This window comes from Camelus dromedarius, chromosome 4 (assembly GCF_036321535.1).
Source record: "Camelus dromedarius isolate mCamDro1 chromosome 4, mCamDro1.pat, whole genome shotgun sequence".
Classification (NCBI taxonomy): Eukaryota; Metazoa; Chordata; class Mammalia; order Artiodactyla; family Camelidae; genus Camelus; species Camelus dromedarius.
The window spans coordinates 3,778,173-4,026,040 of NC_087439.1; the positions used below are offsets into that span (position 1 = coordinate 3,778,173).

The 247,868-nt window shown below is 44.9% G+C and overlaps 2 protein-coding genes across 5 annotated transcripts; one reads left to right on the forward strand and one right to left on the reverse strand.

Moving 5' to 3' along the window:
- The first annotated feature begins 6,126 nt into the window (after nt 1-6,126).
- Nucleotides 6,127-206,758, forward strand: ARHGEF4 (Rho guanine nucleotide exchange factor 4). Its single transcript, XM_064484658.1, is given in 15 exon segments — nt 6,127-6,183; nt 84,003-87,545; nt 111,129-111,425; nt 121,109-121,235; nt 188,326-188,465; nt 199,295-199,474; nt 200,379-200,555; nt 200,666-200,845; nt 201,280-201,512; nt 201,804-201,933; nt 203,534-203,665; nt 204,222-204,465; nt 205,090-205,167; nt 205,590-205,681; nt 205,684-206,758. Coding segments are annotated over 15 exon segments (5,766 nt in total). The 5' UTR covers nt 6,127-6,144; the 3' UTR covers nt 205,858-206,758.
- A 526-nt stretch (nt 206,759-207,284) lies between these two features.
- FAM168B (family with sequence similarity 168 member B) lies at nt 207,285-240,251 on the reverse strand. 4 transcript variants are annotated; one of them, XM_031451180.2, is made up of 7 exons: nt 240,087-240,236; nt 232,951-233,031; nt 225,301-225,384; nt 213,962-214,104; nt 213,694-213,871; nt 211,880-212,005; nt 207,285-211,550 (listed from the first exon to the last, which is right to left on the reverse strand). In XM_031451180.2, the coding sequence occupies exons 2-6, from the start codon at nt 233,018-233,020 to the stop codon at nt 211,893-211,895; spliced, it is 588 nt and encodes a 195-aa protein (XP_031307040.1). In that variant the 5' UTR covers nt 233,021-233,031; nt 240,087-240,236; the 3' UTR covers nt 207,285-211,550; nt 211,880-211,892. The 4 variants fall into 4 exon arrangements, with proteins under 4 accessions (XP_031307040.1, XP_031307037.1, XP_031307041.1 ...); XM_031451177.2 differs by having other exon boundaries at nt 213,694-214,104; nt 240,087-240,251; XM_031451181.2 differs by lacking the exon at nt 225,301-225,384 and having other exon boundaries at nt 240,087-240,238.
- Between the last annotated feature and the right edge of the window lie 7,617 nt (nt 240,252-247,868).

Consider the following 247,868-nt stretch of genomic DNA (forward strand, 5'->3'; position numbering starts at 1 on the left):
GGCAAAATCTCTGCTGTGTCCATCCAGCCACACTCACGCCCCTCACAGCCACCCTGGAAGGATGGGTTGTTCCCCTACAAGTGCTGATAAAAACAGCTGGTCTCCCCTACTGATTTCAGGGCTAAGGGGGTGAGTAATCATGACAATGTCAAGGCTGTGAGGACAAGAGGCTTGAGAGCTGGTGTGATCATTGCCCCCATTTCATGGATGAAAACACTGAGGCACCTGGGGTTGGGTGAGCTGCTCAAGCATACATTGGCTGCAGAGCCAGGCTCTGAGGCTCCCAGGCTTCCACCTTGGCCCCAGCCTGGAGCCTCCATGGTCCGTATACAGAGCAGATGTGGTGGGGGGACCAGAGAGCACAGGAGGGCAGGGGTCTTGGACCCTGTGGGGTGGTCCTTGTCAGGAGCAGTCCCTGCTGTGCAGGGTGGGACGGTGTCACCCTGACTTCTCAGATGGGGCAGGAGGAGGTCAACTGGTCCACTGGAGCCATCCCTCCAAGATGTCAGTCCACAGTGGGGCACCCTGGGCAGAGGCCTGGCCTCTGGGCTCAAGTCCTGCCTCCGTCTGCCCTTGATCTGTGACTTGGGGAAGAGGCAGAGACACCTGCTTCTCAGCGGGGCTGATGGTTTCCAGTCCAGCTCTGCTGATCCGTGGGGGCTGTTCTGCCTGCCCCAGATCCTGGTGGGCCTTCGCTCCCTGTGCCTCTCAGCCCCTTCCAGGCAATGTGTCCAGAGCAGCTCTCAGCCCCAGAGACAGGATCAACAGGGCCCCTTCCTCTGTGACCAACCCCCTCATGGGAATCCTTATGGACTGTTCCTCCCGGCTCTGCTACCCTTGGCCGACCCAGGCCAGTGTCCAGCAGGGAGCTCGGTGGACACCCCAGCCCGGCTCTGCTACCCTTGGCCGACCTAGGCCAGTGTCCAGCAGGGAGCTCGGTGGACACCCCAGCCCGGCTCTGCCCAGGAGCTCCTCCTGGCTGAATCCCCAGCCCCTTTCAAGTTTCCTTCTGCACAGCTTCCCAGAGATTTTGGACCTGAGGCTCACTCTGCTTTGCTGGGCCACCTGGACTTGGCTGTACCCAACACTCCACTCGGGAAGCACCTGTCCCTGACCACCAGGGTCCGGTTGTGCTCGGGGCTCCTGGGGGCCAGACGCTGCCTGCTGCCTCACGGATGTGGCAGCCTCTGCTCGGCACCCTCGGCCGGCTCTTTTCCGCCTGCCATCCTGGGGAAGTACACTAAGGTCCATCCTGGCTCTGAAGACGAGCAGAATGCACCTGCTCCCTTCTCCTGACAGCCCCCAGAGGGAGCCCGAGTGGGCTCCCCTGCCCTTCTGCCCCTTCCACATGCCTCCGTTTCAGTCTGGACGTCCCCACAGAAGTGTCTCACTTTGTCCCAAGTCCCCAGGAAAATCTGACTCATAGAGTTGGGCATGAGAGAGCCAAGGTGGTGGGAGCTGAAAACCCCTCTGCTGGACCACCTCCTGGGCCAACCAAGAGGGGACACCAATGCTGTCACCTCTGCCTGGGGCTGGCCTCCAGTGGCTGTGCCTCCCTGTCTGTCTGAGCTGGCCTCTGCAGACCTACTTTTATGTCAAGGATCATTTGGTTTAAATTCAGCCCAAAGAATGGAATCATTTGTTGTCACCCACCTCCCAGCCTTGAGGACCTCTGAAATTTTGTTTCCAGTACGTTCAGACTTTGTCCCCCACTGGGCAGCAGCAGTGCAGCAGGCCAGCTTCCTACCAAGGAAGTGTATTCCCTCCCCATCCTCAGCTCCCTGGAGCAGGCATATGATGGGACATTCAGGCAACCCTGGGCTTTACATCTTGGGAGGTGACGGAGGTCCTGAGACCCAAGGTTCACTGGCAGAGACCAGGCAAAGTCAGAGGCTAGGAGCAAAGTACAAGTGTTTGGGGCTGCAGTGCATTCAGTGAGCGCTTTCAGGCAGCAGCATCGGCCTCTCAAAACAGGCAGTTCCTCTTTAGAATCTTGAGCATGTCTGCCGCAGCTGCCTCTCCTGATTTCTGCCTGTTACCTGAGTCAGCAACCCCCCTCATTTGCCTAATTTGTGACCTATTCCATATTCTTCCTCAAACCTGTGTCTTGCTAGACTAGCCAGAGGGGGCAGTTTCTGTCCTCTGTGACCCAGATCCTGGCTGGGGTGCAGGTCCACCTCTCTGTGAGCCTGAGGACTTGGGGCAGAGGAGTACATCGAGTTGAGGGAGGGGACCAGGGAGGGGAACAGAGGGAGCCATGATGCCTGTCTGTCTGCCCTGCTCTTCCTGCCGCCCCAGTGCCTCTTGGCAGCTGGTGCAATGTTTTCTCTCTGACCACTCAATTCACCCCCAAACTGCTGAACCTGCTTAACTCAGTGACAGACTTGAAACTGGGATCACAGAATTTAAACACGGTGAGCTCAGCCGATTAGAAACCTGCTGTGCAAATCCTTCTGCGAATCAAATGGACCTACCTTTTACAAAAAAAGAAAGGAAAAGAAAAGAAAAGAAAAGAAAAGAAAAGACAGATACAATAAACCTCCTAGAGGAAAACATAGGCAAAACATTATCTGACATACATTTCAAAAATTTTCTCCTAGAAGAAATAAAAGCAAGAATAAACAAATGGGACCTAATGAAACTTACAAGCTTCTGCACAGCAAAGGAAACCAGAAGTAAAACAAGAAGACAACCTATGGAATGGGAGAAAATTTTTGCCAATGAAACCGACAAAGGCTTGATCTCCAGAATGTATAAGCAGCTCATACAACTTAATAAGAAAAAAATAAACAACCCAATCCAAAAATGGGCAAAAGACCTAAACAAGCAATTCTCCAAGGAAGACATACAAATGATTAATAGGTACATGAAAAAATGCTCAGTATCACTAATTATCAGAGAAATGCAAACCAAAACTACAATGAGGTATCACCTCACACCAGTCAGAATGGCCATCATTCAAAAATCCACAAATGACAAATGCTGGAGAGGCTGTGGAGAAAGGGGAACCCTCCTACACTACTGGTGGGAATGCAGTTTGGTGCAGCCACTATGGAAAACAGTGTGGAGATTCCTCAAAAGACTAGGAATAGACTTACCATATGACCCAGGAATCCCACTCCTGGGCTTGTATCCAGAAGGAACCCTACTTCAGGATGACACCTGCACCCCAATGTTCATAGCAGCACTATTTACAATAGCCAAAACATGGAAACAACCTAAATGTCCATCAACAGGTGACTGGATAAAGAAGATGTGGTATATTTATACAATGGAATACTACTCAGCCATAAAAACCGACAACATAATGCCATTTGCAGCAACATGGATGCTCCTGGAGAATGTCATTCTAAGTGAAGTAAGCCAGAAAGAGAAAGAAAAATACCATAAGAGATTGCTCATATGTGGAATCTAAAAAACAAAAACAAAAACAAACAAACAAACAAAAAGCATAAATACAGGACAGAAATAGACTCACAGACAGAGAATACAGACTTGTGGTTACCAGGGGGGTGGAGGGTGGGAAGGGATAGACTGGGATTTCAAAATTGTAGAATAGATAAACAAGATTATACTGTATAGCACAGGGAAATATACACAAAACGTTATGATAACTCACAGAGAAAAAAATGTGACAATGAGTGTGTATATGTCCATGAATAACTGAAAAATTGTGCTGAACACTGGAATTTGACACATTGTAAAATGATTATAAATCAATAAAAAATGTTTAAAAAAAAAAAGAAAAGACAGTATTTTTAGAGCAGTTTTAGGTTGACAACAAACTTGAGAGGAAGGCACAGATTTTCCATCGTCCACAGCGGCACAATGATCATAACTGATAACCTCCACTGACAGGTCATTATCACCTGTAATTTACACGAATTAGGCTTCACTCTTGTTGTTGCATATTCTGGGTTTTGACTACCCACCATTAGAGCATCATACAGAGTATTTTCACCATTCTAGGAATCCTCTGTGCTCTGCCTGTTCATCCCTGGCTTGCTTCTAGTCTCTGGCAAGCCCTGATCTTTTTCCTTTTTATCTTTTGATAAAAAAAAAAAGAGAGAGAGAGAGGGAGAACATATCCTTTCACTCTTGCAGTAATTCCGAGTTGAGCACTGCAGCCCAGGACTCCTAAAATCTCAGATGTAGACTGCATTTGGGGCCACATTCAGAGGATCCCTGGTCCAGGAAGTGGGGCCTTGGCCAGTGTCATAATTCAGCAGAGAGGCAAACCCCAGGTCGGAAACTAACAATCATAACCATTCCATTTACCAAGCACCTACCTGTCCCGGGCCTGGGACCAGCAGCAACAGTGTCACTTGAGAACTTGTTAAAATACAAATGCCCAGGCCCCACCCTAGACCTACTCTCCAGAAACTCTGGAAACTCTGGGGTGGGCCGGGCAGTCTGTGCTCTAACCGGTCCGCCAGGTGGTTCTGATGCCTGCTGAAGTCAGAACCCGCGAGCCAGGGCCTCCTCTACTGGGCAGATAAGGTCTGATAACTGTGCAGTCGGTGGCCAGGGGGTTGTGTCTTTTCACTGGACCCCCCCCCCCCCGGGGGCTTTAGCACTTTAAGACTTCAGAGAAGAGGGAATTAACATTTGCTGAGCATCTCTGAGGTTTAACTTCTCCTTTAATCTCCACAGCAACCCCATGAGGCAGGTCTTCATCTCCCAGTTTAAAGAAAAGGGCTGAAAGGGGGAGACCAAGATCACACAATTGGTGCCCACACGGCCAGGCTTCCAAATGCAAATCCCATGCCTTTCCTCCCAACACCACCCAGGGCCTCAGGGACACATTTCTTGCAAGGTCCATGGACCCTGGGAAGTGGAGAGTCGGGGATGGGGAAGCAGGGCTATCAGATGCTCTCACTGCAGCCTCCTCCGCTCCCAGATCCCGCAGATTCTAGGCATTCCCCTCCCAGGCTTTCTGCCCTGACCTGGCTGCTCTGAGGGCCTGGGAGAAGCAGAGACAGGTTGCATGTGGGGGAAAAAACAGTCTGCCGGGCAACACTGGACATGTACTGCTGACCCCGGAATAGCATTCAGGGGGGCCAGGAGTTGGATGAGGAGGCAGGCATGGGCAGGGGCATGCAAAGCCAGTCTGGGCAGATGCTAAGCTTCCATGAGATGCCCGATCCTCAAAGTGGTGGGTCTGGAGCAGGACTGCAGCATGACACCCAGCAGCCTTCGGCACTTGTCCTTTGTGGGACCCTTCCAGAATGAAAAAAAAAAAAAAAATATATATATATATACACACATATATATATATTTTTTCATTTATTTAAAATAGTTTTTGACAACTGTGTTTATATAAATATGACTACCATCCAGGCTGGACTTTATTATTATTTTATTTTTATTATTATTATTATTATCATCATCATTTTTTCTTTTGATTTTACAAGAAATTAAGACATTTTTGTTGGTCTCTAGAAATATGGTGGCCCTCGTGGCCAGCTGGAGCCTGCCTCCTGGGCGGGCCTTATCCCCTTAGACCTCACAAAGCAAACAGCCTGGGCCTCCCTTTGCTCCTTAGCAGAAGACAGACTCTCCTCTACCTGAGGGACGACTCTCCACCTGCAGGAACACACCTGGGAGAGAGGGGAGCGGGAGTGGGTTCTGGACCCAGATTTCGGCTCTAGGGACACCAGTCATACTTGCCTTTCAGCAGGTGCGTGAGCGCGGACGTCTCGCTAAGCGTCTCTGGGACACAGTTGCTTCAGGTGGCAACCGAGAATGCCGGGCAAATGCTCTGAAAGTTCTCAAAAGTTCGAAAGCAAAGCTTTCGGGCAGGAGAGGGGCAGAGATGCGGTCTTGCGGGACGGGGGGCGCGCACCGAGTAGGGCGCAGATACCCGCGTTGAGAGGTGTTTGCTGAGATGTGCGGGGCGCGGATTCACGCGTTCTTTCTTACTAAACTCTCCGAGGCTCCCGGTCCCCCCAGAACTCCCCGGGGCGCGGGCCAGGCCGTGTCCGTGGGCAGCTCGGGCGTGCGTCTGCGGGTCTCGGGTCGCGGCCCGGCGCGGGGAGGCGGGGCGTCTGGGCGGCCGGGGGCGGGCCGGGGGCGGGGCGCGCGGCGGCGTTCCGGGATTCGGGCTCCGCGGCGCGCGGCGCTCGGTGCTGCGGACGGACCACCATGCTCGGCGTCCTGCACTTCCTCCGGAGCTTCTTCAAGGTGAGAAGCTGCGTCCCGGGGCCGGCGATCCGCGCTGGGCGGCGTCTGATAGCGCGCGGGGAGCAGAGCCGCGGGCGCGCGCCGCTGCGCCCCGGGCTGACCGCTGGGCACCGGGTGGGTGGGGGGGCACCCCGGGCGCTCCCTGCCGCCCCCAACTTTCCGACGTGCCGACTTGGAGACCGGGAGCGTGGCCATCCGGAATATGGGGAAGGAGAGGTGGCCGTCGGAGGCCGGCTGGACGGCAGCCCCGGGCCTCCCCGGCACCTGCTCGCCCTCGGCACGCAGGGCACGCGGCAGCCTCGACCTCTCAGCGCAGGACCGCAGGTTCCGAGAAGGAAGGCTTGTGCCTGGCCCAGCAGGTGCCCAGAAAGTGGTTGATACTGTGATTACTCGGGCTGAGAGTACCTGAGGTACCGAGGGAGCATACCAACGGGGTTGGGGCGCCGTTTTGAGAATGGGGTATCTAACTGGGAACAGGGGAACAGGAACCTGGGGAGTGTTAGACTTCTACGCGAGGGGTGCCTCTCCCCAGGCTTGAATTCCTGGACGACTCACTAGAGGCAGTGGAACCCGCTCCCTTGGGGGCATCTCTGCCTCCCGTGCCCGGATGGGGCCCCATGGAGAGCAGTAAGCTCCAGGGCGCTGTCAGAGGGTAACCAGCTGCAGAGTGCCGAGCTCCACCTCCCCAGGTGAGCAACCTGGGAAGGTGGTGGGAGGTGGGGTGGGGTTGGCTCTGACTGCGACCAACTACATAAAACAGAGGCAGGGAAGTGTTGCTGGAGTGACAGGCCCTGGAGTGGGCAGCTGTGCCTGGGGCCACGGCCAGAGAGTGGCGCTGTCCCTGGTGGGAGGAGGAGCTGCTCTGTCTGGCTGCGAGGCCACCTTCTCCTCGAAGTGCAGACTGCAGTTCCAGGTGGAGTTCTGCAGCTCTGAGAGCTCTGGGGGAAGTGACAAGAAACCAGTGACCCAGGACCGGACCTGTCAGAGCCCTGCCCTCAGCCTGTTCCTCCGCCAGTCTGGAAGAGCAGCCTGTGAATCAGCTCATATCCCCAGCGATGATTACATGCGCACAAACGCCAGGAGGGGAGAGGGGCGGAGCCTTCAGGAACTTACACTGCTGTGTGCAGGAGAAGCCTGTGAGAACAGGGCAACCTGGCAGGTGTCAGGTATGTGGCTCAGAACACACAGGCACCCCTCCCCCCACACACACTTTTGAATTCTGATTCTGTTTCTAACAAGCTGTACAATCTTGGGGCAGTCATGTAACCGCCTCGTCTTTGTTTTTCTGACTTGAAAAATGTGGACCATAATTCTGCACTTTTCAAGGTGGTTGTGGGTCTTATGACAGAAGGAACGTGTGTTTGTAGAGCAGTGAGCCCGGGATGTTGGTCCTTATCTATGGCAGTAACCTCGGTGAGGGGAAGTCTGTCGGGCAGAATCAGGAGCTGGGGGATCAGGCAGCTGCTGCTGTGGAAGAGGTCACTGGACATCCCAGGGCGACCACCTTGCCCACCTGCTGACTGGGAGCCTCTTTGAAAGGGGGCCTTTGGGAAGATATTCTCATGGGATACACTGCCCTCACATTTCCAGCCTGTCCCCAGAGACCTTTGCACCTCTCCTTGTCCCCAGCCTTTGATGCCGACGCTAGGGTACCTGGAGGTCCTGAGACACCCAGGCCTCTCGGTGTGTACACCATGGAGACGACCAGATGTTCATGCCAGAGGATGTCCCTTTTTCCTGCCCCGCAGAGCCACCCTCAGGAAGGGCCCTGAACGCCTTGGCAGTCCACTTCTGGCTGTACAGGTGTATCTCGCAGAGTTACCTGTAAACACCATTCACACGTGCTCTCCCTTCAGACGCTGGTTATAAGGACCATCCTGTGAGGCCACAGGAGTGGGAGGTGAAGGGAACCACCTCCTGATCCCTCCTGGGCCTGGACCCTTATGGACCACTCAGCGATGGTTGCTTGCTTGATCAAGAACGCTGCTTCATCCGAGGGGACTCAGCTCGCTGGGGCCCAAAGTCAGACTCTGATAACAGAGACACACACAGTCCCCACCAAGGCTTGGGAGCAAGAACAGTCCCTCAAACCCCAGGCCCCAGCTGAGATTTCTGTTGGGGCTTGCTCTGCCCTGGGCACTCAGGACACTGTGGTAACCAGGAGGTGTGACAGCCATGTGTCAGAGCCCTTTGCAATGCAGGGAGAGCAGAGAGCCTGCTCACTGCCTTTGGGATCACCCAGCAAATGCGTTGGAGCAGCCCACCCAAGGAGGAAGTAAGTCACTTCAAACATCCAGGTCCATCTGGCAACGTGGCTTTCGCTATCAAAGGGCTGTCCCCAAACGTTCTGGACAAGTGATCACTTCTGCAGCCTGCCCAGAGGCTTCACGGAAGTGGAAGGTCCGCTGATTCATGGAGTTTATGCCCCACACTCTGGTACACATTAGGGTGCCTTGCTACTCGCTGTTCTCCAAGTCAGGGTGGTGCCCTAGACCAGCATGAGGTCCTCTGGGGCAGAAGGGTCAAGGTGTCTGCGCACGAGATCATGGCACAGAATCAGCGAAGCCTTGAAGCAGCGCGGTGAAGCTATGCTGCTTGTCATGGGGAAGGCAGCCCACTTCTGCTCATCCCTGGGTGCCAAGAGAGGACACACACACACACACACACACACACACGCACATTTTACACCAAGTCAATGGCCAAGAACCGTGACAGATTTGTTCCACTTAGGAGGTCACCCGTGGGACAGCACAGGCCCTGAAACAGTCCACTGGTATCCTTCAGAGCCCCCTGCCTTCTGAACAAGCCAAGCTGGGAAGTCGAATAGAGCTACAGTAGGGGTTTCTAGGCTGGTGGTTCCTTAGCTGCCAGGGATGAAGTAAGGCTTCTGAGTCCCTATTATGGAGGGAAGGGGTGTTCCAGGAGCTTCCAGGTAGCCTTTCCTACCACAGGAGTCTCCACATCACCGGTGAAGGAACCTGGGTGGAGTTTCTACTGCAAACTGAGTGTGTCTTTGCCATCTGAACACCCAGGAGCCAGGGAAATCTCTGGAGGACAGATTCAGGATTCCAATGGGCTAGCACGAGGTGGGTGCATGGCCAGCCTGCCTATATGACCTGCCGTGTCTCCCACCTCCCACAGATCCTCGCTCCCAGTGTGGGCTGTGGTGACATCCTGCACCGCCAGGAACATTGTTAGCTCAGAGCCAGTGTTCACTAATTTCCAGATGGTCTAGGTGTTTCTCTGCACAGGAGTTTTTGGGAGATTCACAGTGCTGTTTGTTTAGGATGTTGTTACAAGTAACCAGCCTCCTCTTCATGGAAGGAGCTTGAGGTCTGTTGACTCAAGCCTACGAATGAGATGTGAGGCAGTGGAGTTTCATCAACGAATGCTTATCAAACACCTACTAGCTGCCAGACACTGTTCTAGGCACACCAAGCGCCTTCTGTCTACCAGATCCGGTTAAAATTTTTATTTTTACATTTTTATCAATATTAGCCAAGTCTAGTGGGACCCTCTGATGTTGCCCATTCATTCTGGTCCTGGCAGCCTCATGATATCAGTTGATGCCAGAGACATCAGCTTCTGCCACCTGAATGCTACTTCTCACCCTCTGTTGGGCCAGCCCGCACCACTCCCATCTGCCACCCAGGAAGCATTTCTCATCAGCATCCCCAGCTGATAGAGAACGACTTTTAGGGCAATTTTCCAAGATGTTGAGATTCTTCCTGCCAAGGTATTTCTCTGTGCCTTGGGGACAGGGCGTGTCTGTTTCGTTCTACTGGAGACACAGTTGAGGGTGGCGAGCAGGTTGCCGTTGATAAATCCACTCCAAACTCTGCCCCTTCAGATATCTGGATTCCTTCAAGGAACGTCCACCTTTTCGCTTCCATTTCACAGGAAGTTGGTATCAAGCTGAGGTTTTAGTCAAGCAACAGGCCACCTGCGGGAACACACACTGGCTGCCAGAGCCAGCTTGTGGCCCCCAGAACGGGCGAGGCCCCCATGTCCACACATTCACCCTGGTCCCAGCGATGCTCTCCCCTCAGAGGTCAGAGTCTGGCACGGTCCAGCCCTCACATTTCCCCAGGTTCCGGCCAGTACCTGTTGACCATGTAATCATTTTCTGAAATGTGAGCCTTTTCCTGGATAGTTTGAGTGGGTCATTGGTTCCCACGGCCGTGCGGGGATCTGATTCTACTTTTTGTCCTCGAGGCCAGGAAGGGGCAGGGGTGGACGTGAGGAGGACTGGCCTCGCTGTACAAGGCAAGGTGATCACGGGCTCTGGAAGCAGGGGGTCTGTGAACGCCTTGACAGATGCCCATTCCTAAGACTGGGGTCTCTGTCTATTCTCAGCGATGCTCTGACGTTCATTCAAGGAGCAGGGAAGCAATCCATTCGGCTAGCTTCATGACTCACCAACCCACAGATTGATGGACTCAGACTGCCCTTGGTTCAGGGGTATCTCAGGCCTGTGGCTGCAGAAGAGAAAACACCACTTTCTGTGCAGTCAAGAATGCTGGGAATTCAGAAGCAACACACTTACCCCACAGTACCGGACATCTTCATGTCTCACTCAGGCTTTGCAGCACAAGTCACTTTTCCCTCCAAGACACTCAGCCACGGCTGCTATAATTAAGGCTTCACCATGCAGGCACCGAGATGCCAGAGTTCCAGAACTTAATGCCCAATATATTTTCTTTGCCTTTGGCCTCAAATTGGTGGATTAAGCAGAGGGGAGGGTAAGCTCAGTGGTAGAGCACATGCCTAGCATACACAAGGTCCTGGGTTCAATCCCCAGTACCTCCATTAAATAAGTAAATAAATAAATAAACTAATTATCTCCCCCCACAAAATAAATAAAACTAGACTGCTTTTAAAAAATCATTTAAAAAATTGATGGCTTAAGCAATCCCAGCATTCCTCTCCTGCTTTCTCACAGGCTCTGTTACCTATAATCACGCTACTACCAATTTCTTTACTAGTGAAGGCTCTTGGTTGCAAAAGGCAAAAATGGACTCTAGTTAAATGAAAAAAGAGAGCTGTCTTGGCAGGGTGTGGGGTAGCTCCCAGGGCCCAGAGAGGTGGGGCAGAGTCGGTCCTGCTGGACAAGCCAGCTGCTAAGGCTGCCTGTGGCCACCTCCGCTCCTCTCTGAGAGTACCCTCCACCTCTGTCTTGTAGGCCTTAGGTCTGTTCTCAAGATCCAGGGTCCTGGCTGGAGCTGAGCCGAGCTGCCCTCTGGAGGGCGGGAAGAAAGGAAATCGGCCCCTATTCTGTTTCCAAGATGGCTGGGGCCCAGTTTCCCAATGGTCCTGGGACCCCCTCTTCCTGTGAGTCACAACTGCTGTTCAGATGCTGGTCAGGAAGGCAGCAAATGCCTCCCCACCACAACTAAGGACAAGCCCCACTGGGCCTCACTCAGCCTCCCAGCCTTGGGGTGAGGGGTGTGCACCCCAGCCCCCAGGGACGTTTGCTAAAGGGTCGCCAACATGCTCCAGCTCTTCTGGGTAAAGGTCACAACAGGCACCTGAGGCCACCAAGACCCTGCCCCGTGAGAGGTCATGGAGAGGCTGTCCCTGGGGATGACGGAGAGAGGAGAGGGCAGAGTGGGCAGGACAGGCCAGCTGTGGGACTCAGATGCCTGCTCAGAGGCCCTCAGCACCTCCCCGGGGCTGCTGTTTCCCCAACACGGGGCTGCTGTTTCCCCAACACGCCGGACTCTCCTCGGCCGTCGTGCTGTAAATGAATCGACTTGCAGAAGTAAAACCTGGGCCAGGTCAGAGCCCCAAAGGAGTGCATGATCCAGGGGGTCTAAGCAGCCCGGCCAGCGCTGATGATTCAGAGACATAGATTGCCACAACCTTCTCTCCAAGCTTGGGCCAGGCTCAGCCTAGCTCTCTGGGCTGAGGGGGCCCAGCTTCCCTACCCTGGGTGCCTGTCCTCCCCTCGGCCACCAGCCCGTGACAGTGTTCCCCACTGCTTGCTGCAGACCCAGCCCTTTCAGAGCCAGCCTGAGACGCCAGCCACTGTTTACACCCTCAGGGAGAAGCTGGGTTTGAATTTGCTCTTGGTGCTGGGTAGGGCTTGCTGGCCCCAAATGTTTTGTTTGCCTCTCCTGCCAGGTCGAACTGGGTGGTGTCCCTGTGCTCATGAGAAGTGCTGCCTTTCAGGAGTCCTTTCATGATGTCCTCATCTCTGAAATGGGCAGTCTCCTCCTTGCCAGTTGTAAGTTTGTGAGGTTTATTGCCCGGCTCCTGGACCCTCCTGGGTGCCCAGTGTGAGCGCTCTGAGGGTGGGGAGGGTGCTGCCCGTGAGGCCCTGCTGCTCCTTGTCTCGTGACTCATGTACCACAGGTCGGGGGTTGGGAGGTGCCTCCATGCTCACAGGCTGCCCTGCCCTGCCCTGCCCTGCCCTGGGGTGCTGCCATGCCACATCACCTCCTCCAGGAAGTCTTCCTTGATGCCTCCTTCCCTCCCCTTTGGACTCCTTCTCTGTGCTGTCTTTGCAGCTCAGCTTCCTTCAGTCATAGGAGCCCACTGGATTATAACCACGCACATGTTCATTACATGCACCTTTATTAAGGATCAGCTTACTGTATATTTCTATTTTGTACTGTTCTTAGAAGATGCCATGGCTCCACATTATAATTTCCATTTTCCTCGAGTTCCCAGCTTTTCCATTTACTCCCAAAGGTGCTCTGCCCCAGACAGTGACACAAAAACATGCTGTCCTGTGCCTCACATATGTCATATGAAAATCCCACAGCAGAGTGAAAACAGTGCTTCCCGGGTACTTACTAATTAATCAGTGTATGAATTCAAAACTCACCCTGCCTAATACTGGGAGGTGGATTCATGGGTGCTCATTTTATTATTGTTTCATAACATATATAAATCTATTTGGCCTTCGTGTATCATATATGACATGATTTAAAAATTGACCACATGGTGAGCCACTCAGCACGGACAGGAAGTAGGGTAGAAGAAACAGAGAAATCCTTTTCTGGTTGTCACACACTTGTCCATGGCGGAGCTGGCGGGGATCAGGGAAGAGGGGGGAGGGGCTGGGCTGGCCTGTGGGGCTCCGACCTATCTGGGAGCCTGGCCACACTGCAGATAGGAAGGTGACATCCAGGATCCAGAGAGAGCCATGCTCAGTGGCATCTGGTTAAATCAATGACAAGAAGATGACTTTGAAGCACAAGTGATGGGTGAGCGGATGGCCCAGATGGGTGCAGCTGTGGCCCTGCATGCCTGACCTGGGGCCACATCTCTCAGCACAGCTGCACGTCACAGTCACCAGCTGCACAGACTGAGTGGCTCAGAATTCAAGGCTGGGGCCAGGGCACTGGTTCCTAAATCACAAGTGACTCCAGTGCACAGCCGGGCTGAGAAGTACGACAGTACAGACCCACTGGGACAGGGCCATTCTCGGGGCTCCTCTGGACTAAAGGGCAGCACGGGGCCCTGCAGACGTCTCACTGCCCTGTTGTATCCCTTCCCCGGGGACGCAGCCCCTGCCCACTGGATGTGACGGGGGCTGAACCCCAGCAGTGTGATGCTGTCAATCCAGTCCCCCCCAGGCCAGCCCCGAGTGCCTTGGCCGTTCGCCATGTGTGTCCCAAATGAATGAATTTGTCCCTCCTGGCAGCTTTCAGCCAATGAGGTGAAGATTTCTGAGCTTGAGCACTGACTGTCTTGGAGCAGGGCTGGGGCACCTTCCTTCGTGCCTGCCCGCCCCCCAGGGGTGTTGTGAAAGTTAAGCGACAATAAAAGCCTGGAAAAGCACGCGGGTCGCCCAGTGCAGGGGGAGCGCTCAACAGCTTACTTCTCTCCTGGGCATTCCTTCCCCATCTCTACTCCTCTCTGCCCCCAAACAAATATTTATCCCTGGAACCAGTGGAGGTGAGTGGAAACGCATCTCCTGACACGGGGCCACGCGAGGGTGCTGCTCAGGCTGCCGCTGCAGGCGCAGCCCCAGATATGGGCACGAGGTGCGTTTTCACAGAACAGTCAGTGTGGCCCTGGGAGAAGCCAAGTCCTGGAGGACTGAAACTTGTGAGAAAGTGGAAAACAGCTGAGTGGAGTACCGTGGAGTACCGCTCAGCAATAGAGAGGGGTGACCCGCTGGGACCCATCCCAGCCCGGGTGACTCTCTGGAGAATGAGGCTGAATAGAGCAGCCAGAATGCTGCATGGCTGCATTTATCTAAAATTCCAGGCATTTCTGATAGGTCTGTAGTGAGAGAGGGCTCATCAGGGGTGTGGGGGGCAGGTGGGGGCTGGAGAGCGGGAGGACACGTTCACTGTCTTGTCTGGGGCGAGAGCTTCAAGGCGGGCACACGTGTCAGAACCCTCTGGCGGCACCTCCAGTGCGTCCAGTTCACCGCACGTCAGTTACAACTCCACGGAGCAGGGTCTCTCCCTGGCGGAACCGGCCTGAGGTCTCTTGGCCGGACCCTCTCAGAGCCTTCCTCCTTCTTAGAAAACCCCCCCTTGCTTTCTGCACCCCCTTCCTGAGTGCCACAGGTACAGAGGCTACAGTGGTTCTGGGTCGGCAGCCAGGCAAGCGAGGTAGAGGCCCTGTCTAAAGTAGAGACAAGGCGATTCTGGCTTCTTCCGTTCACGCGTCCTTAGAACGAGCTTGTTGACGGTGTGTCGTTTCTGGCTGGTCCTGTAAGAGGCGTATGTGGGGCCTGGGGAGCTTGATCGTCGGGTGAGAGTCAGCCCATCTCGGTGCTGGGCCCCTGGCAGTGGCAGTGCCTCCTTGCAGCTCTGTGAGGCGGCCAGAAAGGACTTGCTGCAGGAGCTGGCCTGGGGAAGTGGGTCTGGGGAGGTTTAAGGAAGCCGGGATGGTGTAAGCAAGCAGAAGCAGCTCCGTGATTGGGTGAATCTCACCCGGGGGGAGGAAATGACTAGTCTGAGGCTGATCCGGGATAGGTGGAGCCACAGCTGTCCGGTGCCCAGGGCAGCCAGCATGGGCTGCTTGGTCTGGGTGGCCAGGACACCCGTGAACCCAGAGGGGCTCCAGCACAGCCCCGGGTGCCGTGCCTGCGGGTGATGTTCCGTGCCACTGTTCATGCTCCACAGGAGGACACCAGGCTCCGCTATGACGTCAGGCTGGCTCTGCCTGTTGTGGCCGCTGTGTCCTTTTTGCTCGTTGGAAGTGAGTCCGTGCATGGCCCACCCTGAGAGCCGTGTCTGCAGATCCGTGCCCACTCCCCTTCTGGCCGTGGTGACCCAGCTCTCCAAGGGGGCCCAGGCAGGTACTCGGGAGAAGCCCGGTGGTGACTGTGATGCTGCAGGAGACCACAGCTCAGAGCCCTGCAGGTGTTCCTGACTTGCTGAGTCCAGCAGGGCGGGTGCTCTGAGCCTCTCCCTGACCTCCGCCACCCCCACCCAGCCAGCTCCGGCCCCCAGTAGCCGGTTCTCCCCTGCCCACCCAGGCAGCTAGCCTCACCCGGCACTGCAGAGCTGACAGGGGAACTCGGGACCCTGCCTCTGTCCCACCTGGAGGTGGAATTCCTCAACCAGGAAAGCCACAGGGCGATGTGGGAGCCGTCGTAAGGCAGAGGAGGTTTCCTGCACCATGGTGGATGTGGGGGCGCCACAAATCCTAACTGCCCGTGGGGTGTGGCTCAGTCACTCAAATCCCCAGTTTCTCTGTAAAAGGGGCTTAATGATGGTCCTCTGTCAGATCGTGACAGTCAGTGAGCTCACATGTGTAAACTGCATGGCCCGAGGACCTTGAGTGTTCAACAGTGAGGCCCCTCAGAGGACTAGACCCCGAGGTGGGCGCTCATGCCCTTTGGGGGTTGCCCCAGTTCCGTCTCTCGCTGTGAGCCTGGAGTTTATAAAACGTCAGGAGAGGATTCACCAGGGAAAATGCTGGCTTGGAGAAGACGCAGCCTCCACCCGAAGGGTGATGAGTAAGACACGGAGGATGGGCGGGCAGCCCTGAAAGGACAGCTGATGGGGCCCCACCCCTGTGGCGCCCAGCTCCACCTCCCCTCCCTGCACCTGGACCCGTGGCTCTCACCCTCCACACACGTCCTCCTCCCCCAGCCCCGGTCTCAGGAATGGGGAGGGATACATGTGGCAGGTCACCTCTGGGCGCCACTGACTGGCCAAGTGGAGACCACAGGTGTGGGAGAGGCCAGGTGGGAGCAGGGACTCCTCCGTGCAAAGGACTCAGTACACTGGGGGCCGGCTGGGAGGGGCACTGAGGACCCCAGCCCAGCAACACCATCCCACCCCTCCCTTCAGATCTGTGGCTTTCCCGGCCCCCCTCTGTGTGGCCTTTAGCAGAGCAGGAGTTTGTTTCTTTCTAAGATGGGTCCAGTGCCTACTTGGTGAAGCAGCCCCTGAAGAGTGGCTGGAGAGCCCTAGGATCTGGGGATGCTCTGGCTTGCCACGGGAGCCTTGGGAGAGGACACTCTGTCATGTGGCCAGTGTCGTGTCCAGTGTTGTGTCAGAGGGGCACCGAGATGGGCAGGAAGGCTGTGTCCTATTTGGAGGGTCACCCCTTTTACTGTTCATAGAGGCAGTTCTGCTCCAAGCTGTCAGATGGGGGTACAGGAGCCACCTGCTCCTGGGATCACCCCAGAGGGCTGGCTGGGCCACCTTCCTGCCACAGGACCTGGGGGAGGCCCACCTCAAACGGTCCCCTAGAGGCACGGCAACAGTCCACCTTTCCTGGAGCTTAAGGTGTACTTTTCAAAAAGCAGCTTTGTACTTTTAAAATCAAGGTGCATTTATAACTGATGTGCATACTTAAAAGTGACTTCCTTTTCCCTCTTGAAAGCTCTCCTTAACTTAGTGGCATCTGTGCACCGTGGCGACAGGACAGTTGTAAACCTCCCACGTGGCCAGAAAACGCAGTGTATGCATCTCTGCAAGGCCCCAGCCCCAGCCCCAGCCCCAGCCCCAACCTGGGAGGCCTATCACTACCAGATGGGGCACTCTGGTCCATCGGGGGCTCCTGAAGAAACCCCCACATCCAGGACATCCTCAGAGTGACATGCAGGGACAGAGGGACAAGTCTCCAAGGGAGGAAGGAAGGATTCCCCAACATTCTCATAGAGGTTCCCACCAGGCCCAGGAGCCACCTGTATCGTTTCTAGAAGTGTGTTTGTTACCGGCAGGTTTTTGTGCCTGATGGACAGAGCAGCGTCTGCTGAGTCCCCCTTCGTGCAGGTGGAGTCACCTCTCAGGACACCTCAGGGAGCAGGCTCAGGGAGGTGGCCCCTGTGTGTCTGCCTGGAGAGCTGGGCCAGCCAGTCATGGGTCACCACATTCAAGGACTGCTTTTCCCTGGGAGCTGGTCCTTCTCGCCTCCTACGAGGCTGGTCCTGGGACCCCCAGACCCTGTCCCCTGCCGCTAGCTGGTCTATTGCCACAGCCAACACACCCGGTGGCTCTTGATTTGGTCCCCAGCTCCAGATTGTCCAAACTGGCCCAATGTCTCTCTCCCTCTGGTCCATGACGGTCACATGGTAAAGCCCAGTGGGCAGAGGGGACTGACTGTAGGAATGGCAGAGTCCTTAGCAGGGTGTGGCAGCAGCAGGCAGGCAGGCGACCCTCATAACAAAAGCCTCATTTTGTAGATGAAGCAACTCAAACCTCCGGGATGGTGAGCAGAGGGGTGGCCATGGAATGAGACCCAACACCAGTACCCCTGCTTTCCCACCAAACTGGGCAGGCGCCAGCAATCTAGGCTTTCCAATGGGACACGTTCTGATGACGTTCTGGGGATATCCGGGGCCTCTGGCATGCGTGTGCGCCTGTGGGGGCACTGGCTGTGTCCGAGGGAGGAGCCCCCTCCCTGCGCAGGTGTGATGCGCTCCCGGCCCTTCACGAGCCTGCAGAGCAGCCTGGGACTCCCAGGTGCAGGGCCTCCTGGACCCGGCCCGGGGCTGCCACGGCCACGTTCCCACCACAAGCAGTTCTCTTGGTTCCTCTGAGTAGGTCTGTGTGCAGCAGGACAGAGGTGACCCCCCTGCTGAGACCCCCCACCAACCCCGCGCACAGGACGGCCGAGAGAGTAGGGGGAGGTGAGGCTCTCCAGCTTTGTGCGTGCTGACTGCTCCAGAGGTGCAGGTGTGCTTGCACGTGGAGAAGGGTGGGTACTGACTGAAGCTGGGATGGGACAGTCTCCATGCCCAGAGGTCAGCTCGTGCCTTTTTTCGGGCTGGTGGCATTGGGGGTTGGGGGGGCCGGGGTGGGGGTGGGGGGGGGAGGCGTGACCTGGGAAATGCAGAGAGTACGAATCAGAGCCCAACTGCCGATGGTGACAGGCTTCAGTCTGGCAGCCACCGGTCAGGGGAACGAGCTGCTCTGTGGCTCCCGATTTCCCTGTAGGGAGGAGAGCCTGTGAAGCGCCCCACCCGCCCCCGCCAGCGCTAGTCTGCATTGGTGAATTGCGCAGCGCTGTTTCTCAGGCAGCTCTGTCTTCTCGGGGAGAGGAAGGCTGTTCCCCGGTAAAGACACAGCCAGGAACTGTGAGCAGGAATGTGCTCCAAGCCAGAAGCCGGGAGCAGTTCCTTCGGATCGGGAAACTTCCTCTGCTGCGTGAGAGGAGGGCCGGCCCCACCACTCGGCCGGGAAGGAGCTGAATGGGCAGCCAGGCCTCGGAGGGGTAGCCGGCCGGCGGGGCACTGCCTCCGGCCCAAGAGGATGGGGCGGGGCCGCGGGAGCTGCAGCTTGGAGCCCGGAGCCTGTGCCGCGTGGTCACGTGGAGAAGCAGAGCGTGTCATTCATCTGGACGCACAGCTACCGTAATCTCCCGACTGCTGCCGCCACCCACTCGTCAGTGACCTAGAGGAGTCGCCCACCCTCTCGGGGCCCCGTGGACACGGTCCGCAGGAATCGTGGGGACCTGAAGGCTTGTTCTGCCAAGTTCCGGCAAGGCTCACATGAGCCATCACGAGTTGATGTTCCTGCATCCTGAGATGGGGAGTCAGGAAGACCTTCCCAAATTCAAATGCCACCTCTTAGTGGCTCGGGCAAGTAGCTGTTCCGAGCTTCAGTAAGGATACCTGCAGACAAAGAACGCCTGCCTCATTTTAAGATGAAATAATGTCTGTAAGGCACGGGTCTCACGGTGAGCGCTTCATGTGTAGCTATTTTGTTATCACAGATGTTATTTTTATAATAAGAGAGACAGATTTCCCCAACCTCACAATTTTCACCCATGGGTTTTTTGGGCAGCTGCCCTGTGGGAGGCCCTGTGCCGGGGCAGGAGTCCTGGAGGCGCTGAGACCCACTCCCCCTGGAAGAGCTGGTAGTCCAGCCATGGAGACAGGCAGGTCCCCAACAGTCACAACAACGACAGCAACAGCTCGCCCCAGTGGCGGTCAGAGGGAGGACAAGAAGTGGCAGGTGCTGGGGAACCCAGGACAGGACGTGGTCAGCCCTGCTGGGGAGGGGGGAGACTCCCGAGGAGCCAGGCGTGTGGGGAACATTAGGTGAGGGCCCTGTGCCCCTGTACGGATTCATGATGTCCGGGGGGAGAGCCAAGGAGTGAGCTGGGGGAGCCTGTGAAGGAGGCGGGGACAACATGGACCAAGGCAAAGAATCGGTGAGGGCTGTGCTGGGAATGTGAACGTCTCAGGAGACGCCTAGATGTGAGTGGGGATGTGCAAGGGAGAAGTCTGGAAGCAGAGAAGGGCTAGGATGCATTAATCCCAGACATTTCCTGATGACAGCAGAGAGCCAGGAGGGGTGACATCAGCTGTGGGTGTGCTGAGACCCGGGGCAAGGACTGAGGGGCACAGGAGGCCACCGCTTCTCAAGGCGGCAGGTCTACATCCTTCCCAGAGCCCAGGAGCAGGACAGAAGAGGGCTTAGTGGGAAAAGGTCAAAGCCATGGCACCCAGGGGGAGAATATTAAAAGATCTGTTGCTCTCCTGGGCTCGGAGCAAACTCTGCTTCCCTGGGGATCATGAGTCTGCCTCCAGAACAGGCCAAGGAGCTTCTCAGGTTTCAGGGAGGAAGCTGCCTCCCTCTGGAAGCTTGATGCACCCAGGTCAGGGAACTCCCATCATGGTTCACCTGGCAGGTGCCACGCCTGTCTGGTTCCTTGGGTTCCCTGGGGCCGTGTCCCAGCCCTGGCCTGGCCTTTCCTGCTCGACACCTTCATACATGAGGACTCTCTGGCTCCCCACACCCATGTCAAGGCCCGGGCCGGGGTCTGCTGGGGGGGAATCTCATACAAAAGTTCAAAACAACAGATGGGGAAGGGAAGCAGGTTGAGCAAGATGAGTGCCGTGGTGTAAATGGGCCACTCCGGACACATCACTTAAGCTGATTCAGTCTTCTCACCTGTAAAATGCTGCCGACAGCATAGGGCAGACACTCTTACCAGGCAGGATATTCCACGAGCTCTGAGGTTATCTCCCAAGAGCCAGTCAAAGGCCAGTCCTTTCCTTGAAGAGTGTGGGGTTTGAGTAATGCAGGTTCAGAAAATGAGCAAATGGCAGAACAAGAAAAAGTTTAGCAGATGCAGCTGAGAAGAGTCCTTCTGAGATCACAGCAGCCCTGGGAGTTGGGAAGGGTGTGTACACTGCTCACTGCAGCCATGCAGGGGCCACCAGAGCAGGCTGTGGGCAGATGTGGGAGCATTCTCCAAGCCACACACAGACCTGTCGACACAGGGCAGAAGCCTCAGTGGCAAAAGGGGCCTAGAAGATCCTGTGACCAAACACTGGCTGAAAGGCTGAGCAATAATCAATTCTTGCCCAGGCACGACTCCTAGGAGGTCATGCTTTAAGATAAAACCACACACATCACTGGAATTCTGGAAGACTGTATACCTACACAAGGCTGCACCCTCTCAGGAATGATCAGAGAGGGAACTACTGGTCCCCAGCTAAAGCTGGACCAAACTGTCCAACTTTAAACTCCCTGAACCGTAATAGCACCTTCCAAGCTATATACACATCTAATGGTAAAGGGTTGACCTGAAACATACAGACTGCTAGACATTTCTCCAGCAAAGGTGGGTTTATTTGGGGTCAGCAGAGAAGGGCAATCTGGGGTCTGCAAGCATGGTGAGCCACATGCAAGTCCCTGGATGGCAGGAGAAGGAGGACGCTTTTATAGAGGGGAGAGGAAGTTGTGGAGGGGCTACAGTAAACAAAGAGTCCATGGCTTTTCATTGGCTGGGGTGTCAGGATAGAAGGCGGCTCTTCTTGTTGGGCTCGACTATCATCTCAGGGCATGAGAGGTCCCACTTCTGGTCTCAAGACTCTATTTAATTGAAATTTCTGTTCATTAACCCTATAAAGGGTAAACATCTAACAAGTCAGGGAGACTTAAGCATAACCATTAGCCAATAAGTGGCTCAGACTGGCCAAGGGACAATCCCTAGGTTACCTGTCAAAAAGACAAAAATAAGAAGAAAAAAATCCTGAAGAGGGATATCAGAGGCTCCACACTGTGAGGAAATAGACTTTGCAGATTAGGTCAGTCAAGTCACTAAAAAAACAAAACAAAACAAAAACAAACAACCCCCCCCAACAATTGACCAAACAACAAAAACATCAACACCCTGGGGGGCAGTATTAATATCCAGAATTGCCACAATATATTATCTGAAATGTCCAGTTTTTGACAAGAACAGTGAAAAAATAAAAAATACAAGACATGCAAAGAAGTAGGAAAGTGTGACCCACACACAGGGGGAGAAAAGCAAGCAATAGAAATACCTTGAAGGGGTGTAGATGGTGGCATAGGCAGAACAAAGACTTCAGCTATTATAAAGATGTTCAAAGAACAACAGGAAACCATGCATAAAGAATTTAAGGGAGATGTAATAAGTGTCTCACCAAATAGAAAATATCAATGAAGATATAGAAAACATAAACATTAGCCAGTGGAAATTCTGGAGTTGAAAAGTACAATAACCAAAATGAAAATTTTACTTGAGGGGCTGAACAATAGATTTGAGCCAGCAGAAGAATTAATGGGCTTGAAGATAGAATAATAAAGATCATACAATCTGAAGAAGAGAGGGGGAAAATGAAGAAAAATGAACAGAGCCTCAGAGAAATGCTGGATACAATTAAGTACATCAATATATGCATAATGGGAGTACCAGAAGGAGAGGCGAAGGTAAGATAAAGTCATTCTCAGATACAGAAAAATGGAAAGAATTTGTTGCTAGCCAATCTGCCTTACAAGAAATACTGAAAGAAATTCTTCAGGCTGAGAGCAGATAACACCAGAGAATAATTCAAATCTGCATGAATAAACAGAGAATGCCAGTAAAGGTAACTGTCTAGGTAAGAGACAGTGATAATCGCATATTTCTCCTTCTTTCTCCTCTTAACTGTTGAGAAAGCGATTGCGAAAAATAATCTGCATATTATTGTATTAATGGGTCTCTATAACCTATAGACATGCAAGATATTTGACAGGAATGGTACAAAGGTGATTGGGAATAAAGCTGTTTTGGAGGTTATCAGACATAACTCAGATCCATGGAAGGAAATGAAGAGAAACAGAAATGATAAATAAGAAGGTTAATATAACAAACTCTATAAATATATACTTCTCTCAGCTTTTTAAAAAGATGAAAAATTGTATAAAGTAATAATTATAACGATGTGTCGATGAGCTTATAATATTTATAGACACACTATGTACAACAATAGTACCAGATGTATATAGACAAGCCTTACAACTCAGTGATAAAACACAAATAACCCCGAATTAAAAGTAGGTAAAGGATTTACATAGACATTTCTCCAAAGATGGTATACAAGTGTCCAACAAACACATCAGGATTTGCTCTGTATCACTACTCATTAGGAAAATGCAAAGCAAAATCACAATGAGATGCCACTTCTCACCCACCAGCATGACGGTAATGAAAAATATAGATAAGAACAAGTGTTGGTGAGGACGTAGACAGGTTGGAACCCTTATACATTCCTGGTCAGATTGGAAAATGGAGCGGCCACTTGGGAAAACAGTTTGGGGGTTCCTCAAAATGTTAAACATAGGATTACCACATAACCCAGCAATTCCACTCCTCTGTATTTATCTAAGAGAAATGCAAGTTTACATCCACACAAAGACTTGAACCTGAATAATCAAAGCAGCTTTGTTTATAATAGTCCAAAATTGTGAATGACTCATCAGCAATTGATAGGATAAATAAATTGTGGTGTATCTATAGAATGGAATACTGCTCAGCAACAAAAGTTACTGACAAATACAACATAGATGAATCTCAAATATATGCCTAGTGACAGGAGCCAGTCACAAAAGACAACCTGATGTTTGACTCCCTTTACAGAAAATGTCCAGAATAGGCAAATCTATAGAGACAGAAAGTAGACTAGAGGTTGCCGAGGGTAGACATAAGGGTGTGTGTTGGGATCTGTAATGTGGAGTGAATGCTAACAATTATGAGATATCTTTCTTTTTTTTTCCAATTCTTTCTTAGAAGTGGAATTTCTGGATCATATGGTGAGTCTATCTTTAATTTTTTGAGAACTACTGTTTTCCACAGTGGCTGCACCATTTTACATTCCCAGCAACAAATGCACAAGAGTTCCAATTTTTCTACATCTTTGCCAGCATTTGTCATTTTCTGTCTTTTTTGTTAAGAGTCATCCTAATGATTGTGACAACGGATTATTGTATATTGAGCTTGTATCTTGTTACCTTGCTGAACTCACTTATTAGTCCTAGGAGCTTTTTCTGTAAATTTCTTAGAATTTTCTATATAGACAATCATGTTGTCTGCAGACTAAGACAGATGTATTTCATGCTTTTCAATCTGTTTGCTTTTTGTTTCTTTTTCTTGTCTTATTGCATTAGCTAGGACTTCCAGTACAGTGTTGAATAGGAGTGGTCAGAGGGAACATTCTTAATTTGTTTCCAATCTTAGGGGGAAAGCATCTGGCTTCTCGCCATTTCCCCCTAACCCTACTTTGTTGAGAGTTTTCATCATGATTGGATGTTGGATTTTGTCAAATGCTATTTATGCATCTATTGATATGATCATGTGATTTTTCTTTAGCCTGTTGATGGATGGATTACATTAATTGATTTTCAGATGTTGAACCAGCTTTGCATACTCTGGATAAATCTCCGCCTGGTTGTGGTGTATAATGTTTATTAATACATTGTCAGATTCGACTTGCTAATGTTTTGTTGAGGACTTTTACATCTCTATTCAGAAGAGCTATCAGTCTGTAGTTTTCCTTTCTTGTGATGTCTTTTTCTGGTTTTCATATCAGGGAAATGCTGGCCTCATAGGATGAGTTACGAAGTATTCCCTCTGAGTCTGTCTTCTGGAAGAGATTGTGGAGAATTGCTTCCTTAAATGTTTGGTAGAATTTGTCCGTGAAATAAGCTGGGCCTGGTGCTTTCTCTTTTGGAATGTTAGTAATTATTGATTCAGTCTTTGACAGATAGACTTCAAATCCAGATGATCCTCTTTGTGTGAATTTTAGTACAAGTCCTTAATCTTTGTGTCTTACAAGTAATCGGTCCATTTCACCTGAGATATCAAATTTATGGCTATGGAATTGCTCATAATATTCCTTTATTCTCCTTTTCTTGTCCAAGGGATTAGCATTGATGGCCACTTTCATAACTATGTGTTGTGTTTTCATTTTCATCCTGTTGAAAATATTTTCTAATTTCAGTGGTCATTTCTTTTGGCACATAAGAAAATGGAAAAAAGAAAAGTAATTACATGGGAGACTTCCCACCACTCCTGAGTGTTTCAAGTCCCTTTCCTCTTCCTCGGGTCAGTTCTAAAAGTCTCATCCCAGACTTTTCTCTGTTTGAGCCCTGGTGCCCATTTCCAGGTCGGGCAAGGGGTGCCAGCCATCAAACTCACCTCAGTGGCATTTCAGACTCTGGCTTTCTCTCCTATCTGATTGCTACTATTTACTTTCAAGAGCCCTCAAACAGCTGCTCTGTCGGAGCCGCACAGCTGCATTTAGTGGGAGGGGCAGGGTGGAGTGTGCTTACTTCATCTAACTTGGAAACAGAACCTCCCTGATGCCTTTTTCTTAACTGAGGAATTTCTTACAAGGCCACAGTGACACGGAAACAGAGCAGAGGGTCTCCTCACCCGGACTGGGGGATTAGCCTTAGTGGCAGATAAAGCGGAGCAGGCGGGGTTTCCCAGGGGAGCTAAGCCCTTCCTGGCCCTGGGCTAAGTGCAACGTGGGGGAAAGGTGGTCTAGCGAGCAGGGCCAGCTGTGGCACAGAGGTGTGAAAGAGTGGCGTCTTTCTGGAACAAAAGCCAAGGATTTTATACAATTGGAGCCCTCTGTGCATGGAACAGAGAGGGAAAGGGCTGGAGAGAGAGTGGTCAGATCAGACAGGAGGACCTTGTGTCATTCTAGAGTGGATTCTGTTGGAAATTTTATGGAGTGTATTAGTTTACCATGGCTGCTGTAACAAATTCCCGCCATCGTAGTAGCTTAATTTATTGTCTTACAGCTCAGGAGGACAAAAGTCCGAAGTCAGATTCAGTGGGCTCAAGTCAAGGTGTCCTCCGGGCTGGCTCCTTCTGGAGGCTCAAGGGGAGAACCTGTTTCTTGCCTTTTTCAGCCTCTACTGGTTGCCCATCTTCCTTGGCTCATGGCCTGCTCCATCTTCCGAGGTCTCACATCATTCTTGGCTTCCAGCATCACATGGTCTTGTCTGACTCTGATTCCTCCTTCACTTCCCTGATAAGGACGCTGGTGATGACACGGAGCCACTGGGATAATCCAGGAACATCTCCCCAACTCAGTATCTTGAGTTACTCACATCTGCAGAGTCCCTCTTGCCATAAAAGGTAATGTCCACAGGTCCTGGAGATTAGGACATGGACACCTCGGGGGTTCTTATTCAGCCTGCACAGAGGGGACTCCACAGATTTTTGATGGGAGGGGCTGATGTGATAAAGTTTCTCGTTTATGGTTTAGAAAGATCTGTCTGGCAACAGAGTAAGGAGAGACAGCTGGAGGCCTGCAGAGGGGTTTGAACACTGCGAAAATGACCTGTGCCAGTCATGAGGAGCTACAGCTGGACCAGTGGCAGTGGGTGGAGGAGTGGATTTCCCGGGAGCACTTGAGAGATGTAATCCACAAGACTTGGAGCCGGCGAGGAGGTGGGATGAGGGAGAGAGGAAGTCCAGAAGAATGTAGCATTTCCGCCCTCCCCTGCTGAGTGATGGTGGTATCACTGGTGAACAGAGAGTACAGGACGGGGCAGGGTGAGATCCTTGGTGTTGTTTGGGACCAGGCTTCGAGGCATTGATGAGATAAGCAGCGAGTCCTGGTGGCACGAGGCCCGTGAGCCTGCAGAGCAAGGCCGATGACACCTACTCGGTGGTGCTGAGCACGTAGGGAGCATTTGAAGCCAAGGAGACCGAGATGATCCAGGGACCTCATCTAGAATCAGGAGGAGCGCAGAAGCCTCAAGGGGGAACGATGCCCCTACACTTAGGGAGAAGGAGGGGTGTGGAAGGGAGCTAGAGGGGTGGGAGCCCCGGGAGACGGCGTCCTGTGTCCAGCGGTCACAGCCGAGTTAGGAGTGGACGCTTCTGTATTAAAACAGAGCCCTTGCTCTCCTGGGGAATGGCCACTTCTTACAGGTCAAACCCTGCAGGAAAAGAGTAGAGAAGGGTTTTATGATTTTGCTTGTTCACCTTGGGGACCAGAGGCTGGGCTGAGAACCGAGCCGTGTCTCGGACGTCAGCTGCAGTCACACAGAGAAGGGGCTGAGTGAGGCCCCTCGCTGGAACCAGTCGTGGCAAGCAGGACCCCTTTGGCGATCAGGCTTGCCCTGGCAGCAGCTGAAAAGCTCTATTATCTGCCTTTCTGGGCACACTTGCTGAAGAGGCTCAGGGTTGTGGTGCAGCGCAGAAGCCCCCTGCTTCTGAGAATTCATCTTCCGCTGTCATCCCCATACAGGGGCCTTGCAGAAAGACACCACTGCCAGGGAGGCCGCAGGCCTGCGAGACTGTTTCTTTCATGTGTGTTTCCACTTTTCCCTCATGTGGCTTCTTCCCAAGCCCTGGAGAGCAAAGAGGAGATGAGAGCATGGGGCAGGTGGATGTTGGCAAAAGATTCAAGGGGAGGGCCTGATGGGAGAGTTGAGACTCGACTCGGCCCTGGGAACAGGGGAGGACTTTGGGTAGAACTGGGTAGTTGGAAGGGGGTACGTTTCAGACAGAGGGGTGGGCATGTCGGGATGGAAAAGCCGAAATGGACATGAAGGATGTGGGCGGGGCCCAGAGACTGGTCCAGCCAGAGGGAGTGCATCCCAGGGCCACGAGCTGCCAGGACACCATCCTGGAGAGGAGACAGGAAAGAGCATCGCTTCGTGTTTGAATGGCCCTTATTTTCCTGCCTCCACTGTGTTCCCACGTAGCCCTCTCAGAGTGGTGTACACTGAGTTGAGTGAAGGCTGGAAAATTAAGCAACCTCCCAGAGTCAGGACTCTCAAGGCTAGAGCCAGGGTGGAAACTGAGGGGGTGAGCTCACTTCTGGGGTGCTCTTTGTGTGCCAAACGTCTAAATCCATGACTTTTAATTCTCAGCTCTCCTGGGCCCAAGTGCTGTCAGCCCTATTTCGCAGATGAGGGACAGAGGCTCTGAGGAGCAGGCCGCTGGTCCTAGGCGATGCTTTGCCAGCACTGGCATGAGAACAGGGTTTCCACAGAAGCACATCTGAAGCCACGGATGTCACAGTAGAGGCCCCCCTAAGAGGTCACTGAGTGACAGTCGCATCACTTTACTGATGAAAGACTGTGGTTTAGAAAGTGGCACGACTGGCCCAAGGTTTCCGGCCAGCGGGTGGGAGGGCTGCGGCTCAGTTCTGGGACAAGGGACTTTTCCAAACCTCAGCTTCCTACCCCTGGAGTTTTTTTTAAAATGCCCACTAGTGTACAAATGCTTTGAGACATCTGTAGGAAAAAATTTTAAATTTAACCTTATAGCATTTTCCACAGTTACCTGACTGCCAATCTCATGGTTTGTCGTGGAGTCTGCTGCAGGAGACACTTCATGCCAGCGGTCTGGGACGTGCAGGCCCACGCCCTCCCACCTGGGGAGGACCCTCCGACTCCTTGTCAATCAAAAACCAAACAACTTGACTCACTTCCTTATAGTTCTGCCACCAGTGGAGCAAGAAACATGGAGAGACCTCGTCTTCCTGGCCTTGACACCCCCTCTTCCCCACGGAAGATCCTCGAAACAGGGTGGGCGTAGGGGCTGGTGAGATGTGAGTTAGGATCTCGGCGCATCACGGGTCAGCTGTGTGGCCTCTGGCAGAGCGCGTCTGGTCTGCGAGGTGGGGCAGCGGGCGGCCAGGCTGCCGTGCAGTTTGGACAAGGTGCGCCTGGCGGGGAGCAGACGGCTAGCTCCTCCCTCTGCAGGGAACAGGCTTCGCTTTCTAAGTGATTCAGGCCGATTTCAGGCCGTGCACCTTGTTGGTAAAGGGGGTTGGCTCTTGCTCTTGCTGGTTATCAAAACTCAGAGCTCCAGTTTTAGGGAGAAGCCCGAGAGATTGTGTGAGAGACGCCCGCCTGGCACCAGGCGCATCCCTGGCCGCCAGCCCCGCTTTCAGACTCCCCTCATCTAGAACCTGCCCAGAAGATAACCAGGATTTTTGCACTAAAACTAGGAGGGTGTGACTGATAGTGGCTGAAAAACTGAACTCGAGGTCATCTTGGAACACCTGGCACCCTTGGCTCTGCACCCACGGCCCCTTCAGTCCTCAGCAGGGCTCCCTCCCACCCGGTCCAGGCTCCCTGCGCCGACATCGCTCCCGGGCTCGGCTCGTCCTGGTTCCCGGCTTTCCTCCCAGCCTCCGGCTTCGAGCTGACTCATTCCAACTGTGTGTGTCCTTCCCGGTGACCTCGGGTACAATGGCAAATCTTACTGCCAGCAAGTTCTTTTGTCCGACGTGCAAGGTTCTTAATGGAGTTGCTAATGGAGTTACTCAGAGAGGAGATGGTCCTCCTGCCAGCTCCTGTGGGAGGAAGAATTTGCCTCTTGTTTTGGGATGATGGGTTGCAGGGAGATTCAAAGGAGGAGGGAATAAAGAATCAGCCAGACCCTCAAATCCACATGTGTGAAATGAGGGCACCCCACCCCAGCACCTCGCAGGGCAGCAGGGCAGCTGGGGGGATGGGGTCGGGCCCTGGGGCTGCCCGCTGCGAGGGGCAGGTGGCAGGGGGTGGGGAAGGGAGCTCTGCCAGGCTGCCAGGGGCACCCGGCCCCCATGGGGCCCACAACACTGCGTGCCTCACACCCGCACACTCCCGTGGGCACGGGTGCACAGGCCAAGTATTAGCTTGTGAACCGCACTTTTAAAGGCCCAGAGACACTGCAGGGCGCCTGGTCAGGCTATTGGGGCCAGGCTAACTCTGGGCATTAACTTTTGCTGCCGTCCTTCATTTTTGAAGAAGAGACACTCACAGCCTCTGAGCCAAACTGCCTGGGTTTGGATCCCAGCTCACCACGTCCTAGCTGGTGTGATAGCGACCAAGTCACTTGACTTTCTCTGTTTTTTATTATTATTATTATTATTATCATCATCATCATCATCATTATTAATTATTATTATTAAAATTGTAGTATAGTCAGTTTATAATGTGTCAATTTCTTGCATACAGTATTTTTTTTTGTTTTTTACTTTTTTTTTACTGTAGTATAGTCAGTTTACAGTGTTGTCTCTGTGCCCACCTTATTATCTGTAAAATAGGGGTGTCCTTCCCGCCTCATACAGCTGTCAGGAGATGTGTAGGTTAAGTGTTCAGTAAATGTTGTTTCTACTCCCATCTTATGACAGAAGAAAATAAAACTCAGAGATCGACACTGGTTAGTTTTCACTTGGCTACCGGTGGCAGAACGAACAAGGACATACATGTAAGTTCACTTACAGTTCTCTCTTTAGATACCAGCTGCCTTTCATGATCAAGAAGTGAATCCCAAATGGTGTGTATCAGAAACGGTATGGATAATACTGGATAGTGGGTGTGACTGGCGGGGGCGGGTAGGAGCACTCCCTGGGGTGTGGAATTTGGCTCAAGTTGCACTGCCGTGGATTTCCAGGAGACACCTGTAAGTTCTCTGAACCACCTGATTTGATCCCGGTGCTTTGCAGAGAAATGACAGCTATTTTGGATTTCTTGGTGCCCCCTGGTGGTAACAGATTGCTGCTGGCGCTTTCCTTGAGAGATGAGAGCCGAAGGAAGCGCTTTGGAAACTGACTCTTCAGATGAATGAAGGATATAGAACTTTTTGTTTGCCTCTGTTTTAGCCTTCCTGGCGGCTCTGGCCCAGCGGCATAAATCAGTTCTGGGTTTTGTCTCTTCATGAGTTAGCAATTAGCTTACTAACTGCTTGACCCCAGCCAGCTCCCAGACTCTGGAGGACCTCCCCATCTGTAAAGCCAGCGGCTCAGGCCCACTCAGACATCCGGGTCTGTCCCATTCTGTTCTTAACTGTTTTCAGGAGACAAATCACGCAGTGCAGTGTAAGAGTTTGCCCTCTTGTCTTCTCCCCAAGTCGTGGGCGGGTCGGTGGGAGAATCATGGTGGGTGCTGGTGGGCTCAGAGCAGGGCGCTAGACTGAACTTAGCCTCTGTCCCCAGGTCACACTTCTGACCAGGCAGCTGCCTGTGCTCCAGCCTGGTGTCATCCTTGGAGCAGCTTGCTTCCGTCCGTGTGCGCCTTTGCTTTCTTACATGACGGCTGGAGACAAAATTGGCTCAAATTTCCTTCAAGGGTACTCTGAGGATTCAGATCAGCTAGTGGAATATGATTTTCTTTTTTTAATAATGAAGTTAAACTTTTTTGAAATAATTATAGGGTCACATATATTTATAAAGAAATAATACAGAGAGCTGCCAGGCACCTTTCGCCCAGTTTCCCCCAATGGTAGCAGCTTGCACAACTAGACTACAGTATTGCAGCCAGAATGTTGACATGGATACTGTCAAAATACGTAACGTTGCCATCACCACGAGGATCTATGTTGCTTCTTTATAGCCACACATTTCCCCCACCTTTAACCATGGACAACCACTAATGTGTTCTCCAATTCTATAATTTTGTCATTTCAAGACTTTTATACAAATGGATTCATAGAGTGTGTAACACTTTGTGTTCGGATTTTTTTGACTCAGCCTAATTCTCTGGCGATTCATCCGAGGTGTGTGTATATCGATAGTGTGTTCCTTCTTATGACTGGTATTCCATAGTATGGATGTACCAGTTTGTCTAATCATGCATTTGCCGAAAGGCGTCTGGACTATTTCTAGTTTTGATCTGTTAGGAATATGAAGCTATTTTTGAACTTGAGTTATGATGAATAAAGTTGCTATGAGCATTCATGTACAGTTTTTTTGTGTAAACACAAGTTTTCATTTCTCTAGGAAATATGCCCAGAAGTTCAGTTGCTGGGTTGGATGGTACTTTGTGTTTTGATGGATGAGTCCTTTTCATCCAAGTTGTCAAATGTATGTGATGCAGGAAAACGGATGTGAGGCATGAGGAGGGCCATGTCTCAGGCTTCGGTGGAGCTCCAGGGACACACCGCACCAAGTGTGGGTCCTTGGCTTCGCGCAGGAAAGAATTCAAGAGCGAGCCACAGTTGAGTAAAGGTAGATTTATTTAGAGACACATCAAAAGGCAAGAGAAAAGCCACGAGGTGTGGGGGTTGGGTGCTCAGATTAGAGTAAAAGTAGGTACACACTCCATAGACAGAGTGTGAGCCAGAGAGAGGGGGCGGCAGCGGCCACGAGGTGCCATGTTGCCAGTTTTTATGGGCTCGGTGGCTTCATATGCTAATAAGTGGAAGGACCAGTCTCACTAGCCTGGGGAAGGGGCTGGGATTCGCAGAAAGTTGGCTATTTCCTACCCTTTGACCTTTAGTGGCTAGCCTTGGGACTGCCAAGGTGCCTGTGGGCGTGTTATTCACCATGCTAATATATTACAGTGAGCATACAATGAAGCTCAAGGTCTTCTAGAGGTCAAATCTCCCACCATCTTGAGCTTCAAGGCCTACTGGGGGTTGAGTCTTCCGCCATCCTGGTACTAATCGCTGTGTCATTCCTTGAATGGCTGTGCCCTGCCCCCTTCCTGTCTCATTTGTGTATAGAGTTATTTGTAACATTCTTTTGTTACCTTTGATGCCTGCAGGGTCTGTAGTGCTGTCCCCTGCTTCCTTCCTGGCATTGGTCATTTGTGTCTTCTCTCTTTTTCTTTATCAGTCTTGCTGAAGCTCTATAAATTTTATTGATCTTTTTAAAGAATTAGCTCTTTTTTACATTGATTTTTCTCTATTGTTTTTGTTCTCCACTTCACGGATTTCGGATCTGATCTTTGTTTACTTCCTTCTACTTGTTTAGATGTATTTTACTCTTTTTAGTTAGGTTCTTGAAGTGGAGCTTAGATTATAGATCAAGGCTTTCCTTTATCTTAATTTAGTGCTACAAAGTTCCCTCTCAGCATGGCTTCAGCTGTGAGCCACATTTTTTTGTTTCCTCATTCACATTCTACTTATTATTTAAAATAACACTTCACCTAAGGCTAGCTGGCATACTATTTATCTGAATTGGCTTCTCCCACGAAATGTTTTATTGTTTGAAAATCCCATACTCTGTTTCAGAAAAATAGAATTTGATCCAAAATTGTCTTTCTCTTCCACTGATGCATGACATCAAGTTCACCATACCTCAAACCTGGTGAGTATATTGAGGAAATACTGGAGTGAATATCTTGGATTGTCCCTTTCACATAGTAGATGGTTTATAAACGTTGGATTTCTCTCTTTATTTATATGTGAATAGTGTCCAATGAAGTTTAAAGTATCTGTTAACAGCGTTACTCACAGACTTCTTAATCAAATTCTTTTTTGTTGTTGTTTTTGCTTTTTTTGTGAGGAATTAGGGTTTAGGGTTAAGGTTTGGGTTATTATATGTATATATATGTATGACTGGGACATTGTGCTGTACACCAGAAATTGACACATTGTAACTGACTTACTTCAATAAAAAATAATAAAAATATTAAAAAAAAAAGAAGTTTGGGTTAGGAGTTTGGTTAAGGCTAGGTCTAGGGTTAGAGCTAGGGCTAGGATGATGGTGAGGGTTAGTCGGGGTTAAGTTTAGGGTTAGGTTCAGGGTCAGGTTTATGATTAGCTTTAGGTTCAGGGTCAAGGTTAGGGTTAGGGTTAGGGTCAGGTTCAGGGTTGGGGTTAGGGTTAGGGTTAGGGTTAGGGTCAGGTTCAGGGTTGGGGTCAGGGTTCCCTGATCGAATACGAGACGTCATCCATCACATCTTGTATTCAGCAGTGGGTCTTCAGAAATGAGTGTTACAGGGATACTGCATTCACTTACACACGTTTCTTTTCTGTTCTTTAGCTCTTAGGAAATTCAAATGCTTGTAGTGTAGCTTCTTCATTGTCCGAGTGTAAGGAAGAATTCAGAGAACTTCCCAGAACTCAATTTCCTTGCTTTTTGTAACCTCTTTCCCTGACTCTTTTGCCACTCCCTCCCACCCGAAACCCGGTTCTCTGTCCCCAAGGGATTGAACACACTGGTCTCATCTGCTGCAACAGCACTGGTTCTTAGGGTCTCCACTGACCTTCTGCGGACCTAGTTCTGAACCAGAAGTTAGGTGATGCCCTCCTCAGGGATTTCACGATCTACATTCAGTATCCTGGGTAGGAAGTTAACTCTTCTTCTTCTTCTTTTTCTTGAAGTATAGTTGATTTACAATGTGATACTAGTTTCAGGTGTACAACATAATTATTCCATATTTTTATATATTATACTCTAAAGTTATTATAAAATTATGACTATATTCCCAGTGCTGTGCAATTTTCTTTGATTCTTTTACATGTAGTTACCCAGCTTTCCCAGCACCACTTATTTATTTTATATGTAGTAGTTTATACCTCTTAATCCCCTAACCCTAACTTGACCCTCCTCTACCCCTCTCCCCTTTGGTGACCACTGGTTTGTTCTTGATATCTATGCATCTGTTTCTGTCTTGTTATATTCATTAATTTTTTTTATATCCCACATATAAGTGAGGACATACAGCATTTGTCTTTCTCTGACTTATTTCACTAAGCATAATACACTCCAGGTTCATCCATGTTGTCGCAAATGGCAAAATTTCATTCCTTTTTTATGGCCAAGTAATATCCCATTGTGTGTGTATATGTATATCATCTTCTTTATCCCTTCATATGTTGTTGGACACTTAGGTTGCTTCCATAACTTGGCTGTTGTAAATAATACTGCTATGAACGTGGGGGTGTATATATATTTTATTAGTGTTTTTATTTCCTTGGCTATATACCCAGGAGTAGAATTGCTGGATCATAGGGTAGTTGTATTTTTAGTTTTTTAGGAATCTACATACTGTTTTTCACACTAGCTGCACCAATTTATATTCCCACCAACAGTGTACTTGGGTTCCCTTTTCTCCAAATCCTTGCCAACATTTGTTTCTTGTGTTCTTTTTGATGATAGTCATCCTGACAGGTATAAGGCAATACCCTATTGTGGTTTTGATTTGCATTTCTCTAATGGTTAATGATGCTGAGCATCTTTTCATGTGTCTGTGGGTCATCTGTATGTTTTCTTTGAAAAAATGTTAAGATCTTCTGCCCGTTTTTAAATTGGGTTGTTTGTTTTTTCAATGTTGAGTTTTAGGAGATGTTTATATATTTTGGATATTAATCCCTTATCTGTCATATGATTTGCAAATATTTTCTCTCTATTCAGTAGGTTGTCTTTTTCTTTTGTTGATGGTTTCCTTTGCTGTGCAGGTTTTTGAGTTTAATTAGGTCCTATTTGTTTATTTTTGCTTTTGTTTACTTTGCCTTAGGAATTAGATCTTCATTATTATTGTAGAAATTTCTATTCCTCTCTTCAATTCTGTAGTGTTTGCTTTATATACTTGGAGGCTCTGATGTTTGGTGAATATATGTTAAAATTGTCATATCTTCTTGGTGAACTGATCCGTTTATCAATCTATAATGTCTTTATTTGTCTTTGTAACAGTTTTGACACGATCTATTTTGATTTAGTATAGCCACCTTAGTTGTCTTTTGATTAGTATTTGCATGGAATATGTTTTTCCATCTTTTCACTTTCAACCTATTTGTGTCTTTATATCTAAAGTGAGTCTATGTAGACAACATACAGTTGGATAATGTAGGTTTTTTTAACCACGTCTGCCATTTGATGCCTTTTAATTGGAAAGTTTAAGCCATTTACATTTAAAGTAATCACTGATAAGGGACTTACTTCTGTCATTTTGCTATTTATTTTTTGTATGTCTTATAGCTTTTTTGTTCTTCATTTCCTCCATTACTGTCTTCTTTTGTGTTAATTTTTTTTTTTTTTTAGTGACACATTTTTATTCCCTTCTCATTTTCATTTATGGCTATCCTGTGGATATTTTCTATATGGCAAAATGGAAATTACATATAATATCCCAGTTATTACTAACAGTTTAGATTGACTCCAGTGGTGTTTCATCCACCCTGTTTATGTTTTAGTGTCAAAAATTAATATTTATACATAGTGTGCCAATAACATAGATTTATTATTATTTTTATGCTTTTCTTTTAAATCCTGTAGAAGATTAAAATTCAAGTTATAAACCAGGATTACAATAATTCTGGCAATTACATTTGCTCATGTTACATTTGCCATGTATTTTGCCTATGTACATATGACTTTGAGTTAGTACCTAATGTCCTCTCATTTTAACCTGAACCATTCCCTTTATCACTTCTGTAAGGTAGGTTTAGCAATTATGAAGCCCTCAATTTAATGTTTATATAGTAATGCCTTAATTTCTCCCTCATTTTTGAAGGACAGTTTTGCCATATATAGAATTATTGGTTTATAGTTTTATTCTTTCAGCACCTTAAATATATCATCTCACTTCCTCTGGTCCAAGGTCTCTGACTACAAATGACAGATAACCTTACAGGAATCTCTTGTACATGATAGATCACTTCTCCCTTGATGCTTTCAATGTTCTCTTTGTCTTTGACTTTCAATAGTTTGATTATAATGTGTCTTAGTGTGGGTCACCTTGAGTTTATTTTACTCGGAGTTCACTGGTTTTTAAAATCAAATATTTCATCAAATTTGGGACTTTTTCAGCCATTATTTTTTCCAAATAACTTTTCTGCCCCTTTCTCACTGTATTCTTTTTCTGGGACTCCCAAAAATGTGTATGTTGACCTACTTGATGGAGTTCCACAAATTCCGTAGGCTTTGTTGTACTTTTCAGCTCCAGAATTTTGTTTGGTTCTTTCTTGCAATTTCTATCTCTTTACTGATATTCTCATTTGTTCATACATTGTTTTCCTGATTTCCTTTAGTTCTTCATCTATGTTTTCCCTTATATCTTAGGGATATTTAAGACTGTTGTTTTAAAGTCTTTATAAGATTGATGTCTGGACTTCCTCAGGGATGATTTCTTTCAATTTATTCTGTTCCTCTGAATGAGCCATGTTTTCCACTTTCTATATATGCCTTCTGATTTTTGTTGAAATTGGGCATTTGGTTATTATTATGTAGTAACTCTAGAAATCAGATTTCTGCCTTTGCTGTTGTGGTGGTAGTGGTGGTGGTGGTGGTTGAAGGTCATAGTAGCCCATTTGTTTTGAGACTTTTTCAAACTATTTTTGAAAGCCATGTGTGCTTGTATATGCTCACTGAAGTTTCTCTTCTTTTAGCTCATGTGTATTTAATGTTTTGATAGAGATTTCCAGGAATGCCAAGAGCTGAGACAGACAGAGAAACAAAACCATCAAAAATGAAAACAAAAAAGAAAGAACAGCCGCATCTTAGAGTCTTTATAGACTGGCTCTGTGCTCGTGCAGTTCTTCATCAATTAGCTAGAGCTGTTCTGAGTCTAGGCATTAGTTCCAGGTAAAAGTTTAAGGTTTTCTCAGGTCCCTTCTGTGCGTGCACCTTGCCTGGGCATGCATGGCTTTCTAAATTCCCCTGTATATGCAGCTGCTTTTGGATTTCTTCATTTCCCAAGGCACCTCACCCCAGCTTCTCCTCCAGGCCTTAGATGGTCTATTGTATGTCTCCACCCAAATCTCTTGTCCTAGGTATCTTTGAGTTTGTAGTCCACTTGCAGCATTTAAAAGCGGTGTATACCACTTTTCCTGCCTGTGTTCTGAGTTATGCAAGACAGAGACAAGCAAATCAATCCTTCAAGTATCCCCCAGACAAGTTAGAACAGACAATGATTTGCGAATAAGGTCTATTCTGCTCCCTCCAGTTCAAGTGGAGGAATTGGGAACTGGGCTGCAGCTGCTCAAGACCAAGAGCAACGCTACCTAGGTTGGGAGTGGGGCAAGGGTCAGTACAAACACCATGAAAATTTCCTACAATTCTGAAGATGGATTTTTCTTGAATGGGAATTTGCTTGATCGTTGCAAATTCTTGAGTGCTTTCTAGAGGTCCTATAAAGGTGGTTCAGACAGCTTCTGGTTAGTTTTTTCTTAATATATATTTTTGTCGGGGAACAAGAACTTGGCACTTTCTAGTCTGCTGTTCTGCCAACATCAACATCACTCAACTGGAATGTGACTTGAAAATCGTAAAATGTTCTGATTTTCATTGTCACTAATTCTGTTTATGCTCTTTCCTTCTTGGGCTCTGTTTTCTGTCTTCATCTTATAAATGTCTCTTTGGCCCCACCATCAGCCCTCTTCTATTCTTACTCTGCACACAAAGCCTAGATTATCCTTTTTTTTTTTTTTTAGGAATCTGTTTTCTTTTTAAAAAAATTGAAGTATGGTCAGTTTATAATGTGTCAATTTCTGGTGTACAGAATAATGTTTCAGTCATACACGTACATACATATATTCCTTTTCATATTCTTCTTCATCATAGGTTACTATAAGATATTGAATATAGTTCCCTGTGCTATACAGTAGAAACTTGTTGTTTATCTTTTATATATATATATAAAACTACACATATATTTATATATAACTACTCTCTCTCTCTATATATATATATAGTAGTTAGTATCTGCAAACCTTGAACTCCCAGTTTATCCCTTCCCACTCCCTTTCCCTGCTGGTAACCATAAGTTTGTTTTCTAGGTCTGTGAGTCTGTTTCTGTTTTGTAAATAAGTTCATTTATGTAATTTTTTTAGATTCCACATAAAAGTGATATCATATGAAATTTTTCTTTCTTCTGGGTTACTTCATTTAGTATGATGATCTTCAGGTCCATCCATGTTGCTGCAAATGGCATTACTTTATTCTTTTTTATGGCTGAGTAGTATTCTGGGGTGTGTGTGTGTGTGTGTGTGTGTGTGTGTGTGTGTATGTGTGTGTGTGTATGGCACAATTTCTTCACCCAGTCATCTGTCAGTTGACATTTAGGTAGTTTCCATGTCTTGTAAAGCCTGGATTATCTCATTCCTACAGCTTTATCTACATATTGATGGCTCCCAAAATTAGTCTTCAGCTCAGATTTCACTCTTTTACATCTGTAGGCCTCCTGGATACCTTTGCTAAGATATTCCACAGGCAGATCAATCTCAGTCTCATTCATATCCCTCCCAACTCCTAAGTCTACTTCTGAACAGCCTGCTAACTCATCCTGGTCTCCAGTCTTGCCCCGTTCTAATTGCCTCCCCATATGGAAGCCAGAGGGTTTTCTTATCGTCTTTAGGATCCAGATGCCTTAGCCTAGCATTAGGCTCTTAAGATCTAATTCTCTTAGCACTCTTCCCCTTCCCTGTAACTCCCATTGTTCAGTTTTACCAAACGACGTATTCTTCCACCCTTTTTCGTAATGTATTACCTCTGTCTGAAATGTCTACCTGTTCTCTGGCTAAGAACCTGAAGAGTTCGTTCAGCTGTTCATATCGGGGAGCCCTTCCTGATGTGCTCCTATCCCGCTGGCGCATCGTCATTGCTTATTTACCTTGCTCCCTTGCCGACCACTCAGCAGTCTCCTTGAGGGCACCGACGGGCGTATTGATTGGAGGAGCCCCTTCACTTGACACTGCCTGGGAAGGAGCAGGAGCAGAAAGTGAGCGCCTGCGGGGTGGATGAGGGCTTCATCTCCTGCCTGACAGTTAGGGTGCCAGCTGTTACAGAGCGTTTACCGCGTGTCTGTGTGCTTGGGGCTTCGCATCTATTACTTTCTTTTTCAGCGACAAGTATTAGCTCCCCTTTACAGATGCGGAAACTAAGTCTGAGAGAGTTAAAGTAACTTACCTGAGGTCTGTTACCCAGCAACGAGGCGGGAAGGAGGGACTTGGACCCAACTCTGAATGATCCCAAGGATGTCCTTTCAGGGTCAGCGTTCTTCCTACCAAAGTAAAAATTCAGTGATTCTTATGTACATCTGTATTCTATGAGTCGTTTTTAGATGTGTATGTTGGAGCAGGGAAATAGTATGTATTTGGTAGAGTAAAATAAGGGTCTAGGAAAAGTAATTCCTAATTTAGGGGCTTTTAAGGCCAAAGGAAGATACTGAGGATGCACTCATTGGCGATGATACAGGGGAAAAAGCGTGTAGGCTCCACCTTGTGCAAAATTTGTGACCTCAGGCCTCCAAGGAGCTGTGAGGAAATGGCACTTCCAGGGCAGAGTGGGGAGGGGGACATTCTTAGATGGGGCTCAGCTCGAATGGGAACTTAGATCAGAAAACCATGAGCTGGAAGGTGGACATAGAATGTGCTTTTAATGTCACTTCCCCAGGGTGTCAGATTTCTATATGTTTGCAGATCCCAGAGAGACATCCACTTACTTAATCATGCCATCTTTTCAAGGGGCTTTCCCTGAATACCTTGCATAAAATAGTAGCCAGTTCTCTCCACCCCATCCCACCCACCCAACTAAATCTTGGAATTCCGCATCACCTTTACCTTCTTCATTTTCTCCCAGGCACTTATCACTGCCTGAGAGGTATCTGCTTATTGCCTGTCTCTCCAGTTAGAATATCAATTCTGTGGGGTTAGAGATTTTGATTATTTTGCTTACCTCCGCATCCCCAGGTCCAAAAACAGAGCCAGGCACTAAATCTTTGTGAACGGGGCACTTTGGTTTTGGTTGAGCCTTGTCTGAGTCTTGTTTGAGCTTTGTCTGAGCCCTGTGCTGGGTGCTTTGAGGACCTTGGGAGGAAATATGACATTCTTCTTCTAAGAAAATTAAATTGATGAGTTGGAACTGGTCAGAAACTCAGATTTAATTTGACCCTCCTTATAAGACAGTATAGGAGGTAGCAAACATTTCCTTTTAAGAGTGAGATCATAAATATTTTAGGCCTTATGGGCAACATAAGATCTCTGTCACATACTCACCATCTTTAAAAAAATCTTTAAAAATATAAAAAATAAATTCAGACTGAACAAAACAGGTCATGTACTAGATTTGGCTCAGGGCCATCATTTGCTGACCCCTAAGATAATAAATTAGCCTATTTCTGATTCATAGATGCTGGAAGAAGACACAAGACTCCCGGGTCAGAGACAAAGGGCTTTACTACCCATGGCTCAGCCAGCGGCAGCAGCATCACGCCTCTGCCAGTTCCTCTTGCCCTCACCCCCATCCCCCAAGTCCTATGGGGTCGGTGCAGAGGGCCCAAGTGCATGCTGTGCAGGCAGTGGATTTGTGTCATAGCTGAGGGACACTGAGCATGCACAATCACTTCCTTAATAGCAAGCCTGCTTTGTCTATCCCTCAGGGGTGCTTGCTGCAAACGCAACCCTGAGAAATGAGTAGAGATGCAGTTGCATTCTTGGCTTACTCACCAAGTACGTGCAGGGCTGCTCAGGGCTCATGGTGAATCGCCTCTCTCCACAGTATTTTCATGCCTTTGTGTGTTCAACTGGGTTGAACAGAATTTAGTACATGCCAGGAAATATACATGGGGCTAATGATACAAAAAGAAATGACATGGTACCCATCTTCAGGGAGCTCACAAGCTGTTAAGACATGGCGTAGTGGGAGGGTATAGCTCAGTGGTAGAGCACATGATTAACAATGCAGGAGGTCATGGGTTCAATCCCCAGCGCCTCCACCAAATAAAAAAGTAGTAAAAATAAATAAATAACCCTAATTACCTCCCCCTCCAAAAAATTAATTAATTAAAAAAAGAATTGTAATATATGAAACGTTCACAGAGGAGACATAAACATTGATCTGGCAGCACAGATAGGTGAATGGTAACCTTTGGGGTATCTTGGGAACACATCTGAGAGGAAGTAGCTTTCGAATTGGTCATTAAAAGATGCCAGGATGAAGCAGTGTAGGAGTTTTTGAGGTAGAGGATCCAGCTGGGACAAAGGCACGGGGGTGTGTTGTGCAATGCTGAGTAGAGTGGTGTAACTCAAGTGCGGTCTATACGGGAGGGGTTGATGGGGAGTGAGGAACGGAGAGGAGGAATGAGGGAGGACACTGCCTTGCCCAGGAGGCTGTCACTTAGATACATCAACTCACCTAATCCTCGCAGCCCGTCGGGGACGTTACTGAGCACATACTGTATGCAGAGTTTCTTGGGCACATTTATTCCACGTAACTTCCTGTGCAAACTCTTGGCAGATGAGAAACCTGTGACTTAACTCACCTGCTCAAGGTCATGGCTGGCGGCCCATCTGGCGTTTGAATCTGTTTTGGCCTGATCCCACAGCCCGTGCTCTTCGGCACAACCCTCTTTTGCCTCAGAAACCTTGGAGGTAATTTTGCAAGATTCTCAAGCAGTGATGAAACATCGTGGGACTGGGATTTGCACCCACATTCACCTGCCTTCCCAGAGCATAGGGGTCCTTTATGGCAACACATTTCAACATCATTGGAGGAGCTGACTCACATCAGAGGGCAGTAACTTGACTTGGAAATAAGAAAGAAGACCAGAAACAGTAAGGGACGTGCAAAAGAAATCCCCACACCCTCTCTCCCATCTGTGTTAGCTGTTCTCAGCCCCTTCCAAGAAAAAGCAGATGTTTTTCCAGTGGTGGGGAGGCAACGCAACGCAGTCCAGAACACAGGCTTTATAATATGAGCGGTTTGGTCTGACTCCTAGCTTCACTACAGAGCAGTGCAGAATCAGGCAAATTCCTTACTTTCTCCAATTCTCATTTTCCTCCTTTGAGAAATGGGTTGTGATGATTAAATACATTATCATTTGTAAAACACTAACTAACACAAAGGACTGGCTAGAAGCGTATGGAAACTGCCAAGAGTTAGGACAAGATTAGCGCTGGGGAGAGTTGAGAGTGAGTCAGAAACCAAAATCTCGGAGGGGTGAGCAGGTGGGATCCAGGGGTCAGTATATGGCAGCAGTAGGTTATGGGTAACACAGTCCAAGTGTATGAAACTCAAGGCTAAAGGACTTAAGACATCGGGCTTCTGCCAGTGTGAGCTGGACCTGGAGAGTGGCCAGTGGGAGGGAGCTCTCACCGTCCGGGACAGAGAGGAGATCGTTCATGACCAAACGGGTTGCAGTGGCGAGTGGCTCGGCCAGACCTCAGTAGGAGAGGGTCCCCCCCTTGTCCTCGGTATTCCTGCCTCCTGCCCTCAGGCCTAAAGTCCAAAACGCTGGCCCTGTTCCCTGAGGCTCCCTCCTCTAAAGCCATATGCCACAAACAAGTGCGGTCAAGGCTGCAACGACTTCCCCAAAGTACTCACATTTTAAAAGAAGACAAACAGAAAAGGAATTTTCTGCTGGTGCAGCCAGGCTCCGGGGCATCAGGAGAGCAACTGCCCTGACTTCTCAGCTGCACCGCGTGGCAGCAGCAACTCCATCCACGTGATCAGCCAGGTCCCCTGGGGTGGAGGTGTCCCAGGGAGCTGCGCGTCCTGTCTCGGATGTGTGTCTTCTCGCATCTTCGCTTCTGTTTTTATTTCAATTCCTTTGGGACTTGCTTTGAAAGACTTGGGCTTCCCCTTTCAGCCCAAGCTTTCATTAGCCGACTGCCCCTCACCCTGGGCTGGTGCTGGAGCTTCTCGCCTTCCCCCTTGCCCCTCTGACCCTACACCGTTCTCCAGGGTACCACTGAGCAGTGGACGTCTCTCAGGAGCCAGACGCTAGAAGCAGTGTGCCCTCCCTGATGGGAGCCTGTGCTCACCCCCCAGTCAGAGTTACCCGCTGCAGAATGCGTCTTCCCTGTAAGATCTGAGTGGGATTTCAGAATTGAATCGATTGAATAAGACTTGAGAAATCTCATTCATCTTTGGATGATCAATGCCCAGAACATAAAAGGCAGCCAGTAAGTGTTTGTTGAACTGGAATGAGGTAGATACCATGTCATCTTCTCATACGGGGCTAAAGGAGGAGGCTTCTGGGACCCAGGGGGAGCTCCCTGTGTTTTCTAAGGAGCCCCCTCCTGTCCTGCAGGTACTGAGCACAGCCAGGGGCTCCCTGAGTGAGGAAGGTGCCCTGATGTCTTCAGGAATACCAGAGCTCCCTTCTTCTTTTCTCTGCAATGCTGGACTAGTATGGTAGGCAGTCGTCGTGTCATCAAAGAATTTCTTTTTCAAGAAAAAAAAAAGTCTAACTTAAGGATATATAGATTTCTCAAATACCTCTTTTCTTCTTCTCCCCACTGAAAATACTGTGTTCTCTCATTTACAGCACTTTTCTAAGTTTCCTGTGTGGAAGTTGACTCAGTTGTTCAGACCTGGGGAACCAGAGGCAAGTGCCTACCCTCCTGGCCCTGACCCGGTCTCTGAGCTGGTGGCAGGGCCACCTGTGTCTGTGGAGGTGGGGAGCGGGGCGGGCAGAGGCGGTGTGGAGTGATGGCATGTGTTTGGGGCTCTCTATCCGATGTGCCTAACAGCAGCAGGCAGGGTGGTTTTCCAAAGGTCTTAGGAAATCAATCTCCTAGTCGTCTGCAGGTACAGACTTGGTTCTATCATGAACTGGGTGTCCTCGGATGAATCACTTAGCCTTCTGAGACTCCATCTTCTCAACTGTAAATATGGATAAAGCATATGCTTCTCAAAAGCAAAAATAAACAAATGGGACCTAATTAAACTTAAAAGCTTTTGCACAGCAAAGGAAACCATAAACAAAATGAAAAGACAACCTACAGACTGGGAGAAAATATTTGCAAATGATGTCACTGACAAGGGATTAATATCCAAAATATACAAACAGCTCACACAGCTCAGTATCCACAAAACAAACAACCCAATCAAAAAATGGGCAGAAGACCTAAATAGACATTTCTCCAAAGAAGACAGACAGATGGCCAACAGGCACGTGAAAAGATGCTCAACCTGCTAATTATTAGAGAAATGCACATCAAAAGTATAATGAGATATCACCTCACAACAGTCAGAATGGCCATTATCAAAAAGTCTAGAAATAATAAATGCTAGAAAGAATGTGGAGAAAAAGGAACGGCCATTATCAAAAAGTCTAGAAATAATAAATGCTAGAATGGCCATTATCAAAAAGTCTAGAAATAATAAATGCTAGAAAGAATGCGGAGAAAAAGGAACCCTCCTACCCTATTGATAGGAATGTAAACTGATGCAGCCACTATGGAGAACAGTATGGAGTTTCCTAAAAAACACTAAAAATAGACTTACCCTATGATCCAGCAATCCCACTCCTGGGCATATATCTGGAGAAAATGAAAACTCTAATTCGAAAAGATACATGCACCCAATGTTCATAGCAGCACTAATCACAATAGCCAAAACATGGAAGCAACCTAAATGTCCATCAGCAGATGACTGGATAAAGAAAATGTGGTGTATATATATAATGGAATACGACTCAGCCATAAAAAGAATGAGATAATGTTATTTGCAGCAACATGGATGAACCTAGAGATTTTATCATACTAAGTGAAGTAAGTCAGACAGAGAAAGACAAATATCATATGATATCACTTATATATGGAGTCTAAAATATGATACAAACTTATTTACAAAGCAGAAACAGACTCAAAGACATAGAAAACAAACTTGTGGTTACCAAAGGGGAAAGGGGGTGGGCGAAGGATAAACTGGGAGTTTGGGATTAACAAACCACAACCAAACACACTACTGTATATAAAACAGATGAACAACAAAGACCTACTGTACAGCACAGGGACCCATGCTGAATATCTTGTAATAACCTATAATGAAACGGAATCTGAAAAAGAATACGTAGCTATAGATATATAGATGTAGGTAGGTATTTATAAACTGAATCACTTGTTGTATACCTGAAACTAACACATTGTAAATCAACTATACTTCAAAAAAAATGGTGTAAGTTTCTGGGTACTTGTGAGAATTAAATGAGTTAATTCATATAAAGTGCTCAGAATAATGGTGAGCTCATATTAAGTGCTCAACAAATGTTGACCATTATCCTCAGCATGAAGACGTGTAAGGGGTAGCATATGATTAGACAGAAGAGCATTCAGGGAAATCAATTTAATTTAGTTTAATGGTTAAAGAGTACAGACCTTGGAACCAGCTTGCAGCTGTAAGTTCACTAGCTTTGCTGTTTACTAGCTACATAACACCTCGTGGGTTACTCACACTCACTGTGCCTCAGTGTATTCCCCTGTAAAAATGGGCAAGATGGTAACATCGAGGTCAGAGGTGGTAGTTGTGATGGAAAGCACTCATGTGTTAGCTGGGATAGTTAACAGTGCACCGACTGTGTGGTGGCTGGTGTGATCTGGGGTGGCCTTGAACCCAAGCCCTGCTGCCTCCCATAGAACAGCATCTGCTTGCAGGCTGAGAACTGCCCCCAGGATCCATCCTAACCAGGAAAAGCTTGGCTCCTCCCGGCCCCCTTCGCTTTCCTCACCAGTAACGTGAGGACAAAACCCAGACCCGCACGGCGCTCTAGGAGAGAATTCAGCGGGGTGCTGTATTTGAAAGTATCTACTTTGAAAAGTTAAATGAAATGGTTTACAAATTTATGATGCTGTTACTAATCCACTCACCACCTCCACCTCTGTCCACATCACTGGCGTCACTTCCGTCCCATCCCCGGCAGGTCTGCCCGTCTTGTGCGCCCCACCACAGGGCCACCCCCTTCCCTGGAGCAGCTCTGAGCTTGGGGCGTTTCTTAGACTGAGCCTTGGAAGGTGTGCCTTCACATTTCCCTCTGCATGGGGTCGGCTGTGAGGGGCAGGCTTGCCCACGGTTCATGGGAAATTTAGAAAGAATTATATGACTTGCAGAGTTAGAAGCCTGAACAGGAAACAAAGGACAAAGGAACTTTATTTTTTGAGGCTGATGTGTTCCCACCACACACGCACACGTACACACGTTTTCCTTCTTTTACTGTAATTTAAGATATAGCAAACTGCATAAAACACATGTACGATTTTAAAAATATAGTTATGAAGCAAACACCCATGCAGTCACCACATGGGCCACGAAATGGGGTGTTACCAGCACTTCAGACACCCCATGAGTTCCTCCCCAGTCTATTGTGATTGGATGCTGAATTTTATCGAGGTTTTTCTATCTGCATCTATTGGTGTGGGCATATGACTTTTCTTTGCCCTTTATATTTTATTGATTGATTATTATTATTATTTTGGTAGGGAGAGGTAACTGGGCTTACTTATGTATTTATTTATAACAGAAGTACTGGGGATTGAACACAGGACCTCGTGCAGGCTAGGCAGACACTCTACCACCGAGCTATCCCCTCCCCCTGCCTTTTCTCTTTAATGTTATGTTGCATTACATTCATTGTTTTCCTCATGTTTAGTCAGCTGTGACTTCTTTCTATTAATCCAACTTGGTCATTATGGATTTTTTTCTTACTGTGTTGCTGGATTTGATCTGACGATACTTTGCTTTATATTTCTGCATCTTTGTTCATATGTGAAATTGGTAGGTAATTTTTCCTTCTTATTAATGTTTTTGCAAGATTTTGAGATCAAGGATGCTATTAATCTTATAAAATGAATTGACATGTGTTACCTTTTTTTTTAAACTTTCTGAAAGAGATTGTATAAATTTTTGATTACTTATCCCTTCGATACCTGATAAAAATTGCTGAGGCAGCTTTTTTTGCGGAAAAAAGTTTAGTACTGATACAGTTCCTTTCACGGTCATTGAGGTATTCACGATTTCTAATTCTTTTCTGAGTCAGTTTCGGTGATTTTTCCTTCTATGTGCATACGCAGTGTGTCCAGCATCCTCTGTTGAAAAGACTGTCCTTTTCCCAGTGAGTTACACTGACACCAACAAAATGGTCTACTTGTGGGTCCCTATGATTTAACTCTTTGTCTTTATTTGGTTCCATCAGTCCAGTGTCCTTACACCAATATCACACTGTCTTGATTACTGTAAAGCCTTGAAAGCCTTGAAATCAGGCTGTGTAGTACCCCAACTTTGTTCTTCTTTTTCAAGACTATTTTCGCTATTCTGGGAAGTTTGCATTTCTGTATAAATTTTAGAATCACATTACAATTTCAACAAAAAGTCTGCTAGAATTCTGGCTGGGGTTACATTGACTACAGATCAATTTGGGAAAATTGATATCTTAAGAATATTGGGTCTGGTTTTGTTAAGTTACATTTTTTTTCTGAGAATTTGTCCATTTCACCTAACTGTTCAAATTATTTTACTTTTTTCCATAAGGCTTCTGGTCCATATTGATAGTGTCCACAGCGTGTGTGACAACACCATCCTTTTCATCCCCCGTATTTGTTACATAGGACTTTGCCTTCACTTTTCCTTGGCCAGTCTTTTCAGAGGCTTCTGCATGTATCAGCCAAGGTATTCCTGATTTCTGCAACAATGACAGCAATCCAAAAGTATAATATTACAGAAGTTTCTGTCTCTAAATAGGTTTTTTTTTAGTTGGCAGTGGTTTTCCTCTAAGAGACGATTCAGGAACCTTTACCATCTTTGGCTCTGCCGTCTTTGTGACATTTCTGAGTTCTCTGTGCTTGACTCTGTCATACTGGGGAATAGGATGAAAGACCACTCGTGGAGGGTCAATGGGTGGGGCTGAGATGGGTGTGTGCCACTTTTGCTCTCATTCCGTCCACGAGAACTCAGTCACAAGGCCATGGCCATTCAGGAAGACCTGGGAAATGTTACCGAGCTGCGTGCCTGGGAAGAAGTGGAATAGGTTGTACAGCTATCTTATGTATTCTACAGTGATTTTTATTAGTCTTAAAAAACTTACTCCTTTGCTGGTCCTCTCTGTTGTATCCTGGTTTTCTATTTTGTTAAATTGTTGCTCTTAGCTTTGTTATATTCTTCCTTATACTTTTTAAATTCATCTTCTAACTTCTTGAAAAAGATGCTTAATTTATTAGCATTCAAGCTTTCTTTTGTAGTATTTAAGGCTATAAATTGTCCCCCTAAGTAATGCTTTGGCTGCATCCCATGAGTTTTTATCTGTGGTATTTTCTAATTATCCGGTTCAAAACATTTTATAATTTCCATTGGTATTCTTTCTCCAATCCATGAGTTATTGTAAATTGTTACTTACTTTCTGAATATATGGAGATAAGCCTTTGTTGCTGATTTCCAGCTTAAGTGCATTAGATCAGAGAATGTTCACTGAATTATTTCAATCTTCTGAATTGTGTAATTATGACAATATTTTTCTCTACTTGTTTAGAAGTTATGCATTCTGCCTCCATCCTTCTAATAGTTGTCCAAGACTTACAATATGCATATTTAACTTATCAAATTAATGAATCAGTTTCTTTATCTTCCTCAGGGATAATACACTGATTTGTAACTTTTTACCGTTACTGACTTCTTTGATATTGTTGTCCAGTATTTTATTTCTGTTTCCTTTTTACATGCCACTAGATGTTATTATTGTTATTCTATACAGTCTGTGTGCATTTTTATGTACCCGCTTATTTACTCCTTTCTTGCTCTTCACTCTTTCTGTCTAGAATTACTCTCCTGTCTGAAATTCATCCTTTAGATTTTCCTTAATGAGACTCTACTAGGGTTGAATTTTCTCAGACTTTTGTTTTCTTAAATTGTGCTTATTATTTAAAGGTCTTTTCATTGGAAACATGTCATTCTGGGTTGGAAGCTATTTTCATTCAGCATATTGTATTCTGGCTTCTGTTGATGCTCTATCAGTCTAACTCTTTGCAACTAGTCATTTCCCCCCTCCGGCTGCTTTTAAGTTATCTCCACTCCCCTCATTTGGAGTTTTTCAATTCCACTCTGATTTATCTAGTGGTAGATGTCTCTTTTTATTTGTTGAACTTGAGATTTGTTAGACTTCTTAAAGGCATGGATGGGTGTCTTTATCAGCCATTAATTTTTCAAATATTCTATTTTTGTCATCTTTTTTCCCTTTCCTTTTGAAACTCCAGCTTAAACTTATGTTACACCTTCTCAAATTATCCCTCATGTGTCTTAACCTCTTTTTCACAATTTCCATCATTTTCTCTCTATATATGTATTTTCAAAATTTCTTTTGACCTATCCTCTGTTTCACTAATTTTCTCTTTAGCTATATCTAATTTGCTGTTAAAGTCATCTGTTGAGTTTTTGATTTGAAACAGTTTTAACTTCTAGAAGTTAATTTCCAGTTTCCTGTTCCCTGTGTTTACTCAAGCTTGCCTTTTTGTTTCTTTATACATAGTAAATGCTCTTGTTTTAGTTTCTGGCACTTTGCATTTGTTTTCTCCTTTAGTCTTTAGGACCGTCCTGTGAGATATCATTATGTCTGTCACAGAGAAAAGAACACTGAGATGCTTGTCTCAAAGTCTGTTAGTTCCTTTTCTGCCATCTACCTTCAGCTAGAAGCTGAAGCTCAGGGAAACTGCTCAGAGAGAAGCTTTGGGTTTGGTCCTTGCTGAGGATCTATAGAGGGATTGCCTCTGCCTAACAGAGTTTCCTTCAACATATGAAAAAGAGGCAGGGCCACTGAGTATGGAATAAGGTTTTATAGAGCTAAGACTCACGTCTCCATGACTCACTGTGGGCAAGAACTGTGTCTAATAACATCCTTGTGACTACAGGGCTTAGGACAAGACTCAGGAAATATTTGGTGATTGCATGGTTCAGTGTTCTGGCTACATAGCTGGGATGAAAATATACTTGTAGGAATGAATTAATAAATAACTAAAATAGAAATACAATGGAAACAAACTCATTTGAGTGGTACTTGCCAATATCTGGCTGTGGGCATCTAGATCAGGGGTTGGCAAACTTTGTCTATGAAAGGCCAAACAGTAAGTGTCTTAGACTTGGCGACCATATGTTCTGTTTCACCCCGACTCAGCTTCACCGTTGTAGCCTGCATTAGCTGGCTAGGGACGCCATGACAACAGAATGCCACAGGCTGGGTGGCTTCAACAACAGAAGTTTGTTTTCTCATAGTTCTGGAAACTAGAAGTCCAAGAGCAGGGAGCCACCAAGGTTGTCTCCTGGTGCGAACCGTCCTCCTAGCTTTCAGACGGCCACCTTCTTGCTGTGCTCTCACATGGCCTCTCCTTTGTGTGTGTGTGTGCGAAGAGGGAGAGATTTCTGCTGTCTCTTCCTCTTCTGATAAGGACATCTGTCCTGTCAGACAGACTCCCCTTTATGACCTCATTCAACCTGAATTATCGCCTTAAACGCCCTATCTCCAAATATAGCCACATGAGGGCTAGGGATTCCAGGTATGAATTGGGCAGGGAGACACCATTTAGTCCATAACAGTCCATAAGTTAGTGGCCAAGGCTGTGTTCTAATAAGACTTTATTTACAGAAACAGGTGGCAGGCTGGATTTGGCTCACGGACTGCAGTTGGCCAACTTCCTATCTAGATACGTAAAGATGATTAATTTGTCAACGTGACAAACTTACTTGGAATACTGTTTCTTCAGGGCACTCACTCTTGGCTCGAGCCACTCCTTGAGGCTCAGTAGGAAGCGTACAGCACGGGGGCAGAGCCAGGGCAGCTTGCCCCCACTGACCACCTGTGTGTCTGACCATCTTACCCTTTCCCAGAGGCTGCTGTGAGCCTACCTTCACAAAAGCACCTAATGCGGTGACCAGTAGTAAGCCCTTAACAGATCTGATTTCATTGCCCTCCTTTTTATTTCCTATAGAACGAGATACAAACCTTAGTTTAAATGGCAGTTGGTGTAACGTATGTAAGTGAGACCCCTTGTATCATGCCATTTGTACACTCATTCATTCTTTCAAATATGTATTGAACTCCTTCTGTGTGTAAGTCAGAGTTCTAAGCGCTGGGCACACAAACGTGATTAAGATGGACAAAAACTGTCTTCTTTTTAACTTGACTTCTGGTGTGTGTTGCCAAAATTATAGCACCACTGAAGAAAGCCCATAAATCCTCCTGGTTGTGCCTCCTTCACAAACTTTTACCCATTTCTATTCAAGTCCTTTCCTTGAAGGTACCTACAATCACCTCATGTTAGAAAGTGAATTTTCCTGGTTTCTTCTCTATTCTGTGCAAGAGGAATGGACTTTCTGAATCTAGGAAGTCAGTAAGCCCTGGGAAGTATTAGGGCTTGGAATTAGGAGGGTTCTTCATTTGAGAGGAGAAATGTTCTTCATTTGGGGTGAAAAGCTAATTTGGCAGACAAAGAAGGAAAGGTGGCCAAATCAGCCCCAGTGCTTCTTCCACTGAGAGAGATGGTCCTCTTGCACCACCTGCTTCCTGATGTTGGCATGCTGGTGGGCTTCATGCACAAATGCTGAAGTGGCAACCCGGGGCCAAGCTGGGGGATGGGACGGCCTAAGAACTGGGATGGGATAACGGCTCACAGGGGAGGCCTGGCCAACCCCGTTACCAGGAAAGCATTTCTTTTATAATTGATTTGCAGTCTTGTGCTAGTTTCAGGTGTACAGCAAAGTGATTTAGTTATACATATGTATATTCTTTTTCAGGTTCTTTTCCATTACAGGCTATTACAAGGTATTGAATATAGTTCCCTGTGCTGTACAGTAGGACCTTGTTGTTCATCTATTTTATATGTAGTAGTGTGTATCTCCTAATCCCAAACTCCCAGTTTATCCCTTCCCACCCCCTTTCCTCTTTGGTAACCATAAGTTTGTTTTCTATGTGAGTCTGTTTCTATTTTGTAAATAAGTTCATTTGAATTGTATTTTAGATTTCACATATAAGTGCTATCATATGCTATTTGTCTTTCTCATCTGGACTTACTTCACTTAGTATGTAGATTTCTAGGTCCATCCATGTTGCTGCAAATGGCGTTATTTCATTCTTTTTTATGGCTGAGTAGTATTCCATTGTGTGTGTGTGTCCCCACATCTTCTTCATCTGGGAAAGCATTTCTGAGAGAAGGGCGATATGGATGACCTGGTGAGTGTCCCCAGTGCACCTGGACAGGAAAGCCAGCACAGTCACCCAGAAGAATGCACTGGACACTGCCCTGTTCTGTGTCCCGTACGGATATGGGAGGAGTAGGTGACACAAGGGTCAGTGTCATTGAGACAGGGTGGAGAGGTCTACAGATTAATGAAGAGCTGCCTTGCCATTCCAGCTTTGCCTTCTATTATTAGCTGCATGCTTTTGAGCAAATCACTTTTCCAGGCTTTAACAGGCCTGCTCTCCAAGCATACAATAAAGATTATAGACTATGATCTCTTCTAGCCCATTCCTTTCAGGAAAAAAAAATCAAGGCTTGGTATTTCTCAGTTTTGCCCAGTGGCAAACAGCTCCCTGGTGGCAGACTGAGGACTTGCGCCAGGATGAATCTCATTCCAGCCCCAGGTTAGCTCTGCGTCGTCCCCGCACGAGCAACACACAGACATCTACCTGGCAACGCACATCTGTGCACCAGCCCCCTCCCCTGGACTTCTGGCCTCCGCTCTCCAATGTGTGGCCTGTGTGGGGTCTGCCTGCATCCACCACCCACTCAAAACCCACCTCCTTCGGGAAGATCTCCGTGGCCTCTGGGCCAGCCTCTGGGGTCCACGCCCCGGCACCACTGTCCCTGCCTTCAGTCTCACCCTCTCCATGCCCAGGCCCTACACTGCTGCCAGGCTGCATTTTCTCACTCACAGATGTGTTGGTTTACTTTCCTGTTTCAAGGTAGTGGCCAGCTGGTGAAGGCCTGAGCCCTGAGCACGGCATGCCCGCCCCTCTGCAGCCTGGTGCCTAACTGGTGAACTTTAGGGTCTAGGCATTCCCAGCCCGTGTTCCAACTGTGCTGAGTTGCTCATAGCCTCACACCATGTTTTCCTTTGCAAGTCCATCCTTAACACCGCATATCTCCTCTGCCTTCCTCTGTCTATCTGGCAGACTTCTGTGCCTCCTCCTCCAGGAGGCCCTTCCCGTCTGCCCTGGGCTTGCCTGGGAGGTCCCACCGAGCGTGTTTATTCCGCTCTCCTGGTTCTCTTCACGTGACCTTATATTTTCTACTTTCTTGTCTGCTTCACCTCCTGTGCTGACCTCCCTGAGCATGAGCAAAGACTCTTACCTTTTTTAGTTTGTTTAGTTTTTTTTTTTTTCAATTTCTGGTGTACAGCATAATGTTTCAGTCATCCATATACATACATATATTAATTTTCATATTCTTTTTCATTATAGGTGACTACAAGGTATTGAATATAGTTCCCTGTGCTCTACAGAAGGAACTTGTTGTTTATCCATTTTATATATAGTGGTTAGTATCTGCAAACCCCAAACTCCCAATTTATCTCTTCCTACCTCCTTTCCCCCAGTAACCATAAGTTTGTTCTCTGTCTATGAGTCTGTTTCTGTCTTGTAAATAAGTTTATTTGGGTTTTTTTTTTTTTGGTAATTCCACATATAAGAGATATCATAGGGTATTTTTCTTTCTCTTTCTGGCTTAATTCACTTAGAATGATGATCACAGAGTCTGTTATCTTTATATCTTCATTACCTGCCCTCGAACCTGGCACAGAGCAGGTGTCCAAACAAATAAATGTTTGAATAGATGATTGAATTGTGGAGCATGAATAAATCCACCTGACTGTAAACTGTCTGGCACTGATTTCTAATAATTCACATTGTGCCAGCCTTGATTCTGTTTTGCTCGGTTCTGTGTGCTCCGAGAGCCGGCGCAGCACAGGCAGCCGCAGTGGCTTCAGGAGCGAGGAGGCTGAATCCAGCGGAGCGGCTGGGTCGCCGGGCAGCCAGGGTCGCCGGGGCAGGGCCAGGCCGGGGCCCCACGGAGCAGGAGGGTGGAGCTGAGGAAGGAAAGGCTGCGCTTCAGGGCTGGGGCCCCACCTGGTGACTCAGCCCAACCAGAACAGGCCGAAGGAGGCACGTGTTGGCGTTGCCAGCACCCTGAGGCTCTTTCTCGTCTTCCTGCCCTCCGTCCCCAGCCCGGGCTTGTTCCCCGGTTCTCTGGGGAAGGCGCTCGGCTGCCGGAGGCCACACCTCGGTTGACTTGTGTTCCGGGACGGCTGGACCTAGCAGGTGAGAAGGGCCACCGCACGTCCAGCAGCGGAGACTTCTCTTGTGTCTGGGACGGGGCTCTGATGGGAGCTGGATGGGAGAGCACACTTAGAGGGTTTCAGATGGCCCTGCTTCTGTCCTCAGGGCCTGGCCCTGCCCGGCCGGCTACGAGGGGGCTGTGCCCACACAGCCCCCGGGGTCGCGGCCGGGCCGGGCCAGGCCCCCTAAGGGCACGTCTGATCGGTGGCTGCAGTTTTAGGATTTCGAACCTAGGTCTGTGTGCTACCAACTGTGGGCGTACGTGTCAGCTTGTGATGGATGTGGTTATCTTCTGTAAAAAGCTGTTTACGGCGCTAAACTGAACTTTAACTTAGTTACACAGAAACACAGAAATAATGATGTTTACCCGCCTGCTTATTCAGGCTCTTTGTCTCACCAACCGCGCGCCCAGCCCTGTTGCTGGATTTCTACAACTTCGGTATTCAGGAAGGCCTTCTTCTCTCGAGGCGTGTGGCCCCTGGACAACGTTACATCTGACATTTTAGGAAGAGGACAAAGGACTATTTAATGGGCTCTGAACCCTTGGATTGCAAATACAAGCCTGTAGTCCGTCCTTTTCCTCTGAAGAACCACTGAAACAACAAAAAAGGAAACAGGAGGACGTTGGTGAGGGGCGGGGCCCCGCCCGCAGAGAACCCCCCACCCCCACCCAGGGAGTGGGATGAGGGAGGGGCCGCGATGGAGAGGGGGCTTTCCTGCTATTTTCTATCCTCTGCATTCCCCGCTTTGTCTGCGTAATGAAGCATCTACTGCCTTTCTAATTGTTAGAGAAAGCACTGTTTTCTGGAGGCAAAGAGCTGGGGAGAATTCCTGACAATTTCATCTCTTCTGATTTTGCCCCTTCTCCGGCGCTGAGCGCTGTGGCTCCGCGTAGCCTCCCTCCTGGGGTGGGGGGAGTTGGGGGTGGGGGGTGGGGATGGGGTTGACCGGTTGACAGGCCCGTCCCTACATGGGCAAGTTGTTCAAGGTACCTCCTCCCCTCCATTAGCTGGAGATTTTCCCTAGAGATTGCAACATGGTATTTTCCCCTTTAATTAGCTTGATTAGGGTATAAATTATATACAATAGAACTCACCACTTTTAAGTGTACAGTTCCGTGAGTTTTGACAATTACAGACACTTGCATAACTGTCGACAGTCATCATATAGGACCTTTCTCTTCCCCATCAGAGTTCCCCTCCGCCCCTGCCCAGCAGACCCCCTTCCCACACCCTGGCACTCTTGGTCTACCTTTACCCTGGAGTTTCACATGAGTGAGATGGTGGCACCGGAGCCTCTGGCGTCTGACTTTTCCGCATGGAAAGATGCTTCTGAGGTCCAGTCGTGGGCTGTGAGTGGGAGAAGCCTCTTGCGTTGTGGCTGAACTGCGTTTCCCGGGCTGTCACTGGTTTTGGCCCTGCACCATCCCTGGACATTTGGACTGTTGCCACTTTGGCTGTTATGAATACTTCTGTTATGAACGTTTGCTCACAGACCTTTGTGTTCCAGTGGGTATAAAGTAGTATCTCATTGTCTTTTTAATTTACGTTTCCCTGATGATTAATGGTGTTGCATCATTTCATGGGCTCCTTTGCCATCTGCATAATCTTCTTGAGGAAGTGTCTGTTCAGATTTTTGGCCCATGTTTTTATTGGGTTGTTTGTCTGATTACTGAGCCATGATAGGGTCAGATGTGTACTTTTCAGATACTTTCTTCCAGTCTGTGTCTTACCTTTTCACGTCTTTCTTTTTTTTTTTTTTTTGCCAATAACATTTGCCTGTTTAATTTTGGTCAGGTTCTCAGATTACATGAAAATCAAACATGCTGCAGTGAAAGAAGAAAAGACAATGGTTTTACTAAATGCAGTGAAATAGTAACAAATAACTTCTATTACTGAGCTGTTAATTTGAGGAAGGAACTGTGCTAAATGCTTTAAAAGCATGATCATATATACAAGATCTCGTGGTAGCTCACAGCGAAAAAAAATGTGACAATGAATATATGTATGTTCATGTATAACTGAAACATTGTGCTCTACACTGGAATTTGACACAGCATTGTAAAATGACTATAACTCAATAAAAAATGTTTAAAAAAATAAAATAAAAGCATAATCAGATTTAATTTTCACAGCAATACTATAAAGTGGAAAATATTATTATCCTCATATAATAATATGATGATCTGTTTCATTTCTTTAACAGTGATTTTTTTTCTTCAATAGTGATTTTTAAACAGCAAAGTTTTTTAAATTTTACTTATTTATTATTTTTTAACCTTTTTTTGAGTTATAGTCATTTTACAATGTTGTGTCAAATTCCAGTGTAGAGCACAATGTTTCAGTTATACATGAACATATTCATTGTCAAAGTTTTTTTGCTGTGAGCTACCAAAAGATCTTATATATACTTCCCTGTGCTATACAGTATAATCTTGTTTATCTATTCTACATTTTGAACTCCCCGTCTGTCCCTTCCCACCTCCCGCCCCCTTGGCAACCACAAGTTTGGATTCTATGTCTATGAGTCTAAACAGCAAAAGTTTTAAACTTGGAGAAGTCCAGTTTTCACTTTGTGTGTGTGTTTCAAGTGTTTTGCATCCTGTTTGCTCCATCCAAGATCATAAAGAATTTCTTATATTTATTTTTAAGACTTTGACAGTTTAGTGCTCATGCTTAAGTGTACGATCTACTTTGAGTTAATTCTGTGTATGGTAAAAGGTGGGGTTTTTGTGTGTATTTTGCATTTTGGCATATGGTTATATTTCTAGTGCCATTTATTAAAAAGAGTACTATTGTTTTATATTTAATTGCATAATCTGGTTTTTATATAGTCTTTTCAGTTATTTTTAATCTAGAGCACTGTAAAAGATGTGGTACCCATATAAATATTAGTAAATGACTTTTGGCTCTTCCTCTTTAACTGGGATACTCCTAATGGCCCAGTATTATTTATGATCACTTGTATTACACCGGGCCATCCACGCTGGTGAATAGGAGAGGTTTTTTGTTTTTTTTAAGTGGCAAACTTCCAAGAAAATTTTTATTTTTAAAAATATTTTTATTGAAGTATAATAATCAGTTTACAATGTTGTGTCAATTTCTGGCATACAGCACAATGCTTCAGTCATACAGGAACGTACATATATTTGTTTTTCATATTCTCCTTCACCATAAGTTACTACACGACATTGAATATAGTTCCCTGTGCTATACAGTGGAAACTTGTTGTTTATCTATTTTTTTATATATTAATTAGTATCTGCAAATCTCGAACTCCCAACTAATCCCTTCGCACCCCCTTTCTCCCTGTCCTGGTAACCATAGGTTTGCTTTCTATGTCTGTGAGTCTGTTTCTCATTTGTAAGTAAGTTCGTTTGTCTTTTTTTTTTTTTTTTTAAGATTCCACATATAAGTGATATCATATGGTGTTTTTCTTTCTCTTTCTGGCTTACTTCAGAGAGTTTTTATGTAGAGGAGATGGAAGAGCCTCCTGTTTGTTGGGGTCCAAACACCCCCTATCAGTGACAGCTCCTGACCATTCCAGCATTTACCTGTGGGGTGCCCCATAGCACCTGGACTGCCAGTGTATATGGGAAGGAAACCATTGCTCGTTGAGCACCTACTATCTTTCAGGTACCTAGTTTAATCCTCTTAACAACAGCATGAGATGAGAATGGCAGCCTCATTTTGCAGATGACAAATAGGAGGCCCAGAGAGGATGATTAACTGACCTACAGTAAATACACATCAGAGCTTGGATAGGAACCCCTTTATCTTCCTGTTACCCTGCCTCCACTGCACTGGCAATGTTCACGTTTTTAACCATATTGACTGTATTAATCAGGGTTGTCCAGAGCAACAGAACCGATAGGATATAAGGAAATATGTACAAGAGGATATTTATTGTGGAGATTGGCTCATGTGGTGATGGAAGCTGAGCCATTACCCAGTCTGCTGCCTGCAAGTTGCAGAACCAGGAAAGCCAGTGGTGTAATTCAGTCTGAGTCCAAAGGCCCAAGAATCGGGGGGCTGATAGTGTAAATCCAGGTCTGGGTCCGAATACCCAAGAAGCAGGAGTGCCAGTATCTGAGGGCAGGAGAAGGTGGATGTCTCAGCCCAGCTCACCCTTCCTCCACCTTTTTGTTCCATGGGACCCTCAGCAGCCTGGAGGCTGCTTGTCCACACTGGAAGGCCAGTCTTCTCTCCCTAGTCTACCCATTTGAATGCTAATCTCTTCCAGAGGCACCCTCGCAGATGCACCCAGAAATAATGTTTCACCAGCTCTCTGGGCATCCCTCAGCCCTGCCAAGTTGACATGTAAAATTAACCATCACGCTAATGATATTTTAGAACCAAATATCACTTACCAAATGAGGGCCCATTTGGCAGAGAACCCAGGTCTCAGGGTAGAAGGGCTCAGATGAGGGCTTCGGAGACCATGAAAACTGCCTACGTGTAGGAGCGTCCATGGTCAACAGAGTCCCCAGCTCCCTCTGGGTCCACCCTGGGAGCTGCTCATGGCAGGGCTAAATTATTGTTAGTCTGTTGGTCCTGATCACCAGGCTAGAGAAGAAAAAAGGAGTTCACAGTTGACCTTGAACAACAGAGGGGTTAGAGGTGCCGGCCCTCCCAGCAGTTGAAAATCACATATAACTTCACAGGTGGCCCTCCATCTGAGGTTCCGCATCCGCAGATTCAACCAACCTCAGTACGTATGTGGTGGGAAAAAACCCACATATAAGTGGACCTGTGCAGTTCAGACCCCTGTCATTTAAGGGTCAGCTGTCGCTCCTGTGGGGTTTCAGCGACGGGAGGCTGTAAGGCACCAGACACCCACCGAGAACTCATAAATGCCAGCTCCCGTCCCCAAATGCCACCAGGAGGGGAACGTTTCTGTGGCAGTGTCCTTCCTATCTGTCATTGAACATGGCTTGATTTTTTTAACTGTCAGCACACTCAGTAAAATGCATGTGCCCTTTGCCTCCTGGGACACATAGGACCAGCAGTGTTTGGATAAGTGAATTGTAGCAGCCTAGGCTTGCTGGCTGCAAGTCTGGGGTGGAGGGTCTCCTAACACCAAAGGGCTTGCTTCCCAGTGTGGGTGTGTGGGGACCGGAGGAGACGGTTCACACGGAGCGGCAGGCAGAGCCCTGGCCTTAGAAGCAGGAGGCGTGGACTTGGGTTCTGGCCACCCTGCCAACTTGCTTAACTTTTCTCCAGCTTCAGTTGTGTTAGCTTTAAAATAAAAGAGGGAAAGGGTGGCATATAGCTCAGTGGTAGAGCATGTGCTTAGCGTGCACAAGGTCCTGGGTTCAATCCCCAGTGCCTCTATGAAAATATATAAACAAATAAACCTAATTACTCCCCCCTCAAAAAACAGGACCCCCTCCAAAAAAAAAAAACGTAAAGAAAAGAGGGAAAGATCCAGTATTTGTTGAATGTCTGCCATTGGCTGGGCATTTGACACCTACTGTGGCATGTTATGCCCAAACGTACATACGTGGGTGAGTGTTTTTTCCTTCTGTCTTTCAGATAGGGAAACGGAGGTTCAGGCAAGTCAGATGCCTTCCCCACAGACATGCAGCTCAGCGGTAGCTCTTTCTGATGACAGAATCTTTTAATTTTTTGAAGCACCATCCTGCTACTAATTCAAAATAAGGGATGATAATAAAACACATAGTGATTGTGAAGATCAGAGGAGAGGATGAAGGCAAAAGTTGCAGACTGTCAGGTGCGACAGACCTGTTTTAGCTGTGCTGATTTTTTTAGGTTTAAGCATCGAAATGAACCCCTGTATTAACTGTACGGTGGATGTGCTAGAAGAAACAAGTTTAGGCAGAATAGAGGATTTTGGTTGTGCATGTTGAAATTAATATTTAAATATGCAAACAGGAAAAAATGCACTTCCTTTTATTGTAGAGTAGTTGTTTCATTCGAGCCACACTTTTTCCCTGTGCTGTGGATACAAAAAATATTATTATTATGCCCCCAGATTAGAGCCCTAGCTGGGCCAGGACCATGGATAGATCTCGTGAACGCCATCCTGGGTTGAAGGTAAGACTAGACGTAGCCAAGCCCTGGGCAGCAGGCCTGATGGGGCCAGAGCACATCCACAGACTCACACTATTTCAGTCTTTACTGGGGGCCTGGTTAGGGGCCTTCCACAGCTAGGGGGCCAGGATGAAAGAAGTTAAATCACTGTCCCAGCTCAGGAAGCCGATAGGGGAGGTGCCAGTGAATCCCGTGTTTTCAGCTCATCCCTAGTGCCCAGCTCAGAGCCTGGAGTAGAGACTCCAGACTAGATGGTGAATGATTAAATCTGACAGTGAAGGAAGGAAGCGTAATTGTGGGAGAGCTTCACAAGGGGGAAGTTTGAAGAGGCAAGCAGAGAGGAGGAGGAGGCTGGATTCTCAGGTGGATGGGTAAGAACTTTGAGGGGACAGACCCTTCAAGGCCAGGACACACCCCTGAGAGGAAAGCAGAGGGTGTTTTCACGACTAATTTGATCTTTATGTGCTCAACGGAGGCACCACCCTGGGAGGACATGTTCCCCTGGATTCACCAAGGGAATACCAGGCAGAGGCTGCACACTGGATGTCCGGGAGGGGCTGTGACCGGGGCTGCACGGGGTCTCCTCTCACTGCCCCTCCCTGCGGGACTCTGCCTTGATGTTAAAGAGGGCCCTGCCTCGCGGACTCAGACAGTCAAGAACACACTTGGTGTTTGGATCTTAAGGGGCAGCTGTGCCCGCCTTCCACCCTGCCTCCCCCACGGAGGGGAGAAAGTGCCTGTGAGCAGGCTGGGCCACCCTCTGCCCCGGTCCCAGCTGTGGCCACCATCCCCTGGGTTTCGGTCCTTCCTCCTCTGCAGGCAGGGGAGGGTGGGGGGTGGGGAGTGAGCCCGGGCCCCCTTGTTCAGGACTGAAATAGTGCGGGTCTCTGGCCCCATCAGCCCCACTGCCCAGGGCTTGGCTGCATCTGCGTCTTTCTCCCACACCCACAAGGCAGGAGTGTACCCCCGATACAGACTGTGGGAGAGGAGGGAAAGGAGGTCCTCAGTCCTTAGGGCCAGGAGTAGGGCGGGGTCTGGCACAGGACAGCCAGCAAGGGAGTGTCAGAGCTTTGTCACACTTGGAACCCCTCTGACTTCTGCCCCATCTCTCTGACTTCCGCCCAGTCTCTCTGACTTCCTCTTCTGCTTTTTAAATTTGGGATTACTTTGGGCCTGCCCAGATAATCCAGGGTAATCTCTTTATCTTAATGTCAACTGATTAGTAAACTTAATTATGTCTGCAAAATCCTTATGCCTATGGGCGTGATCCCAGGGGCAAAGGCCTGGGGGCCAGAACTCTGCCAGCCACACTGCTGTTGCCTTCAGCTCTAATGGGGGAGTCAGACTTGATCACAGGCAGCCGCAATGCAGTCAGGTAAATCCTGCAAGAGTAAACACACAGTGCTGTGCAGTACTTAGGAGGTCTCTCTAATTGAAGCAGGGGCAGCTTCCTGGAGGAAGAATATCTAACTTGAGCCTGGTATGATGAGTGGAATTCACAAGGTGGGGGAAGGTCCCAGGCAGAAAGAAGAGCATATGTGTCTGCTGTGCAGGGGTCCGTGATTGCTGCCCTGTACGATTCAGTTCAGGGAGCCAGAAAGAAAAGGGGCAGTGGAACAACAGATGAGAACTACCAGAGGGTCTTAGGAGGGAGCTGAGACATGAGATTTTCATTTTAGAAAGACTGTCTGGAGAAAGACAAACATCATATGATATCACTTATATGTGGAATCTTTTTAAAAAAATGATACGAATTCTATTTACAAACCAAAAACAGACTCACGGACATAGAAAACACACTGTGGTTACCAAAAGGGAAAGGATGGGGATGGATAAATTAGAGGGTGGGGATTAACAGACACACATGACTGTATATAAAATAGATAAACAACAAGGACCTATTGTACAGCACGGGGAACTATATTCAATTTCCTGTAATAACATGTAATGGAAAAGAATCTGAAAAGAAAAAAAATATATATATATGTATATGTATAACTGAATCACTTTGCTGTGTACCTGAAACTAACACTGTAAATCAACTATACTTCAATAATTTTTTTTTTAAAAGAAAGAACAAAGAAGGGCTGTCTGATGGCACTAAAGGGACAAGGAGGATTTGTCTAGAGAGGAGGGTGGCACACTCATCAGGAGGCTGTTCAGGTAGTTCAAATGAGGATGATGGTTTGAAAAGTGGAAATACCGGTGGTTGGGGGGAGGGGAGTGAATGTGATACAGCTTGGGGTTGAAGGGAGAGGGTGACCAGTTATGAGTGAATCCCAGGTTCCTGGCTGGGATGACTGAATGCAACGTGATACCATTCACAGAGACCGGAGAAGAAACAGAGCAGTGGGAGACACCAGTTGAATTTCTGAGATGTCTAAAAATTTCAGGTCATAATTCTTGCAAGACAACTTTAACAGCCTTGTGGCTTTTGCCTTTATAAGCCCCTGACCCTTTCTCTTCCCTGGGTCACTCTTTCGGTTTTACCCAAATCTATATCTCCCAAACTGCAATTCCTTAGACCCCAAATAAAAGCTCTTTGTTCTTTGCAGTTTGGATAGGGATTATTGCTCAACAGTATTTGCATATAATCTATTCACATTCTCATGTATATTTCAGATCACTTCCAGATTACTTACAATAACTAATAGAATGGAAACGTTATGTAAATAGTTACAGGAATGTGGCAAATTCATGTTGTGCTTCTTGGAACTTTCTGGAATTTTTTTTTCAGAGTATTTTTGGTCCATAGTTGGTTGTGATCTAGGAGAGTGATGGAGGTTTGGAAGTCATTCGTGAATGACTGAGATCACCTCCCAGAACCTAAGTGTAGGAAGACCAGAGGACCTGCAAATAACATTTAGGTGGTGGGAGGGAGGAAGAGGAGCCAGCAGGTGTGGAAGAAAGAAATCCAGGTGTTGTGGTGGCTCAGAGCCAGAAGAAGAGAGCATCAAGAAAGAAGTTGAAAACAGATATATGTATGTATGTGCATAACTGGGACATTGTGCTGTACACTAGAAATTGACACATTGTTACTGACTGTACTTCAATAAGAAAGAAAGAAAGAAAGAAAGAAAGAAAGAAAGAAAGAAAGAAAGAAAGAAAGAAAGAAAGAAAGAAAGAAAGGAAGGAAGGAAGGAAGGAAGGAAGGAAGGAAGGAAGAGAGGAAAGAAAGAGAGAAGGAGGAATGAGGAAAGAAAGAAAAGAAAGGAAGGAAGGAAGAAAAGGAAGGAAGGAAGGAAGGAGGAAAGGAAGGAAAGAAAGAAAGTTAGTTAGTTGAAGTCAAGTACTTTTGAGAGGTCAGGTGAGATGAAGACCAAAAATGTACACTAGATTTAGCACCAGCAAGGTCCCTGGTGGCTGGTTAAGAGTAATTCCCATGGGTGGGGGCTGAGATCAAAGACTAACGTGTGAGGGAAGGGTGGTAGCTGGAGGGAACCAAGGTCAAGAAAGTTGGGAGGAGGGTTTCATCTTCAATGAAAGAACAAAGATTATGTTTCAGTGCTGTTAGGAAGAACCCAGTGGAAAGGTGAACATACAGAGAAGACAGGATAATCTGTGGAGTTATGAGGCCCTAGGTAAGCAGGGGAAGGTGTGATCTGGAACACAGACCAAAGGGAACAGGACTAAAATTGTCCTAGGAAGAAGGGGGTGAGTGAAACCTTGGGAAAATGAAAAGGATTGGAGACAAGAGTTTGAAGGTCTTCCTGAGTGACAAGTTCATGGTCTCTGTGAAGGAGGAGGTGAAGTCATCACCTGGAAGAAATGATGAGAGGAGGTGAAGCAGGAGAACTGGGCACAGAGAAAGTCTTGAGTGGCTTGTGGAGAACAGGGGAGAGTGATTTGGGGGGAACAGAGGAGAACTGCAGAGCAGCAGTGAGTACCCAGGCCTGTGAAGCCCCAATGTTCTTGTTTTTTATTTTAATTGAAGTATAGTCAGTTATAGTGTGTCAATTTCTCATAATGTTTCAGTCATACATATACATCCATATATTCATTTTCATATTCTTTTTCATTTAGTCTTATTACAAGATATTGAATATAGTTCCCTGTGCTACACTGAAGAAATTTGTTTATCTATTTTCATGTACAGCAGTTAATATTTGCAAATTTCAAACTCCCAATTTATCCCTTCCCACCCGCTTTCCCCCTGTAACCATAAGATTGTTTACTGTGTCTGTGAGTGTGGGTGTATTTCTGAACGTTCTTGTTCTTCCTAGTGTATGAGAAAAATTTTTTAGTGCAATAAAAATTGATTTTCAAGACATTTTAAAGAAAGTTTCCATGGAGTCCACATAAGCAGTATCTTTTCCATCTCAGTGCATATTTTAATTAGAGTAAGGGCCGGGGTGCAGGATAGGCCACCCTTTCCTCCTTCACCCCCCACAGATCTTGCTAAAGGAGCATGGCACCCATTTGTTCTGTCCTTAGAATCCATCTCAACACTGTATTTCTGGCAGCCATTTCCAGTCAATGAGAGTTGAAATGTGCTATGAAATTAAATTTGCTATCCTTAGGCCACTAAGTACCAGTAGGTGCATTTATTTATTAACCAAACAAGCATTTCCTAGGCAAAGATAATTTTAAGTGATAATACATGTATTATTTGAAATCTGAAAAAGCATAATATTTAATTGATTCATGAATTTATTTTGCATACCTTCTATTTGCCAGTCACCATGTATTCAGGATTAAAACAATGAACTAGAAATAGACCCTTATAGCAAAGAACTGATAGGGACAGAATCTATATAAGAAATGAAATAACCATTAAAGGTCATTAACAATATAACCAAAGACAGATGTGCTACAATAGTATATATATAATTAAGGCTATATAGTGGTGTAATTTTTATATATGTTCAAAGGATGAAGAGATGATGTGAATCTCCTGGTATTTATATAAACTGGTCTGGGCTCTGTAGAAAAGATAGAATTTTTAAAGAAACTTCATAAAAACATGTGCATTTTATTGATACCCCAAACAAGAAGAGTCTTCCAGGATGAGGATCAGACATTGCTGAAAGGTCACTCATTCTGATTCATCTCAATTGTTTCTTTCACATATTTAGTGATGTTCTGGAATCCTGCCATTCACAGGGTGGGTAGATGGTTCACAGCATTACTAATTCATCACATTAAAAACCATGAGTCAGTGCTCTAGGCTTTCTGGGCACAGCATTCACATAGCACACCTCTTCACTTATTTAAGTCTTTTCCAGTGTCCTTATTTCATCTTCAATCTTGAAAGATATTTTCACTGGATACAGAATTCTCAGTTGACAGATTTTTTTTTTTTCGGCACTTAAAAATACCCACTTCCTTCTCACTTCCATAGTTTTACATGAGAAATCTGCTGTCATTCAAATTGTGTTCTTAATTAAAAAGTGTCGTTTCTCTCTGGTGCTTTCATGATTTTTTTCTTTGTCTTTAGTTCTCATAAGTTCAATCATGCTATGAGCTGGCATGGAATTATTTCTGATTATCCTACTTGGAGTTTGCTCAGCTTCCTGATTCTGTAGGTTTATGTCTTTTGCCAAATTTGAGAAATTATCAGCCATAATTTCTTCAAATAATTTTTCGGTTCCATGGTTTCTCTCCTCTCCATGTGAAAATACTCTTTTAGTATGACCTCACAGGTTCCTGAGACCATTAGTACTGTTATAATCTATATTCTCTCTATTGCTCAGACTAGGAAAAATCTATTGATCTGTCCTCAACAAAGTTTCTCATATGTCATCTCCACTCTGTTACTGAGTCTATGCAGCAAATTTTCCTTTCTGTTATTGAATCTTTCCATTCTATAATTACCAATTAGTTCTTTTTTTATTTAAAAAAAAATCCATTTTTTTTCTATTGCTGAGATTTTCCATTTTTCATTAGTTTCAAGAAAATTCTTAATTGCTTATTGAAGCATTTTTAGGATGGCTGCTTTTAAGTCCTAGTCAAATAATTCTGACATCTGATTCATCATGGTTTTGGTATTTGTTGATTGTAGTGACTGTCTGGTTCTTGCTATGACCAGGGATATTCAGTTGTATCCAGGACATTTTGAATAGTATATTATAAGACTCTTGATCCTATTTAATCTTCTTGTTTTTAGCAGGCAGTCCCCAGTTGAGGAATACTGCTAGGGCAGGGTGGATGTGTGTGTTCAGCTTCCCAGTGGGCCTTAACAACAGCACCCCAACAAAGACGGAGCTCTGACTGACACTACCTCCTGGCCCAGAGAGGGAGGGGAAGCAGAGAGCTGACTCACACCGCTTTGTTGCTGCGGGGAGATGGGGAAGCTCAGCTCCCAGTTGGACCATGATGACACTAGAGGAGAGATGAGATAGGGAGGGAAGGAGGGGTAGGCAGAGTGCCTGCAAGCTGGCTTTCACATCCTTTCCACCTCAATGATGCTGGGGCAGGGTAGAGGCTTGACTGTGGGCACGAGGCAGGTGGTGGTGAAGTGTGATGGTGATGACCTCCTCCCCACACCACCTGGTTGAGTCTGATTGCTGCCTGTCGAGGTTCAGCTCCCCAGGGCCCCCTGCTGACATTCCTCCTGCAGAGCAATCAGACCACCACCTGCTTCCACTGAGAAGGAATTCCACTTCCCACGGGGCCACTGACACCGCTCCCCAAGGGATACCCCAGGTGAGGGTATCTCTGCTCTCTGGGCGCTCAGAGGGGGAACGGGATTTTCACTGCTGATTAGCAGGGCAGGTGTTGCCAAAAAGTTGTTCTGTTGTGAGGCTTCTTTTCCGTGGACCTTTGACCGGGAGGAACAGGCTTTTCTTAGGGTCTCTTGGAGGTTCGGGGCTGGAGGCTCTTGGATATGTGGAAGGAAGTAAGGAAAATTCACGTCCTTCCTTTAGTCCAGAATCTCCTAAGCAGCCACTTCTTCCCACTTTTCAGAGACATCCTGTGCGTGTTTGTTGTGTTGTGTCTATGGTTTTTCGGTTGTAAGCGGGGAAGGTGTGCGAGGAGTAGGGTTGCTCCATCCTGGACAGAATGAGAAGTCCTTTAATGTCTTTCAATAATGTTTTAAATTAAAATTGAAATTTCAGATATGAGTTTAAAATTTTTTTCCATGAAGATCTTGAACATATTTTAAAATATATTTTTTAGGTACAGAGGTTTGTTTTTTGTCACTTTTATAAAAATGTGTCTTTTTAAAATTGTGTTTTCTAACCATTCTTTGATAGATTGTAGAAATATAGTTAATACTGATCTTATTAATGCTTACAGTTTGCCTAAAGATTCTTTTGGAATTTCTACCAGAATGTATGTGAGTGATGATAACTTCATTTCTCCCTTTGCAATTCTTTATATATTTTATTGCTTTTCTGTCTTTTGGGCAGATAGGATCTTTAGTACAATGTTGAAAGTGCTGCAGCAACCATCTTTGTCTTGTTCCTAACTTGAAGAGATGCTTTCAAAGGTTAATTGAATGTGACATTTTCTGTGGGCTTTTAAAAATACCCTCCATCAGATCTCAAAGTTTCTTTTTCTATTTTGACATAAGTAGTGGATGTTGAATATTTTCATATTCTTTTCCTGAAACTATTGAGATGACCATTATGTTTTTCTTTCCCTTTAATCTATTTGTATGGTAAACAGTCTACTTATGCGGGAATCATTCTAACAATTGGTCATGAAATGCTGTTATTTAACATCATTAGGGTCATTTTGCTAATATTTTGTTTAAGAGTTTTTGCATCTATGTTTGTGGGTGAGATTAGTGTCTTGTGCTGCCCCTGTTGAGTTTTTGTGTCAGTGTTATAACATCCTCATTCAGGGAGCTGAGGAGCCATCCTCTTTTTCAGCTCTTTGGCAAGACTGGAATTATCTGTTCCTTGAATGTTTGGTAGGACATCCCTTAAAAACCATCTTGGTATGGTAATTTCTTTATAGGATTTTTTTTTCTTTTATGAAGGGAATTTAACCTGTTACTGAGGGCCTCCTATTTCTCAGGAACAGTACTAGATTTTACAGATGAGCTTGTTAAGTCTGCACATCAGCCCCGTAAGGAATCACCCCTGTCACCGGTGATGAAGAAAGTGAGGTGGAGAGTGTGTGCCATTTCTCAGGGTCCCTCAGCCAGAAAGCGATGGACCAGGAATTTGAATCAAATTCCAGATGTCCAAACAATGTGAATCATTCTTTTCACACATTGCCAGCAAGACTTTATAAGAGACAAAGACAACTTGTAGTGCCATAACACCCTCACAGCCTGGGCTCAGGGACTGCTCCATATTGTCAGCTAGAGCCATCTCTGTTTGCACAGTACTGCAGTTGACAGTGAGACTGTGCATTTCACAACATTTTCTTTCTCTTCTTATTTTAGTGTTGAGTGTTCATTATCTTTGCTTTTAATATAAGTTTCTATAATTTAAATTTGTAACTACTTATTTTGAGATAATTGTAGATTCACATGCAGTTGTAAGAAATAATAGATCCCACAGAAACTTTACCGAGTTTCTTTCAATAATAATATCTTGCAAAACTACAGTAAAGTTTTGTACAGTATAGTATAGTAAAGTACAGCCAGGATATTGACATTGATACATTCCACTGAGCTTGATCGGATCTCCCCGGTATTACTTGTACTCACTTGTCTTGGCCTGTGTGTATTCAGTTCTATGCAGTTTTATGGTATGTTGACTAGTGCACCTGCCACCACAGTCAAAATACAGGGCAGATCCGTCACCAGCAGTTTCCTCATTGTTGATTCCGTATAACCACACCCACGTCCCTCTGGCACCCACTCTCCTTGGCAACCCTGATCTGTTCTATAACCCTTGGCAATCACTAATGTGTTCTTCATTTGCATGATTTTATCATTGCAAGAATGTTATACAAATAGATTCACGTAGCATACAACTTTTGGCTTTGTTCATTCAGAGTAATTCTTTGGCGATTTACCTAAGTTACTGCATGTGTTAACAGTCCATTCTTTTAACTGCTGAGGTGTACCACAATTTGTTTAATGGTTTGACCTTTAAGGACATTTGGGTTGCTTCCAGTTATGGGTTATTACAAATAAATTTGCTATTAACATTTGTGGACGGGTTTTTATATGAATATGATTGCTGGGTCATTTGTTAGCTGCCTTTATAGTTTTATAATTATAGTTGCCAACCCATTTTCCCCAGTGTTTGTACCATTTTACATCCCCACTGACAATGAATGAGTGATCTAGTTTCTCTGTATCTTCATCAGCATTTGATGGATGTCCAAGTTTTTTGTACATCTATTTAATGCCATATTTTTTTCTCATTTTAGTGCTTTATGTTGGTGAATTCACTGGGTTTTTTGGGGGGTGGGGAGTAATTAGGTTTGTTTGTTTATTTATTTTTTAATGGAGGTACTGAGGATTGAACCCAGGACCTCGTGCATGCTAAGCAGGCACTCTACTGGTGAGCTATACCCTCTTCCCAACACAGAGTTTTGTATTTTAGCTGTTCTAACAGATTTTCATGTGCTTATTTCCCATCTGTATATCATCTTCAATAAAATGTCAGTACATCTCATTTTCTAATTGAATTTTTGTGTGCTGAGTGTTCTATGTATATTCTAGATATTAGTCCTCTGTCAGTGTAATTTGCAAATCTTTTCTCCCTGTCTGTAGCTTGTCTTTTCATCCTCTTAGCCAAGTCTTCCACAGAGCAAAAGTTTTAAAAATTGATGCAATCCAGTTTATCAGTTTTTCTTTCTTTGGATGGGGTTTTTAGTGTCAAATCTAAGAACTGTTTGCTTAGCCCTAGATCCCAAATGTTTTCTCCTACTTTTTTCTAAGGATATTTTCCTAAAGGTTTTGTATTTTACACTTTAGTACATGATCTGCTTTTAGTTAATTTTTGTATAGGGTGTAAGTATTTAGGTCAGGTTTGTTTTTTATTTGCGTTTTTTTTTTTTTTTTTTTTTTTTTTTTTTTTGCCTATGGTTGTCCAATTCCAGGATCATTTATTGAAAAAAAATTATTATTTTTCCCTTGAATTGCTTTTGCACATTTGTCAGAAAACAGCTGGGCATATTTGTGTGGGGCTATTTTTGGTTTACCTCTTTTGTTCCCTTGATCTACATGTCTGTTCCTCTGCAAATACCACACTGTCTTGATTACTGAAGCATTACAATGAGCCTTAACACAGTGTAGGCTAGCTCTTCCCACTTCATCGTTTTTAAAGACTTTTAAAAAGTCTTATTCTTTTAAAAGACTCTGCCTTTCCATGTAAAGTTTAGAATAATTTTGTCTATATCTAAGAAAATGTTTGCTGTGATCTTGTTAGGAATTATATTAAACCAATAAATCAATTTAGGGGAAAATGACATCTTATATTTAGTCTTCCAATCCCTGGACACGTGTCTCTCCATTTATTTGGGTCTTCTTTGATTTATGTCATCAACATTTTGTAATTTTCAGCATATTGATGCTGTATGTGTTTGTTAAGTTTATACCTAAGTAGTTCACTTTCTTTGGAGAAATTATAATTAGTATTGTGTTTTTAATTTCAGTTTGTACATGTTCACCGTTAATATACAGAAATGTAATTGATTTGGGGGTGTTGACATTGTATGTTACAGCTTTGCTGAACTTGTTTGTTCTAGAAATGTTTTGTAGATTCCTTCGGATTTTCTAGGAGATGATCAAGCCACCCACCAAAAAGGGCAGTTTTATTTCTTCTTCTCCAAACTGTATGCTTTTGTTTCTTCTTCCTGTTTGTATGTGTGTGTGGTGGAGTAGTGGGTGGCACTGGCTACAACTTCTAGTATTATGCTGAATGAAGTTATAAGAGTGGGTAGTTTTGCTTTGGACCCAATCTTAAAAGTAATATATTCAGTCTTTCACTATTAAGTATGATGTTACCTGTAAGGATTTTTTTTGTAGATGCTTATATTAGTCTGGGTTCTCCAGAAAAAGAGAACCAATAGGATATCTGTACATAGATACATAAATACATAGATAAATGAAGAGAAGATTCATTCCAGGAATTGGCTCACAGGGTATGAGGCTGAGAAGTCCCACAACCTGCTGTCTGCAAGTGGGAGAATCAGGAAAGCCAGTCAGTGTCCGAGTCTGAGTCCCAGAGCCTGAGAACCAGGGAGGCCAATGGTGTGAACGCCAGAGTCCAAAAGCCTAAGAACTAGGAGCTCTGGTGTCTGTGGGCAGAAGACTGACATCCCAGCTCAAAGGGGAGAATGCACTTGGCCTTCCCTTTTTTTTATTCTGTTTGGGTCCCCACAGATCAGATGATACCTGCTCACATTGGTGAGGGTGGATCTCCTTTACTCAGTCTATTGAATCAAATGCTAACTCTTCCAGAAACACCTTCACAGACACACCCAGACTAAATGTTTCACCAGCTATCTGGGCATTTTTGAGCCCAGTCAGATTGACACACAAAATTCGCCATCACAATGCTCTTTATCAAGGTAATTCTCTGCTATTCCTAACTTGCTGAAAGTTTTTATCATGAATGTGTGCTGGATTTTGTCAAATTATTGTTCTCCATCAATTAATACGCTCATATGATTTTTTCTTAGCCTGTTGATATGTTGGTCTGTATTGATTTATTTTCAAATGTTGACTCAGCCTTGCATACCTGGAGTAAATCCTTCTTGATCATGATGTATTATTCTTTCTATATATTGTTGAATTCTATTTGCTAATATTTTGTTGAGGATTTTTGCATCAAGTTCAAGAGAGATATTAATCTGTAGTTTTTTCTTTTTGTACTTTCTTTGTCTAGGTTGGTATCAAGGTAATGTTGGTCTCATGAAATGAGTTGGGAAGTTCCTTTCTATTCATTTTTCTGGAAGACATTGTATAAAACTGGTGCCAGGCCTTCTTCAGATGTTTAGTAGAATTCTCCAATGAAACTATCTGGGCCTGAAGATCTTTTCCAGAGGTTTAAAATTAAAATTCAGTTTCCTTAATGATTCTAGGATTATTCAGTTTACCTATTCTTGGTTGAATTTTGGTAGTTTGTGTTTTTTGAGGAATTGGTCCATTTGTTCTATGTTGTTGAATTTATGAGCAGGAAGTTGTTTGTAATATTCCCTTATTATCTCTTTAATAATTGCAGGATGTGTCATGATAGCTCCTGTTTCATTCTGGAATTTGTTTTTTTGTGTGTGTATGTGTTCTCTCTGTTTTTCATTCTTCTTGCTAGATAGAAAGTTTAACAATTAATTTTTTTTTTCCAAAGGACCAATTTTTTGTTTCAGTGAATTTCCCCATTTTTGTCCTGCTTTTAATTTTATTTTAATTCTATTTTAAAAAATTATTTCCTTTTGCTTGCACTGGATTTATTTTGCTCTTACTTTTCCTAGTTTCTTAAGGTAGGAACTTACAGATTTGAGAACTTTCCTCTGTCTAATTAAGAGTCTAGTGCTATGAATTTCCCTCTCAGCACTGCTTTAGCTTTTCATGTGTTGCATTTTCATTTTCATTCAGTTCTGTGTTATTTTTTTAAATTTCCATTGAGACTTCTTCTTTGACCCACAGAAATGTGTTGTTTAATATCCAACTATTAGAGCGCTTTCTTATTTTTCTGTAGTTGATTTCCACTCGATTCTAATATGGTTAGAGAACATCCTTTATGATATTGATTGTTTCAAATTTGTTGAGTTATGCTTTGTGACTCAGGAGAAGGTCTGTCTTGGTGAATAGGTATTTAAAAAGAATGTGTATTCTACTTACGTTGGGTGGAGGGCTCTGTAAATGTCAGATGTGACTGACTGAGTTGTTCAGTTATTACACGTCTTTGCTATTACACATCTGTCTAGTAGTTCTATCATTGCTGATAGTGAGTTTTGTAGTTCCTACTGTAATTATAGATTTTTCTATTTCTTTTTTGAGCTCTGCTTTTGTTTCATGTGGCTTGAGGCTCTGTTGTTTGTTGCATACACATTTAAGATTGTTAGGTCTTCATGTTGGATCTATTATTTTTCATTATTAAATTTCATTCTTTGCCTCTGGTAGTTTTTTTTTTTTTCTCTAAAGTTTACTTCCCCTGATAGTAATACAGCCACTCTTATTTTGTTTTTTTGTTTGTTTGTTTTAGTTAAAATTAGCATGGTATATGTTTTTCCATCCTTTTACTTCTAACCTACCTATTTTGTGTTTGTAGTAAGTTTTTTTCAGTTTTAGACAGCATGTATTGTTGGATCACGTTTTTTCATTCACTATGCCTATCTGTCTTTTAAATTGTATATTTAGACTATTTCTGTTTAAAACAATCATTGATGTGTTAGGGCTTAAATCTGCTACATTATTATTTGTTTTCTGTTTCTTGTTTCTCTGTTTTTCTTTTCTTGCCTTCCTGGGGGTTACTTGAGCATTTTGTAGGATTTCATCTTATTTTACTTATGTTTTTGAGTGTATCTCTTTATATAATTTTCTTAAAAGTTACCCTAGGTATTACAATATACACATGTAACTAGTAACTGCCCACTAGTGTAGACCTTTTACCATTTCCACTGGAGTATTGAAACTGTATTTCCATTTAGGTCCCTTTACCAACCTGTCTTTTAAAATATAATTGTCTCAAGTATCCCCTCTATGTACACTGAGCATCTCGACAGATGATGTTACAATTTTTGCTTCAGGAATCAAGCATGCTTCAGTGAACTCACAAGGAGAGTCTATTTACATCTATTTCTGCCCATCCTGTCATTCTTTCTGAAGTTCTGAGCCTTCTTTTATAGCTATTTTTTTTTCTTCTTTTGGAGTGTTTCCTTTTGCCATTCTTTTAAGATCTGTTAGCAACAAATTCTCTTGATTTCCCCTCACCTGATTCATTACTGAAAGCATTTAAGTGGATATTGAATTTTCAGTTGAATGTTCTTTTAACATCACTCAAAAAACATCCCACTCTCTTCTGGCCTCTGTGGTTTTAGATGAGAAAAGGTTGTCATTCAAATTGGTGCTCCTCTGCAGTTTCCCCTTCATTTCTCTCTGAGTGCTTTTAAGATTTTTTCCCTTTGTTTTCAGTTTTCAGGAGCTTAATTATGATGTGTTTTGGAATGGATTTTTTTGGATTTATCTTATTTATGATTCATTCAGCTTTTTAAATCTATAGTTTATCTCTTGCTAAATTTGAGAACTATTCAGCCATTGTTTGTTTAAAAACTGTTTCAGCCCTTCCTCTTTCTCCTCTCTTTCCAAGACTTCAGTGATACAAATGTTCCTGAGGCTACGATGATTTTGGGGGTCTGTTTTCTCTCTGTTGTTCAGAATTCTATTGAGTTGTCCTCAAGTTCTCTGATTCTATCTCTGTCCCCTTGATTCTGCTGTTTTAATCTGCTCCATTCGGTTTTATTTCAGTTTTCACATGTTTCAATTGTATGATTTCCACTTGGTTCTTTTTTTTTTTTTTTTTTGAGGCTTTATAGATTTTTCATTTGTTTCAAGTAGATTTATAATTACTTGTTGAAGCAGTTTTATGGTGGCTGCTTCAAAAATCTTTGTCAATTGTTCTATCTGTTTCTTCTCAATATTTTTATCAACTTAATGTTTTTTCCTGTTTAAGTTGTGATTTCTTGTTTAAGTTGTGGTTCTTGGTATGACAAGTGATTTTCTGTTGTACCCTAGTCACTCTGGATATTATGTTAAGAGGCTCTGTGTCAGGGAATGGGGAGCACCACCTCATTACTGCCAGGTGGGGTTAGGTTCCCCATTGAGATAAAAGCTGTCACTTGAAGAGAAACAAGTACTACACATTCTTGAGGCAACAGCTATAGCTGTGAATATTGGAAATCCACCAGTATGCAAATATTGATTGAGATTATTCTGCATATCAAAATTTGCAACTAAGCACTATGGGGAGAACAAAGAAGTGATTGATTGACATGACCCTTTCCGCTGGAGCTGAAGGTCTGTTTGAATTATTAACAGAATTACCTACACTTCATGTTTATATAAAAAGAATCAAATTATTTTCAAACAGTTTTGAATTATAAAGGTAATTTTACCACTTTATGTGACAAATAGAAAAGTAGAAATAATTTTGACTGTAACAAAAAGATTGTTTCTTTGGTATGTTTCATTTCAGGTTTATTTTAATGTTTTATAATCATAAAATACATAAAATTCTCTAGCCCACATTATTATGTATTTCCTCTACCATTCAAAAGCCTTTATAAATTAAAATTTAATGGCTGTGTAATTTTCCACTGAGTGCATGTGGTTTAGTTTGATTAACCATTTTCCTCTTGCTGAACACAAATTATTTCCTTTTTAAAATTTTCCAGATAGCACTTTTGTGATCATGTCACATTGCAGAATCTTTCCTTAATCTCAAGTGAGATTACTCTGTCAGAGTACGACCCTTTCGATTGCTTTTGACACATAATTTTAACATTCATTGTTGATCTTCCCTGACACAACTCAGTTTTTGGTGGTGGGGGGCGTAATTTGGTTTAAGTATTTTATTTATTTCTTGGTGGAGGTACTGGGGATTGAACCCAGGACCTCATGCATGCTAAGCAGGCACTCTACCACTGAGCTATACCCTCCCCCTCCCCTGAAACAACTCTTACTGCTGTTCTAATGGTGATTTTCTATTTCCCTCATTCCTTCCACATTTACTAATTGAAATTCTTCTGTAAGGAAGAGCTTTCCCTTCTCCCTTGTTTTTTATTTATTCAGTCATTTATTCATATCAGTATGGGCTTATGGATCATTGTTTTATTCTTTGGGTTATAATTCAATATTATGGTTATTTATTTTGTTACTCAAATTGTTCCAAATTGGGGAGAACTGGCTTCTTAGAAATAGCAATATTACTTAATGTTAAGTAATATTAAGTCTTTAAATCCATAAACACCATGCTGTCTTTATTTATTTAGGTCTTCCTTGATTTCTTTCACTAGTGCTGATTAAAAAGTCATGCTGATGAAATACCAGTGTATAAATCCTGAATATATTTCATTAGATTTATACCTAAGGATACAACATTTTAAGCTACTATTACAAATGCTATTTTTAAATTTCAAATTCTAATTGCTCACCCCTCGTGTAGAGAAATGCAGTTTATTTTGTTTCTTGGCCTTGAGTCTTACGACCTTGCTAAACTCACCTATTAATTCTAGAAGGTTTCTGTTTTAGTGTCTTTGGGATTTTCTATATAGCTGTTTAGTTTCTTCCATTTTATTCTGCATTCCTTTTATTTCCTTGTATTGTCTTACTACACAGGCTAGGACGTCAATGTTCAATGTTGACAACATCAGTATGATGTTAGCTTTGGGGTTTTTTTTGTCATTTACCTTTATTAGGTTATGACCATTCCCTTCCATTCCTGGTTGGCACTCTTCATTCCTTTGTGCAGATCCAAGGTTCAGTCTGTTATCATGTTCCTTCTGCCTGAAGAACTTTTAACATTTTTTATGCAGTGGGTCTGCTGGAAATTAATTCCCTCTTTTTTATTAGTCTGAGAAAGTTTTTATTTCCCCTTCATGTTTGAAAGATTCTTTTGTTGGAAATATTTTTCTTTCAGCTGCTTAAAGATGTCACTCCAGGGTGGAGGAAAGTATAGCTCAGTGGTAGAGCATGTGCCTAGATGCACAAGGTCCTGGGTTCAATCCCCAGTACGTCCATTTAAAAAAATAAATAAATATACCTAATTACCTCCCCCTCCACAACAAAAATAAAATAAAGGAAAAAAAAGATGTCACTCCATTGTCTACTAGCTTGTATGGTTTCTGATAAGATTTTTGCTCTAATTCTTACTCTTATTTTTCTCCATGTATTGTTTTATTTTTTTACTCAAGATTTCCTCTTTGTCTTTTGTTTTCAGCAGTTTGAGTATGATATTCCTAGCTGTGAGCTTTTTTAATTTTGTGTTTACCCTGCTTGAACTTTAGTGACCTGTGGTTGAGTATCTGTCACTAATTTGGGGGAATTATTGGACTTCCTGCTTCACGTAATTCTGCCCTATTCTCTCTTCTGCTAAGACTCCAATTATGCCTATGTTAGATCATGTCACACTGGCTCTGGATGTTTGGGTTTCCTCCATTCCTGCAGATGCCTGTCTCTCCTCACGTTTTGGGCCAGTATTTTGCACTGCACCTCAGCTCTCTGATGGCTCCAAAAAAGTTAAGAAGGTGAAGGTAATTTGGCTTTTCTTTGTAAGGGCGGAGTGATGCTCCTTTGAGTTCATTGTCCTATCAGGGCAGAAGGTGCAGTCAGAATGCAGTTGTAAAAAACACTAATCTGGTCATCTGCTTCATTTACACATGAGGATGCTGCGGTGCAGAAAGGGGAAGTAAGCTGCTTAAAGTCACCCCGCAGGTCAGTGGCAGCAGTTTGGCACAGCTTCAAATTCTCGTCACAAGGAGAGTCACTGAATTTTACCTCTCCAAGCTGTGGTTAAGTGCCCTCTTCCCCTTGGGAAGGGATTCTGGGCTAGTTTCTCAGCTGATCTAATTCACGGCTTGGGGTACTCAGTGGGGCTTTGGGGGCCCACCTGAGAGCATGCATCTAGCTAGTAGGGTCCTTCTGGTAGGCGCCTGGTGGTGAGACATCAGAGTATAATAAAGAAGAAAACTGATCAACTCCAGCAGCTTTCGGACTGGCCTTATGGCAGCCAGGGTGACTTTAAAGATACACGCATTATGTTACTCCCTGTTTTAAACTTTTTATTGGCTTCCATTGGAACTCAGAATAAAATTCAACTCCTCGACCCCCCTACAAGTCCCACAGCACTGGCCTTGGCCTCTTTTCCCTTCATTGCGAGGTCGCAGTGGCCCACATGTTGGGCTCCCTCGAGCCAAGGTCTCTGGGCCCAAGAGCCTTCACACAGTCCTGTCCCTCATCCTGGAATGCTCTCCTCCCTGAGTATCCCCAGGGCTGGCCCTGCTCAGCCTTCAGGACTCTGCTCAATCACCTGCCGGAGAGCCCCTCCCTAACCATTCATCATCCCTGGGCTTTCTCCTTCCCGACCCTCACCTCAGTTTGCAGTTGCACACGCACGTGTCACTTGATGCTTGTGTGCATCTCTGGGGGCGGTGACGAGGCCGGCTTCATTCACCTGGGCACCTCCAACCTTCGATGTTACTGAATGACACTGATGATTGCAACACGATGTGTTAGGTGATGAGACAGAGGCGTGGTAGCACAAGTGAGTACAGGGTAGCAAAGATGCACCCACTGGACTTAGAAGAAATGGAGAGCCCTGGGGACCAGCATCTGCTTCTTGTGTGTGGACAGGTTTTGTTTCCACCATTAGGGGCGCACATGGCACATTTCAGCCTTGCTGGCTGCATAGTGCTTGTTCCCTCGTGAGTCCGCAACTGCTCTGATAGGAGGTGCTTTGTTTTGTGCGTCTTTTATTTTTGATACAGTTTCTGGCACAGAGTAACTCCTAGTAAATGGCAACTTCTGGAGTGACTCTGAAGCCAGAATTTTGGCAAACGCATCTGTGCTCTCCCAGAAAAGTCAGACAAAGCAGCAGTAGTTATCACTACTGCTGGGCCCTTGAAAATAGAAACTTTCAGGGTTTGTGGGGGGAACGTATAGCCCAAGTGGTAGGGCACGTGCTTAGCATGCACAAGAGCCTGGGTTCAATCCCCAGTATCACCTCCAAACATAAACAAACAAACAAACAAACAAACCTAGTTACTTCCCCTCTGAAAAAAAATTAACTAAAATAAATAAATAAATGTTACCTAAAAAATGTAAAGAAAGAAAAAAATTTTTAAGGGAAAGAAAATAGAAAGTTTCTGGTCTATGTGGAAATCTAGCCTGAGAGAACAGAATTGGGGCTAGTTAAGGGGAAAGGTCAGTTGGGATTCTAGAACATTCTTAAGCATAATAGTAATACTTCCAGGGTCATTTTGTAACTCACAGTGACTGCTTAAAAGGACGTTCAGGTAGAAGTCCTGTCACCATGTCTGACAGATGGGTGGGGAGTACGTACAGTGAGGTGGAAACTGCCTGAGTCCTTGGACGGTGTGGGAATATCTCCTCCTCTGAGCCTTGTCAGTGTAACTGACCTGGAAACCCGTGTCTTTCAGGGTGAAAACAAACCTGATCGGCTCAGGCTCCAGTGTCGGATATTTGTGGGGAGTGAGGTTGGCTAAGTGAGCAAGTGTGACTAGGAAATGTGGAAACGTGCTCTAAAACCAGGGCAAGAAAGATACTCTGGGTTCCTCTGACCCTACTCAACCTTCCCCTGGTGCTGCTTCAGCCTCTTCCCACCCTCCATCATGTCACTGCCCTCTATAATTTATTTACCTGACAAGCATTTACTGGAAGAACTTACCAACTGTGTGCCTCGTCCTGAGCTATCCTTCTGGAGGGACCACGGTCGCCCCTGGACACCAGGATGAGACAGACCAGGATGAGAGTCACCCCTCTTGTCTCAGGCTCAAGAGAAGCTGCAGTTTAATTCCAATTACTTGAATAAGAGTTTCCTAAAACAAACAAACAAACAAAAAACCAACAAAGAATTCTCTGCTTAAGTAGAACAGTAAAATATTTCGTTGCTGTACTAAAATATTCTCTCAAGTTGGAAAACTCAAAACAAGAAGATAGTTGTGTCTGTTGGCACAGTTCTAGTGCACAATGGAAGCGGGAAATGTGCATGCAAATCTGAACGTACCTTTGACTATCACGTTTAGGAAAAGGTCCTGTGGGTATAAAATGCTTACATGATCAGAACCCCCCAGTCACAACGGTCATCGTTGTGGTGACGGTGTGTAGGGCTGCATGTCTCCAGTATTTTCTTCGTGTTTACTCTCCACCCTGCCCCGTGCTAGACACTGTGGGGGTTAACAAGATATGTGATGTAATTTCTGTCCTCACAGTATTTGTGACCAAGCTGATGTGAAGAGAACTGACACAATGGGGTGTGTAATCTCCACGCTTAATATAACTTGGAGTGTAGGAGACCTACTATGTAATAATAAAAAGAGCCACTTACCAGGAAGATGTAATAATTCTGAGGTGGTTAATGCACCAACGATCATAACGCTGAATATGTAACCCGAAAGATAACAGAATTAAAAGAGGAAATTGATGAATACATGACTACAGTGGGTGGTCTCAACATACTGCTCTTATTAGCAGATGAAACACTGGTCAAATTACTGAGGATTTGACAAGGATTTACCACTGAATGAACTTGGTGAGCACTTACTAAATTCTGCATGAACCATTCGAGAATATGCAATCTTTTTTAAAAATATTTTTTGAAGAGTGATTTATTTATTTAGATTATTATTATTATTATTATCATCATCATTATTATCTTTATTACTATTTTTTGGTGCGGAAGGGTGAGGTAATTAGTTTTATTTATTTATGTATTTTTAGTGGAGGTACTGGGGATTGAACCCAGGACCTCATGCGTGCTAAGCATGTGCTCTACCACTGGAGCTGTACCCTCCCCCCTGGAGAATATGCAATCTATTTGAACACCCATGGAACATTTATGAAAGTGTTACTGAACCAGGTCCACTTTGCCCAACTCACAGCAAAGTCTAAATGCTGAGATGTGAGGTTTGCAGCAGGAGAGCGTTTATTCATTTATTCGCAAGGCAACCAGTCATGAAGATGGGAGAACAAATCTCCAATCCACTTCCGGAAGGCCAGGGGCTCGGGGTATTATGGGCTAAAAAATAAAGCCTGAGAAAGGTGATTGGAAAGAGGTGTGATAAACGCTGTTCTGCGCAGCCAGTAACTAAGCTTCTCAGCACCGTTCAAAAGGTCACGGAGCAGACATTCATGCATGCCCAGTTGAAGGGTCTGAAGGCTCGGTGGTCCAGTCTTAACCAGGTCAGCTGAAACTGCACTCAGCTGACTCCAGTTTTTGGAAGACGGCTCAGGCAAACATATGATTGTTTCGGCTTATTGCCACTTGGAGGGCACGTGATTCTTTTGTAACAATTAAAATGACTTTGGTTAGTGAAGGCAGATTACAGGTGAAATGGATTTGTTACCCAGCCAAACTTGGGTCCGCTTGCCAGGGCACAGTAAAGGCAATCCACCAACATCGGGTTGTGGTGAAGGAAAGTGCCAGTGTTTATTGCAGGACGCCAAGCCGGGAGTCCAGGCAGCTAGTGCTCAGAAAAAGCCCGAACTCCCTGATGGGTTCCAGCAAAGCGTTTTTAAAGGCCAGGTGGGTGTGGGGGCGGTTCCCAGGGTATCAAGCTGGTGCACATTTCTCTGATTGATGGATGTCGAGGGAACAAGGCAGTCAACAGTATCAACCCCCAGGTGCCAGAAGGTCAGCCACGTGCTCTCAATCATCAAGTGGTTAATGTCTTCCCTTTGGTGATGGTTTTAACCATCTGAAACACTCAGGAAATATACCTGAGTTAGTTATCTGGGTCCTTCAGAGAGGAGCTGCAGCAGAGGATACGGGGAGGGGTCTGCCCCGGGAAGGCCCCACGGATTACACTTTCAGTCAGCTGTGGCTGGCTCTTCAGTTCCTTCCTGAGTGCAGTCAAGGACCTTCACTCGATAGGGCGTGTCCCAGGGACTCACCCCAGCTCTGGGCATAGCCGTCCTCTTGTGCCCCATTTTCCTGTGTCCCCTTCACTGGCAGTGTCCTGGGTCCTGGTGCCGAGCAGGGGGTGGGGACAGGAATGAGACTTCTGGCATTTTGGCGGAGTCCATGTCTGGATCATTGGTCACTTGGAACCTGGGGCTTTGGAATTCTCGGGGCCTGTGGCATGTGAGTACTGTTGCCAGTACGAGTCTGTGATCTGACGATGGTAAAGGACTGCTCAGACGCTCCACAGCTGGGGTCAGTGCCCAGTTTAAGAACACGGTTGTGAGATACCGGAACAAGGTGCTCTGGAAGGCAGGAGTTACCCGGCAGGAGCCTGTAGCTCGCCCTCCCCGCACCCCATTCCCTTCCCTGTTTGTGACGACATAGACTTGCCATGACACAGTCCTCTGTGCCTGCCAAGGCACGTTCACATCTGCATCTGGCTCGGCCTGGCCGTGCCTAGGAGAGGCTGTTGTCCCCACCCTGCAGCAAGGTGCCTGCCACCTGGGAGTTGGGCCACTGGAGCCAATTCTTGCAGTGGATGCGTGTATGACCCCTCTCCTCTGGGGCATCACATAGCACCCACACAGCCCTCCTTTCCAAATGGTGTGCTTTTGAATATTTCCTTTCCTGTTCCCCACTCCTTCCTGTTTTGCAACATATTTGAAACTATGGTATATTATTCCTGATTTTCTGAATCGACCTTGTACCTTCAAAACCTCACACATGTGCTTTGGGGGTTGTCTGTTTTTCTCCTCTCAGTTAAAGAGGATGAAAAGCAATTTTATTTTGAGAAATGTCTAACGGCAAGCCCTGAAAAACCGTGCTTGGGAAGGGTTGATTGAGTGAACAGCTTCTGTACGCAACTGTGTGAAGGAGCCTTAGCTAGGAGTGGGGCCATGTGCTTGCCCCACTCCTGACCTGGGGAATCTTTGGAGAGTTTGACGATTGAATGTTGGATACAGTATAATTGCAAAGTTCAAGGCATTGTATGTATAGTACATGCTACCACCGTGATATGCGGGTGAATCTTTAAAATATTATGCTGAGAGAAAGAAGCCAGGCATCAAAGAGTAAGTACTGCATATTCTGGTCATCTGAAACTTTAGAAAAGACAAATCTAGACTGTGAAGCAGAAGCAGGTCATGGGGGAGGAGGAGGGGGATGAGGAGTGACTGGGAAGGGGCAGGGGCATTTGGGGGAAAAGGAAATATTTATCATGGTGGTAGTTACATGGGTGTATACATTTGTCAAAATACCTAGACCTGTCCACTTTAAATGGATGCATGTAAATTGATATTTCAACCTGCTGATTGAGAAATGTATAACGAGAGAAGAAAACTCCGCAAACCCTTGCACAGTTCTCTGCTTCCCTTCCTGCTCTCAAAGCTAGTTGAGCGTTTATAACATCTCAAAATATGTTTGCAATTTCAATAATTCTTTTTTTTTTTTTTTTTGACTGCAGCAGACCTAACTCAGAAAACACTTCTAAGTGTAAGAGCTTTGACTTTCAGCCAGTTGGTTCCGTAAGAACAAACAGAACACAAAGCAAACCTATATTCATTTGTTCTCTCTTGCTGAAAACATTAGGTAGAGATTGCTTCTCGCCATGACTCACACAGCATTTTATCCTTACTTGCGCTGCACACGCTCCTTCTGATCGTTGGCAGGGTGGCTGTAACTGTGCTATATTTTCTCCCTAGTATTTGGGTTTGGCTTCATCATTTGTTTTCTGCGTTATTAAAGGTAGCTCTGCCTGTTTACCTCTGTTTCGCAGGGGCACCTGGGGAGCTAGGGAGGCACTTCTGAACCTTCCTGCTTCGGACAAAGGCGGGTGTGGTGTGCACGTGTGCAGATGTCCTCAGGCCTCGCCTCTGACTCCTCTCTTGTTGCTCTTCCAGACTCCAGAGCCAAGTGCACACCTGCCGGGTGAGGGCGCGATTGAAGATAAGCAGCTCCCCCTTTCTGCGGAAGCAGAGGCTCAGGGATGGAGCCAGGAGGCAGACCACGATGATTTTGAGACCCTGTCCCACCAGAGTGAAAGTCACTCAGACACAAAAACTGACCCCTTTGAAAGTGCCTCCGACACAGAGTCCCTGCCTGACCTCACAGGGGGAGTCAGCCTCCCTCCGGATGGCACCTCCCGGGACACAGAAGCGCTCGGGGGATGCTCTGACATCTCGGTAACCAGACCGCCTCCGGCGCCACATTCAGCTAGTGGCCCTGAGCTTAATGCAGAGGAGGAACTAGATCTGTGCCTCGACTTCAAGGAAGAGTCTTATGAAAGTGGGTTCCGAGCCTTCGCTGCCGTTGGTGGAGAAGTGAGGGCCGCACACCTGCGGGAGGGCGTGGCCGGCCCCCAGCGACAGTCCCCGCTGGCAGGGGCCGCTCACCACGCGGAGGGCTGCGTGCAGCTGGACACAGGCTGCCAGCCCCTCCCAGCAAAGGTGGTGACTGCACAAGACCTCAGGGGTTTCTCTGCTTTTCCTCTACGGAAACCCAGGTCTGAGAGTTGTCTGGGCATCCTGGGGGTCTGGCCCTCCCTTCTCCGGTGCAGTGAACACGGCCGGAGCTGGCCGCACATACACTACAGGGCCGGGGGACCAGGGCTGCGTTTCAGCGACCCGCTGGACAGCACTGCCCCTCAGGGGGCCAGGACAAGGAAGGGGAGTACCCGAGGCCCCGCAGTGGACGCAGGCTTACCCTGTTCCCAACCCTGCTTTGACGCCCCCTGCCAGCATCCATCCAGCATCCTGCCAGAAGCATCTTGCCTCCTACATGCCAAGCTTCGCCATAGCGCCCCAGGAAACATTGGTGGGACATCCCCACCGCACCGCTGTCAGCCCACGAGGACACTGAACAGGGCCCATTCCATAGCAGAGTTTCCCTTGAGATACTGTGAGGATGCTTTAGGGCAGAACTCGATGACGTCTGGGACCCATTTGAAGGAAGGGACAGAAGCAGAACCGGCTCTGAGAACGCAAAACCCTCTTCGCCATATTCCCACCCAGCTATCTCACTCGCTTCCTGCTCTGGGCAAACCCAGTGCTCTTAGCTCGAAAGGGGCCTCCCAGGACACGCCCTCTGAAGCTCCCCGGCTGGAAAACCAGTCAGGACAGGATTCTAGACCCGGCCCCGTCTGTTCATGCCCTCGTGCGGAGCTGGTGAGCCTCAGCGCATTGGGAGTGCCAGTGCCAGCAGGGTGCGAGTCGGAACACGGCCCATTTGAAAGCAGACCAGAGGAACCCCCAGGCGCTGGCCTGATACCAAATGCTGACGACGTGAGTGATAAACAGAAGCACCTTCAGGACATTTCTGTTGAAGCAGGAAACCAAACCGGTAATTACACATCAAAGTTTGTCCTCAGTGAGAAAAGAAAGCCACCTGCTAGGGCCAAGTTCCCACATCATCCCAGCAATAGCCGGTCACAGGTGTGGAACAGAGACTGGAGGGTTTGCTCTGGAGTGAGCGGTTGCTCAGACGCGCCAGAGACCATCCCGAAATTAAGCGCAACAGACTCTTCAAAGGAAGCAGAAGTGATGGTTCCAGACCCCAACTTCACGAAAAATGCCTTGCAGAGTTTTTCGGGAATCACAGCAGCCACCCTGGCTCACTGCAGCTGCGGGGATGAGGAGCGTGCCCAGGGGCACGAGGGTGGCTCCACGCCCTTTGCAGAGGGTCTCCAGCTAAAGCCCGAGTCAGACACGGCTTCTAAGGGCGGGGGCGCGCTCATCATTATAGCTGTGGAACAGAAAGGGCTGCAGGCCACCAGTGGGGAGGTGGGGCCTCCTCCAGACACACAGTCCTGTGAGTTTCTGGAGGAAAGACCAGGATCTCCCCGCAGTGCTGGAGCGTCCCCCCACGAGTCTCCCCGGGCTGGGAAACCGCAAACTGGTGGCAGAGAGTGTGCGCCACCCGCAGCCCGAAGTCTGGGAAGTGACGACGGGGCTCTTCAGCAGGTGGCCCAAGAGCTTGGCATAGTTCTGAAGCCCCAGGCTGCCTCGGAAGAGAGCCTCCCTAGCGGGGAAGAGACGCGTTCCCAGGAGCGCACCGGGGGCGCGCCGAGCACACGCGCTCCTGCGGAAGAGAACCCGCCTGGGGCGAGCCAGAGCGCCGGGACAGGGGCGGCCAGGGAGCAGGCTGAGGGGGCGCACGGGGCCCGGGGCCCTCACCCCGCGGGGAGCCCCGGGGCACCGAGCCCCGAGGACAGGCGAGGGGTGAGCGCGGCGGAGGGCGGCGCGGAGACGCGGCTGGGCGTCCAGGCCTCCGCCCGCACCCGCGCGCCCCACCGTCTCCGCCTGGCTTCGCGCGAGCCGGGGAAGCGCCTTGCCTTCCCCAAGGTGACCTCCTTCCGAAAAAGCAAGCCGTCGGCCGCCGAGAGCCCAGGAGGGGGCTGCCCCGGGGGCTCTTCCAGCCTGCAGGAGCTGTGCGCGGACAGCGGCCCCCAGGCGGCCACCGGGCAGAGCGTGTCGGGCCGGGCCCGGCCTCCTGCAGGGCTGACAGAAGGGGCCCAAGTGGAGACGCGTGGGGACCTCGGCAGCAGAAGACCGGCCTCAGAAATCAGCGACGCCAAGAGACTCAAAACCCCCGAGAAAAGGCTCAGGGCAAGGTTGGCCTCAGCTCAGAGGACCTTTGCGAATTTTTTTGAGTCAAAAGTCTCAGAGAAAGAGAACACTGATGAATGTTCTCCAGGTTCTTTCAAGGACCAGAAGGAGAAGAGCTGGCTGCGCCAGAGTTCCTGGCGGGCATTTCTGAAAAGCAAAGATACGGAGGGCCCCAAAAGGCCCTCCTTCGTGAGTCTGGTTCCAGGACCGGAAGTCTTGAATCCGCCCAGACCGTCCCCACTAGCGACCAGTAACCACTGTGAGGAGCAGGAGGACAAGGAGAGCTACGTTTTTAGAGATCACGGGACACCCCCACAATCCCCCCTACCTTTGCCCTCCAGCGATTTGGTCTCTTCAGACAACAGGAGAAAAAGTGAACCAACCATCAAATGTACAAGCCCCAGGGAAAGTGGTAAATACCTGCCTGCGGGTATCTTTCCTGAAAAGTCTTGGTCTTTGGCACCAACCAGCCCTCCGTGGCAACCGATTGCGATCAACCACGCCCTCCCCTCCAGCTCTGCCTGTTGCCTGGCCTATGGAAGCCAGGGGGTACCCTCTAAGCCCCTAAGCCCCAAGCCCCAGAGCCCCAGGCCCGGTGCCCAGCGGATGGATTTCTCCTACCCTGGCCCGGGCAGGGCCATCTCCGTGGTTTTTCTTGGAAGCTACAACCATGTGGATAGCAGCTCAGAGACCCCTGGAAGCCCCAGGACCTCCAAGGCCCGGACAAGCCTCCTCCTTTCTCTGCAGGCACTAGACCAGAAGGAAGAGAGGGAAAAAAGAGGCCAGCATCTCTGTGGCCCCAGCACAGCACCCTCGCTCAGGGACCTTCTGGGGAGTGAGGTGAGTTATCTGTGACTCGCACCAGCCTGTTAGTTTACCTTTTAAGTTGAAGGAGGGCACCACACAGGACATTTACTTAATAAGGGGAAAGGAGGAGTAGGAAAACCAGCCTACCTTCCAGGGAGATCGCCCAGTTACACTCCTGAGGGCCCCACCCAAATCGACACAGCAGGAGACCAATTTCTTAGAATTTGCCAAACTAACAAGAGGGAATTGGCATTTCATTGTAATTTTGTATGGTCTCTTCCCTCGCCGCCATACTTCAGGCTATCTGAATTCCCTTTTGTATCAAGTGCCTGTTCACAGTCTTTGCCCATTTTCTATCACGCGGTTGATGTAGGCCTTTCTGTGTCGGTCTACATCCTTCCCCGCTGTGAAACTGGAAAAATTTTCCCCACGTTGTCTTCTAGTATGTTTATGGGTTTATTTTTTAATCTAAACCCAATCTAGTTGAACTTGTTTCACTATAAGGAGTCAGATTATTCGTGCTTCTGAAATTCCTAGTCAAATCAAAGGGTCTCTCCCCCAAAGCAAAGGCGTCCACCCAGGACAGGGAACATGTGCTGGGTCAGGCACAAGAAAAGGGATACAAGCTGGGGATTTCTCGCCAGTCAGGCTGTCCCCGGAAGGAGGTAGCTGTCTGGAAATTCCAGAAATAATATTCTTGGCACTGGGAAAGCAAACCTCCCTTTTTCCTGTCCAGTCCGGCATCCATGTGCCCTTGCCCCTTTGCTTCTTTAGACAAATAGTGTCTCCGGCGTGCTCAGCACGGTGCTGGGGCGGAAGGAGCTCACGTTCCGCGGTAGCCCCGCCCCCCCAGCCAAGCCCCGCGGTAGCCCCGCCCTCCCAGCAGCGCCCCCCCCCCGCGCCCCGCCTCCTGGTTCCTGGCGAGCCCCGCCCCTTAGCCCGTTAGCCAGTTAGCGAGCCCGCTGCGCTCGCACTGCGGCAGGTGTCAGCCTCGCAGGTGCTCCGCGGGTCTGCGGTCTCAGGCATCTGCCGCTCTCCTGCCTTCCTGCGAGTTCTGATGCGCAAGCATAGGAGGCCTCTCCTCTCCTCCCACGAGATTTGAAAGAGAAAGAGGAACAGGAACTCACAATTCTCCAGCACCCGCTTCCTGCCTGGCCCATTCGTGGGCACTTTACAATCACCTCCCTGCTTCTTAAACGCGGAAAGGCCGTCCAGGTGTTGGCTGAGCCCCACACCAGCTCCTCCCGCACAGGGACAACCCGGAGGGCCCCGTGGGCTCTAACCAACCACGCCTGCTGCCCTCACTGCCGCCTCCAGGCCCAGTGCCGCCTGCTTGAGAGGAAAGGAGCTGGGAGAGGTGCGTGTTCACAGGGTGTCGTCCCACAGCACTGGATTAGATGCTGGACGATCAAAAGTAATCACCACCAGAAATTACATTACTTTATTCAACGTATGTCCTCATCTGTAAAGAGTTAAACATGACCTTTCAAGGATTTTTTGCTTTGTGTTACTTATTTTAGAAAATTACTATTATAAAGCTTTTAAAAAGTCAATACAGATGTAGAAGGGAAAAGGTAACAATTTCTCTTCAAAACCTTTCAGTCCCATTCCACAGAAGTCAGTCAGCAGGCTGGTCTGTAGTATCTCCTCACATACAGAGGATTATAAGTGGGAGTTTGGGAAAGAGAGGGTTACACAGTGGCTCATACACGCATATTAACTCTGAACTTTCTTGTTCAATAATACAACAAATACAAAAAAAACCCCAGCAAATACAAAAAACAGCAAAATTTTTTTTTTTAAAAAAAACAACGTATATAAAACTCCAGGGGTTTTATATACATTGTTCTCTAGTTGAATGTTGCCTGCTATTTCATAGTATGGCTGTACTGTATTTTAGTTAACTATTCTTTTGTTGCTCAGTATTGAGATAATTTCTAGTTTGGAGCCATTGCAAGTAATGCTGCAACAGCTTTCTTGATCAGAGGTCCTTAGGTATTGATGCTTTTATTTCTGTAGGGTCTAAAAGGATTGTATAAAGGGTATATGGACTTTTTTTTGGGGGGACTTTTAATTTGAATAGATTTCAGATTACTTTCTGAAATGATTGTGGCCATTAACACTCTCAACAGCAGTGCATAAGAGTACCCACTTCTTGACATTTCTCCAACTTAGATGCTTATTGCTTTTCTTAATTTTTGATTATCTGAAATACATACCGAATGTGATTTAAAAATAAAGACATTATAGTGTTAGCTAACTCAGTAAAATCAAGTAGTCAAAAAAGGTTATTAGTACCTGAATAATATAATCATAAAGCTGATTTATGACACAAATGAACTTATTTACAAAGCAGAAACAAGCCTTAGACACAGAAAACAAACATATGGTTACCAGGGTGAAAAGGGGGGAGGGGATGGAGGGATAAACTGGGACTTGAGAATTTGCAGATACTAGCTACTAGCTATAAAACAGGAAAAAAAAATCCTATTGGATAGCGCAGGGAACTATAGTCAATACCTTATAATAACCTATAATGAAAAATAATATGAAAAGGAATATATATATGTATAATTGAAACACTATGCTGTACACCAGAAATTAACACAACATTGTAAACTGATTATACTTCAATTAGAAAAAAGAAAAAAACTGATTTATTAGTGCTATAAATATAAATGTATATGCGTATATATGTACACAATGGAAAACAACATTCCTTTGAGATTGTCCCTGTGCTCAGGAGGTGTTGTCTATGGGAGGAACAGGTGCGGGGGACCTCAGCAAACACCTGGACAGCCCGCCCGCGTTTAACAAGCAGTGCGGTGATTGTAAAGTGCCCACTGAAGGGTCAGGTATGAAGCAGGTGTTGGATAAATGTGAGTTCCTATTTCTCTTTCACTTTCAAATCTTATGGGAGAGGCAAAGCCTCCTATGCTTGCGCATCAGAGCATGTATGAAGGCAGGAGGGCGGCAGATACATGAACACAGGGGAAGGGAAGGGGAGAAAAGCTCTGAAAAGTTTGCTCCCTCTAGCTGAAGCCCTGGGCAATCAACAATGGAACAGAAACTCAACTTAGAAATAGTGAGGCTCCATCTAGTGGCTGCTCCTGTGATTGCAGCCTGTGATTGCAGGAGCAATTTGCAAGGAATTGAGGGGGTGCTCCGGTTTCTTCCTTCCACACACAGTGCCCTTAAGGCGCAAGAGTTCCTTTGTTCCAAAACAACCACTCTTAGTATTTTGTTAAATTTTATTACAAGTTTTCTTCTATAAACAAATTTTATGTATTTAATAGGGTTATGATCATGCCATCTCTAGAGGGTTTTATTTTCTATGATTTCACATCCTGCAGTTTGTTCCTTTAAAGCTCTTTTAAGTTGAGAAATACTGAGTCATACAGAAAAGCATAGTGCACAAACATGTCGCTAATATATTGCTGTGAAACAAAACACCGAGTCAAGAAACACCACACTGGAACCCCTGCCCCGTCCCCTGCCTCCTCTCTGACCTTGGCCACTGTGCCAACTTTCATGGTATTCACTTCCTTGCCTTTCATTATAATTTTACTGCTTAACTTTGTGCCCCCAAACAATGTAGTTTATTTTTGCCTATTTTTGAACTGTCTGTAAGTACAACCTTATGTATTCCTTAAAATCTTATCCATCCTGTTAGCTTTAATTATGTTAAGACTCATCTTTGTACTGTCATCTGAAGTTCTTTCATTTTCATCATAATGTAGAATGACTTTGAATCCACATACCACAATGCGTGTACTGTTGGTGCGAGGACAGTTTGCGCCCAGGTGTCTACTACAGGTGCACATGCATTTCTGTTGGGTGCACCTCCCAGGAGTGAAATGGCTGGTCCCTGGGGCGTGTGCATCTTCAGCTTTACTAGATACTGCCAAATATTATTCCAAAGTGATCGCGCCAGTTTACACTCCCTCCTTAAGAGTTTCCCTTGCCCCGTATTCTCATTAACGTTTGCTTGATATTGTCAAGCAACTTTAGCCATTCTGCTGGGTGAATAGAGGTATCACATTGTGGTCCTAATTTGCATTTCCCCAATGTCTACAGGCTAAGCACCCGTTAAATGCTTCTTGACAATTTGCATATCATCTTTGTGGATGTGTCTGACCTCATTTCTTGTCCATTCGTCAGTGAGATTGTCTTTTTTCTTACTGATTGTATATATTCTGGATACAATCCCGTTGTTGGTTAAATGTGCCACAAATACCATTTTGCACTCCGTGGCTTGTCTTTTTCCTTCTTTGATGGTATATTTTGATGAACAGAAGCTCTTAATTTTAATGTTTCCAAGTGCATCCATCTGTTCTCTACCCCAGGACCATCTTGCTTTTGGTTTGACGTTGTTGCTGATGTTTTAGCTTTTTATTTTGATTCGGTTTTGGCTAGCACATATTTAACTAGAGTTGATTTTTCTTGTTTCCTCTTGCACTTTTTTAAACTTTTATTTTAAAATTATTATTTGAAAAATAAAGTTATTATAGATTCACAGGAAGTTGAAAACAAACACATAAAGGTCCAGTGTACCCTTTCCCCAGTTTCCCCAAAGGTAACACCTTACATAACTACATCAAAGCCAGGAACTGACATTGAGAGAATGTGTATGGATACTTTGTTGCCATTTTATCACCCACGTAGATTGATCTGAGGACTACCTTGAGCCAGACGCATACGATTTCACCAGCCTCATGCTTCACTTCTTCGCAGACGCACTCTCCTTCCCCTTCCCTAGCCACTTTCAACCACTAATCTGATCTCCATCTCTATGATTTTGTAATTTCAAAAATGTTACCCTTTTAGATTGGAGTTTTTCACCCAGCATAAATCCAGGGATTTCCATTGAGTTGTTGTGTGTATCAATTCCTTTTTATTGCTGAGTACTATTCTACAGAATGGCTTTACCATTATTTTCCTTAACCAATTACCTGTTGAAGGACATTTGGGTCATTTCCAGTTTGGGTTATCACAAATAAATCTTTAAAAATTTATGAACAGGTTTTTGTTTTGTTTTGTTTTGTTTTGTTTTTGGTGGACAAAGGTTTTCGTTCCTTTGGGATAAATGCTCTATCAGTGTGATTGCTAATATATGTTTAGTTTTTGAAAAAAGTGCCAATTATTTTCTAGACTGGCTATACCATTTACATTCCCACATCAACGTATGAGAGATCTGATTTTCTCTCTCTGCATCCTTTCAACATCTGAAATTTTACGTGTTTTTCATTTTACCTATGCTAGTAAGCGTGTGGTGACATCGCATGATTCTGACACTCGTTTTACAAAGGCTAATGATGCTGAACATTTTTCATGTGCTTATTTACAGCTTAGCTGCTATAACAAAACACCACAGACTCAGTAGAGTAAAAAACAAGAGAAATTTATTTCTCATAGTTCTGGAGGCTGGGAGGTTCAGTCAGCCTATAGGATTCGCCATTTATGTATACGTTCTTCAGTGAAATGTCATGTTGTATCTCTTGCTCATTCTCTAATTGAATTCTTGCTTTTTACAGTGGAATTTTGACAGGTTTCTTTCCAAAGAGCTATACTGGAAATAGAACGTTGTATAAATTTTAGGTGTACAACATGTTGACTTGATAGAATTATATATTATATATTGCAATTTTATATTGCAAAATGTTTACCAGTGTTAGCTAACATCTCTATTGTGTTACATAATTTTCATTTCTTTTTTGTTGTAGTAACATTTAGGATCTAATCTCTTAGCAGCTTTGAAATTTATAAAACAATATTGTTGACTATAATCACTATGCTTGTTCATCTTTTGGTGCAAGTTTGTACCCTTAAACATCTCCAAAACTACCTTTCCCCCAGCCCCTGGTAACCACCATTCTACTCTGTGATTCTACAAGTTCAGCTTTTTTTAGATTCCACATATACATGAGATCATACAGTATTCATCTTTGTCTGTCTGACTTATCTCACTTAGAGTAATGCCCTCAAGGTCCATCCACATTGTCGCACATGGCAGGATGTCCTTCTTTCTCACAGCTGATATATATACCACATCTTCTCTATCCATTGATTCTATTCATTGATGGACACTTAAGTTGTTTCCGTATCTTGCCTATTATGAATAATGCTGCCTTAAACATAGGAGTGCAGCTTTTTTTTTTTTTTTTTTGATATCTTGTTTCCATTCCCTTTGGCTGTATACCCAGAAGGAGGATTGCTGAATCATCTGGGTAGTTTTAATTTTTTGAGCAACCTTCATACTGTTTTTCATAGTGGCTGAGCCAATTTACATTCCCACCAGCAGTGCATGAGTGGTCCCTTTTCTCCACCTCCTCCCCAACACTTGTTATCTCTTATCTTCCTGATGACGGCCATTCTAACAGGTATGAAGGGATATCTCATTGTGGTTTTGATTTCCATTGCCCTGACTATGAGTGATGTTTGAGCATCTTTTCAAGTACCTGTTGGCCACTTGCATGTCTTGTTCAGGAAAATGTCTGTTCAGTTCCTCTGCCCATTTTTCAATCAGATTGTTTGGTTCTTTTGTTATTGAATTGTCTAAGTGCTTTATACATTTTGGATATTAACCTCTTATCTAATACATGGTTTGCAAATATTGTCTACTGTGGTGTAAGTTGCCTTTTCATTTAGTTGTTTGTCTCTTTTGCTGGGCAAAGCTTTTTAATTTGATGTCGTCCTACTTGCTGATTTTTGCTTTTGTTGCTTGTGCTTTTGGTGTCATATCAAAAAATCATTGCCAAGACCAATGTCAAGGAGCTTCTTGCTTCTTTTCCAGGAGTTTTACTGTATTTGGTCTCATGTTTATGTGTTTAATCTATTTCAAGTTCATTTTGTGAGTGGTGCAAGATAGGGTCCAATTTTATTTTTCTGCACATAGTTATCCAGTTTTCCAACACCATTTGTTGGAGGGGCTGTTCTTTCCCCATTGGATGTTCTTGACTGCCTTGTTGCATATTAGTTGACTGTATATGCTGGGGTTTATTTCTGGGCTCTCTATTCTGTTCCATTGGATTTATGTATCTATTTTGACACAAGTACCATACTGTTTTTATTAGTATAGCTTTGTAATATAGCTTGAAATCAGAAAGCGTGATCTCTCCAGCTTTATTCTTCTTTCTCAGGATGGCTTTGGCCATTTGGGATGTTTTGTGGTTCCAAAAAATTTTTATTTCTGTGCAGTACGCCATTGGAATTTTGAAAGAGATTGCATAGAACTTATAGATAGATGGCTGAGAGTAGTATGGACATTTTAATATTAATTCTTCCGACCCATGAACATGGTCTGTCTTTCCATTTGTTTGTATCGTCTTTGATTTTTTTTAATCAATGTCTTATAATTTTCCTTGTGAAGATCTTTCACTTCCTTGGTTAAATTTATTCCTAAATATTTTATTATTTTTGATGATATTGTGAATGGGATAATTTTCTTAACTTCTTCTCAAATGTTTCATTGTTAGTGTATACAAATGCAACTGATCTCTGTGTGCTGATTTTTTTTTTTTATCCTGCAGCTTTACTGATATCATTGATTCTGACAGTTTTTTAGTTGAATCTTGGGGATAATCTATATACAAAATCGTATCATCTACAAATAGTAATAGTTTTACATCTTCCTTCCCAATTTGGATGCCTTTTATTTCTTTGCCTTGTCTAATTGCTCCAGCTAGGACTTCCAGTACTATACTGAATAAGAATGGTGAGACTATGCACCCTTGTCTTGTTCCTTATCTTAGAGGAAAAGCTTTGAATTTTTCAACTGTTGAGTATAATGTTAGCTGGGGACTTGTTATGCACGGCCTTTAATATGTTGAGGTATGTTCCTTCTATATCCAATCTGTTGATAGTTTTTATCATGAAAGGAAGTCGTATTTTGTTAAATGCTTTTTGCATCTATTGAAATGATCATATGATTTTTATCTTTTATTCCATTAATGTAGTGTATTCATATTTACTGATTTGTGTATGTTGAACCATCCTTGCATCTCAGAGATAAATCTCACTTGATCAAGGTGTATGATTCTTTTGATGTGTTGTTGAATTCAGTTTGCTAATATTTTTAAGAAACTTTGCATCTATTCATCAGGCATATTGATCTGTAGTTTTCTTGTAGTGCCTTCATCTGGCTTTGGTATCAGGGTGATGCTCACTTTGTAAAATGAGTTCAGAAGTGTTCTCTTTTCTTCAATTTCTTGAAAAGTTTGAGAATAATTGGCATTAATTCTTCTTTACATATTTGGTAGAATTCACCACTGATACCATATTGTTCTGGGCTTTTTTTGTGTCGGGAGATATGTGATTTAGTCTATTCAGATTTTCTGTTTCTTCATGATTCAGTCTTGGTAGGTTGTATGAGTCTAGGAATTTATCCATTGTCCTCTAGGTTATTCAATTTGGTCACCTATGACTGTCTCTGATAATCCTTTGTTATTTCTGTGGTATCACCTGTAATAACAACTCTTTCATTTCTGATTTTATTTGAGTCTTTGCTTTTTTAAAAATTTCCTAGTTAGTCTAGCTAAAGTTTTGTCAATTTTGTTTATCTTTTCTGAAAAGCAACTCTTAGTTTCATTATCTTTTCTATTGTTTTTCTGGTCTCCATTTCATTTATTTCTGCTTTGGTCTTTGTTATTCTTTCCTTCTGATAACTTCGGCTCAGTTTGTTCTTCTTTTTCTGGTTCTTTAGGTTAAAAAGTTAGGTTGTTTATTTGAGATCTTTTTTCTTATTGTAGCATTTAGCACTGTAAATTTCCCTCTAAGAATTGATTTTGCTGCATCCCCTAGTTTTAGTGTATTGTGTTTTCATTTTCATTTCTTTCCAGATACTTTTATTTCATTTTTAATTTCTTCTTTGACCCACTGGTTGTTCAGGAGTGTGTTGTTTAATTTCCACATATTTGTGAAATTTCCAGCTTTCCTTCCACTATTGATTTCTAGTCATTCTGTTATCTAAAAAGATACATGGTAATATTTCAATCCTCTTAAATTGCAAACACTTTTCTTGTGACTTATCATATGATCTATCCTGGAGAATCTTCTGTGTGTGCTTGAGAAGAATGTATATTCTGCTGCTGTTGAATGGAATGTCATGAATATGTTTGGTCCATTTGGTTGAAAGTTTAGTTCAAGTCCAACGTTTCCTTGTTGATTTTCTGAATGACCTATTCATTGTTTAAAGTAGGATATTGGAGTCCCCTACTATTACTATATTACTGTCTACCCCTCCCTTCAGATATGTTACTTATTGTTTTAGTATATTTATGTATTCCAGTGTTGGGTGCATTTATATTTATGACTATTATATCTTCTTCCTGAGTTGACCCCTTTAAAATAAAGGGGTGTTCTTTGTCTTGTTACTGTTTTTAGCTTAAAGTCTGCTCTCTCTGATATAAGTATAGTGACCCCTGCTCTCTTTTGGTTTATACTTGCATGGAATATCTTTTTTTATCCCTTCTCTTGAGCCTATATGTAACGTTAAATTTGAGTGAGTCTCTTGTAAGCAGCATGTATTTTTCTTTTTTAAAAAACCTGGAGAACCACTCTCTGCCTTCTGATTGGAAAATTTAACCTGTTTACACTTAGAGTATTTACTTATAGGAAGGGACTTACTAATCTCATTTTGTTCATTGCTTTCTGGCTTTTTTGTAGTTCCCTTGTTCCTTGCTTCCTCTCTGCTTTCCTTTGTGAATGGGTGATTTTCCACATAGTATGCTTTGATTCCCTTCTCTTTACCTTTTTTCACTCCAAGGTTAACATTAGGCTTATGTAAAACATCTTATAGATAAAACATTTTCTTCTATGCTGATAATAACTTAACTTTAATCATATACAAAAACTCTATCCCTTTATTTACCCCCCTTTATGTTTTTGATGTCACAATTTACTTCTTTTTATATTGTTTTTATTAACAAATTAGTATAACTTTAGTTATTTTTAATACTCTTGTCCTTTAACTTTATAGCAGATTTAAGTAGTTAATATACCACTACATTACAGTATTATAGTATTCTGAATTTGACTATGCCTTTAATTTTACCAGTGTGTTGTAGGTATTCATATGTTTTCATGTTACTAATTAGCATCCTTTCATTTCAGCTTGTGGAATTCCTTTCTATATTTCTTGTAAGACAGGTCTTGTAATAATGAATTTGCTCAGCTTTTGTTTTTCTGGGAAAGTCTTTATCTCTCCTTTATTTCTGAAGGATAACTTTGCTGGACAGAGTATCCTTGATTGGCAGTTTTTCACTTTCAACACTTTGAAGATATCATCCCACTCTCTTCTGGCCCATAAAGTTCCCACTGAGAAATCCACTGGTAGCCTTGTGGGGTTCCCTTGTAAGTTATGAGCTTCTTTTCTCTTGCTTCTTTTCAGATTCTTTGTCTTTGACTTTTGATAGTTTTATTATAATGTCTCTTGGAGAGGATCTATTTAAGTTGATTTTGTTTGGTGACCTACAAGGTTCATGAACTTGGCTATCCAAATCTCTCCCCATATTTGGGAAGTCCTCAGCCATTATTTCTTTAAATAAGCTTTCTGCCCCCACACTCCCTCTCTTCTCCTTTTGGAATTCCAATAATTCACATATTGTTTCTTTTGAGGTATCTGATAGATCATGTAGATTTCCTTCACTCTTTTTCATTCTTTTTTCTTAATTCTCCTCTAACAGGATAATTTCAAATTCCTGTCTTCTGTTTCACAGATTCTTTCTTCTGCTTGATCCATCCTGACCTTGATGCATTTTTCATTTCATTCATTGTATTTTCCACTCTAGAATTTCTGTTTGGTTCTTTTTATTTTTTAGATATAATTGACATACAACATTATATTAGTTTCAGGTGTAACAACATAATGATTCAATATTTGTATATATTGTGCAATGATCACCACAATAAGTCTAGTTAATATGTCACCATACACAGTTACAGACTTTTTTTCTTGTGTTGAGAACTTTTAAGATTTATGCTCTTAGCAACTTTCAAATATGCAATACAGCATTATTAACTGTAGTCACCATGCTGTACAGTATATCCCCATGACTTATTTATTTTATAACTGGAAGTTTGTATCTTTTGACCCCCTTCACCAATTTCATGCACCTCCCCATCCCCTACTTCTGGCAACCATCAATCTCTTCTCTGTATCTGTGAGCTTAGTTTTTTCAACTCTTCCCCATTGACTATGATGTCATTTAGCTGTGGGCTTGTCACAGATGGTCTTTATTATGTTGAGGTGTGTTTCCCGTATACCCACCTTGTTGAGAACTGTTTGGTTCTTTTTTCAATTAATGATTTTTATCCTTGTTAAACGTCTCAGTTTGTTCATATATTGTTTACCTGATTTTGTTGACTTGTCTTTCTGTGTTTTCTTGTAGCTCATCAAGTTTCCTTAAAACAGCTGTTTTGAATCTTTGTCAGGTAAATTGCAGACTTCTATGTCTTTAGACTAGGTTACTGGAATATTACTATGGTCCTTGTAGGGTCACGTTTCCTTGATTCTTCATGTTCGTTCAACTTTTGTGTCGCTGTCTTCAAACTGAAGTGGAAGTCACCTCCTCCAGTCTTCTCTCACTGCCCTTGGGAGAGAAATACATGCTGTCAGCCCTGCTAGTAATCCTGAGGCTTTCTTAGACCTTCTGTGAGTACACCTCTCCCATGCTCCTACTACTTCTGCTAAGAGGCTTCCTAAGTTAGTATGCCTTCTACTGACAGTGCAAAGTGCCAGACTGGGTGTGACAGTCTCCCTTCTATTTTCTACAAGTTGGCTTAAATTTGTGTTCTCTCTCTGACCCACAGATTCAGGCTGATTTTCTTCAGGTGCCCACAAGCTACTTTTTCCATCCTTTTTATTTCAACGTACCTATATCATTATATTTGAAATGAGTTTCATATATCAAGCATATAGTTGGTTGTGGTTTTTAATCCACTCTGCCCTTACCTGCTTTTAACTGATCTTTTTATCATATACTATTTACCATTTATATATAAAGTAATTGTTTGGGCTTAAGTCTGCCTTTTTACCTTTGTTTTTATTTTTGCTTCATGTTTATCATTTCTATGTTCACTTTTTTTGCACTGCTATGTGTTACTTGAATCTTTTAGAATTTTATTTTTATGTGCCATAGCTTATTTGAGTCTCTTTAGTTTTTAGTGGTTGCTCTAGGAATTGCATTGTACACATACAACTTATCACAATCTACTGGTATAGACATTTTACCAGTTCACGTGAAGTGTAGAAATCCTGCCTCCCCTTAAATTACCTTATCTTGTTTATAATTGTCTTTAAATATTTCCTCTAAATGTGTTGAGAACTACTTCAAACGATATTATAATTTTTGCTCTGAAAATCAAACATAATTTAAAACTCTCAAGAGGTGAAGGAATGTCTGTTGTATTTATCCATATTTTTATTCTTTACATTTTTTTCCCCTGATGTTTTTTGCAAGTTGCTCTTTCATCATCGGTTTCAAAACTTCCTTTAGCCATTTTTTAGGGTATATCTGATGGCAACACATTCTCTGTCTTCCTTCCTCTAAGGATGTCTTGATTTTTCCTTTATTCCTGAAGAATATTTTCACTGCATATAGGATTTTGTATTAACAATTACTTTCTTGAGAGAAGCAAGATGGCAGAATAGAAGGATGCTTGTAGCTAACCCTCTGCCACAAATACACCAAAACTCACATCTATGGACCTACTCAGCCAACCAGAGCACCTGCCGAACTCTGAGGGAACATCCCCCTCTTTGAAAGACAAAGATGCCAAAAATCTGGTAGGAGAAAAGGAAAATAGAAAGAAGAAAAAGCAAAACAATGCAGGACCAGTCCAGTGGGGAGGGAGCAGAAAAGGAGGACTGGCGCTCGTTCGCTAGGTCTCCCACCACCAGCGAAGAGGCCAGCAGGACAGAGGGGGAGACTCCGAGGCTCAGATCTGCCCTGAGCACCCCTTGACCAATAGAACTGAGTTAAGCAGGCACAGAGAGTCCCCACGACACCCTGCCCAAGACGCAAGCTGACAGCTGGGGCCCGGGCAGGCTGCCCAAGCTGGGCGGAGGACTGGGGCGGCTGCACTGATGCAGCCCTGGGGGACTGCAGGGGGCTGCGCGCCGTGGCTGGGAGGGGATACAGAACAGAACAACCTTGGTCCCCTATAAATTGTGAAACAAGCAAAGCAACATGGCTGTTGTGCCCTGGGGGGAGGGGCACCGTAGCCTTTGTCTCCTCAGACCCGCGGCGCCATTACTGGTGCTTCTCATGAGAAGAGAGGCTGGGCACAGCCACAGCCGCCACCTCCTGTGCATAGCGCCCGGGCTGGGGGCGGTGCCGAGACCTGAATCCGCACCCGGGGGCTCCGCAACCTCCTAGGCAGGACTGAGACTTGTTTACAGCCCGAGGCAGAGAGGATCATTCTGACCTGGCATCTCAGAGAACTCGCACCACCAAGACAAACAAGGAGCTGAGATTTGGCACAGAGAAGGGGCAGGACTGTTCCGCGGTCTTCCCTGAGCCCGCCTTTGGGGCACCAACCTGAGGCGGAGCGGGCAGCTGCACAGAGCAGCGGAGTGACCAGCGCCCGGAGAGGGCGGGCGGCCACCTGCCCTCCTGGCAGGAATGCAGCACCTGACCACGTTGCTGGGAGGGGGAGTGACCTGCCTGCCCACTGGGTAAGAGTTCAGCACCTGACCCAGTGTTGGGAGGGGGTGCGATCTGTTAACTGACAGCCACTGGGAGCAGCACAGATGAGGACGCCAACAGAGGGCCTCTGGAAACAGCAAGCTGAGTTCACGAAACAGGAGGAAGAAACAAATACCTCTCGATAAAATTATTAAGAGCACACCGTCTCTAGGAGAACTAGATAACTGATAATCCTTAAGCCACAGTGTCAGAGAGATATGCGCAATATGAAGAAGCAGAGCAACCACTCCCAATTAAAAGATCAAGAGAAATCCCCTGAAAGCACGATCAAGGAAATAGACATTGATGGCCTACTAGATCAAGATTTCAAAAAAGGAGTGATCAAAGTACTGAAGGAACTAAAATAAATAGTGTTTAGAGATATAAAATATGTCAAAAATGAAATAGAAACTATAAAGAAGAACCAAGTAGAATTAGTAAACTCATTTGCTGAGATGAGAGCTGACCTAAAGGCTGTACAAAGCAAGCTAGATAATGCAGAGGAACGAATAAGTGATAGAAGACAGGACGACAGAAAGCACCCAATCAGAACAGCTGAGAGAAAAACAAATAAAAACCAATGAAAACAATATAAGGGACCTATAGAATAAAATAAAGCGTGCCAATCTACGCATAATAGGGGTTCCAGAAGGGGAAGAAAGAACAAAGGTGATTGAAAAGGTATTTGAAGAAATCATGGCTGAAAACTTCCCAAACCTAAAGGAATCAGATATCCAAGTACAGGAGGCTCAGAGGATCCCAAACAGGAAGAACCCAAACAGACCCACACCAAGACATAGCATAATCAAGATGGCCAGAGTCAAGGATAAAGAGATGATGCTAGAGGCAGCAAGAGAAAAACAAAGTGAGTTACAAGGAACCTCCATAAGGCTCTCAGCTGATTTCTCTACACAAACACTATAGGCCAGAAGGGAGTGGCAAGATATATTCAAAGTCCTGAATGAAAAAAAGATGCAGCATAGGATACTCTATCCAGCAAGGCTATCCTTTCGAATAGAAGGAGAGATAAAGAACTTCACAGACAAGCAAAAACTAAAAGAGTTTAGCAACCCTAAACCCATGCTAAAAGAAATACTGACAGGTCTACTCTAAATAGAAAAGAAGCAGGATGCTACAGAAATGAGAAACTCACAACTGGAAAGGAGATAACTACCATGAATTACAAAAAGAATAAACACAAAATTGTAAAAGAAGACATCTAAATCATTAAGAGTGGGAGAGGGAAGCAAGGAAAGCCACTGTGGAAAACAGTATGGAGATTCCTCAAAAGACTAGGAATAGACTTACCATATGACCCAGGAATCCCGCTCCTGGGCATATATTCAGAAGGAACCCTACTTCAAAATGACACCTGCACCCCAGTGTTCATAGCAGCACTATTTACAATAGCCAAGACATGGAAACAGCCTAAATGTCCATCAACAGGTGACTGAATAAAGAAGAAGTGGTATATTTATATGATGGAATACTGTTCAGCCACAAAAACCGACAACATAATGCCATTTGCAGCAACATGGATGTTCCTGGAGAATGTCATTCTGAGCGAAGTGAGCCAGAGAGAGAAAGAAAAATACCATGTGAGATCGCCCATATGAGGAATCTAAACAAAACAAAACATAAATACAAAACAGAAACAGACTCATAGACATAGAGTACAAGAAGGGACAGACTGGGATTTTAAAACGCTGAATACATAAACAAGATTATACTGTATAGCACAGGGAAAAATATACAAGATCTTGTGGTAGCTCACAGCGAAAAAAAAAAATCTGACAATGAATATATATATGTTCATGTATAGCTGAAAAATTGTGCTCTACACTAGAATTTTACATAACATTGTAAAGTGACTATAACAATAAAAAAAGTTAAAAATAAATTGCTATAAAGGAATATAACATTAAAATCAGTTTCATATTGAACTATTCATACTATAAGGTAAATGAGACTTCATTATTGCTGTAGACTATCTCCTAGCCACTGTATCTCTTTATTCTAATTCTCCATTTTTTTTCCTTCTAGACTATATCAACATGGATTTATATATAATGTATCTGAATGTATCTACTTAGTATTTTTATTTATCAATTGAACTAAATTACAGGTTGTTTTGATAGTCTATGTTCATTGCCAGTCTATGTTTCCTTGTAAGTTGATAACAAGTAAGAACTCAGTAGTAGAGACTTTATTATTTCTACCTTGGAGATTCATAATCCATTTTTAATATGGACCCTTTCATATACATATATATTAAAACCTTATTTAATCAAAAAAACCCCCAAACAATTACTTTCTTGAAAAATTACACTTGAAAAATGAGCCACTTCTTTCTGGTCTTCATGGTTTCTAATAATGTCATTCATTTATTTTATTGTTTAATTGAAGTACAGTCAATTACAATGTGTCAATTTCTGGTGTACAGCACAGTGTCCCAGCCATGCATATACATACATATATTCATTTTCATATTTTTTCCATTAAAGGTTATTACAAGATATTGAGCATAATTCCCTGTGCTATACAAAAGAAACTTTTTTAAAATCCATTTTTATATATAGAGGCTGACATTTGTAAATATCAAACTCCCATATTTATCCCCTCACCCCCTTTCCCCAGTAACCTTAAGATTGTTTACTATGTCTACAAGTCTGTTTGTTTCATAGATGAATTCATAGTGTCCTTTTTTTTTTAAGATTACACATATGAGTGATACGGTATTTTTCTTTCACTTTCTGACTTACTTCACTTAGAATGACAATCTCTAGGTCCATCCATGTTGTTGCAAATGGCACTTTATTCTTTAAATAGCAGAGCAGTATTCCATTGTATAAATATACACAATTTCTTTACCCAGTCATCTAATGATGCCATTGAAACTGCTTTTCCCTTGCAAGAAAGGTATTTTTTCTATTTCACTGCTTTCAGGATTATTTTTGTCCTGAGATTTCAGAAGTTTGATTATGAAGTTTTTTTTATGTGAATTTTTTGAGTTTATCTAATTTTGAGATTACTTAGCTTCTTAAATTTGTAGGTTTATGTCTTTTGCCAAATTTTGGAAATTTTAAACTATTATTTCTTTGAATACATTTTCATCCCCACTTACTTTCTTCTCTCTTTTTTGGATTCCAGTTGCTCTAGTGTTTGATCTTTCTTTATAGTCTCACAGGTCCCTGAGACTTTTTTTTCAGTCTGTTTTCTCTTTTTTGTTCAGATTGTGTAATTTCTATTTTTCTATCTTCAAGTTCAGTGATCCTCTGTCTTCTCCATTTTCCCATGAAACCATTCATTGAATTTTTAATTTGTTACTGTATTTTTCAGTTCTATAATTTCCACTTATTCTTTATATTTTCTATTTCATTAATATATTTTCTCTGAGATGTTCTACCATTTTTTCCTATCAAATATTTTTCATTTGTTTCAAGAGTATTTATTTTGCTTTTTGAAACATTTTTTGATGACTGCTGTAAAATATTTGTCAGATAATTTCGACATCTGTGTCTTCTCAGTGTTGGCATCCATTGGTTGGTTTTTTTTTAAAATTCAAGTTGAGATTTGTCTCCAATCTTTGTATGACTAGTGAATTTCAGTTTTATTCTGGATATTTGTGGCAGTATGTTTTGAGTCTCTGTATCTTGTTTAACTCTTCTGTTTTGCAGACCACTTCTGACACCACCAGTAGGGAAAAGTAGGCATTGCCCCATTACTGCCAAGAGTCGATGGAATCCCAGGTTCCTTTTTTGGCCTCTGTTGACCACCTGTTGCAGGGATGGGTGTCTCATCACTGACGGGTGGGAACAGGAGTTGAGATCCTCCACTAGAACTCCTGTGACGCCTCCCTGGTTCAGAGGGAGACTTGTTCATGTTCCCTTTGGGGTCATGGTCATGTTAACGCCAGGTGGTGGTGAAAGTCCTGGCTTTCTCCTGAGCTGTCCCCTACACCAGCCTAGCAGCGCAGGGGAGGGATGTTCCACTACCACCAAGTAGGGGATGGGAGACACCCTGCAGAAGGGCCCCGTTGCCACTGGCAGGGGATCGAAGCCCCAGCTTCCCTCTAGGTTCTCCTAACGTCACGAGGCTGGGAGAGGGCTGTACGTCACTGTAGCCAGATGGGGTTGGGAGTTTCCACTCACGCCTTGGTGAGGGAGGCGGGGAATGAGGGCATGTTCCATGCTTTTTACCATGCTGGAGTAGCGTGGTTCTTGTCTAAAGGTTTTCTGTCTTGCTAAACTGATCTTCTGGGTAAAAAAAGCAGGCTTTTGCTGGGGCTTTGTGTCTGTGCCTAGTGGTATTTCCAGGTTACAAGATTCTCCAGGACCCATATAAGAGGTATATATAAATGGAATATAGGATGCAGAGAAAACTAAGGAACTCACTGGTGTGCTGTTCCTTGCATTCTAGGACCCCTAGCTGCTGTGTCTTCGTCTCTCTACCATTCAGAGTCTTTATATTATTGTTTTACACATAGTATCTCAAGATTTTAGCTGCATTTAGTGGGATGAATTGGGGGAAGTGTGTCCAACCATCTTGTCCAGAACTAGAGGGCCCCTGTTTTCTGGACGTTTTTGTTTTTTCATAGCATCTTGCTCCTATTTTATAGTTACAGAGTCTTCCTCTTTTTTTTTTTTTTTTTTTTTTTGAGGCTATTCATTTGTTGAGGCTATTCATTTTTGAACTTTCCTTCTATCACCCACATTTTCTATTTCCTGAGTATTTTCCCCCTATTTGTTTATTTTGGTCTTTTTAGTGTGTTGAAAGGAATGTCAGGAAGTCTTTGGCTGCATTTCATATTTTTAAGAGTTAGGCACCAAACGTGTGTTTAGTGCGGTGGGCGTGTTGGGGGCCAATCAACAGGCGGCTTCACCACAGGTGGTTAAGTGAGGAGTTGCTTGTTTTCTAAGTCAGTATTTGGAGGTCTTTTCTCTGGGGTGGGTGAACTTTGCCAGAGACACATCCTCCACTCTCCTAGGAGTTACACAGGCTTATTCTGGGAATGCAGCAGGGGGCTGAACCACAGTTCACTCTGCAGACTGTTTGCTCTGCCTGTTTTCATCCCAAACCCCTCCACTGCTTTTACCAGTAAGTCTGCTGTCCCAGAACCTGGATCCTCTTGTTCGGTTATTCAAAACTGTTAAGTCTCTGGTGTTTTAACTTGGCTGGCATTTTGAGAAGAAAGGAGAAGTGGAAGAGGGGGGATGAATAGACACTAGGCTGACCCGGCTAGGGGAGGGTACCCAAGGGTCACACTTTCACACACAGACTTTACACCAAAACCTCCATATGTTTCCCCAGGACCTGTCCTACCCTGCACAGTCCCTGATAACTCCTCTCCTTTAGATAGCTTCCTATGCTCAGCTAAATCATTTGCTCTTTTGAGAGGGGTGATAATTAGGTTGATTGATTGATTTTTTTAATGAAGGTACTGGGGATTGAACCCAGGACCTCGTGCCTGCTAAGCACACCCTCTACCACAGAGCTACACACCCCGCCGCCATTTGCCCTTCTTACATTCACTTACCCTTTACCAGGTTTTGTTCAAATTCCTCATCTGCTATTGTCTCATCCTTTTTTAAATTTTTCTCTTGGGATTACAAAGATGGACAGTAGGCACTTAACTAATGATAGCTCCTTCCACTCTTAGCTGCTTTGTCCAAAAAGCTGCTCAGGTGCTTAAACCAGCAGCCAAGAATAAAGGGACTACTGTTAGTTTAGTACCTACTATCTGCCATCTACTTTTAATCTATGTAGAGAATGCTTATGCATTGGTGTCTCTATCACCCTCAATATTTTGAGTGCCTGGAGAGCTGGGACTCTGTTTTGTCTATCTTTGAGTTCCCATTGCTTAAGAAGTTCCATGGTGGCAACGTTTATTCTGTTCTCTGCTGAATCTCTAGCATTTGCACTGCTGTCTGGCACATACCATGTGCTCAAGAAAGGCTTGTTGAATGACATCTGGAAGTCAGGAATTTGTCTGCCTACTGGAACATTACTTTAGTCTGAAAGTTCTAGTTTCACAAGATAATGTCTACGTACCTTGCACTATGTGGTGATGGATTTTGATCGGTCTTGCTCATGTCGGCTGATGGAATGATATTAAACACATTAGGAGAGCACCTTGTTCATCTGTGGATAAGAAAGTTACTGGGATGAAAACTGAATAAACTGAATCTGTATTGCCCAATACTACAAGGAGGATTTGTCAAAATTTCTCCAAATAAAAATGAAAAAAGCCTCCCTGCAAATAAAAATGAAAAATCAGAGAATGAGTTTAATACTAAGTAGCATTTCTGTAGTGGTGTTCTCAGTGGGATCTGAAAACAAACCATTCCAGAAAGACAGGACGCCATCACCACCTCGGCCATCTCAGCCCCGTCTGGTCATTAGCAAAAACAGTAACACTGGCTGCCACGTACTGAATGTGTGACAGGCGTTGTGCTACATGCTTTATGTGCGCTATCTCAGCCAAGTCTCAGAATGTTTCTGAGAGGTATTCATATTCCCATTTTACAGGTGAAGAAACAGAGAGGGGGTAAGGACACTTACTTGCCTAAAATCACGCTGCTGGTAAGAGCCAGAGCCAGGATTCAAATTCAATTTATCTCACCCCAAAGTCTGCTCTCTGTCCCCCACCCTAGGATAGACAGGAGCCCTGAACAGCCTGATCTGCCTTGCCTCTCTCTTATTTGCCGATCTCCCTAGTACAGTGATTCTCAAACTAGCTTTGCACCAGAGTCCCCTAGAGGGCATTTAAACACAGATTGCTGGCCCCACCCACAGAATTACTAATCCAGCAAGTCTTTTTTTTTTTTTTCAAATTGAAGTATAGTCAGTAACAATGTGTCAATTTCTGGTGTGCAGCACAATGTCCCAGTCACGCATATACATCCATATATTTGTCTTCATATTCTCTTTCATTAAAGATTATTAGAAGATATTGAATATAGTTCCCTGTGCTCTACAGAAGAAATTTGTTTTTTTATCTATTTCTATATATAGCAGTTTAACATTTGCAAACCTCAAACTCCCAAATTTATCCCTTCCCACCTCCTTTCCCCTGGTAACCATAAGATTGTTTACTATGTCTGTTTCTATTTTGTAGATGAGTTCATTAGTGTCCTCTTTTTTTCTTTTTTTTTTTTTTTTTTTTTGATTCCACATATGAGTGATATATGGTACTTTTCTTTCTCTTTCTGGCTTTACTTCACTTAGAATGATGATGTTCAGGTCCATCCATGTTGCTGCAAATGGCATTATTTTATTGTTTTTTATGGCTGAGTAGTATTCCGTTGTATTGATGATCCTTGAATATCTGCGTTTCTAGCAAGTTCCCAGGTGTATGAGTCATCTACTGCTACAGAACCAGCTGGCTAAGCTTTGGCTTATGGACTCTCACAAGGCTGTAGTCACAGTGTTGTCAGGGACTGTGCTCAGCTCAAAGCTGGACCGTGGGATGTCTTGTTTCCATGCTCACTCAGGTGGCTGTTGACAGCCCTCAGATCCCTGCTGGCTGTTGGCTGGAGCCTCTCGCAGGCCTTGTTCACAGTATGTCCTGTGGCTCCTTCCCAAGCAAGGAACCCATGAGAGCCGCCCCCAGATGGGAGCCACAGCCTTTTTATAACCTAATCTTGGAAGTGACATCTCATCACGTCTGCCATAGTCTGTTCATTAGAAGTGCCACTAAGAGTCACTAAGTCCAGACCACACTCAAGGGGAGGGGCTCATACGAGGGCCTCTGTCAAGGTGGTGAAGGCTTTGGAGGCCATCTTAGAGGTTGCCCACCATACTGGGTGCTGCTGGGACCACACTTTAAAAAATCCTGCTCTAATTAATGGCCTCAGAACAGAGACCTTTCTTCCTGAGCAAATCAAAGCTCCTTGGTGAGTACATGGATATGTGACCCTAGTAACACCTCCAGGATGGGATCACGGATGGGAAGGGAGCTGACTCTTTTCTATTAAGCGTATGAGGGAAAAAAAGCAAAATTTTGCACTTAGGACACCAGTCTTCAACCAGAATTCTCTCTAAAGGCCCATAACCAAGCTATGGAAATGATAATGTTCTAAAATTCCAATAAAGCAGAAGTTGAGGTTAAAAGCATCACTGAGGGAGGGCATCAAGGGGTCCCAGCCAACAGCTCGGGCACGAGCTGGTAGAAGGCTAGGGGATGGTGTATTGGAAAAGTACAAGTTTTCTTTTGGTTTGAAAATAAGTGAGCTTGTGTCTGGTGCCAGTAAGCAGCGTTTGTCTGGAAGCCCCAGCGTGAGGGTGGCTTGGCTTCCTTACCAACGGCTTCATGGCATTTACTCACTGAAAGCTTTCGGAGGCAGCTTCCTTATGTCATGTGCATAAAATGCATAACATGGAGTCTTGCATAAAGATGTGCTCAGTTACCATCTATCCCCTGGGACGGGGGCGGGGGTGGAGATTTTGAGAGTTACAACAGAGTCTGAGGCGTGGTCCTTGCTTAGTTATGGAGATGTTATTTCCACCTACAAAGCAAATGTAGAATTTATACAATGTGGAATCATGAAAGGACATGGGGTTTAAAATCAGAAGAACTCAGAGCTACCCTGAACAATGTAGGGGCAAGGGGCGCCCACCCTCTGTGAGGTGGAAAAGCCAAGGAAAGCTTAACCATCAGCCCTGCACATTCACAGTTCCACATCCAGGGATTCAGCCATCCTTGGATCATGTAATACTATGGTATTTACTATTGAAAAAACTGTGCATATAAGTGGACCCATGCAGTTCTAACCCATGTTGTTCAAGGTTCAACTGTGTAATGACACTCACAGCTATGTGAACTCAAGCAATCACTTAAGCCAAGTTTTTATTACCATATTTATAGGATATGGTTAATATATTACTATGCCATATGATAGCATACTATATACTATAATATTATGGATAACAATATATCCATAATATAAAGCTGTTTCACAGTGGAGTTGAGGGGAGAGGACTAAGTAAAAGTACTTTTTAAACTCAGAGCAATATTTGGGTGCCAATAAAATACACAGTGACTCTCAACCTTGGCTCCATATTAGAACCACCTGGCAAGCTCTGAAAAGTCCCAGTTCCCAGGCTGCACACCAAAGCCATTATGCAGTAATGATGCCTCCCCTCCTTCCTGTCCTCTGCCGTCTTCTCTTTCTCCTTATGTGTGTATGTACATACATGTATGTATGTCTACATTTTTTAAGGCAGACGCTTGAAACAGTTAAAAGAGATTTCACCTTTGTTTCCACCAAACAGTACACACAAAGTGCTTGGAGGTGACATTCCAAAGAGGGGCTGTGAAAGGGGTGTCCACCGGGGTGGGACTAGGGTGGGCGGCGTCAGACCCGAAGAACACGTGCTCCCAGCGGGATGGGTTGATTTCAAAGCACAGAGAGGTGGTCGCGCAACACCAAGGCGAAGCGTCCTGTCAGTGGGGACAGCTTTTACTTTGAAAGTCAGTTAGGATGCCTGAGTGAGTAACAGCAACTGGGACGAAGTGATGGCAGCAGAGCCAAGGTGCAGTGTGTACACATCTAGTTAATGTCTGTGCCAAGAAAGAATAAGTGTTTCTGTTCTCAGGGGTATTGTTGAAGCAAGAGCTTTCTGCTCCAACCACTGACCCTTAAAAAGTCTTTCTAGTGAGTGTGCCAAGTTCAGTAGTTACTTTCCAGACCTTGTTCTTTTATCAACGTAGAAGACTTGATTTTTTGAAATATTTGAAAGAGGTTTTTACAGAAACTAGATTTGTTTTGTTCCTGATCTTCACATTTTCCGAAATTACTGTGAACAAAGTATTTCAATGGAATCTGTATGTTGGGGATTAACCAAAAAACATGGGATCGTACCCAAAAGAAACTGAACAGGGGAAGGTCACTGTGTGGTCAGCTGACACATCCTCCTTTCTGTTCTCTAGGACCACATGCCGGGGGAAAAACAGCCAGGCAAGATGCCCCGTTGCTCCCACAACCAGAAAGCTTCTCACATGGAGCCAGCTCCGAGGCTGCTCTCGCCCCCTGGGATGGGGACTTGGACTCTCCCCTTCGTCTCTGCAGAGGACGTCCCCGGAGAGACTCCTTCACCACCCCGGAGCCTCCTTCAGCACTCACACGTCAGTTTAGATGACCTGTGGCTGGAGAAGACGCAGAGGAGGAGGTTGAAGAAGCAGGCGCAGGTCGAAAGGAAGATGCACGCACATAAAGACGGAGTCCAAGTAAGCTACTCACACACCATCATCATCCGACTTGGCCAGGCACCCACTCTTCCAATGCAGCTGCTTTCCCTTCCTGCCCCTCCCCCGCCTCTGCCCCAGGACAGCCTGCAGGAGACACACTTCACAGTGATGTGTCCCCCTTGTCTCTGCAGTGTGTCTCTGCCTGCATCCAGCCCTGTGCAAGGCAGGGGAGCAGAACTGAAGAATTGGAGTCTGTCCTCAAGCCCCTTCCATAGTAATGACCATTTAGGGGGGACCTCCTCTGTGTCAGTCACTGTTGTTAGATCCTGGACAGCATGTGCTCTCATACTCATAAAGGTGCATGGCATTCTGATATAACAATCATGATTAAATTAATTAAGCAAAATTGTATAAAAAGAATTAGGTTTTGTCTCTAGGGACATTTTGACACCATGATTTTTGCATGAAACTGTCAGCTGTTTAACAATGACTTAATAGTTTATGAAGCATACCTTTTACCCAGCCCCTGACTCTATTTCTTGGTCTTTCCCTTTATAAAGTGGCAATATTTTTATTATCAAATATTCGTGAAGTACACATCCCTGAGCCTCCCCTCGCCCCTGAATACCCACTTGATTCTACTGAGGTGAAATTCACATAACATAAAATTGACCATGTCAGAGTGTACAATGCAGTGGCATTTAGTAGATTCACAAGATTCTGCAGGCATCACTCTGTCTAGTTCCAAGTCATTCTCATCATCTCAAAAGGAAACTTCATAGCCATTAAGCAGTCACCTCCCATTTCCCCTCCCCTGACCCTGGTGAGCACTAATCTGCTTTCCATCCCTATGGGTTTATCTATTCTGGAGATTTCAGGTAAATGGAATTACAATATATAAACTTTTGTGCCTGGCTTCTTTCACATAGCATAACGTTTTGGGAGTCCATCTGTGTGGTAGCATACAGCAACACTTTATTCCTTTTTATGACTAATATTCTACTGTATGGATATGTTTTTGTTATCCATTCATCCATTGATAGACATTTGGGTCATCTCCACCTTTTGGCTGTTGTAAATAGTGCTGTCAGTAATATTTGTGTATGAGCTTTTGTTTGAATACATGTTTCCATTCTTTTGGGTATATACATAGGAGTGGAATTTGTTGGTAGTCTATGCTTAACTTTCTGAGGAACTACCAGACTGTTTTCTACACCATTTTACATTGTTCTTTGTGTTGTTCTGTTTAAACACCATCCTAGTGGGTCAGAATGTACCTCACTGAGGTTTGATTTGCATTTTCCTGGAGACTAATGCTGAGCATATTTTCATATGTTTGTTGGCCATTTGTATATCTTTTTTGGAGACACGTCTATTCAAGTCCTTTGCCCACTTTTTAATTAGGTTGTTTGTCTTTTTGTTGCTCAGTTGTAGGAGTTCTTTATATATGCGAATACTAGACCCCTATCAAATAAGTGATTTACAAATATTTTCTCCTACCTGTAGGTTGCCTTTCACATTCTTGATAGTGTCTACTGCTGCACAAAAGTATTTAATTTTGATGTAAGTCAATTTACCTATTTTTAATTTTGTTGTTTATGAAATTACTGTAATGCCTAGGAGTCCACTGTCAAATCCAAGGTCATGAAAATTTACTTTTGTGCTTTCTTCTATGAGTTTTTATACCTTTTGTTCTTACACTTAGGTTTTTTTTTAAATTCATTTTGAATTTTTGTGTTTTGTGGGTGGTAGAGGTCCAACTTTGAACTTTTCCATGTGAATATCTTGTTGTTCCAGCACCATCTCTGTTAAAGAGACACTTCTTTCCCTCATTGAATGATCTTGGCACCTTCCTAAAAAATTAAATGACCTTAGATGTATAGGTTTATTTCTGGACTCTCAATTCTATTCTGTTGGTCTTTATAATCTATCCTTAGATCAGTATCACACTGTTTTAATTATTGTAGCTTTGTATTAAGTTTTGAAGTTGGGATGTATGAGTCCTCTTTGTTATTTTTCAAGATTATTTTGGCTATTTGTTAATCTTGCAATTCCAAATAAAGCTTAGGTTTTATTTCTTGAAAAAAAAAGAGAGGCCATTGGGATTTTGATAGGATTATACTGAATCTATAGATCACTCTGGAAAGTATTGTCTTCTTAACAATATTAAATCTTTGAATCCATGGATACAGAGTGTTGTTCCATTTTTTAGGTGTTTCTAAACATCTAAAAACACTGCTTTTAACAACGTTTTGTAGTTTTCACTGTACAAATCTTAACATATCATTGGCTAAAATGTTTCCTAAGTATTTTATTCTTTTGATGGTATTGCAAATAGAATTGTTTTGTTAATTTCATTTTTGGATTGTTCATTGCTAGTGTATAGAATTACAATGGATATTTGTGTATTGATCTTGTACCCTGAAAATGTGCTGAATTTGTTTATTAGCTCTAAGAGTATATTTTTGTGTATTATTTAGAAAGTTCTATATATAAGATATAGATCCTGCACATTTAAAAATTTTATACTTTTGTATTTGATTTTCTTAGGAATTATTATAAATGGCATTATGTTCTAAACAACTTGATTTTTAGTACATTGAAATACTATGGATTTTTATGTGTTGATATTATATCCTGTGACCCAGATGAATTCACTTACTGGTTCCAGGAATTTTTTTTAAAGATTCCTTGGGATGTTCTGCGTACACAGTTGTATCATCTGCAGTTGGGGACAGTTTTATCTTTTCCTTTCTAATTTGTATGTTTTTTTCCCCTTGCCTTATTGCAATGGCTAGGAATTCCAGTACTGTGTTGAATAAGAGTGGAAAAAGTGGATATCCTTGTCTTATTCAATGTCTTAATAGAATTAGTCACAATCTTCCACTATTAAGTATGATGTTAGCTGTAGGGTTCTTATAAAATTCCTTTCTCAAGTTGAGGAATTTTCCCTCTATGCCTAGTTGGCTGAGAATCATGAATGTGTGTCGGATTTTTTTCAAAAGCTTTTTCTGTTGTCAATTGACGTGATCATTTTATTTTCTTCTTTAGCCTCTTGATATGGTAGATTATATTATTAATCAATTGTTGGTATATTGAATCAGTCTTGTATACCTGGAATAAATCCCACTTGGTTATGCAGTATACATGGAATGAATAATTTTTACTCATTCCTGGATGAATTTGCTAACATTTTGTTGAGTTCTTTTGCATCTAAGCTCATGAGAGATATTGAGCTGGGGTTTTCATTTTTGTACTATCTTTCTATAGTTTTGGTATCGGCATAATGTGGACCACATAAATTGAATTGGGAAATATTCTCTTCTTTACTATATTCTTCAATAGATTGTGTGAAATTGGTTTTCTTTGCTCTGAAGTCTAATTTGATATTAATATAACCACTTCTTTTTTTTTTTGTTAATGTTTACATGGTATACCTTTTTTCTTCCTTTTACTTTCAACCTGTCATTGATCTGAAGTGGATTTCTTATAGGTAGCATTGATGGATCTTTTAATATTATCCACTCTGCTCACCTTTGTCTTTTAATTGGTGTATTTTGACTATTAACATTTGAAATTATTGTGTTAGGGCTTAAGTCTGCCATTTTATTATTTGTTTTCTGATTGTTTCTTCTGTTTCTCAATACTTTTTTCTGTCAGTTACATGAACAGTTTTTAGGATTCCAGCATAATTTGTTTATGGTATTTTTGAATGTATTGTTTTGTATGGTTTTCTTAGTGGTTGCTAAAAGTATTACATAAATGCATAATTTATCACAGACTACTCCTGTCAGCATTTTACCACTTCTAATGCACTGTAGTAATCTTATTTCCCATCCCCGCTATTAAAATACAGTTGTCTTGTGTTTTCTGTACACACATTTTTTGGAAGTACAATTGACTTACAATATTATGTTAGTTTCAAGAATACAACATAGTGATTCAATACTTTTATAGATCTTACTTCATATAAAGTTATTATAAAATATTGATTATATTCTGTGTACTGTACACTATCTTCTTGTATCTTTTTTATAATTGAGGTATAGTCAGTTACAGTGTGTCAATTTCTGGTGTACAGCATAATGCTTCAGTCATACATATGCATACATATATTCATTTTCATATTCTTTTTCATTAAATGTTACTATAAGATACTGAATATAGTTCACTGTGCTATATATAAGGAATTTGTTTTTTATGTATTTTTATATATAGCAGTTAATATTTGCAAATCTCAAACTCCCAATTTATCCCTTCCCACTCCCTTCCCCACTGGTAACCATAAGATTGTTTACTATGTCTGTGAGTCTGTTTCTATTTTTCAGATGGGTTCATTAGTGTCTTCTTTTTCTTTTTTTAGATTCCACATATGTACCTCCTTATACCTTATTTATTTTATACCTAGTAGTTTGTACATCTTAATTCTCTTTCCCCTATCTTGCCCCTCCAACCCCTCTCCCCACTGGTAATCACTAGTTTATTCTCTGTATCTGTGAATCTGTTTCTGTTTACTTATATTCATTCCTTTGTTTTATTTTTTAGATCCCACATAGAAGTGAAAATATGCAATATCCATCTTTCTCTGTCTGACTTATTTCACTAAGAATAATACCCTCCAGGTCCATCCATGTTGTTGCAAGTGGCAAGATTTAATTCCTTTTTATGGCTCAGTATTATTCCATTTTATATATATATATATATATTATATATATATATATATATATGGAAATACATCTTTATCCATTCATCTCTGCTACTTAGGTTACTTCCATATCTTGGCCATTTTAAATAACACTATTATGAACGTTGGGGTGCATATATCTTTTTGAATTATCATTTTTCTTCAGGGAGTTCTATGGTTTTCAGTCATATTTAGGTCTTTAATCCATCTTGAGTTTATTTTTGTATATGGTGTGAGGAAGTGTTCTAATCTCATTCTTTTACATGTAGCTGTCCAGTTTTCCCAGCACCACTTATTGAAGGGACTGTTTTCTTCCCCATTGTATATTCTTACCTCCTTTGTCATAGATTAATTGACCATATGTATGTGGGTTTATTTCTGGGCTATTTATTCTGTTCCATTGATCTATGTGTCTGTTTTTATGCCAGTACCATACTGTTTTGATTACTGTAACTTTGCAGTATAATGTGAAGTCAGAGAGCATGATACCTCCAGCTTTGTTCTTTTTTCTCAAGATTGCTTTGGTTATTTGTTTTTTTTTTTTTGTCATTCCATACAAATTATAGGATTATTTATTTATTCTTGTTCTGTGAAAAAAATGTTATAGGTATTTGATAGGCATTACATTAATTCTGTAGATTGATTTGGGTGGTTAGGTATTTTAACAATATTAATTCTTCCAGTTCATGAATATGGGATGTCTTTCCATTTGCTTGAATCATCTCCAGTTTCCTTTATCAATGTCTTATAGTTTTCACAGTACAGGTCTTTCATCTCCTTGGTTAAATTTATTCCTAGGTATATTATTCTTTTTGGTACAATTGTAAATGTGATTGTTTTCTTGCTTTCTCTTTCTGATAATTCGTTACCAGTGTATAGAAAAGCAACAGATTTCTGTATATTAATCTTGTATCCTGCAATTTTACTGAATTCATTTATTAGCTCTAATAGTTTTTTGGTGGAGATCTTAAGGTTTTCTATACAGAGTATCATGTCATCTGCAAATAGTGACAGTTTTACTTCTTCTCTTCCAATTTGAATGCCTTTTATTTCTTCTTCTTGTCTGACTGCTATGGCTGGGACTTTCAATAGTATGTTAAATAGAAATGGTGAGAGTGGGCACCCTTATCTTGTTTCTGATCTTACAGGAAGAGTTTCGAGTTTTCCCTATTGAGTATGATGTCAGCTGTGGGTTTGTCATAAATGGCCATTACTACTTTGAGCAATTTCCCTCTATACGAACGTTACTGAGAGTTTTACCATCAATGGATGTTGAATTCTGTCAAAAGCTCTTTCTGCATGTATGGAGGTGATTATGTGATTTTTATTCTTCCTTTTGTTCTTTCTTAAAGCCTTGGTTGTACAGGAGTCTTTCTGCTAATTTCCAGTAAGTTTTCAGTGAGAATTGTTCCATGTGTAGATGTATTTTTGATGTGTTCATGTAGGGATCTGAGTTCCATGTCCTCCTACTCTGCCATCTTGACTGATCCCCTTATCCATCATTTTGTTAATGTGATGTATCACATTGATGGATTTGCAGATATTGAACCATCCTTGCATCCCTGGGATAAACCCCACTTGATTGTGGTGTATGACCCACTATGTAATGTTGAATTTGATTTGTTAATATTTTGTTGAGGATTTTTGTATCTACATTCATCAGAGATATCAACCTGTAATTTTTTTTCTTCTTTTGTAGTATCTTTGTCTGGTTTTGTTATCAGGGTAATGCTGGCCCTGTAGAATGACAATTGGAGTGTTTGCTCCTCTTTAATTGTTTGGAATAGTTTGAGAAGGATAGGTATTAACTCTTCTTTAAATGTTTGATAGAATTCCCCTGGGAAGCCTTCTGGTTTGGGACTTTTGTATGTTGGGTGTTTTTTGATTACTCAAACAATTTCAATACTAGTAATCAGTCAGTTTAGATTATCTCTTTCTTCCTAATTCAGCCTTGAAAGATTGTATGTATCTAGGAATTTAACCATTTCTTCTAGGTTGTCCAGTTTGTTAGTGTGAAGCTGTTCATAGTATTCTCTTATGATTCTTTGTATTTCTATGATATTGGTTGTAACTTCTCCTCTTTCATTTCTAATTTTATTTATTTGGGTCCTCTATCTTTTTTTCTTAATGAGCCTGGCTAAAGGCTTATCAATTTTGTCTATCTTTTCACAAAAAACCAGCTCTTGGTTTCATTGGTCTTTTGTTTTTTTCTTTTCTTCTTCTTCATCTTTTTTTTTTCTTGATCTCCATGTTGATCTTTATTATTTTCTTCCTTCTGCTGACTTTGTTCTTATTTTTCTAATTCCTTTAGAAGAAAGATAAGGTTGTTTCATTGTTTCTTTAAGATTTTTCTTGTTTTTTGAGGTAGGCCTATATTACTATAAACATCTCTCTTAGAACTGCTTTTGCTATGTCCCAAGATTTTGGAAGGTTGTGTTTTTACTTTCCTTTGTCCTCAGGTATTTTCTGAGTTCCTCTTTGATTTCTTTATTGACTCATTGGGTTTTTAGTAGCATGTTGTTTAGTCTCTGTGTGTTTGTGCTTTTTCCATTTTTCTTCCTGTAATAGATTTCTACTTTTATACCACTATGGTCTGAGAAGATGCTTGATATAGTTTCTATCCTCTTAAATTTGTTGAGACTTTTTTGTGGACTAGCATGTGATCTACTCTAGAGAATGCTGAAAAGAATATGTATTCTGCTGTTTGGGGATGGAATGCCTTCTAAATATCTATAATTCCAACTGGCCTATTGTGTCAGTTAAGGTCACTGTTTCCTTACTGACTTTCTGTTTGAGAATCTGTCCATTAATGTAAGTGGGCTGTTAAAGCCCCGTATTTTTTTTTTTATCATTTTCAATTTCTCTTTTTATGTCTGTTACATAATACAGTATTATTAACTATAGTTGCCATGCTGCACCTTACATCCGATGACTTACTTATTTTATAACTGGAAGTTTGTATCTTTTGACTCCATCCACCCATTTTGCCTACCCACCAACCCCTGCCTCTGACAAGTACCAATCTATTCTCTGTACCTATTAGCTTGGCTTTTTAAAAAATATTTCACATACATGTGAGATCATAGTCTTTCTCAGTTTGACTTATTTCACTCAACATAATGTCTTCAATGTCCACCCATGTAAAATTTTAATTTTAGTGATTATATTTTGCAGCTCTAATGTTTCCATTTTATTCTTTTTTGTATCTATTTCCCTACTGTTATTTTCCTTTCATTTCAAGAGTGTTCACCCTTACTTCTTAGAGCACAGTTACATGAGCTTCTTAAAAATCGTTTATTATCCCAACAGTATTGTCATCTTGGTGCTGGGATCTGTTGATGTCTTTCCCTCATAATTTACTGAGATTTTCATAGTTCTTTGTATATTAAATAATTTTGGATTATATCTTCGGCATTTTGAATATTATGAGATTCTGGGTCTTGTTTAGTTCCTATGGAGAATGATAATTTTTTTCAGATCCAGTTTAGGCTACCAGTTCTAACTGGCCTTCAGGGGCTATGTTTCTTATGTCAGTTCAGTTTTCAAGGTGTTTTCAGTGCTACTTGGATAATGTGGCTCACCCAGTGGCCAGTCTGGGACCTGTAAAATGTTCTGCTCCATAATTGGGTTCTCAAAGACTTTAGTTTAGGGTCAGATCCACCCAGGCACAGTTTGGGCATTAGTCCAGGAGTTCATAAACAACTTTATGGTATCATTTACTTGATCTCATTTCTGCATTCTTCCAGCAGTTCTTGGCTTCCAGGAGTCCCCCCTTCCTGGTCTTTTTGCTAGAAAGCAAGGCTTTCGTTTGCCTACTCTGCCATACACTTCCTGCAACTACGTCTGCCTCTGGAGCCAAGTGACAGGAAGACAGAGAAAAGAAAAAGGAAACAGGAATTCTCCCCTGTGCTCTTGGGACTACAGTTCCCCTGGTCATAAAGAATTCCCTCCCTCAGAGTTTTAGGTCCCTGCCTGGCCATCACTGCCATAGTATAATGGGGTTTCCTGGGAGTCTGGGATGAGAGGAAATGACAATGTAGAGGATTTCCCCTAGTTATTCATACCCTTAGGGGCCCCTTTCCCGTCTCTTTAGATGAGAGAGGGCTTCTTTTGGAGTATTTTTTGTCCACACCCAATTTCAGGCTGCTACTGAGCTCATGCCAGAGGATGCCACCAAAAGGAAACTCACCACAGGATTAGTGTAACTTCAAATACTAGTTTCCTTCCCCAACACACCTGCTACCATTGACTTTCAGAGTTTCGGGGTAACTGATTTATACATCTGTCCAAGGTTTTTAGTTGCATTTAAATGGAAGAGGTGGAGTCAGGTGTCATACTCCATTTAATCCTTGTTTGTGTATTTATGTTTCCAGAAACCAAGCAAAGAATTCTCTAAGCACTTTTTTCTTAATTGTGTGGAATACAAAGAAAGTGGAACATTTATTTGAATACATACCATAATTTTTAAGTAAGTTCAATAACTTTATAAAGTGGACAAAATCTGGAGGGACCAAGTTTATTTCTGGACAATAGGATAACAAACAAAGGACCAATATCCTTGCCCTCCCAAGACGCATGCAACACTGGCCCTTACTATGTGAAGGGTAAGATCTGTCTTATAGTTATGAGGTGTCAGGGACTTCTTGGGTTGCATTTGAATTAAGCACCCCTACAAGGATATAGCTAAAATGAAGTCTTGCTTTGGGAGAAATGTCAGGCTGTGTGGACGACCAGCTGGGGTAATTTGGGGGTTTGAAGACCTTCTTGACAGTCCTCATTTCACACGGTTGAATGACAGCCTGTTCTGCCCCAGTTGCCACATATGGCCATAAAGTTTGCAGACTACTGACTCCAATAGCAGCCTTTTGTTTTTTCCACGGATTTTGGAGTGAATGGCACCTCCTGGAGCGGTGTGCATTTTGGCTGTGTGCTTGGCTCACAGCAAAAGTCCTGGGCAATTAGAAAAATTAGAATGCAGCAATGACAATACATCATCTCTTTTCTTCATTTACTCTCTGCCTCTTTCCTCCTCTCCCAGTGTTGGAGGAAGATGACCGTTACCTCTCCAGAGTCTTTGAATCTCCCTAGAAGAAGCCATCCATTCTCCCAGAGTGCCCCAACAGGACTGGACCGCGTGGGCTGGCCAGAGCACCCACCTGACATTGGTGAGTTCCATGCCCCTCTGTTTTGTTTCACACTCTGGTGTCCTGGCAAGAAGGACAAGACAGGTGAGCATGTTGCTGACAGCTATGGTTCCTTGTCTGGCAGAAGTAGCTTGAATGTGTGAGAGATAAACTATTGTCTTTTATCCCTTCAATTAGGAAGAGGTCCCCAGCATCCAGATGAAGAGAATTCTTGGTTTGGGAAATATTCCATTATTTTATCCCTAAACCTGGCTCCATTCATTTATTTTGAGCAGAACTACTGACCATCCTTTGAGTCTTACAGTAGGATATAACTTGCAGAAGAAACAATTACAGAGAGAGTTGGCTTTAATCTAGTGATGAGACTTGGGTGCCTTCCCTTTTAAGGGACAAGCCTCTTCCTTGAGTTTTAATGCAGTTTCTCGGAGTGCCTTTCCCAAAACTATGGCAAACAGCATCACATCACATATTTGTCCCTAAAAGGGCTGATTTTTGTGCCAGTAAGAAGCTGGGTCCCAATGTGAGCCAGGATGGGGCCTCCTTATGCACCACCTTTCCTGGACCTGGCCCAGGAGGGGCTGGACATGATGAAAATGGCCAAGGGCTCCTGGTGCAAGGACAGATGTGGGTCTCAGGTCTTGAGCAGGTAAAGTTTATGTGAGACAGCAACCTTGTGGTTTAAAGGCATCCTGCTGGCTGAAGGAAAAGGCCAAACCTGGTGTTTGAAAAGGATAAGGAAGAGTAAAAAGGCCTAGACAGGGCTGAAGGAACTAAATAGCTCCACCTGTCAAATGGGTACTTTGTCCAGCTTGGGAATAGGGACAGGGCTGGCATTCAAGGATGTCTGTAGTTTGGTCCTAATGAAGTCAGCAAAAGATGTTACAGGGGGGTGGTGGCGGAACCGTGATCATCAGAGGGTGGCTTACACTGTGCTGAGGACTCAGGCCTGATGCAGACGTGAGTCCTGAACTCTCGACCTGACTCAGTGCGTACGGGGAGCAGGTCCTGGGGGAGCAGGTCCTGGGGGAGCTGGCTACTCAGATTAGCTGGCAGCCAGGATTGTCCATTAGCAAATATCTGTGCTAAAGCCGCATTAGGCAGTGAACTTTTACTCTCCCCACATGAGGCTGTCATCTCCAATTCACAGTAAGCCAAGTCACGAAAAGGTGTCTGACAACTGTGGAAAAAATCCTTTCAAGGGAAAAGATATTTCTAATAGAAGCTCTTCATTTTTCCAGGGATAATCCTCAAAGCTGGTTTTGGTTTTTCTGTTAGAACCTTCTTACAAATTCAAGCTTAATAATCACATATTCCTATTTATACAGATTACTATGAGGGGCTAGCTTGGGTCTCTGTATTTAGCTTAGAAAAGCTCTCTTTTTCTTTTAATTATTGCTTCTGCTCCAACTGTTCTATTCCAAACTGTGGGGTTTCTTTCTACAAATTGTATTTCCAGGTTCTATCCTCAGAACCTTGCATCATTTTCATTATTTTACCCTTTTCTCCTCAGTTCTGGGAGAATTTCTCAGTTTTTATCTTCTGCTTTGTTTTTCTGGTTTTACCTCACCTGCTGTTCATTGACTTCACTGGGATTTGTGATTCAGTGATTACGTTTTTAATCTCCATATAGTCTTTCCAATATCCTCATTTATTTTTTTAATGGTGGTACCAGGGATTGAACCCAGGACCTCGTGCATGCTAAGCATGTGCTCTACTATTGAGCTATACCCTCCCCTCTCCAATGTCCTCTTGAAAGTTGGAAATTTTGTGACGTTTTCCCCTGTTCACATTTTATTTTTTTAGTTCTAATTTTTTAAGTTGAAATCAATAGAATGTAAAGATAGATCTTAAAGGGACCACATATTAAAAAGCTCACAAATTTTTGAATACTAATATGTAGTCATGTTGCTTAAATCTCACGTTACTGTTAACATTTGCACACTGCAGTTTTGTTGATGTTAAAATTTCCTGTTCATATTTTATAAATTCATTTCCAAATCTGTATGTTTTTCTTTAACGGTGGTTTTTTTTAATAGGTGAAATTTCTCTATCAGCTTATCTTTACAGACATCAGTTCTTCCCCAGCAATGGCTTGTTGTCAGGTAGCACTGGAGACAACATGCTTTCAGAGATTGTTACAGGTTCCTCTTAAAATCCTTCAAGCACAGCTGAAGCAGGAAGTGAAAAGTTAAGCTTTCCTGTAACATGTACCACGGGTTCAGGCACCTTGCAGGGAGCTTAAGTGGTCCCAGTGTGAACTCTGCCTCTCTCCAGCACTTCTTCTCCATGTTTGGTGGAGTAGCCAAGAATCAGCCTGATGTGGGAGCATGCTACCCTCTGCCCTGCAAGTTGGTGCCCAGGATAAACTCCACCACACCCACTCCTCTCTGAGTGGGGCCAGCAGAGGCCGGTTATGACTGTGTGAGCCCCCAGCACAGCGGCCACACACAGCATCATGTGAAGCCCTCTGCACCCTCCAGAACCCATGCCTGTGACTTAGCAAGGGTTTGTAGGATTTTACCAGGAATTTCCCTCTGGTTGTATAATTATTTCAAAGCTCTAGGTCACTTCTTTCTTCAAGCCAATTTTATGTTTATTGTACCTTGTGGCTGATTGGTGGCTGACTCCCCTAGTCTAGATTTCCATGAGTAGAATCATAAAGGACTGGTCTTTTGTGACCGGCTTCTTTTGCTTAGAATAATGTTTTCAGGGTTCATCCCTGTCATCATGTTTCATTCCTCTTGATGACCAAATAATATTCCATTGCATGGATATAGGACAATTTGCTCAACCATTCATCCATTGATGGACATTTGGATTTTCTCCATGTTTTGGCTATTATGAATAATGCTGCTGTGAACATTCATGTACAACTTTTAGTGAAGACATTTCACTCATATACCTGGTAGTAGACTGTCAGGTCAGGCGTTAACTCTATGTTGAATCACTTGAGGAACTGCTAAACTATTTTCCAAACCAGCTGCACCATCTTATGTTCCCTCCACCAGTGTAATTTCTCCAACATCCACATCCTTACCAACACTTGTGGTCAGACTTTCTGATGCTAGTCAAACTAGTGGGTTAAAGTGGTATCTCACTGTGTTTTCAATTTGCATTTTCCTTTTCATGAGTTTATTGGCCATCTGTATATCTTCTTTGAATAAGCTGTCTATTCAAATCCTTTTCTCACTTTTAAAACTGGGATCTTTGTCTTTTTTATTGAGTTACAAGTGTTTAAGTGCAGGATACAAGTCCCTTATCAGATACATGATTTACAAATATTTTCTCCAATTCTGTGCGTCGGTATTTCACTTTCTCAGTGGTATCCCTTGAAGCACAAAAGTTTTAAAACTTTGATGAATTCATTTAATCTATATTTTCTTTTGTTGGTCCTGCTTTTGGTGTCATATCTAAGAGTCTTCTGCCAAATCCAAAATCATGAAGATGTACCATTAGTTTGTAGTAAGTTTCGAAATCAGGAAGTGGGGTCTGCCTACTTTCGTTTTCTTTTGGGGGAAATGTCTTAGCTGTTCTGAGTCCCTTGCAAGTCCAGATGATTTTTAGAATCAGGTTGTCAATTTCTACACAATTTTCAGTTGAGATTCTGATGAGGATTATACTGAATCTATAAATGAGTTTGGGGAGCACTGTCATCTTAATAATGTTGAGTTTTCTGATCCATGAACATACGGTTTTTCCCCATTTATTTAGATCTTCTTTCATTTCTTTCAACAACATTACATTTTCAGAATACAAGTTTATACTTCCTTTGAAAAATTCATTCCTAAGTATTTTACATCTTTTTGATGCTTTGTGAATAAAATTGTCTTCTTAATTGCATTTTTCAGACTAGTCATTGAGAGTGCATAGAAATACAATTGACTTTTGCATATTGATCTTGTATCCTGCAACCTTGCAAAACTCATCTATTAGTTCTGTTTTTTTTTTTTTTAATGGATTCCTTAGGATTTTCTACATACAAGATCTTGTCATCTATAAGCAGAGATAGTGCTACTTCTTCCTTTCCCATCTGGATGCCTTTTTTTTTTCCCCTTGCCTAATTGCCCTAATTAGAGTCTCCAGTACAGTACAGTTGAGTTAAAATGGGAACAATGGACATCTTTGCTCTGTTCCTGATCTTAGGAGGAGAGCATCCCATCTTCACCATTAAGAATGATGCTATCTGTGGGTTTTCATAGATGCCCTTTATTGGGTAGAGAAAGTTCTATATTCTTAGTTTGTCCAGCTTTTTTTTTTTTTAATGAGAGATCGTTGGATTTTGTCAAATACTTTTCCCATCTATTGAGGTAATCATGCAACTTTTATTCTTTATTCTGATATGGTGTGTTACATTACATTACAATTGATTTTCAGATGTTAAACCATGCTTGCATTTCTGAGGTAATCTGACTGGTCAAGATGTGTAATTTTCCTGACACCTTGCTAAATTTGGTTTACTAATAGTTTGTTGAAGATTTTTGCATCCACACTTATAAGAGATATTGATCTATAATTTTCCTTTATTTTAATGTATTTGTCTAGTTTTGGTGTTAGGGTGCTATTGGCTTCATAAAATAAGTTGGGAAATCTTCCCTCCTCTTCTGTTTTTCGCAATAGTTTGTGAAGAATTGGGATTCATTCTTTTTTAACTGTTTGGTAGAATTCAGGGGTGAAACAATTCAAGGTGTGGGCTTTTCTTTGTAGGCAGTCTTGTTATTACTGATTCAGTCTCTTCACTTGTTATAGATCTATTCAGATTGTCTGTTTCTCTTAAGTAGGTGTTGGCTGTTTATGTTTTTCTAGAAATTGTCCATTTCATCTAAGTCATCTAACTAGTACAACTATTTGTAGTGTTCTTTTATAATCCTTTTTATTTCTGCAAGGTCAGAATCAATGCCCCACCTTTCATTTCTGATTCTAGTGATGAGTCCTTTTCTCTCTCGGTCAGACCAGCTAAATGTCTGTCACACTTTGTTGATCTTCCCTAAGAACAAGCCTTTGGTTTCTTTTATTTTCTCTATTTTTTCTCTAGTCTCTATTTCTCTATATTTCTGTTCTCTATCATTTCTCTATAAAGTCATAATCTGTATTGTTTCTTCTTTATGCTTGTTTTAGGTTTAGTTTTGCTCCTCTTTTTCTTGTGTCATCAGGTTCAGATCCAGTTGTTGATTTGAGACTTTTCTTCCTTCTTAATATAGGTATTTACAGCTATAAATTTCCCTCTGAGCACTGCTTTAGCTGTCTCTCATAAGTTTTGGCATATTTTGTCTTCATTTTCATTTTTCTCAAAGTATTTTCTGATTTTTGTTTTGGTTTGTTCTTGGACCCATTAGTTATTTAGGAGTTTGTTAATTTCCACATATTTGTGAGTTTCCCAAATTTTGTTATTGATTTCAAATTTCACTCCACTATGGTCAAAGAACACACTTAGTGTAATTCCCATCTTTAAATTTTATGGAAGTTTGTTTTATGGACTAACATGTGGTCTATCCTGAAGAGTGTACATGTGTGCTTGATAAAAAAAGTATATGCTGTTGTTGTTGGGTGGTGTGTTCTATATATGACTATTACGTCCAAGTGGTTTATAATATTGTTCAAGTCTTCTATTTCCTTGACCTCTGTCTAGTTGTTCTATCCACTGTTTAAAGTTAGGTGTTGAAAGGTCCAGCTGTCATTGCTGAATTATCTATTCCTCCCTTCATTTCTATCAGTTTTTGCTTTATGTGTTTTGGCACTTTGTTATTAGGTGTATATATGTTTGTAATTATATCTTCCTGATGGATTGACCCTTCTATTGTTATAAAATGCCCTCCTTTATCGCTAATGTGTTTTGTTTATTTTAAAGTCCATTTTATCTGATACCAGCAGAACCACTCCAATTTTTTTGTGGTTGCTGTTTACATGATATATCTCTTTCCATTGTTTTACTTTCAACCTATTTGTGTCTTTGAATCTAAAATGTATCTCCTATAGACAACATATAGGTGGATTATATTTTTTATCCACCTGACACTTTTTTGACTGGATTGTTTAATTCATTTACATTTAGTGTTATTATTGCTACATTTGGATTTACATCTGCCATTTTACTTTTTGTTTTCTATATCTTTTCTATTCCTCTGTTTTTCCCTTATTACTTTTTTTTTTTGCATTGAGTGAATATTTTCTAGTGTAGCATTTTAATTTAATTAATTATTCTTTCACTATATTTTTGAGTATTTTTTAATGGTTGCTCTAGGGTTTAACATATATATCTTAACTTACCAGAATCAACTTCAGATGTATACTAGCTTAATTCCAGTAACATATAAAAATATAATTGCTCTATAGCTCTATTCCTTTTCTCCCCTTTGTGGTATTATTGTTATATAGAGTATATCTATTACAAACCCAGCAATGCATTGTTAAAGTTATTACTCTACCACTGCCATTATTTTCCTAGACATTACAGCTTTGCTCCCACCTACCTGCTCTGTGCTATTATTAGCAGATATATTCCACATACATTGCATTTCTTTATGTTGTAGGCCTAACAATACATTATATACATACTATTTTATATACTTTTTTAAAATCAATTAAGAGAAGAAAGGAGAAAATAGGAATTTATATTATCTTTTATAATTACATAATTACCTTTACTAGTGTTCTATTTTTGTTCATGTGTATTTGAATTATCATCTGGGGTCACTTGCTTTCAGTCTGAAGAACTTAGGTATTTCTTGTAAGTTGGGTCTGCTAACAACAAATTCTCTCAGAGTTTATCCGAGAAAGTCTATTTTGCTTTTGTTTTGGAAAGATAGCTTTGCTAAATGTAGGACTCTTGATTGAGAGAAGTGTTTTTTCTTTTAGTACTTTTAATGTTATCCCACTGTCTCTGGCCTGTACAGTTTCTGCTTAAAAGTCAGCTGAGGTTAGGTATCATTTTCCTCTTGCTACTTACAGGGTTTTCTCCTTGTCTTTTGCATTTTTAGTATGATGTGTCTGTTTGTGGGTATCTCTCCATTAATCCTACTTAAAATTTGTGCAAAATATGTAAGTTTTGTTTCTCAGTAAATTTTGCAAGTTTTCAACTATTATTTATTTGAATATTTTTTCTTCTCCTTTCTCTCTCTGGTACTCCCATTATCCATATGTTGGTGCAGTTAATGGTGTTCCTCATTTATCTGAAAGGTTTTCTTAAACCTCGGGAAAAAAAGTAAATAAGCAGCCATGCTTCAAACAAGAAGTCATAAAAATTATAGTTCTCCTCCTCAGCTCATTCAGCCCCACATTGCTAATTCTTGTTCTGCCTGAATCCAGTTTTCCCATTAATTCTGGAAATTCTTACTGAGTTCAGGTTTAGGATCTTAAAGTTATCAGAAGCCTGTACTTGTCAGAAATCCTTTCCATGAATCTCCTTAAACTTTTGCTGGAACACTTTTGCTGGAACACTTTTGCAAAAGTATCTGATAAAACAATAACTGTAAATGACAGACTTTAAAGTTCGAGTTCATTTGATAACGAAATGTAGTTATTTCGTGATGTACAACATTTTAAGATAACTGGAATTATGACAATATTATACCAGGACATATTAGACTTATAGGAATTTTACACAGTTTCTGGAATGCTTATAACATACATCTATACATATACAACATAAAGAAGGCTTTACTTCTTATTTGACAATGCTTCCATATAGTTTAATATATAAAATAAGCTTAATTAGTTTAACATCTCCCTTTTTATAAAGAGAGAGAACACACCTTTTGAGATGTTCCAGGGACCCTCCTGAAAATTGCAAAGTTAGTTTGAGGTCAAAAAGACTTCATTTAGAATCTGATATTGGGAAGTTTGTTGAAAATATCAGAAGTGTGAAAAACACTTGACTAAACAGGATCAGATAATTATGTATCATGATAATATGAAATTATGAAATGATACTTAATTATCCACTTTCCCAGAGTGACAATAAAAGATTTCAAGGCAGATCCAAAAGGTTACATGGTTGTGAGCAAAACCAATCAAAGATCTGATAAAGCTCAGGAAGAAATTTTGATAAAACACAGAATATTTGTTTTCTAAGCAGATATTACTTAAAAGCCTTTCACACTAACAAGAGCAGGCTCATAGTACAGGAAAACTTTTGTGCTTTTTAGCAAGGGAAAGAAAGTTAACTTTCAGTTTTACATAAGTACTGACATGAAACCTTATTTTTAATACTCTTACAACATCTATCCAATTTTAACCAGCTTGGTTGCACACAGTATAATTCTCTTTCTCTTGTCCCACCTTTCTATTTAATTTGTCCGTTACTCTCCCCTTTCTCACTTTGAAACAACCAGTGTTCACTTGGGGACAAACTTACTTACTTTTCCCTTAACAAAAATGCATCCTTATAGCTCAGACCTTTCTTAGTCAAAAACAAATTATATTTTCCTTGCATATGGGATTGTTCCCTTTACTATTTCTAGTAGCTTTAATTACATCTATTAACTAGAATTCTTAACCCTTAGAAACCTTAATTTCTAGTGCAAACTAAGTAAGCAGTTGTAAACTGTTAGACTAGCATTCTTTAGATTGGCACATTTATTAATATATTTCATAATTTCTAAAAACATATGCTTCTTCATAATAAAACAGACTCATGTTTACTAAGAGATCCAAATATCTTTAGTTTCTCTGTAACAAGAAGCTTAAATTAGGTAAATCTATGGCTGGTAATTAATGTTTCACTGTTTCATCTTATCTGGAGATGATTCAGATATTCAGTGAATTTCTATCATTTAAAGTAACAAAACTCTAAAGTTTCAAGTTACCAAAAAGCATTTGGAAGCTATTTTTCAGGACACATATCATAAAATAGAATTATTGCTAGAAGCTTTATCTATAAATATACACTCTTATTCCACTTACATCTATCTAAATCATTTGCTCCCAACAATTATGTTTCCATTACTCACAAAAACTTCATGAGGCAATAGACAAATTCTAAGTTTTTTTCATCATTGTTGACATATTTTGTAACAGAGATAACATGAATTTGACTAATAAACCTTAGCAGAATGAAAGTTATCTGCATAATGGTCAATGTTGATAACCCTGAAAACATGTCTGCTTTAATTAAACCTCTGAACTTTAACTTTAGTAATGAATGTCTTCTCAGATCACATGAACCTGACGAGTAGCTGGGTTCGTTTCTGTTATATTTCTGAGAAATACCCAACCCTTGATTTATATCAGCGCTTGTTTGTTTTTAACTCAATAGAATAGATCTTTTTTACAAATTAATTTCATAATACCACATAGAGGTTGAAAATACCACACATCACCCACACACATGTATGTATAAACTTAGAGATGCAAATAGAGACCTCATAGCTCCATTTAAAATTTTCAGCCACAAAACAGGTATGATAATGTAAAATTCACTGTTTATAAAAGAACAGTTGGAGTAAGTTCAAATAGTTAAAGCTTTTTCTACTAATATTTGCAGAGATGACAAGATTTTTTTTTTTAAACTATGGTGTCCATTTTTTTTTTTTTTAATGGTGGTACTGGGGATTTAACCTGGGACCTCACGCATACTGAGCATGCGCTCTACCACTTACGCTATACCCACCCCCCAACGTGATTTTTAATTTGTCTAAATTCAAATGACCTTTCCCCCTTTCACTCTCCTGGTAAGAACAGCCTCTAAAGTTTGTGCTTTAAAAGAACGGCCTGTAGAAGAGTTAACATTTACAGCTCAAAGGCACAGAGAAAGAAGCAAGTTCCTCCCAGGACTTTGGTTTCCTCAGGCCAATATTTACAAGTCTTTAGAGATGAGTAGGGGAGGTTTTGGGGTTGGTTAACAAGGATTTCTGGACCCACACCTCTGGTTCTGTAAACAGTAGATTTGTAAAACAAGGAGAGCTGTTTTTAATTTCTCAAAGAATTGTGTTGCTGCCTAAATTGTATTAAAGGACTGTCAGACCCATCCATCTATGCTGCAATGGTTTCCTTTCTCTCTCGGTGCAATTAGCTTAGGAGAGAGGGCCTGAAAAATTCCTATCAGGCTTTAAACATCAGCTTCCTATTTAGCCAAATTTCTGATCACAGAGTTGAAATCCTTTCAAATATCTTGTCAGGTTTTGGCCGGAACAAACAGTAAATATTTCTGGCAGTACTGAGCAGCCCCTAAGATTGAGGAGTTTTTCTCAAAGAAGATGCAGAAAATATTATCCTCCCAAAATCTTAGCGCCACTTCCAAAGATAGACAAAAGAAAGAAAGACTAAGGTGATGACAAACCAGGAGGTAACAGTTGTCCCCGAGAGAGAAAGGATCAATAACCAGTGGGTCTGGGTTTGGACAGGAGGGGACATGAAACTTTACTGTCCTCTCTGGACTGGGCACTACAGACAGGGGTCACTGGGATGAGCACTCAAATAGAAGAGGATACAGGGAAGCAGCAGAAATTACATCAGTCTTGCTGTGTTTGTCTTGTTTTGTTTGTAGGTACCTCGTGTGCCTTTAATTTTTCATTAGCATTTCCCAACAAGTATTTTAATGAAGCTATTTTGGAATTTTGAAGGCTTTCGGAGGTTTCTGGAAACCAATTAAAATAAGTTAGCCCATTCTGCTGGTTTGTTATGGGAGCCCTTCCTTTAAGTGCACTCCTTAAATCCTCTTGCCTAGCTGGGATGCTCTTCATCGTGTCCATTGTAATTCTAAGGTGTCTTTAGTTATATTTTGCCATTTTAAAAGATGTCTACAGCTTCCAGGACCACAGCTCTTAAGACATAAAATCAAGCAGTTGTGCCAGAAGATGGTGTGCTGAACTCCTTGGATGTAACTTTCAGTTAGGCCCTCGGGTTTCTGGGAGCCAAACTAACACCTAAGAGGGACACGCGGTGGGGCAGGGACCTGTGGGGAGTTTCACAGAGCATCTTACTTCGTGGAAGTTGTCTTGAGGCTGTCACGTGACCTCGTGTCAATCTGATCTGTTCCATGACCAACGTATCCTATCACAAGTCTTCTTGAGGTGGCAAGTGCTCCAACAGCCTTTAAATGCCCACCAATTTTTGCAGTTTTTTTGGCTCCCAGGATCCCTGTTACCAATAGCCTTCCCTGAACCCAGTCCAGCTCAAGTTGGATTCAGCTGACCCTGGACTCAGTCCAATCACAGGCCTAGTCCATTTTTAAGTTGGATGCAGTCTGACTTCAGCTGGTAACCACCAGCAATAATTCCCATAACTGGACTGGGGAAAGGGATTGAACTAAAAGACCTCAAAGGGGGATGGCAGACTGATTCCAAACAAATGGGGAGCTGCAGCTGCCACCAGCAGTTCCCAGTGTGGAATCTTGGGAGGGATTCCAAATAAATGGGGAACTTAGACTCAACCATCAACAGTTTCCAATGTGGAATCTGGGTGCAGAGCCTAGGACTGGGTTTCCAGTTAAATGGGAAATTGTGGTCCAAACAACCAGTAGTCCCCAGTGTGGAATCTAGGGGTTGGCAAAAGAACTGAACCAGTAAACCCCAAAAAGTGGAGACTGCAGGCTGATTCCAAACAAATGGGGGACTGAAGCTGCCACCAGCAGTTCCCAAAATGGAATCTGGGCATCTGGGGACAAAACCAAGAGCCGGGGTTTTCAAATAAATTGGGAACTGGCTAGGAAGCCAATTAGACTGGGAGCTCGATGCAAAGAAGGCAGAGGTCAGGTAGGAATCTGCCCACTGCCTTGGAAACAGTGAGAAAGACAATGAACTTGAAAAGGGGCTCATGGGTATCACACACTTGTGTTTCTCACTGTCCCAGGATGCAGTCAGAAGTTTGCTCCAGATCCCACTGCTGCCACCAGATCCTGAGGAAACAAGGTTCAACTTAGTAAATTTGAGATCTGACTGACTTTGCTGACTGATTCATGAATGGGGCAGCGTGCCGTCTAGCAAGTAGAAAGGTGCGCTGAGGACCTGCACAAACTGGAAGGTTTTTATAGGCGGAAAGTGGGCGGGACAAGGAATTTAAAAGAGTAGATTACTTCAGACAAGGCTACCCTCCCTTAGGGGAAGGCAGGGAGTCAGGCAGATGACTTCAGTAGTGCCAACTAGGGGATTTCAGACCGATGAGTTTAAAAGTCCTGGGAAAGGCTGAAACTGCAGTTAGGGTACGCGTCAACTCCTGGTGGGGCTTAGCGCAACTGTCTCCATTTTGGGCTTGTTGTTTCTTCTTATGGAGTGTTACCATCCCTTCCTTCACATTTTCAATCATGGTTTCCTTAGCTCTATGACCATGCTGATACTGGCTCCCTTGCATTCTTCTTATGATAAATCTGCCATCTGGTCGCTCACAGGCAGTTTCTGTTACCTGCTTTTTTCCCCACTGTATGGGTCAGACTTTCCTGTTTCTTTGCTTGTCTCATAATTTTTTTGTTGGAAACTGGATTTTTAGAGAATAAATTACAGCAATTTAGGGTGCTGCCCCCACTCTGGGCTTGTTACGGTTATTTGCTTATTCATTTAGCAATGGGGGAACTGTTTAGTGAAGCCTCTTTCCTCTCCCACAGTGTTTTGCTTCTGACATTGCCCAAGGTCACAAGTAGTAAGGGACAAAACCAGAATTTGAACCCAGATCTCTCTGGCTTTAAAGCCTAAGCTGTTTTTTAAGCCTTTTTAAAACTTAAGCTCTTTCCCACCCAACAGTGCAGGAGACACTGAAGTACGGGATTAGTGCAGGAGAGTCAGGGCAGAAGCTGACTTCTAGGCTTAGACAAGCTTCCGTCCTTCTTCTGTGTCTGTTTCTACAGTTGTATTGTACCTCCTATTTTTCTATCATTGAGCCGGCCTCAAGAAACACTGAGCCTTCTGTGCTGACCCTTCTGATAAAGACATTCTATCACTGTTCATTCATATGTAAACAGATAGATATTTATCATTATAAACCTGCCATATGATACCATATGATGGGAAAGGAACCAGCATCTCCTGTCTCTAATAGTATCAGAAATGGAGCCTTGGCAGGGAGGGTACAGCTCAGTGGTAGAGTGCTTCCTTACCACGCACAAGGTCCTGGGTTCAATCCCCACTACCTCCATTTAAAAAATAAATAACCTCCCCCACCAAAATTTTTTAATTAAAAATTTTTAAAAATAACAAAAGTAAGTAAACCTAATTACTTCCCCCTCAAAAAAGCTTAAAATAATAAATATTAAAAACAAACATTTTTGGGAAAAAAATGGAGCCTTTATGTTTTATGAGGAAAAAATTCTTCCCATAGCAGGAGCGGAGTGAGGAGGTATGTCTCACTGCACCAACTTTTGTCCCCCGAGATTCCCTGGACCTCGCAAGCATTCATTTCAGCTGCCATCACCCTTGTGGTCTTAAGAACTAAAGACCCCTTTTGCATATCAGGACTCAACGAAGACACTCCACTCTTCCCTGCAGTACAGCTGAGGCCAGGCTAGCTGGTTCAAATAAAACCCCAACTGAAGATTGAAAGGAGAAATGGACTCAGAAAAAGCATGGTTCGTGGCTGTCTGGCCGCCACAGGCTAGATCCGCTAGGCTGCTGCCACCTAGAGGAACTCTTCACTTGGGATCATACGTCACCTTCTCAAAGTCCTGACCCCAGAGCCAGAGCGCTCCCTTCTGCCTAGCTGGCCCCCCCCCCACTCAGTTCCAGGCCCTCACTCATTCCTCCACAGGCACTCACTGGGCACCTAGCCTGCAGCAGATGCTCTGCACACACTGGGGACACAGTGGTGGTATGGAGCCGCTGCCTTCACAGTGCGTAGTCTATGGGGGTGGAGGTGGGGGTGGAGCAGGCATCAGATAAACAAGACGCTAACAGATAGTAATAAGTGATGGGAAGGAATCAATGAAGTCTCACTGGGGAGGTAACATTTACTGATCTCTGAAGTTTGAGGAGCCAATACCTTGAAAAGCAAAGAGAACATTCCAGGTGAAAGGAAAAGTAAGTGCAAAGGCCCTGAGGCAGGAAGGAGACAGCAAGACAGCCCTCATGGCTGGAGTGCAGAGAGCAAGGGAAAGGGAGAGAGGACAGGAGGTGGAGAAGAGAGCAGGTGAGAATGCACGGGGTTTTGCAGGTCTTGCTAATTGTGAAGAGAGACTGCTGAAGGGTTTTGGTCAGGAGCATGACCTGGTATGATTTCTGTTTTAGTTCAGAGCGCTCTCTCTGGCTGCTCTGTGGAACAAGAGACTGAAGGCTTTTTCCAAACACAAGATGGTAGCAGTAGCAGCAAAGTAACAGAGAGAAATGGACACCTTTGACACTCATTTTGGAGGTTGAAGCCACAGACTTGCTGACGGATTGGGAGAGGGTCTCCTGATTTGTGATTCACGCCCCCTGAGCAGTTCTTCCCACCCACAGGCCTCAACAGGACCACTGGACAAACAGACGGTGACTACTTGTAGAAAGCTGCACTCAGGAGCAAGGGGGAGTTGGGGGAGTGCTAGTCCCCCCAAGGACAGTAAAGAATGGAGGCAAGGGTGGGAAGTGTGCACGCCAGGTATGGAATGATCAGGAGCACACACAGGTTCCCCCAAAGGAGTAGACTGGGTGGAGGGGGGCGCCTCCAGGTGCAGATTTGGCTGAGTCACGCTGCAGTGCCCATCATTGAACACCCAACACACTGCGATTGCCTTAGACTCGTACAGAGCTTTGTACTTCACATAAACACCGGCATGCGTCGTCCCAGCCCCCGGAGCTGTTAAGGCAGGTGTTATATGAGGAAAGAACAGAGGGCCTGCAAGGAGAAGAGATGATACCTACAAAAAAGCAGGGTCCCTTATGAGCTAGGAGACCTCATGGCTCAGCCAAGGAGCTGGGCTCCATTTCCAGCTCCTAAATGGAGGAAATGAGGACCCTAAATGGAGGAAAGAGGAGAGAACAACTACTTTTCCAGCATCCACCCCCATAATAGCTGGTGTGCTGGGGCGTGGCAAGGGCCTCTCAGTTCATCCTCACTGCCTTTAATACCTCTGCTACTTTACAACCAACTCCCAAGGGCTTGGAGGGGCTGTGATGCTTGGGGGTGAGAAAGTAGGGAGAGGAGGGTCCAGCAGCCCTGATCAGCCCTTGTTAGTCCATTTTAGGACTTCCTCTCACCTCTCAGATTGTGTACTTCTTGATCATCGCGCTTGTTTGGAACAGCTGGAGGTACCTCACCCTCTGGGCACACTCCAAGCACCTAGAGATCGCTCACGGGTGTCCGGAAGGGTCAGAGGAAACAACAACTCGACTTTCCCAGACTCTAAAATCATGTGGCGTGGACCATGACTCTACTTTGTATGGCCCCAGTCCCTGCAGATAACCGCGGGCACAGCGCGGGCGGGGCGGCTCCTGCGGGCGGGCTGTCAGACGGTCGCGGGTGCCGAGTGTTCCCCGCGCACCGCGCGCGGGGCGGGATGGGGAAGAGGGGGCGCGTCCTGGCCAAGCGCGCTCCCCGACGCGGCTCGCAGGGCTGAGCGTGGCCTCCCGCCTGCACTCCCGCCCCAGACGGGCAAGGGCGCGCCGCCGGCAATCTGAGCCGGATCCTAGAGGGGAAAGGCGAGCGCCAGCGGCTCTACTCACCGCCGTGGCTGCGGGGTGTCCGGGGCGTCTCTTTCCGAGGATGCCTCCGTCCTGACACGCGCGCGAAGGCTGGCGGCGGGGCCCGGCCCTGCGGAGACTGAGAGCCACCCGGGCCCCCGCGCGCCGCGCCCGCCGCCGCCGCCGCCGCCGCCGCTCCAGGTCTGCGTGCGCGCGTGCGTGAGCGCGTGCCGGCCGGGCCCGCGACCCGCACTGGGGTCGGCGCCGCGGCTCAGCGCCCGCCGGGCGGCCGGGAGCGGGCGGCGAGCGGATGCGCCGCGCCCTGCCCGGTGGGCGCCTGGCCTCGCCCGAGTCGTGCGCGCCCCGCGCCCGCTGAGGGTCCCTGCCGCCGCGGCCGCAGAGCCCGAGCGGGCGGCGGCGGCCGGGAGCCTCCTTGGCGGAGCCCCATGATGTCAGCTGGCCCGGAGCAGCGGCCGTGCGGCGGCGGCGGCGGGGATGGGGCCGAGAACGCGGCGCGGCCGTCTGCGCGCCCCTCGCCCGCGGACAGCGGTGGCGGCCCCGGCCCGGGCCCCGGCTCGCTCGCCCCGTCGCCGGGCAGCCCCTCCACCGCCGCCGCCGCCGCCGCCCCGGCCCCGCCGCCCGCGAGCCTGTGGCTGGAGCTCGGGCCCGCCTGCCCGAGGGCGCAGCAATGCCCGAGCGAGTCGAGCGGGCAGATGAGCGGCGACCTCGGCACCAGCAGCAGCAGCGGCGGCGGCAGTAGCGCCGGGCTGTCCCCGGGCTCCGACTCGGACAGCAGCGGCGTGGTGTGCGGCGGCCGCGGCGGCAGCGGGGGCATGCGCGGCGCCCTGTCGCGCTCCTGGAGCCTGGAGAGCCTGCGCTCGGCCACCGCCGGTAAGGGCGCCGCCGCCGCCCCGCGCGCCGCCCGTCGCGAGCGCCTTTTCTCCTTCCCCCTCGAGACCAGCTTTCCGCCCGCCCTTCCCTGCTGCACTTTTTCTGTTGCTCGTTTCCATCTTCTGGTTCCTTGCTTCCTCTTGCTTCGCTCTTCTGATTCCTTCTCTTTTTCCGGGTTTTCTTCTGATTTCCCACGGACGCCGCGCACCCCCGACCCCAGCTCCCCATCCTTTCTTTAACTACTTCTGCCTGTGGGCTACATGTTTCAGCCGAGCCCCATAGCCCCGCGGCGTGCTCAGCTGCGAAGCTGAGTGTTTACGGTGAGAATAGAATTTGGTCCCTTGATGCGCTGTTTCCCTTCCCCAAACTGTTGTTGATCCATGGCACTGGTCTGGCTTTCCAGATGGGAGAGGGCTCGCGGGCCGCGGGGTGGGCCGGGTTCAGTGTGTTTGGTCCTGGCTCCAGGACTGAGGCTCCCAGCCAGAGGAGGGGCCCTCGTCCTGGACCCTCAGGAGCAGCTCGGTTTCCGGGAGATACGATTGCTCTGTGTCCCCTGGGATTAGTGCTCCGTTTCTCCCCCCTCCCCCGGGAACTGAATTCTGGGCGCAGATTGATAGGAAGACTTTGACCGTAAGTATTAACTAAGTAAGGAAGCCCAGACTGAGCTTATGAATGGTGACCTTTGGTTAGTTGCTAAACTGGATTCTCTATATTTTACTTCTTGGAAACACTCAACAAGTTATTTTTGAACCCCTGTAGTGAAAACTGTAAGGGTAGACAGGTGATTTCTGGAAATCGGGAGGTAATGCACCCATTATGCTTATGTGTGAGAGTCGGGGGTGCAGTCTGTGAAAGCTGCAGGACCCCACGTCAGCAGTGGAGTGAAGCTGTGTGTGTGCTAGGGTGAGAGCAGCAGAGCCAGAGAGGAGCAGAGGTCCACGCAGGCAGCAGGGTTGTCTTGTCCTGTTCTGTCCCCTCTAGCTGACTGTCCCTGTCCACCCGCCCCACCTGTCCAGGATGGACCACAGGCCAGGTTGAGGAGGAGTAGAGGTCGACTCCGTGGGTTTGTAAGAGTGACATGAATGGCAGATACAGGGTTTTGACTCTGATCTAAAGTCCGCGGGTTTGGAAAAGGAAAGTAAAGGATGCCCAGACCCTTGCCTCAAACACTCGGTGACACTCATTTGCCCTGTCTCAAACCCAACACTTGACACTCAGGAGAGTTGAATAACCCAGCTGTTGGTGTCTCCTCCAACAGAAAGTTTTTCAGAATTCTGCAGCTCTGACGCCCTCCATCCCAATTCCCGTGAAACTTTCCTTGCCTTCCTCTCTGGGGTGCTTAAACAGCACCCCCTTTGAGAAAACCCAATACCACAAGTAGGACTTTAAGCAAATTGGCAAAGGAAGGCTTCCTTCTCTTTGCCCAAATGGCTTTCCTTCCACTTCTGGAATCGGGGGCACACGTGCTCCACCTCAGCAATGGCAAATGGCCGAAAGAGGCTCAGGGAGGTAGCCTGGTGCCCCATGGACTCTCTTGCCCTTTGTTTCTTCTGCCCAGGTCAGGGATGAGGCAGGTGGATATGGCAGAGACCTGGATTTATTAGACGTGTCTGAGATCCAGGGACTCCCCAGACCAAACCTGGGGGGCACTGAGGCAGCACAGGTGAATTTCAGAAAGAGCAGCCATTCACATGTGCATGAAGGTCTGGGGTGGGTGTATACGGGGCAGTGTGGGCAGAGAGGATGGGGAAGGTAAAAGCTAAAAGCCAGAAGGCTTCTCCTTGAGGGGCTCAGAGCCGCCCCTGCAATGGCAGGGCAGAGTTTAAAGCAACGTGATGTTGGAAGGCTTCATGGGAGAACCCTCAGACCTTGACCTCCTGCCTTGTTTGGGAGGCCCTGTGTTGGTAGTGTTCAGTACTGGGCGTGTGAAAGCAGCTGTGTGAGCTGGATTCCTGCAGGGAATCAAGTCCTGAGGTCCTGAGACACCCATTATATGCAATGAGTGAGTTCTCTGTTCTTCTAGAGTGCTGCTCCCTGTTTGCCATCCTTGGGAGGAATTAAGAAAAGAGCATTCAGATAATTTTCACTGGATTTGTGGTTCAGTTGAGGAAATCGGGTTGGAAAGGCTGCCACGGAGGAGGACTTGATGGGCTGAAGGAAAGGAAAGTCCATTTGTAGAGCGTCTTGTACATGTGCCAGGCATAAGGCTCCGTGTTACTTCATTAGCCACATAAAAATCCTCTGTTATCCTACAATCCACATATGAAAACAGGCTCAGAGAGATGCAGTAACTTACCCAGGGGTGCCCAGCGAGGTCCTGTCTGACTGGAGCTTCAGGCCTGGATCCATGATACTTGACAGGGTTTGGAGTGGAGGAGGCATCAATCTGGGGGCTGTGTCTTGAACACTTGCATGGTCACTCTTGTCTTTATCCAACAGCCATGGCTTTTTTCTGGGTGGGTCCCAACTACCCCATTTTCAAAATGAGGACACTGAAATCAAAGATCTGACATCTTTCTAATCAGCTGTAAAATTCCACGATTCTAATCAGAGTTGTTGATTTAAGATGGGTACCCCGCTAGTGCATTGGCATTTATTGCATATTGTATTTGTTTGACTCGTCTGTGGCTCTAAGGCAAAGCACACATGTGGCTAATTGAATTATGTTAATCTCTTAAGAAAGATTAAGAATTACCAGTAAAAGATTCTTAGCAAAAGTTAGTTACTGTTGTTGGGATGTTTGTGATGGAGTCTATTGCTAAACATTTTAAAAGCTGGCAGCAAGAGCCAGAAAGGCTGGTCCTTGAGGCTGGGATCGCAGCTGACCTGCAGGGCAGAGTGCTGGCCAGGGATTCCAGCAGAGAACTATAGATGCTCCTTGTTTCTGAACGACTTCTTGAAATTTAAATGTCCAATCTTGGCATTTTCCATTGAAATGTCACTTACCCTGGTTTGGAGAAGGCTTTCCCTAAAGGCAGATTCTGAAAATAAAGCATGGTTGACAGAGTGGACTTTCCAGGGCCCTTCCCCCTGCTCACAGTTCTCATCTCTCCCGGAGCCCCGAGCGCCTGTACCCTCCGTAGCCCTCAGCTATGCTATCACGCTGCTGGTACTTGGCTAAGGCTTTGTAAATTCATTCTCTGGGTGTGTTGTCTCACAGGTTTGATTCTCAATTCAGCCTTCTGGGGTTGACAGCTCTCACTACCTGGACTTTAGCACAGTCAGTGTCGTAGGATTTCTTCGGAGAGGACCCACACTGCGTCCACATCCCTCTGCAAGCCCCCGAGGACATTTTTCTGGCTCAGAAGAGAGAAAGATTTATGAGAAAGCTACACCTCTCTTGCAATCAGACATTTGTTTAACACATCGTGTTCCAGGCGTAGCACTAGGCACTAGAGATGGTCGGCAAATCATACAAGGTTATTGCCCTGAAAGAAATCACAGCACAGTGAGTGACAGGCAGTGACAGTTCATTTCGATAAGTGCTCTGATGGAAATTCACCCCGTGGGATGATGTGTCGGGAGTGCCAGAGCCACTCTCAGTGGATGGTTCTCTATGAGAACTTACAAAGCTGAGAAGAGTGGTCATGCTCATGGTTCCAGGTCATTACCATGAAAGAGTTCAGATTAAAATTGAAGCAGAAGGTGCACAGCGCAGAGTCCAGGGGAAACCAGGTGCATGCTTCCGGGTGTCCCCTTTCACAGGACCCCAGGGCCCATGCCCAGTCCTCCCAGAAACACGGCGACAGCGTGTAGGAAGTACTGCCGACCAGGCGAGCTCACCCAAGCCTTGAGGTCCGAGGTTTTTATTGAAGGTCATTGCTTAGGAAGGCAGCATCCACAAGACTGCCCGTAGTTACTTGATCTCCAGTCCCTCCAGAGGTCAGTGAGACAGTATAGCTCGAGGCCCCCAGGATAAATCACATTATTAGCCTAAACTGTCTGGCACGGGGGAGGGTGTAGCTCAGTGGTAGAACACATGCTTAGCATATACGAGGTCCTGGGTTCAATCCCCAGTACCTCCATTAAAATAAATAAGCAAATAAATTAATCTAAATACTTCCCCCCGCCAAAAGAACAAAAAATAAATTAAATATTTTAAAAATAATTACTTTTTAAAAACCTGTCTGGCATGGCCCAAGGCCCCAGATACGCAAAGAGCTTCTTCTCATATACTGCCCATATAGGCGGGATATTTTAAGGACTTAGCGACATCTCCCAGGGGCCAGTTGAGGGCCATCCCTTTCTTCAGAATGTGCTAGGCCATTACTGCACAGGTAAGGGAGCTCAGACCAGGGGTGCCAGACCCAACCTATTATAGGGGTCAGGGACTGGAAGGAAGTGATTCAGAGAAACCTTCGCAAGGAGGTATTGCCTGAGCCTTAACACTTGCAAGGTAGCTGCGGTGAGGAGTAGAGAGAGCTTTCAGGAGAACGGGATAAATTTGGGAGTTTGAGATTTGCAGATGTTAGCCACTATATATATAGATAGATTTAACAAAAAACAAATTTCTTCTGTATAGCGCAGGGAACTATATTCAGTATCGTAATGAAAAAGTATATGAAAATGAATATATGCGTATATATGCTTGACTGTTGACACTGTGTTGTACACCAGAAACGGACATACTGTAACTGACTGTACTTTAATTTAAAAAATGAAAATGCGGAAAGACATATGAAGGAGCGGAACCTGCACTGACTGAGCACCTGGGCTCAGGCCCTGTGTCAAGTGCCTTCAACATGTGGGAATCGCAAATAGCATGGGATGAGGGGCGTAGCAGGAGACGAGGCTAGAGACAGAAGACCAGGCGCTGGCTGCAGGCTAAAAAATGTGGACTAACGATTCTCCGAGCCACGGAAAGATTTTAAGCAGGAGGTGGATGTGGCCAAATTGTTTGCATCCTTCTTTTTCATGCTTTATTTGTCTTAAAGTTATCCACAGTAAAAGTAACTCTCCTTAGTGTATAGTTCTAAGAGTTCTGACAAATTTAAACAGCCAGGTAACCACCACCATAATCAAAGTATAGAAGCTTCTATAAAATTGAAGGTGTCCCTTTGTAGTCGACCTCTTCCCCCACCTCCAGTCCCTGTGAGGACTGAAATAAATTGTGCGACCTAAAGTTGAGAGTACATTTATTCAGTAGACTTTCTAAGGACTCCAGCCTGGGAGGCAGCCTCTCACATTGCTCTAAGAGACTGTTCCACCCAGGCAAGGGAAGAGCCAGGATATAAAGGAGTTTTTGCAACAAAGACGAGGTAGTGGGAACATAAAAAGATTACTGTTAATTAAAGAAAACCAGACACCTCAAGTTAAGGAATTTAGCGCTTTTCTATGCATAGGAAGGTGCAATGGTCTGGGCTCACTGAAATCACTCCTTTGATGGGCACCTAGCTGTCGAGGGCCAGTGTCCTGTTCTTTCCCATCCTGAGTTCCCTCAGGGGCACCATTAAAGTTGGCAGCGGGCCGTCTGCTTGTCTGCATCCTGAGTTCTCTTTGCCCACTGTTGAGGGTGGAGGTAGCAGTGGATGACTTGATGGCCACGGCATCCTTTGGTTACTGATACGACTGGCAATATTTTTCATTCACACCTGGCTAGTCAGTTCTCCATCCATATGGATTTGCCTATTCCAGAATGTCGTGTAAATGGAATTATATCACGTTGTCTTTTTAGGCAGGGTTCTCTCACCTGACATAACGCATTTGAGGTTTCATCTGTGTTTTTGCATGTATCCATAGTTGATTTTTTTCTTTTTAATTGCTGAATAGTATTCCACTGAATGAATGCACCACAGTTTGTTTATTAGTTCACTAACTGAATGACACTTGGGTTGTTTCCAGTTTTTGTCTATTGCAAATAAAACTTCTACAAACATTACTGTATGAGTCTCTGTATGGACATAAGTTTTTGTTTCTCTTGGGCAAATTCCTAGGAGTGAATTGTTGGGTCATTTGGTAAATAAATGATGAACTTTATAAGAAACTACCAAACTTTTTTTCAAAGCAGCTGTACCATTTTGCATTCCCATCATCAAGCCTGACAGTTACCATTGCTTCTGTGTCCTTGTCTGCACTTGGTATTGTCAACTTTTTAAGCCATCCTATTAGATGTGTATTATCTCATCTGGTTTTAATTTGTAGTTCCCTAATGACTACTGATTTTCAACATCTTTCTTATGCTTATTTCCCATTTTTATATCTTCTTTGGTGAAGTGCCTGGATCTTTTGCCCAGTTTTTATTGGCTTGTTTTCCTATTATTGGGTTTGGAGAGGTCTTCATACTGTATTCTGAGTACAAGTACTTTGTCAGATATATGATTTGCAAATATTTTTTTCCCAGCCTGTGGCTGGTATTTTATTTCACTGACGGCGTCTTTTGGAGAGCAAAAGTTTGTAATTTCAGTGGGATCTAATTTATAATTTTTCTTTTATGGATCATACTTTTTGTGTATTCAAGAAACCTTTACTGAACCCGAGGACACAAAGAGTTTCTCCTGTATTTTCTTTGGGAAGATTTTTATAGTTTTTCATTTTATACACAGACTTTTGACCAGTTTTGAGTTAGTTTTTATAGGGTCTGAGATGGGGGCGAAGGTTCATTTTTTTGTGTAAGAATCATCAAATTTCGTAACACCATTTAGTCAAAAGGCTATTCTTTCTCCACTGAACTGCCTTTGTGCCTTTGCCAAACACTGGCTATATTTGTTTCTGGACACTCTGTCCTGTCCCATTGATCTAAGGGTCTGTCCTTTGCCCACACCACACCGTCTTGATTATTGTAGCTTTATAATATGTCTCGAAATCAGATATGAGAATCATCTAATTTTATCCTTGGATTTCAATATTACTGTAGTTATTTAATTTTTTTGCCTTTCCATATATGTTTTGGAATAAGATTGTCAATATCTAAAAAATGCCCTCCTGTGGTTTTGATGTGGATTGTGTCAAATCTGTCAGTTTGGGGAGAATTGAAATCTTGACAACACGGAGTCTTGGCAGTTTACGAACATTGTGCGTCTGCGGCTGGGAAGCCATGCCGTGAACTCCCCCTAGGTCTCAGCTGCAGAACCTGTAGATTTGGGCAAATTCCTGCCTTCTAAAAGTTCCCGAATATGCTAAAACTCCTGAGCCTGCCAGAAAGTGACTGACCTGTAAAGGCTGGGGACCCTGTGAGCCTGAGATCAGGCCATTTTTTCCAAGAGGGCTTTATAAACACTGGCTCCATGAAGTCAACCTCAGCTCCTTAGAAGCGTCTGGTTGTATTAGACTCAATTAGTATCATTCTCAAATACGACATTCCAGGCAAGGCTTTGGCTGCCAGGCCAGTGTTCCACGTATTCCTCCTGTTAACAAGGAGGACTGATTCTTATTCAACCTACACAAATAAGTATATTGCTTTGAAAATAAGAATATTCAGTGAGAGTTTTTAAATTCTGGAGAGGTCAGAGATGATTTACAGGTAATGATGATTTACATTTAACTTTATAAAAGTACAGTCTACTAAGTGGCAATTCATGAGTTAAAGATAACATAAGAGGAACAAAAGGGGCTTCTTGTATATCCAGGAAATAGAACATTAAAGACCTGATGAGAATTCATAATAAAAATAATACAATGGACAAGGAAATTTGGTTGTTTCTGCAGTAAACAAAATGATGAAGGAAAGTCAATCAAAAAATTTTAGTCATCATAATTATAAACATAATGATTACCCGTGTTCACAAAGAAGGCAGTTAACATTGCATGTAATTTATTAAAATGGATGAACATTTACAGAGGAGTCTGTACAGAGGAGGAATCTTTACAGAGGAAAAAGTCTTCAGATATATAATAATCCTGACAAAATTATATTATGAATACACCAAGTATACAGTTAGAATATACCAAAAATATCTATATTGAGATTCAGTAAGTCTGGAGCAGGTCTGTATATTAACATCTATATATTAATAAACATCTGTATTTTAGTAAAATCCCATAGATAAGTGATAGGAATCCCCAGTTGAAAACCACTGGCCTACGAGATGCTAGATTCAACTAAAGAGGTAGAGTTGCAACCAAGTTAACATTTGAAAAATACAGGTGACCCTTGAACAGCGTGGGGGTTGGTCCATGTACAGCGTGTAGTCAGCCCTCTGTATCCATAGTTTGCATCTGCAGATTCAACCAACCATGGACCGTGTAGTATTGCAGTATTTACTATTGGAAAATATCCATATGTGGGTGGACCCGCACAGTTCAGCCCCGCATCAACTGTAAATGAAATTGTGACTGATAACACTATACTGCCGTTATGTGATATCAGGCAGGGTAGCACCAGGGGTCTGATTAGAAACACATCATGGACCACGAAGACATTAAGAATTCTCTATATACTGTATGGAAAGTTCCTAATTTCTGAAATATTTATATGAACACTTTACCCATTCAGATTTAACCTGGGGAAGGCTACACAGCTCTTCTGACTTGTCAGCTCATCCTGTACAACCCCTCAGTATCAAATATACCTAAACATTTCTAGCACTTGCCTTTTGTTATAAGGTGAAAGAACAAATGCTTCCTGATTTTCCAGGGGCCCTCTGGGAAATCACAAAGACAGTTTTAGGTGCAAAAGTTATCACTTAGGACTTAAATCTTGGAAAGGTGAAATATCACACCGAGAGCAAAAGAGAGGCATCTCTAACTCGCAGGCATTTGACTTGGGTGCCCGGGGATGGGGTGGAGATGCTCTGCTGAGGTAGTAGTCCAGGACCACCAAGTTTAGGGAGGAAGATGCTGAGTGAAGTCCTGGATCAATAAACAGCGAGGATCAGGTCCCCTTCTCCCAAGTGTACAAGGAACTAATTGCATTAATCATGTTTTTATTTTCTGTATTACCTTATGCTTTGACGTCTTGAGGCCTTGCTGACACCAAAGAGAGCATCCCCTCCCAGTGCTAGCAAATTCCTAGAGCCATGCTCTTCAAATGCAAGCTGGCCAATTCGGAGTCCACGTCCCCAGCCACCTCCTTTATTGGGCTCTCACGTGCAGTGGCACTGTCCCCCAGCCTAGTCTTCCCAGGGCCAGGGGCCAGACAACTGGTATACCCTCTGCACCCCAAGGACCCACTGAAATGATTCAAACTGGCCAATCCCAAGCCTGCTTACCCTGCCCTGCCCTGCTTTTCCCACTGAGACCACAATGACGCTCTGGCCCGTGGCCATGTTTCCCCCTCCCTGTGCCTCCTGCCTGACCCTGGTGCTTCCCCCATGGCCCTGTGTGGTGTGGCAGGCTTCATGTTTCCAGGGAGCTGTGAGGATAAACTTCTTCCCCTGTGATGACCATCTCTGTCTGCATGTCTTACTGATTAAAACAAATCCTAGGGACATTTAAAAACACTGATTTAGCTTGTAATAACCTTTAATGAACAAGAATATGAAAACAAGTATATGTATGTGTATGCATGACGGGGACGTTGTGCTGTGCACCAGAAATTGACACGTTGTAACTGACTATACTTCAATTAAAAAAAAAATACTGATTTAGGTGATCTAGGCTTCCAGGCCTGTCATTTAGCAATCTCTCTACCCACCCTCTGCCATCAGTAGTTGAAAGAACACTGCAAAGAGGATGCAGATGAGGAAGGGAAGGGAGAAATGCCATTTGTTTCTTAAAGGTATAATACAATATTTATTTACAAATTTAAGTATAACAGAGTAGAAACACCAAAGGAATACTAAGAAAGTCATGGTATCATGACAAGTGAAGAGTTGGAACTCTAATCATTGCAGAATCCAAAGAGGTCACAAGAAATACTGTTTTAATTAAGACTTGTTCTATTTCATCCTCACGACAGTTCTGTTTTATGACTAAGAGAGATGGGAGCTCACAGAGTTTCCTAAGTGGCGATCACATCACACAGCTGCCTGATTGGAGGGTTTAGACCTGGCCGCCGTTCCGGTGTCTCGGATTACCAAGTTTCCTCCATTCTCTCTGTCTCCAATCTGATGCTCCTTTGGTCTCTGTTGAGCAGTGAGGAAACTGCCGCATGGGAAGGTTGTCCCAGGCAATTACTGCCAAAGCAAAGCTAGAAACACGTGACCCAGAGTGTGGCCTAGAGCACTAGTCGTGAGCACTGTTAAGTGGAAAGGGGGTCCGAGAGCAGCAAGTTTGCAGAAGGCGGGTGAAACGGCTCAGGGCCTGCGTTGTTCTTGTCTGCACTGTAGTGCTTTCAGCGTTCATCTAACTGCAGAATTTTTGTGTGTGCATGGTCTGAGGGCCACACTTAGGAGATGCTGCACTCACACTTCAGTTTCCTGTTCTCACCGGCCTAATGGGCTACCACAAGCCTCCCCTGGACTCCGAGTTTAACGGCAGGGATGGTTAGACAGTCTGGCGAGAAGTTATAAAGGAGCCTTCTGAATTGTTTACACTGAAATCGGCCAGTAATAGCACCAGCAAATAATTCATTTTGAGGGGAGGAGGCAGATGCAGGCTGATGTGGAAACACTGACTCTAGAAAGTTTCAGAAAATAACATAGCTCTCTGTGAACCCAGAAGCCGTAACTGAGAACCTGACATGTGTAAGATACGCTGAAGAAAGGAAAGACAGGACCCCCGGACTGGAGGCAGGTGATGGAAGATGAGAGGTATGAACTGAAACAAAGGAAACAAATATGATGTAAGAAAGCCGAGGTAGAGTCTGGCCCACGGAGAGCCTGGGGTGCAGGCAGTAGTGGATTGGGGGGTTCTTACCACCGTCCTTCTCTGTCTGCTGTGGAAGGCACCGTCTTCCCCGGGTTGCCGGAGCAGCCCGCAGTGGCCAGGGTCATGTGCTGCAGTCTGTCCACATGGAGAGGCCAAGTCTCTCTCATTCCCAACTCTCGATCCTTGGGGAGGGTCCTGATTGCCTCAGCAAGTGTAAACGTCCTAAGCCAGCACGGTTCTAATGACCTCTGGGAGCCAGGCAGACACATGTCCTGAGAGGTGTCTACTGCAGGGGAGTTTCCAGTCTCGTCGAAAAGAAGCTATTTATACAAAAGAAGCTGTGAAGACACTGATTGCTAGAAAGCAAACTCAGACACAACTGCTGAGATGGTTGAAGGGGAGAGGCTTCTTGAAGGCTGGCGGGGTCTGAGCTGCAATGGGGTAGAAATGCAGCCATTCTGTGCTCCAGAGGCAGAGGGGCCGCATGGACTGCAGGACAGAGCTCGGGACCCTCCCCCAGGAAGAGGGGCAGACTGGTTTGGAGCCCAGAGAAACAGAGAGCTCTCCTCCGGGACATGGCTCATTTCATCCGTCCCTCTGCCTCGTGTGCAGGCTGCAGCCACCTCCCCAAGAATACAGGACTGGAAGGGGGCTCCATGTGAGAGATAAGGGAGATTTGGGGAGAATCATTGGCAGACGGTGCATAAAAAGAGTTTGTAGCACCTGCTCTCCCAGTGCCTCTGTTTGTCTGCCTTTGCCCCTTGCTCCTGCTTTTGGCAGCCAGCGGGCTCTGAGCAGCCCCTCCTCTCACCTCCATCCACATAACCAGGTGATCCGCTCGGATGGAGGAGGCAAGGCTGGAAAGAGCTCTTCCCGGCCCCCAGTGAGCCACAGGGAGGGGACTCCTTCAGCATGTTGTCAGTCATGTCACCCACACAGGGAACCGACTCTGGCTTTGCTATGCTGCCTACACATCTGTCTTCTGATGTATCCGCGTGGTAGCCCAGCAGCCCCTGACCCATGGCCTGGACAGGGAAGGGGCGGGCCATCCCAGCACTGAGCCCGCCAGGCCCTGCCGCAGCCCGGGGCTCAGAGAGTCTGGGGGCTGTACTGCGCCGTCCTGGACCACACATGTCTAAGCAAGAGCCTGAAGAGATGGCACTGGGGGTCAGAAGGCATCCAGCATCCCTGGAGTCCAGAAGGGGCTCCTCTTGGGACCTGGATGCTGGCAGACCCCTTCCACTGGGGAATGACCTCCACGTTTCGCTGCTGCTTCTCCCTGGGGCCCCGGGCAGAGCCCGCAGACCCTCTGCAGTGGGTGCTGTGAGCCATGACCAGGCCACACTGGCTGTGGGATTTTAATTGAAAAGCAGCTTGTGAATGGAGTGCAAGATATGGTCCAAGCATCACATCTGATGTTTTAATTTATTCTAAGAGAAACAGCCCGTGGGAGGGACTGGGGAGTCATGAAGGACTCTGGGCTTGGGAGCCACCCAGACACTGGGTTTGGATCCCGGCTGTGCCTCTTACGGTGACAGGCAGACAAGTGACCTGACTGTCAGGTGTCTCATCTGTAGGAGCAGAATTGTAACATGATTCTGAGGGTGTTTATGAGGCTTCAGGAAGTAATGTGTGTGAAGTTCCTGACTTACTGCCTGGCACAGAGCGGGTAGATGATCAATACACTTATGGAATGAATGACTGAATTTTTGGTAAAAAAAAAAAAGTGTGTAAAATATGAAGGTTTCTGATAAATTTGGATCAGATTTTTTTAACATTTTATTTATTTATTATTGTATTATTTAATTATTCTATTTTTGCAAGGGAAGGAGGGTAATTAGGTTTATTTTTAGAGGAGGTACTGGGGATTGAACCCAGGAATTTGGGCACACTAAGCATGCACTCTACCACTAAGCTGTACCCTCCCTGCTGAATTAGACTTTGATTGTAGCCTTATTCACCATTTGTTGTGAATCCCCAGGACAGAACTGTCCTCTATAATGTCAATAATATATTACAGCTGGTGCTTTTATGTTGGGAAGATATACTGCATCATAAATGATACATTTTTAACAAAATAGTTAATAGAAATATGTTGTATTTTTAGCATTGAACATGACTATGATTACAAAGATCTAAGAATGAGTTAGTATAAAAGAAGAGGACAAAATTGCCCATAATCTCTCTTCCAAGTTATATCCATTCTTAATATTTTGTGTTTTTTCCTTCTGGATTTTTTTTTTCCTGTGCACGTAAACACGACTGAGATCATTCTGTAAGCTTCGTCTGGTGCCTGTGCTATTGTGGTTTGCGTGTGCTGAAATGTACCAGGCTTGTCTCTATCAGCCTTTCGATGACAGGGCCTGTGTTTTATCTTTCCTGTGTCCGGATACCACGTAGCACTGTCATGAGCACCAGGCAGATGCTTTATACTGACCTTCTCTGAAAGGCTTTGAGAGTCAGGAAAAGCAAAGGTAAAATCAGCGTGTGGCCATATGGCGGGGAATTAGCGCCTTGTCATTAAAACTCTGCAGGGCCCTGGAGACAGCTCTGCTTCCAGGATTAACTCAGAACCAGCAAAATCTGATCCTTTGGTACCCCTCTCTGCAAACAAACGGCATTGACAGTGAATCATTTCCCCTGCGCGCTCTCACACCGCCTTTACCTGGGGCTTCCTAACCCCTGCTGGGTGTTGGGATCCGGTCAAAGATTTGCAGCTTTGGAGTCTAGAGGTGTTTCAGACCTGGGTTTTGGTTTGAGGTGAGCTTTCAGAGTTTGACAGGTTCGGAAAAAAAAAATGTATGTATAAAATGAATTGATGTCATACAGACACAGCTCAGCCTTCTTCAGGTGAGAGAATTGCTAATTCTTTTGAGAAAAATATTCTGAATAGCCAAGGATTAAACAGTAAACCGTTTTTTATTGTTGTTGTTTAGGGTGTTTGTTTTGTTTTTGGTGGGGGAGACAAAAAGATTCATTTATTTATTTTACTGGAGGTACTGGGGATTGAACCCAGAACCTCCTGCCTGCTAAGCACACGCTCTACCACTTGAGCTGTCCCCTCCTCCCACTAAACCTTTTTTGCTTTAACATTTTTGCATTTTCACCCTAAGCTCTTTGAATCAGTTTCCCCCCCTTAGTTGAATCTAGAGACATTGATTTAATTTTTCTTTGCTTATTAAATATCAGCAGATACTAAAGAAGGTTTTCTAATGGAGACCACACGTGGGCTTCAGGTCAGACCCGCTCTGAGAGCAAGCTGTGGCTCCAGCCCTCATGAGCTGTTTGGCTGAGACAGGTGATCTGATCTGGGGCCTAAATTTGCTCATCGCTAAAACAAAACTGACGGTACTTCGTTAATGGAAATATTGACTGTAAAGTTCCCAACACAGTGTTTGGCACATAGTAGCTGCGTATTCAGTGTGTAATCTTTCCTTCTGCTTTCCCTGAGGACCATTGTTGGCGGTTAGGACCTAAGACTGAAGTCGACATCCCAGATATTAATACCAGATACCAGTAACTATGGCCAAGAGCTGTGGATGGAAAAACAGGAAATCAGTCCACATAAATAATGATCTCTGGATATTAACTGGTTGCAATTTTTGAACAAATTCTTAATATCAGTTTTATTATCTTTTTTTCTAATAAAAATTGAATATATATCCAAATATTAGGCTTCTTTTTGCTTAGCTCAATTCTGTTTCTTTTGTCTTTAATCTCTGTGGCTGGGAGGAAAGTATGTTTTGTATACAGTTTGAAGAGGTGTGTAGGGGGGAGGGTATAACTCAGTGGTAGAACAAATGCTTAGCATGCAGTAGGTCGTGGGTTCAATCCCCAGTACCTCTTCAACAAGTAAACTTAATTACTTCCCCCAAAGAGTAAATAAAATTAAAGAAGTGTGTAAAACATTTGCTGGTAGAAGTGTTTCGGGTGTTGTTTAAAAAAAAAATTTGGAAGAGTTCACCAATCTGACATTTTACAGAGCAGGATTCCATGATTTCTGTATTAAAATAGGGATTTAATTTATTAGCTTCCTGATGAGTTTACAGCTTTAAGAGCTACAGTTCAGCTAGCATTTCGTATGTTAGTAAAGATGAAATTACAGTTTCCAGTTCTGCAAGATGTTGAACTAACTTGTAAGATTCCTGCTATAAACCCTTCAGCACGTTGGATAAAATATAACAAAAATTAACGCACGGCTCAACTCAGGAATGAAAGAGAAATCCCGGGTGCCAGCACTAGCAGGCTCTGAAGGCGAGAGTTCATAGTGACAGACGCTGACACTATAGCTGGTGGAGAGGAGAGGCGTGTGCGGTGGGAAAACATAGCCACTAGAGTTATCGTCCGCTAGGGAGCAGAAAACCAGGCCTTGGGCCGATGCAAGGCTGGGAGATGGAGCTACAAACCTTACCCCAAGCTGAGACCTCTAAGAGGTGTACTGTCAGTGGAAGCATGGAAGTGTGGGTGTTTTTAATTTGGGGTTCTAAGTAAGGGGAAAAAAAAAACTCTCCTTGAGAATTTGAAATCTTGGACCTGTACCCTACATGGCTATAGAGTCCAAATTTACATCAGTTCCTGAAGTCTGAGAATGTACAAATTGGGAAATCACTTAAAAATTAGTCCCTATTTAGTGGTAACCCAGGGCATTTGAGAAACATTCATATATTTAATAGGTATTCAAATAGGAGAAAACAAAATAAGAGACAATATTTGAAAGATGTAGAGCTACACATTTTCCACAATTAATTAAAGACATGAATCTTTAATTCAGTAACCACAGCACGCTGCTCATCACATTGAAACTACAAACACTGAAGACAATAGGAGATATTAAAAGCAACCAAAGAGAAGGGGAAGCCAAATTATCCACCGTGGAATCATATTAGATTGAAAGTATTAGCAGTTACAGTGGAAACCAGGAGAATAAGAGCTTCAGGAATAACATCAGAGCGCTTCAAAGTGCCGAGAGTTCTTTTCCCAAATAAAGTATCATTCAAGAGTGAGGCTAAAATAAAGACATTGAGTCCCTTTTTTCTAAAACAAGATTAAGGCCATAAACTTTCCTCCAAACAGATTAAGTTGCATTCTAGAGATTTTTATATTATTTTAAGTATTTTTCAGTTCAAAATATTTTCTCATTTCTGTTGAAATTTCTTTATTGGCCCATGAGTTATATGTAGGAGTATATTATAGATTTCTAAATATATACATGGATTTTCTAATGAGCTTTTTGTCCTTGATTTCTGACTTATTTGCATTGACAGAAAAGGTTTGTGGGATTTCAGCCATTTGAAATTTACTGAAACTTGGCTGATTTTCACAGCATTTTCATATGTCTTGAAAAAAAATGTGTATTCTGTCTTTGTTGGATGTAAGATGCTTCATTTAGGTCTCTTCCTGCTCTATTTGTTTGTCTGCTTGCTCTATCAGTTGCTGAGAAAAGTATGCCTGAGTCTTCCACTAGGATTTTTAATTTTTCTGTTTGCTTTATATAGTTAGGGGCTATGTTATTAGGCGCATACAAATTTAGATTGGTTTATATCTTCCCTCAATATTAACTTTTTGACATTATTAAATATTCCTCTCTATCTCTAATGATATATTTTGCTTTAATGTCCACCTTGACATAAATACAGCTGTGTAAGCTTTCCTTTGGTTAGTGTTTGCATAGCATATTATTCTTTGACTTTTAATCTTTCTGTGACTTTAAATGTACCTCCTATGAGTAGCAAGTAAGTGCATTTTTTAAAATCCAGTATGAAAACCTCTGTCTTTTAACTGGAATATTGAGTTCAATGTCATTAGTAATATATTTGGCTTTAAATCTACCATCTTAAGTATATTTCATTTGTCCCATCTATTTTGAGTTGCTTTTCACCTCTTTTTTTTGCCTTTTCTGGATTAACTAGTTTTTATTTTTTCATTTTTAATCTTCTGCTTTTACCTTTTCTGGATTAACTAGTTTTTATTTTTCCATTTTTAATCTTCTGCTAGTGAGTGCTTTTAACATCTTCCTGGACAATGGACATCTTCCTTAAAACGCTTAGTCCGTTTACTCCATTTACTCCTTTCCTGACTTATAGGCCATTATTGTCATACATTTTATTTTCCCTTGTATTTTTCACTCAACAAGACATCATTGCTTGGTAGAATCAATATTTGCTTAAAATTTTCCTATATATTTTCATTTTGATAGCTCTTTATTTCTCCCTGAACCTCCAGTTTCCTTTCAAGGATCCTTTCCCTTCTGCCAGAATAAACATGTATTTTCTTTAAAGTAAGCCAGCTGGAGATGAATTCTTCTATTTTTCCTTTGTCTAAAGATGCCTTCCTTTTACTTTAGTTCCTTCATTTTCTGAGTATAGAGATTGATGCTGTCTGTCATTACTGTGTTCTAGTTCTCACTATTTCTGTTGGAAATCAGCTGCTGGCCTAATTTCTACACGTTTAAAAGTCAATCTGTCTCCTCTTCAGGCTCCTTATAAGATTTTCTCTTTGCCCTTGGTTTTCAGTAGTGTTCCTGATATGCCTAGATGTAGTTTTTTTGTTATGTTTTGTGTTTTAGTTTACTCAGCTTAGAGTTCATAGGGCTTCTTGAACTTGTGGCTGGATGTCTGTCAGCTATTTTGGAAAATTCTCAGCCATTCTTTTCAAATGTTGATTGCTTCTAGGGCATTCTCTCCCTCTCTCTCTCTCTCTTAGTCTCTCTCTCTCCCCCTCATATCCTGGAACTGTAATTTACACGTGGACCTTCTCAGTGAGAAGTGAATTTACTGTGTCTGTTACCATCTCTGCTTTCCGTCTTTTTATCTCTGCTTTATTCTGAATATTTATGTCTGACCTATTTTCTCTATTCAACTCTATCCAACTCTCTGCTAAACTCATGAATTGAGTTCTTGATTTCAGTCATTGAATTTTTTAGCTCTAGAGTTCCCATTGGGTTCTTTTTTTATAGTTTTCACTTCCCTGCTGAAATAGTCAATCTTGCCTTTTGCCTCCTTGAACCTCTGATATTAAGACCTGTGTCTGATTAACACTGGTTTCTGAATTGCCTGTGGATCTGCATCTATTGATGTTATTTCTTCTGTTCATATTGCCTTTCTTCCACATGTGCCTGGTTATATTTGTGATGAACAGACTATTTGCAGAATTGTTTCTAGAAATAATTTTGGGCTTAGGATGATATTATCTTTCCCCAAAGGGGATTTGTATTTGCTTCTGCCAGATAGCTCTGGGCACTAGTACTCAGTGTTACCTTAGTCCCAGTTCAGATTACTCAAAGCAGAGCCAAGTCCTGCAAGGGCCTGTCTATGTGTAATTTATCCCCACTCCTGACATGTAGTCCTTTGAAGTCCCAACTAGGACAGTACCTGCCCTCACTCCTTTGGAGGACTCCTGTATCCACTGATGAACACCCAGATCACCTTCAACTCACTACTTCCACAATCAGGACAACAAAGAATACAGCAGTGAAATGTTTCTTTATAAACTTTGGGAATTTGAGGGGGACATATATCCAGGAAGAGATTGCTGTTTGACTTTAATTAAGTGCTGCCAGGTGACTTTGCTAGGATGGTGGCATCAACAGACCCTCCACCAGCAGTGTGAGAGTTCATGTATCCCCGTATGATTACCGAAACCTGCAACATTCCAGCTTTCTAATTTCCCTCAAGTCTAATGGGGATAAAGTGATGTCATCATTTTAATTTGCATTTCTGTGGTTCCAATTTTTCTGTTTGAGTTGCTGCGTTTTTCTTGTTGGTTGCAAGAGTTCCTTTTGTACCTAAATACCATCCTTTGTTGGGTATAAATATTGCAAATATATTCTCACAGTCTGTCATCTAACTGCCATCTAATTCATAATGTCTGTGTTTTTGAAGTATAGTCAGTTACAATGTGTCAGTTTCTGGTGTACAGTATAATGTCCCAGCCATGCATATACATACTTATATTCATTTTCATATTCTTTTTCATTAAAGGTTCTTACAAAATGTTGAATATAGTTCCCCGTAATGTCTTAATTGATCAGTATTGGCTTATGGCTTGTGCTTTGTGCTGTTACTTAAGAAGTCATTCACTGCCTTATTTCTCCTGTATTATAAGCTTTTAATTTTATATTTTACCATTCATTTATAAGTCTTTAAATCATTTGGAGTCTCCTTTTGTATAAAGTGTTGGTAGGAATCCAGTTTCATTTCTCTCCATCTAGTAATCCAGTTTTCCCAACACTAGCTACTGACATTTTATTCTTTTCCTCTTTTTTCATTTCTTTCCATTTCATTTTCATTTTTAATAGATTCCAGCATTTTTAATGTGTTACCAACCAGATTTTTTTTAGTATTATTTCCCTAATCCCATTTCCCCCAAATCCTGGCGTTTTTATTGCATGGTTTTACGTAGCATGGTGATTTTAGGAACACATGTGTTGCAGTATAGTAGAACTACCTGTATTTGGACATTTCCATAATAACTTTTTTTTTTTACTTTTTAAATGAAAATGTAAAAAAAAAAGAAATTCTTTTTCATTCCAATTTTGCTGAAAGATTTTTTTATAAGTAGATATTAAACTTTTTAATACACGTTTTCAGAATTGATTGAAAAAGCTTTTGGCTTATTTCTCTGTGTACTGTTGTGATGAAATTCATTGATAAATTATCTCACGTGGAACCATCCTTGCATTTCTGGGTAAATCCCTATTTAAGCAGTGTACATTATTTGAATGCACTGTTACATTGGTGAACTAATATTTTATTTAGGATTTTTGCATCTACTTTTATAAAAGAGATCTGGATCTGATTCTTTGTTGCTGTATTCCTTTATTTGGTTTTTGAATCATGGTATACCAACCTCAAGTTGAGCAATTTTTGTTCTTTTTGGACTTTCTGGGACAACTTGTATAAGATCTGAATTAACTATTCTTTAAAAGATTGATAGCCTCCTATGTAAAACCATACAGGCCAAGGGATTTGGGGCAGAAAGTTTTTTTTAAAAACTACCACTTTAATTTCTTAAATCTTTGTTGATGTGTTCATATTTTCTCTTGTCAGTTTTACCATTTTATATACATATATATATATTTTTACCATTTTATGTACATTTTTAGGAATTTACTCATTTTAACCTAGGTTTTCAGGTTTAGAACTGAAGGAGAAACCAAAGCTAAAGTTGTATCTAGAGGGAACAATGTATGCCTTCAAATGGGCAGGGAAAGTCAAAGCCAGAAAAGAAGCCCTACTATATAAGAAAAGACTGATACATTTGATGGCATTAAAATATAAAGCAGCTTCAAAAGACCTAGACAGTGTGACTTTTCACAGACGAGGAAGTAGACCAAGACACAGACTAGTAAAGATATTTACAGTATCTTATAAATGAGGAAGGATGAGCGTAAGGGCTACACGAAGAACTTCTAAAAATGGATGAGAGGAAGACACGGCTCCCCGTGAAAGTGGGTGTGTGGTGCGAACAGGCAGTGCATAGCAGAGGAGCCTGAGTAACCAGTGCAATACGAACAGATGGTGCAACCTCACTGATGACAAGAGAAGCAACAGGAGAAACCCTTTCACACCCTTTGACTTGGCAGACACTTCACGTGTGCAGCTGTCTTAGCCCAGAAGCAGACAGATCACACACACACCTATCAGATCAGGGTCCTGACGGTTCTGTGGGATTTGACACAGGCCACGTTCCAGAGTTAGTGAGGACCGACTGCCCCAGGCATCCTCACCCACCCCTGCACCCCTCCCCCCAGACACTCAGATGTCATCCTTGGCCCCGTCCTGCCTTCTGGGCTTTCCTGGGCTGGAGAACTTATTCTTGAGGACCTGGTTTAGTCTCTCTTTTACTCCTGTACCCAGTGGCTGAGGATGGCATGGAGCAAAGGGAGAGACCTCTGGTGGCAGCTGTGGGTGATAAGAACAACAGGCTGGAGGTGGGCTTTCCCCTCAGAGCCTCACATGAAGCCACAAGAGCCGTGGGACCCATGTCTGAGATCTGGAATGGTCAGTCAGACACTTTCCAAAGGCACTTGCATGCCCAGCATGGGTCAGCCTTTGTGTGAGCTGGCAGAATACAGTTAGAAACAAGAAGTTCTTCTGAGCTTTCACCAAAAATTTGCCCTAGCACGGGACCAGACCTGTTAGAGGGGAAGTAAAAACACATGTTGTTGAATGATTGCAGAGGGTGACGTTGCTAGTATTTCTGTAGCAAAGAGGATAGGGTGAGTGGACATCATAGGAAGGAGGAGTGTAACCAGTCTGGGAGTCCTAGAAAATGTCCCAGAGGACATATGAAAAGTCCACAGCTAGCATCGTACTTAATGGTAAAAGAATGAAAGCTTCCTAGGAACAACGCAGGGATGTTCACACTCAGCACTTCTATCCAACACTGAGTGGGAGGTTATAGCTCAGTGGTAGAGCACATGCTTAGCATGCACAGGCACCTCCATTCAAAATAAACAAACACACACAATTGCCTCCCCCCCAAAAAAGGAAAAAAAATACAAATTTTTAAAAAATTTAATTAAAAAAAGACATTATACTGAAGTTGCTAGCCAGAGCAATTGAACAAGAAAAAGAAATAAAAGGCATATATATTGGAAAGGAAGAAGTAAAACTATCTCTAGTCACAGATGTCATCATCTTATATATAGAAATTTGAAAGTATACACATACATGTACACACACACACACAATTAGAGCTAATACATGAATTCCAGGATATAAGGAGCATCACACAGAAATGAGTATTTCTGTACACTAGCACTACAAAACTGAAAATGAGGTTAAGAAAACAATTCCATTTATAATAGCATCAACAAATTTTAGGAAGAAATTTAACAAAAATAGTGCAAGACTTGTACACTGAGAACTATAAAATGTAACTGAAATAAAGACGACCTAACTAAATGGAAAGACAGCTCATGATCAACAGATTCCAAATCATCCCTATCAAAATCTCAGTTGGGCTAAGCATGCATGAGGTCCTGGGTTCAATCCCCAGTACCTCCTCTAAAAATAAATAAATAGACCTAATTACCTCCCCCCCATACACACACACACACACATTTTAAATACAAAAAAAAAAAAATCTCAGTTGGGCTTTTTGCAGAAATTGACAAGATGACCCTGAAATTAATTCATATGAAGTTTCAAGAGAACCAGAATAGCCAAATAACTTTGAAAAAGAACAGAGTTGGAGGGCTCATACTTCCCAATTTCAAAACATACTACAAAGCTACGGGAATCAAGACAGTATAGGACTGGCATAGGATAGATATATAGGTCAGTGGAATCAAATTGAGTCCAATATAGATCCATACATCTACCTGTGCTCAATTAATTTTCAGCAAGAGTGCTAGGACCATTCACTGGATAAAGGAATAGTCTTTCAACAAATGATGCCAAGGGGGGAGAATTTAGCTCTAGAGGTAGAGTGCCTGCACAGCAGGCATGAGGTCCCAGGTTTGATCCCCAGGACCTCCATAATAAACAAACAAACTAAACCTAATTACCTCCCACCCACCCCCCCCAAAAAAGAAATGATGATAAGACAATGGGCATGCAAAAGAATGTATTTGGACCCCTACCTCACGCCGTATTCAAAAATTAGCTCAAAAAGCATCCTAGACCTAATGTAAGAGATAAAACTTCAAAATCCTCACTGCACAGGGTAGGACACCTTTCCAGTGTTGTGCTGAGCCATTTGAAGTCTAATCTTGGAGTGACTGGTCAGGCCACAGTTGGAGCCTTGCAGGTGTGTGGGCTGCAATGCAAGGAAGGCAGGACAAGCTGGAGTGTGTCCCGAAGAGTGAGCAACCACGCCTCCTCTGAGATCTGTGTTCTGTGTGCGCATAGTGGTGCTGTCTCTTTCCCTGGCAAGTGCACAGGTGCAGACATCGTCAGTCCTCTGGGTGTCACGAGGTGAACAAGATGGGGAGACACTTTCCCTGTCATTTGTGGCTCTCCGCTGTCTGAGTTGACCTTTCCACCTCAGCTTAGTTCCTCTAATCCCTCACACACATCTGTTGCTCTGTCCAAAATAGACTCTAAAGTACCAGCAGGCTTGTTGCTGCTCGTGTGTCTCCAGCCACGCACGTGGTGACCTTATTTTGCGTTCCTTCCTGTGTTCTTTTCTCTCTCTCCAAATCACGCCGACCCTTCACTGCACAGTGGGAACCTCCCCTTCCTCCAGGAACTCTTCCCCATCTGCACCAGCCCCCAGCTCTCTCCTTGGGTCCCTTCCTGGGTTCCTTATTTGCCCCATAGTGAGCACAGATCATCAACCAAAACATTCCCAGGAGGCCCAGGCAGCTTCTGGGACAGCACGTGAGTCAGTTAGAGTCAGTCAGTGATGCACTAGGGGGCTGGTGCCCGGTTACTGTCATTTGCATCCTTGCCTCCTTCCTTCTCATGCAACGGTTGTTTCACGAGGCGGACTGTCCCATCTCCCATAGGTCATAGCAGGAGTATTAGGCACCCAATGGTAATTAAGAATGCCTGCTACCTTACCAGTCCCACTGACTCTTTTATCTGGAGATACAGGTGTGTGACTCCAAAGCCCATGTTGCAATCTGGAGCCAAAAAGTGTTGATCATCAAAAGGGTTAATTCCACAAGGCTTTGGAGCCATCTGCATTTGTAGCCACTTTCTCTGTCTTCATCTTTTCCCAAAGTTCTCCAAACGAGCCTTTGTTCTCCGGTGTATCCCGGGCCCCTCACAATCTTCTTGACAGTCCCACTCCTGATCCTGCCTGAGGCCTTTCCTCTCAGTCTGTCTATCCTAAATCCCAAATGTACTGAAGATACAGCTCCAGGGTCTCTGTTCTTGGAAACATCCTTCAGCCTACAGCATCACTCCCGTGGCTTCTTGTACATAGGAGTGCCTGCAGTTCCGGGGCACTTGGTTGTTGACTGTCATACAGTCATCTTGGTTTCCCAGTGGAAACAGCTCACTCTGGATGCAGCTAGACTTCACATCCACACCCTCCCTGTCACTCCTGATTTCTGCAAGCCTCACTCAGTTCTTTATTTATAAAACAATGGTGATTCCTGTTTTACACTGTCTTTGCATCAGGTGAAATAATAACATGAAAATTCCCAAGGCATCACGACTTGTCAGTGAATGAGATTTCCTTTTCTTCCTTCGTGAGCATGAGAACCATCTCCTGAAATTTCTCTTGTCTTCTCTGCGGCTGCTCTAAACCACGTTCTGGTCAAAGCAGAGATACTCATAAACATTGATTGACAGGAATGCTTGAGTCCCCAGAAGCACGAGTTGCCTTTGGGTAAGTGGGTGAAAAAAAATCTGAAAGACACTCTGTCCAGACTTGCTGGGTCAGTGAGAGAGATGACAGCCCAGGAGCCTGCGAGGGTCTGCCGCGTCCTGGAGACTCCAGCGACACTGATGTTAAAAGTGGCATGATCTCTTCCGACGTCTGACTTAGCCAGCAGTGTGCCTTGCTTTGGATCGTATGTGACAGCAGTTTGCGAGGATGCTACTGAAATGCAGAAACATCGAGGAGAAAATAATATCTGACAGCCTGGCCCAGAAACGCAAAGCTAAGCACAGCTGTCTGTCCATCAGCTCAGTGCTTTCAGATCTGTCTCCTGGGAAGTTGGTGTCTGTGAAATTGATGGGCTTCATGAGAAAGAGCTTAACCAGGGTAGCTGGGCGATCACCATTGGGGAGTGTTTGTGCAGGGGTTCTTCACAAGGAGTTTTTGGTGAACTAGGACTCTTTTACACCCCAAATCTTTTAACAGTCAAAGGAACATCATTGATGGGGCCATCACGGGAGGGAGCTTCACCACAAGAGGCTCCGGAACGCGCAGGGCAGGGGGCGGGGGGTCGCACCTGCCTGGGGTGGGAGGAGGGGAGGGGAGAAAGGGAGGAGGTGGGGCCGAGCGTGGCGCCAGCTCTGGGTACAGCTTTGGCATCGAGGCATTTCGGTTGGTTTTTAAGCCACATTCTGAAATGTTTCCACAGTGTGATTGTCTTTTCTCCTCAAAATAAGAAGAAAGGCTCAGGGAGGGAAGGGGCTGACGAAGCTCCCCCAGTGGCAGAGCTAATCCCCCTCGTCACACCCTCCGAGCGAATCCGTAGTCCTTCCAGGACCGGGTCCCAGGCCCTGCCTCCCCGGCGTGTGTGGGGCCACAGGCACGTGCCGCCACCAGCTCCCCTCCCTGTGTGCGCAGGGGTCTCGGTCCCACCCGGCTCTCTGCAGAGGACCCGATCTCTGTGCGAACTCGAGAATGAAGAATGGCCTGTACCCAGGGGACAGTTCAGCTGAGACCTTCTGGGAGACCCTGTCTCCACTTTTTGTCTTTGCCAGTGTTGGTGAAGGGCTTGCATCCAATTTTGAGGTTGCCCCGTGGAGCGCAGGACCAACCCCCAGCCTTCCCCCAAGCCCGGTGTGGATGCTGAGTCTGATGACACCGCATGCACATGAGGAGGGTATGAAAAGGTTTAATGCTCAGGAAGGGGCTCTCTGGAGGGCAGGGCGGGCTCCAGCGTCTCCGATAGCTGGAGCAAAGGGTGGATAGTGACTTAGGATTCTACTGTGGTTAGGGAGGGACTGGGTGAGGGCTCCCCACCCCCTGCCACCCCAGGTGGGGCCACAGAAGGCGGGGAGTTCCTCAAACCGTGGTCCAGGCACAGCAGAGAGCAAAGCAACCCCCATAATCGGGAGCAGCCGTGGCATCTCTGAGCTGTGCTGTCTGCAGTACGAGTGGACTTCATCTATCGTAAAGGCTTAGCTGGAGGTGTTTTTGAGTCAAAGCATGAATTATATATTCAAGGTAAAGGCACAAATCTACATGGTTCGGGGCACAGGTTTGGCGGTCAGAATGTCTCGGTTTGAATTCCAGCTTCACCACCTTTTGGCTTCGTAACCTTGGGCAGTTAGCTTAAATGCTGGGTGCCTCCCTTTCTTGAAATTCAAGTAACAGTGCCTACTTAGAGGTTTGTTTGGATTAAATGAAATTATAATTATAGCTGAGTTTCTAATACAGAGTGAGGACTGAAACCATTTATTATTTTTTGTTATTATTATTCTGTAAATACCAACACATGCAGTAAAACAGAAAAAGAAATCAAGAGGCATTGACAATGGGGAAGGAGGAGGCAAGTGCAAAGTCTGAACATCATGGTCTTTCCTGACTCCTGATTGCCCCCCACCCCCCGACCCCATGCGATCGGTTCCTTCAGTCCTCAGGACTGAGGCACTGAGACACGATGGAGGCAGAAACCAGTCACAAAAACTTCTTTGGGGAAAAATTGGGAGCTTTAATGTGAGCCGTAGGCTAGATATTCTTGAACTAATGTTAACTGTCTCACGTTTGAGAACGGTATTGTGCTCGTATAGAAGAATGTCATTCCTGGAGCTGCAGACCTAAATATCGAGGGGGTATGTGCTATGATGGCCACAATTTACTTTTTAAAAAATGTTTATGGAAGTGTAGTTGATTTACAGGCCTCATATTTTAAATATTACAATTAAATTATATATATTATTTTTCAGATTATTCTCGATTATATGTTATTACAAGAAATTGAATATAGTACCCTGTGCTATACAGTAGGACATTGCTGTTCATCTATTTTATATACAATAGTGTGTATCTGTTAATCCCCAACCCCTAATTTATCCCTGCCTTTTTCCCCTTTGGTAACCAAAGTTTATTTTCTATGTCCATGAGTCTGTTTTTGGTTTGTAAATAGAATTAGTATCATTTTTTTTAATTCCACATATAAGTGATATATAATATTTGTCTTACTCTGACTTACTTCACTCAATATGAAAATCTCCAGGTCCACCCATGTTGCTGCAAATGGCATTATATCATTCTTTTTATGGCTGAGTAGTATTCCATTGTATAAATATGCCACATCTTCTTTATCCAATCATCTGTTGATGGACATTTAGGTTGCTTCCAGTCTTGGCCACTGTAAATAGTGCTGCTCTGAACACTGGGGTGTGTATGTGTCTTTTCAAAGTATGGTTTTCTCCAGATATGTGCCCAGCAGTGAGATTGCTGGATCATATGGTAAGTCTGTTTTCAGTTTTTTAAGGAACCTTCATACTGTTCTCCATAGTGACTGCACCAATTTATATTCCCAGCAACAGTGTGGGAAGGTTCCTTTTTCTCCACACCCTCTCCAGCATTTATTATTTGTAGACTTTTGAATGACGGCCATTCTGACTGGTGGGAGGTGGTACCTCATTGTAGTTTTGATTTGCATTTCTCCAATAATTAGTGAAATTAAGCATCTTTTCATGTGCCTGTTGACCATCTAAATGTCTTCTTTGCAGAAACGTCTGTTTAGGTCTTCTGCACATTTTTTGATTGGGTTGTTTGGGGGTCTTTTGATATTAAGTTGTATGAGCTGTTTGTGTATTTTGGAAATTAGTCCCTTGTCAGTCGTGTCATTTGCAAGTATTTCCTCCCATTCGGTAGGTTGTCTTTTTGTTTTGTTTATGGTTTCCTTTGCTGTGCAAAAGCTTTTAAGTTTAATTAGGTCCCATTTGTTTATTTTTGCTTTTATTTCCATTACTCTAGGAGCTATTTCAAAAGATACATCGCTGACATTTATGTTAGAAAGTGTTCTGCCTATGTTTTCTTCCAGGAGTTTAAAGTATCTGCTCTTACATTTAGGTCCTTAATCCATTTTGAGTTTATTTTTGTATATGGTGTTAGAGAATGTTCTAATTTTAGTCTCTTACATACTGCTATCCAGTTTTCCCAGCACCACTTATTGAAGAGACTGTCTTTTCTCCACTGAGAAATATATTCTTGCCTCCTTTGTCATCAGTTAGTTGACCATAAGTGCATGGGTTTATTTCTGGGCTTTCTATCCTGTTCCATTGATCTGTGTGTCTGTTTTTGTGCCAGTACCATACTGTTTTGATGACTGTAGCTTTGTAGTATTGTCTGAAGTCAGGGAGAATGATTCCCCCAGCTCTGTTCTTCTTTCTCAAGACACAGCTTACTTTTAAGTGGTTCAGCCAAAAACAGAGTGTGTGACACATATCACGTAGGTGTGAGGAGAGAATATGTATTGGAAAGAGAACTAGAGGGGTGTTCATTAAGGTAAAAACTTACCACCAGGAGATAAATGGGTTCTGGAGATCTGATGCACAGTGTAGTGACTATGGTCAGTAATACTGTATTATAAACTTAATAGTTGCTAAGTCACTAAGAGAATAGATCTTAATTGTCCTTATCACACACACAAAAATAATTCTGTGACATGATACAGCTGTTAGCTAGTTCTGCATGATGGTCATCATAGGGCAATACGGAAACGTATCAAGTCCACAAGCTGTGCACCTTAACCTTACCCAATGTTACATGTCAGTTATAGCTCAAATTTTAAAAAGCAACTAAGGAGATAAAGCAAATGTGGCATTTGAGTTACAACCTAAGACCCCCATGTCCCCTTTTAGAACTGCCTTTTCAGCAGAATTCAGAAGATTTATGACCCAGGGGCTGGGCTGGGGAGCTTTTGATACTGAGGGGGAGAGAAAACTGCATACTCATAGGTTAGCAGTGTAGCATCTGAAAGACTGAAAAGATGTATTTCCCAAGTCATGGTCACATGCAGTTGGAAAGAGTTATAGCATCCGGCTAATAAAACACCGAGCAGGCATCCTGCAGGCCCAGTGCAAAATGAAAATAGAGGATCTCTTGGTCATACATTACTAACAATTTCCAAAAAAAATTAAGTGGCTATTGTTTTGTTGAGACTGTTTTGTCTCATGCACACAACTCGAAGCTCCCTTTACTACGGGGACCACATTTCTGCATCAGCAGGTTGTCTGTGAAGGCACAATGATGGAGCACGGCCACCTGTGGTCCTCAAGAGACAGAGGGAGTCAGACCAGTGGAGAGTACGTAAAATTTAATGCTGACGGACCAGTTCAAATCTCAATTCAAGCACTTCCCAGAAAAATCCCTGAATTTTTCTTTGCCTCCATTTTCTCACTTTTAAAATGCGGACGGATAAAACCTTTCTGAGTTGTCAGGAGAATTAACCAAAATAAATGATGGAAAATAGCTGGTGTAACGCCTGTCGTTTAATAAACACTCAAGGCTCAGTAGTTCCATTTTCCTTCGGTTATGTCATGAGTCATATACACACAGATTTGTATGTAAGTTAAATTTTGAATAGTTGAATCTTGAGACGTGTGTGTGTGTGTAGAATATGGATTAGAAAGATACGCCAAATCATCGATAGTGTTTTATACAGGGGGTGTGGTGGGCAGTCTTCCGCTCTTCACTTTATATACTCCCTGTTCAAATTTTTTACACTGAAAATCTATTTGTTTCTTAATAAGAGAAAAGAAAGAAAAGCTGAACTCCTGGGCAAATATCCAGAGGAAAATATACTTCAAAATGACACATGTACCCCAATGTTCACAGCAGCACTATTTACAATAGCCAAGACATGGAAACAACCCAAATGTCCATTGACACATGACTGGATAAAGAAGTTGCGGTATAAATATACAATGGAACACTACTCAGTATTAAAAAAAAATGAAATAATGCCATTGGCGGCAACATGGATGGACCTGGAGATCATCATTCTAAATGAAATAAGTCAGAGAAAGAAAAATACCATATATATCACTTATATGTGGAATCTTAAAAAGGGACACAAATGAACTTATCTACAAAACAGAATGAGACTCACAGACATCGAGAACAAACTTATGATTACCAGGGCGTGGGAAAGGATAAATTGGGAATTCAAAATTTGCATCTCTTGGGGTGTGATGGAAATGTTAGCTGTCTTGATTGTGGTGGTGGTTTCATTTGTGTACACATCTATCACAATCCATCAAACTGTACATCTGAAATACGTGTAGTTTACTGTGCAGGAATCATACCGCAATAAATGTGAAGAAAGAGAGAGAGGAAGGAAGGAAGGAAGGGAGGAAGGAAGGGAGGGAGGGAGGAAGGGAGGAAGGAAGGAAGGGGAAGGCAAAGAAAGGAAAAGAAAAAGAAAGGAAAAGACAAGCCGAACTGTCTTCTCAATGCACTGGAGGTGGGAGTGCATTGTCTACCATTTCAAGGAATCTTGCAATGAATCCTTTTCTAAATCCTTTCCCTCTTGTTTTCATCTGCAATCAGGACTTGATGTGCAGGATTTTTTTTTTTTTTTTAACGAAATGCCATAGATTCTGGTCGGTAATGGAACTAGGCGGGATGGGAAAACAGAAACTGATTTTTAAAATCTGTCCTCGGGGGAGGGTAGAGCTCAGTGGTAGAGCGTGTGCTTAGCACGCACAAGTCCTGGGTTCATTCGCCAGTACCTCTGATAAAATAAATAAATACAAAAATAAAAACCTAATTACCCCCCCCCCAAATACAAAAAAATCTGCCCTCGAAGTCCCCCAGCCTGGCCGCCCCACTTCCCTGTGAGAGCATAACGCGTTCCTGGGCTCTGCTAGGGAAGTCCTGGCTGTGTGAGCCGGTCCAGGGGCCCCTCTTCCATTGGTGACATTGTTTATGTTTGTTTACACTCCTGGGATAAGCAGGCCCCGGTAGTGATGTTTACAGAACTGAGGCTAGTCTCCGGCTTAGGAAAAGAACATCACAAAGAAAGAAAGTTAAAGGCCTTTCTGGCTTGACCCTAGCAACGGGCGGGAACCCCTTCATTAGCGCTCCGGTCAGATGCCACTCCCCCCTTCCCTGATTGGACACTGTAGCTTTAATTTTGGAAAACTTTACCGTTTTGGAAAAGGCTTCTTCCTGATGCGGGGCCAAAATCAGCCTTCCTGCAGCTTTTCACTGTAGTTCATTCTTTAAAGTGAGTCAAGTAAAGCCGTATTTATTTATTTAAATTTTTAAATGGAGGTACTGGGGATTGAACCCAGGACCTCATGCATGCTAAGCATGCGCTCTGCCACTGAGCTGTACCCTCCCCGCCAAGTGAAGCTTTATCGATCTTAAGTGGGGTGGCCCTACAGTCGTCTGAAAACTGCGCTCATCTCCCTGCCTCCAGGTCTTCCCTTCGTCAGAGTGACCATCGGCATTCCCCTGTATTCATAGACCTATCATTGTCCTAGGTGCCGTCTGCTGGAAATGCTCATACTCGTCAGGGTTCCTCCTGAAAGTGTGTGGCCAAGTAGCGGGCATGTTATTCCATGCACAGTGGAACCAACACCTCCTGGAGAGCCAAGTATTACATCGAAGATACGAGTCTCCAACTAAGGCAGTTAGGAAAAGAACACAGTTAAGTAAAAAGGAGGGGCTGCTAAATAGGAGAGAACAAAATAAATGAAAAGCAAGTGTATGATAGAGAGGGTCCAAAAAACCCAAAGTTGTTCCTTTGAAAAGTCTAATAAATTTTTTTAAGTCTAAAATTCATAAGCCCCTAGCAAGAGTAATGTGGGAGGGCTGTTTTAGGTCATTCCCCAGTGCCATCAGAGTGTTGTTTTTATGTTTTTTCAGTGGATATAGTGATTGGTGGGCAAGTTTGATAGTAGTTCCTCCACGATTACAGAAACCCTTGAGATAAAATAGATGTTTAAATTATGGAGTGGTTGGGGGAAATATTTTGACCTTCTCTGCCATGGGAAATTAAATTTTGCTTGACCTTAAACACCTCTCTCTAAGTAGAATAATCAAGGATGGGTAAGTCAGAGTGAGTGTCACTGTTGTAATGGAGATCATTTGCATGCTCTGCATATAATGGTGGTTAACTTCCTGATGGAGCCCAAATCTTTCAGCTTTAGAAATCAAATTCACATTTGTGTTTTAAAAGCAGGCCCAGAAAGGGGGAGGGTATAGCTCAGGGGTAGACTATGTTCCTAGCATGCCACAAGGTCCTGGGTTCAATTCCCACTATCTCCATTAAAATTAATTAATTAAATTTTTTAAAAAACCTAATTACCCCCCAATAAATAAATAAATAATAAATAAACAAAAGTAAATCCAGAATGGACAGTTTTTTAAAGTTAATTTTGGACGGATCTTCAGGAAGTAAAAAGGAGACAGGCAATTCGGTGGAAGCTACACACAGACTTGAAGCCACAGGACACAGCCCCAGGTCTCAGTTCTGCGGCCGTTTTCTCTGTGACTTGGTCAAGCCTCTCTAGGCTGCTCTTGTGTAAAACAGAAGACAAATCCCATCGTTCCCATGACAGGGGGGCGAATGAAAATAGTTGCTGCCTGTGAATCTGAAAGGGTCAGGTTGCATTTTCTTGATAGGAGAACAAAAGTGTGGGCATTTTCACCCACCTGGTTTTTTTCAGTCCTCTCTCTCCCAGCTTGAGCCCCTGTGCCCTCCCCCAGGTTATTCTCAGTTTCTCCGGCGTTGAAACCCACAGACAGGACTTGTGTGGGAAATATTTTGACAGTGGGAGAGAAGTTGCCTTGAGCAAATTTATTCATCTGTCTGAAAGGATGTGTCCACTTGAATAGACAGTGTCAGTGCTGATAAGAAGGATGGTAGCAGATGAGAAACACAGTGCAGTTTTTTTTTGGGGGGGGTGTAATTAAGTTTATTAATTTATTTATTATAATGGAGGTACTGGGGACCCAGGACCTCATGCATGGTAAGCACCGGCCTCTACCAGTGAGCTATACCCTCCCACCTCACATTGCAATTTCTGGAGTCTGGATGTTGCCAGCTGTATTTCGGGACTTTATCCTCGAATGGTCAGGACCTCAAGCACGTGCCCCTGTGGCCACCACTCTGACTAGCACTGCAGGCTGTTGTTCGGAGCCCATGGGAGCTGGAGTGGGTGGGGGTGGAGAGAGGAAGCCACAAGCTTTGGGTGCCATGGTGAGGATTGACTCTTGCTCTGAATTAAATGGGAGCCTTAGCAGGTTTTAGGCAGAGGGCTGATGTGATCTAATTGTATTTTTCCAAGGGCCACTCTGGCGATTGTGTAGGGGAGGATGGGGGCTCAAACAGGGAGACCAGCGGGGAGGCTCTTGGGTCACTCCGTGGAGGAGGGGCAGTAGATGTGACCGGCACCAGGAGTCAGTGGGGAGGGAATGAGAGATGACTGGCTTCTGAATAACAAAGTGAAAGCAGAGCTGACAGCTTTGGATGTGAATTGTGAGGATGATAGAGGAAAATGGGGTGCAAGAGGAGGGCCATGTCCCAGGTCCTAGGTGAGTCCCTGGGAGGTGCCCTGCCAAGTGAGGGTCCCTGGGTTTGTGCAGGAAAGAATTCAACAGCGAATCATAGTTGAGTAAAAGTAGATTTATTCAGAGATGTGCACACTCCATAGACAGAGTGCAGGCCGTCTCCAAAAGCAAAAGAGAGTGACCGTGAGATGCGGGGTTGTTAGTTTTATGGGCTCGGTGACTTCACATGCTAACAGCTGGGAGGATTATTCCAACTACTTTGGGGAAGAGGCTGGGAGTCCCAGGAACTGGTCCGTCGCCCACTTTTTGACCTTCTGTGGGCAGTCTTGAAGCTGTCCTGTCACCTATGGGAGGGCCATTTAGCAGCTATTGTACTACAGTGAGCGTATAATGAAACTCAAGGTCTACTGGGAGTTGAATCTTCCACCATCTTGGTGCTAGTTGGTTCTAACCAGTTTACATCCTGTCCTCAATTGCTGTGTCATTCTTTTAATGGTTGTGCCCTGCCCCCTTGCCTCCTTCTCAAGAAGAAGAGACGAGCCAAGGAGAACTCCAAGATTCTTTTCTGAGTAATTGGAAGAGCCAGCTCCAATGGCGGTTGTGGGCCATTGAGATATGGATCCCTGGGGGCCAAGCAGAGGAGGGTGGGCTGGCACGTCTGCTTTGGGCACGTTAACTTTGAGCTGTCTGTCAGGCTTCCAGGCAGAAGATCAAGCAGGGGGTTAGAGCCATGAGCCAGGAATTAAAGAGAAGCTAGCTCCCCTCTGGAGGACTTAAGTGAGTTTTCAGTACCAGAAGGACTGAAGCCACCGGGGCAGGGCGGGCACTGCTTCCTGTCGCCTGGCACTGCCTGACAGCAAGTCATGGGCTCCAGAGCACATCTTCAACCCCCGATGGGAAGCTGTTACAATGACTGCAGGGCCAGAATGTTCAGGTACCCAAGTGTGAACCGGTGTGGCTGTGGCCGGCAGCATGTGACGCTTATACAGCTGTAGGCTTCTGGGCACAGAGTGGGAACGCTTTCCATCGTGAAACCATTTATCACACAATACAGATCGAGACATGTTGCAAGAACATTCTGCTGTTGATTCTGGGGACAGAACAGTGGAAATGACGTCTACCAATATTTTACTGACAGGTTTAGAATATGAGAGACTTATTTACAAACCACATCTTCAAGATCCAGGAAAAACTGTTCTGACTCACAAAGCCATAATCACTGTGAAAGGGTTTACTGCTGCAATTACTTGGGACTTACGACAAATACAATATCGTCACATATGAAATGCTGACAGTGAACAATGCTCAGCCTCAGAAGGAGGGAGCCTGGCAGCATTTGTAGAGAAACGATTATCAAGATTAGTGTAAAGCATAAATTCCCCGTCTCTCCAGGTTAGCAATATATTTATTTGCATTGGTTATTTTAAAGGTGTGACTATATATTATGCAGGGTTTGGGTTTTTTTTTTAAATAATAAGCTGAAAAAGGCATGAATGTTAGATCTAAGCTGAAGAGAGGTGCAGACCTCCCAAACAGAAAGGTCAACTAGAATGAGGTTGGGGTAAAGACCAGCTAACATTGAGGGTTCCATGTGCCTTTGAAGACGAAACAACCTTTGAAAAGTTATTCCACTTGAAACTGGTATTGGCAAGCTCAGCCTCCGCCAGGTACACATCAGAGCTGCACATCCTTGCCTCTTTTAGGGGCCACCTCGTGGGGAAGCAAAGCCAATTTTATTCTCAAGTTTATTTCATTGTGGTAAGAACATTTAACATGAGACATACCCTCTGAACAAAATTTTAAGAGTACGATGCATTATTGTCGGTTATCTGTATACAGATTTCTAGAGCTGATTCATTTTGCTGAACTGAAACTTTATGCTGTTTATTCATAACCTCCCATCTCCCCCTCCTCCTGGCCACTGACAACCACATTCCATTCTTTGATTCTATGAGTTGATTTTAGATTACCCCTTATAAGTGTAATCGTGCAGAATTTGTCTTTCTGTGACTGGCTTATTTCACTTAGCGTAATGTCCTCAAGGCTCATCCATGTTGTTTCCTTTTAAAATTGAGTAGTATTTCATTTTATGTATGTACCACATTTTCTTTTTTTTTTATTGAAGTATAGTCATTTACAATGTTGTGTCAATTTCTGGTATACAGCAGAACTTTTTAGTCACACATATGTATATATATAGTCCTTTTCATATTCTTTTTTTATAATTTAGTAATACACTAAGCTTTATTAAAACACAGAACACAGCCAAGTGAATTTGATGATGTTACTAATTGTAGGAACATGAAATTTTTTCACAAGTTTGAAATCTTAAAAAATAAAGCAATACTTCAATGCATTGACCTTGTTTTCCTTGAAAAAAATGTATTTTTAAATTGTTAGCTTTTCTACCTGCTTAGGATTTGTAACGTGGGGTCATTGTATAGAGATTCTTTACATTTTTGTAAAGTATGAGGTAATCTATTATATCCAATCTTAGTCAATCAAATGATTGCTGAAGCTTCACATAGAACTACATATAGAAAACCCTAAAAGCGTCACACAAAAACTACTAGAGCTGATAAAAGAATTTGGCAAGGTAGCAGGATACAAGATCAACATACAGAAATCAGTTGCTTTTTTTAATTTTAGGTTACTACAAGATACTGAATGTAGTTCCTTGTGCTATACAGAAGAAACTTGTTTATGTTTTATACATAGTAGTTAGTATATGCAAATCTTGAACTCCCAGTTTATCCCTTCCCCACCTCCTGGTAACCATGTTTGTTTTCTATGTCTGTTAGTCTGTTTCTGTTTTGTAAAATAAGTTCATTTGTATCATTTTTTAAGATTCCACATATAAGTGATATCACATGATATTTTTCTTTCTCTTTCTGGCTTATGTCACTTAGTATGACAATCTCCAGGTCCATCCACGTTGCTGCAAATGGTATTTCATTCTTTTTTATGGCTGAGTAGTATTCCACTTTATAAGTATACCACATCTTCTTTATCCAGTCATCTGTTGATGGACATTTAGGTTGTTTCCATGTCTTGGCTATTGTGAATATGCTGCTGTGAACATTGGGGTGCCTGTATCTTTTTGAATTGGCACTTCATCTAGATAAATGCCCAAGAGTGTACATTTTCTTATCCAGTCATCTGCTGCTGGACATTTAATGTGTCTTCACATCTTAGCTATTGTGAATGATGCTGCAATGAACATAGGAATGCTAATACCTTTTTGATATATTGACTTCTAGTCTTTCGGATAAATATTCAGAAATGGGTTTGCTATGATATGATAATATGGTAGTTCTATTTTTAATTTTTTGAGGAGCCTCCCTCTTGTTTCCACAGTGGCTACAACATTTTGCGTTCCTAAGAAGAGTGTGTAAGAGTTCCAATTTCTTCACATCCTCTCGAAAACTTGTCGCCTTTGGGGGCTTATTTTGGGTTTTTATTGTTATTGTTTTTCTATAATAGCCATCCTGACAGGAGTGTGGTGATATCTCATTGTGGTTTTGATTTGCATTTCGCTGATGCTTAGTGACTGTGAGCATTTTTTTTCATCTACCTGTTGGCTATTTGTACATCTTTTTTGGGGAAAAAAAAACCTATTTAAGTCCTTGGCCCATTTTTAAATTGAGTTATTAGGTTTTCGCTATTGAGTTGTAGGAGTTCCTTATATATTTTAGAGATTAACCTCTTATCAGATGCATGGTTTGCAGACATTTCCTCGCACTTCATAGGTTACCTTTTCACCCTGTTGATGGTTCCTTTTGCTGTGCTTTTCAGTTTGATATCGTCCCACCTGTTTATTTTTGGTTTTGTTGCTTGTTGTTTTGGTGTCATAGCCATGAAATCGTCGCCAAGACACATATCATGACGCTTTCCCTCTATGTTTTCGTCTAGTAGTTTTACAGTTTCAGGTCTCATTTTAAGACATTTTGAGTTTTTTGTGTAAAGTGTAAGATAAATGTCTAGTTTTGTTCCTTTTTAGGTAGATATCCAGTTTTCGCAATACCATTTGTTGAATGGAGTATCTTTTCTCCATTGTATATTCTTGGCACTCTTGTCCAAGATCAGTTGAGCATATACGCATGGGTTTATTTCTGGGTTCTCTGTTCCGTTCCATTGGTCTACAGGTCTTGTCTTTATGCCACTACTACATTGTTTCAGTGACTTCATAATACATTTAAATCAAGTTAAGATGCCTGTTATCCTTTCCCAGGACTGATTTGGCTTCTGGTGATCTTTTATGATTCCATGTGAATTGCAGAATTGTTTTTCTATTTCCATAAAACAAAGTGCCTTTATGGACTTTGATAGTGATTGCATTGAATCTGTAAATCACTTTGAGTACTATGGACATTTCAATAATAATAAATCTTCCAACCCATGAACACAGGCTGTCTTTCCATTTGTTTGTGTCACCCTTAATTTCTTTCTTTAATTTTTTGTAGTTTTCAGTAAAATCTTTCACCTCCTTATTGAAGTTTATTCCTAAGTATTTTATTCCTTTGTGGTACTATTGTAAATGTGATTTTTTTTTTTCTGATTTCCTTTTCAGATGGTCTTTGTTAGTGTATAGAAACACAACTGATTTTTGGACATTGATTTTGTATCCTGCAGTTTTACTGAATTCATTTATTAATTCTAACACGGTTTTTTTTTTTTTGGAATATTTAGGGTTTTCTGTATATAAGATCATATCATCTGCAGACGGGCAATTTTACTTTCTTCCTAATTTGGATCTTTTTTTTTTTTCCTAATTGCTCTGGATAGGACTTCCAGGACTGTGTTAAGTAGGAAAAGTGGGCATCCTGGTCTTGTTCCTGATCTAAGAGGAAAAGCTTTCAGTGTTTCGTCCCTGAGTATGATGTTAGCTGTAAGATTTTCATACATGGCCTTAATTATGTTGAGATACTTTCCTTCTATTCCTAGTTTTGAGGGATTTTTTAATCATCACAGCGTGTTGAATTCTGTCAAACACTTCTTCGTCCATTGAGATGATCATGTGATTTTTATCCTTTATTCTGTTAGTGTGGTGTATCACATTAATTGACTATCACATATTGGATCATCCTTGCATCCGTGGGGTAAATCGCACTTGATCATGGTGTATGACCCCTTTAATGGGATGTATTTTGTTGAGGACTTTTACATCAATGTTCATCAGGGATATTGGTCTGCAGTTTTCTTGTCAGACAAAGATGTCTTTTTCTGGTTTTGGTATCAAGGTAAGTATGGACTCATAAAGTGAGTTTGCAGGTGTTCCTTCCTCTTCAGTTTTTTTGAAAGAGTTTAAGAAGGATTGGCATTTCTTCTTGAAATGTTTGAGCAGAGACACCTTTTAGATTTCTAAGATTGCTCTGTTGCATTTAACTTAAGGAAGAAGGAAATTGTATCATTTTAAAGGCTTTCGTGGGAGGAGGGTATAGCTCAAGTGGCAGAGCACATGCTTTGCATGCAGGAGGTCCTGGGTTCAACCCGCAGAACCTCCCATAAAAAATAAATAAGTAAGTAAACCTAATTACTTCCCCCTCCCAATAAATTAAATTAAGTTAAAAAGTTAAAAATAAATTAAAAATTTAAAAGCCTTTTTAAAAGCTTAATTTGTCTAAAATAACTGCTCAGCTATAATTATAATTCACCATGAATAATCGTGATGTTTAATTTTTTTTGAGTGAAAATTATTAAAGTAACACACAATATGCTTTTATTGCATTGCAGAGTATTGAGGTGAAAATGAAATTTGTCATTACGTGACATAATTTCATTCTATTATGGAGCATGGGATTGATTTACCAAAACTTGTAATTTGGGAAAGACATTGCTTCCTTTGGATTCATATTCCAAAAGTCTATGATCTAGAATATTCTATTGTGGAGTCGATAGGTTAAGTGGAAAAATCAAAGACATTATCTAAAATTTGCGCTTCACGTTTGTCTAACATAAAAAGCCAGATATCAAAAATCATGTCTCACTCACTGCTAAAGGACGGCATGACACAGGTTTAATGTAATTGCTTCCTGAAGTCATTGTAACCAGAAAGCATCTCTTCTACACGAAGACCTGCACTTTGATTTTCCAGAAATTGAATTCTTTAAATAATAGGGAGTCATGGCACCAAACAGCCAGGGGCAGCAGGGTGGTGGTGCATGGGAGAGAAGGCCAGGGGAGGCGAGGAGCCGTGTGCCAATGAAGGCGGACAGTCGGAGGCCCCCGAGAGGTGTGGGAAAGACTGTGGGCACGTGGGCAGGTTTTCATCCTGTCTCTGCTGCTGCCTGGCTGTGAACCCTCAGCCACTGTCTTAACCTCTGTGAGCGCCGAGTCTTTGTGTGATGTGTCTAATTATACCCTTTCACAGGTAGGCTTGACTCTGATAGGTCAGGTAGGCGGTACATTGTAAATTCTCAAAGTTATTTCAGTCCCAGCAGTAAGGGAACAGGGAGGTTGGTGAGAATGAGAGAAGTTCAAAGTCTTGCCTGTGAGGAGATCCTGAGTATGCCTTGAGGTGCAGAGGGGATTCAGACTTGGTGTTATAGATGTCATAAAGTTTTACCTGCCGAATGAAAAAAAGCTTTCTGAAAACTTTAAGCAAGGCTTTGTGTAACCTGAATCAAAAATCTTGAGCTGAGAAGGTCCCTAAATGTGATATGGAATCCTGGATCAGTAAGGATGTTAAGGAAAATCTGAGGAAAGTATGGACTTTAGTTAATAAATGTGTCTAGAACAGATATGAAGGGAGAAATTATGGGAACACAATAGTAGTAGGAAAAATATAATGTCTCAATATTGGTTCATTAATTGTAAGTACTGTTCCTTATCCGTGTAAGATCTTAGTAAGAGAAACGAGGGGTGATGTGTAAGGGAACTCTCTCTACTGTCTGCTCAATTGTTCTGTAAATCTGAAACTGTTCTAAAAAAATTAAGTCTATGAATTAAAAAAAAAATTTTTTTTTAACCTGAAAGCCGGACAGGATTGAGAGTGGAAGGCAGGTGACCACCCATGAGCAGAGGCACCAGAGCAAAAGAGGGGACATGAGGAGGGGACTAGTCACGCCCAGAGGACAGCCTGACGACGAGGACACACGAGATTGCCCAGCCCCCGCCCCCCCATCCTCGGTCCGGCCTGCCGCCTCCCGGGCCAGGCTGTCGTCACAGGGCCGGAAGTCGCAGTAAATCTGGCTCCAGCCCAGAGGGAGGCAGGGCAGCAGCGCGTTAGTCATGAAGGAGTGGGCGGTTCGCACAGACCTCGTCTGGAACCCATCATGTGGGAGAAAGACAGAACTTAAACAGACTTAGTCTGGTGAAAACAGCCCTGATTGCTGGGTGATTTGGGGAAAGGAACTTCACCTCTCTGAGCCCCAGCAGCCTCCTCTATGGAACGGGGCACCTAGTTGGACCTTCCCTGCTCGTGTCACTAGGATGGGGGGAGAAGCCCTTGAGGCTGGACCTGAAAATGTGCTCTGGTTGCTCAGCACCCGGCTGCCCAGGATAACACTGTGCGCCACTGTCCTTCCCAGGACAGCCGGTCAGCCCTCGCCTCGGCCTCTCCTTCCTCTTTCTGTTTCTGGGACTCTGGGACCCTTCCGTGTCCTCAAGCTGTCTTGCTTTGAGGGCCTGATGCTGTTCCTGTTGCTTGGAACTCTCTTCACCACCCTCCACCCCACCCCCCCATCCCACAGGTCACCCCCACCACAGGGCGGCCAGGACCTCCCGCGCTTGGGAGAGTCCCTGAGCTTGCCGCTTCATCGTTGGTTTAACGTCCCCACCCCCAATTCCTGCCCGCCCCTGGGGCAGGGTGGAGGGTGTCCATCCTCTTCACACGTGTCCTCAGAACCCAGCATGTGTCGGGTGACACACACAGTAGATAAGCACTGAGTACTTTTCAGTGAGTTCAGAAAGGAAGAAACAAATGCATATTACAGTAAGTGAAAGCCCCTGAGGGAGCAGCCAGGGCCGCGGACACCCCTCCGGACACCCCAACATTCTGACATTCCTGTTTCTACGCTGAGACGACGTGCCAGGCTCTTTAGAATTTCCTAAAAGGGCCCTGAGGCCACCCCCAAAGACCGTCTTGACTCTGCTGGAGCAGAATGTCCCTGGGAGTTAGTAAGTCACGTTGTTAACGGGCCCCGGACTGAGAACAGAGGGTCTCAGACTTTCAGCTCTGGGCCAGGGTCTCCGGAAGGGCGGTTCACACCAGCCTACGGGGCCCACCCCCGAGTTTCTGATTCAGCCGGGCTGGGGAGGGGCAAGAAACTGCATCTCTGACGAGTTCCCAAGGGATGCCGCTGGCCTGGGACCCCACTTTAGGAACCACTGATTTCCAGGGCTCTGGGACGACATAGAAGATTCTCACCTGGGGCAGTGTCCTCTCATGGGAAGAGCCACCACTTTTCCTTGTACGCGGAGACAGAATTGCGTGGGTGCATCCATCAGAGGTAACGGGGCCCCTTCCGACCTTTGGTCTAGAACCCAGGGTCCTCGCTGTGCTGCCGTCTAAACATTCTAAATTATTAGGCTCTCATGTGCATCAGAAAGCTGACTTGTCTTACATAAAAATTAAAAATCCAAGCGGGGAGGGTATAGCTCAAGTGGTAGAGCGCATGCTCACCTGCACAAGGTCCTGGGTTCAATCCCCAGTGCCTCCATCAAATAAACGAGCAAGCAAACAAACAAACAAACCTAATTACCTCCCGCCAAAAAATTAAAAATCCAAATTAAGACTGACTCTGTTTTGACCAGGCCATGTTGTGTTTATTTGTTTATTTACCCGAAAAATGCTTGCGGAGCCCTGGGCCACACCCTTTAATGCTTCTGCATGTGAATCTTCCCTGGGCCTTAGTTGTAAGAAAAGAGTTTGAGCCGCATTTCGGAGGGCGGGTGACAGGCTCCGCCCCCCGCCCTGCCCAGCGCCTGGGTTTCCCGACTGTGGTCCTAGGGTGGCCCTCCCGCCATCACCTCCACGACTGCCCCTCCTCTCCCTCGTGTACGCAGACGCCTCCTCTGTCCCAGACCCTGCGCTGGAAGCTGGTGATTAGATGATGATAAAAACATTGAGACACTCGTGTTGAAACTTGCTTTTCTTTTCGCCCAGACTGCAGAATTTGCTAGATGAGCAATCATTTTGTGAGCTGCTGGGACTGGCTACGAAAGAGCCAAAAAAAAAGTAGTGACCCTTTCAAGGACTCTGTTTTATTCCCTCAAAGAGACCATTCATTTTTCAATTCCCCAAGGAGGTGTGGCAGAGAGAGAGAAAGAGAGAGTCTGTCCTTTAAGACGTATAATATAGTATTTACAGATTAAATTATAGGATGGCTGGAATAAAATAATGTAGCACTAGAAAAAAGAACAAAATTAAAATAGTGCAGCACTGAAAGAAATCAAGGAAGGTCTAAGTATGGAGAGAGATTACATGTTTGCAGATTGGAGGACTCAACAGAGCAAAGATACCAGTTATCTCCAAACTGATACACAGGTTTAATACAACCTCTTTCAAAATCCCAGCAGGGTTTTTTATAATTATAGACAAGATTATTCTAATATTTATATAGAAAGGCAGAGGAACAAAATTGGCTAAAACAGTTCTAAAAAAGAAGAATAAAGTAGGAGGAACCATTCTACTAAATTTCAAGAATTATTACACAGCTGTAGAAAACAAGACTGTGTGATATTGAAGAAAAAGACAGGTTCATGGAACAGAATAGAGAATTCTGAAATAGCGCCAAATGAGTGTAGCCAACCAATTTTTAGAAAAGTTTTATTGAGATATAAACCATGTACCATACAACTCAACCATGTAAAGCATACGATTCAGTGGGTTTCTGGGGTCTATATGATTAATCTTTTTAAATTGTGGATTTAAATTTTTTAAATATAGATTTTTTTAAATTTGCCATTTTACTGTCAGTTTCCTGGCTCGGCCGTTTTGGAACTTACATTAGTCTGATTTTAATATATCATTATAGTCCTTGTTGACCGATTCCGTAACAATCCCTTTTAGGGGATCTATACTGAACTTTCACCTTACAGCCAAGACCTTCTCGTGGCTAGGCTGAAGCACCCAAGAGGCATGGCTATGAAAAGAGTTTCTGCAGAAGAGAACACAGTCTATCTCCCATCCACTGCTCACGTCAGACTAGACGATTTCAATCAGGCACAGTGTTTTCAGCAAAGGCAACTCTTTACTACAACAGAGTAACGGTTAATAGCATAGGCCTGGGTCCACATCCTGGCTCTGCCACCAGCCAGCTTTCTCACTTTGTCAGCCTCAGTTCCCTTGATTGTAAAATAATCAAGATCATTAGAATTCTCAACTCGGAGAGGTTTCGTGAGAATTAAGTCATCCACGTAAACTACGTAGCACAATGCCTGACACAGGGTGGATGTAAACCCTCAGCCAGGATAAGTTAGTATTAGTATTGGTTACTATCGGTATTGTTAATATGAGCTTATTAAATTATTCGTAAGGAATACATCCCCATCACGCCATGTTGTTACTGCTCTTTCTTTAGACTGTGTCCCCTTTTGCCAAACCCAATTCTTCCATTAAAGGTAACATTAGAGCTATTTTTAAAAACTGCCACTTTATGTGTATAATTCAGTGGCATTAATTATTTTCACAATGTGTGCAACCATCACCACCAGACTCTGCTGAACCTTTTCATCACTCCAAGTGGAAAGTCTATAACCATTAAGCAGTAACTCCCTGGTCTCCTCCCCCAGCAGCTCTTGGTAACCACTCATCTATTTTCTGTCACTGAGAATTCTAGGTGCTTTCTGTAAGTGGCATCAGACACCGTGTCTCCTTTTGTGTTGGCTCATTTCACTTAAAGGGGCGTTTCCAAGGTTCATCTGTGTGGTAGTGTGTATCAGAACTTCCTTCCTTTTTAGTGGCTAAGTCAGTGTGTGGGTGCACCACGTTTTGTTTATCCATTTATCTGTTGCGGGACATTGGGCTGTTTCCACCTTTTGGTTATTGCGAATAATGCTGCTGTGAAAGTTGGTTTACTAGTATCTGTTGGACCCCCTGATTTTGATTCTTTTGGGTACATACCTAGACGTGTAATTGCTAGATCACATACAAATTCTATGTTTTGCTTTTTGAGGACCTACCAAATTGTTTTCCACTGTAGATCTTCTTTGAAGAAATGTCCACCCAAAACCCTTGGCTCATTTTGTGTGTTTAGTTTGGTTCTGGTGGGGGAGTGGCAGGTAATTAGGTTTATTATTTTTTTAATGGAAGTACTGGGGATGGACGTACTGGGGTTTGAACCCAGGACCTCGTGCCTGCTAAGCATGTGCTCTGCCACTTGAGCTGTACCTTTCCCCCACCCTGCCACCCATTTTAAAATCAGTTTGTTGTTGTTTTTGAATTGTAGTTCTTTATATATCTCTAGATATTAATCCCTTATCAGCTGTATGGTTTGCAAATATTTTCTCCGATTCTGTGGGCTGCCTTTTCACTCCCTTGAGAGTATCCTTTGGTGCACAAAACTTTAAAATTTTGAGATGGTCCCACTTATCTGTTTTATCTTTTGTTGCCTGTGCTTTTGGTTTCATATACAAGAAACAATTCCCACATCCAAATTCATAAATCTTTCCCCCTGTTTTCTTCTGAGAGTCTTATGGTTTTAGGTCTTATGTTTAGGTCTTTGATCCAGTTTGAGTTAATTTTTCCATGTGGTGTTACATAAGGATCCAACTTCATTATTTTCCATGTGAGTATCCAGTTTCCTGACACCGTTTGTTGAAAAAACGGTCTTCCCCCACCCCCCCACCCCCGCATTGACTGTCTTGGCATCTTTGTCAAACATCAATTGACCATTTATGTGAGGGTTTATTTCTAGGGTCTCTATTTTATTCTATTGGTCTTATGCTAGTACCACTCTGTGTTAATCACTGTGGCTTTGTAGTAGGTTTTGAAATCAGGAAATGTGAATCCTCCAACTTAATTTTTCTCATTTCAAGATCATTGTGGCTAGTCAGGGTCCCTTGAGTTTTAGAGTTTTAGAATGAGTTTTCTTTTTTTAATTTTTTGTATATAATATATATTATTGAAGTATGGTCAATTTACAGTGTTGTCAATTTCTGGTGTACAGAACAATGCTTCAGTCATACCTGAACATACATATATTCTTTTTCATATTCTTTTTCATCATAAGTTACTACAAGATACTGAATATAGTTCCCTGTGCTATACAGTATAAATGCATTTTGTGAGAATCCTCCTGTATTTCAAAACAAGAGACACTCTGCAAGTTCAGTGGGTGTTGTATGTGATTTGATGGGTTTGTAGATGTAATTCTTGGTGTATTTGTGGGAGAGGGTGAGCTGTGAGTCTCTCTACTCTGCCATCTTGGCATCTCCCCCCTAGAATGAGTTTTCTATTTCTGTAAAAATGCCATTGGGATTTTGATAGGGATTGCATTGAATCTGTAGATTGCTTTGAGTCGTATTGTCATCTCAAAGATAGTAAGTCTACTGATCCATGAACATGGGATGTCTTTCCATTTATTTAGATCTTCTTTTTACGTATTTCAGCAATGTTATAATTTTAAGTGTACAAATCTTTTGCCTCCTTGATTAAACTTTTTCCTGACTATTTTATTATTTTCAATGCTACTGTAATGGAATTTAAAATTTTTTCCTTTTCAAAATGTTCATTGCAAGTATATAGAAATCAAACTGATTTTGTGTGTTGATTTATATTCTGCAACTTTGTTGAAGTTATTTATTAGCTCTAACAATTTATTGTGAATTCTTTAGAGTTTTCTACAATTAGGTTATGTCATCGACAAGCGGAGATAATTTTACCTCTTTTTTTCCAATTTGAATGACTTTTCTTTTTCTTGTCTAATTGACCAGAACGTCCAATACTGTTCTGACTAGAAACAGTGAAAGCAGACATCCTTGTCTTATTCCTGATCTTAAAGAAAACACTTTCAGTTTCTCACCATTGAGTATGACTTAGCTGTGGGTTTTTTACATATGCCCTTTATCATGCTGGGGACATTCCCTTCTGTTGAGTGTACATTCGTTTGTTGAGTGTTTTCATCATGAAATAGTGTTGGATTTTGTCAACACTCTGCATCAATTGAGATGATCATTCTATTAACATTGTATATTACATTGAATGCTTTTCATATGTTGGCCCACTCTTGTACTCCAGAAATAAATCCCAGTTGGTCAAGATACCTAATTCTTTTAATATGCTGTTCATTTCAATGTGCTGGTAGTTCACTAGTTGAATTAAGTTTACTAATCCTTTGCTGAAGATTTTTGCATCTCTATTTATAAAGGGAGATTTGTCTGTAGTTTTCTTTTCTTATAGTGTTTTGTCTGGCTTTAAGATGGTTAATTTTTCCATGTGGTGTTACATAAGGTGTCTGGTATAAGGTGGAAGTATTCCCTCCTCTTCAATTTTTTGGAAGAGTTTGAGAACAATTAATGTTAATTCTTATTTAAATGTTTGGTAGAATTCACTAGTGAAGCCAACAAACCTTGGGCTTTTCTCTGCTAGGAGATTTTTGATTCAGTTTCCTTTCTGATTATAGTTTTAGTCAGTTTAAGTCCGTTTTAGTACATGTGTTTTTCTAAGAATTTACCCATATCATCTAATTTGTCTAATTTGTTGATTTTAAGAGCTGACAGTACTATCTTATAATTCTTTTTATTTCTGTAAAATTGGTAGTAATGTCCCCTCTTGACTAACTGATTTTTGACAAAGGTACAAGAGCAATTCAGTAGAGGAAAGGCAGTTTTTTGCACAAATATGCTGGAACAATTGAACATCCATGGGCAATAAAAATGAACTGTGATCTAAATCTCACATATTATATGAAAAACCTCAAAATGGATCATAGGTTTAAGTGTAAAAGGTAAAACTATAAAGCTGTTAGAAGAAAACATAAAATCTTTTGGAACTAGGATTTAGTAAAAGAGTTCTTAGACATGACTCCAACAGCTTGACCCATAAAAGGAAAAAGTGATAAACTGAACTTCATCAAAATGTAAAATTTTTGCTCTATGAAAATCCTTGTTAAGAGGATGAAAAGATAAGCTACACACTGAGAGAAGATACATACAAACCTCCTGTCTGACAGAGGACTCGTATCTAAAATATACAGAGAACTTTCAAATCACAACATTAAAACAATAAACAATACAATTAGACAATAGCCAAAAACAAAAAAAAACCACAAAGACATACTTCACCAAAGAAGATGCATGAATGGCAAATAGGCACATGAACACATTGCTCAACACACCTGCCTGTTGGGAAATGCAAATTAAGACCGCGATGCAACATTCTCATACACTCAAAGTATAAAATAGTGACAATACCGAATGCTGGTGAGGATTCTGAGCAACTGGATTGCTGGAGGGAAGGTAAAATGGCACAGCCACTCTGGAAAGTAGTTTGGCAGTTTCTCAGGCAGCTCAACATTCAACTATCACAAGACCCAACAGTTGCACTCCTGGGCAATCACATTGATGCAGGAGAAATGAACATTGATGCCCACCCAAAAACCTATATGCAAGTGTTCTTAGTAGCTTTATTTGTAACAGCCTCATATTGGAACCACCTGGATATCCTTCACTGGATGAATGGTTAAACAAACGGGTACTTGTATTGCATGAAATACCAGTAAGCAATAAAAAAGAGTAAAGTGAAAAATACAAGTAGCAACTTGGCTGGATCTCAAGGACATTTGGCCGAGTGAAAAAAAGCCAACCTCAACAGTTTACATACTGGTTGCTGTGGTGGTTACACAGATCTCCACAGATGATAAGATGACAGAGAACCATTTACACACCTTGTACCACGGGCAGTTTCCTGGCTGTGATGGTGCACTGGTGTGGTATAAGATTGAATCCCCGGGAGAGACTGGGTGAAGGGGACACAGGACCTCTCTGTACTAGTGTCGCAAAACCCTAGACTTGAGTTATTTCAAATAAAAGGATTTTTAATGCCCTAGAGGGGAAGGTAGGATAGACAACCTTTGATGGACTATAGTTTGTTTTAGATGCGTATTGTGGTTATGTTTTTTAAAAAGAGACTCCTCATCTCTTAGAAACCTATACTGCCGTATTTACAGGAGAAATTATGTCACGTCTTGGATCTGGTAGGAGGGGATATAGATGATGAAACATGATTGCCCACAGGTTGAGAACTGCTGAAGCTGGGTGACATGTGTACGAGGTTCATTATATTGTCATCTCTTTCTTGGTACACATCTGAAAGCTTCCATGATAAAATAGTTTAAAAACATAAATGAAGTAAAAATGACGAGGGTTCCTTGAGGCTCCTGACTCTGTGTGTCAGGAGTAAGGCTTTTAGTGCCTGCTCCCTCCCTGGGCTCACACCACTGGGCTCCCAGGTTACTGCAGGGGACCCCATCCTCTCTTATTAACATAACAAAAGGTGCTTTTTATCACTCATCACACGAAATTCCAAGGGTTTTAGGAACTCTGTGCCAGGGTTGAGGGTCAAATACATATTTCTTATAAATCACACGATTCCAGATTCCAACTACACACAATACACAAAAATCATTTCCAAGTGCATTAAAGACTTAAATGTCAAAAGAAAAACTATAAAACATTAAAGGACAACATAGGAGAATATCTGTAAAACTTTGAGGTAGACAAGAATTTCCTAAACACAAAAAATATAAACCACACATGACAAGATTAATAAATTTGCCTATATTAAAATGAAGAACTTTCTTAGAAGCACCTTAAAGAGATAGCATGCCACCAACAGGGAGATGATACTTGTGACACAGATGGGTGGCAAATTTAGTATCCAGAATGGAGGGGAAAGTGTATGTATATAAAAATCTATATGCATAGAAATAAATTTTTTACATTAATGATTATATTAGAGATAAAATAAATCCAATAGACATAGACACTTCACATTAAAGGAAATATAAATAATCTATAAACATAGATAAGACATCCAACTCATTAGTAATCAGAGAATTTTAAATTAAAACTACAGTGAGACATGGGACCCAGCAATCCCACTCCTGGGCATATATCTGAAGGGAACTCTAATTCAAAAGATACATGCACCCCAATGCTCACAGCAGCACTATATACAATAGCCAAGACATGGAAACAACCTAAATGTCCATTGACAGATGACTGGATAAAGAAGTTGTAGTATATTTATATAATGGAATACTACTCAGCAATAAAAAAGAATGAAATAATGCCATTTGCAGCAACATGGATGGACCTGGAGATTGTCATTCTAAGTGAAGTAAGCCAGATAGAGAAAGACAAATACCATATGATGTTACTCATATGTGAAATCTTGAAAAAAAGAAAAAGGAGGACATTAATGAACTCATCTACAAAACAGGAATAGACTCCGAGACATAGTAAACAATAAGTTACCGGGGGGATGGATAAAGTTGGGAGTTTGAGATTTGTAAATGTTAACCACCATGTATAAAAATAGTTAAAAAAACAAACTTCTGTTTAGCACAGGGAACTATAATCAATATCTCGCAATAACCTTTAATGAAAAAGAACATGAAAACAAATAGAAGTATGTGTACGCATGACTGGGACATTGTACGGTACACCAGAAATTGACATATTGTAACTGACTGTACTTCAATTTAATAAAAAAAAAAATACAGCAAGATACCATTTCATACCCATCAGCCTATCAAAAATGAATATGGCTGCTGACACCCACCCCAAGAGTTGGGAGGATGTGGTGTATGGGGAGCTGAAGGCTAAATTGTTAGGCTAGCTTGGGAACAGTTTGGTGTACCCAGGACCCAGGGATGCCACACTTAGCTGTCTATACCCAAGATTGTGGAGTCACACCAGGATAATGATTTCATCCAAGGGCGGCAAAAATCTTATTAGCTATTACAATGGCTCATGACCCTCCAAAGAGCCACAGAACTGAAAATACACAGTATATTTATGGTATTAAAATTCCACCGGAGCAAATAGGAAAACAACATATAAAAGGCTCTTCGGGTCAGGGGGCAATCAGACAAGAGGTTGGGAGTCACTGCCCGGGAAAAACTCTGGGATGTGAGCCCAGGCAGCACGTGGGTCTGTCTGCAGCTCTGTCGTTCAGACCAGCAACGGCACAGGAAACCACCCACGGTCCTGCAGGCGTGCAGCGCACCTGTAAAACAGGAAACACTCACAAAATTCAGGACTGAGCATCAGTGAGAATGAGTCATCACACCTACATGAGCAGTTCAGTAAGGAAAAAAAATCAATCAGAGAAGAAAAGCTACTGGATGGTTCCATTTATATGAGGTCAAACCATGCAAAACTCAATAGAAATAAATGCTAAAACAAAGACAAGCACAGGTATAATTTATTTAAAAAGCTTGACAAATTGGCTATCTCTGAAGAGAGGGGGGGCATGGGATTGGAGTAGGTTGTACAGGAGGTTGAATTCTGATTCTGGTGTTTTCTTAAACAGGATGATAAGTACCATGGGAGTTCATTTTATTAATTTTCAAACAATATTTGCCTGCATATACTGTACATTTCTTTGGAGATGAATACACATACACACACATATATGTATATATATACTTCATAATAAATGAGTAGCATTTTTGAAGGGCCTTGTGCCATGTATACGTGACACACTGGTAAGTGGTTTTAACTGAATTCAACAGGAGGGGACTCCTGAGTGTGAAGCGTGTCAGGTACTTGTGTATTACATCATATTGCGGTGACGGTGGGACTTTTTCAACCAGATGACATTTTTGCAGCAAGAATGGTTTGAAAGCCTGGTTCCCCAACCTTTCCCCTCCTCTCATAGAAAGAGCGTTTATCCAGAAAGGCTTGCCTCCTTTTCTGCCTGTCCCCTCCATCACCTCCCCTTTGCCATCTGTGCTCTCTCCTTGCAGCCCTCCCCGATGGAGCTCTGGACCCGGCCCTCCGTGCGGACGAGGCGGGCAGTGAGGAGGACCTGTACGAGGACGTGCACAGCTCCAGCCACCACTACAGCCACCCTGGAGGTGGCGGCGAGCAGCTGGCCATCAACGAGGTAGGGTCAGGGCTGCATGGGTGACGGGACAGGCCTGGGATGCGCCGCATGGCTGTCTGGGCAACCTCAGCGCACACTTCCCAGCCTGGATGTCTGCAGTCTCTCTGTTTCAAGCAGACGACAGTGGCACCGGGCACACAGCCCAGGGTCAGCCTGTGGCTCTCACTTTTGCATGTGGTTTCCAGGAGCAGAGCTTGTCAAATACAGGACCTCCCACCTCCGCTCTGCCCTCCTGGGGTCTATAGGGAACCCAGAACAGCAGGTGCGGCACCCAGGACCTGTGATGTAACCCCTGTAACCCTGTCCTGGGGCGGAAGCCCCTCCACTTGGTAGGAGGGAGGCCAGGGCAGGACCAGGCCACAGCAAGTGATTTCTTTCCTGTTGACTTCAAGAGCTCAAAAGTACTGGCATTGCAGGGAGGTGGGTGTAGCTCAGTGGCAGAGTGTGTGCCTCGCATGACATGGCCCTGGGTTCAATCCCCAGTATTTCCATTATAGGTAAATAAATAGAAACCTAATCACCTCCCCCACAAAGTAAAAAAGTAAATAACAATTTTAAAATGTGATATAAAATAGCCATTAAATAATTCAAAATCTGTGATGCATAAGGAATAAGCATGCAAATGTGTTGGTTTTTCTAACACGTGAAGCCTTTCTTTAAGGGCTTCTCGGAAGCTCTTTTGAATGGAAGGTGCTCCAAAGTGGTGTCGTCTTACGCAGAATTCAGAGAATGGTTCGCTTTTCCTTGAAGGCTCAGCTGCCCTCCTCAGCCGTGGGGCCCAGCCCTGGTGGGAGGCCACGAGGGGCAGGCGAGAGCCTTACACACCTGGATGGCAGCTCCTCCTGCCAGCGACCAGGTGTGGAGATGGGCGCAGGTAACCTCTGAGCGTCGGTTGACTAAACTGAACATGTAGGGTAGCCACACCTTTCCAGGAGGACTGACTGAAATAACAAATGTCAGTAACCTGGACGTGGTAACCTCCCGTGATGAGGATGACTGAGGAAGGATAGTAACAGAAAGCCTTCAGGAACTCTGAAGGGGTGTGGGGTTACCTGACTGGCCACGGGGTTGCGCTGTTAGATCTTGTGTCCGCTTTTTATAGCCGTGGTCTCCGACCTGGTGGGAATCCCGGTCCATGACATCCTGCTCCCGGTGGGGAGGTGTCTTTAGGGCCCTGGGTAAACTGTTCATTCTAAGATGCTTTGGTTGAGGAAAGCCGAGAGCCAGGAGCGCTCTAGAGGAACAGACAGGCTCCGGCCGAGGGCATGCTGATGAGGGAAGTGCAGGTAATTTAGGTTATGAATAGTGTAGTATTTATTTTTGCTGCTCAGAGAATTTGTTTCCTCTTTGGTTCATAGGTCTTTCCCGGCATTCAGGGTTGCTGAGCGGACAGGGTGGGGATGCTGTGCCCTCTGTTTAGAGCTCTCAGAGCTTCCAGGGTGCTGGTCTGCCCTGGGCCCTGGTGTGCCCCCGGGGGGCAGGTGGGCAGGTCCGGCGGAGGCGCCCCTCCAGTGATGCAGCGGGCTGACCTGGTCAGTGCCCCCCAGCCCGCTCTCCCCAGGGGACCCACCAGGACTTACAGATGCTAATACAGAAATCCCTGTAGTGGGCAGCTCAGCCTGAAGGGCAGGGCCTGGGTTTGACCACCATCCTGCCCCTGACTAGCGCAGGACCCGAGACAGGTCACTCCCTTCTCGGGCCTCTGTTTCCTCCGTGTGGGGTGGATGTGGCACCTGGGCCCTTCGGCAACGTAGGAGAGTCACTGCACCCCGGTATACGGGGTACCGGGAAAGGCAGTATTCATTGCGATTCGTTGGCAGCCTTCAGTAGATGCACTTTATCAGAAATTCCAGGGGTTAGGATGTATAGGTCAGTGGTAGAGCACATGCTTAACATGCAGAAGTCATGAGTTCATGGGTTCGATCCCCGGTACCTCCAGTTAAATAAAGTAATAATAATAAATAAACCTAATTACCTCTCCCCTGCCTCCCCAAAAAGAAAAGATTCTCCTAAGAGGCATAAGGGGATTCTCCTGTGAAAGGCTAGTTCACTCAGTCTTGCGAGAGCGGCGCATCCTGCTGGGGGTCCCCACCCCTCGCAGTCACCGTGTCGCCGCCTGCGCAGGCGCAGCCGGAGGGCTTGCTGGGGGTCCCTGTGGGTTTCAGGCTTGGAGATGAGCGCAGGGACAGAGGTCGGAGGGAAGTCCGTCCTAAGTACCATTTGGCTCGCTTGGAGATCACACATTCACTTATGTTTTCTAAGAACACGTGGGTGTCGCGTTCTAAACTGAGACGCTTTCCTGCTCCTGTTGGCCTCAGAAGGAGAGAGCCCTGCTCAGTTTCCTACCTGGGAAGGGAAAGCACTTGGCCTGCAGGGCAGGGGACCCTGGGGGCGAGGGGATGGGGTCAGCGAAGCTCTTTTGGGCCTTGGGTAAGTGAGGAGGAGGAGCGAGTGTGTGAGACCATGTGAGGGTCTGCGTGGGTGGTGTGTGCATGTGACACACTGAGTGTTTAGCGTCTGTGGGGCAGTGTCGCAGGCCTGGGATGGATCTGTGCTGGGGCTGTAGCCTTGCCTTCAGGGAGCTGACCCCCGGGCGGGGCGGGCAGTTCACGTCTGCGGGCACCTGGCCTTTTCTGCTTCCGCCCTCGTGGATAAGGAGAGGGTGCCATGTTTTGTTCATACTGTATTCCCTGTGCCTAACTTGTACCTCGCACCTCGTCATTGTTGGGTTCCTGCAGGATGAGTTAACGTCTGGGCCCGGAAGTGTCCCTCTCTCCTTTCAGCACTGTCCCCTCTAGGGCCTTCTCCAGATGCCCGTGCCCCGGGCCTGGGACCACCTGCCCGATTCCTCGCCCTCCTCCCGCCCTCTCTCTGCCTCCCACTCTCTGCCCGAACCCGCTGGGCCAGACAGCATCCCTGACGTCAGGCCTGAGGACATCCTTGGCCCAGGGATTTTTTTCTGAAGAGTTGAGGCCTGAAAGGAGGAGGTGTCTTTGGAAGACATTGTTCCCTTTTCATTTCCATCACCCTGCAGGCAAGCTGTGAGAGGGGACCAGAGGAGAGTAGGGTTCAGTTCCTGGCCAGGAGACCTGGGGTCTCCTGGTGCCCCCCAATGCCCTGCAGACGGCAGTGTCTCCCCTTCCTGCCAGGCCGCCCTGCTCTGGAGGACAAAGGGGACCAGGGGAAGCTCCTGGATCATCCTGCCAAGAGGAGATGATGCTCAGACTAGAGGGCAGACAGGTCTAGAGCTTGTCCTCCAACCTGGGGCTTAAAGCATAAAAGGAGCCTTGCCCACAGTTAGGCAGCGCAGCAGGTGGACTGCAGGGTCACTGAGGGGAGAAGACAGCCCGGCCGTACTCTTGCTCCCAGCACTTCTTGGTGGAGCATTTAGGGAACACTGCAGCCGCAAGTCCCCTCCATGGAGTCAGTGTGACCCTCTCTCTAGGAGTTTCTTTCTTCCCAGTGCCTGTGATCCTGGACATCTGTCTCTGGACCTGCGTGGGCTCTTGCACTCGCTCGCCAGCCCCGGGGATGAGCCCAGTACTGGTCTGTGTCCCAGATACCTCGGGTGCGCCCTGTCTGGACAACAGCTGGACATGGGTCTCCGAGAGGCAGGGCAGAGGAGCTCACAGCCCTGAAGCCAGGCCTGCAAGTGATCTGTGACCAACATCCCAGGGCAGCCTTCCTCTTCCCTCACCCTCCTGAAGCCCCGCCCCAACCCCGCCCATCTCCCCATCTGTGTTGCCCCTGGAAGACCTGCAGACCCACCCAGCCAGCCTGGTGGGCCATGCCCTGCAGCCTCCTGCATTCACCCTCCCCTCCCCAACTTGGATCCATCCAGCCTGAACACCTCAAGGGCATAGGTCTTCGCCTTTGAGCTGTTTTGGCTTGGTTTTTCTGTCGTGAAATACACAAGAAAAGGCTGTTGCTGCCGTCTTCCCTGCCTAACGTCCAGATCACCGGGATCTAAAGGCTGGGTGTCCCGGGTGGGACAGAGGCCACCTCTCAGTCCTCCATCCTGGCCCAGGTTCAGAGGTGGTCATGCCTCTTAAACTCTCCCAGGCTCCTCAGCTGAACAAGGGACAGAAGCCCCACCCAGAACTGGGCCACGGCCGAAGTCCTAAGGCTCAGCCCCGAGGCCGGACGGCAGACCAGCAGGTCCTGGAGACACACAGCGTTCAGTGCCGGGCTGACCAGTGACTTCCCAAACCACCCTGACTGGTGGCCTGAGGACACACAGCCCTCTGTGCCCACCTTCCTGGGTGTCTGATGGTTCTGGAACCACTGGGGCACAATGAAACATCTGACCCAAGTCAAGGGTTCTGAGCCACACCTCACCAGAGGGCACGCCACACAGCTTTACCAGAGGAGCGCTGAGATTTGGGGTGGCAGGGAGCCCCCACAATCCTCCTGAGAGCCTGAGGGAGAAAATCTTGAGACAGTTTTTTGAAACGCTGGGTAGGACAAGAAGACTGTTTCTCCCAATGAGACAGATGGATCCAGGCTGAACTAGATCTGTGGGAGGCAGACAGCCCACATCGCACCACCCACTTGGCCTCTTCAGCAGGATGGATACAGCCACGGGTACCCTCATCTCTGCTCACCCATGCATGTAGTGCCGGCACACACACAGACGCCCAAGTGCACAGCTACCCACCTAGGAGAGCCCAGCCTCTGCGCACCATCCCTCCAGGGGCTCCTTCTGCCGCTGGAGTCACAGTGCTAAGCATGGAGCCTCGCAATCTCTGCCCATATCTGAGCTGCTTTTCAGGCTCGTCGGCCCCCTCAGCTGCAGCCTTCTGCCCTATCCAAGAGGCCCAGTGACTGGAATGGAGCTCCCCACCATGGAGGGAAGAGGATGCCTGCACGTGAGCTCTGAGCTCTACAGTTAAGGTTGCAAGGCTCTGTCAGGGAGGCCGTAGAAGCAAAACCCTAGGTACCTGACATGAGGGTTTTTTAAAAGCTCCTGAACCCCATGCAGAAGAATGAAACTGGACTCTCAAAAAACAGCTCAAATGGATGAAAGACTTAAATGTAAGGCCTGAAGCCATAAAACTCCTAGAAGAATGCAAGGAAAAAGCTTTGGTCTGGGCAACGATTTTTTGGGATATGACACATTTGGAAAGCACAGGCAGCGAAAGCAAAAATAGACAAGTGGGATTGCATCAGACTAAAAGCTTCTGCCCAGCAAAGGAAAGCCATCAATAGATCGAAAGGCAACCTAGGGGGTGGGAGAATATTTTGCAAACCGTATATCTGATAAAGGGTAATATCCAAAATGTATAAGGAACTCATGCAACTCAATGGCAAAAGACACCCAAATAATTCGATTTGTAAATGGGCAGAGGGCCTGAATAGACATTTCTCAAAAGAACACGCTCAGCGTCACTTGATGTTCCAATGTCAGGGAAATGCAAATCAAAACAATAATGAGATGTCACCTCACACCTTAGGATGGCTGTTATCAAAAAGACAAAAGATAACTGTTGGTGAGGATGTAGAGAAAAGGAAACCCTTACACACTGTTGGTGGGTGGGTGTGTAAAATGGTGTAGACACTGGAAAACAGTATGGCCGTTCTCAGAAAATTTAAAGAACTATTATATGATCCAGCAATCTCACTTAAGAATGTATATCCAAAGGAAGTGAAATCAGGACTTTGAGGTGATATATGCACTCCCACGTTCAGGGCAGTGTTTTTTCAAGAGATGGAAACACCTAAGTGCCAGTCAGTGGATGAATGGATGAAGAAAACTGTGGTATATATACGATGGGATATTATTCAGCCTTAAAAAAAGAAGGAAATCCTGCCATTTGGAACAGCGCAGATGAACCCGGAGGACATTATGCTAAGTGATGCAGAGAGACAAAACACTGCATGATCTCACTTATGTATGGATTCTAAAAGTCAAACTCAGAGAAGCAGACTAGAATGGTGGTTGGCGAGAACTGGAGAGAGAGAGAAATGGGGAGGTGTGGGTCAAAGGGTACAAAGTTTTAATTATGCAAGATGAGTACGTTCTGGAGGTCTAACGTACCGCAGGGTGAGTATGGTTGGCAATGCTGTATTGTACTTGAAATGTACTGAGGTTAGCGCTTCAGTGTTCTCACCACACAGATAAAAAGGTAACTCTGTGAGGCCATGGATATGGTAATTGGCTTGCTTCTGGTGATTATTTTATAGTGTATATCAAAATTTCAAGTTGTGTGCAATTTTTGTCAATGATACCGCAGTACAGCTGGGTCGGGCAGCGGGAGGAGCCGGCTGCTTTCCCATAGGAACAAAATTCTGTTCTGATGGGCAAGGTCAGTAAGGAGAGGTCCTGCGGCAGGGCCCCTCTGGAGCGCCTCGGCGTGGATCGCGCCCGGCTGTCCAGTGTTCAAATCCTGGGCGATTTATGACGGGGAGGATTGCCTGACCTTTCAGAGCCGCATTTGCTCATCTGGGAAGTAGGGGCGGGTCCCTGAGGCCCCGGCCCCCCTCCCCCGACGAGCGCCACCGCGGTCACCTACGCGCCCGGCCGGCGCGGAGCCAGGACCGCCGAGACCCCGCCAGAGGAGGCGCCCCGGGCGGAGCGCGGCGCACGCGGGAGCCGCCCGACCCTGCCCCGCCCCCGTCGGCCGCCGGGTCGCCGGGCCCCGGCCGGGAGGACGCGGTGCGCGCGGCGCCGGCGGCGAGGGAGAAGCAGGGCCGAGCGAGCGCCGCGGCTCCGCCCCACTCCGGGCGCTCCGGCCGCCCCGCCGCCGCCCTATCGCGGCGGGATCTCCGGGCGCGGGGCCGGGCGGCCGGGCGCCATGGCCAAGGCCCCTCAGTCCCGGCGCCGCCCCGCGCCGCCCGGGAGCGTCCTGCGCGCCCTGCTGCGCTGCAACCTGCCCCCCGGCGCCCAGCGCGTGGTGGTCTTCGCCGTGCTGGCGCTGCTCGTCCTCATCAACGTCGTGCTCATCTTCCTGCTGGCCTTCCGCTGACCGCCGGGGTGAGTGGTGCCGGCGCGGGTCCCCTCCGCCGCGGTCCGTCTTTCCTGCCCCCGCGCCCCGGCCGGGTCCGCCGCCGCCCCTAGCCCCCAGCGGCCGGGCCCCGGGAGCCCAGCCCCGCCCGCCGCCGCCGCCGGCCGAGGGTTGGCCTCCCCTCCAGCCCCGGGTGCCGCGGCCGGTGTGTGTGTGCGCCCCACGGGGTGCGGCGGGGTGGGTGACTTAGGAGCGCGGTGACGCGTGTGCACCGAGCCCTTACCTCTGTCCTCTGTAGTGTGTGTGTGTGTGTGTGTGTGTGTGTGTGTGTGTGTGTGTGTGTGACTAAAATGGCGCGTCTGCGTGTGTAACTGAGGATGGAGATGCAGCTGTGGCCGCGCTGTCCGCGGTTGTCTGGGAACCGTGCCATGTGACCAACGTGTGCGCCGAATTGGACATGAGTTTCTGCGTGGCTTGAGATGTCCGTGGAGGATGAGTGGGCTCCTCTGCTCAGGTTACCTGCTGTTGCTTTGCCCATTTTAGGGTCTCAGTCAACATGCCCCCTCCCCACTACAGGCCGAGCCGCCCCACCCGTGCCCCCTGCAGCTGGGCTCTCCGAACAGCCCCGCCCCCGCTGCGTGGCGCGGGAGCCGAGCCGCGTTCCCGGACGGTCGGGGTGGAATCCTCCACTGGCCTGCGTGTGTGGGAGAGAGAGAGATGGGGCAGGGTGGAGAGGTGATAGATAGATGGTCATGGCGGGGCACTTGGAGGCAGAACCTGGCTTTCCCAGGCCGTTCAGAATCTCAGGGGCACAAAAGGGAATCCTGCCCCCTGTCCCTGGCTTCTCTTACTCTTGAACTTGCCTCTCCACTGGGACAGTCCCCCACCTGTCCGCACTTAATCCACCCCCCCCCCCATGCCTCAGAGCCAGTTTCTGCTCTTCACTGCCAGCCCAGTGAGCCCGGACCGCTCACCCCTCAGCCTGTCCAGCTTGAGCTTTGGCTTTGGTGCAGCTGCACCTCAGCTAGAGTGCCAGGACAGGGCTCTATCCAGAAGCCCACCCAGTGGTGGCCCTGGTGACCTCTGGGCTCCCTTGAGGTAGAATGCCTCTCTGACCTCCTGGAGCTCCGTTTTCTTGGTGACACCAAATACAGGGTTAATGTCATTGCCGTACCTTGCCCGGGTGCCTCCCGTTTGTGGATCTGCACAGGAGCCTGGTGACCCGGGGAGAGCATATTGTTACTGTGGGCTCTGATGGGGACCGAGGCACAGGGAGCTCAGGGGGGTTGCTCATGGCTGTGTCAATCAAGTGCCCCCTGTGCCCAGCAAAGTGCTTGGATAGAAAATAACCAAGGTGACCAACCCCTTCCCCAGCCACCAAGGGCTGCTCGATGACTGGGCAGGATGGCTATGAGGACTGGTCCGTAAAGGTGTCAGGAACCTCTGGGAAGCCCTGCCTCTGCCTCACACCTAGAGCCCTCTCGCAGCTGAGCAGAAAACCACCTCTGGAGGGTCGGCAGACTGAAGCAGGGGCGGGAGGCACTGGGCCATGCAAGAGGGGCTCACTTGAGGGAATGTGGGGACAAGGGGAGATGCCTGACCTGGTGACTATCAGGCGGGAATGAGCTGGGTAGGGAAGTGGTCGGACCTGTATGTGCCACTCATGTGACCTAAGGATGGATAGCACCCACCTCCGATCAACCAGATTGTTCTCAGGAGATCAGAGCATAGCATCCTGCTAGCCAGCTTGTGAATGTACGCTGGCAGGTGCGTGTTGGGGGATGTGCAGGAACAGAGAGTCTCAGACCCCTCACTTCTCCAGGATCAAAACTACAAAACTTAATAAACAAGCAGTTTTGTTCCCTGCCGGATCCAAACTTCAGTTTACCTAAGCAGTTCCAGGTGTGAGCCCTCCCAGTCTCAGTAACTCATCACCCAAAACATACAAATCTTCCCAAATAGCCTCCATCCTGCTTTGCGTGCACACCCGTGGTCACTGTCCCTGTATGGGGATGTTCACCTGCAGCTGCGTCCTCATTGGCTTTGAGCTACTCTGCTTCCTCCTGGTCTGGGGCCAGATCCTCCAAGGCTGGATGGCAGCCTGCCTGTGTGGGGTGTGCCGACTGTGGGCCGCCCAGCCTGATGCCTGCTCCCTGGCTGTGGCAGGCTGGCTTCTCTCCAATGGCCTCACTAAGTCCCCGGTCTCATCCCAGCCACACTGCAACCAGGAGGTTCTGATCCCGGGGCCAGGCCTCCCTGCAGAAGAGGACAAGCCTGCAACAGGTCTTTTAGCTAGTATGAGTGCAGTGCCTTCCTGAGGAGGCCTGCATGCAGTCCCCAGGATTAGCCCAGTGCCCTGTGCCCAGGGTCCCTGGGTGGGCCTCGGGAATCTGCAGCCCCTGTACGGCTGCTGCCTGTGAGGGTGGGTGTACACGTAAGCAGATTATTCTGAGCGTGCTTTCGCTGGCATTTGGAGCAGCTCTAACCCCCAGAAAACACGAAGAACTGGTGGTGTCTGAACATGCTTGCTCAGACCCCACCCTGGAGGAAAGGCCCCACCTGAGCAGACTCTGGTACCCAAGCTTCACACCCCCACCTCCCACCCTGCCCCTTCAGGGTGCCGTGGGGGCCTCTCAGACAGTGACTAGAATTCAGAGACTCAGCCAGTCCTGCTGTGTCTGCTCTGGTTGGAGTTTCTGTGGGAGGACTACCATGTACACTGCCACACACCCGTGAGGGAACAGGACAGCAGCTCAGAGGAGGAAACGGCACAGAGGGCCGTCTGGTGACGCCCCGAGGTCCTACTGCTTAGCCAAAGAGCCAGCCCTTGGTCCAACACTTAGTCCCAGCAGAGCAGGGCACGGACCTCACCTCTCGGGCAGCACCCAGCCGACCCCTCCTCCTGCCTGGAGCCCACAGAGCCACTCATCATCCACGGGACAGACACTGAGCCCCCATTACAGGACAGCAGCAGTCAGCGTGAGAGGAAATGGAGTTCTGAGCACGAGGGCTGTCTGGGAGGGTGCTGTCTCCCGGCCTGGCCTCTCCGGGCAGCGGAGCATCCTTCCTGATGCGATGTCTGGTCACATGGGAGGGAGGAATCACTCCAGTTATTTCCACAGAGAGAAATGAACATGGAGAATTGTTGGCCAAGTATAAAGTGTCTGAGTCAGTAACCAAGTGCACAAGAACAGTCCAAGGTATCTGTTACAGAGGTGGCACCTTCCTCACTAGAGCTGAGAATATAGGAAAGAGCCTGGGATAATTAAAACTGAGAATCCGATGGGGTTGAGACCTAGAGCTCTGAGGAGGGGTGCTGCTCAGCTGGTGCTTGGGGGTGGGGTGCCCTGAGGCTGGTTCTGCAGGCACACCAACAACACTGTAGACCAGATCCACTGCAGTGGCTGGGCACCGCCGTACCTGGGGGGAAGCGGCATTGCTGCTTGTCAGGTGACCTCACAGGGACTGCACATCCTCAAGAAGCCAGTAAGAAGGAGCAAGCCCCTTCTCCCTCTAGCTCTGAGGTCCCCTCCCACGCCATGATAGGAAGACCTGGTGGGGTGCAGCCGGGAATGCATCACAGAGCAGGGCAGAGACAGAGGAGAAGCTGAGAGGCGAGAGTTTAATTACCAGCCCAGTGAGGATGGGAGGAAAGTGTGCCCTGTGTGGATTCTGATTCTGTGGCTCTCCGGGATTCTAGGAGATCAGATCACTCTAGGTTCCATCCTGAGCCCCTGCTAGTCTGGACATGCCCTGGGCATAGCCCTCCCTCCCAACCCCCTACCCAGAGCTGCTGGCTCAGTGGGAGCCTCCGTCTGCTCCTCTGTAACTTGAGTAAGGGGCAGGAGCACCTCACCCCACCGAACTCCTGTCCTCTCTCCACAGCTCATCAGTGATGGCAGCGTGGTCTGTGCCGAAGCACTCTGGGACCATGTCACCATGGATGACCAGGAACTGGGCTTCAAAGCTGGGGATGTCATCGAAGTAATGGATGCCACCAACAGAGAGTGGTGGTGGGGCCGCGTCGCCGACGGCGAGGGCTGGTTTCCAGCGAGCTTCGTGCGGGTAGGGCCCTGGCCCGAGCTGCTCCCAGGCCCAGAGAGGGCCACCTGTCTCTGCCCCAAAATGCAAGCCTGAAACTGCCCTGGGGTCCAAGATGCTGGGTGTGGACCTCTCCCTTATGGCTGTGCAGAGACTGCAGGACTGGGGCTGGGTGGGTGGCAGTCAGGAATTGTGACCCAGCCTTCCTCCTGCGGAGCCACCACCAGCTCCAGCCCTGGCTCCACCTGGCCAATCCCCCCAGGGGCCCTCAGTGGCCAGAGAAGAATGGGTCAGAAATGATGGGGTGTGGATCCCTCCCACAGGGAGGGGACCTGCGGGTCATCTCAGCTATAACTTTCAGGACAGTCCTGAGACCTGGGGGTGGTTACCTGAGAAACTGAGGCATGGACGAGCTAAGCTTTAATCCAAGAAATCACAGGGAGGGGACCCGGATCCTTCCTCAGCAGCGCTTTGTCTCCATGGAAGGAATCCAAGTGCAGCCTCCGAGAGGCTGCGGAGAGAGCAGTGGAAGGGGTGGTCCGGGCCGTGGTTCATCACTCCTCCTGCACCAGACCTCCTGGAGAAACTGCCCTCTCTGCGCCCCAAGCCTTTCCTATTTACAGACAGAGCCGGCAGGGCCACCTCACCATCCACTTCCCTCACAAACCCCAGGAGGGCCCAGTAAGAGCAGGCGCTGCGCCAGAACCCCTGGAGTGAGCGTCCGCTGGTTTCAAGCACCGCGGGCGCCCTCAGACCTGTGGTCCCGCGTCCGGCTGGGCATTGTGCGGGTGAGGGGGGAGCATCCTGCCCCAGGCCCCCCAGGCCCCGATGGGCCGATGGCTTCCCGGAGCCTCAGGTGCCCGCCGCCGCCGTGTGGGATGCGGGGCGCCGGCCCCGGAGGGAGGCTGACCGGCCGCATTGCCTGCAGCTGCGGGTGAACCAGGACGAGCCTGCGGACGACGAGGAGCTGGGGACCGGGCACGGCGGGGCCGGGGACGGCGGGGCTGAGGCGCAGAGCAGCAAGGACCAGATGCGGACCAACGTCATCAACGAGATCCTCAGCACCGAGCGGGACTACATCAAGCACCTGCGCGACATCTGCGAGGTGAGGCCCGCGGGCGGGCAGCCAGCCGGCCGGCCGGCCGAGCGGGCGGGGCTGCGAGCGGGGCTGGGAGCCGGGCGCCCAGGGAGGGACCTGACCGCCCGCGCCCCCAGGGCTACATCCGGCAGTGTCGCAAGCGCGCCGACATGTTCAGCGAGGAGCAGCTGCGCACCATCTTCGGGAACATCGAGGACATCTACCGGTGCCAGAAGGCGTTCGTGAAGGCGCTGGAGCAGAAGTTCAACCGGGAGCGACCGCACCTGAGCGAGCTGGGCGCCTGCTTCCTGGAGCACGTGAGCCCGCCCGGCCCGGGACCCCGCCCCCGGACCCCACTCCCCCACCTGCCCAGCTGCCCTCACCCCTCAACACTGCTCTAGAAGCATCTCTGCTTCTGCGGGGCCGGGGGCGGCAAACCAAGTCGGAGAAGGTCAGAACATCCCCGATTTCATTCAGAAAACTGGCATACGGTCAAAATATCTGCGGAAGGCCCTGCTGAGAAAGCCTGGTGGCCACGGACAGGCGCCTGCCTGACTCGGCAGAGGTCTTTCACGCCCCTGGGCATCGTTGTGCCTGGCTTGTGCCCAGAGAAGTAGGTAGCCCCTGCGCCCAGCTCCAGAAGGAAATGCAGAGGCTCCCCCCGCCCCCTCCCCATCACTGCCCGTGGCCCGGGGGCGGGGCGGGGCGGGGCGCCGGAGACGGCCACCCTCACCTCCAGCTGTGCCCGCAGCAAGCGGACTTCCAGATCTACTCCGAGTACTGCAACAACCACCCCAACGCCTGCGTGGAGCTGTCTCGGCTCGCCAAGCTCAGCAAGTACGTGTACTTCTTCGAGGCCTGCCGGCTGCTGCAGAAGATGATCGACATCTCCCTGGACGGCTTCCTGCTGACGCCCGTGCAGAAGATCTGCAAGTATCCTCTGCAGTTGGCGGAGCTGCTCAAGTACACGCCCCCCCAGCACAGGTAGGAGGGGACGGGGGAGCGGGGCGGCCTGAGGCTCTCTCTTCAAGCCCTGTGTGGTGTGCCAGGCGCCACTGTGGGCACAGCACAGAGGGAAACACACAACAGCCCCTGTGCTCCTGAGCTGTCCATGCTATGGAAGAGCACTGGGTTGGATATTAAGTTCTGCTCTGGAGAGGGTGGGGGTGTGCACTTGATAGCTGGAGAGATGGCTCAGGGGCACAACCCACGGGGGCCCCCAGCCCTCCTCTGCTCTCAATCCTGGAGCCCTCTCCCATCTCTGCTCCACCCCAGGGATTTCAAGGACGTGGAAGCTGCCTTACATGCCATGAAGAACGTGGCCCAGCTCATCAATGAGCGGAAACGGAGACTGGAGAACATCGACAAGATTGCTCAGTGGCAGAGCTCCATAGAGGACTGGGAGGTGAGGGCCTGACACCCCGGAGAATACCATGGAAACAGGAGCTGGTCCTCCGCCCCGCCAGCCCGGCCCACCACCGAGCCCCAGGCCTTGAGCGCTGCTCCCAGAGTGCTGCTTCCCAGTGAGGAGCACAGGGCATGTGAGATGCCACCATGCTCCTCCCAGCTTGCAGCCAGCCAGCCTCCGAGGACAGGCTGGGCTCCCAAAAGGTCAGGCTTGCCACAGCATGACCCAAAATGGACTGCCAGCAGTCGGAGCCTCCTGGTTCCATTCTCCTGGCTTGCACAGGCCCCTTGTGTGGGCCAGTCTCACCTCCTAAGGCACCACGGAGGCCTGAACGATGGTGACATTACTGTCCTGTTCTACCTCCACCACCAGCCATAACAATCTGTGAAAATACAGATTTTTGGGCCCCACCCTGGAAATACAGTTAGAATCCCTGGGAGTGGGGCTGAGCACTGTGGTTTTTGTTTTGGGTGTTTTGATTTTGTTTTCCTGGTGACTGGTTCTGAGGCCCCGCCCTGACGAAGGACCCACACAAAGTCACTCTTCCCGGACTGAATGGCTGCCAACAACTGCAGTTTGCATTCTCCTGGAGGAACTGGAAGGGGCAGGGGTTCACCTGAAAGTCTGAAGTCTGAGAATGGGCCCTCAGGTACTAGGGACACTTAGCTGGAGGAAGACTGCCTTAGCCCCTAAAAGACCCGCCTCAGAGGTGACCTTCAGCTGGGTCTAATGATTCTCTTAAGCAGTACGGTCCAATCAAAGTACCATACGGGCCACACTGGGAACTGTATATGTGCTAGTAGCCATCTTAAAATTGAAAAAAAGAAACAGGTGAAATGAACCTTAATGATGTTTTATTTAACTCATATTCAAAACACCATTTCAACGTGTAATCAACATAAAACATCATTGGTGAAATACTTTTTTTTTTTTAGTTTTTTTTTTTTTTGCAGGGGGGTAATTAGGTTTATTATTTTTTTTAATTTTTACAGAGGTACTGGGGCTTGAACCCAGGACCTCGTGCATGCTAAGTATGCAATCTTCCACTGGGCTATACCCTCCCCCAAAATATTCACATTCTTTATTTCATACTAAGTCTTCAGAATCGGTGTATATTTTACTGAGATGACACCTCTATAGCGATTAGCCACATTGCAAGTGCTCACACCACTCGCTACCGTGGGGCCTTGTTTAGCAGACATCCAACTTGTGGGTCAGACCACCTTTTTATTTTTTTTTTTAGGTTTTTTTGGGGGGAGGTAATTAAGTTATTTATTTATTTATTTATTTATTTATTTAATTTATTTTTAGAGGAGGTACTGGGGATTGAACCTAGGACCTTGTGCATGCTAAGCATGTGCTCTACCACTTGAGCTGTACCCCCTCCCCCAAGACCACCCTTCTACTCCCCTCCATTTCCTTGGGCTTCAGGAGCAACCTCTTCCTGCTGCTCGCTGCAGACCCTGGCCTGGTGGGGGCCATGGGCAGGCAGGGCCAGTGCGGACCCCACCCACCCACCCAGCTGGCCAGCATTGGAGGTGGGCCGCAGAGCCCCGCAGAGGGTGCACTCCGCTCACTGCTCCCCTTGGGCCCCCAGGGGGAAGATCTCCTGGTCAGGAGCTCAGAACTCATCCACTCCGGGGAGCTGACTCGTGTCACCCAGCCTCAAGCCAGGAGCCAGCAGAGGATGTTTTTTCTCTTTGACCACCAGCTCATCTACTGTAAGAAGGTACCAGTGTTGCTCCTTCCTGCTGGACAGGCCTGTTCAGAGCAGGAATGGAGGGGGTGAAGCCAAGGGCTGGAAGCAGCTGTCCAGAGAACAGGAGCCGCCCACACGCAACTCCTCTCTCACGGGGCCCTTCCCTGCTCAGGCCCCTTGGCCGGGGTGGGGCCAGGGCTCTCTACAGAGTGAGCCTGGTAGCCCAGGGCCCAGGGGTTGGTCCTCCCAGTCTGACCAGTGCCCTGTGCTGTTAAGAACACCCTCTTTCCTGACACCCGCCTCCCTGCAGACCTCAGCTTCGTCTCCCCAGCCCCGGGGCCCCTGCTCCCGCAGAACCTCCTCTTGGCGGCTAGCTTCCACTTCTTCCAAACTTGGTTCAAGCGGCCCTAGCTGGGCAGCCTTCCCAAGTAGACCGGTGCCCCTCTCTGCCCTGCACCCTGGGCCCTGGCCTCTTGCCTGTTTCCACAAGAGTCTAGGTGTTGAAAGACCCCTAGGCCAGACAGTTAATCAAGGGGGCGAGGCGGGGCCAGCCGGCGGGGCGGGCAGCTCACAGCATTTCTGGCAGGACCTCCTCCGCCGGGACGTGCTGTATTACAAGGGCCGGGTGGACATGGACGGCCTGGAGGTGGTGGACCTGGAGGACGGGAAGGACAAGGAGCTCCATGTGAGCGTCAGGAACGCCTTCCGGCTGCGCTGCGGCCCCACCGGGGAGAGCCACCTGCTGTGCGCCAAGAAGCCCGAGCAGAAGCAGCGCTGGCTCAGGGCCTTCGCCAGGGAGCGGGAGCAGGTGCGGCTGGACCAGGAGACAGGTGCGAGCCCGCTCAGCCTTGCTCCACTGCCAGGCGCGCCCGGCCTTCCACGAGGCTCCGGGACACCTCTTGGTTTCGGCCCCAGGCCTGGGCCTGCTGGCCTGGGGCTGGGGGGTGTGTCCACCACACACGCTCCAAAGGGTGGGGGCCTCTGCTCGGTGGGTGGGAGTGGAGAGGCGCACTGGCCTCCAGAAGCCTTCCCCAACCCCGACCCCTGCCTTCCCTTTCTGTCCTTGGGCCCCTGGCCGTCATACTGGGCAGTGCCCAGGTCGGTTCTTGATCTGGGAGCCTCCGCCCACTACAGTGGGGAGAAAGGACAGTGGTCATGTCAGTGAGTGGTTGGGGGAGAGATGGGGGAAAGGGAGGGAGGCAGTAGGAGGGCCCCCAAGCAGGGCACCAGAGCACCCCTCAGAGCATCTCCTCCGCCTGGGAGGCCCAGGCAGCAGGTGGGTCAGGAAGCGGAGTCTCTAAGGCATGAGGGGATCCCAAACACGGTGGGCGGTGCAGGCACCCAGGACTGCCCCAGTGCCAGGACGGGAGGTACGAGGGCCTGGGATGAAGGAGGTGGAAGGGCAGCTGCATTCTCACAGGGGAGCAGGGGTCTCATTTGCGGTCCCCTCCCAGGCTTCTCCATCACCCAGCTGCAGAGGAAGCAGGCCATGCTGAACGCCAGCAAGCAGCAGGCCCTCGGAAAGCCCAAAGGTAAGAGGGGATGGTCCCACCTCCACCTGTAGTGGCCTTCCACGTTCAAACCCTTCTCTGACCCCGAAAGGATCCTGAGTCCTCAGAGGGGCCCAAGGCCCTTTGCAGGTGTTTGTTTCCAATGGAAGCCGTGTAGGTGCTGGGCTCCCACATCAGTCCCTGAGCAGTCGCTTGGCGCCAGTGCTCACTGCCCCAGGGGGACTGCTTCCTGGCAGGCATCCTCACCACCTCCTGCCCAGAAGCCAACAGCCCATTCCTACAGAGACATTTAAGGGGTGCCCGTGCGCAGCTCCAGGCCCCCAGCCAGCTCCTCTGCAGCCCAGGCCCACGGGGAAGCAAAGGTGGGCGTGTGAGGCACCCACAAGGGGGCGGCCTCCTGGCTGCCCAGGCACCCCCTCACCCTGCTCTCTCCCCCTGCCCAGCCCTCGGCCGGCCCTACTACCTGACGCGCCAGAAGCACCCGGCCCTGCCCGCCAGCCTGCCCCAGCAACAGGTCTTGGTGCTGGCAGAGCCCAAGCGGAAGCCCTCCACCTTCTGGCACAGCATCAGCCGGCTGGCGCCCTTCCGCAAGTGAGCCCGCGCCCCCGACGGCACCGTCTGGACCTGCCCGGCCGGCGGGCCTCCAGCTCTTCTCGAGGCCCATGGCACCCGGCCCTCCCTCCTCTGCACATTATGCGAACTGGAAGTTAGCGGGGCTGAGCGTGGGAGGCGCTCAGTGCCCCTATTCGGAGTTTCTTCCCCACTACTGGGGCACTGAAGACCCAGCTGGAGAGGCAGGCCCCCAGCATGCGAACCTCCCAGCGCCCCCCCAGGCCTGTGGGGGCCTCTCGGGGGCCACAGCCCAGACCACCCACCAGGCCAGCGCGAGAATGGCCGCTTTGGACAGCGAACCATCCCTCCTGCTCCTGTTTCCTCTGGGCAGGAGACCGTCTCTGCCTTCAGCCACCTGCAAAGCCAGGCTGTGTGCCCTCCAACTCTCCGCGCAGGCCCCCAGCTGGTGGCCAGGCAGCCTGCGTCCCTGGCGGGTGGGAACCAGAAATTCTGCACACAAAATTGTCTGGCCCAGAATCCGCCGGGTTTTGCCTCCCAGTCCCTCTAGACGCCCCTGGCTGCTGGACACCTATTCACTTGTGATGTGTTTGTTTATAGTGGAAAGAAAACAAAACCGTAGTCAGCTAAATCCTGTCAGGGTTTGTGACCAGTCCACCTGTTGCCGTGGGATGATTCCAGAACCTGGTTCCAGTGTTTTTTTTTTTTGTTTGGACTCTTGTTTTCCTAATGATGGAGAAAAAGAATTAGTGACACAGAAAGATTGCCTTACCCTACGTGAGCGTGAGAAGCCATAAGGACTGAGTTCTGTGGCCCAGCATCCAGGACTGACCCACCCGGAGGCTGGTGGGCGTGTGGGTGGAGGGAAGCCCACATCCCACTGAGGGGCGCCCGGAGAGCAGCCGGGGTCTGGCTGGGGGTGCGGAGCGCAGAGCTGCCCCACGGCCCAAGGGAATGAGCAGCATGTACAGTCACTCTTGCACTATACCTTCTCCAAGCCAGAAACCACATTTAATTTCATAAAGAAACTTGTGAAAAATAACCTGGCTGCCAGCCCTTGTTTTCTGTTGGTGTCTGCATTTTCTCCTCCCCAAGCCTGTTACCTGTTTCTGCCCAGGGCCTTTCCTTATCCTGGAGAATTGAGCTTGGGGGAGGGAGGCCCAGTGCTTGAGAGGCGGTGGGGCACTGGGGCTGGGAGCTGTCTCCACCCTCCTTCCCTGGCCGCTCCGTGAGTCTGCTTAGGTGAAGGCAGCAAATGCGAGGTGGGGGGACAGGGGGGACAGGCCGTCTGCCTTCTCTTGGGCGCTCTGGGTCAAAGGGGGACGAATGCATCCTCTTCCCAGGAGGCTTCGAGCCAGAGGAACAGAAGAGGAGGAGGAAGGGTAGCTCCCCTCCCCTTCCTACACAGGGAAACAGTCACTGCAATGTGCTGCCTTCACCCCCCTGCACGCGGCAAAGGTCACCAGGGCTGAGCGTGAAACCTCTGGATTTCCTGAACTTGGGAGAAGCTGCACTACCTCCCATCCAGGAGACAGAACCTACGGGGAAAAACCATGAAAACCACAACATGCAACACAAGTCAATCTTTATTGAAAACTGCAGTATTAATACATAACAATTCTTGTTACATAAACGTGCTTTTTTAAGAATTTTAAATCTGAGCTCTTCTACTCATCAGATTGCATAAAAAATTAAAATAGTATGAATTTACACATAATGGAACTGGCTCAGGATGGATGTTCCATTTCTTTGTATCGATTGACACTTTAAATTCAATGCAGAGGTGAGGGGTGCCTTTAACACTGGAAGACGGTGCTGACTTAAGCTTAAAAAAAGTACCAAGAGAATGGTTTAAAAAAACAGTATCTAAAAATCATTAAAAATAAAATAAAAGGAACCGTTTCCTAGTCAGTAACAAGAACCCAGGTGGCTCCCTGGGGCCTCTCCTGAGTGACCGTCACAGCAACCCCGCCATCAGATCCAGCCCAGGTATCCAACTGCCTGGCCGTCTGCACGAGGCCCCCAGGAGACTCCAACAGGACCCGGGAGGCCAAGATGAGTCCTGGGCGCACAGAATGTCCTGAGGCTCACTGCAGGTTCCCTGCAGAGATGCCTGCCTCTCTTCCGTCTCAGGTCCGTCTCAGGTCCCAAGTGACTCAACATTAGTCCTGGGGACTCAAACCAGTTTACCCCAGAGGGTTTCTGTTCTTCAGATGAATAGGGTGCGGAAAGTGACAAGTCCTCTGAAACACCTAGGATCAACTCTGCAACGTCCCACCTGAACAGATCACACCCTCCTCTGCAGCGTGTCACCTGCAGGCTACTTTCAGAAGGCTCAGGCTGATAACAAACAGCTCAGGAGGGCAACACCGCCATCTGAGATGTGCTCGAGCCGTGCAGGATGCCGGCCCCCTAGGACAACCCTGCGTCTTTAGAGACCTCCCCCAACTTCGGAAGCACCAAGAGAAGAGCCAGAAGCTGCCCCCCACGTAGCCATGCACCCTTAACCCTGCCCTTGCGCCCATGGGGGCATCAGACAGGCACCCAGGCTGGCAAGGCCCGGGGTGTCCAGCTGCTGCTGCCAGATGGGGAGAAGGTGGCCCAATGGTCAGAGTAATGCTGCTTCCAAAGGCGCCCAGGGACGGGGTAAGAAGTCTGGGTCTCCTTTTGAAAGCGGGCCTGTGTCTGCCCTCAGGCAGGCGGGCTCCAGACAGGAGCACACCCCAGGCGCCCGCAGACTCCATCTCCCCCGCCACTGCCAGGCCGCCGCCAGCGCAGCTGGGGAGGGCAGGCGTGCGCTTACCAGGGCCCAGCCCCACCCAGGCCAGGCCGGCTCCCGTAAGTGCTACATCTGCACGGCATTCAGGGACAGAGCCACGTGACACAACCGCAGGCCTAACCACCCCACCGAGAACCTGCCGAAAAGACTGAACACGGGACACGGGTTCCGAAAGCGCCTCTGTGCCCGCAACCAGGAAGGGTTACCCCTCAGAGGCAGCCGCTGATGGGGCCATCACTCACTGCCCAGCGTCCAGTCACCCGTCCCAGGGCCAAGCAGGATTTGCATCAGCAGGGAAACACACCTCCTAACCTGGGGGAGAGGCTGTGCGACAAACGGTATCTGTGTTCATAGGAATTAGTTCCTTTACTTGCCTGTCTCAGCTTCTAAACTAAGTGTTAATTCAGCTGAAGGACTCTCAAATTAGGAATGTCACATACAGAAAATGCAGGATTTCTCCGCGTGTTCTACTGCTGCGCTTGGGATATCAAATTATGCAACTCTGTGACAGAAGTTCTACTCCTTAACTGATTTTACTGCAACTAAATGCGGCTAAAATTACAACCTATGAGTTTTGTTACTATTCATTATGTCCAGATCCTTACCTGCCAGCCAAGATCTACCTTTCATATTTGCTAGCTGATGCCCTGACAGTTTCCAATTGAAAATATTTCTGCACAGATGTGTTCCACGATGCAAAAGTATTTGATGAAGTCTCCCAACTCAACTTCACACAAGGGAAATAAGATTTTTTTAGAAATCATAGGGGGAAAGTGTTTATAAAGCTGATGTAAACGGGGAAAAAAATGCAACCCACTCTTCTCTTTCTCTTGAAAACATCATTTAAATTCAGTGCTCGTGAAAACACTCACCCTGTGTGTGCCAAGTCTCAGGCAAGCCTGAAGAAACAGTCTGCATAACGTCTATCTTCTTCCCAAACTCAAATGACTCCAGCCCTACAGGTAGTCATGAGAGAGAGGGAGAGGGAGAGTGTGTGCGTGCGCGTGCGTGTTTCCATTCTGTTGTTTGGGGCTTTTTAAAAGCACATACTAAGATGGCACTTTCTCCTAATTTGTTACACTAACCCGGGGAAACTGACTTCCCTGTTACTAGAACAGTTCGGCCCCCGGAACCATTAGGACATATCCATGTTACAAACCATTCGCTATACAGGTGGAATCACCAGCAAAAAGTTGAGGAAGTGGACATAAAACGGTGAGCTTGGGGGAAATGGCTGCTACACACACACACACACACACACACACACACACACAGACATACACACAAAGTGGGTTAAGTGCTCTTGAAGCAATTTAAAGTTCTTATCATTAAACACACTACGTTACACACATTAGGAATAAAGACTCTTCTGTTTACAATGATCCATGCAAAAATATTCCTAAACTTCTTACAAAATAAAATGTGAAAAAGAAAACTATGCAGAGTACTTACTATAAAAGATAAGGTTACCAGAGGCCCGGGGCCAGGGGTACCACCCAGCACCTGGGGCTGGCCGCCACACCAGTGCCAGGGCCATAGGTAATTAAGGTCCCTCCTACCCGAGGCCCGCAGCCCTTGAAACGACGATGGGGCAGAGCAGGGGTGCCCTGCAGCTCTGACTCCACCTGAGGACACAAATGGACAGACGGACAGACAGAAAGACACACACGCGTGCACACACACACACCCCGATCGAGTCAAGCTGGGCACATTTAAGCTGTAAAGTCCTCCTGGTTTCTTATGTACAATATTCAGATTTTAAACACAAAATCCTTTCTGTGACAGATCCTGGCAGGCCTTCTGATTCTGCTGGCCCTCTGCTCTGGGCGGGGTGCCCTCAGCTGCAGGAGGAGAGTGCAGAAGGCTCACGGCTTCCCCCCCCCTCCAGGAGCCTCCTCCAGGTGGTCTCAGAGCACAAGTCCCATCAGGTGGATGGGCCTAACCACAGCCAACTGCCTCTCTACAAGAAACCATCCACCTCAAATAAAGGTTTGTTCCCTTTTAATAGTTCTTAAATATACACCTTTCTTCACAACATGCAGCTGAAATCTCTGCCCTCTCTGTGGGAAGGGAGCGCAGCGCTGTCTCCTCCGTCTGTTCTCAGGTGACACAGACACTTCTTGGGGGAGAAAAAGGGAACGATTCTCTAAGCTAGATAAAGGGGAGGCCAGTAAGTACGTCCTCCAAGTGTGGCTGTTTCTCTCTCACACATCTTCCACCCTAGGAAAATAATTTAGCTCAACACAGGACTTTTCCAATAAAGATACAGGGAAAAAACATCATCTCTATCTGTAAGAGATCTGAACTGAAAATTTAGATAGCAGAGGAAATTGCTTTGCGGACACCTAAACCAACTCTGGCCTGGCCCCCTACTCATCTTTCAAGGTAACCCCTAAGAATGTCCACATTACACGGACCCCACAAAGCTAAATAGCAAGAAAGGGGCGCCCATGACCTTGGCCACACCCCACACAGCGGTGGCCCCTACACTCTCTCCCAGTGCAGTCAGTGTGCCAGGACCGATGGCTGGAAACTCGAAGGCCATGATTCCACCTGGCAACCCACGTCAACCCCAAAAGGCTGAAGAATCATCGAAGAGATTTCAGATGCTCTAGGAAGAAATTCACTTCAATACTTTAAGACTGAACACATTACCACAGTGCATGAGTGATACGGGCTGTAAGATACTTGTCCATCCCTTTAGATTTTGCATATGATGTTCTGCATCAGTCACTGCAGGTAGGTTGAGCAAGCTTTGTTTTTGTGTTTGTTGTTTTGAACATGCATTCCACTAGGTATGATTCAGAACAGATTAATACTCCCTTTACATTACAGTTAGCTAAAAAGTTGCCTGGCAGCCCACAAAATAGGATTTGCTCTAAGACCAACCCAGAGTCAGGCGCAGACTGAGGGCGCTGGGGCGGGCTGGGCCGGCCGCAGTAGTGTTTAGCTAAGTGTCGAGAGCATTAAGAAGAGAGTCCTGGTTGGAGGCGCGAGGCCTGCAGCACCAGCTGTGGAACCTCCGGGACGGGGCTGCGCAGCTCCATCCTCGAACCTGGGTGGGGAGAGACACAGACACGGTCACACAGCGTGCCTCCGGCACCACTGCTCTGAAAAAGGGCAGGACTGGGCCCCACAGAGACGTCCAGTTACAAGTGGAATCCTATTTCCTGCAGGAGGCGAGTGGGAGATCAGAGCACAGCCCAGGTGTGCAGCAAAGCGTACGGGGTACCCGGCACGCACTCAACGGTTTCCTTCTCTCTCCTACTCGGCAGGGTCCCAGCAAGGGCACAAATGTAACCACCACATTGCCTCCGGATCAACAGTCAGGCAGCATCTTTCTTGTCAGTCAAGAGCTGGCCCTGGGCTTCCCCGGTCACTTACATTTGCAGGGCAGTCACCACTGAGGGGGCACGTAGCTGTAGGTGGGCGTCCCTGGGGCCCGATACGTGGGCACAGTGACAGGGTGGGGGGCCACAGGAGTGGGGGAGTGGGCGGTCAGCAGGGTACCTGGAAGAAAGAGCAGCATCTCAGTGGAGGGCAGTGCCGGCCACACACCGCTGGCTCTCTGGTCCGGCTACCTTGGACCAGAGCGCTCCGGCCTGGCCCCCCTGGCAAGAAGGGAGGCGCACAGGGGTGGATTCGGGACTCTGGGCCACACACAAGTCAGAGGTTTACACGCCCAGCCAGCCCTGCTCATAACATGCCTGCAAAAGCCCTTGTGTCTCCCCCTCATACACGCACACTCGATTATTTCTGCAGGTGCGATGATTAAAAAAGCATATTCAAGCTTAAAAACGGAGGAAATTTGTCACGTGCTAGAACATGGATGAACCTGGAGGGCGTTATGCTGAGAAGTGAAATAAGTCCGACACGAAAAGACAAACACTGCATGATTCCACTTCTGTGAGGCCCCTGGAGGAGTTGAAGTGACAGCCACAGAAAGGAGAACGGGGGCTGCCAGGGTCTGGGGCCGGGGAAAGGGGAGCTGTGTAATGGGCACAGAGCTTCAGTTCTGCAAGACGAGAGAGCCGTGGAGGTCTGCTTCATGACCGTGCGCTAACACCACTGAACGGTGTACCTGGAGATGGTCAGGGTGGTCATAAACGTGGGAGGGGGAGGGAGGGAGACCCCAAACCCCGAACCCCGTGGCATCTGAGGACATGAAGATGAGTGTCCTTCCTGTGACTGCAGAAGGCTCGTGGCTTCTGCGTCCATGTGTAGGCAGGCAGCGCCTCACGCCAGGCAGCCTCACCCGGCACCCCCGCGCTCCCTGGCCCAGCCCTGGGTCTCAGATCTGCAGTCTCTGTGCCAGGCTCTCCTTTGCCTTCATCGGTGAGTATGAGAAAACCAAATAAAATAGAGGCTCAGAGCAGAAACACACACAGTATCCTGAGACACCTCTCTCTCTGACACATCTTCCTTACACTGAAGTAAAGTCTAGAAAAACAAAGAGAAAGCAGTATTTTTTTTTTCTTTTTAAATCACATCCATGGGCAACCACGTGCATGCTGTGTACCTGGTGCCCCTGCTGCAGACAATTCACAAGCCCACAGGAGGGAACCTGGCCACTAGACATTCAATCAAGGCCCCTGGCGCTCCGTGGTTCAAGGGAGATAGGTCTCTCCCGGCAGGGGCCTCAGAGCACCGAGGCTGGCTTTCCCAACCTGGGGAAGTCCTAGGAAATCAAGTCCATGAAGGAGTCCCACAGGCAGCTCGTCTCTGTGAACACAGGACCAGCTTGCCCAGATTGACCAAAATACCGCGACGCGGGCAGCTTGGCCTGCACTGGTAGCCCAACTGAAGGCAAGGATGGAGAGGGCCGCCCCTAATCACAAAGGACCCCCTTCCGCACAAGCTGTACGTGCTCACTTTGGGGATCTGGTGATTCCTCATCCCTCCTGCCAGACGCTCACCACAGTGGCCCCATCAAACCCAGAGAGGAAAATCAAATAAAACGGACACATCATGGTCTGCAGGGCAGGTACTAAGCTCCCCCTCCAGTCTCCTCTCAACCAAAAGAAGTGAAGGAGGGGAGGGAAAGAAAAAGAGAACATGCCATTTCTTCCCAGAAGACTCAGCTGTCCTTCCACCGGCCTCCAGCCATGAGAAGGCAAAGCCAAGGCTCGGAGGACGGGAGAGCTCTCCCCGCCAGCTCTCCTGCCATCACAGAGCAGCGCCCAGCGCCAAGGACTCACCTGCTGACATGGCCATAGTGGTCCCCGCCACCATGCCCATGGTGACCCCGTTGCCTCTGGGCGGAGGGATGGGCGCAGGGTACATGGTCGCCGGCATGCCGTTGGGCTGCACCACCGTGGTGTGGTGGATGACGTGAGGGGGCGCCGCGTACAGGGGCTGCGTGTAGTACGCGCCTTGCTGTGGGGAAGAAGAGAGACAAGTGCCACCAGGGCCCACGCCCAGAGCCCCGCTGCCACCGACTCCCCGCATGCAGCGCCCAGGGCCTACCTGTGCGTATGGGCTCTGCTGGGGGTAGGCACTTCGCACGGGATACACGGCCGTCTGGTAGGGGTTGGGGGAGGAGGAGTAGGGCGGCACTGCCCCGCTGGTGGGGGAACAGGACACTTTGTAAGGTGTGCCAGGAGTGTAACCTGAAACAGAGAAGCCCAGCGGCCTTGACTGAAACCCACACTCGGCCGGACACAGGGGAGGGCCCAAGTGTGCAACGGGGAGCCAGGCAGTGTTCCAGCCCTGAGCACAGTCAAGTTCCGACACCGCCGGGCCCCGTGCTCCACTAATATCAGACTGCAGTTCTTACACTTCGCGTGCAAGGGGGGCGTGGGGAGGGGGTTGGGGAGGAGGGAAAAACCAAAGAGAAAGTCTACTGAGAGTAAACTTACATAGGAACAGGAAAGAAGTACCTGTCCTGTTGGGATATAAATTAGGACACCCTTCCAGTGGGGCACAATGTGGCATTAGCCCCATTCCAGTTCTAGAAATTTGTTTTAAATAAGCATGGCACACGAAAAGATGCTCAAACCGCCAGTCATCAGGGAAATGCAAACCAAAACCACAACGAAGGCATCACCCCCGACCTGTCAGAATGGCTGTCATCGAAAAGAACACAAATAACAAGTGCTGGTGAGGCTGTGGAGGCAAAGGAAGCCTCTTACACTGCTGGTGAGAATCTGAATTGGTGCAACCACTGTGGAAAACAGTATGGAGGTTCCTCAAAAAAGTAAAAATAGAACCACTATATGACCCAGCAATTCCACTCCTGGGTATTCATCAGAGCAAAAATGCTAATTCAAAAAGCTTCATGCGCCCTAATGTTCACAGCAGCATTATTTATAATAGCCAAGATGTTGAAGCAACCGAGGTGCCCATCAACAGATGAGTGGATAAAGAAGATGTGGTATATACAATGTAAAATTACTCAGCCTTAAGAAAGAAAATTTCGCCATTTGCAGCAACATGGATGCACTTGAAAGGTATTATGCTAAGTGAAATAAGTCAGAAAGAGAAAGACAAATACTGTAGGATGTCATTTACATGTGGGATCTGAAAAATACAACAAACTAGTGATTATAAGAAAAAAGAAGCAGACTCACAGATACAGAAAACAAACAAGTGGGTACCAGTGCGGAGGGAAAGGTTGGAGGGACAATATACGGGTGCAGGGTTAAAAGACACAAACTATTATGTATAAAATAAGCTACAAGGATGTGCTGTACAACACAGGGAATATAACCAATATTTTATAGTAACTATAAATGGAGTGTAACCTTTGAAACTTGTGAATGACTATTATACACCTGTAACTTTCATAATACTGTATATCAACTATACTTCAAGAAAAAACAGTGAGAGAAATAAGCATGGATTTGAACAAAGGCTCAGCTGTAAGCATGCTCATCAGTGTTGTTCATTCAGCAAGAAGAAAAGGAAAAGCTTGTCAAACACCAGGGCCGCGGTAAAAAGACTTCTGGGTCTAAAATAGCTGGTTGAACACATATATTTGCCTTTGTCCCCACCCAAAATGACAATAAAGCAGATTAATATAGTAAAAAGATACAAAGCCACACAGATCAAGACGGAAGAACATTTTGGAACCTAAAAGCAGAACTGGAAAGTGACTGAGCAGACTCAAAACAGCTATGCTCTCAGCCAGCAGTGAAGAGGGCCAAGCAGCAGCCTGACGGCAGGAAAGCCCTCCCCGGGACGTGGAGACTGGCAGCGCTTGTTTCCAGGAGCTGAGGAAGGGCTCTGACCTGAAGGAGCGGCTGAGAGGCTGTCTGGTGAGCGGTAAGGCACTCGGCTCCCCTTCCTGACCCCCATCCCAAGCGAGAACAGTTTATTCTCCGGGGAGGGAGAGGGAGGGTCTCTGAAATGTATGTTCACAGCAGCTTTACTCATAATGACTAAATGTCCACCAGCAAACTGTGGTACATCCACGCAACAAAATACTGCTCAACAACCAAAGGTCAGAACTGCAAATACATATAACATGGGGAAAATCTCAAAAAAATACAACATGCGAAAGAAGTCAGACACAGTAACAAGGCTAGGTCCACCGGTATGAAGCTCCAGGAAAGACCGACCTCATCTACAGTGGCAGGAAACCAGCCAGGGGTGCCGGGGGGCCAGCGGGTGGGAGGGTACCACTAGGGGGAATGGAGTTACCTGATGGTGGCACTGCCACTCATCTGTGCACATCGGGCTAAACACAGCCAACTCCACTTGTAAGAATGACTCGTATGTAAATTATACCTCAATAAAACTGCCTCCTAAAAAAGTCTGAGAAATCACTTGTCATTCACTACCACTGCTGACACGGAGGTGCGCTCACGTGAGGGGCCCGTGGAACAGTCCAGCTTCCATAAATCTGCAGATGCACTTCCCACAGGGCCCAACCATTCATTCCTAGATATTGTCCCTAGAAGAATGAAAACATGTGCCCACAATCAGACCTGTAAAAAACGTTCACCAGTCTTATTCATAAGAGCCAAAAAATGGGAAATAATTCAAATCTTTATCAACAGGAAAACGGGTAAATCATGACACATCCGTATAAATACTACTCAGTAAAAAGGAAAAAACCTGGATGAATCTCAGACCAGGCCCGGACACAGAGCACACGCCGCAGGAGCTCATCTTCAGCCCCTCACAAGTAAAGCCAGCTGTGGTGACGGAAATCTGGGGTAGCGGGAGTGACGGCTTGGAGAGGGCAGAAGGAAAGCCTGGGACAATGGAAGTGCTCGCTTTTGTGTTACAGGTGGTGGCAACATGTGTGTGACAACTGTCAAAATCCATCCAACTCAACATTAATATGTGGGTCTTCTGCATAAATTATACCTCAAATTTAAAAATGAACTGAGTACTAAAAAAATTAAACGTTAGAAATTTTAAACCACTTTACTGGACTGTGTTTAGCAATGTACGTGTATTTTGTTTTTAATTTAAAAGAGAAAAAGAGAATGAATGACTCCCAGGATATACACGTTTTTTTTAAACCACAAGAAAGAAGCTGCCCTTTCCTCCAAGGGACCAAGTCAGTCCTGGAGATCCTAGTCAGAGCCGCCACGCACCTCGTGTCCCTGGGTTCACCAAGACCTTAATTATGACCTTAATGCTTTCTCCTTTACTCCCCAGAATGCCCCTTGTGGCGTTCATGAGGAAGACGTTGATACAGGTGCTAAAGCCCAAAGTCACACAGTCCTGTACAGAAGAGCAGTGCTCAGACAAACCCAGACCTGGCCACATCGAGCCTGGACACCTTTGCCCCTACCAGGTAATTTCCAAGCTCAGCCACTTTCTGTTTCAAGGAGAAAAACATAAAAGAAAATCTCCTAGGTTCCCCAGTATTATTTTTATATTTTAAAATTTCGGATTTTTTTTTAATTGAAGTATAGTAGATTTACAATACTGTGTTAGTTTCAGGGTGAGAATGAAGTGATTCTACTATATATGAATACATATGGGGTTTTTTCTCAGATTATTTTCCATTATAGGTTATTGCAAGATAGTTCCCTGTGCTATACAGTAGGTCCTTGTTGTTCATCTACTTTATGTACAGTAGTTTATATCTGTTAATCCCATACTCCTAATTTATCCCTCTCCCTTCCCCTTTGGTAACCATAAATTTGTTTCTGTGTCTGTTTCTGATTTGTATACATTTTCATTTGTATTATTTTTTAGATCCCATATATAAGTAGTATATAATGTTTGTCTACCTCATCAATATGATAATCTCTAGGTCCATCCAGACTGCTGCAAAGGGTAGCATTTTTTATGGCTGAGGAATACTCCATTGTATATATACGCCACACCTTTTTAAGCCAATCATCTGTTGATGGGCATTTGGGTTGTTTCCATGTCTTGGCTACCGTAAATTGCGCTATGAACACTGGGGTGCACGTATCTTTTCAAATTAGAGTTTTCATCTCTTCTGGATATATAGTCAGGAGAGAGACTGCAGGATCATATGGTAGCTCTATTTTTAGTTTTTTAAGGGACCTCCATACTGTTTTCCACAGTGGCTGCACCAATACACATTCTTACCACGTTTCCCTACGTTATTTTGAAATTCATTAATTGTTATGTAAGTAAAACCACACACCAAATTTCAATTCCAGTGCCGAGCTAAAAGACAGGAGAGTAAACAGACTCTCAGCTGGGATTTGGAAAAGCAACTCTAAAGACAGGAGCAAGTAAAAACTCCTCCTCCCTGGGTGCTGCGCTAGTCTAAAGAGTCTTAGAAGAGGGACAGACAAGGAAAGCGAGGGCTTCATGGGTATATACATGTTAAAAAAAAACTCATCAAATTAAAGCTTTAAATACATGCATTTAATTGTACACCAATTATACCACAATAAGGTAGTAAAATATTTTCTTTAATTATAAAGAAAAAGGTAACAGGAAAGTCATCCATTTCTAACCATGCTTTGATACTCCCAGGAGAAGCTTGATGCAGCTCCTATTTCCCCACAAATGACTGGCTTCAACAGAGAATAGGAAGCGTTGGTGCCCGGTGGCCATACTTGTGACAAGTCACAGCGATGGGAGCACTGCACCAGAGCAGAGTGACTATTCATCACCAACATCACACGACATGCTTGGGGCCAGCCCTGTAGACAAGGTGCTGACTTCAGGGGAAAATCACAAGGAAAGAGACCACCAATAGAGCAGCACTCAGCTGGTCCTGGCTGGCTAAAGCAGGAGCCGGGCTGTCTCAAAAAGGGAAGCCTGTGGATGAAGGCAAAGTACCTTTCGGGACAGCTCCCTCCTCCCCAGCCACCCTCCCCCCACTTCTCAGAACACTGCAGCAGTGGCATGGATGGGTTAACTCACCAGGGAATCCTGCTAAGGGTGGCCATGCTGGCCTGATTAAAACAGATCCTCGCAGGAGTCACTAAACTCACATCAAAAGATATTAGTCTTTTTATAAAACTGTCAGATATTCAAAATACTCATAGAATGAGAGTATTTTGAGAACAAGTGCTAGACTTCAAACTCGAAAATCACATTCAGAATTTCCGGTCCTAGTCAGTTTCATGTGGGTAAAAAGAACATAGCAACAAGGCCCCCTTTCTTCGCTGAACAATTAAAAACCATCCGTGACAAGGAGGAAACAAGTGGAAATATAAATACCGATAGTACTAAAGAATTACTGTTATTGTTCAGGTGTGACAGCATGTATTTTTAAATTGTTTTTTAAAGGTAATACTGAAAAACTGATGAAGATGATGTCAGAGATTAGCTTCAAAATACTACAGGGGAAAGTGGCTGGAGCACAGATCAAACGGATCGGCTATAAGCTGGTAACTGCTAAGGCTAGTTATGTGTGAGTGGGCATCATGGTGCTGTGTACTTGTGTGTATCCCTACCTGAAATTTCTCATAATTAAAAGCCTTCAAAGTGTTTAAAAAAGGTTAGGTCGACTCATGGATTACAAGAGACAAAAGACATAATGAATTCAACTTTATAAACAAATTCAACACGTAAATTTTGAATAGATTCTGTTTTCAATTTTTTTTAATTTTTGGGACAACCGGGCAAATTTACATATGATCTGTTAAACAAAGTGAGGGAATTACTGTTTCTCATGAGTATCTCGCTCAGGAGAAAAACGTCCTCATTACGTTATGTAAAGAGCCACGCTGAAGTCCACAGGACAGGAGCCACAAAGGCTCAGCTCTAAACTGGTTCAGCAAGAAAACAAAAACAAACAATAAAACAAACACACCGTCATCTTTATATAGCAGGTAAAGCATATACGGCAACATGGTAACTGATGACGCTGGGGCTGGGTGCTGTGGGCATTCACTACGCTGTCCTCTCAATTTTTCTGTGTATTTGGAAATCTTTATAGTAAATATGGTGAAAAAAATTCTAATGTCTATAGATGGTGACACACAACTGAGAGAGCCAGCCAGAAAATCTCCCTGGAAACCAGAGTCACGCATCGGCTGAAGGGACGGGGAAGTGGGTGGGACCCCACTGAGAGACATAACATCTTCCCGAAGCCAGGGAGGCGGGGCTCTTCAGCAATCCAACCTGAAAGAGACCTGGCAGCTGGGCACCGGCTAGAAGGACAAATAAGGTAAATATATGCCGCCGTTCCACACGCACAGCCAATGCTCTACAGAAAGTCACGGTTCTTCTATATGATAAACCGAATTCACAAAGAGAAGAAAACAGAGAAGCTGTTTGAGGAAGTGAAAACACAAAGGCAACGCATTCATGACCTGAAGAAAAATTTGGGAGAAAGTGGAACCTCTAAACCCCCCACCAGTATTCCTAATAAGAAAGTCCACAACCACTGCGTCACAGTTCAAACTGCACGAAGAGCCCTGAGCTTAGACTGAAGAGATGATGGAAGCTGTCGACCTGAACAGGCTTTTAAGAACACAGTATGAAACCAAAGTTAGGGAGAGCGAGGCATACACCCCTCCAGAGAGAAGCACTCCTTCCGCCCACCGCATCTCCTCTGAAAAAAGGTAGAGCCCTTGACTGCAGTCAACGACAGGCCAACCTGAGGCAGCGAGCTTTTCTTCTAACGGAGGCCAGAGACCTACTGGTGCAGAAATCCCTGCAGCTGGCACGAGGTCTCAATCATCTCAGCTGTCTGTACGACACCTGCCTCATCTGTACCCTTTGCTGAAGATAAAGAGGTGGCTCCAAGAAGCTACCACGTGCATGCATTTGTCAGAAGGCAATGAATGGTAAATTTTAGATGTGTGCATGTCACATATGTAAATTTCACCTAAAATAAACCCCAAAAAAGAACTGTAAACAAATATTAACAATATGCACACTGGAGTAAATGGGGTGATGTGTACTGATGTCCACAACTTAATTTTTTTTTAATTGAAGTATAGTCAGTTACAATGTGTCAATTTCTGGTATACAGCACAATGTCCCAGTCATGCATATATATACATACATGTATTCATTTTCATATTTTTCACTAAAGGTTACAAGATATTGAACAGTTCCCTGTGCTATACACAAGAAATTTTTTTTAAAATCTATTTTTATGTATACTGGCTAACATTTGTAAATCTCAAACTCCCAAATTTATCCCTTCCCAACCTCTTCCCTGGTAACCATTAAGATTGTTTACTATGTCTGCAAGTCTACTTCTGTTTTGTAGATGAGTTCATAGTGTCCTTTTTTTTTTTAGATTCCACATTTGAGTGATATCATATGGTATTTTTCTTTCTTTTTCTGGCTTACTTTATTCAGAATAATGATCTCTAGGTCTTTCCTTGTTGCTGCAAATGGCATTATTTTATTCTTTTTTATTGCTGAGTAGTATTCCATTGTATAAACACACCACAGCTTGTTGATGGACACTTAGGTTGCTTCCATGTCTTGGCTATTGTAAATAGTGCTGCTATGAATGTTGGGGTGCATGTATCTTTTTGAATTAGAGTTCCCTCTGGACATATGCCCAGGAGTGGGATTGCTGGGTCATATGGTAAGTCTATTTTTAGTTTTTTGAGGCACAACTTACTTTGGAACACATCAAAATATGATGGACTGAACGATGGTTGGAGGGATATACATGTGATACAAGTAAAATGTTTGATTTTAAAAGCTGACTTCTAAAAAGTTTAACTGTGGAATTTTGGCAGTCCATATGCAGATGTTCACTGTGAATTTTTTTCAGCTTCTCTATACATTGGAAAAACAGTCACCCACTATTTTTACTAATTATACCAATGACTTTTAATACATACTATCTTACTGCTTATTCTCATAACTGTGAGCTATGTCCTAATACTCACCAGAAAATTATCTTTGTATAGGCACAAATATTGATAAAGATTTTTTTGTACGGGTGTGATAAAGCAGATCACTTTCTATCCAACACTGAAAACAAATCAATTTCAAGGAAAGCAGACGTGTCTCCCAGTCAGTTAAAAACTAAGTGCGGGCTCAGCACCTTCCTTTTTCTTGTATATAGCACTAGACCCATCGTCTCACACCAGAGCACCTCAACAGGAATCTACAAACCTAAATAAATACACACGTACACACATATTTCATAGTATCCAAAACAGACAATGCATTCGTGAAGTGATTTTTAGATTTGCCAACCGTTCACAATACAAAACCACATACGTTCATTGCTTGGTCTTTCAAAAACAGTAATAGCTTTCCAGATTTTCCCTCCATTCGTGTGGACCATTCATGTGGATGCAGACGGACAACACACAATGACAGCCTCTTTCCCTCCACTCCCACCAGCACGTCAGCGTCACGGCAGGCTGACTCCCTCCCCGGCAGGCTGACTCCCTCCCCGGCAGGACTCTCACACAGGCCACAGCTCTCAGAGCTAATTATGAGGTGCCAGAAGCTTTTCACATTGGATCAGATTATTTTTTCCCCTAAGTACTGCATACCGCACAGATTTCATACAATAACTTTCCAAGTATTAGACATTTATTTAGAAAAATTTGAAATTCAGAAACAAAGTATGTGTGAGGAGGAAGAGACCTGCGCCAAAACACAACATCCTGAAATTTCAGAACCTGGAGACCAAAGAGAAGCTCAGCTCACTCAGCCAAGCATCAGAAAGGTGTCAACGTTCTTGGCAGCAACAATGGAAACTGGCAAACAATTAAGCAATGTCCTCAAAATTCTGAGGGGAAATAACTGCCAGCCTAGAATTCTATATCCAGACCAACTAATAATGATGAGTGAGTGCATAAGAAAATGTTCTCAGACACAAATATCTCCAAATAGTGACTCTCCCATACTCTCCTGGGAGATTACAGAAAACAATCCTCCACTAAAACCAGAGTGTGAAACAAGAAAGGAGACAAGGGATGGAGTGGAAGGAAGAGGAAGGAACTCCCTGGGATGACGGAGCAGAACCACCTGCAGAGTCAGGCCCAGAGCATAGGCAGTGCGGCCAGGGGAGGAGAGGGCTTCAGAAATAAGGCACCGAGGAAAGAAAGCGCGAACACCTACGTCATGTGGCATAAAACGCTAGGAAGAGACCCCAAACCTGAGGTGGGGAGAGCTGAGGATTTAATGAGCGATATGGTTACAGAAGTCTAAAAAATCAAGGAGATTCAGAAGAAAGTAGCTGCATATTCACAGCGGGGAACGATGCTCACGAGGTCACAGGAACAGGGCTGGGGAGGGAGTGAAGGAATCTTTAAACTGTGTGCGTGTAAACCTTTAAGGGAGAGAGAGAAACAGAGCCCATGACCCCACAAACTGCTAATTTTCTAACACCCTTCTCTCCTGTGTGCTGCCACAAAGGGATGCTTAATTTTTAAACAAACCTGGAGGCTTATTTCATGGACATAATTCTAAGTTTAAAAAGAAAAAAATGGTACCATAAAGCGTTTTCACTTATTAAAGATCCTTCATAAACAAGCAGCAAGACCAGTTAAACACCGAAATAAACCAACAGTTTAATCAAACCATCACTTTACAAGATCTGCACATGTACATAAATATTTACATAGCTAATTATTCTCACTTTTAAGCTCCCTTCTGCTGTACTGCCAAACTGTCCCCCAAAAAAGTTTCCCCAATTTATCCACCACCCAGCCTTGCAAGACAGCAACCACAGACGCCACTTCATCACCCTTACTGACATTTACATCTTCTAAAAATACAGGCCGATGTAATATCTAAATTACCTCTTACATACAGCTTACAAAGAACTGAATGTTTTCTTGATGATTTCAGGTGATCAATGCACATCTCAGCTCCAGACACTCCTGACTGTAAGCAGGGGCAGAAGAGGGGAAGCCTGCGCGTGCAGCCTCAGTGCCCCGGAGTGCGGCTGTGCCTGGGCTGGAATCCCCACAGCTGAGGGAGACACTGATTCATTAAACAAATGCCGAAAATGAAATGACTTTCTCAGAAGTGAGTCAGGATTTGAGCCACAACTAGCTAACGCTACTGCCTAAACTCTTTGCAATATATTGCTCTGATTCCAAAAACAGGCCAGGCCACCCTGGTTGCACGCGTGCGCAGCCTACTGCGCTCATTCACGAGGACAAAACAAACACCACCTCCAATTCCAGATTCTGAGTGATGGGATCTTTCAGCAAAAGGCATGACAGCTCATCACACGGCTCTCTGAACCCTCTCTACGTCACAACTAAGATACAAGCAGTGTTAGGACCACAAAAGTGCTTTAAGAGCCAGACTCAACGTATACACCCCGATACTACACATCAGCTTTGTCTGCAAATCTGGTGCTGCAGGAAGCAAAGATGGAGAAAGAGGCAGAGGGAGGAGTACTCCGTAACAGACCCTAACAACAGGCACAGGTACTCAGTCGGGCTGGGAGAGAAAGAGAACAAACACTAGCCACGCAAAAACAAAGCCAAACGTGTTCAAAAAGAATAGGCCGATGTGGAAAGAGCTGGGGATTTCAAGTTCAGGCTGCTGACTTCCCTGGGTCTTACAGTCGCCAGAAACCTCGTTCTGGGAGCGTTACTCAGGTGCAAGGGCAAGAATCAGGAACTCCAGGAGAAAGAGCATGGGAGCAGGAAGACCAAGCCGAGAAGGCCTTCCTCTGGGTGAGAGGCTCAGGGCGAGCAAAGGCGGTCAGAGAGCGAGCAGAGAGCAGGCTCATGGAAGGAAGGGAGGATTCTCTCATTACCGAACTGGAAGAACTCAGGGGAAGGACACTGCTGCCGTCTCCTCTCCTGTCAAGTTAACCACGTGAGACCAGGGGTTCCCAGGGACGCAGAAGCAGCCCAGCAGACCCACGAGGTTGAGCCCTCAGCTGCCATAGCAGAATCACAGAGTCCTTTCTGGGTGAACAAAGCCTGCAATGAGCCAACACCAACACACGGGCTCACAGAGGGAAGTCCCACCAAACAGACTATCTTTACAAGGTTCAGACCCAAACAAATTTCACTTCCAACTGTACCGCTGATTTCTCAAATCTGAGGATATTCTCACGCACCTTACCTAGAAAATAAGACCTTCTTTTAAAACCATAATCAAAGCGCTGAATTACTAAAAACGTCAGCAACATGGAGACTGTACCTACCAACACGGCAAGATGATCTTTAGTTTCTCATAAATACATACGCGACCTGGCACAGCTGTCACCTGTAACTGTGATTAGGACGGAGACATGGGTTGTGGAAGGGCGTCAGAAATACAACACACAAAGCTTTCTGTGCAGTAAGGATTAAGCTTTTATTGCACTTACCAAGAAGACTAATCTTATGAACCAAGAAATCAATTCAGCCCCAAATGCTAATTCTACATCCAGTCTTCTCAAAATCCACCCCCTCCACCTTCCCCCCAGGCCACACGGACAAAGCGCTCTAGCCACCCAGCACGTGCGGCCCGCATACCTGTCTGGAAGGTAGGATTCGCTCCAGGGTACATGTTGGGGGAGTAGGCAGGAGCCGCGGTGGCGTAGCCCATGGGGAAACCAGCTGGAGAAAACACAGAACAAGGGGATGTCGTCACTTAAGGAGGAACACACTGTACACCCAGGGCTCCCATACCTGGTGGTTCCCACCGCCTCCAGCTGTCTCCTCTCCCCAGGGCTGTGATGGGTCACAATCACAATCAAGACCCTTACACCCATGAGTAAATGCTTACAGATTTTTTCAACTGAAATTTGACAGAAACTGAATTAGAATGCAAAAAAAAAAAGGGGGGGGGGAACCACACCCAAACTGGAGTCAGAAAACTCCCAATACTTCTGGCCGTTTTATTCTAGATTCTAATCATGTGACTTATTACTTAGGAAAAGTAGTAAGAGTGTTAAGAGCTTCCCGTGATAAAGGGTCTCTAACCCGTACCACAGGCACATCAACTGGGAAAAATCCAACCTCACAGCCCGCCTGCAAACAACCTGATCTTTATCACTACACATGAGGAATACAAGACTAAATCACAACCACTCACACATCACACGACCACAGCAGAAACATCAAATAAGACAGTAATACGACAGTCAAAATCCTGGCCGCGAGGCCCTGTACTGGCCCCGGGCCGCAGCCCAGCCCGCCCCACCCAGGTGGCAGGGGGCCTCAGAGCCTCTGTGCATGCAGGGGCACAGAGCCCCCGAGGGTGACCCGGGGTGCCATCTTCACTACTGACACACACTAGTTGTGAGAAGCTGTCACTCCTCTCCTCTCCTCTCGCTCGTAAATGAAGCTGGACTAGAACAGAAGTCTTCAAAAGACAATGTATGGAGGAGACTCTGGGAGCAAGATGTCACCTGCAGAGCACTAAGGACACGTCACAGGCAAGAGCTCCTCAGGCCTGAACTTACCTCCCAAGGCCGCCCTCCCGCCCCAGCTGCCCTGCAGGCTTGGGGCCCCTCGCAGGCAGGAGCCCTACCTGGAAGCACCCAGCGCCCATCTCACACGGAAGTCCTCTGCTTCAGAGCTGCTTTCCTCTCTCTCAGAAGCGACCCCCTGTGACCCCCTGTACCTCAGCAGAGGCCAGCGGGGGTCTCCTTCCTGGAGTGTCACTCTCCCGTCTGCCCTACTTGGTCAGAGAACAGTGAGTGGAGTCAAATGCTTACAAGGTTCGCTCATTTTGGACATCGAGGACAGATTCAGCTTGAATCAGACCTAAAATGCCCATCTGAAGGCCAGGACAGTGGTCTTCAACCTGTATCCTATGCCCCCGAGCAGTCGATGTCTTGGAGGCCTCAACTGGGAGCAGAGGAAGGCCGAGCAGGCTCCGGGGTCTGCCCGCAACTCCCCCTCAGGTGCAAGGGAACCACTCAGAATTTCTTTCAAAGGTTTCATTGTTTAGAAAAAAGTGTGAAACACCACTGACCTAGATCACATCCTACAGGCCTCTGCCACAATTCCCTCAAAAATCCACATTCTCTTCTCTCTCCCCGTGAAGTCTACCAGTAACTTCTCAGGGGGAGTGGTCTCCGCCTGTGCTTGCCCTGTGTCTGAGGGCTCCTGGAACATTCTCTCATATGTGCTTGGCCTTTCCTATCCTAACCTTCATCCTAACCATGAGTTAACACGCTCTAAAACAAAACAGAAAACACACAGAACAAGTATTTCAAACAGCACAATTAACCACCAGCAACAGGATGTCCTCTGTTCCTTCTCTTCCCTCAGCCTCTCAGCCAAATCCACTGGCACGGCCACCACCCTGACCAGGGCCTCAGCTCGGGTCCCTGACCTCACAACCCCTACGGGAAGCCTGGGGATTCCCTCCCAGGACTCTCACAAATATTCTGCTTTAACTGGTCTTGGCTGTAGCATCAGCATCTTTTGTTTCTTGATCCTTCCAAAAAATTCTAACCTGAAGGGTTCCAAGGTCAAGAACCACCATCCCTTCCTGTTCCCATCAATCTTCCTGGTCATGGTCCTGTCCTCCTGAAAATGCCCCTCAGGGAGGACCATGGACTGCCTCCTCCACCATTCTGGCCCACAGGGGGTGCTGGAAAGCAGAACTCACACTGCCCAGACTCCCCTTGTGCAAGAGATTCGAAGTGACCCCTACCTTAACCACTTTTATGAGACTGATCACTTCATGATGACAAAACCTTCAGGACAATAAAGGATACTATTAGCTAAGTTAAAAAGACTTAGCTTTTTATGAGAGATATGCTTGCAAATTATTTAGTTTTAAGGGTTACTTAATACATAAATAACCCTTAAAACTTAAAAAAAAAAACCCAGTAGAAAAAAAAATCAATACAGACAAACAGACAGAACTGCCAACTACAACGTCTAACATCGGGCTGGCAAAAAGCCAAAAGCCGACAATGTACTTTACTGGCAAGGCTGTGGGGGAAAAGACAGTCTCACACACTCCTTGTGCAGTACCGCACAGCCAGACTCCCACAGAAGGGGAAAAGGCAGTACCTTCAAAATCACATCTGCATTTTCACTCTCACCTGGCAATCCTACCTCCAGGAATCCACCCTGAAGATGATTTCCACAAACGCAATCAACATGAACTGCAGCATGACTGGAACAGCACAGTACTTCAAACATATGCACCCAAAGAACTGGCGGAATAAAACCCTGGAAACCCCACAAGACGGAGGGTTATGCAGCAGTATTATGTAAGATATAAATGAAGGCAAGGCAAACCTCTGTGAGCTGACAGGGAACGACTCCTAGAATACATTAAGGTGACAAAGCGAAGTGAACACCGCCACCTGCATCTGTTGCAGAAGACAACCTGCTGTTCAGCCGGGAGGGCTGCGTGGGCTGCCGGGGCCTCTCCTGCCCAAGGAGGCCGCCTCCCCGTGCCCGCGCCGGCCCACAGCGCCCCACGAGCCGGCCTGCGTGAGGATCTCCAGGTACCATCACGTGGGGGGTTGGAATTTCCACATGTATTTCAGAGGGACACAAACATACGGTCATATCATGTCCCCAGGCCTGCTGTGTCCATACACTCTGATTTCTTCTTTGTTACACAAAGGGTAGTGGACAGTGGGTGGAATTAGGGGAGCAGAAGTTGCTGGGGAGGATAACCCCTGTGAAGGACCTGGGGGGTGGAAGAGGTGACGGGGAGGGGAGCCTCAGCACCACGCTGCCTGTGTGCACCCTTATTTCACCCAGTGTCCATTACCCTTTGTGTGATGAAGAAACCAGAATGTACGGATGCAGCTGGCCTGGGGACATGATATGACTGCATGTTTGTTCCCTTCAAAATATATGTGGAAACTCTAATCTCCCACGGGATGGTGTCTGGAGATATTCAACTGCAGTAATCATTTCACAATATATACACATGTTAAATCATCACTCACACCTTAAAAAAAGAAAACATATTGTATAACCTAAATATATACAATTTTTATCAATCATACCTCAATAAACCTGGAGAAAAAAAGGTCAAGCAACATGCTATCCGCCTAACAAAGGAAGACCTCAACTGGATCACCTCTAATTTTTAATACACCGCGTATTACATTCAATGAAAAAAAAACACTAGACTTGGCAAGAGACAGGACCGTAACGGTGAAAAACAAAAGAAAAAGATAAATTGATCATAGAAACAGACCACAGGTGATCCAGAGACTACAGTCAGCCTACAAGGTATTTAAAATAACTGTGAGTAGAATGTTGGAGAAAACAGAAGGCAGAGTAGATGAAAAGATTCAACTCAATACATGGGTTTTACGGCAAATAGAGCAGAGTTATTTAGCAGGATTAGTGAAATGAAAGCAGATCAGTACAAAATACCCATATTAATGCTCATTGAACACCTAAAATTAACACATTATAAATCAACTATACGTCAACAAAATTTTTTTGAAAAAAGGAATGACCTAAACATTAAAAAAAAAGCTCAGAAAAAAAAATGGAAAATATTAAAAAGGATACAAAAGACACAAGACAAAGTGAAATGGTCTAACATACTTATAAATGGAGTCCCAGGGGGAGAAGAGAGAAAGAGATATAAAAAAGGATTTAAAGAGCTAATGCTATTGCTGGAATAAATCAACCCAGGGTCAAGCAGCTCTGTGCGCCCCAGGCAAGATAAACACGAAGAAAATCACAGCCAGTCATTTCATAGTAAACACAAAGGTATTTTAGAAGCAGGAGGTGGGGGTGTGGAGAAGGGATATACTAACTTCAAAGACACAAACATAATTATGACAGACCCCAGAAGACAATGCAAATGACCTTTAAAGTGCTGAGAGGCAGTGCCTGCCCACCTGAAAGTGTGCACTCAGAGTGGCAGGCAAAAAGGGAAGGGCCCCCAGAAGATACCACATCAAGTCCCTGGAACCTGCAATGTTACCTACTTGGGAAAAGGGTCTTTGCAGACATAAATTAAGGATCTTGAGACAAGACCATCATGGATTACTCAGGGGGCCCTGAGCGCAACGCCAAGTGTCCGTGTACAGCACACACAAACGAGGAGCACGTCAAGGAGTGCTTCGAGAGGCAGGGAGGGGTTCTCCCCGTGAGCCTCCAGGGGTGTGAGGCTCTGCTTACACCCTGATTTTGGCCTTCTGGCTTCCATAACTGTGAGAGAAGAAATTTCTGTGGTTTTTAAGCCACCAACTTCGTGGTAATTGGTTATAACAGCAGCTACAGGAAACCAATACATTCAGCAAAACTACGCTCCAAAAATGAAAGCAAAATAAAAACATTTTCACAAACAAAAACCAAATTCACTGCTAGCAGATAAATAATATAGTTAAATAATATATTTTAAAAAAGAAAAGAAAAACTAAACAGACCTGTCCCAATAAAAGGAGAATGATCCCAGAAATATGTAAATACAGAAAGCAATGAAAATAATAAATGTGTTGTGCATTAATAAAAATACCATTGGGTGCACACACAACACACACAAAAAAAGTAATGTCTTCAGGCATGCAAACAACACACAAAAAGAAGATGGGGGCAAAAAATGTCACCTTTAAAGTCATCACTAAAATAGTAAAAGGATTTGTTTAAATTAACAGAAGGAAAATTTCAATGAAAAATATTTGGTTAATCAAAAAAAGAAGTAAACCAAAAAACAGGTGCTATCAATTAGAAAACAACAGTAAGATGGTACATGTGAACCCAATTACTGCCATCCCTCCGTACCCTGGGGTACCAGTTCCAGGACACAGTACCCCAAATCCACAGCTATGAAGGGCTGACTGGATGCCAGTTACCACACTCCTACAAATAAAACAAAGTTGTTGGGAAATGTTCCTTTTCCCCCACCGAATGTAAATTTTAGAAAGCTATGGACAAGCCTCTGCATTTGCTGGTGAGAGCATAAAATGGTATAAAAACACTTTCCTTCCTTGTAAGGTTTTGTTAGTTTTGGGCAATGAAGTTATCCTAACCTCAAAATTCCGCAGATTAATTAGTTCCCTAATTAAACCTCTGTCCCATTCAAAATACCTAGAGTGGTTACTAGTTCCTGCCCTGAACTCTTGCTGATCCAGAGTTTAATGAAAGTCAAGGAGACTAAAATACAAAAAACAAAAAACAAAACCAAAAACAGGCAAGATAGGTATAAAGAAATGGAAAAATAAGAAGAAATTACAAAATTTTAGACAACTTTAAAGTTATAGAAATTTTCTTTTAAATGTAATTTCAAGACAAAAAAAATCCTTAAAAAGTGTTTGACCCCACTTTCCTTGACCAGAGGTCAGCAAACCAGGCCACAGGACAAATGGAGCCCACTGTCTGTCTTCAGCTTCACTGAAAGTATCACCTTTTTGTGCTGAAAAAGCAGAGCTGAGTAATTAAGACAGAGACAGTGTAGCCCACAAAGTCTAAAATATACACTATCCTGGAACTTCCTATAAGTTTGTCAATCCCTGCTTCTCACCAACCAAAGAACAGGAATAAAACTGATGCCGTGTCTCAGTATCCTCACAGCCTTGCCCAGAACCGGAGTGTGACAGGCAGGCGATGTTTTACTACACAGACCACCAGGTAATGCTAACGCAATCTGCCTATTTCCCCGGGTTCCAGCTCTACAACAGGATTCTCTCCAGCTGTTTAGCGCTGTTTAAACTGGTGTTAATGACCAGTAAATTACATTTATCAATTCTGGAGCACTCCCTCACTCCTTTCCTTCTGGTCTCTCTACTTAGTCCTTCTGGAGCTTTAAATTCTCCCCAAATCTTCTCATCCTAACACCTCCATCTCTTGATTGGTCTCTTTCCCCCTTTCTTTACGTTGCATTCTGATCCTCTCTTAAGCAGTGTTTTACTTGCAATTTAACCTGAATTTTGTTCACCTGCCTTTTTTTTTCCCCCACTGAAGTTCCAGCTGGTTTCTTTCGTTCTGACTCTGTCTTTTATATCTCAACGATTCTAAACATGTTTGTGTGATGTGGTTTCCACTTGATGTTCCTGTGGCCTGTCATGACTGGTGACTCAGATTTGACGAACAACATCACAGCGTTTTATAATAATTCTGAATTGTTAACAGGGAGAACTTAGTGGGAAACCCAGGCAACGTGGACTGAGAACACCTGCATTTTTCCACCGGCTGCTGTCAGGTGATCCATTGTGTAATGCGGGCTAGAGACTATTTTTTATATTAGTTTCTCAATCTATGAACCCCCTGGGAAGTTCAAGTGATTCAAAGTAGAGCCTGAAACATCCCTGAATGGTTACAAATTCTCCAAAAAGACTTCTCCCTTCCCCAGAACCCAAGCAAAGAGAACTTCCCTGGGGAACCAGTGAATGGATGGCTTAGTCTGCCTCTTCACTGAGAGTATCACCCTCCGGAGGAATCAGATTGATGAGGGGTTCCACTCCAACTGCCAGCCTTACAAGAGCCTAAGGTTTAGGTTCAGTTGTTAAAACCGACAAATAAATGCCCCAGGACAGGTACATCGGCTCACGGCTGTGTCACTTCCATATTTAGCTGCAGCAATCTCTGACTTTCCACCGTATTATCAAAACTCACAATAAGTCTGCCACATTACAAATAATTATTCCTCGTTTCAAGTACCAATTAGGACAACCACTTGCTGTTTTTGACCACCAGCTCCCATTCCCCCAAATTTTGCTTCACCTGCTTCATCACAGCCCATGTCTGACTAGAGGACTTCAGTAAGGATGGGGAATGTGGCTCGGGCCCAAATTAATCAGCAGACCCCCTCTTCCTGGCCCAGGGTGGAAGCTGAGTCCCATCAGAACAAACCCCAGGGCTGGTCTGAACAGACAACAAGCAGCCTGTGGGGCTTTCCTGCACAGCGGAGATACAGAGGCTCACAGTCAAGGGAGGGGCTGAACACCACACAGACCACAATGGGGAGGAGTGTGACCTGTGACCAACACTGAGGCAAAACGGGGGAAGTGAAGCTGAGCCCGGGAGGTAGTGAAACCAGACCCTGGTCCCCACCCTCGGAGCCACCAGATCAAGCTTTGACCAAAGAGAGTCCTAGCTCTTGATTTTTCAATTCCATGAACCAACACATTTTCTTATCTAAGCCAGTTGAGCTGGGTCTGCCCATCGAAAACATTCCTAGTGACGTGGAAATTCACCACATGTTCAAAGTTCAACGATGGAAACAAAATTTTCCTTGCTTACCTGGATAACCAATTCCTTTGGCATTTGCATAGGGAACCCCAGACGATCCCGGGCTATAAACAGGATTCATGATTTCAAGAACTAAAAAGGAAAAAAAAATGATTTAGTCAAGCACCTTTGTTCTCAGGTTTTTCTCCATCATCAGTCTCAAAAGAGTAGATAGCGTGTGAGATCACTTATATATGGAATCCAAAATATGACACAAATGAATTTATTTGCAAAACAGAAACAGACTCACAGACATAGAAAACAAACTCATGGTTACCAAAGGGGAAAGGGGGGGGCGGGGTAAATTAGGAGGTTGGGATTAGCAGATATAAACTACTATATATAAAAAAGTTAAACAACAAGGTGCGTAGCACAGGGAACCATATTCAATATCTTGCAATAGCTGACAATGGAAAAGAAAATGTAGGGGGGAGGGTATAGCTCAAGTGGTAGAGTGCAAGCTTAGCATGCATGAGGTCCTGGGTTCAATCCCCAGTACCTCCTCTAAAAATAAATAAACCTAATTACCCTCCCCTACCAAAATTAAAAAATAGTAATTAAATAATAAATAAAATACTAAAATAGTTAAAAAAAGAAAATGTATACACATGTATAACATAATCACTTTACTGTACACCAGAAACCAACACAACATTGTAAATCAACTATACTTCAATTAAAAAAGAAAAAAAAGCAGGTAGCAAAAGTTCTTTCTCTAGTCCAATACAAAACAAGGCATTTCATGCTGCTGCCAACAGAGAACAATAAAGGAATGCCAAAAGTCTTAATGGATGTCCACTGGGATGCTGTAAACTTTCCTTCACAACTCTCTTCAGTCCATTAGAAGCTAAGGAAAAAAAAGTGTTCTCTATGTCCCTGCTTAAAACAGTGAAAAAATATCTGCAAGTAATGTCCTTATAACAGAGAACAGTTAAGTAAACTAGACCTAGGCAGAGCATAAAATATCGTGCAGCTGTTTTAAAAAGCGTTTAAAAATGTAAGATTGATATAATGTTAAGTGGGAAAAAAGGGGGGTACAATGCTGCATTATACAGTGTGATCCCACATTTGCGCCTACTCGTATAGGCAGGTGCACCTCCAGCACAAAGTCTGGGAGGAAATACACACATGAACAGACACTGTCTCTAAATGGGGTGGTTTAGTGTCCTTTTTGTACTTTTCCCTATTTCAGAAATAACTTACGTCAAGTATGTGTATATCTCCTAATAAGAAATTAGCTACAGCCCAGCACCTCTATTAACCCATTCAGTGTTCTATAATTCCTAATCTTGTTTTCCTGAAAAGTTCAAGAACTTGCACAGATACAACCCTGATTTTATGCCTTCCTCTGAATTTTATCGCCCCATATATTCTTAAAGTGTGAACTTAATTAAGACTATTCAGTATTCCTCAACTAGTGAGTCAGCAGTGAGTTATGTGGTAGTAAGGATTAAGGGGGATCTTAAACTGAAAAATCAAAATAACAAGGCAGGGTAACAGGTATACGGGAACTCTGCACTTTCTGCCCAGTTTTGCTGTGAACCAAAAACTGCTCTAAAATACAAAGTCTATTTGAAAAATAGAAATAAAAACATAAAATGTACACGTATTTGCCTTTTGCCTTTAGTGTCTGCTTTCCCCGCTACATCCCCCTGCTAGAACGTAGCCCCAGGCAGGCAGGGAACTGGAACTGATTGCTGTACCTCCAACACCAACAATGTCTGGCATCAAAAAAAGGTGCAATTACCTGCTCACTTTCTAAAATACACATGCACCTCAAAACACTCCAGGTATCACATTCCATTACCAAGACAAAATACAAAAACAAACCACTTAAAATTTTTCGACTCACCTGCCTCATTTAGAATATTCACAACCAAGCAGCTCAGTACACACAAAAAATATACTAGGTCAAGTCCTTAGCCTTTGTAACCGGCTCTCGTCTAAATTAGAAATAAAGTGGGGATATCAGTGATTGCAATATGCATCACCTAAGTAACTGTCTAATTTAACTTCCAAGCCAAAAGGCAGATGACAAACTTGCCATGACATCCCCAAGGACAGGTCAGAGAGAAGTGCACATCAGTGCTCTCCAACAGTATTTTCTACAACAAAGAAGATGTTCTCCATCTGTGCTGTCCAATATGGCCCCATCAGCTACACGTATCTACTGAGCACCTGAAAAATGTGGCTAGGATCTGACTTTTTAGTTTTATTTAATCTCAATTTCAATTTAAATAGTAACAAGTGGCTAGAGGCTGCCGCCTTGGGCAATAAAGATCTACGGAATAGACTAGAGAGAAACAAGGACAGGAAGGCACAGCACATAGGCAGGAATCAACCATGCATTTTACCCCAGTCTAAGAATAAACTGGCAACTGCCAATCCTATTACCATGCACTTTTAACCCATTCTTGGTGGATCTACAACATAAGCATTGTGGAGGCCTTCACACATTTCACCTCCTTCTCTGGTTCAACTATCAGCTCTAGGGAAGTGAAAACTTCCCACAACTCTATTCTGTGCAGGATCTAATTTCACTTTCATAACTGAACTCAAGATGAGAAAAGCACACCAGAAACTGACATATTGTAATTGACTATCCTATAAAAAAAGAAAAGCACTATGCAAAGGCCACAGAGAAAAAAAAGCAAGTCACAATCCCTGTTCTGAGTTTACAAAAGAGAAAAGTGCTGTCCAACAGGACTTTCTGTGAAGAGGGAAATGTATGTCTGCTCTGTTCACATACAGGAGCCGCTAATGGCTACTGAACACAAACGTGGCTAGCACATTTCAAGGAACGGCATTTTAGTTTAACTTTCATTTTAATTAAAGTCACACATAGGTGATGGCTACTGTACTGGACAACACAGGTGTATAAGACAAAAGACATGAAAAATCATCAACCAGCGCAAAAGAGCATTAAGAGCCATAAAGGATTAAGTATTCTGAGGGTTGAGTGGGGAAAGCAAAAATTCAATAGAGGAGAGGAATGGTCAGGAAAATTTTGGATTACAGAGGTGGTATTTTCAATAAGCCCTAAACAACAGACAGGACCTTGAAAAGCCAGAAAAATTAGAAAATGCAAGATGTGCTTTAGGGACACGGTGCAACTGGGCTTATTTGGAGCTTAGGCTAATGTAGGGAATCAGCAAAGACAGCAGTGGGGACACAGGTTAAGCTGGAACCATCACGTGGAGACCCTTAAACATGGGGCTGAGCAGCAGATGTCACTTGGGGGGCAATGAAGCCAATGAACAGCACAGCAGTTAAACACAGGAGTTATCATTTGACCTAGCACTTCCACTCCTAGGTATACACCTGAGAGAAGTGAAAACATACATCCACACAAAGGCTTGTACATTAATGTTTGTAACAGCATTATTCATAACAGCCAAAAATTGTAGACAACTCAAACGAAGCACTGAAGGCTGTCCTTTAATGACCTGACCTATAGTCTAAACCAGTAACACAATCCTCTATCTGCCACTAAAAAAATGTAGAGTTGCGTTTGAATTCTGAATACCGTTAAGTTCCAAACAACCAAGAAGTTGTATTTCCTAAAAGCATTTATACTTCCCAAGAGGTTAATATGTATGTCCTGAAGTGATTAAAAACTCTTAATGAATTAAAAATTATAGGTTAGAAAAAAACAGGATTAATCAAAGAAAATGCTGCAGTTTCCTCTCCAATTCAACAAAAGGGCTTGCACAAGGTCTGTGAACTAATGTCAAACAGCTTCTTAAGTCACTTGTTAAAATGATGAGACTCCCCCCAGGTTGTGAGCCTTCAGGGCAGGGAAAAATGCCTTACTCGGCCCTGGCCCCTGCATCTCACTAGCACTTGGCAGACAGAGAGCTCATAAATGTCTTCTGAATGTTCTTTAACAAAAGAACAACTGAAAACAGAAAATACAGAACTCTTCATAGAAATAAATATCCAGTTGAGATATTTATTTAAAATCTAATTTGGAATTGTTGAAATACATCTGTTTACTGATTAGTGGATATGAAAGCTGAACTCACTGACCAATCTTAACATCACCAAGAGTCACATTACTTATTGTGGCATGCCACAATATGAGGTGTTACCCTGCATCATTTGAGGCATGCTGCCACCAAACATTAAAATCTGAAGCCATTGGAGCCTATTCAGCTAACTCCCAGGTGACGGGAAGAGACAGGAGTTGGAGGCATTCGCTGAACACCATGAGGCAATCACGCAAAGCCAAAAGGATGTATTCTAAAGGCCAAGAGACCCAGCTTCTTCAGGAAGTCAGTGGTCTGGAAAAAGGTGAAGGGTGGGGAGGAGCGTTCTAGATTAAGACAAAATTTGACATAAAGGCCAAAGGAGGCTTTTGTCTGGGTCCTGATTTAGATGGAAAAACCTGTAAAAAGATATTTTAAGGATTTTGGGGGATACAACTGAATACAGGCTAGGTAGGTATCAAATGGCATTAAACAACTATTAATTCTGTTCTGTATGATAACAGCATTTTTGTTATGTAAGGTTTTTGAAGTCCATATTAAACCATTTGGGTAAAAAAAGCATGATGTCTGTAACTTAAAAATATTTCTACAAAAAAGGGAAACTACAGCAAAATGCTAATAATTGTTACACTGAGATGTTGGGTATGCTGTATTGTCACACTTTTTAAATAATGAAAAAATAAGGGAAAAACCCACTATCACCAGTCTACCTGGGATTCTAGTGCCACTGGCCACCCAGAAACCACCAATTTCCAGGTCTGATCTGGTGTGGGCCAAGGATCCCAATTCCAAGGCTGGATCCAGAGGACATGACTTTGGGCATGACTTTTTTTTTTGTTTAACTTTCCCATTTGTAATGACTCAAATGTCAGAATTTCTATGGGCAATTTGACCCCTGCAGCAAAATAGATTAATCTCAAGATTCATCTTTAAAAAAGATGATAGCAAGATTATTACTGTACAGCACAGGGAAATACATACAAGATCTTACGGTAGCTCACAGCGAAAAAAAGTGTGACAATTAATATATACATGTTCATGTATAACAAAAATTGTGTTCTACACTGGAATTTAACATAACATTGTAAAATGACTATAACTCAAAAAAAGTTTTAAAAAATAAACTATAAAAAAAAGATGACAGCAAAAATTTCTCAATTTGAAAATTCAGTAACAATCAGAAGAAAAGTATGTTTAAGACCCCTCACTGTACTACTTTCAAAACATACCATGACCTAAACAAAGTTCCCACACAAAACAGTAATTCTAAAACTTGAAAGACCTTGTATACTGGTGTTTCGTATCAACAAAACTCATGTCAAGGGGCTCTCTCAGAGACAGCAATTTACAAGATAGAATTCCCTTTAGCACAATCAGCACTGGAAATTCTCAGTAACGTCTGCATATAATAGGATAAAATTCTCAACTCCCCAGACTCTACCTTCACTATCAAGGTTTGCAATCTACTGGCAGAAATTCATTATTTTTCTGCACAGAACAATTGGAGAGACTGCAAAGATACAGACACAACGTGGAACACAGACATGAGGAAAGTAACTATTAACTCTATTACACTGGTGGACCGTCGTTTTAAAATTGCTCTCAACTGATCCAGGAAAACAAGCTGTTTATGTAAGACAAGTTTGGTAGACAGGAATTTCCCTTTAAACTACAGAACCTATAAAGTTAAAATAATATTCTCTGTAAACTTAAGTTTTTTTTTTTAATTCTAATTCTCTACTTCTGTGGCATTAATCACACTACTCATTCCCCCAATGTTTGAAAACTCAAGTAATTTGGGGGTTTTTTGTTGTCTTGTTTATTTCGAATAATTCTGACATTACAATCCATTTCCATAAGATGGAAATGAGCTGAAAGGCAGTTGCTGAGCTGCATACTACTAAGAATCCTCACAAGTGTCATCAGGTCTGACAGGAGGGCAGAGGCAGCAGGAGCAACAGCAGCAGATCGATGCTGTTTCCCCCTCCCTCCTGGGTTGCAGGCGCTAGCCTTTCGCACACCCAACCAGCCCAATCCTTCCACTTTCCCAACGGGCACGACGCAGGCAAAGGGGACACTACCCGCTGGGCATTTCTGGTGACTGCTGGACAACGAACACCGAGCAGAACCTAGAGGAAGTCCGCAGTTTCCAACTCTTAAAGCCAGACCTTGGCTTCCAGTTAGTCCCAAACATTCGTACTAAAAGCAAGCCCGCTTTACACAGTTCTTTCACAATGTACACCGCAGCACCTTCAACACTGGAAAAATTAGCCTTGAGCTGTTCAATTCTTGGCTGTCAAAGCAAAAATATGCCACTCCTTGTCTACTTACCAAAGTTTAAAAATATGTTTTACTATTATTGCTAAGTTTTTCACAGAATCCTTGAGAAAATAATCTATAATGACACAAGAATGGTTTGAGAACATAGTAAGTGGGAACTAGACAAACCTTTTCATTTAAAAAATTGTCTTGCAGGGCAAAACAGTCCAAAATACTTTTACGTATGACTTTAATGAAACACTATCAGATGCACTTATACACACTATAAAAGAGAAAGACCGGGTCTGTGGACACTTTATGAAAGCGCACCTCTTTCAAACTTAACCTAGACTGGGCCACAATAATTAACTCTTCTCGGAATACATAGTTATTCTCTGATGAAAACATTAACAAGCCTTTCAAGCTGGAGGGGAACACCAAGCTTCCGCCAAGCAAATGGATTAATGTTTACTCTGCGGGTCGACAAAGTGAAATAGTTTACACACTGCAAATGATTAAAATCTTAAGAATCCTAGGGCTAACTTACAGAACCAACCCACTCCTCCCTTATTTTTCTCACGTTTTCCCGATCTGATCACCTGGACCTTAAAAAGGGCCCCGAAAACATTCTTGTGCAAGGAATGCCTCTCACCTGCCCCGCGACCGCGTCCCCGCCGCCCACACCGCACCTGTCCGCGCGCCCGGCCGCCCGGCCGCGCCTCCCTCGGGCCTCACCGGCCCGCCCGGCCCCGCGGGACAAAGCACCGCCGCGCGCCGCGGGCCCGACCTTGGCGCCGCCCAGGTCGGCCACACAAAGCGCCGCACTTCCGGCCGCGCACGCTGCCGCCGCTGCCGCCGCCGCCGAGCCCGCCGCCTGCCGCCCGCCCCGCCCGCACTCACCGCGCCGCGCCGGCGGCCTGGGCCTCGGTGACCAGAGCTCGCCGGCCCGGGGCGGGCTCGGCGGTGGGGCTCGGCGAGGGGCGCGCGCCGCGGAGGCCTGCTCCTATGCGGGGCTGAGCCGCGAGGCCCGGTCGCCGCCGCCGCCGCCGCCGCCTTCCCGGCCCGCGCTCCGGCTTCCCGGCTCGGCCCGGCCCGGCCCGGCCCGCCTCTCCGCAGCCCGCGCTCCCCGCCGACGGTGCGCAGCCGCCGAGCTCCGACCTCACTTCCGCCTGCGGCGCGCCGCGGCGGGGGCGCGCCGGCACGTGACCCGACGGCGCCTTCCGGGCTCGGGCGGTGCGCGCTCCCGCGGCGTCCGGCAAGCGCCGCGTCGGGGCTTCCTCCCGGGCCGCGCAGAGTGGCGACCCCCGGGCTGGGTTCCGGGGCCCGGCCTGTGGAGCGTGGAGGGCGGAGGGCCCGAGGGGTCAACGGCGCCCAGGGAACATCTCTGTGAACCTTTTGGAGTAAACGCCCCTGTGGAATGCTTTTCCTCGCGCTGTCCTTGCGCTCCTGGCGGTAGAGTGTGGAAAGAACATAGTAGAACATAATTCTAGCGTTTTATTGACTTCTGATCAAAACAATGTATTCGAGTTCGTATTTTTAAACGGCCCCGCACTTCTGGAAGCCTTGTGTAAATGCAGGCGCCGGCGGCGTGGGGAGCGCTCTTCCTGGCCGCCAGGTGGTCTGGGAGGCCCCGCTGTCCTCCGGGACGCTAGCCCCTGCGGGGGCTCGCGGAGCCGCCACGCTGCGGCGGGCGCATCGCTGTTCTCTGTGCTCTGCGTTCCTTAAGTCGCATAAATAAATCATTTTACAAGTGAAGAAATTAGGGCAAACGGAGGCTGACTTTTTTAACAGCATGCAACTAGGAGGAAGGGGACCCAGGATTGAAACCCCTACATCTGGCTTCAGGGTACTTCCTCTTAAAGGAGGAGTTCTGGCTTTGTGCTTTCCCAGAACTGCACTTATTAGAGCAGGCACACAGCTAGATATAAGCAGAGGAAGGGAGACGTAGGCCAAATGGCAGGAATTAGGCAGAAAGGAGGGGCAGGGGCCAAATGCAGGAAATCCTACATCATGTAAGCACCAGGGGTCCCCGGGCAGAGAAAGAAAAACAGGAACCTCGGGACTGATAAGAAATCATACATTTTGGAGTGACAAGTGGCCTAGAGGCCGATTTAAAAAAGGTGAAAAAGGCAAGAATCTCTAGTGTCCAAATGTAACCTTTTGCTCATTATGCCCTTATTTCAATAAAATTAGCCTTGCAGATTAGAAGTATCCATCATGCACCAATGCCATGACACTTACCATCCAGTCTAAACACGAACAAAAATCTCTTCCCTTCAAGAAGGTGGAGTTGGGTTGAATGTTAGGGAATACAACCTCAAGGCCTTCTCTCCCCAATGAGTATTCCACCCACTCATTTTTACAGCTGATGTATCGAACTTGCCAAAGAAACTCAGGGTAGCTGCTCAGCTGAGCCTGCTGGCTTTCCCCTTGAGAGTGTACCATCCATCCCTTAATAAATCCCCACTTTACTTTCTTGACCTCCACGTCTTGTCTCTGAATTTTTTCTGGGTTGGGACTAGAACTTGGACACTGGCTATATCTACTGGCAGCACGCTTACTGTCTGTAACATTAATGGGACCACAGGTTCCCTACCTGGGCTGAGAGCCAACGAGTCTGCCTTGGAGAAAGGGGAAAGAATCCTGGGATGTAGGGTTGGATAGGTCTTCAGGCTGGGGTTCAGAGACAGCTGAAGGAGCCTGTGGGCCTGTACTCAGCAGGAAGACCCTGCACAGTCTGCCTTGCCCTGTCCAAACCAAGAATACCTGCTACTGTTTCTAAAGACTTGGCATCTATAAGATTTCAGTGCAAGTTAAAATACATGCAGAGGACTTGATTTTTGGCACGCTGTAAGTGTTGATAGTTTTAAATAAAACTAGATGTTACTCTTTAAAACATATCCATTGGGATATAGACACCATGGTGATTTCAGTCCCACTATTTTCCATTTTAAGAATACATGAATGAGTTCTGTAACAGAACAAAATTTCATTTTGCATATTCTCCTTAAACTCCTGCTTCCATACCACTGCCCCCACAAAATTTTACCCTAATATATTTTTGTGTTGAGCATCTTTCTTATTTTATTTTACATTACTGGTATCTGTCAGGATAACTAGAAAATACTTCAGTAGCAAGCCCCAAATCTCAGTGTCTATACACAACAGAAATTTCTCACTTAAGCATCAGATCCAAAGCAAGGTGTAATCATCCAAAAAACTGCACAAACAATAAAAGAATTCAGCAATAAACGGCAACCAAAATGAGAAAAAAATAGCTATCATGTATCTGAATAACAACTCATTAAAAGATGTAATGGAAGAAAAGATCAACCTTATACAAGGTTACTTATAGAAAAATAAATAAACTAATATATAAATATAACAACATAATACGCAATGAACTTTTATAAGAATTGTGCAAGATGTATATGAATAAAATTTTGAATAACCACCAAGTGGCACGAAAGAACATTTAAACCCATGGAGAAAAACATCATATTTTTGAATAATTCTTCTAAATTAATTTATGTATTTAATACAACTCTTATCAAACACCAATAATTATTTTTAACTAGATAAAGTTATTCTAATTTACATATGAGAAAAAAATAAACAAGAAAAATCAAAAGCAAGAACATCTCCCAGGAAAATTTTGAAAATAAAGAGCAATAAGGAGGGGCTACTAGCCCTGCCAGATAAGAAAGCATATTTAAAAGCATCAACCAATAAAGCAGTGTGTCACAGATACATGAATAGACAGACCAATGAAATAGAACAGAAAATTCAGAAATACACTCAAATAATTTGGGGAACTGTATATCTGATAAAGGCAGCATCTCAGTGATTACTGAGGAGAAAGACAGACCATTCAATAAGTGGTATTGGGACAAAAATATAGCCATCTGAAAAAATATAAAATTAAATCTCTACCTTATACTACACCAGAATAAAATCCAAATCAAAAAAGATATGAATGCACAACAATGGAATCATAAAAGAGCAAGAAGGAAGCATGGAAAAATTCTTTTTTAATCTTAGAGTGAAGAAGGTCTTTTTAAGTTCCCTTTCAAAATCAGAAGCCATGGCAGTGAAAAACATTGGTTTGACAAAAAGCACCGTGGGCACAGTCAAAAGACAAATGATTAACAAGTGACTATTTCACTAAAAATCTTTTAAAATTTGACCACTGAAATCTGTATCTCATTCGTTTTGATTGCATTTGTTAGATTGCAGGCAAGAGTCATTCTTAAATGTATTTGCATTTTCTCTTAACTGAATGATTTATTCATGTATCTGTGCCCGAAACACAGCCTCCATACACTGCATACCAAATTGAGACTTGAGGACAGAGTTTTGGATGAAGTAGAAAAGGCAGGGTTATTTGTTTGCCAGGCAAAGGAGGTCAAAGTGGCCTAAGCCTCTAAGACTGTGAGCCTCCTGGGGAGGGAAGGCAGGAGGCTTTATAGTAAAAGTTCAAGAGTTCAAGGGGCGGAGCTAGTGTCCATAGAGATCACACTCAGGGTAACAAACTGTTGCAAAGGTGTTCTTGATTTTGCAGTTGCAGAAGTCCCCTTCCCTCTGCTAGGTATGAAGTTCACCTCCAGCTTTGGGACTTTCTTAATATTCTTGTAACTAGAATAGAGGATGTGTAGGATCGGGCTCCATGGGAAACTCCTCCAGAGAAAAACCTGCAGTTTAAAGTCAGGTTGATAAATGCTTTTAGCCTTTTAAGTGGACTGAAGCCTGGGACCTCCTGCTGCAGGCTGAGGCCTGCAGTTCAAACAACAGGATACAAGGAAACCACAAGGGGTCAAGAGGAAGGCACTGGGGTCAGGAGCAGAGTACTTGGGGCAAAAGCAAGGCACTGAGCATGATTCCTCATACAACACCAGCACCACAAGGGCATAGGGTGGACCACTCAAGCCTCCTTCCTTTCTGGTCTAACCCTGGTCAGCAAGAGCATAAGAAAAACCCTTTAAATCATCATACAATTAAGCAGTTACAAACACCACTGCAGATAACAGACGGTCAGAGATGACAATAGGGTCCTGCTTGGTTATATAACCTTTTCTTGCTTTTGTATTGAAGTCAGTATTTTTCTTGTCAAATATACATAAGTTGAGGGCTTAATAAGAAAATAACACTGCTTTCTGTTCACCATCTAGCTGGAGGCAGAGTTTTTGAGAGTGCAAAATTCTGTTTTGGTGCCAGGCATTGGGTTACATACAGAGATTTACAGCTCTCCCCTTCCAAAGCCCTACTAAGATAAAAGAAAAGTCCTGAATGGCCCTGGAAAACAAGTTAAGGGCACTGTCAGTTTATTGAACATTTTGAGTCAGTTGAGTACAATAGAAAGCAATTGGGGTTGGAGGCTTCTGATTCAAGATGGCAGAACAAGAACGCACTTTTGCCTTCTAGTTTCCCCTTAGACGTCCATGAAATGGACGATGGATGTTAAAAAGCAGTGAGCAGCACAGGGAAGGGAAGCAGCGGTAGATGCCCTCGTGGAGTGGGGGAGGGGAGGGGCTCACTTTCAAGTGGAGGGTTCAAATAGGCAGGAAGAGCTGCACCAGAAAGGTGTGAGGGCGTGGAGGGGAAAGGTGGGAAACGGGCCTGCAAACAGGAGGAGTGACTGGGAGACTGCCTGTGCCACAGCTGGACCCCATCTCTCTTCCCCATTCTTGTGTGCACATGCAGTTTCATTTTCACAGCGGCCAAAAACCCAGCTGCTCTCCTCAAATGAAAGGGACTCAACTGAAGAAAGCCAAGGCTTCTCAGTAGATGTTGAGGGAAAATCTAGTCAAATGTAAGTGCACAAAAACTCATTGTTTCCTGCACAGTAGAGGCAGGGCTTGCAGTTTCTTGCAGGAGGGGCAAAGGTGCATCACGCTGGGTGGAAGGGCTTCCTAGTCCCAAGGTGGCCTTTGGCTTGACTCATGCTCTGTTCTCGCTAGAATCAGACGTATATTGGGGTGGATTTGGGGTCCTGGTGAAGATTGTGGGGAGGTGAAGTCCTACTGCTCTATCCTAAATGGCACCCCTGCAGTAGGTAGGTAGATAGGTAGATAGATAGATAAGAAACAAGTAGTTCAGTAAAGGCAAAAACATGAGCAGCTGTGATCCGTTTAGAAGAGGTAAAGGAAATGGGAAATAAAAGACTGTCTATTACCTCCTGATACTTGCAAGATTCTCATTCCAAATTATGTGGGACATGGCAGGGAGACATGACATTTTACTTCACGTCCTATTTAAAGTTTCTTTTTTAACCACAAGAACTTACTACTTTCTTTTTTCAATAAAGAAGGCAGTACTAGAAAGTGAGGCAAAATAAAGGGAGTGGGGCCAATCTGGTTGTCACTGGGTTAGACTGAGGTTAAGGACCACAAATTCTATGGAGCCAAGGAGCCAGGTCACTGATGGAAGCAGAGCCCCAGTGTGGTTCCTTGAAGCCCACCTCTCAGTATTGGCCACAGATCCAGTATTGGTTGGATGTGGGGCTCCCCCAAAGTTAGCCTTCTCCCCACTGTACTTATCTTGTCAGCAAACTCAGACAGAAAGCCAATTTTACTATACCAGACAACTTATTAGTGGAGGGTCCTGCTCCGGCTCCTGCTCCAGCTCCTGGAACATCTACTTAACACCAAACTAGATTCAAGCATCACTCTTTCTTGTGGTTGTTAAAGTGATTTTTAAGTTAAGTGTTAAGTGATTCATTAAAGAAAATTTGCAAAGTACAGATGAGTAGGAAAAAGAAATGTCATCCACAGTCCCGTCACTCAAAGACAAATTGTTGGTATATTTTTGGATCCTCCAAATACAAGCCCTGAAAGATACCTAACACTGAAGGCAGCAGTTAGGGCTAGACTTGTGGCTTTACTTCGAGAGGGTCAGGAACCTTGCATTCAAGCTCATCCACAGGTGTTGGATCCAGGAAGAATTCCAGGTGATTCCAGTCTCTAACCTCTATGCTAAGTTACACTCTCTTATAACATAATGGGTTGGAAAGCATCACAGTTCTCCCCATACTGCATTTCTTTCCCCAGAAAGGAGCTGGGTTTAGACAGAAGCCGTTACCATCAGAATTTGGAGTTTTGAAGCTCAGTAACTACAGGCCTTTCCCCCATTTTTTTTTTTAAGTTTATAGAACTTTGTGTGCGTGTGTGTGTATTAGAGAAAGGTCATTTACATACAACAAATCTTAAGTGTACAGCTCGATGAGTGTTCACTCATGTTGTAATAGGGAAGAACAAATCTGACTCCACATTAGATCTGTTACTTTAGCTCTAACCCTGTGCTCAGTCATGCTGGTTCTGCACCTTTCGTAAAAGGATGTTGCCTAGAGCCTGAAATAGACAGGACAGCCCATTCTCAAGGCTCTGATCTTTAAGGGTAAAACACTTTCCCATTCGTATAAAGATAAAAAGTTGCAGAACAGAAAATAACACTTGTCTTGTTGGGGTTTACAGGGACACCGTGACCAGACTCTTCGTGGACAGCTGCAAGAACAAAGGATTCCGACCCCAAGAAGTTTGCAATAACCAACTATACTTCCTCCTCTTCTTAGTATAAAAGGAGCCTGAATTCTGACTTGAGGAAGATGGTTCTCCAGAACATTAGTCTGCCATCTTCTCGGTCTATTGGCTTTCTGAATAAAGTCATTATTCCTTCCCCCAACAACTCGTCTCCCGATCTATTGGCCTGTTGTGCAGTGAGCAGAGTTTGGATTCAGTAACAATAGGAACACATGTATTCACCATTCAGAAGCAGGGTTGCAGGGAGGTTTCCTCAGGCCACTGCCCAGGCAATATACTTATCCTGCCCTCAGAGGCCCCACAGGGGCTTAAAAGCATCTTAATGGTTTAGCAGTAAAGGTAATTAACATTTCTCTTTTCCCCTCCACTGTGTTATTTTTTCTTTAATAAATTTTTTGTTTTGGAATAATTTTAGATTTGCAGAAAAGTTACGAAGAAGTACAGTGTATCTGTATCTGTGAACCCAAAGAGTCAACCATGGATTGAACACATTTGAAAAAAAAGAATCCAGAAAGTTCCAAAAGCAAAACTTGAATTTGCCATGCAAGCTGACAACTATTTATATAGCATTTACATTGAATTAGGTATTACAAGTAATCTACAAATGATTTAAAATATATGGGAGGATGTGCATAGATTATATTCAAATACTAAGCCATTTAAGGTAAGGGACTTGAACGCCCTTGATTTTGGTATCCTAGGGGGTGGGGGAGCAGGGTCCTGGAACCATCCTATGAGGATAATGAGGGACTATATCCTTGACTTAGTTTCCCCTTATGTTAACATCTTACGTGACGATGGTACAATTGTCAAAACTAAAAATTCCTAATAATTACTATTAACTAAAATCAAGACTTTATCTGGAATTTACAAAGTTTTTCGCTAACATCTTTTTTTCCCCCCCTCTCTTACAGGATCCCATCCAGGGCACTACCACCATATTGCACATGATTGTTTCTCAGCCTTTCTTTGTTTTTCATGACCTTGATAGTTTTTTAGGAATACTCGTGTGGTATTTTGTGGAGTCTCCCTCAGCTGGGATTTGTCTGAAGTTTTTCTCATAGTTAGACTGGGGCTGTGGCTTTTTTGAGAATAAGACCGCAGGAAAAGTGACATTGTCATTATACCACGTCAAGGGTAAATACCC

Coding starts and splice junctions, on each gene's coding strand:
- FAM168B (XM_031451177.2), bottom strand. CDS start 233,020: ATGAATCCTGTTTATAGCCCGGGATCGTCTGGGGTTCCCTATGCAAAT. Junction 214,105..225,300: donor GAATCCTACCTTCCAGACAG/GTATGCGGGCCG, acceptor TCTCTGTTTCAG/GTTACACTCCTGGCACACCT. Junction 212,006..213,693: donor CACTATGGCCATGTCAGCAG/GTGAGTCCTTGG, acceptor TCTTTCTTCCAG/GTACCCTGCTGACCGCCCAC.